The sequence below is a fragment of the Acipenser ruthenus genome, chromosome 15, assembly GCF_902713425.1.
Source record: "Acipenser ruthenus chromosome 15, fAciRut3.2 maternal haplotype, whole genome shotgun sequence".
In the NCBI taxonomy this organism is placed as follows: Eukaryota; Metazoa; Chordata; class Actinopteri; order Acipenseriformes; family Acipenseridae; genus Acipenser; species Acipenser ruthenus.
The window spans coordinates 9,778,078-10,054,774 of record NC_081203.1 but is presented as its reverse complement, the minus strand read 5'-3'; the positions used below and the strand labels follow the sequence as shown (position 1 = coordinate 10,054,774).

The window sequence follows — 276,697 nt, the reverse complement described above, 5'->3', positions numbered from 1 at the left end:
TACTCCAGGCGCATCAGGCGATGCTCCTGGATCAGCAACTACAACGTTCAAACCAACTTTAATTTAAAGAAGAACAGTTGTGAATTGCTTCACAGCTTTTGTTTTACATGTGAATCCTAAGAATAATATGTGAAAAACAAAACATATCGAATATGCACACACACTTAGCCCGACATGCGTAAAATGGCTTGATATCCCCAACCATTTGTTTTTTCACAAATTATTATTAGGATTCACATGTAAAACAGAAGCTGTGAAACAATTCACAACTGGTCTTCTTTAAATTTAAAGTTGTTTTGAAAATGGTTGGGCATATCAAGCACTTTTAATTGACGCTGAGACGGTGGTGTGTATATGCGATATGTTATTGTATTCACAAATTATTCTTAGGCTTCACAGGTCCAACACAGACTGAGGAAACAATTCACATTTGGCATCTTTTAAATTAAAGCGCTGTAGCTGCTGTGGTTGAGGAGATAAAGCCATTTTACGCGTGTCAGGTAGGCTGTGTGTGTATATGCGGTATGTTATTGTTTTTCACAATTTATTTGTTTGATTCACATGTAAAGGAAAACTCGTGAAACAATTCACAATTGGTCCTCTTCACATTAAAGTTGGTTTGGACGCTCTAGCTAATGTGATTGGGGAGATACAGCCATTTTCATTCATGTCGGGTTAGCTTGAGTCGAATATAAAACGTCAAGTTAACTTTACCGCTGGCGCAGTTACCATATTGTATTGATGGGGCTGGTATTTCACAGGACGTCTGGGAGGATGAGGATTCCAGCAAATGCTCGGATGCCACTAGCCGGTCACCTATTAACCGGTGCATTTCCTCCCAGAACCGAAATTGGGACCTCGAGCTTTGACCGCAGGACTGCAGGCGTTTTCTCTCCTGCAGGTACAGATATTTCAGTTTCTTGAATTTATCTTGTACCTGCAGGAGCGTTCTATTTATACCAAGTTCAACCAGAGCACCGGTAATACTGGTGAAAATGGTGGCATTTCTTTGGCGAGGTCCATCCAGTTCATCCATAACCCCCAGGAACGAGTTTCCTCATCCGTCCAGCGGAGCTGGTGTTGCGTGCTGTCAGGAGGGGTGGAAGCTTGAAACATCCTGCGGGAAAAAAGCTACATTATTCGTATTATTATTATTATTATTATTATTATTATTATTATTATTATTATTATGATAATACTGCTGGTCATAACGATCTAGTAGTTCTTATGCATCGTGCATAATACACTGAAAAGAATAAAATAATGGTATAAATCAACATCTCTATATGCAATTTATATATAATTTAGCCGCGACCCTCATCAGGAGAAGCGGATTGATAATAATGGATGGATATTTAACTGATTTGTATTATTAAGACTGGGATAAGGAAAATCTTACTTGCGCTACAGAGGAGGACAGAAACCGTATCCCAGAGAAGAGCGTTCTTTTACATAGGGGAAGTGGAGGAGGTATCGTGTTATTTCATGAAAGTCTATCGTTAAGTATTTTGCACGACTGTGGAGTTTGTTGCTATGGTACTAATTAGCCAATTAGCGCGCACTTTACCATACTTCACCAAAGTGTAATGACACTTAAGTCATGCTCACTTGCGCGTGACACGTCATGAACGCACTATAGGAGCGTGATTAAAACTTGCATGTAAACACCGCCAATGTCAGATGGCTTCGTTTGGGAAAAGCGCTTGGGAACTGAGAGCGGAGACTGCTTTGTTTCTGGACATAAAATAAACAAATTCAGATTTCCCATAGCTGAAGGATGCAGATTGGCTCTCTGATTTCGCATTTGCCGTTGATATCATGGGCCACATGAACAAACTGACTTCAAGACTGCAAGGGAAGGGGCTTTTTGCTCATGATTTGTATTGCAGTGTCAAGTCATTTATGACCCAAGTTACTTCTTTTCTCCCGTCAGATAGGAAACAAGCAGTTCACCCACTTCCCCTCATTGCAGGAGATTACTGTTTGTGATGAAAAACTGAAAAAGTATACGTCCTTACTCCTCGACTTGCATGCTGAATTTTCTCACAGATTCAAGGATTTCAGAATGACCGGTCTGGTCTCCTCACCATTTTCATTTGATGTTGACAAAGCCGTTTGACCTCCAGCTCAAGCTTGTTGACCTGCAATGTGATGTATTGCTTGTGGAGCAATTCAAATCTGTACCACTTCTTAGTTTTTACACCTCTCTCAATGAACTCAAATTAAGGCTGTTGCCTGGAAGATGCGTGTACTGTTTGGATCAACATACATATATGCGAGCAAACATTTTGTGTGATTGAAATTCAATAAATCAAAACCTAGATCTGCAATGAGCGATGACCATCTTGCAGCAGTGCTCCGTATTTCAACAACAGGGATAATACCTGACTTCAATTCTGTGGTTACCAAACATCAGTGCTTACATTCTTCCCTGAGTATCTTTTTGTTTTTCTTTAACCTAATTTTCAACAAATGTCAATTATATTTCTGCATATACAAGTGTAAGCCTTTATTTTGAGCTATTATGCAGTCGTCTCTATGCTAAAAAAAAAACTGGATCATAATTTAAAACATATATATTTTATAGGAAATGTTTGTTAGGTATACCTTTCTAAAATGATGTCTTCTTAAAGTTAATTGTTGTACTAAAATGTACAGCAGTCGAGGGGGATATATATATATATATACAGTGCCGTGAAAAAGTATATGCCCCCTGTCTGATTTTCTGGATTTTTGCATATTTTTGACACTGAATGTTATCAGATCTTCAACCAAAACCTAATATTAGATAAAAGGGACCCAGAGTGAACAAATAACACTAAAAAATGATACATATTTCATTTATTTATTAAAGTTATGCAACACCCAATGCCCCTGTGTGAAAAAGTAATCGCCCCCTTAGACTCAATAACTGTTTACGCCACCTTTAGCAGCAATAACTGCAACCAAACGCTTCCTGTAGTTATTGATTAGTCTCTCACAGCGCCGTGGAGGAATTATGGCCCACTCCTCCATGCAGAACTGCTTCAACTCAGTGACTCAGGTTTTCGAGCATGAACTGCTCGTTTCAGGTCCTGCCACAACATCTCAATGGGGTTTAGGTCTGGACTTTGACTAGGCCATTCCAAAACTTTAAATTTCTTGTTCTTCAACCATTCTGATGTAGACTTGCTTGTGTGTTTCGGATCATTGTCTTGCTGCATGACCCAGCTGCGCTTCAGCTTCAGGTCTGACATTCTCCTGTAGAATTCTCTGATACAGAGCAGAATTCATGGTTCCTTCAATGATGGCAAGGTGTCCAGGTCCTGATGCAGCAAAGCATCCCCAAACCATGACACTACCACCACCATGCTTGACCGTTGGTATGAGGTTCTTACTGTGCTATGTAATTGCGTATGCTTTGTGTTATTCTCCGAGTTCGTAGTGGTAGTTGGGTCACCTGTGGATGTATCCACATTGGTAAGTTATATTGTATGCTTCTTCCACTGTTTAATAAATCCTCTGAAACGGGTATATTGGGCACTGATCACCTTTTAGGTTCTTTATTGTCTACAATTGCATTATGTTTACATTTGCATTCCTTGTATCTGATCATGCTGTTCAACATCCTTTGCACTTCCAGATCAATCTTTTAGGGACTGCTCTCCATCACTGCAGTTTGTCTGGAATGTTGCCAGCAGTCTGAAAACACCTCTTTTTGTGGGTATTTGGCAGTCCACATTTTTGCACTACTTGAGCCCACAAACCTCCAGCACATCTGTAACTCACTGGTCAGCTTACCTTCTTCAATGCCCTATTCAGCTATCACTTTATAGATCTCCTGGGTATGGCATTTATTTGCTGACAGCATTAGAAGTTTTTTTTTTTTTTTTTTTTATAAATTTAGTCGTTGCCAATTCGTTTTTATTATTTTCTCCCCAATTTGAAATGCCCAATTATTTTAGGCTCAGCCCACCGCTACCACCACTGCGCTGACTCGGGAGGGGCGAAGATGAACACACGATGTCCTCCGAAGCGTGTGCCATCAGCCGCCCGCTTCTTTACACTTTGCAGACTCACCATGCAGCCGCCTCAGAGCTACAGCGTCGGAGGACAACGCAGCTTACAGGCAAGCCCGCAGGCGCCCAGCCAGACTACAGGGGTCGCTGGTGCGCGGTGAGACACCCTGGCCGACCTAACCCTCCCTCCCCCCGGACGACGCTCGGCCAATTGAGCAGCGCCCCCTGGGAGCTCTTGTCCACGGTCGGCTGTGGAATAGCCTGGACTCGAACCGGCGACGTCCAGGCTGTAGAGTGCATCCTGCACTCTAGCGAGTGCTTTTACTGGATGCGCCACTCGGGAGCCCCCAGAAGTTTTTTAAAAACATACTGGGAAATTTAGTTGAAACCAAAATGTATACATACATCTGAAAGTTTAGGATTTCACTCGTATTTTAAAAATATACACAAAACAAGTAGTTGCAATACCACCACTAAGCCTTAGTATTTTTAGGAGGGCATATGGTGACCACTTCCTGTTCTATTCACCTTTTTAAAGGGTAATCAATCAATCAATCAATTTATTTTTATATAGCGCTTTTCATGCAAGACATCTCAAAGCACTTCTGTGGCGGAGTGTCCCGCCCCTATATATATATTTATTATTATTTGTATTTTTGTTTGCGGCGCAGATCAAAGAGCCGCGTATTTATTGTTGTGTTTATAATTTAAAAACCCAGTGAGGATGTGTGACTGATCAGCTACTGATTATTTAACTAGCTGACAGTCACGCATCCTTACTAAAATCGTGCAGACTCTGGCCGAGGGGCAATAAGATAATTAACAGCTAGTTAACCCCTCAGCCAGAGTATAAGAACCTGCAGCTGTCTGTGCTGCGGGGAAGAGTGTACAGAGGAGAGTACGGGGAGCGGAGGGAACGAGGCGAGAGAGTTTAAAAACAACTGCTAAGTATCATGCTGGTGCTAAAACCAGCACGCTTATTTGTTTGATTATTTGTTTGGCCAACGTGCCCTTTTGTTTTGTAGCATTTTGTTGTTTGTTTGAATCTTTTGTTTTGTTTATTTATTTAATAAAATCAGCTGAACGCCGTTGCGTTCAGCTTCACCCGCCCATCCACTGTTTTGGTTCTGTTACTTTCTGCTCCGTGATGTCACCACACCTCACCACTGCAAGCCATCCTGTCACAACTTCACATAACAAAATTAAATAAAAATTGCATCAACTGTTTAAAAAAAAAAAAAAAAAAAATTGTATGATGCCGTATGCAGAGAAGATTTGCCTTGCAATTTAAATCCAAATGAATTGCAGTACAGAATTAATAGAAGGGGTGATGGGAGTTCACCGTCTCGCTGAAACAAATCAAACAAAATACAAATCTCAAATAATACATAACAGAACTGGGTTCAGCAACCCCCAGCACGCATGCCAGAGTGTGGCTCGCCAAGACATTTTGCTGGTGAGCCGGCTCTTTTCAGAAACATCGACAATCAACTTTTTTTTTTTTTGCGGGTGGGATATGTGGAGTCATGGTGTGTTCTCTCACATATATTTCACAAAGATGATTAAGAGATAATTGCACATACCTGCAAAAAAAAAAAAATTCAGACAGAAATCAAATCGTTGATCCACAAGCTACTGTGTATCCCACGCAAAAAAGTCAGAACGCCATGCATAGCGTCGAATCATCTCGCGGAATTTAAACATGAACTTCAGGAAATGTTTTAAATGTGTAATGATAAATAGTTATAACACAAGATGTTCAGTAATTCAAACTTGTGAGTACAGTGTGTGCACTGAAAGTGTGGTATCTCGTACTTCCAGCGCCATTTCACATACAAGCACGAAGCCACATTTTCTGGAGTCGATGAAGCAGACAAACATGAGTGCATTAGAAAAGCTTTTGATTCTTTTGAAAAACAGACAGCTAGCTTTTCTAAGTTTGTAACTAAAAATGTTCTTCCTACACGGGCAAGTTACGTTGCAACGCTAGCTATAGCTCATAAAGGCAAGTGTTTGACGGATGGAGACTACATAAAGGAAGCCTTCATAAACTGTGCTGAGGAACGATTTCATGCCAGGACTGTTCAAAGGCGAATAGATGAAATGTCAACTGATGTTAGGAAACAAATGACAGAAGACCTACAAACATGTGCTGTGATGAGCTTTGCACTGGACGAAAGCACAGACAAATGATTCCCCCATCTGGCTATAATTGTTTGACACTGTATCAGTGGGAAAGTTGAGGAGGAACTGTTTTCTTTGAGTGCTATGCATGGTACAATGAAGGCTACATACATACTTAATGCTGTCAAAGACTTTCACACAACAACAAATCGACCTGCATAAATCCAGCTGTTTTACCCACAAGCGCACCTGCTATGGTGGGTAAAACAGCTGGATTTATAAAATTTATGGAAACTGAGATTGGATGTTCTCTTATGAGTTTCCATTGCATCATTCATCAGGAGAACCTGTGCGCTAAGATCTCGTCTTCTGATTTAAACAAAGTAATGACAACAGTTGTGAAAATTGTCAACTTTTTGATTGCCCGCTCTTCTTTGACACACAGGAGATTCCGTGAACTTCTGAATGATATGGATTCTCCACATGGAGATTTAGCGCTGCACAGTAATGTACGCTGGTTGAGTCGAGGTAACGTGCTCAAGCGATTTGTTGCTTGTCTTTAACCCATCAAGCTCTTTCTTGGAGAAGAAAGTAGTCAACAATATGCAGACCTTACTGACGACAAGTGGCTAACAAAACATATGTTTCTGACATCACATCACACTTAAATGACCTGAATACTAAGCTACTAGGAACAGAGAAAACCATACTTCAGCTGTATGAAGACTGGAGATATCGAAACGTCTACCTTTCGTTACTTCCCCACTGTGAAAACCCATTCAGAGGAGCATCGAGTGAACACTGGCGACATATGCAACTATATGGGACAGCTTGAAAATTAGTTCACAAGACGATTCCAAGACTTTCGAGACAAGGGACCCATGTTTTCATTTCTTGTGAACCCTGACAATACGAATGAAAGCGACATACAACTTCTGTATTTTCAGTGGATGAACATTGACGGTATTGAATTGGAACTGATTGACTTCCAAAGCTCAGGGATGTGGGTATCAAAGTTGAAATCACTGCGAGGTGAGCTTGAAAAAGAAAGTGGATTTTTAGAATGCATTTTTAGTCTTAACTTGAAAACTATAACGGTTCCAGCTTCCCTGACAAATGAAGGCAGAGCATTCCATAATTTAGGAGCTCTACAAGAAAAAGCCCTACCTCCTGTGTTGCTTTTGTTGACCCTAGGAAAAACCTGCAGCTTGTAAATTAACAGCAAAATCTTTTATATACTGCACAGGGAGCCAGTGTAAAGAGGCCAAAACAGGGGTAATATGTTCACGTTTCCTGGTTTTAGTCAGAACAAGCTGCAAGCGGGATACCACACGTTTTGGGATATCGGAAAGTACATTATAATAATCAATTCTAAATGACACAAAGGCATGCATTGGTCTCTCGGCATCACATACAGAAATAATAGTTTGGCTATATTTCTCAAATGGTAAAAGATACTTTTAGTAACTTCCCTAATATGAGTCTCAAAGATGACAAAGACCCCCAAACTCTTAATTTCTAATTTAAGTTTTGATGAGAGACTGCAAGGGTTCATGTAATCCCACATTTCCTTTTAGTTGGTTCTGTGAGCCCACTAGCATAACCTCTTTTGTATCTGAATTCAACATTAAAACATTCTGTGACATCCAATGCTTGATGTCTGTAAGACAAGTAGCTAATAACACCCAGGCAGAAGAAATTCCTGGCTTTAGGGACAAATATAGCTGGGTATCATCAGCATAGCAATGGAAGTTCACTCAGTGTCTGTGGATAATGTCACCTAACGGTAGTATATATAATGAAAACAACAAGGGACCTAGAATGGAGCCCTGTGGAACACCACAGACAACTTCCGATAATGCCGATTTTACCTCTCCAATAGAGACTAACTGAAACCTATCAAAAAGATAAGATTTGAACCAGGACAGGACAAGGCCAGACAGTCCCACTGTGCTTTCAAGAGGATTCAGTAGGATGGAATGGTCTACAGCAGTGGTACTCAACTCTGGCCCTCGATCTATTCCAGTCCTGGTCTTTATTCCAACCAGGTCCTAAATTAGTTAATTGCCTATTAGCAGTGTCAATTAACTACATTAGAACCTGCTTGGGGTATAAACCTGGACTGGATTGCATCTCGAGGGCAAGAGTTGAGTACCACTGGTCTACAGTATCAAAGGCAGCCTTAGAAGAATTAAAACTGATGGAAAGCCAGAGTCAGAGCTTATCAGCAGATCATTCACAACTCTGACAAGGGCCGTCTCGGTGCTGTGCAGCATGAAAACCAGACTGAAACTTCTCGAATATACCATTAAGAGTTAGAAATGTTTGTAATTGAATTGCAACAACTCTCTAGAACCTTATCTAAGAATGGTAGGTTGGAGATTGGCCTATAGTTATTGAGGACTTTAGGGTCCAAATTGTGTTTTAAGCATAGGCTTTACCACAGCTACCTTAAGTGCTGAGTGAGCTCTACCGGAGGGAAATGAACCATTTATAATTTTTAAAATGTGGGTATTAATAACACCAAGAACATCTTGTAATAGTTTTGTAGGAATAGGATCAAGAGAGCATGTAGTAGCTCTCATATGTTGAACTAGCTCTGTCAGTTCCTGTAAGATAATCAAAGAAAAAGCCCTCATAAAGCCTTAATAGGTGTAGTTGGTAAAATTGTGCTGGTCCTCCTTAATAGAAGGTGTCTGTGGAGTCTCATTTCTGACGTCTAGTATTTTATTTTTAAAGAAATGTAAGAAGTCATTGCAGCTGTGAGAGGAGCGAATGTCAAGGTTAGGATTATTAGGGGAAGGATTCATTTAATTAATGTATCTAGGGTAACAAAGAAATCTAGGATTATTTTTATCAGTTTTCAATTAAATTAGAATACTATGATGATCTAGCCAACGCCAGAGCCTGCAGATATCTTGTCGGGCCGTAGTTTCACGGTTCGGTTGAGGGTCAGCACCCCAATACTCACAGTAGAAACTTGTCTTTCACGGGTCGGGTATGACAGTGGAATCTGGTTATGAGTATTCATTTGGCAGGAAGTCAAGTGCATTGTGGACTTTGTGGTTTAAGAGGAGTGTGCATGCAGTACTGGAATGCTAGTATTTAAAACATTAAAAAAAAATCCTACAGTCTTTACGAGACCTAGAAAAAAAGCTAGGTCCTTTTTAATAATGAACCAGATTGCCATTGAGTCAGTATTAGTACAGTCTGTGCTGCTTTATCGGGACGTCTCGGGAGAAGGACGAATATCACGAATAAGCGCCTGTCCCAGTTAAACGAGAGGCAGTTATGACGACCTTAGTCACACTCTTTTTATTCTTAATGAAAAAAATAATGAAATCACATTATGATTAAATGTTAAATACATCATTTAAAAGACGAGTCAATTTTTTTTTGTTATTATTCTTAAACCAAATTAATCGCACCAGCGATGTTGACGTGCCAACTTTCTTTGCAACAGCAACCTGAGAAACCACAGGAGACGCCAGCTCCTTCAAGAGTCCGGTTTGATAGCACATGCGTCACAATTCCATCAATCGCTGCATGTGCAGTTAGTTTGAGGTCGGCTCACCACTCTGTGCTACCCCTAACAGCGACCGCATTGCTTTCACAATCCCACTACTCTTACTTGCCCTGTAAATAGGGAGAACTGTCTAGAAATCAAATTTCCAGATTCCTTAATGTATGTGCAGTATACAAAAAAACATAGCGTTGGTTGATTTTATCTTTTATTTTTGTACGCTTATCAAAGCCAGTATGTGATCGGGTTATGAAATACATTTAAAGGATCATGTGCAATGTCTATCCCAGCTTTCTCTGATTCAGCCGTTCGTCAGTATCTAAATGTAGCTTGCTTTTAAGATTATAGCACTTTCATTTGGCTGTCAAGTGTTCTGCTGATTTTATTTAAAAGCATTTTTTGTTACATACGTATATTAATAATTTGCACAGCTGTTGCGATTTTTAAATATGCAAATTAACAAGTAATACTCCAAAATACAGTCTGCAGCACGTTAACAACATTTGAAACCATCTTGTAATTCTGAGACTGGGAAGTCTGTCTCATTACAAACGTACAACCCAGTTCAGTGTGCTTCCGTTGTGTCCAAGCTGTTGCTGTGGTGGGATCAGGGGACCTGTCTGCCTTGAAAACACGGGGTCTCCATAAACACTGGAATTTGAAGCTTGCTGTGACGTATAGCAGTACTGTTCCCATTGGTTATTGGAATTATTGGAACCATAAGAAAAAGTTCAAAGTTCAGTGCAACCTTAAGTGCCTAAAATATACAAACAGAGGCATTTATTGATGCAGTATAAATGTATTGGTGTTACTCAAGCCGGTAAAGGTTGCAACACAAGACATTACTTATCATTGTTGCCTGCTGTGTTGTGTGACCAAGAATATAAGACATGGGCTGGAGCACCACTGAGTGCTGCTTTAGCTTCAGTTTTCTCGTTTATCTTCAGTGTATCTACGTCTGTGTTGCTTTGCTTGCTTTCAGGAAGATGAGCTCAGTATGAAGCAGGAGCTTCTCAGCAAGGAGATGGAACAGAAGAGGCACAAACACCTGGGGAAGCTGCTTCTGACTGAGCCATCCACACAGGTGCCTGTGTGCAAACTAACAGTGTGGGATTGGATGTAAAAATGATTTGAACACAATTTCATAGGCATTTTTGCACGGTTCCATGAATACAGGCATGGTCATATTAGTGTCATGGTGTGTGAATATGCCTTCTTTTTTATTGGGTGTTTGCAAAGTAACACTTACTGTATTTCGGGGGCAGATTTATTTCGTTTCTTTTCAGTCCTGACAATTTGATAAGCGGTTCTCCAGATACACTGTATTCAAAAACTTAGATGTATCAACAGACCCCACCCCCCCATGGACCTCCCATCTCCTCTAACATGAGAGGAAAGAAGGGGTCTCTTAGATTACACTGCGGTTTGCCTGAAGATCTTCACTAGACTAACACCGTTCTCCTCGCAGGAGCTGGAGGAGAGCCAGCTGAGGCACCGCAGGTTCATGGAGGCTTTGCAACTGGAGAAGGAGAAGCTGGCTCGGGAGATGGTCCAGGTGCAGCAAGCCCGGCTCAGCAGGGAGGAGGAGAGGAAGAGTGCTGCCAGACAGGGTACAGTACCATAGACACACATGCACATTTAAATCATTCAAAACTGTAAGGTTCCGTGCTGGAGTAGTGTTGTGTAAAATATTATTTCACTACATAAGGAGTCCAGCTTTCCAAAGAGGCCTCGGTTTATTTACATCACACATTCCGTTACCCTGTCCTCGCATTCGCTTACAGTACTTAAGCCACAGATAGCCGTGTACAGCCAGGCCTGTCGGGAGAAATTTGAGGTACATCATGTTGGCTGGGGGCCCCCACGACCTCCCATGCTCCTGTCCTATTTTTAGATTTAAACTGGTAAAAAAAATATTAATTGATTTTATTAATCGGTTTTAATTTAACTTAGATGTCTGAAACTAAAACATTAAACCAGAAGTCCATCTTGGCTTTACTGTGTACACTGCGCTTTGAGTTTCAGTGGTTAAAAAAATTAAAATGATAATATTAAAATAACACCAATGCATTGTTTTGTTAAAATAGCAAATCGCTGACTTGGTGGTTCAACATGTGCCTCTGAAAAAACCATCTCTCACTGTAAACCCAACTGAGCAGCTGCCCCAGTGCACTAAGGGCTGGTTCATACTTCTGTGCCTGACGCATGCCTGCGATGCGTCAGGCAAAAACAGCTACAAAAGCTGTGCAGCTTCACTATTTGCTGAATGATTTGCTGTTAATACTTTTAAATACAGACTGCATTTGTGTAATTGGAAAAACTGACACTTTAGTAGATGTGTTGTGTTTACCTCTTTTATAGAAGAGGTTTAAAAATCAAAAGCAATGTTGTTGGTACATCCATCCTCTCAACCAACAGAGAACCCAAAAGGGAGAATTGTAAACATTAATTCGAGAGATGCGGGTGTGACAGTGAAAGGAATTTTTAGAATGACAGATGTTAAGTTTGGGACCATTGCTTCAACGCAAAAATAGACGAGATGCAGTGACATCTTGTGAACGAGTTGTTTGCACTGCACAGGTGTAGTGGGGATGCAGTTTCTCCAGCAAAGACAGACATAAAGTTCACGGTTCAAACAATTCTTTTATTTCCTTTTTGGTCAGCTTGACCGTTGAAATAATAATGCTGGCTCTACCCAACTATGGGTATTGCCAGCGTATAAACCAACACAGACACACAACACAGACACAGACACGTCTCCGGACAGTGAGTGCTCTAGGTGCAGGTGTGATGATTTAACAGTACTGGTGTAAGTACAGGTGCAGTGCAGTCTGGGTTTTAGCACTGGCTTAAAGCGGCAGCTCCCGGGTTTGTATTAGTGGTCTGACAAAAGACAAATACAGACAGTTACAAAACAAACCAAACACTTTACTCACGAGTACTAATAGGTTGTTTCCTTTCTTGGTCCTAGCGGTGACCACATCAAACAGATTACATCATCACATCCCCAATTATACCCTTAGTCACGCCCCCTGCGATAGCTAGTCCAGTCACGTCTCCTCCAATCCATGACTGACACATCGCATACCGCTTCAGGGCGACTACTTCGGGCATTATGACCGCCCCCTTCCTAGCTGTCTGGTTTCCGACTGACCCTTGAATGAACTGCCAGACCAACCAGTATGAGGCACTCTGTTCCTGTTAAACAGCGCCCTCACAGATCAGGAGGGAGATTGTTGACTAGGATTCATTCGTTCTCTGTCGCATATCCCACCGCTCAGAGTGGAGCCGAAGGAACACTCAGCTGAGTCTACTTTCCCCATAAAACCCCTTCCGGGAAAAGTAATCTGCATTTTGATGATCGTTCCCTGCACAGTGTGTCATAAAATACATGAAGGGTTGCAGCGCCAGATACCACCGAGTTTTCTGGGCATTGCTATCCTTCATCGTGCTTAACCATCTGAGTGGGGCGTGGTCAGTGACGAGATTGAATGAATGTACCAACAGGTAGTAGCATAAGGTCCGAGTAACCCATTTAATGGCCAGACATTCCTTCTGTATGATGTGCTCCCGAGGGAGCATTTTTTTACTTATGTAGAGGATGGGGTGTTCTACTCCGACCTGCTGGGACAAGTGTGGAGGATGAATTCTTGATGAATGGCTTGGCAGAGTCTTTACTTAATAGTATCAAACGCCCCCTGACATTCCCCTGTCCATTTAATTAAATTTGGTGCGCTCTTTTTGGTGAGGTTCACTGGGGGGTTGACCACTGTGGCGTACTCGGGGATGAATCAGCGGTAATAACCGGCCAACCCCAAGAGAGACCTCACCTGGGACTTGGTTTTCAGGATTGCCGCACCCATCAAAGCCTGGACTTTGGTGGCGACGGGTTTCACCTGCCCATGTCCCATAATAAATCCTAAATATTAGGTTTCTTCTTTGGCAAATGCACATTTACCCAAGTTGCCGCATACTCACGATGTGGGCGTAAGATCTAGTCCATTAGTCTCTGAAAGGTAGCGGGCGTACCATGTACCCCAAACGGCATGGTTGTGAAATGAGACCATCAGGGGTAGAAAATGCAGTTTTCTCAGGTGATCTGCTGGTTAAGGGGATCTTCCAGTATTCCTCTGTCAAATCCAAAGTCGAGATGAACGTTGCTGTTCCCAGTTTATCTAGAAGCTCGTCGACTCGAGTCATGGGGTAGGCATTGAACTTGGCAATAGTGTTAACCTTACGGAAATCAACGCAGAAGCGGTTGGTGCTGTCCTTTTTGGCGACTATCACGATCGAACTGCACCACTCGCTCCTCACCCCAAAGCTCAATCACCACAAGTTCGAGCATCACCCGCACTTCTTTGCTAATGCCACTTCGTCGACTTTCTGGAATCCGGTAAGGTCTCTCTCGAACAGTGGTACCTAGGAGAGTGATAATGTCATATTCAACAAGATTAGTTTGCCGGACACGTCACAAAAAACATCCTTGAACTCCCCAATTAACTGATCAGGGGGTAACTGTCCCCCCCCCCCCTCTATACAGGGTCCAAAATCATCCTCTACCTTGTCTGTGGCTATAAATAAGGCCTGCCTTGCCTGCCGGGGCTTCAATAAATTGAATAAATTGACCCTCGACTCCAGCCAGAAATGATGAGTCTGAAGTATGAACCAGCCTTAAGCCCATACTACAGTAAAATGCGTAGGAGTAATTTTAAAAGTGTGTTTGGTTTACAGCATATCAAATATGATAATTAAATGCTTGTTAAAGTAAATTAATTTGTCAGGTGCAACACTATCAATCATTTTATTTTTTCTAATTTATTTGAAGGTTACAAAGACACAGTAGCACTATATATATATATATATATATATATATATATATATATATATATATATATATATATATTCATATATATATATATATATTAACTCCTCGATTTTGTGCGATAAGATTACACAACAAAATATTTGATGCATATTTAACTGAAGTCGGGGAATTCGGTCAAAATGGCCTTTCCCAGGTCAATTCCTATGATTCATGTTGAAATGCCAAAAGAATCGTGGGGGGGGGGGGGGGGGGGGTATATCCTCTTTTTTTTATTTTTCTTACTTTGCATTTTATTCCTCAAGTTTCTATCCAGTGCTGTGTGTGACAATGCAGTGCAAAACAAATTAACAGTGATTATTGTATAGTCATGAATACAATTTTGTGAACAAAACGCTACAGTATTTTCTGGAATACCCCAAAATATTGGTTTTATAAAAATATTCAAGAATGCACCATTGCTTTAGTGAACTCCTCACATTGCTTGGCTATGAAGGCCTTGAACCCTGCAGAAAGAAATCATTTGATAGATGTGTCTCTATTAAAAAAAATAATAATAATACATAAATAAATAATATATATTCCTCCAATGTTTTGATTCAAACACATGCTCCCTTGAGAGATATGTACAACATATATCGAAACGTTAGGGCAGCTGGCTCTTTGAGCTTACATATAATTTTTTTTTTTTGGGCTGTTGCTTACTTTTGTTGGGTAGAAATGTTGTGCCAGGCAGCTATGAGACTTCCTTCGCAAAATCAAAACCGTTGATGGCTATTGCTATAGAAACACAAAATATGAAGCAATAAACAGACTGCAAAATGAATGCCCAAAGAGAAATGCTTAGCCTGCTAAGTGTGAACCTGAATCTCAATAGGGAGACGTGTGTGTTTGGTTTTGGAAATGTGTTTATAAAAAAAGTTTTTAGTTGTATTTTTTTAGTTGTGTTTTCAAAAACATACTGTTGTAACTGTAAATATTAACTTTATAAATATCATAAGCAGGGCATTGCTGCAGCAAGGTTCTTTATCAGTTACATAGAAACCATCCTTTACAGACCAACTCCATTGTGATCATTAACCTCAAGCAAAAGTTGAATTGTTTTTAAATAACATTGCAGTTTTGCCTTTTGGCAGCGCAGTCAAACAAAATTAAAACTGACCACAAATGTAACAAGGGCAAAACTGAAAGCGTGGTAAAAAAAATAAATAAATAAATAAATAAAAGCAAGCTTCCTCCTTGCATTGCATCATAATGCTCTGAAAAATGTATTTGTCAATTTAAAAAAAAAAAAAAAAGAAATTCAGTTTTCCAAAAGTAGCATTTTAGCAGTTTCGACCTATTAGCAGGTAAGGGACGTTCATAGTAAAATTTAAAATCCTATTGCTGACTTTTAAGGCTCTGCATGGGTTAGCGCCAAGCTACAGTGCCTTCCAAACGTATTGGGACAGTGAAGTCTAAACTGGGATTTTCACTATGAACTAATAATAATTTCTCCTGAGGGGAAAAAAAATGACTAAGTACAACTCCTAAGTTTTATTTAATAAAGTCAATTCAGTTCTACCCTCTTGGGTCAATTAAACAAATTGATAGTGTTGAACCTCTTTATTTTGAAGGAGCAAAAGTATTGGGACAATTGGCTGACAGGTGTCTCTTGTTGGTCAGGTGTTTGTTATTGAGTAATTAGGCACTCATAAAAGAGCTGTGAACATCCTATCAACCTGTCTCGCTTTGACATCAGTGTTTGGAGTCTGTAGTCGAAAATCAATATGAAAACCAAAGAACTTTCTGTTGAAGAAAACCAGGCAATTTTGCAGCTGAAAGAAAAGAAACTCAATCAGAACCATAGCACAGAAATTGGGCATACCAAAATCAACAATTTGGAATATAATGAAGAAGAAAGAAACCACCGGTATAATTACCAATCAGCCAAGACCGGTTTGGCCAAGAACAACATCTGCAGTTGATGACAGAAAAATTATCAGAGCTGTCAAGGAAAACCCTAAAACAACTGTCGGTGAAATCACCAACAAACTCCAGAGTGCAGGGGTGAAGGTATCAGAATCCACAGTCCGCAGAAGACTGAGACAGCAGAAGTACAAAGACTGCACCGCAAGATGTAAACCTCTCCTCAGCACCAAGAACAGAAAAGCCAGATTAGAATTTGCTCGGAAGTACAAAGATGAGCCAGGAGAGTTTGGGAACAAAATTTTATGGACAGATGAGACCAAGATAAACCTTTACCAAAGTGATGGAAAGGTTAAAGTGTGGAGAAAGAAAGGAACTGCAGATGCTCCAAAGAACACCACCTCATCTGTGAAGCATGGTGGAAGTAATGTCATGGCCTGGGCATGCATGGCCACCTCTGGAACTGGCTCACTCGTCTTTATTGATGATGTAACTAATGATGGCAACAGCAGAATGAATTCTGAAGTTTACAGAAACATTTTGTCTGCTTATGTGGAAAATCTTAGACTGGCCAAGTCAATCTCCAATTGAGCATGCATTTTACATGCTGAAGAAAAAATTGAAGTCAAAACACCCCAAGAATAGACAAGAACTCAAAATGGCTGCAGCAAAGGCTAGGCAAAGCATCTCAAATGATTACTCAAAGAGTCTGGTGAGCTCAATGGGTCGCAGACTTCATGCAGTTATAATCTCAAAGGGATATGCAACCAAATACTGACTTTTACACCCTGAAAGTTACTTAAAGTGAATGTGTCCCAATACTTATGGTCACTTGAAATAAGTGGGTTGAACACACAGTATGTGTGGTGTCGTTGTTGTTGTTGTGTGTTTTTTTTATTTAATTTTTTATAAATTTAGTCGTTGCCAATTATTTTTTTATTATTTTCTCTCCAATTTGGAAATGGCCAATTATTTTTAGGCTCAGCTGACCGCTACCACCCCTGCGCTGACTCGGGAGGGCGAAGTTGAACACACGCTGTCCTCTGAAGCGTGTGCCATCAGCCGACCACTTTTTTTCACACTGCGGACTCACCATGCAGCCACCCAACAGCTACAGCGTCGGAGGACAACTCAGCTCTCGGGCAGCTTGCAGGCAAGCCCGCAGGCGCCCGGCCAGACTACAGGGGTCTAACCCTCCGTCTCCCCAGGCAGCGCTCAGCCAATTGAGCACCGCCCCCTGGAAGCTCCCGTCCTCGGTCGGCAAAGGAATAGCCTGGACTCGAACTCACAACATCCAGACTATAGAGCGCGTCCTGAACTCCACGTGGAGCGCCTTTACTGGATGTGCCACTCGGGAGCCCAATATGTTTTTGTTCTAATGTGATCAAATGTATGCATGGAATTACCCCCAAAATAAAACATATTTTTATGAAAGACGCTATATAAAATAAATATTATTATCCATGTCTTTAGAATTTGTCAGTTGGTAGTCTACTGTACACAAGACAACACTTATGACAAAATGAGATGCACTGGAATGTTCCAAGTGGCTTCATGGTTTATGAAGTGTTGGATTTAACACTGAAGATGTGCTTAAATAAGCCACAGCAGAGAATTTCCATTTTCACATGAACCACAAGATGGCACTGTATCAAAGGGAATCTCTTTCATAGCAAATCCTCTCCAGTTTGTCCTTCATAAATTCAGGTTTGTTCCAGTTTATTCTGTTTTTATTCTACTTACAAGCCAGAGATGTGCGGTGGATGAAATGTCTGGGTGGCATTACTGTCAGGCCACATTATTGGAAACACATTACATTATTTAAAATGAATACAATATAAACCTGTATTGAATACGAGTTCCACTTTGACAGCTCGTGGCGTGCGTTGTTTCACTGCCTCGTCAAAGCCTGGTGTGTTTTGTAGATTTATTAAAAAATGCAGCCAACCCCCCTACATTTTGAAAAATATGTATTCTGTAATGACCATTGAATCTGTTCATGTTTTAATGCCAACCCATTTCACTGTATAAAATAACCAATTGGTTCAAATTGAAACACTGAATTATTTCGGTAGAACTTCACAATGGAGCGGGTGGTAACATAACTCACATTCTTTTTTCCCCCTGGACACTTATCACTCTTTCTTAAATGCGCTTTACTTGCTCTTATCTGCCCCCTATTTTACTGCATTTAATCCTGTACTTCAGTACTGTAATTTGTCACAAGTGTTATTTAATCTGTAGTATTTTGTATTTAATTATATCCTGATGTAACTATCACTGACACTGTTTCCTGCTCCGTTATTGAATCGTATTTTGTCATACTTGTACTTGCTAGAACCAAAGTCATTGCATTTTTATTTTGCTCTTTAATTGTATTAATACTTGTACTGTGATTCTTGAAATGTATTTTTGTTTATGACTGTAAGTCGCCCTGGATAAGGGCGTCTGCTAAGAAATAAATAATAATAAATAATAATAATAATAATAATAATAATAATAATAATAATAATAATAATAATAATAATAATAATAATAATCAGATCTGCCGACTGGGAAAGCACAAGGTTTCATTTATGGGCATAGCAATGAGTGAATGCTGCTTCTGGCACATTTCTGCCCATAGCAATGAGTGAATGCTGCTTCTGGCACATCTCTGCCCATAGTAAGGAGTGAATGCTGCTTCTGGCACATTTCTGCCCATAGCAAGGAGTGAATGCTGCTTCTGGCACATTTCTGCCCATAGCAATGAGTGAATGCTGCTTCGGGCACATTTCTGCCTGCAATCCATTCAGTTTGGACGCCATGGCAGCGGCTTCATTGTAAGTCTGTGCTCCCAGCTTCTGAACACAATTGTAATTTTCTAACTTCTTGAACACATACTCCGATAACGGCGCGGCTGTTCTGTCTCCGCTCACATCATCAAAGCCTAGGAAAGCCTCTTTGACTTGATCGTTTAACACATACCTCAAAACGACAGATGCCTGAGCTAAGTGTGAAATGTCTGTTGACTCGTCGGCTTCTACAGCAACTAATAGAAAATGTCTTCACAGTCTCGATATCCATTCTGACTTCCCTTGACTTTGATTTATTGCAGTGTTTAAAAACATAAAGCAACGTTTTGCTATTTAATGATTAGTACTTGTATCCAAAAGCGCAGTGATGTTGAGATCATGAACGTACAATGGCTGGACAAATATGATTGACAGATAGACTACAGAGGTAAAGCAGTTTCGTTGTGCTTATTTCTATCTGATCGACGGGATTTGCTGCGTCTGCTTGGATTTTTGCCAAAAATGACATTTCGCACAGACAGAACGAACAGAACCAAAAGCAGTCACGGTCTCTGCTTTTTTCGTCATTGTGCTGGACTTGTTTAGGCTTAACTTTCATTCATCATCCATTGCCATCAAGTCTGTCTTTGTAATTTGTTCTCCATCAGTAATTTCATTCACCTTTATCTTTCTCTGTCTGTGCATTTGTGTGTGTGTGTGTGGGTTTATTTGAGGCTCACCGGACACTCAACGCATTTCTCCTTTGTGTTATTGTTTGGCCTTGTGTTTTGTTCACTTTACTTTCCTACATGCCTGTGCTTCTACATACTTACCTGTTCCCTGCAATTATTTGTTTTCTTTCTTATGATTTATTGTTATTACTGCTTTCAACCTTTCTTCTTTCTCCTTTCTTTATCTGTTCTATACTCATTTGTATTTTGTTTTTGTTTATTTCATTTGTTGACATTATTGTTAACAACAATAAACTGGTTGTTTCCCCTCATCAAAAAGGTCTTGTGAAAATTGCAGTTTAACTGCCAGAGGACATGTCGTGGGTTCAAAACCATGAGACAAGCACCACTCTTGGAACACGCCCCAGTCGTACCCATATTGGGAACGGCTAGAGGCTGCTGTGATGTTTTTGTAGGGTGTCAATCACCCTGTTTGATAACTGCAGCTGTTCAGGGGCCAGACCCAGAGCTGTAGGCTCGATGGGTGCCACAAAGTGCCCTGCGCTTTGCCGAGCAGGTCGTGGCACTTCGGCAGTTCCCACGACTGGCTGCTCAGGAGCTACATCAAGGAGGAGAACCAAACTCTCCTGGGCCAGTATGGGGCTACTAGGAGCACCCTGGCCCGGTCCTGCCTGAGCTTCTCCATGTATAGCGGGAGCAGCGCGAGTGGTGCAAACACATAAAGTAGACATGCTGGCCACAGGTGTGCCAGTGCATCTACCTCTAGATGTCCCCCCGTTTCCTTTTGTGGAGAACCACGGGACAATGTGTTGACTGAGAGGCAAAGAGGTCTACCTCTGCACTCCCGAATCTCTCCCAAATGAGGCTCACGACCTCGGGATGGACTCTCCACTCTGCACCGCTGGGGACCCCCCTCGAGAGGAGATACACAGCCCAGTTGATCACCCCAGATAGGTGAACTGCCCAAAGTGAGAGGAGGTTCTCTTGTGCCCACAGCAGAAGCTTGTGGGCCACATGGTGGAGATTGGGTGACTGCAAACCACCCTAATGGTTGTTGTAGGACACCACAGACGTGTTATCCATCCCCAAACCTGCTGCAAAAAATTCCGCAAGGACAGGGTCACTGTCTGCAGTTCCAAAATATTGATGTGGTGACCCTTTCATGGGGGCTGCCACACACCCTGCACGCCTTGGCCATTCCACACACCGCCCCAAACAGAGTTGGACACTGTCAACAAGAGGTTGCGGTTCAACATGAGCTGACAACCCGTGCAGTTGAACCAAACCTGCAGGGGGCACATATGCAGGAGACCCAGTGAAAGGGTGTTGGATACTGCTACTATCAGGCCCATAGGCCTCTGGAAAGTCACCACTGTTGGTGCCCTGCCGAGCTGGAACAGCTCTAGGCAGGCAATTACTCTCTTCACTCTGTCATCTGACAGAGTGGCTAACGTGAGTTTTGAGTCCAGACGGACTCCTATCTGGGTGGGCGGTAACTGTGTCTTTGCATAATTCACCTTCAGGTCCAACTGATGTAGCTGGAGACTCGGCACAAAGGAGCCAATCGTCCAGATAGTTGAGGACTGATGCCTCTGCCTCAACGGGGCCAGTATAGCCTCCATGCATTTCATGAACACATGTGGAGCTAGCGAGAGGCTGAATGGCACAATACAGAACTGGTATACTGTTCCCTGGAAAGTGAACCTCAAGTACTTCCTGTGCACTGGTTTTAGGCGTCCTGTAGGTCCACTGTGGTGAACCAGTCGCTTGGCCTGATGAACTGCAACAGCCGTTGCGAAGTCAGCATCGTGAACCGTCTCCGACTCAGATAAAGGTTTACCTGTCTGAGATCGAGGATTGCTCTGAGGTGGCCATCCCATTTTGGCTCCAGGAAGTACCTCGAATAGAATCCCCTGTTCTTGTTGAGGGGGGTTGTCACAGGATGACAGGCGGCAAGGTAGGGAGACTCGGAGACAGACGGCAGGTGAAAGCGCTACAGCGCGTATTTATTAAACAAAACACAACAAAATAAACAGTTTAAACAAAAACAGATCTCACACATACAAAGAACACCTCTACACTCTCCAGAATCCTAACACCAACTAAACCTGTGCTCTCAGTGCTCCCTTATATACACACCTGTGCAGCAATTTACACCCACTTAATCAATTAAACCCTCCACCACATTCTCACATGTTTTTAAAGTGCTAGTGAATTAACCCTTTAATTACCCACCACCACTACAAAACACACATATACACCCACACTATAAACATAGGGCAGTACCCTCATTCTGCCACAGGGGTCTATTATGCAAATAGCCGCTTTTGCAGCAGAGCTGCTAGCTCTTGAACCATCTGAACGGCGGCTTGTGGGTCCGTGACAGTTATCGTCACGCCCTGAAAAAGAGGCGGACCGTGTTGGAACTGAAGTGAGTAACCGGTCTGTACAGTAGTGAGCATCCAGGAGTCTGTGGGGCACTGGTTCCAGTAGTCCAAGTCGCTCCTGGAGAAGGGGCCCTGTACCTGTGGCAGTAAAATCCTAGGGCCGTTACTTAGTCTGATGTCCCGCCTGCGCCTGCTGTCTAGGCATAGAGCGCTTAAAACTACGCCTGTAGAAAGTGGTTGGGAGTTGTTTCCGGTCGGGTCCACCAGAAGTGGGAGCAACGCATGGTGTCAGTTTCTGGTGAAACTGGGGCTTGGGATGCCACTGTGATGCAGTCTTATGTGGTGGAGGTGGGCGCTTAGGGAGAAGACGCACCAGTTGGACCCCCGTGCACGATGGGACCGCTGCAACATCTCGTTCACTTCCGGGCCAAAAGTGTGACCTGGAATGACCGTAGCGACCAGCAGTGCTGTCTTATCTCAGTCAGGCACCTGTGCCTGGAAGAGCCAAAACTGCCTGCACATCATAAATAGAGAGCCTCTCTTCCTTTGTCGCAGGCCATGGCACCTGCAAGACTGCAGTAGCCCGATGTATCAGTGGCATAAGTTCTGCCGATTTTAAAGAGGGCTGTGTCACCGCGGTGCTGTCAGAGTCTGCCTCATCAGATGGGAACACTATATCCTGCTCATCAGCCTCCTTAGAGGCGATGATAGATAGCGTATCGCCCACCGCATCACATGCTATTACCTGCACAGGAGCAGGTGGGGGCGAGGTGGATGGGGGAACCGGTGGTGATGAGCGCTCTTGCAGTAGTTCATTAAGAATAGCCTGTTGGTGTGACACGGCCTCACAGATCTTTATATATATATATATATATATATATATATATATATATATATATATATATACAGTCCCTTGCAAAAGTATTCAGACCCCTGACCAATTCTCTCATATTACTGAATTACATATATATAATATATCTCTCTCTCTCTCTCTCTCTCTCTCTCTCTCTCTCTCTCTCTCTCTCTCTCCGTCTCTCATCAACCAAAGAAAAAAGGGGCCCTGTGATGCTGCTGCTTTTGCTAATGAAAGATAAGGATTTGAAAACTTTGGTTTGCACTCCTTTTAACCCTCCAATGCCAATACAGTTTCAGGATCCACAAACTTTATTTGAGGCATTTTTTAAATTGTAATTATGTGCTAGCTGGTGCAGCAGGCTAATTTACCAGCCCTGCCATGAACTGGGCTTGAATCTGACTTGGGTTGCAAGACAACCTACTCCCCGGTAGATATTAGTCCACATCATAAAACCACCACACAGTCTGGCACAGCTAAGCACAGTTGGTAGTCTCTGCTTGAGAGAGGCACAGGACTCCATGTCGGGGGTTGATTTGTTGTAGTTCTTTATACTTTTTGTATACATTATAACCACAAATTAATTTGTACAATTTAGGTTGCAGTTTTCCAGATGTATGCAAAAATGTAAGTGACGTACAGATGGACAAATGTACGGACAGAGACCGCGCCATATATACACAGAATATAACTCTCTCTAACTTCTGCTAAATGTAGTTAATACCACGTTTCATCACATTACATTGGCGGTTTTCCACATATATATGAGGCAATGTAAAGTGTGACGTACAGTACAGGGCTCCCTCTTTTATAATGTGCTAGTCGGGAGACATCGTTAGAAAGCCGTACTAAGTGTGTTGCGCCTTCTAAAGAATGAAAGGGCTAGTGGAATGGCATTATAGGTCAAATGGGAGCAATAACTGTACCGCATTATAACTGCTTCTTTTGGTATAAAGGGCAGCCTTATAAAGCGCTGTACCCGTGTCCCTGCAGGGGTTAATGGTCGCTTCTCACATCCATATTTAACCAGCTCACAGTAGAGGTGTGTAGAAAATCCTCAAACGGTTAACATGTTCTCTGGATGTCAGCTACTAGACGCCTCGCTGGCCTTTGTTTTTGCTGGTTGTGGTGATGTATTTGAGATCATGTCTTTGGATACAATATAGCTGTTGCAGACTAAAGACAAGAGGGTAATTGATGGAACAGAGAACAGGGTTGGTCTTTGAACCACAGTGGCAATAAACTGCATCTGCTGGGGCTAGATTAGACTGTCCAAACAGGGAGAGAATGATAGAGATTTCTGGAATGTTTCTTTATGGGCAACAATACTGTTAATCCTCCCAGTAACACTTTTTAATTTTTTTTTACATTCTTCATCACACTCTATACAGAAATACAAATAAGAAATATGTTTTTTGCATATTTTGTTATATAATATATACAGTATACATTGTTTTTGTAAGGAATATATACAGTATGTTTACATCATTAGTTGACCCAGACCCAACTTTAAACTCATTAGCTTGGTTTTGAGAAGAAAATCAAATGCAGTATGTTTCTGTACTATGTTTTGCGCACATCAGTGCATAATCTTGAACTAGACCAGGTTTGTAGTCCCGTTTGTCCTCAGAATACACTTGCTTGGGCCCTGAGCTCATAGCAGTTCGTATGAACTCTTTCCATTTAAAGGTTTCTGTTTGTGTTCAAACAGGCAGGGGAATTCTCTGAGCCAGCAGCGATCTGACCAACCCGTAAAAAAAGGTATTTTGTTCAGTCGTTTCTCAATACAGAAAAACCGCTATTATCCAAGGGGTGTTCGGATAAACGGATTACAAATGTGAAATTGTTTGTTTGTATGACTTTCCCAATCAAGAAACCTTCCAAAAATAAATAATTCCACCCCTTTACCTGTAAATAGAGAACACCCAGTTCTGAAGTGTTGTGTTAATATCAGAGATTAAGGGCTAATCATGTGTTCTCAAAGACCACAGAAGAACAAGCACAAAAGACAGGTTACCAACAGCCTTCTCCGAGTGGGATGATCAGGGTTTTACTGTACTGGCAAGACTTTTTAAAAACATTATGCTGTGTAGTTCTGTGTATTTTGAGAGTGTATACTTGAGCATTCTTCAGATATGCATATTTTGCACACTGCTTATGTATTTATTTTGATTTAAGTCTTGATAAAGTAAGACGCATTTTATTTAACAATTTAAGGGATAGATTCTCTTGGCTATTTATTCCAAATTGTCATTAGCTACGTGGAAACAAATAAATAAATGTTAAAAAAGCCATCTTCCTTCCTGTCAATTATAAGGCATTAAACTATTTTTTATACTGTATGTTTGATTTTCCAACTGCTTATCGGACATGTCATGAATTCAGTATTAATAATCCTATTACCTGTGATTTTTCTAATGTTAAGTGCCTTGTAATTAAAGGTAGGCATCTCCCCTTTAGCACTAAATAAAGTAGGAAACACCAAGATGTTTCTGTTGAGAGTGAAGCAATGGCAGACTTGTTTTTCTGTAGGTAGAACTTTTTTCAAAGGTCACATAGTGCGTAATATGTTGAACGGCACAGTCATTAATTTAACATTTCAGTGTGTGACTTGGCCCTGGTCTTGGATACTAAGGTGTGTGACTGTCTGTAAGCAGCTGCTCCACTTTGCGATGGAGGCGATGGAGAGGGAACGGGAGGCCGGCAGCCTGACTGAGCAGCTCTTGTTGGACCTGCGGGTTGTTACTGAATCTGCCAAGGCAATTACACAAACATATCAGCAGCTACCCAGGAATTCTGCAACAAGTAAGTGTTCTTGTTTGGCACCAAGCGAGCAGCTTTCCGGGTTTGAAACCGACGCTCTGCAGTATGTTACCTGTGTGCCCTTGCTGGATGGAGAACACACTAGATTCACCGCCAGTGCACCAATTAGTGGAACCCCACCTAAAACTGCCTTTGCTGCACACAGAACTTTAGGTGGCATCACGTAGGAACTTACTAACAGCTACACAGGGAGTGAATCTACAGTGTGGGGGCAGGATAAATGTGCTTCACCAGATTTCAGTAAATACAAAGTGTGAAAAACTGCTCTGTTTGTTCTGTCGATAGTACAGGACTGGCAGGAAAGTTGTTTGGCAAATGAGAGACAAGAAAATTTGTTAAAGCCTTGGTTATAGTTGGCACCCTTTTTAATATTAATATTACCACTTATTATTAAATTCAAGTTTAGCATATTTCTCATTTTCATTTTAAATGCCACTAATTAATCCTTTTGGCATCCATTTTTTTTTTATTTCTTTCCCCGCCCCCCCTAATTTGGAATACCCCATTTTATTATTTTTATCCCGGGGGGTAAAGGTGGCAGACGCGCATGTCCTGCCAAGCTGTCTTTTTTCGCACTGCAGGTCTACAGTGAAGCCACCAGGCCCATAGTGCAAAAGGACAACACAGATCTGAGTGGCTCCACAGCAGACCCACAGGCACCCTGTTGGCCACAGGAGTCGCTGGTGCGCGGTGAACCGAGGATTACCCTGCCGACCTGAACCCACCCCACCTGGGCAGCTGTGACAGGCTGACCAAGGTAAGGAGACTCAGAGTCAGGATGTGCAGGGAAAATAAAAGACTTTTAATTAAACATAATACACAAAACAAAAGGCACGATGGCCAACCAAAAAGACAAACACAAAAACAGGCTCTAAACAAACTATAACAAAAAGAACCACACTGTGCTAATTGGGCAATTCGCACCTCATTAGCCCAGGCACATTCCACACATTCCTCACACAAACTCACTCGCTGAACCACACCCCAAACTCACTCATATCCACTCTAAACAATACAAAAAACACAAAACCACCACAAAATAGGCTGCACCCCATCACAGCGGCGCTCAGCCAATTGTGCGCCGCCCCTGGGAACTCCCGGCCACGATCGTTGATGGCATAACCTGGACTCGAACCAGCGATCTCCAGGCCATAGAGTGCATCCTGCACTCCACGCGGAGCGCCTTAACTGGATGAGCCACTCGGGAGTCCCCTTGGCATCCATTTTCAATCCAGTGTGAACATTAGTCTACTTGAATGAATACTTTATGACTATGCATGTGTTTTATTTTCCTCAGTGTTTCAAAACCCTGACCTTCAGACCCATGGCTTCAGTGCTGCTACCAGTTTAAACAGTATGGTTACACTGCTCAGACTGTGGGGGACCTGCATCTCCCTGTCCAGTTCACAAAGTGCCATCCTGGACAGCCTTGCTACTGAGCTGAAGATACTGGGAGGGAGCCTTACCCTTCTGCTTCACGTAGGTCACCAACCCCTTTTCTTGCTGATGTCTGCTGAAAAACGGCCAACGCTCAGATTCCATTCTTAGAGCAGTGTGGTCGCTATGGTAACTGGACAAACCGTGAAGCTTTTGATTCAAAAGAAAATGCCTTGCACAACAAGGCTCAAATGTTTCCTTTTGTGAGTTTCATTAGAGATGGGCCTCCTATTTTGAGGAAGTGGTGGGTGGACAGTTTTATAGACTTAATATAGCAAAAATATAGATGGTTATGTTTTACTGTTTTAAAAGTAATCAGTTGTTGCTCAAATTTGTATTTATGCTTTATGTAAAACCATTTTAATTGAGGGGATAATGCCATGGCTATGTTGAGGTCAAGGACATTATTTGAACGAGGTTGTTCCATTTATTACTGAGGAACACACCACAGCAGTGCCATAATTACTATTACACTACACATTTTTTTTTTTTTTTTTTTTTTAATTTAGTCATTGCCAATTAGTTTTTTATTATTTTCTCCCCAATTTGAAATGCCCAATTATTTTTAGGCTCAGCTCACCGCTACCACCCCTGCGCTGACTCGGGAGGGGCGAAGATGAACACACGCTGTCCTCCGAAACGTGTGCCGTCAGCCGCCCGCTTCTTTTACACGCTGCAGACTCACCGTGCAGCCGCCTCAGAGCTACAGCGTCGGAGGACAACGCAGCTCTGGGCAGCTTACAGGCAAGCCCGCAGGCGCCCGGCCAGACTACAGGGGTCACTGGTGCGCGGTGAGCCAAGGACACCCTGGCCGACCTAACCCTCCCTCCCCCCGGACGACACTCGGCCAATTGAGCGCCGCCCCCTGGGAGCTCCCGTCCACGGTCGGCTGTGGAATAGCCTGGACTCGAACCGGCGACGTTCCAGGCTATAGAGCGCATCCTGCACTCTAGCGAGTGCTTTTACTGGATGCGCCACTCGGGAGCCCTCCACTACACATTTTTAGCCTTTGCTTTGTTTGTCAGATATAATTATTCTAGTCCTCTTAGTTAACTTTGAGAGCAGGGTTTGAGTCTCCATAGCAACACGTCATTAATTGGTGTCATCGCAGCCATGCTTTGTTTTCTGTTTCGGTATTGAGTAATAACGGAACGGCTGGCCTCCATAGAAGACAGTGGGAGAGCTGTGTTGTGTAAAAAATAAACAAAGTGCTATTAGATAAATAAGATTTATCCTGATGATAATGCATTGTTCTCGAAAGCCAGAACTCACTTGCTCTGACCTGCAAGTTTCATAACGAGCTGTAGCAACCTTCATTTGCCAATTTGAAAGTCTTGAATTTAAAAACAACTGAAATGTAGTAGTATATAAAATGCTGTAGCCCGTGTTTCCTTTTCATTTGCACAGGGCTGTGAGAGTGACATTGAGTCCATGGTGAAGGAATCAAAAGAGAAAATGAACCAATCCTCTCTCTGCTTTGCCAGCCAGCTGGGTAGGCTGCTGGTTTCCATGGGGCCTGAAGGCAGTTTTATGATGATAGAAAAATGCAGTCTGGAACAAGTAGAGGTAATATTTGAACAATGGCTTCAGGGCATCGATTTAAAATGTGCTGTGACTATTTTTATTTATTTATTTATTTATTTATTTATTTATTTAATGTATTTATTTTAGCATTACTATTGTGGTATTCATAGTATGTGGTGTGTCCTAAACACAGACCAAAGTATTTGAGTGCAGTCTTGAGGTAAAGCAGAAGGTTGGTGTACAAACATCCCCAGACCCTTATAAATTGCATACAGTTTTTATTTATTTATTTAATTAATTAATTAATTAATTAATTTATTGTTTTGTTTTTTCCCCCAAATGAACTGTTCAGGTTTTATGAAAGTTGTCAAAATGTAAAGCACACATGCCTGATGCAAATGGAATCTATTATGTGAAATGTATAAAACGCTGCATCTCCAGTTTCAGGTACAATGGTCAAGACAGCAGATCTGACAGACTTTGATAGAAAGCTGATAGTAGGTGCTCTGTTGGCAGGTGCTTTCATATCCAAGACCTGTACTGGAAGTGCAGACATAACCTATCAATGTTCTAAACTATTTCATTTAATGAGCCTAAATCCTCCCACTCGGACTCTTGATGACGGCTGCAGTTTTCTTTTTAGCCCTGTCCCATTTTTCTTTTAAAGTAGATGTTTTATAGTTTTTCCTGGGTAGCGTGTGAAGTGCAGTTAACATTTTTTATTCTGCGGATGGGACTGTGGTTCCACAGTGCTAGGATACCACTTCAGGATTGCAGCATTTGACACTGAATGTCTGTCGGGCTACCTCGCAAATCAACTCCAGACAATCACTTCACCTCCATTGTGACCTCAGTGCTTCCAGACAATTACTTCACCTCCATTGTGACCTCAATGCTTCACCGTCATCTTCACGGTATCCATTCTGCTGTGTTCGTCTGTGCGTTTCAGTCCTGTGTGCTTTTTACAAAGAGGTGTCTTCATCACATTTAACAAATGGCAGAACTTCTTGTTAGACATACTGTAACCTCTGCAGGAGAGCCGATGTCTCCAGAAAACCCAGCACTGCTACCCTTGTATTCAGTTTTAGATAAAGTCATTGTATTTATCTAAAGTCATTCTATTTATCTTGCTCTTAATTGTATTGTTACTTGTACTGTGATACTTGAAATGTATTTGCTTACGATTGTAAGTCGCCCTGGATAAGGGTGTCTGCTAAGAAATAAATAATAATAATAATAATAATAATAATAATAGGTTAGTGGGGGTCCCAGCACTGCTACCCTTGTATTCAGTTTTAGTACTGTAGGTTAGTGGGGTCACAGCACTGCTACCCTTGTATTCAGTTTTAGTACTGTAGGTTAGTGGGGTCCCAGCACTGCTACCCTTGTGTTCCGTTTTTAGTGCTGTAGGTTAGTGTGGTGCTGACAGGGAGTTGTCCTCTCAGAATTATCTTACCTCAGCCACTTATTCCATATGGGTCTCTCCCTGTCCTCTATTAAGGTGCATGTTGTTGCAATCTCCAGTTTTCCACCTGGCTGGGATAATCACCCGGTGGGCTCCCATCTGTTGGTTACTAGATTTGTTAAAGGAGTGAACCATTTAAAACCCCCAAGGAAACGTGTTATTCCACAATGGAGTCTCAGTCTGGCACTTAATAAGCTCTTAGGACCACCATTTGAGCCCATGGCAACTTGTGACATGAAGTACCTGACATGGAGAACGGCATTTTTGATGGCGGTGACATCGGCAGGAAGGGTAAGCGAGCTCCAGGCACTGGTTATTGACGCTCCATATTTTCAGTCTTTTTAAGGACAGGATTGTTTGAAGAACTAATCCTTAATTCTTGCCAAAGGTGGTAACCGAATTCCATCTAGATCAAACCATAACATTTCTAGATTGCTACCCAAAATCTCACAAATCAACTCCATCTAACTGATGTCAGAAGAGCCCTAAACTTCTACCTCCACAGGACCATCGGTAGCAGACCATCAGGGCAACTTTCCATCTCCTTCAACGCCCCAGATAGCGGGAAAACTGTCTAAACAGACGATTTCTCGCTGGATAACATCATGCATGGACTTCTGTTACAGGCTTGACAGCAAAACAGTTCCAAGACCCATCAAAGCCCACTCAGTAAGGGGAGTGGCTACTACATGGGCAAAATTAAAATCTGTTTCTATTTGGGCCATCTGTAGGGCCGCTACTTGGGCATCTTTTGAGGTAAGAAGACGAGGTTACCTGTAATATGGTTTCTTCATAGGATGATGAACTCCACACACCAATACTCCCCCTCCTGCCCCCCCTTCTCTTTCCATTATTATTATTTGTTTTGTTTTGTTTTGTTGAAATTTGGACACCGGTTTGGGTTACATAGGGGTTTTATGGAGGAGGAGCACGTGCTTGGCGCAAATGAGGATTATAAAAACGATCTCTGGGAAGAGATCTGGTTCTTTCTCCTGACCCAAGCGACATGGAGACGGGGAGGTCACGTTGTGTGAAGTTCATCATCCTATGAAGAAACCATATTACAGGTAATCTTCCATAGCATACCAAAAGATATTAGCCAATTGCCTGAAACCCTCCGGTACAAAACTTGGTTTAAAGCGCAACTGGACATTCCAACATGACAACGATCCAAAGCACACATCAAAATCTACTTCAGAATGGTTAAAGAAGAATAAAATCAAGGTTCTGGAATGGCCTAGTCAAAGTCCTGATCTAAATCTGATTTGAGAATCTTTGGTATGAGTTGAAGAAGGCACAAGAGAAGTCCTCGGAATTTGAATGAACTGGAACAATTTCATTAAAGAATCATGCCAAAAGCTCATTGACAAATATCCTAATCGTTTAAAAGTGGTTATTATTGCTAAAGGTGCCTCAACTAGCTATTAATTTCATTTTCTTTGTCAGGGTATGAATATTTTTGAATTGGCGTTTTTGGAGTTTTGCAAAAAAAATTCGGAAATAAATAATTGTAGACATCTATTTCTTGTAACTTTTTTTCCTCATCCACAAAAGCAAGACTTTTGCTACAAAAGATTTTTCCTATAAATTTTTTTTGAGAAATTGATATATATATATATATATATATATATATATATATATATATATATATATATATATATATATATAATTTAATTTAATTAGCTCAGAGCCAGCTGCCCAATGTTTTCGATATCTTTCTCAAGGGAGCAGGTGTTCAAAACATTGAAGGTATTTATAGGTGTTTGACGGCATAACTACTTGTTTTTTTGTTCAAATCAATGATTTATTCTTACATGATGTAATGGTGTTCTGTATATTGTGACATCATTTTTACTTCTATCTTTTAAATCTGTATTAATTTAATTAACATTATTTTATATAAACTTATGTTTATATTATCATGCAATGCTGGCTCTGAGGTTAAGCCTTGATTTGGCCTCCCCAGCGCATCAGCATGCACAACTTTTGAATGAATTTTGTTTATTTAGTTAAATGTTATATTATTATTATTATTATTATTTATTTCTTAGCAGACGCCCTTATCCAGGGCGACTTACAATTGTTACAAGATATCACATTATACATTATTTCACATTATACAGATATCACATTATTTTACATACAATTACCCATTTATACAGTTGGGTTTTTACTGGAGCAATCTAGGTAAAGTACCTTGCTCAAGGGTACAACAGCAGTGTCTCCCACTGGGGATTGAACCCACAACCCTCCGGTCAAGAGTCCAGAGCCCTAACCACTACTCCACACTGCTGCCCTGTATTTATTGGAGTTAAATTCATTTTTTTCTGTTGAGTCCTGCTGGCATAATCGTGTTCAGTCTATTTATCCATTTACTTTCTTTTATTCTATATGTCACATTTGAGCTGTTCTAATACTACAAGCTTTACATCATTTGTCATGTCCTTGACTGGTTAAGTGCTGTACTATTGGTTCATTATTATTATTTTTTTTTCCTATTTAATGAAAAAAAAATTGAAGTCTTTTAAAAAATGGTGTTGTATCCTTAACATAACGTGGTAATTTCTCAACATGTGACTGAAGTTGTTTTTCTGCTATTTCAACTATTGTGAATCTCATCAAGCAGCTTCTTGAAGGATCCCAGGGTGTCAGCTTCAACAACATTACTGGGGAGTTGGTTCCAGACACAATTCTCTGTGTAAAAAAGTGCCTCCTATGTTCTGTTCTGAATGCCCCTTAATGCCTCTAATCTCCATTTGTGACTCCTGGTCCTTGTTTCTTTTTTCAGGTCAAAAAAGTCCCCTGGGTCGACATTGTCTGTACCTTTTAGGATTTCGAATGCTTGGATCAGATCACCGCGTAGTCTTCTTTGTTCAAGACTGAATAGATCCAATTCTATTAGCCTGTCTGCATATGACATGCCTTTTAAACCCGGGATAATTCTGATTGCTCTTCTTTGCACTCTTTCTAGAGCAGCAATATCCTTTTTGTAACGAGGTGACCAGAACTGAACACAATATTCTAGATGAGGTCTTACTAATGCATTGTAAAGTTTTAACATTACTTCCCTTGATTTAAATTCAACACTTCTCACAATATATCCGAGCCATCTTTTTCTATAGCTAACCCACATTGTCTAGATGAAGACATTTCTGAGTCAACATAAACTCCTAGGTCTTTTTCATAGATTCCTTCTTCAATTTCAGTATCTCCTGTATGATATTTATAATGCACATTTTTATTGCCTGCATGCAGTACTTCACACTTTTCTCTATTAAATGTCATTTGCCATGTGTCTGCCCAGTTCTGAATGCTGTCTAGGTCATTTTGAATGACCTTTGCTGCTGCAACAGTGTTTGCCACTCCTCCTATTTTTGTGTTATCTGCACATTTAACAAGTTTGCTTACTGTACCAGAATCTAAATCATTAATTCCAGAGGGTGAGTCTCAGTGGCTCTGGCGATCCTGCGGATTAGGGGGACAGATACTTGAATGCATTAGTAATCCCCAAATTTAAATGACTTCTTGAAAAAGACAATCATGTAAAATATTTACAACGAAAACAATTCAATATTTGAATCACCGACCCAGTGTTTAAGATGCAGTGCGACATGGGGTGAAGAAGGGGTGAGTCCTCTGCTCTAAAATGCTTTTTTTTTTTTTCTTTTTTTTTTCCCAAAAGCTTTTTAGTGCCTTGTTGAAAGAGGCATTGATGCGCAGAGCAGATGAATTCATTGAGAGCCAGGTCTCTGCTGGAATATCATCAGTGGACCACCTTGAGTCACATATCCAGACTGTTGCTTCAGAAAAGGTAAGAGAATGCCCTTTCATCTCCAGTCCTATAGTGAGAGACCTTGATTTGAAGTGGAGAAGAGGTTTTGTTCCTGTATTGAGTTCAGAAATGATTTCCACTGTGCTGTAAATCTCAGAATTTGTTAGACATTCACTAGAATGTGTAAACTGTATGTTGCTATCAGAAAATGGCTAATTTGTAAGAATCTCTATCCCAAAACTGGTTAAGACTAGAATTCTCCAGCAAATTTGTGATGGGGTGCCAGTTCGCCCCTATAATTTCTGTTTATTATTGTTATTTTTACTGTTGTTTTTCTTAGGATTCTTGTTTGTTTTGGATTGGCAGGGAGGGGGTTAAATTCCTGCCTGTAAAATACATGTGAGAATGTGGCTGGAGCCTTAAGTGCTTAATTGTTAATTATTAGTTAATTGGGCTCCAGCCACAGACTATAAAAGACAGCTGAAACCCTTCGTTAGGGGAGGGTGATTTGGAGTGTTTTGTTTGAAGAAAGAGACAGAGTAGATGTTGTCTGTAAGCCTTTGTTTGATGTTTAAACCTTTTGTTTTGCCCTTGTGCCTTTTCATTTGTGTTTTGTCAATTAAAATATTTTGCTTTTACTGCATTTTCTGTCTCTGAGTCTTCCCTCTGCGGCTATCCTGCCACGGGTGGTGTCAGAAGTGGGATAGCGCCCCCTGGAGACTCCGAGCGGAAGTGCAGTTTTTTTTGTTTTGTTTTGTTTTTGGAGAAAAAAAAATTAAAATTAAATTAAAGAAATGGGCAAGAAGAGCAGGCAGAAGCTGAAACAGCAGCAGAAGCTGCAACAGCAACAGCTGGAGGACCCAGCCAGTTTGTTCCCGTGGTGCTCCTGGTGCGGCAAGGAGGACCATCGCTGGCGGGCATGCCCAGAGGAGCCACCGGCTGACTGGTGTGGTCGCTGCGAGGAGGACAGGCACAACTGGGCTGGATGTCCCTATGTGCCGGCCCAGGCATCAGCAGCAACACCGGTAGCTCCAGTCCCACCGGGTTCACCCTCGTCCCAGGAAATCTGGGAGTGGCTGATGGACGCGGAGGGGGACCTCTGCAGTGACCTCCCAATTGCTATCAACGCATTGTGGTATCGAGATGGGGAGCAATGGGAGGCCTGGGAGAGACGGCACCACCCAGCATCCCTCCATGAGACTACAGCCATGGTGCTCCGTTACCTCGCTCAAGACATGGCAGACATTCCAGCATTCCAGGTACTGGAGTGGGTGGAGCTGCCATCCTGCGAGCCAGAGGGGGTGGAGCTGCCGTCTACAGAGCCAGAAGGGGAGGATGCAATGCTGCAGTCTCCAGAGCGGGAAGAGGAGGAGCTGCCACCTCCAGAGCTGGAAGGGGGAGAGTTACAGGCTCAACCCCCTGTTTTTTTCTGGGGGGAGGAATGGAAGGACAGCCCTCCCCTGCTGTCGGAGGAGCCGGCAGCCATCCCCCTGCTGTCGGAGGAGCCGGCAGCACCACCAGTCCTACCCCCACTGTCGGAGGAGCCGGCAGCGCCACCAGCCCCAGCCCTACCCCCGCTGTCGGAGGAACCGGCAGCGCCACCAACCCCAGCCCTACCTCCACTGTCGGAGGAGCCGGCAGCCATCCCCCTGCTGTCGGAGGAGCCGGCAGCACCACCAGTCCTACCCCCACTGTCGGAGGAGCCGGCAGCGCCACCAGCCCCAGCCCTACCCCCGCTGTCGGAGGAACCGGCAGCGCCACCAACCCCAGCCCTACCCCCGCTGTCGGAGGAGCCGGCAGCGCCACTAGCCCCAGCCCTACCCCAGTTGTCGGAGGAGCCGGCAGCGCCACCAGCCCCAGCCCTACCCCCGCTGTCGGAGAAGCCGGCAGCGCCACCAGAGGGAGACGAGCTGCTGTTCTCGCCTCCGCCACCAGAGGGAGACGAGCTGCTGTTCTCGTCTCCGCCACCAGAGGGAGACGAGCTGCTGTTCCCGCCTCCGCCACCAGAGGAGCTGGAGCGGGCTCTACCTCCTGCTGCCAGCAGGGAAGAGGAACCCTGCCCACGGCCACCCTGGCCGGAGGTTCCTGCAATGTTGGCCACGCCCAAGGATGCCTGCCTCGCATCGCCTGGGGTTGCCTGCTGCTCTGCTTTTGTTCCTCCGAGGGTCGCCGAAGGTCCTGCTTCGCCTGGGGTCGCCGAGGGTCCTGCTTCGCCTGGGGTTGCCTGCTGCTCTGCATCGCCTTGGGAGCCACCGGTTGCAGAGTACGAGGGAGAAGTGGAGCTCCCGCTGCCGCCTTCATGGCCAGGGGCTCCCCTCCCGAGTTCACCTCCCGAGGGTCCGCTGCCGCCATCGGCTCCTGAGGGTCTGCTGCCGCCGTCGCCTCCCGAGGGTCTGCTGCCGCCATCGCCTCCCGAGGGTCCTGCTTCTCCTGGGGTCGCTGCCAGTCCTGAATGGCAGCAGGAAGTACTGTGGCCGGAGCCTCACAAAGGGGGGGGAGGTGAGGAGACCACAACCACCACAGCCCCGACCACCACCCCTGTGCCACAGCCCGGCGCCTGGGGGTTGGATCCCTCGGCCTGGGCTCCCGGACACCCAGGCTCCATGTCTGGATCTTTGGTCACTGGGCCTGACTCCCAGGTCGCAGCACCACCAGGCACAGGAGGTCGCCTGGTCTCCTGCTTCGCTCCCCCTGGTTGCCCAGACGTCGCTGCACTGTCGCCTGGGCTCGCACCTCTGCCTGGGGCTGCAGCCGACTGGTCGCCTGCCTGTGCTCCCGACGCCCCATCCAATGCACCTGGGTCCCCTTTCGCCAGGTCTCTGTCCCGCCAAGAGGGCGCCGGGCTATGGACTGACCCTCCCTCAGCAATGGGAGAAGGAAGACCTCCCACCATGGCCGCCCCCATGGGCCACTTGCTTCCCCTCGTCCGGGACTCTGGGACAAAGGGGGGAGGTGGCCGTTGGGGCCAAGTGTGCTGCGCACAAGGGGGGGGAAATGTGATGGGGTGCCAGTTCGCCCCTATAATTTCTGTTTATTATTGTTATTTTTACTGTTGTTTTTCTTAGAATTCTTGTTTGTTTTGGATTGGCAGGGAGGGGGTTAAATTCCTCCCTGTAAAATGCATGTGTGAATGTGGCTGGAGCCTTAAGTGTTTAATTGTTAATTATTAGTTAATTGGGCTCCAGCCACAGACTATAAAAGACAGCTGAAACCCTTCGTTAGGGGGAGGGTGATTTGGAGTGTTTTGTTTGAAGAAAGAGACAGAGTAGATGTTGTCTGTAAGCCTTTGTTTTATGTTTAAACCTTTTGTTTTGCCCTTGTGCCTTTTCATTTGTGTTTTGTCAATTAAAATATTTTGGTTTTACTGCATTTTCTGTCTCTGAGTCTTCTCTCTGCGGCTATCCTGCCACAAAATTCTACCCCCAATGCCAGAATTAAGCATTTCTTTAAGGAAGAGGTGAATATCATTGTATTTGGTTTTACTCCATGCGTCTAACCTAAAGATGAATTGTTGGAGAACCAGAGCTTAACGGAAAATCCATTACTATCAAGCCAGCAGATAAAGGGAATACCTGTGGGGGACTAGGGTCACCAAGCATAAATCTCAGAAACTACTTTGAACAACGCATTGAGGAGCATCCACTGGCTAATCCCTAGTTCTAACCAACTGGTTTCATGATGTGATTTTTCTAGTCCGCACTCATCAGACCCGACTCGTCATAGGTTCCCCTGGTGGATAAATTTGTGATGGGTTTATGAAATATCCAGTAGATTGCAATGCTAAACCAGAAACAAATCTAACATTGTACCAGAAATAACCACTAAAAGCACATGCGTAACAACATTTAAATTTATTTACAGTATTTCAAGTAGTGAAAAATGCATTTAAAAGCTATAGCTTGTAACAGTAAAACCTACAGTAACATAAGCCCATATATATTTACAATATAAAGAGCGTGCATTTGTGTGATATGAGCAGCACTGTCCGCTAGCACTTGCTTTTACTTTAATGCAATTATACACTACTGTCATTTTGAACTTTGTTCAGTTAGTTAACAAATAATAAAAAAAATAATAATCCAACAGCTTTTCAACTGGTAAAACCTACATAATTAGGCAAGAAACACAGTTATGAGTAGGCTGCAGTTCAGCAGTTCCTGACATGTGCATTCCCACCGCATGTCTTGGGATGGGTAAATGAGGACCATTACATCATTAGGGCATTGTGACACTTTGTAAAGGCATGCAGTCACATTGCAGAACAAGCTCTAAGTAGTTTAAAGGGAAGTCTCATCAAGATAGATTATAAGGGTACAACATATAAAATACATGAAGACTGTATTCCTGTTCTCAATGCAGCTATCCCCAGGCTCTGAAAGCTGTACTGGTATGATTTGCTCTTGAGCATTTCATGCAAAACTGTGTGATTTAGAATCTAGAAGGACTGCACAGGAAATTACATTTAGCTTTTGTTCTTAAAAACTGTGTGGTGCTTGAACTTGTTTAATTTTAGTGTTCTTGCGAATTCCATCGTTGTTGTAAATGAGGATTTGTTCTCGATGAACTCCTCTGGATTAATAAAGGTGCGGAGTGATTGTCGAGCCCTGGATTGTGTTTTCTAGTGTTTCTTACTGAGACGATGTAGATCTACTGCTTTTCAATGGATCCCTCTGTTGTATATCTCACAGCTACAGGGGTGCTAAAACTGAGTTCAAACTAATTCTCCATTTGGTTTAATATCCCTCTCCTAGCCGCTCCTGGTTTTGGATTCATGCACATATTGAGAGGTGAACTCTTGAATGCAGTACCAAGTCATTTTCACGTAGGATCTGGAAGAAACAGCCAGCAGCTCTTATTCATGCAGTGAAATAGGATGCATTAACTGCTGTATTTGTTAAACTGAAAACATGAGGGGAGGTAAACATTTTTAAAGTTGAGCAGAGTGCAGGGAAGATAATCCGATAGGCACTTATCCTTTTGACGCTTCCTGTAACAGAGATTCTCATTGTCCTCCTATGAAAAAGAAATCTTCCTTTTTAACCAGTCTTTTACTTTCCAGATGACGGAAGATGCCAAGAAAGGACTTGGTTCCTTTACTTCCTCTCTGACACGGTTAATGGACAGAAGCAAAGCATTTTGGGTAAGAACATCTGCTGACCTCAAGGCACTTGCAATATAAGAACTGAATAACCGTTGTATGTAGTTGGACTTTTGAAATGAAAGAATGCAAAGTGTCCATATGTAACAGTCAGTGTTGTGTGACTTAAATGATGGTATTTAGATTCCCAAGCACTTCTCAAAGTAGCTTCCTGCTAAACATCTATAGAGAAGATCTACAGAGCTATAGAAATTAATCATAAAACAACATTTCAATGATATTATATTGACGTGAATGGTTAACTGTTTCTTGAGGGCATGTTTCAGAGATTACATCTTTTCTAGCCTAGACTCATGTTACTTAGACCACAATCTTGTTTAGCAGTAATCCATACAAATAAATAAATATGATAATCAAATAATGAATAATAAAAATAACACATTTTTTATTTCAGGAGCAAATTTTGTCTTTAAAAAAAGGAAAAACAGAACAGATTTCAGATGCTTTTTTAAAAGAGAACTTCACGCTGTATAAAGTGTTAAATTCAGAGCTGACTGGGCTACTGAAAGCTGGGGAAAATATCTACCATCTGCCTCTGGAATATTTCACAGGTGAGATCGTTTGAACTATGCTGATCCACACATCTTGGATTAATAATCCATCCATAACTTCAAAGCACTCAATCAAGGTAAATGTGTACATAAAGAAAAGTCAAGTAGATACATTTCATCGAGAGCCTTCGCCAGTGTACTGGATTAATAATCATCAGGGGATTGCTTCATTACCCCTGAACTGTCTCCTGTATAAAATCTGCATTTCTGATACGGTTTAAGTTTTTAAATTGCATATTAAAGCATGTGTTTGGCTTGGCACCCCACCCCAGGAAAGCATTCCACATGAAGTACCTAGGAGCTGACTTTGCTAAATGTTAATGCAGACCTATTTTTTATAGTTTCAATTATATATATTTTCTAGTAGTAATTCAATAAATGCACAGATAAAGCAGAAAGATCCATTAAGAATTAAGCATGTCCAAGCTTTATAGAACTGATATCTAGATCCAACAGTTATCTAAATACAAACACATTCATTTTAGTATACATAAATAGATATGGATTAGTTACATACATAATCACACATTCATTTCTTGAATATGCCTTTTCCAGTAATGTCACACAAACAAATAAGCAGTTTTAGTCAATTTGCACGGCTTTGTCGCATGAGAAGGCGATTTCCCCACTCATTCTAGCTGTACCGCTAGTGCCATGTTTTGGCGGTGCATTGCTGTAGCGTGAGGAATGTGTGTGATGTGTGCTGCTACGTCACATTCTCACAACAATGGACAGAGCATCGAGTTTCTACACTGCACAGAAACAAAGCCAATGGTGCTGCATTGCAATCGCCTTGAACACTCTGTCTCTTCACTTACACGCTCTATTGCTCAAGCTAACAGATTGCCTGCTTGCTTGCAGGCCTGTGTGGTTTTGTCTTTGTCTCTTTCTGAACATCATGTGATATTGCGACTATTCAAATCTGTTGACACCCCCCCCCCCGCAGGCAAGATATCATTAAAGTGTTAAGTGATACAACATAATCTGAGCCATTCATTCAAACATTATAAACATGTCGGGAGGGGTAAAACAACTATTAAATAGCATTTGTAGCTGTACTTGAAATCCCAAGTTAAAATCATATCAGCATCCTAGTTTTGTATCATCGATACAGTGTGTGTTACAACTGATCATGTTGTGATAGTGTTAGTCTGTGTTAATCTTAGATACAGTGTGTGTTACAGCTGATCATGTTGTGATAGTGTTAGTCTGTGTTAATCTTAGATAGTGTGTGTTACAGCTGATCATGTTGTGATAGTGTTAGTGTGTGTTAAGGTTCTTTCACCCAAGTTCACTGGCTGCTCTTGAGTACGAGTTGCTTGGCATAGTTACTAATGTAGCTTCGGTTAGATCAGCCAAAGTGGCTTCATGCAATGTATGAGCCAACGACACCCGCTATCTGCCACTTACTGTAGGGTTACGTTTTCTGGATTACATGTATCTATGGCAACTAGAATTGAAGAGCAGCTCCTGAATGCAGATGAAATAATACAAAAATAATAATAATAATTAAAAAAAAAAAACTAATTTGCAATAAGAACGTTTTTAACATTATAAAATGTGGGACTGTCACCTTGGAAATGTAAGTTAAAGCTATTTAAAGTAACCCTTGTTTGAAGTGGTGAGATTATCACTGGAGAATGCTAATTACTAGTTCTCAGTTTCAGATTAGGTCTTGATTTTTTTTCCCTGTGATTTCTATAAAAGGTTGAATGTTGCGTGCCAAAGAAAAATCTTAAAAAAATAGTCAGAATGAAAAAGTAGTTCTTATTTACCTACACAAAGACAATGTTGTTGCTTTGCAATCCTTATGAAAGAGTGAGTTTTACTGGGTGAAAGGTCTGTGGGTATTTTTAATTGAATGTATTGGTCGTAATAGCATGCATATTGTGTCTGACTGGGGCAATACTAGCTCTATAGTGCTTTCCTTCTGCAAGGCCACTGTTAGAAGACTGAATATTTCTCCAATCTTATTATCCCACATTGGGGATAAAATCTGCTGCGAAGGGGATATACTAAAGTGTTGTAGTTCAGGGGGTGTGTGTCTGTCTGTCAGTACATCTCTCCACCTGGATGTCACACTTACATGTTTGCATATATCTGAAGGGCCGCTCATGCAGTTCACTTGAAACTTGGTATTAACATTATGTAGAATGAATTATTGAGAATATTCTGGAGATCTACTGAGGTGTCACACATTTTTTTTGTTCTGTATATCTAGAACAGTGATGTGCAGAGACTCAGTAAGGGGGGGCACGACTATGACTAAACGGACAGTTCTCAGATATGCCAAGCCTTGCGCATTGGGCGTGAGACTCACGCATTAGCATGTTATCTCACGCATTCCTAACATTATCTCACGCATTTTGAGTAAATGTTAGTAGTGTCAATTAGTTGCAGTTAAATCCGTGATTAACAATAAAGTTGAAGAAGACGTCTTGGAACTCGGGTCAATGTCAAATCTGGTTGCCTGTATAAGGTACCCGTAGCCCATTTCTCAGGGGCTGCAAGGGCCTCGGGCACAGGACCTAGAGCATGCAAAGCTGCTTCCCAAGCTTCTGTACTGTGGCAACCATGGAGACTACAGGCGTTCTAGACGCGCACACTTGACTGTCGAAAAAAATATAGTTTGCCAGAAAAAACGAGCAGGACTTGATCAAAAGTTAGCAGGTAATATGAGCAATAATATACAAACCAAATTATATTTGTTCTGTAAAGTGTTCTTCAAAACGATGATCACTATGACAAGGTGATATGCAAAATAAACATATTGTTGGATTGATAAAAGAGTTTTCTTTTTTGTTAGATTTATAAAGGTTATTAACTCCGGTCCTCGGGGATCTCCAATCATCCAGGTTTTTGTTCCAACCAGCAAATAATTGTTTTTATTAAAATCCACTGCTTTGCATTGCATATAGAATTCTCACATGCCCTAGACTTTAGTATCAATTAGGACATTAGTGTTTCATATGCAGTATTAAGCAGTGTACATTTTAAAACAAACTATTACAAATATTGTATGTTCAGACTTAATTCAAAATGAATTCAGTCCATTCCACTTGTTTTTAACCCACAAACTAACCATTTATCAGACTTCATACATAATGTGTTGTGTACAGTGGCACACCATTGTGAGCATACAGCTTCTAGCTACAGTAGTGAAACAGCAAAAGGACGTTCTTTAGGCAGTGTGACTTTAAGGGCAGGGTCAATCGCTTTCTCACGATAAAAATAACTGTAAAAACCCATGTAAACCGGAGAAGGAATCGTGCTTGTGGCTCACGAGGTTCCAGCAGTCAAGATCCAGTTTAACTGGGGGAATCTCCCGTTATTCCTCAGCAAAGCCGTACCAAACCGCACGCGCACACACACACACACACACACACACACACAGACAAGAAAGAACGCAAGACATTGCAAATGCAAACCTCTTGTATAGCCTATTATTAATGTTTGTATAAATGCATGTTGTTAAGCACAACTAACCAACCTTTTAGCCTCATTATTATTATTATTATTATTATTATTATTATTATTAGTAGTAGTAGTAGTAGTAGTAGTCCTATTTAAGGAACAGTTATGTTCTGCACCGACTGCCCAATGGCAGCCGGTGCACCAGCCGCCCAAAGGCGGCCGGAGAAAAAATTCAAATTAGCACCCCTAAACAAATAGGGGTACCAACAAGGACTGAGCCTTAACTAATTAAAGAAAAAACCGGTCAAAAAGGACTGTAAATTAAATAAGCAAAACCAAAGGGGAGGTGGTACAGAGCACGCCCCCTAGAGCCCACTGGTCGACAAAGGTAGCCATGTCGCCAGCGGACTCCGCGTGGGCGTGCTCCAACTTAACCCTGGAACGGATAAGGGCCCTGAACATGGCCCCACAGTCAAAGAGACCCTCCCCGATCATCTTACGCTTCCTGGTCTTGTAGATGGCGAGTCTAGCAAGAGCCAGGAGCAGATTCACGAGGAGGTCCCTCTTCTTGGTGGAGCCATGAACAGGGTGCCCGAATATGAGGAGGGTTGGGGAGAAATGCAGCCAGAACTGCAGCAAAAGGTTCTTCAATAAAAGAAAAAACGGCTGCAGCCTGGCGCACAAAAAATAAATATGAGCTACCGACTCGGACAATCCGCAGAAAGGGCATGCGGCGTCCGAGTCGGTAAAGTGACGCAGGATCTCTCCTGACGCGAGCGCTCCGTGCAGGACCCTCCTCCCCAAGTCCCCAGCTCCCCTGGAGACCAGCGGGGAGTACAGGGCCTCCCACTGGGGACCGACGCCCTCCGGTGGTCGGAGGGTCTCCCGCCAAGCGGTGTCTCGGCGGGAGACGAGGGCCAGGAAGTGGAGAGTGTGGAGTGTCATCGCGTACAGGGTCCTCCTCGACGCCGATCGGAGGGGCGTCGAGGAGAACCGCGAGATCCTGCTCAGGTTGTTCTCGAGGGGAGGCCGAGGGGGGGCTCGGGCCTTGGGTTCGATCAGCAGGACCGGAGAGCCGGGGGCAGGGGGGGGGATGGAAGATGGCTCCCCGGTCCTGAGAACTCCCTCGAGATACCTGACAGAGTCTGGGTGCAACGCTGCTTTGCACTCCCGGATCGCGCGGCCGGCCGTCCTGACGGTCGCCCGAGCCGCCCTGGCGACGAGCGACTCGGGGGTCAGCCACTCCGACCGCTCGCGATCCAGGAGATCCCAGACTCTGGTCACCTTGGCCGAGATCAGCGCGCGCCGCACCGAGGGGGACTCCAACGCCTGCGCACCCAGGTGGGGGTTGTGCAGCAGGGGCTCCAGCAGGAGTCCTTCGCCCTCGGTCGGAACGGCGTCTCGGCCGATAGAAAACATGCTCCGGGTCCTGAGCAGGTCCTGGTAAAAGACCGGCAGCTCGGGGAGACGGATTCCCCGGAGGTCGATCCAAAAGAGCTGCCGGTCGTAGCCCAGGTCGTGCAGCTGGCGTAACAAAAGCGACGCCAGCGTGCACCACTGCGGGGCCGGGTCTGCGTACAGGAATCTCTGCAGCGTCTGGAGGCGGAAGGTGTGCACCTGGCTCTTGATGCACACCAACCCTTGCCCTCCCTCGGCCAGAGGGAGGCTCAGAACCGCCGCAGAGACCCAGTGCTTTCCGGCCCAGAAGAAGTCCGTCAGCTTCCTCTGGACCCTGGACACAAACTCAGGGGGCGGGCTCAGGACGGTGAGTCGATGCCAAAGCATCGACGCCACCAGTTGGTTAATCACTAAAGCCCGTCCCCTGAAGGAAAGCAGTCTCAGCAGACCCGACCACGACCTCAGCCTAGCAGCCACCTTGTCCTCCAACTCCACCCAGTTGGCTGCGACCGAGGTCTCCGCGGGGCTCAGGTGGACTCCCAGATATTTAAAACTGTCCGCGCTCCACTTGAACTGCTGGAGCGCGACAGGGAGGGAGTCCACCCGCCAGGGACCCACCAGTAACCCGGAGCACTTGTCCCAGTTGATCCTGGCAGAGGAAGCGGCAGAGTAGACGCTCTGGCAGCTCCGCTTCCTCTCCAGGTCAACCGGGTCGGAGGCCACCAGGAGCACGTCGTCGGCGTAGGCCGACAGGACCACCCTCGTGTCCGGCGCGCCGAGCGCCAACCCCGTGAGCCTCCTGCGAAGGAGGCAGAGGAAGGGCTCGATGCACAGCGCGTACAGTTGTCCGGACAGAGGGCAGCCCTGACGCACTCCTCTCCTGAACGCGAGGGGCGCGGTCAGGGACCAGTTAACCTTTACAAGGCACTCGGCAGAGGCGTACAGCATCCGGAACAGGCCGACAAAGCGCGGCCCGAATCCGAATGCTCGCAGGGTTCCGAAGAGATACTCGTGATCCACCCGGTCGAACGCCTTCTCCTGATCCAGCGACAGGAAGGCGACCGACCGACCGGTCCTCCTGCAGTAGTGCAGGAGGTCCCGAACCAGAAAGATGTTATCGAAAATCGTCCGGTTCGGGACCGTGTAGGACTGGTCGGGGTGGATCACGTCTGCCAGCACGGACTTGAGCCTCAGGGAGGCGGCCTTGGCCACGATTTTATAGTCCGTGCATAGCAGCGAGACCGGGCGCCAGTTCTTCAGGCAGCGGAGATCCCCCTTCTTGGGCAGGAGCGTGATGACCGCCCGCCTCATCGAAAGGGGCATCTCCCCGGTCTCGTAGGCTTCCGCCAGGACCCGCGCAAAGGCGGGCCCCAGCAAGTCCCAAAACTTCTTGTAGAACTCCACGGTCAGCCCGTCGATGCCCGGCGATTTGTTATAGGGCATCTGACTGAGGGCGTCGGAGAGCTCGGCCAGGGTCAGCTGGCCCTCGAACTCGTCCCGGACGCCCTCGCCGACCGTGGGAAGCCCATCCCACAGAACCCTGCACGCGTCGGAGTCGACGGGATCCGGAGAGAAGAGGGCCGAGTAGAAGGCCCTGGCCCTCTCGTTCACGCTCTCCGGATCCGTCAGAAGGGAGCCGTCGTCCGCCAGGAGGCAGGTGATGTTTTTACGATCTCCCTTCTTTTTCTCCAACGCGTAGAAGAAATGTGTGCCGCGGTCCATCTCCCGGAGGAACTGGACGCGCGAGCGCACAAACGCCCCCCGGGACCGCTGGAGCTGCAGGTCCCGCAGGGTGCACTTCTTCTCCTCGTACGCGCTCTGCTCGAGCTGGTCCCCGCGAGCCAGGCGGCTCTCCAGATCGAGCAGCTCCCTTTCCAGCCGCTCGATCCGCGAGTCCCTCCGCCTGCTCGCGCCCCTCGTGTACTCCTGACAGAGGACCTTGATCTGCGCTTTCCCCACGTCCCACCACTGACGCCAGGTGGGGAAGCGAGATCGCCTGCCGTGCCAGACCGTCCAAAAGTCCCGGAAAGACCGCTCAAAGCGCTCGTCCTCCAACAGGCTGTTGTTGAAGTGCCAGTAGGCTGAGGAATGCCTAGCTGGCACCACGGCCACCGTCACGGCCACCAGGTTGTGGTCCGTGAACGGCGCCGGCCTGATGTCGGAGGCGCGAACGCAATGAGCGTGGTTCTGCGACACGTAGAACCTGTCAATCCGGGACTGAGACACCCGCCCCTCCCTCACCCTGGTGAAGGTGAAGGCCGAGGCGTCCGGGTGTTGCCACCGCCAGATGTCGACCAGAGAGAGCCGAGCGATCAGCTCTCTCAGGGCGGCCGACGAGAGCGGGTAGGGCTCGCGCCCCACCCGGTCCGCGGCCTCGAGGGTGCAGTTGAAGTCACCCCCGAGGACCACGAGCTCGTCGGCGCCGATGGTGTTCAGGTGGTTCGACATCCGGCGGAAAAACTGGACCCTCGCCGGACCCGTGGACGGAGCGTACGCGTTCACCAGGTGAACGGTAACGTCCCCGTCCAGGATCCGGTGGTGCAACAGACGGCCCGGCACGACATTGACCACATCGAGCACCGTAGGAACAAAGGACCCGGAGAAGAGCGTCGCCACCCCACAAGATGACTCGGTGAGGTGGCTGAACGACACTCTCCCCCCCCACTCCAGCAGCCAGTTGGCCTCGGCCTGCGGGGTGGAGTGGGTTTCCTGCAGGAAGCACACAGAGTAACCCCCTTTTTTCAGGAAGGAGATTACCTGGGCCCTGCGGAAATGGTCCTTGCATCCGTTGACGTTCACGGTCCCGATGCGATACATGGTCCTCTGTCAGGTTTAGTTGGTGACACTCACGGGAGATCCTGAGATCTCCCGAAGTTCACCAACTGGTCGTGAAACTTTCGGGCACGTATGTGCACGTACGTGCCCGAAGTTTTGCTGGCGTGGCTGGCCCTGAGGAAGGATCTCACAGAGTTTAGGATCCTCTGGAACTCCCCCCACTTGTCCAGGGCCAGCTGGACCTTGTCCCTGCGGTGGATGGTGGCCTCCAAGAAATCCAGGAGCTCCGCCGCAGGGATGTCCGGAGAAGGGGCGGACAGACTCTCCGAGCCCACGTTACATGTGGACTCTGAGTCCTCCTCCCTCTCCTCCGGTTCTCCATCGCCCCCCTCGCGATGGAGAAGCACAACGCACTCACGTTGGTGAGTGAGTGCGTTGCGTTTTATTTTCAATTTCACCGTCTCTCCGCGCGCCCCCCCCCCAGGGGATGCGGCAGGAGAGTCCGGCGGAGGGACCCTCACGGGAACCGTCTGCACCCTCGATTTAGGGGGCGCAGACGGGCGCTCGGCGTACGCCGCCGAGCCGGATGGTCTCGTTCCCGATCTGAGTCCCTCTTTCGAGGGCCGAGGCACGGTCTCAGGCCCGTCCTTGGCCCTCGGAGGAAGGGGATCCACCCTCTCGGGTCCTTCCCCTCCCTCCCCTAGAGAAAGGGGATACACCCTTTCGGGTCCTTCCCCTTCCTCCGCATCAGTCACCGGTTGTTGTTTCAGGGGCTCCTCCCGCGCCCCCTCGGTGACTGGAACCGGTCCCTCGATGCTGGGTCGGGGACCGGTTTCTTGGCCCCGTTGCACTTCGGGGAGGGGATCTACCGCGAGGGCACCACCTTCTGCCCTCTCTGGTTCTTCCCCTCCCTTCCGCGCTCCGGAGACCAATGTAAACGCGGGCTCCGCAGAGCCCGCCGCTGCCTCAGGGGGTGTTTCCTCATCCCCCTCCGCGGCAGCACGAGGGCCGAAACCCCCGTCGCCGCAGGAGAGGGAATTCTGAGGCAGCTCGTGTTGTGTTTGGGGGGGCTCAGCTCCCCCCTCCGACCCCTCGGCGGGGGTCGCTTGCATGGGCTCCGCGTTGTCTGCGGAGCCCACGCTTGCCTCGGGAGCTGAATCCGCCTCCTCCACGGAGGCGGGAGCCAGAGACAGCTCTTGTTCTGGTTGGGGTGGTTCAACCCCCCCCTCCGGCCCCTCGGCCGGGATCGCCTGCATGGGCTCCGCATTATCCGCGGAGCCCACACTTGCCTCGGGAGCCCGAGGCAACTCTTGTTCCGGGAGGGGTAATTGTTCCTCCCCCTCCGGCCCCTCGGCGGGGGTCGCCTGCATGGGCTCCGCGTTGTCCGTGGAGCCCACGCCTGCCTCGGGAGCTGGTTCCGCCGCCCCCTCCTCGGCAACACAGGGTTCAGGACCCGCGTCGCCGTTGGAGGAAGGCGGTGCCCGAGGCAGCTGTTCTTTCGGGGGCCCCTCCTGCGCCCCCTCGGCGACCTCCGCTGCGGCCGGCCCCCCGATGGTAGGGTCGGGGCCGGCTTCCGAGGTCTGTGGTGTGACGGGGAGGGGATCTACCCGAAGGGCTTCTTTTGCCCTCGCGGGTTCCTCCCTCCCCTTTGGCCTCTCGGCGGGGGCCTCTTCCATGGGCTCCGCTGCTTTTGCGGAGCCCCGGACCGCCTCGGGAGATGGATCTTTCTCCCCCTCCGTGGCAGCACGAGGGCCGGAGCCCTCGTCGCCGATAGAGGGGGGACGCCGAGGCGGTCTCTTTCTTTTTTGGGGGCCCTCTATCGCCCCCCCGGGGACCCTCAGCAAGAGGCCGAGACGTGTGCACTTGCGTGCACACGTGGGAAGACGCGCCTGCGCCTTTCTCTTTCCCCTGAGGCTGCCGGAGGCTGTCCCCTGCCCTGCCACGGCGACGGGGAGCACACCTCCGGCAGCGCTTCTCTCTTCATCGTACCCGGGGATGAGGTGCTTGGTTTTGCGGGCGGCTTTGCCGCCCTGCCTTGCGGGGGGTGCCGTCGAGGGAGTACCTTTGTCTGGGACTCCCCCTGACCCACCGCCAGATGGTGCGGCGGCGGGCTTCGTCTCCCCCCGCTTGGCCTCCCCGGTGGACCTGGCCGCCACCTTCTTCTTGCGGCGGGCGACCAAGGTCCACTCGGCGGCCTTCTCCCCCCGCGCGCTTTCGGGAGGCGCGGAGGGTCCGGCCGCCTCGGGGGCCCTTTCCCCCCCCGGATGTTACTGGGAGGGGGGCGGGTACTCTTTTTCCCCCCTTCTCTGCGGGCCTCTTGGAGGGCCCCGGGGGCGAGGTGGACTCGGAGGGGTGCGGTGCTTGCGCGGGTGGCTTGGCGCTTTTCTGGAGCTTGGGGCACCTCTTTTTCTGGTGCCCCAGCTCCTTGCAGTGAAAGCACCGCACCTCCTCCGAGGAATAAAAGATAACGTAATTGGTCCCCTCGAAGGGGACCACAAAGCTGCCCTCCACGGTGTCCCTCCCCGCCAGGTGAATAGTCACCTGGCGGCGGAAGGACAAGATGTGGCGGAGGGCTTGGTCTTTGCAGCCCAGGGGGAGGGGGTGGATAGCTGTTTTAAGCTCCCCCAGGGCTTGCAGATGGGGCCTGAGCAGGTCGTCCCTCAAAAAAGGTGGCACATTTGAGAGGACGACCCTTGTGCCCAGGCCCGCGAGCGGTTCGACGGGGATAAACATCCCCGCCACCGCGAGACCCCTCTCGATCGCCGTGTTCGTGGCGGCCTCCGATTTTAAAAAGAAGACGGCTTTGCCGTACATCTTGGAGGCCGCCACGATGGCCGATGGCCCCACCACCTTGGCCATGGCCTTGACAAAGCCCTCGATCGAGAGGGAGTCCTTCAGGAGGCACCTGACCCCGTGCCTCCTGGTTATGTTCTTGAAAGGGGCTGCAGCCTCCCCTGCAGCCACCTTTGCCCATTGTTTTGTGGGCTGTGCTGTCTGCCCACTCATTATTTAATTTTTATTTCTAGTTATTATTTATTTATTCATTAAATAACAAACAAAAATTCAAAACAAAACAAACACAAGTACAAATTGAGCACCCCTGCACTCCAATAGTGCAGGGGCGCACAGAACAGAAATGTTTTAAAACAAAACAAAATTAGTTAGGGTTTGTTTTTTTTTTTTTTTTTTTTTTTTTTTTTGGATAAAAAATGAATAACTACCCCTGCACTCCAATAGTGCAGGAGTAGTAAAATTAAAAAGAAAACAAACAAACAAAAATTGTATATTTATTTTTTAAAAAAAAAACAACAAAAATAAAAATGAAACAATCAAAAACAAAGGGTTTTTTTTTTTTTTTTTTTTTTTTTTTAATAATACAAACAAACGTATTTATTTATTTATTATTTTTAAATAAACAAATAAATACAAATTGACACACCCCTGCACTACAACAGTGCAGGGGTAAAAGGAAAATTCAAAAATAAATCAAAGTTTAAAGCTAAAAAATAGCTTTAAACTTAAAAGAAAATCAAAATCAAAAAATCAAACCAAGGGCAAACAAAGGAGCACACGGCCTGTGCTCCCTGCCTGCCCTTCCCCCACTCTGCACACAGCAGAGATGGGGGATTTTTTTAAAACAAAACGATTTTTAACTAAAAACTAAAAACAGCTACTTACATAAAAATAATTTTCCTAAAAAGACAAAAATAAAAGCTTTAAAGTAAAATTAACAAATCAATAAAAGGAGTGTTTAAAAAAGGAAGAAAATTCAAAGAAAGAAAAATCTCTCCTGCACTTGCTTATGCAGGCACGTGCAGGGAGAGAAAGGAAGAACTAAAAAGTGTTTTTTAATAAAAAATAAAAACACTAAACCAAAATGTTTTTAACTAAAAAGGTGCACTACTACTTTAGATAAACTAAATTATAAAAAGAATTCAAAAATAAAAAGTTTAAATAACTGTTTTTAAATGTTTTTAATGTGGGAAGTGAGGAGCTCACAGAAAGTGCGACCTCTCAGTAGTAGTAGTAGTAGTCCTATTTAGTGCCAGTAGGGGGACTACACCGCCCACCCAGTGACAGTCAGGTGCACCGGCTGCCTAATGGCAGGCGGACAAAAATTCAGTTTAGCAACCCCTACATAAACAGGGGTGCTAACAAAAACTGGCAACTAACTAATTTTAACCAAAAAACCGGTAAAAGGACTGTAAATTAAATATTTAGAATGAAAGGGGAGGTGGAACAGAGCACGCCCCCCAGAGCCCACTGGTCGACAAAGGTGGCCATGTCGCCAGCAGACTCCGCGTGGGCGTGCTCCAACTTAACCCGGGATCGGACAAGGGCCCTGAACATGGCCCCACAGTCAAAGAGACCCTCCCCGATCATCTTACGCTTCCTGGTCTTGTAAATTGCCAGTTTAGCAAGAGCCAGGAGCAGATTCACGAGGAGGTCCCTCTTCTTGGTGGAGCCATGAACAGGGTGCCCGAAAATGAGGAGGGTGGGGGAGAAATGCAGCCAAAACTGCAGCAAAAGGTTCTTCAATAAAAGAAAAAACGGCTGCAGCCTGGCGCACAAAAAATAAATATGGCTTACCGACTCGGACTGACCGCAGAAAGGGCATGCGGCGTCCGAGTCGGTAAAGTGACGCAGGATCTCTCCTGACGCGAGCGCTCCGTGCAGGACCCTCCACCCCAAGTCCCCAGCTCCCCTGGAGACCAGCGGGGAGTACAGGGCCTCCCACTGGGGACCGACGCCCTCCGGTGGTCGGAGGGTCTCCCGCCAAGCGGTGTCTCGGCGGGAGACGAGGGCGAGGAAGTGGAGGGTGTGGAGCGTCATCGCGTACAGGGTCCTCCTCGACGCCGATCGGAGGGGCGTCGAGGAGAGACGCGAGATCCTGCTCAGGTTGTTCTCGAGGGGAGGCCGAGGGGGGGCTCGGGCCTTGGGTTCGATCAGCAGGACCGGAGAGCCGGGGGCAGGGGGGGGGATGGAAGATGGCTCCCCGGTCCTGAGAACTCCCTCGAGATACCTGACAGAGTCTGGGTGCAACGCTGCTTTGCACTCCCGGATCGCGCGGCCGGCCGTCCTGACGGTCGCCCGAGCCGCCCTGGCGACGAGCGACTCGGGGGTCAGCCACTCGGACCGCTCGCGATCCAGGAGATCCCAGACTCTGGTCACCTTGGCCGAGATCAGCGCGCGCCGCACCGAGGGGGACTCCAACGCCTGCGCACCCAGGTGGGGGTTGTGCAGCAGGGGCTCCAGCAGGAGTCCCTCGCCCTCGGTCGGAACGGCGTCTCGGCCGACAGAAAACATGCTCCGGGTCCTGAGCAGGTCCTGGTAAAAGACCGGCAGCTCGGGGAGACGGATTCCCCGGAGGTCGATCCAGAACAGCTGCCGGTCGTAGCCCAGGTCGTGCAGCTGGCGTAACAAGAGCGACGCCAGCGTGCACCACTGCGGGGCCGGGTCTGCGTAGAGGAATCTCTGCAGGGTCTGGAGGCGGAAGGTGTGCACCTGGCTCTTGATGCACACCAACCCTTGCCCTCCCTCGGCCAGAGGGAGGCTCAGAACCGCCGCAGAGACCCAGTGCTTTCCGGCCCAGAAGAAGTCCGTCAGCTTCCTCTGGACCCTGGACACAAACTCAGGGGGCGGGCTCAGGACGGTGAGTCGATGCCAAAGCATCGACGCCACCAGTTGGTTAATCACTAAAGCCCGTCCCCTGAAGGAAAGCAGTCTCAGCAGACCCGACCACGACCTCAGCCGAGCAGCCACCTTGTCCTCCAACTCCACCCAGTTGGCTGCGACCGAGGTCTCCGCGGGGCTCAGGTGGACTCCCAGATATTTGAAACCGTCCGCGCTCCACTTGAACTGCTGGAGCGCGACAGGGAGGGAGTCCACCCGCCAGGGACCCACCAGTAACCCGGAGCACTTGTCCCAGTTGATCCTGGCAGAGGAAGCGGCAGAGTAGACGCTCTGGCAGCTCCGCATCCTCTCCAGGTCAACCGGGTCGGAGGCCACCAGGAGCACGTCGTCGGCGTAGGCCGACAGGACCACCCTCGTGTCCGGCGCGCCGAGCGCCAACCCCGTGAGCCTCCTGCGAAGGAGGCAGAGGAAGGGCTCGATGCACAGCGCGTACAGTTGTCCGGACAGAGGGCAGCCCTGACGCACTCCTCTCCTGAACGCGAGGGGCACGGTCAGGGACCAGTTAACCTTTACGAGGCACTCGGCAGAGGCGTACAGCATCCGGAACAGGCCGACAAAGCGCGGCCCGAATCCGAATGCTCGCAGGGTTCCGAAGAGATACCCGTGATCCACCCGGTCGAACGCCTTCTCCTGATCCAGCGACAGGAAGGCGACCGACCGACCAGTCCTCCTGCAGTAGTGCAGGAGGTCCCGAACCAGAAAGATGTTATCGAAAATCGTCCGGTTCGGGACCGTGTAGGACTGGTCGGGGTGGATCACGTCTGCCAGCACGGACTTGAGCCTCAGGGAGGCGGCCTTGGCCACGATTTTGTAGTCCGTGCATAGCAGCGAGACCGGGCGCCAGTTCTTTAGGCAGCGGAGATCCCCCTTCTTGGGCAGGAGCGTGATGACCGCCCGCCTCATCGAAAGGGGCATCTCCCCGGTCTCGTAGGCTTCCGCCAGGACCCGCGCAAAGGCGGGCCCCAGCAAGTCCCAAAACTTCTTGTAGAACTCCACGGTCAGCCCGTCGATGCCCGGCGATTTGTTATAGGGCATCTGACTGAGGGCGTCGGAGAGCTCGGCCAGGGTCAGCTGGCCCTCGAACTCGTCCCGGACGCCCTCGCCGACCGTGGGAAGCCCATCCCACAGAACCCTGCACGCGTCGGAGTCGACGGGATCCGGAGAGAAGAGGGCAGAGTAGAAAGCCCTGGCCCTCTCGTTCACGCTCTCCGGATCCGTCAGAAGGGAGCCGTCGTCCGCCAGGAGGCAGGTGATGTTCTTACGGTCTCCCTTCTTTTTCTCCAACGCGTAGAAGAAGTGTGTGCCGCGGTCCATCTCCCGGAGGAACTGGACGCGCGAGCGCACAAACGCCCCCCGGGACCGCTGGAGCTGCAGGTCCCGCAGGGTGCACTTCTTCTCCTCGTACGCGCTCTGCTCGAGTTGGTCCCCGCGAGCCAGGCGGCTCTCCAGATCGAGCAGCTCCCTTTCCAGCCGCTCGATCCGCGAGTCCCTCCGCCTGCTCGCGCCCCTCGTGTACTCCTGACAGAGGACCTTGATCTGCGCTTTCCCCACGTCCCACCACTGACGCCAGGTGGGGAAGCGAGATCGCCTGCCGTGCCAGACCGTCCAAAAGTCCCGGAAAGACCGCTCAAAGCGCTCGTCCTCCAACAGGCTGTTGTTGAAGTGCCAGTAGGCTGAGAAGTGCCTAGCTGGCACCACGGCCACCGTCACGGCCACCAGGTTGTGGTCCGTGAACGGCGCCGGCCTGATGTCGGAGGAGCGAACGCAATGAGCGTGGTTCCTGGTGACGTAGAACCTGTCAATCCGGGACTGAGACACCCGCCCCTCCCTCACCCTGGTGAAGGTGAAGGCCGAGGCGTCCGGGTGTTGCCACCGCCAGATGTCGACCAGAGAGAGCCGAGCGATCAGCTCTCTCAGGGCGGCCGACGAGAGCGGGTAGGGCTCGCGCCCCACCCGGTCCGCGGCCTCGAGGGTGCAGTTGAAATCCCCCCCGAGGACCACGAGCTCGTCGGCGCCGATGGTGTTCAGGTGGGCCGACATCCGGCGGAAAAACTGGACCCTCGCCGGACCCGAGGACGGAGCGTACGCGTTCACCAGGTGAACGGTAGCGTCCCCGTCCCGGATCCGGTGGTGCAACAGACGGCCCGGCACGACGTTGACCACATCGAGCACCGTGGGAACAAAGGACCCGGAGAAGAGCGTCGCCACCCCACAAGATGACTCGGTGAGGTGGCTAAACGACACTCTCCCCCCCCACTCCAGCAGCCAGTTGGCCTCGGCCTGCGGGGTGGAGTGGGTTTCCTGCAGGAAGCACACAGAGTAACCCCCCTTTTTCAGAAAGGAGATTACCTGGGCCCTGCGGAAATGGTCCTTGCATCCGTTGACGTTCACGGTCCCGATGCGATACATGGTCCTCTGTCAGGTGTGGTTGGCGACCCTCACGGGAGATCCTGAGATCTCCCGAAGTTCACCAACTGGTCGTGAAACTTTCGGGCACGTATGTGCACGCACGTGCCCGAAGTTTTGCTGGCGTGGCTGGCCCTGAGGAAGGATCTCACAGAGTTGAGGATCCTCTGGAAATCCCCCCACTTGTCCAGGGCCAGCTGGACCTTGTCCCTGCGGTGGATGGTGGCCTCCAGGAACTCCAGGAGCTCCGCCGCAGGGATGTCCGGAGAAGGGGCGGACAGACTCTCCGAGCCCACGCTGCACACGGACTCGGAGTCCTCCTCCCGCTCCTCCGGTTCTCCACCGCCCCCCTCGCGGTGGAGAAGCACAACGCACTCACGTTGGTGGGTGAGCGCGTTGCGTCTGATTTTAATTTTGACCGACTCCCCCAGCGCCCCCCCCCCAGGGGACGCTGCGGGAGAGATTGGCGGAGGGACCCTGGCGGGGACCGTCTGCACCCTCGATTTCGGGGGCGCAGACGGTCGCTCGACGTACACCGCCGAGCCGGACGGTCTCGTCGTCCCCGCTCTGGGTCCCTCCTTTGAGGTCCGAGGCACGGTCTCAGGCCCGTCCTCTTCCCTCGAAGGAAGGGGATCCACCCTCTCGGGTCCTTCCCCTCCCTCCCCTAGAGCAAGGGGATACACCCTTTCGGGTCCTTCCCCTTCCTCCGCATCAGTCACCGGTTGGTTTTTCAGGGGCTCCTCCCGCGCCCCCTCGGTGACTGGAACCGGTCCCTCGATGCTGGGTCGGGGACCGGTTTCTTGGCCCCGTTGCACTTCGGGGAGGGGATCTACCGCGAGGGCACCACCTTCTGCCCTCTCCGGTTCTTCCCCTCCCTTCCGCGCTCCGGAGACCAATGTAAACGCGGGCTCCTCAGAGCCCGCCTCTGCCTCAGGGGGTGTTTTCTCCTCCCCCTCCGCGGCGGCACGAGGGCCGGAACCCCCGTCGCCGCAGGAGAGGGGAGCCTGAGGCAGATCTTGTTCCGGGAGGGGTGGTTCTTCCCCCCCCTCCGACCCCTCGGTGGGGGTTGCTTGCATGGGCTCCGCGTTGTCTGCGGAGCCCACGCTTGCCTCGGGAGCTGGATCCGCCTCCTCCACTGAGGCGGGAGCCCGAGGCAGCTCTTGCTCCGGGAGGGGTGGTTCAACCCCCCCCTCCGGCCCCTCGGCCGGGGTCGCCTGCATGGGCTCCGCATTATCCGCGGAGCCCACGCTTGCCTCGGGAGCCCGAGGCAGCTGTTGTTCCGGGAGGGGTAGTTGTTCCTCCCCCTCCGGCCCCTCGGCGGGGGTCGCCTGCATGGGCTCCGCATTATCCGCGGAGCCCACGCTTGCCTCGGGAGCCCGAGGCAGCTCTTGTTCCGGGAGGGGTAGTTGTTCCTCCCCCTCCGGCCCCTCGGCGGGGGTCGCCTGCATGGGCTCCGCGTTGTCCGCGGAGCCCACGCCTGCCTCGGGAGCTGGTTCCGCCGCCCCCTCCTCGGCAACACAGGGTTCAGGACCCGCGTCGTCGTCGGAGGAAGGCGGTGCCCGAGGCAGCTGTTCTTTCGGGGGCCCCTCCTGCGCCCCCTCGGCGACCTCCGCTGCGGCCGGCCCCCCGATGGTAGGGTCGGGGCCGGCCTCCGAGGTCTGTGGTGTGACGGGGAGGGGATCTACCCGAAGGGCTTCTTTTGCCCTCGCGGGTTCCTCCCTCCCCCTTGGCCTCTCGGCGGGTGCCTCTTCCATGGGCTCCGCTGCCTTTGCGGAGCCCCGGACCGCCTCGGGGGGTGGTTCCTTCTCCCCCTCCGTGGCAGCACGAGGGCCGAAGCCCTCGTCGCCGGTAGAGGGGGGACGCCGAGGCGGTCTCTTTCTTTTTTGGGGGCCCTCTATCGCCCCCCCGGGGACCCTCAGCAAGAGGCCGAGACGTGTGCACTTGCGTGCACACGTGGGAAGACGCGCCTGCGCCTTCCTTTTCCCCCTGAGGCTGCCGGAGGTTGTCCCCTGCCCTGCCACGGCGACGGGGAGCCCGCCTCCGGCAGCGCTTCTCTCCTCGTACCCGGGGATGAGGTGCTTGGTTTTGCGGGCGGCTTTGCCGCCCTGCCTCGCGAGGGGTGCCGTCGAGGGAGCCCCTTTCTCTGGGACTACCCCTGACCCACCGCCAGATGGTGCGGCGGCGGGCTTCGTCTCCCCCCGCTTGGCCTCCCCGGTGGACCTGGCCGCCACCTTCTTCTTCCGGCGGGCGACCAAGGTCCACTCGGCGGCCTTCTCCCCCCGCGCGCTTTCGGGAGGCGCGGAGGGTCCGGCCGTCTCGGGGGCCCTTTCTCCCTTTCCCCCCCCGGATGTTACTGGGAGGGGGGCGGGTACTTTTTTGCCCCCCTTCTCTGCGGGCCTCTTGGAGGGCCCCGGGGGCGAGGTGGACTCGGAGGGGTGCGGTGCTTGCGCGGGTGGCTTGGCGCTTTTCTGGAGCTTGGGGCACCTCTTTTTCTGGTGCCCCAGCTCCTTGCAGTGAAAGCACCGCACCTCCTCCGAGGAATAAAAGATCACATAATTGGTCCCCTCGAAGGGGACCACAAAGCTGCCCTCCGCGGTGTCCCTCCCCGCCAGGTGGATGGTCACCTGGCGGCGGAAGGACAAGATGTGGCGGAAGGCTTGGTCTTTGCAGCCCAGGGGGAGGGGGTGGATAGATGTCTTAATCTCCCCCAGGGCTTGCAAGTGGGGCCTGAGCAGGTCGTCCCTCAAAAAAGGTGGCACATTCGAAAGGACGACCCTTGTGCCCAGGCCCGCGAGCGGTTCGACGGGGATGAAGATCCCCGCCACCGCGAGACCCCTCTCAATCGCTGTGTTCGCGGCGGCCTCCGATGTTAGAAAGAAGACGGCTTTGCCGTACATCTTGGAGGCCGCCACGATGGCCGATGGCCCCACCACCTTGGCCATGGCCTTGACAAAGCCCTCGATTGAGAGGGAGTCCTTCAGGAGGCACCTGACCCCGTGCCTCCTGGTAATATTCTTGAAAGGCGCTGCAGCCTCCCCTGCAGCCACCTTTGCCCATTGTTTTGTGGGCTGTGCTGTCTGCCCACTCATTATCGAATTTTTTTTTATTTGCAGTTTTTATTTATTTATTTACTAAACAACAAACAAAAATTCAAAACAAAACAAACACAAGTACAAATTGCGCACCCCTGCACTCCAATAGTGCAGGGGCGCACAGAACAGAAAAGTTGTGTGTTTTTTTTTTAATAAATCAAAACAAAATTAATATATATATTTTTTTTTTTTTTTTTTAATAAAAAATGAAAAATAACTACCCCTGCACTCCAATAGTACAGGAGTAGTAAAATTAAAAATAAAACAAACAAAGAAAAATTATTTATTTATTTATTTTTAAAACAAAAAATAAAACAATGAAAAACAGAAAGGTTTTTTTTTTTTTTTTTTTTTTTTTTTTTTTTTTTTTTTTCTTTTCTTTTTCCAACAAACAAACGTGCTTATTTATTTATTTTTAAAAATAAATAAACACAGGTCACAAACCCCTGCACTCCAAAGGTGCAGGGGTAAAAGAAAAAATTCACAAATAAATCAAAGTTTAAAACTAAATAATTGTTTCAAACTTAAAAGAGAAGCAAAATCAAAAATTAAACCAAGGGCAAACAAAGGAGCACACGGCCTGTGCTCCCTGCCTGCCCTTCCCCCACTCTGCACACAGCAGAGATGGGGGATTTTTAAAACAAAACGATTTTTAACTAAAAAACTAAAAGTTATTTACATAAAAATAATTTTCTTAAAAAGACAAAAATAAAAGCTTTAAGGTAAAATTAATGAATTAATAAAAGAGTGTTTTAAAAAAGGAAGAAAATTCAAAGAATGAAAAATCTCTCCTGCACTTGCTTATAGCACAAGTGCAGGGAGAGAAAAGGAAAAACTAAATAAGTGTTTTATTTAAAAATAAAACAACTTAACCAGAATGTTTTTCAACTAAAATGTGCACTACTACTTTAGATAACTTAAATTATAAAAAGAATTGAAAAATAAAAAGTTGAAATAACTGTTTTTTAAAGTTTTTAATGGGGGAAGTGAGGAGCTCACAGAAAGTGCGACCTCTCAGTAGTAGTAGTAGTTTTTTATTTAAAGCCTAGTAGGCCGGACTACACCGACCGCCCAGTGGCAGTCGGTGCACCGGCCGCCCAAAGGCGGCCGGAGAAAAAATTCAATTTAGCACCCCTAAAATAGGGGTGCCAACAAGGACTAGGCCTTAACTAATAAACAGAAAACCCGGTAAAAAGGACTGTAAATTAAATGTTTATAACCAAAGGGGAGGTGGTACAGAGCACGCCCCCCAGAGCCCACTGGTCGACAAAGGTGGCCATGTCGCCAGCAGACTCCGCGTGGGCGTGCTCGAACTTAACCCTTGATCGGACAAGGGCCCTGAACATGGCCCCACAATCAAAGAGACCCTCCCCGATTATCTTACACTTCCTGGTCTTGTAAATTGCCAGTTTAGCAAGAGCCAGGAGCAGATTCACGAGGAGGTCCCTCTTCTTGGTGGAGCCACGAACAGGGTGCCCGAAAATGAGGAGGGTTGGGGAGAAATGCAGCCAGAACTGCAGCAACAGATTCCTCAGCAGCAGGAAAAACGGCTGCAGCCTGGCGCAAAGAAAATAAATATGTGCTACCGACTCGGACTGACCGCAGAAAGGGCATGCGGCGTCCGAGTCGGTAAAGTGACGCAGGATCTCTCCTGACGCGAGCGCTCCGTGCAGGACCCTCCACCCCAAGTCCCCAGCTCCCCTGGAGACCAGCGGGGAGTACAGGGCCTCCCACTGGGGACCGACGCCCTCCGGTGGTCGGAGGGTCTCCCGCCAAGCGGTGTCTCGGCGGGAGACGAGGGCGAGGAAGTGGAGGGTGTGGAGCGTCATCGCGTACAGGGTCCTCCTCGACGCCGATCGGAGGGGCGTCGAGGAGAAACGCGAGATCCTGCTCAGGTTGTTCTCGAGGGGAGGCCGAGGGGGGGCTCGGGCCTTGGGTTCGATCAGCAGGACCGGAGAGCCGGGGGTAGGGGGGGGGATGGAAGATGGCTCCCCGGTCCTGAGAACTCCCTCGAGATACCTGACAGAGTCTGGGTGCAACGCTGCTTTGCACTCCCGGATCGCGCGGCCGGCCGTCCTGACGGTCGCCCGAGCCGCCCTGGCGACGAGCGACTCGGGGGTCAGCCACTCTGACCGCTCGCGATCCAGGAGATCCCAGACTCTGGTCACCTTGGCCGAGATCAGCGCGCGCCGCACCGAGGGGGACTCCAACGCCTGCGCACCCAGGTGGGGGTTGTGCAGCAGGGGCTCCAGCAGGAGTCCTTCGCCCTCGGTCGGAACGGCGTCTCGGCCGATAGAAAACATGCTCCGGGTCCTGAGCAGGTCCTGGTAAAAGACCGGCAGCTCGGGGAGACGGATTCCCCGGAGGTCGATCCAGAACAGCTGCCGGTCGTAGCCCAGGTCGTGCATCTGGCGCAACAAAAGCGACGCCAGCGTGCACCACTGCGGGGCCGGGTCTGCGTAGAGGAATCTCTGCAGCGTCTGGAGGCGGAAGGTGTGCACCTGGCTCTTGATGCACACCAAACCTTGCCCTCCCTCGGCCAGAGGGAGGCTCAGAACCGCCGCAGAGACCCAGTGCTTTCCGGCCCAGAAGAAGTCCGTCAGCTTCCTCTGGACCCTGGACACAAACTCAGGGGGCGGGCTCAGGACGGTGAGTCGATGCCAAAGCATCGACGCCACCAGTTGGTTAATCACTAAAGCCCGTCCCCTGAAGGAAAGCAGTCTCAGCAGACCCGACCACGACCTCAGCCTAGCAGCCACCTTGTCCTCCAGCTCCACCCAGTTGGCTGCGACCGAGGTCTCCGCGGGGCTCAGGTGGACTCCCAGATATTTAAAACTGTCCGCGCTCCACTTGAACTGCTGGAGCGCGACAGGGAGGGAGTCCACCCGCCAGGGACCCACCAGTAACCCGGAGCACTTGTCCCAGTTGATCCTGGCAGAGGAAGCGGCAGAGTAGACGCTCTGGCAGCTCCGCATCCTCTCCAGGTCAACCGGGTCGGAGGCCACCAGGAGCACGTCGTCGGCGTAGGCCGACAGGACCACCCTCGTGTCCGGCGCGCCGAGCGCCAACCCCGTGAGCCTCCTGCGAAGGAGGCAGAGGAAGGGCTCGATGCACAGCGCGTACAGTTGTCCGGACAGAGGGCAGCCCTGACGCACTCCTCTCCTGAACGCGAGGGGCGCGGTCAGGGACCAGTTAACCTTTACAAGGCACTCGGCAGAGGCGTACAGCATCCGGAACAGGCCGACAAAGCGCGGCCCGAATCCGAATGCTCGCAGGGTTCCGAAGAGATACTCGTGATCCACCCGGTCGAACGCCTTCTCCTGATCCAGCGACAGGAAGGCGACCGACCGACCAGTCCTCCTGCAGTAGTGCAGGAGGTCCCGAACCAGAAAGATGTTATCGAAAATCGTCCGGTTCGGGACCGTGTAGGACTGGTCGGGGTGGATCACGTCTGCCAGCACGGACTTGAGCCTCAGGGAGGCGGCCTTGGACACGATTTTATAGTCCGTGCATAGCAGCGAGACCGGGCGCCAGTTCTTCAGGCAGCGGAGATCCCCCTTCTTGGGCAGGAGCGTGATGACCGCCCGCCTCATCGAAAGGGGCATCTCCCCGGTCTCGTAGGCTTCCGCCAGGACCCGCGCAAAGGCGGGCCCCAGCAAGTCCCAAAACTTCTTGTAGAACTCCACGGTCAGCCCGTCGATGCCCGGCGATTTGTTATAGGGCATCTGACTGAGGGCGTCGGAGAGCTCGGCCAGGGTCAGCTGGCCCTCGAACTCGTCCCGGACGCCCTCGCCGACCGTGGGAAGCCCATCCCACAGAACCCTGCACGCGTCGGAGTCGACGGGATCCGGAGAGAAGAGGGCCGAGTAGAAGGCCCTGGCCCTCTCGTTCACGCTCTCCGGATCCGTCAGAAGGGAGCCGTCGTCCGCCAGGAGGCAGGTGATGTTTTTACGATCTCCCTTCTTTTTCTCCAACGCGTAGAAGAAGTGTGTGCCGCGGTCCATCTCCCGGAGGAACTGGACCCGCGAGCGCACAAACGCCCCCCGGGACCGCTGGAGCTGCAGGTCCCGCAGGGTGCACTTCTTCTCCTCGTACGCGCTCTGCTCGAGTTGGTCCCCGCGAGCCAGGCGGCTCTCCAGATCGAGCAGCTCCCTTTCCAGCCGCTCGATCCGCGAGTCCCTCCGCCTGCTCGCGCCCCTCGTGTACTCCTGACAGAGGACCTTGATCTGCGCTTTCCCCACGTCCCACCACTGACGCCAGGTGGGGAAGCGAGATCGCCTGCCGTGCCAGACCGTCCAAAAGTCCCGGAAAGACCGCTCAAAGCGCTCGTCCTCCAACAGGCTGTTGTTGAAGTGCCAGTAGGCTGAAGAATGCCTAGCTGGCACCACGGCCACCGTCACGGCCACCAGGTTGTGGTCCGTGAACGGCGCCGGCCTGATGTCGGAGGCGCGAACGCAATGAGCGTGGTTCCGCGACACGTAGAACCTGTCGATCCGGGACTGAGACACCCGCCCCTCCCTCACCCTGGTGAAGGTGAAGGCCGAGGCGTCCGGGTGCTGCCACCGCCAGATGTCGACCAGAGAGAGCCGAGCGATCAGCTCTCTCAGGGCGGCCGACGAGAGCGGGTAGGGCTCGCGCCCCACCCGGTCCGCGGCCTCGAGGGTGCAGTTGAAGTCACCCCCGAGGACCACGAGCTCGTCGGCGCCGATGGTGTTCAGGTGGGCCGACATCCGGCGGAAAAACTGGACCCTCGCCGGACCCGAGGACGGAGCGTACGCGTTCACCAGGTGAACGGTAGCGTCCCCGTCCCGGATCCGGTGGTGCAACAGACGGCCCGGCACGACGTTGACCACATCGAGCACCGTGGGAACAAAGGACCCGGAGAAGAGCGTCGCCACCCCACAAGATGACTCGGTGAGGTGGCTGAAGGACACTCTCCCCCCCCACTCCAGCAGCCAGTTGGCCTCGGCCTGCGGGGTGGAGTGGGTTTCCTGCAGGAAGCACACAGAGTAACCCCCCTTTTTCAGGAAGGAGATTACCTGGGCCCTGCGGAAATGGTCCTTGCATCCGTTGACGTTCACGGTCCCGATGCGATACATGGTCCTCTGTCAGGAGTAGTCGGCGACACTCACGGGAGATCCTGAGATCTCCCGAAGTTCACCAACTGGTCGTGAAACTTTCGGGCACGTATGTGCACGCACGTGCCCGAAGTTTTGCTGGCGTGGCTGGCCCTGAGGAAGGATCTCACAGAGTTGAGGATCCTCTGGAAATCCCCCCATTTGTCCAGGGCCAGCTGGACCTTGTCCCTGCGGTGGATGGTGGCCTCCAGGAACTCCAGGAGCTCCGCCGCAGGGATGTCCGGAGAAGGGGCGGACAGACTCTCCGAGCCCACGCTGCACGCGGACTCCGAGTCCTCCTCCCGCTCCTCCGGTTCTCCACCGCCCCCCTCGCGGTGGAGAAGCACAACGCACTCACGTTGGTGGGTGAGCGCGTTGCGTCTGATTTTGATTTTGACCGACTCTCCCAGCGCCCCCCCCCCAGGGGACGCGGCGGGAGAGATCGGCGGAGGGACCCTGGCGGGGACCGTCTGCACCCTCGATTTCGGGGGCGCAGACGGACGCTCGACGTACACCGCCGAGCCGGACGGTCTCGTCGTCCCCGCTCTGGGTCCCTCCTTTGAGGTCCGAGGCACGGTCTCAGGCCCGTCCTCTTCCCTCGAAGGAAGGGGATCCACCCTCTCGGGTCCTTCCCCTCCCTCCCCTAGAGAAAGGGGATACACCCTTTCGGGTCCTTCCCCTTCCTCCGCATCAGTCACCGGTTGCTGTTTCAGGGGCTCCTCCCGCGCCCCCTCGGTGACTGGAACCGGCCCCTCGATGCTGGGTCGGGGACCGGTTTCTTGGCCCCGTTGCGCTTCGGGGAGGGGATCTACCGCGAGGGCACCACCTTCTGCCCTCTCTGGTTCTTCCCCTCCCTTCCGCGCTCCGGAGACCAATGTAAACGCGGGCTCCTCAGAGCCCGCCTCTGCCTCAGGGGGTGTTTTCTCCTCCCCCTCCGCGGCGGCACGAGGGCCGGAACCCCCGTCGCCGCAGGAGAGGGGAGCCTGAGGCAGATCTTGTTCCGGGAGGGGTGGTTCTTCCCCCCCCTCCGACCCCTCGGCGGGGGTCGCTTGCATGGGCTCCGCGTTGTCTGCGGAGCCCACGCTTGCCTCGGGGGCCGAAACCGCCTCCTCCCCGGAGACGGGAGCCCGAGGCAGCTCTTGTTCCGGTTGGGGTGGTTCAACCCCCCCCTCCGGCCCCTCGGCCGGGGTCGCTTGCATGGGCTCCGCGTTGTCTGCGGAGCCCACGCTTGCCTCGGGGGCCGAAACCGCCTCCTCCCCGGAGACGGGAGCCAGAGGCTGTTCTTGTTGTGGGAGGGGTGGTTCGTCCCCCCCCTCCGGCCCCTCGGCCGGGGTCGCCTGCATGGGCTCCGCATTATCCGCGGAGCCCACGCTTGCCTCTGGAGCCCGAGGCAGCTGTTGTTCCGGGAGGGGTAGTTGTTCCTCCCCCTCCGGCCCCTCGGCGGGGGTCGCCTGCATGGGCTCCGCATTATCCGCGGAGCCCACGCTTGCCTCGGGAGCCCGAGGCAGCTCTTGTTCCGGGAGGGGTAGTTGTTCCTCCCCCTCCGGCCCCTCGGCGGGGGTCGCCTGCATGGGCTCCGCGTTGTCCGCGGAGCCCACGCCTGCCTCGGGAGCTGGTTCCGCCGCCCCCTCCTCGGCAACACAGGGTTCAGGACCCGCGTCGTCGTCGGAGGAAGGCGGTGCCCGAGGCAGCTGTTCTTTCGGGGGCCCCTCCTGCGCCCCCTCGGCGACCTCCGCTGCGGCCGGCCCCCCGATGGTAGGGTCGGGGCCGGCCTCCGAGGTCTGTGGTGTGACGGGGAGGGGATCTACCCGAAGGGCTTCTTTTGCCCTCGCGGGTTCCTCCCTCCCCCTTGGCCTCTCGGCGGGTGCCTCTTCCATGGGCTCCGCTGCCTTTGCGGAGCCCCGGACCGCCTCGGGGGGTGGTTCCTTCTCCCCCTCCGTGGCAGCACGAGGGCCGAAGCCCTCGTCGCCGGTAGAGGGGGGACGCCGAGGCGGTCTCTTTCTTTTTTGGGGGCCCTCTATCGCCCCCCCGGGGACCCTCAGCAAGAGGCCGAGACGTGTGCACTTGCGTGCACACGTGGGAAGACGCGCCTGCGCCTTCCTTTTCCCCCTGAGGCTGCCGGAGGTTGTCCCCTGCCCTGCCACGGCGACGGGGAGCCCGCCTCCGGCAGCGCTTCTCTCCTCGTACCCGGGGATGAGGTGCTTGGTTTTGCGGGCGGCTTTGCCGCCCTGCCTCGCGAGGGGTGCCGTCGAGGGAGCCCCTTTCTCTGGGACTACCCCTGACCCACCGCCAGATGGTGCGGCGGCGGGCTTCGTCTCCCCCCGCTTGGCCTCCCCGGTGGACCTGGCCGCCACCTTCTTCTTCCGGCGGGCGACCAAGGTCCACTCGGCGGCCTTCTCCCCCCGCGCGCTTTCGGGAGGCGCGGAGGGTCCGGCCGTCTCGGGGGCCCTTTCTCCCTTTCCCCCCCCGGATGTTACTGGGAGGGGGGCGGGTACTTTTTTGCCCCCCTTCTCTGCGGGCCTCTTGGAGGGCCCCGGGGGCGAGGTGGACTCGGAGGGGTGCGGTGCTTGCGCGGGTGGCTTGGCGCTTTTCTGGAGCTTGGGGCACCTCTTTTTCTGGTGCCCCAGCTCCTTGCAGTGAAAGCACCGCACCTCCTCCGAGGAATAAAAGATCACATAATTGGTCCCCTCGAAGGGGACCACAAAGCTGCCCTCCGCGGTGTCCCTCCCCGCCAGGTGGATGGTCACCTGGCGGCGGAAGGACAAGATGTGGCGGAAGGCTTGGTCTTTGCAGCCCAGGGGGAGGGGGTGGATAGATGTCTTAATCTCCCCCAGGGCTTGCAAGTGGGGCCTGAGCAGGTCGTCCCTCAAAAAAGGTGGCACATTCGAAAGGACGACCCTTGTGCCCAGGCCCGCGAGCGGTTCGACGGGGATGAAGATCCCCGCCACCGCGAGACCCCTCTCAATCGCTGTGTTCGCGGCGGCCTCCGATGTTAGAAAGAAGACGGCTTTGCCGTACATCTTGGAGGCCGCCACGATGGCCGATGGCCCCACCACCTTGGCCATGGCCTTGACAAAGCCCTCGATTGAGAGGGAGTCCTTCAGGAGGCACCTGACCCCGTGCCTCCTGGTAATATTCTTGAAAGGCGCTGCAGCCTCCCCTGCAGCCACCTTTGCCCATTGTTTTGTGGGCTGTGCTGTCTGCCCACTCATTATCGAATTTTTTTTTATTTGCAGTTTTTATTTATTTATTTACTAAACAACAAACAAAAATTCAAAACAAAACAAACACAAGTACAAATTGCGCACCCCTGCACTCCAATAGTGCAGGGGCGCACAGAACAGAAAAGTTGTGTGTTTTTTTTTTAATAAATCAAAACAAAATTAATATATATATTTTTTTTTTTTTTTTTTTAATAAAAAATGAAAAATAACTACCCCTGCACTCCAATAGTACAGGAGTAGTAAAATTAAAAATAAAACAAACAAAGAAAAATTATTTATTTATTTATTTTTAAAACAAAAAATAAAACAATGAAAAACAGAAAGGTTTTTTTTTTTTTTTTTTTTTTTTTTTTTTTTTTTTTTTTCTTTTCTTTTTCCAACAAACAAACGTGCTTATTTATTTATTTTTAAAAATAAATAAACACAGGTCACAAACCCCTGCACTCCAAAGGTGCAGGGGTAAAAGAAAAAATTCACAAATAAATCAAAGTTTAAAACTAAATAATTGTTTCAAACTTAAAAGAGAAGCAAAATCAAAAATTAAACCAAGGGCAAACAAAGGAGCACACGGCCTGTGCTCCCTGCCTGCCCTTCCCCCACTCTGCACACAGCAGAGATGGGGGATTTTTAAAACAAAACGATTTTTAACTAAAAAACTAAAAGTTATTTACATAAAAATAATTTTCTTAAAAAGACAAAAATAAAAGCTTTAAGGTAAAATTAATGAATTAATAAAAGAGTGTTTTAAAAAAGGAAGAAAATTCAAAGAATGAAAAATCTCTCCTGCACTTGCTTATAGCACAAGTGCAGGGAGAGAAAAGGAAAAACTAAATAAGTGTTTTATTTAAAAATAAAACAACTTAACCAGAATGTTTTTCAACTAAAATGTGCACTACTACTTTAGATAACTTAAATTATAAAAAGAATTGAAAAATAAAAAGTTGAAATAACTGTTTTTTAAAGTTTTTAATGGGGGAAGTGAGGAGCTCACAGAAAGTGCGACCTCTCAGTAGTAGTAGTCCTATTTAAGGAACAGTTATGTTCTGCACCGACTGCCCAATGGCAGCCGGTGCACCAGCCGCCCAAAGGCGGCCGGAGAAAAAATTCAAATTAGCACCCCTAAACAAATAGGGGTACCAACAAGGACTGAGCCTTAACTAATTAAAGAAAAAACCGGTCAAAAAGGACTGTAAATTAAATAAGCAAAACCAAAGGGGAGGTGGTACAGAGCACGCCCCCTAGAGCCCACTGGTCGACAAAGGTAGCCATGTCGCCAGCGGACTCCGCGTGGGCGTGCTCCAACTTAACCCTGGAACGGATAAGGGCCCTGAACATGGCCCCACAGTCAAAGAGACCCTCCCCGATCATCTTACGCTTCCTGGTCTTGTAGATGGCGAGTCTAGCAAGAGCCAGGAGCAGATTCACGAGGAGGTCCCTCTTCTTGGTGGAGCCATGAACAGGGTGCCCGAATATGAGGAGGGTTGGGGAGAAATGCAGCCAGAACTGCAGCAAAAGGTTCTTCAATAAAAGAAAAAACGGCTGCAGCCTGGCGCACAAAAAATAAATATGAGCTACCGACTCGGACAATCCGCAGAAAGGGCATGCGGCGTCCGAGTCGGTAAAGTGACGCAGGATCTCTCCTGACGCGAGCGCTCCGTGCAGGACCCTCCACCCCAAGTCCCCAGCTCCCCTGGAGACCAGCGGGGAGTACAGGGCCTCCCACTGGGGACCGACGCCCTCCGGTGGTCGGAGGGTCTCCCGCCAAGCGGTGTCTCGGCGGGAGACGAGGGCGAGGAAGTGGAGGGTGTGGAGCGTCATCGCGTACAGGGTCCTCCTCGACGCCGATCGGAGGGGCGTCGAGGAGAACTGCGAGATCCTGCTCAGGTTGTTCTCGAGGGGAGGCCGAGGGGGGGCTCGGGCCTTGGGTTCGATCAGCAGGACCGGAGAGCCGGGGGTAGGGGGGGGGATGGAAGATGGCTCCCCGGTCCTGAGAACTCCCTCGAGATACCTGACAGAGTCTGGGTGCAACGCTGCTTTGCACTCCCGGATCGCGCGGCCGGCCGTCCTGACGGTCGCCCGAGCCGCCCTGGCGACGAGCGACTCGGGGGTCAGCCACTCTGACCGCTCGCGATCCAGGAGATCCCAGACTCTGGTCACCTTGGCCGAGATCAGCGCGCGCCGCACCGAGGGGGACTCCAACGCCTGCGCACCCAGGTGGGGGTTGTGCAGCAGGGGCTCCAGCAGGAGTTCCTCGCCCTCGGTCGGAACGGCGTCTCGGCCGACAGAAAACATGCTCCGGGTCCTGAGCAGGTCCTGGTAAAAGACCGGCAGCTCGGGGAGACGGATTCCCCGGAGGTCGATCCAGAACAGCTGCCGGTCGTAGCCCAGGTCGTGCAGCTGGCGTAACAAAAGCGACGCCAGCGTGCACCACTGCGGGGCCGGGTCTGCGTACAGGAATCTCTGCAGCGTCTGGAGGCGGAAGGTGTGCACCTGGCTCTTGATGCACACCAACCCTTGGCCTCCCTCGGCCAGAGGGAGGCTCAGAACCGCCGCAGAGACCCAGTGCTTTCCGGCCCAGAAGAAGTCCGTCAGCTTCCTCTGGACCCTGGACACAAACTCAGGGGGCGGGCTCAGGACGGTGAGTCGATGCCAAAGCATCGACGCCACCAGTTGGTTAATCACTAAAGCCCGTCCCCTGAAGGAAAGCAGTCTCAGCAGACCCGACCACGACCTCAGCCGAGCAGCCACCTTGTCCTCCAACTCCACCCAGTTGGCTGCGACCGAGGTCTCCGCGGGGCTCAGGTGGACTCCCAGATATTTGAAACTGTCCGCGCTCCACTTGAACTGCTGGAGCGCGACAGGGAGGGAGTCCACCCGCCAGGGACCCACCAGTAACCCGGAGCACTTGTCCCAGTTGATCCTGGCAGAGGAAGCGGCAGAGTAGACGCTCTGGCAGCTCCGCATCCTCTCCAGGTCAACCGGGTCGGAGGCCACCAGGAGCACGTCGTCGGCGTAGGCCGACAGGACCACCCTCGTGTCCGGCGCGCCGAGCGCCAACCCCGTGAGCCTCCTGCGAAGGAGGCAGAGGAAGGGCTCGATGCACAGCGCGTACAGTTGTCCGGACAGAGGGCAGCCCTGACGCACTCCTCTCCCAAACGCGAGGGGCGCGGTCAGGGACCAGTTGACCTTCACGAGGCACTCGGCAGAGGCGTACAGCATCCGGAACAGGCCGACGAAACGCGGCCCGAATCCGAATGCTCGCAGGGTTCCGAAGAGATACCCGTGATCCACCCGGTCGAACGCCTTCTCCTGATCCAGCGACAGGAAGGCGACCGACCGACCGGTCCTCCTGCAGTAGTGCAGGAGGTCCCGAACCAGGAAGATGTTATCAAAGATCGTCCGGTTCGGGACCGTGTAGGACTGGTCGGGGTGGATCACGTCTGCCAGCACGGACTTGAGCCTCAGGGAGGCGGCCTTGGCCACGATTTTGTAGTCCGTGCATAGCAGCGAGACCGGGCGCCAGTTCTTTAGGCAGCGGAGATCCCCCTTCTTGGGCAGGAGCGTTAACACCGCCCGCCTCATCGAAAGGGGCATCTCCCCGGTCTCGTAGGCTTCCGCCAGGACCCGCGCAAAGGCGGGCCCCAGCAAGTCCCAAAACTTCTTGTAGAACTCCACGGTCAGCCCGTCGATGCCCGGCGATTTGTTATAGGGCATCTGACTGAGGGCGTCGGAGAGCTCGGCCAGGGTCAGCTGGCCCTCGAACTCGTCCCGGACGCCCTCGCCGACCGTGGGAAGCCCATCCCACAGAACCCTGCACGCGTCGGAGTCGACGGGATCCGGAGAGAAGAGGGCCGAGTAGAAGGCCCTGGCCCTCTCGTTCACTCTCTCCGGATCCGTCAGAAGGGAGCCGTCGTCCGCCAGGAGGCAGGTGATGTTTTTACGATCTCCCTTCTTTTTCTCCAACGCGTAGAAGAAGTGTGTGCCGCGGTCCATCTCCCGGAGGAACTGGACCCGCGAGCGCACAAACGCCCCCCGGGACCGCTGGAGCTGCAGGTCCCGCAGGGTGCACTTCTTCTCCTCGTACGCGCTCTGCTCGAGTTGGTCCCCGCGAGCCAGGCGGCTCTCCAGATCGAGCAGCTCCCTTTCCAGCCGCTCGATCCGCGAGTCCCTCCGCCTGCTCGCGCCCCTCGTGTACTCCTGACAGAGGACCTTGATCTGCGCTTTCCCCACGTCCCACCACTGACGCCAGGTGGGGAAGCGAGATCGCCTGCCGTGCCAGACCGTCCAAAAGTCCCGGAAAGACCGCTCAAAGCGCTCGTCCTCCAACAGGCTGTTGTTGAAGTGCCAGTAGGCTGAAGAATGCCTAGCTGGCACCACGGCCACCGTCACGGCCACCAGGTTGTGGTCCGTGAACGGCGCCGGCCTGATGTCGGAGGCGCGAACGCAATGAGCGTGGTTCCGCGACACGTAGAACCTGTCGATCCGGGACTGAGACACCCGCCCCTCCCTCACCCTGGTGAAGGTGAAGGCCGAGGCGTCCGGGTGCTGCCACCGCCAGATGTCGACCAGAGAGAGCCGAGCGATCAGCTCTCTCAGGGCGGCCGACGAGAGCGGGTAGGGCTCGCGCCCCACCCGGTCCGCGGCCTCGAGGGTGCAGTTGAAGTCACCCCCGAGAACCACGAGCTCGTCGGCGCCGATGGTGTTCAGATGGTTCGACATCCGGCGGAAGAACTGGACCCTCGCCGGACCCGAGGACGGAGCGTACGCGTTCACCAGGTGAACGGTAGCGTCCCCGTCCCGGATCCGGTGGTGCAACAGACGGCCCGGCACGACGTTGACCACATCGAGCACCGTGGGAACAAAGGACCCGGAGAAGAGCGTCGCCACCCCACAAGATGACTCGGTGAGGTGGCTGAAGGACACTCTCCCCCCCCACTCCAGCAGCCAGTTGGCCTCGGCCTGCGGGGTGGAGTGGGTTTCCTGCAGGAAGCACACAGAGTAACCCCCTTTTTTCAGGAAGGAGATTACCTGGGCCCTGCGGAAATGGTCCTTGCATCCGTTGACGTTCACGGTCCCGATGCGATACATGGTCCTCTGTCAGGAGTAGTTGGCGACACTCACGGGAGATCCTGAGATCTCCCGAAGTTCACCAACTGGTCGTGAAACTTTCGGGCACGTATGTGCACGCACGTGCCCGAAGTTTTGCTGGCGTGGCTGGCCCTGAGGAAGGATCTCACAGAGTTGAGGATCCTCTGGAAATCCCCCCATTTGTCCAGGGCCAGCTGGACCTTGTCCCTGCGGTGGATGGTGGCCTCCAGGAACTCCAGGAGCTCCGCCGCAGGGATGTCCGGAGAAGGGGCGGACAGACTCTCCGAGCCCACGCTGCACGCGGACTCGGAGTCCTCCTCCCGCTCCTCCGGTCCTCCACCGCCCCCCTCGCGGTGGAGAAGCACAACGCACTCACGTTGGTGGGTGAGCGCGTTGCGTCTGATTTTAATCTTGACCGACTCCCCCAGCGCCCCCCCCCCCGGGGACGCGGCGGGAGAGATCGGCGGAGGGACCCTGGCGGGGACCGTCTGCACCCTCGATTTCGGGGGCGCAGACGGTCGCTCGACGTACACCGCCGAGCCGGACGGTCTCGTCGTCCCCGCTCTGGGTCCCTCCTTTGAGGTCCGAGGCACGGTCTCAGGCCCGTCCTCTTCCCTCGAAGGAAGGGGATCCACCCTCTCGGGTCCTTCCCCTCCCTCCCCTAGAGAAAGGGGATACACCCTTTCGGGTCCTTCCCCTTCCTCCGCATCAGTCACCGGTTGGTTTTTCAGGGGCTCCTCCCGCGCCCCCTCGGTGACTGGAACCGGTCCCTCGATGCTGGGTCGGGGACCGGTTTCTTGGCCTCGTTGCACTTCGGGGAGGGGATCCACCGCGAGGGCACCACCTTCTGCCCTCTCCGGTTCTTCCCCTCCCTTCCGCACTCCGGAGACCAATGTAAACGCGGGCTCCTCAGAGCCCGCCTCTGCCTCAGGGGGTGTTTTCTCCTCCCCCTCCGCGGCGGCACGAGGGCCGGAACCCCCGTCGCCGCAGGAGAGGGGAGCCTGAGGCAGATCTTGTTCCGGGAGGGGTGGTTCTTCCCCCCCCTCCGACCCCTCAGCCGGGGTCGCCTGCATGGGCTCCGCATTATCCGCGGAGCCCACGCTTGCCTCGGGAGCCCGAGGCAGCTGTTGTTCCGGGAGGGGTAGTCGTTCCTCCCCCTCCGGCCCCTCGGCCGGGGTCGCCTGCATGGGCTCCGCATTATCCGCGGAGCCCACGCTTGCCTCGGGAGCCCGAGGCAGCTGTTGTTCCGGGAGGGGTAGTTGGTCCTCCCCCTCCGGCCCCTCGGCGGGGGTCGCCTGCATGGGCTCCGCTTTGTCCGCGGAGCCCACGCCTGCCTCGGGAGCTGGTTCCGCCGCCCCCTCCTCGGCAACACAGGGTTCAGGACCCGCGTCGCCGTCGGAGGAAGGCGGTTCCCGAGGCAGCTGTTCTTTCGGGGGCCCCTCCTGCGCCCCCTCGGCGACCTCCGCTGCGGCCGGCCCCTCGATGGTAGAATCGGGGCCGGCTTCCGAGGTCTGTGGTGTGACGGGGAGGGGATCTGCCCGAAGGGCTTCTTTTGCCCTCGCGGGTTCCTCCCTCCCCTTTGGCCTCTCGGCGGGGGCCTCTTCCATGGGCTCCGCTGCTTTTGCGGAGCCCCGGACCGCCTCGGGGGGTGGTTCCTTCTCCCCCTCCGTGGCAGCACGAGGGCCGGGGCCCTCGTCGCCGGTAGAGGGGGGACGCCGAGGCGGTCTCTTTCTTTTTTGGGGGCCCTCCATCGCCCCCCCGGGGACCCTCAGCAAGAGGCCGAGACGTGTGCACTTGCGTGCACACGTGGGAAGACGCGCCTGCGCCTTCCTTTTCCCCCTGAGGCTGCCGGAGGCTGTCCCCTGCCCTGCCACGGCGACGGGGAGCCCACCTCCGGCAGCGCTTCTCTCTTCCTCGTACCCGGGGAGGAGGTGCTTGGTTTTGCGGGCGGCTTTGCCGCCCTGCCTCGCGGGGGGTGCCGTCGAGGGAGTACCTTTGTCTGGGACTCCCCCTGACCCACCGCCAGATGGTGCGGCGGCGGGCTTCGTCTCCCCCCGCTTGGCCTCCCCGGTGGACCTGGCCGCCACCTTCTTCTTACGGCGGGCGACCAAGGTCCACTCGGCGGCCTTCTCCCCCCGCGCGCTTTCGGGAGGCGCGGAGGGTCCGGCCGCCTCGGGGGCCCTCTCTCCCTTTCCCCCCCCGGGTGTTACTGGGAGGGGGGCGGGTACTTTTTTGCCCCCCTTCTCTGCGGGCCTCTTGGAGGGCCCCGGGGGCGAGGTGGACTCGGAGGGGCGCGGTGCCTGCGCGGGTGGCTTTGCGCTTTGCTGGAGCTTGGGGCACCTCTTCTTCTGGTGCCCCAGCTCCTTGCAGTGAAAGCACCGCACCTCCTCCGAGGAATAGAAAATGACGTAATTGGTCCCCTCGAAGGGGACCACAAAACTGCCCTCCGCGGTGTCCCTCCCCGCCAGGTGGATGGTCACCTGGCGGCGGAAGGACAGGATGTGGCGGAAGGCTTGGTCTTTGCAGCCCAGGGGGAGGGGGTGGATAGATGTCTTAATCTCCCCCAGGGCTTGCAAGTGGGGCCTGAGCAGGTCGTCCCTCAAAAAAGGTGGCACATTCGAAAGGACGACCCTTGTGCCCAGGCCCGCGAGCGGTTCGACGGGGATGAAGATCCCCGCCACCGCGAGACCCCTCTCAATCGCTGTGTTCGCGGCGGCCTCCGATGTTAGAAAGAAGACGGCTTTGCCGTACATCTTGGAGGCCGCCACGATGGCCGATGGCCCCACCACCTTGGCCATGGCCTTGACAAAGCCCTCGATTGAGAGGGAGTCCTTCAGGAGGCACCTGACCCCGTGCCTCCTGGTAATATTCTTGAAAGGCGCTGCAGCCTCCCCTGCAGCCACCTTTGCCCATTGTTTTGTGGGCTGTGCTGTCTGCCCACTCATTATCGAATTTTTTTTATTTGCAGTTTTTATTTATTTATTTACTAAACAACAAACAAAAATTCAAAACAAAACAAACACAAGTACAAATTGCGCACCCCTGCACTCCAATAGTGCAGGGGCGCACAGAACAGAAAAGTTGTGTGTTTTTTTAATAAATCAAAACAAAATTAATATATATATATTTTTTTTTTTTTTTTTTTTTTTTTTTTTTTTTTTTTTTTTTTTTTTTTTTTTTTTTTTTAATACAAACAAACGTATTTATTTATTTATTATTTTTAAATAAACAAATAAATACAAGTTGACACACCCCTGCACTACAATAGTGCAGGGGTAAAAAGAAAATTAAAAAATAAACCAAAGTTCAAAACTAAATAATTGTTTTAAACTTAAAAGAACATCAAAAAATCAAAGGGCAAACAAAGGAGCACACGGCCTGTGCTCCCTGCCTGCCCTTCCCCCACTCTGCACACAGCAGAGATGGGGGATTTTTTCAAAACAAAACGATTTTTAACACAAAAACTAAAACAGTTATTTATATAAAAATAATTTTCTTAAAAACACAAAAATAAAAGCTTTAAAGTAAAATTAATGAATTAATAAAAGGAGTGTTTTAAAAAGAAGGAAAATTCAAAGAAGGAAAAATCTCTCCTGCACTTGCTTATGGAGGCAAGTGCAGGGAGAGAAAAGGAAAAACTAATAAAGTGTTTTATTTAAAAATAAAACAACTTAACCAGAATGTTTTTAACTAAAAAGGTGCACTACTACTTCAGATAAATGAAATTATAAAAGGAATTGAAAAATAAAAAGTTTAAATAACTGTTTTTTAAAGTTTTTAATGTGGAAACTGAGGAGCTCAAGAAATGTGTGGCCTCTCAGTAGTAGTAGTAGTAGTAGTAGTCGTCGTATTTTCTTTCTATAATTCTTTTAAGATGTCCCAGGAATAACAGAGCTCCACCCCTTCTCCCACCGCACAGAACTGGAATGAATTGTTAGCATCAATTGGCATATTGTGCAATAAGTAATGGATATCATTAACAAACAACATAAATGTACCGTATCGCTTTAGATAAAAACTTTTGTTTGAATGTTTGTAATAATAATAATAATAATACATATAATTTTATAGAGCGCTTTTCTCAGACCCAAAGCACTGTACAAGAATGACAATACAAACATACAATATACAAAGGTACATATAAAATATCAGTTCAATAAAAACAAATCAAAAGTTAAAATAAATCAGCAAAAGCTATCTTAATAAGCAAGATTTAAAAATCAGAATCTCGAATAGATCTGGGCAGCATGTTCCACAGACGCAGGGCAGCACTACAAAAAGCTTGGTCTCCCATGTTATGGAGCCTAGTCCTAGGTTGAATAAGACACCCAGCATCCATGGATCTTAAATTGCGCGCTGGAATGTACTCTTGCAATAGATCTCTCAAATAAACGGGGGCAGCACCATTTAAGGCCTTGTAGGTAAGGAGCAGAATTTTGTAGTCAACCCGATATAATTACAAGACATCCACATTTCATTATAATGTATGTGTGTGTGTGTGTGTGTTAAGCAGATTCTGCGCCCTGCACTTCTACTGCAGCTCTCGGAGCAGAGGCAGGGTATAGGGACCAGCAGGTGTGTACTGGAACATTAGGATGCTCAGCCTGGTACTCCACCTATAGAACTGCCAGTGCATGAAGCTGCTCAGGAACCTCGTATGTATTTTTACATATCCCCCCCCTGTTCTCAATCTTATATTCATGTAGGCCGAAGGATCATACCGTTTTTTATTGTACTGCAGTATAAACCCCTGTGTTCCCACACTTCCACATACATTTATAGATATTACGCATATCTATTTTTTAAGTAGTAAAACTTGTACTTAGAAGTTTTATTTTATATACTTTTATGTGTGTGCGTGTGGGTGGGTGCATGCGTGCGGTAACTAGACACAAACAAGTAATGCGTGATAATTCGGAATGTGAGCGACAAGAAGTTAATTCTTTTCTCTTGTTATTTTTTTTTAATCTTCATGGCAACACATGAAGCTCTCCTCATGATATTCGGAGTTGTTCTTTTCCTAATTACTAGGCAGACACAGACATTTAAAAATCCCCCCCCCCCCCCCCCCTAAATTACTATGAATTGAGTAATCTGCATTGGTACGGCCGACTTTTTTTCCTAAATCAGAACAGCATAGCAACGCATTTCATGAAAAGTACAAAAAAACATTGTGAGGAAAACTGTCATGACTTGTCCATGTAAACACCGTCATTGTGTGGTCCAGTGGTTAAAGAAAAGAAGAAAAGGGCTTGTAACCAGGAGGTCCCCGGTTCAAATCCCACCTCAGCCACTGACTCATTGTGTGACCCTGGGCAAGTCACTTAACCTCCTTGTGCTCCGTCTTTTGGGTGAGACATAATTGTAAGTGCCTCTGCAGCTGATGCATAGTTCACACACCCTAGTCTCTGTAAGTCGCCTTGGATAAAGGTGTCTGCTGAATAAACAAATAATTCTCTCTTTACGATGTCCCATTTTTAAGAACCTTATAAGGAAAGTGCTCAACATGCCAGATTTCTCCTTGTTAAAATGTGTTTTATTCATCCATCATTATAGCATGGTAATATTTCACAGATTTTGCAGTTTTTGCCCTGGATAATAAGTCTGAAGTAATAGGTAACTGTCTAACTATAACTAATATGCTTTCCTCTACACTATACTAAAAGTGTCATGAAAAACAGAACACTTTGTAGATGAGAGGATTGAAAGATCCCAGCTCCTGCCTGGCTGTAGGGGTCCAGCCCCTCATGAACTTTGTATTGAAAAGCATTTGTGCTGGAGGCTAGTTTGAAAAATGGCCCAATTTGCATGACAATGACCGGAACAGATTGGAACAAAGTCAGATTTCACCTCCTCTTTTACTGACAGGATCTTTTACAGGCACTTTGTTTTTTTTTCTCCAGTGCTGGGAAATGTCACAGCAGAGCCCCACTTCTTGTAACATGACTAGTGGGATAGCAGGATTGTGTCTTTGAGCCCAAAATGCACCAGAAAACACCAGCAGAACTACCCTTTAAGGTAAGATTGTCATTCCCTTCATTCCTTCAACAAAATGGCATGCTAACTTACCAGAAGCATTTTCATCTAATTTGTGTTTTTTTTCCCCCTCATACTTTGTGTGGAAACTGTTTAAGTAGTTTATAAATTGTGTGTGCTTACATTGTGCTATTATACTGCACTCGGTTAACTGTACTATTGTATGAACTATTTCAATATATTAAACCATTTTTACAAGCCGTTTTTAAAATAGCTTTGGATAATTACGCTGTGGAATCATGCTGACACATATATTTTCCTAAAAGGAGGTGATGTGTTTCAGAATACTAGTTTCATTAGCATGTTGGAACAACCAACACATCAGGGTTTATATAATGTCATCACAGGAGAGTTTGCTTCATCGCCAGCCCTTCGTATAAAAATAAGATGAGCCCCTCCTCATTGTTTCTCTGCTCCTTGAGCTTAAAGATGACATTTAGAAATGTTTTTGCATCCCCAAATGGCATTGGAACATGCATGTTTAAGAGGAAAAAAAGCTTGTTCAGGGATTGTAAACAAACAACAAGGCTTTATGAAAATATAGAATGAGTACAAGGCTAAAACGTGAATGATTATCAAATTAATTGAGACAGCATTATGATTATAAAACTTTTTTTTTTTTTAAACAAATAACTACAAACACGTAAAAGACAAGTAAGATTTAATGGAGATTACTTTTAATAGCCTGTTTATGAACCCCAATACATCTCTCATTAAACCGAAGCCAGTAGTCCGAAATAACCAATAATCCGAAGTGTGTGAAACATGAAGACCTACAGTTGTCTCTCTTATTTATGTTGTGTTTTAAATGTATTAGTTGATTTTGAAAGTATGACTTTGGAGAGTATCAGAAACAGAAAATAAAGACTAGACAAGGCATTCTGAGAAGCAGTTCACTGTACAGTCTGTGCACTATTTTTAAAGGAGAGAAGCAGTTCACTGTACAGTCTGTGTGCTATTTATAAAGGAGAGAAGCGGTTCACTGTAAAGTCTGTGTGCTATTTATAAAGGCGAGAAGCAGTTCACTGTACAGTCTGTGTGCTGTTTATAAAGGAGAGAAGCAGTTCACTGTACAGACTGTGTGCTATTTATAAAGGAGAGAAACAGTTCACTGTACAGTCTGTGTGCTGTTTATAAAGGAGAGAAGCGGTTCACTGTACAGTCTGTGTGCTATTGATAAAGGAGAGAAGCAGTTCACTGTACAGTCTGTATGCTATTTATAAAGGAGAGAAGCAGTTCACTGTACAGTTGGTGTGCTGTTTATAAAGAAAGAAGAGAAGCAGTTCACTGTACAGTCTGTGTGCTATTTATAAAGAAAGGAGAGAAGCAGTTCACTGTACAGTCTGTGTGCTATTTATAAAGGTGAGAAGCAGTTCACTGTACAGTATGTGTGCTATTTATAAAGAAAGGAGAGAAGCAGTTCACTGTACAGTCTGTGTGCTATTTATAAAGGAGAGAAGCAGTTCACTGTACAGTTTGTGTGCTGTTCATAAAGGAGACGCAGTTCACTGCACAGTCTGTGTGCTATTTATAAAGAAAGGAGAGAAGCAGTTCACTGTACAGTCTGTGTGCTTGTGGCGGAGTGTCCCGCCCCTATTTATTATTATTTGTATTTTTGTTTGCGGCGTGGGTAAAAGCGCCGCGTCTTTTATTGTTATATTTAAAAACCTCGTGAGGATGCATGGCTGATCAGCTACTGATTATTTAACTAGCTGACAGTCATGCATCCTTACCAAACACGTGCAGACTCTGGCCGGGGGATAATAAGATAATTACCAACTAGTTAAATCCCTCGGCCAGAGTATATAAACCAGCAGCACTATGCACTCGGGGTGTGGAGTGTTCGAGAGTGGAGAACGGGAGAGAGAGAGAGGAAGAAAACAATTGCTAAAACGTGCTGGAGTATCCAGCACGAAACTTACTTGTTTGTTTATTCGTTCGGCCCTCGTGCCCCTTTGTTTGGTGTTTTGTTAAATCTTTTGTTTTTGTTTTGTTTATTAAATACGCTGAGTGCACCAGCACTCAGCTTCAACCGCCCATCCACTGTTTTGGTTTGAGTTACTTCCTGGTCCGTGACGTCATCCACATCACCACTGCGAGCCAGACTGTCACATATGGTGTCCTGCGTGGGACAAAACAAACGCCTCCAATAGCCGGACCAGGAAAGAAAAGCTCGTTTTTTTGTTCGTTTTTTTTTTCAAAGTGTTTTTGTGTGTTTTTGGGAAAAAAAAAAAAAATATGGGAAGAAGCGGACGGAGGAAGCAGCAGCTACAGCAGCGTGGGGCCGGTCGCAGGTCCCACTGTAGCTCAACCATGCTGGACGTCTGCCCCACCTGCTTGAAAGGTGAGGAGTGGTGCTTCGCTGTTGGGGAGGAGGGTCACATAGCACCCGACCAACCCCCTCCATGGCAGGAGAAAGAGGAGCCAGAGCGTCCAGTGAGGGAGGACCTGCATCCTCCAAAGAGGACGAATGCACTCTCCTCTGAGGGAGTCTGGGACTGGCTGGTGGAGCCGGGGAGGGATTATGAGGAAGCCCTCCCTGCAGTGATCAACCTCCTGTGGGCAAGAGATGGGGAGCGCTGGGAGGCCTGGGAACAGCAACACCACCCAGCTTCCCTCCCAGACATCGCAGCCATGGTGTTCAACTACCTGGCTGCGGATATGGGAGAGACCCTGCTGCTGCCATCTCCAGCACAAAAGGGAGAGGAGCCATCGCTACCGTCTCCACCAGCAGAGGGAGAGGAGCCATCGCTGCCGTCTCCAGCGCCAGAGGGAGAGGAGCCATCGCTGCCGTCTCCAGCGCCAGAGGGAGAGGAGCCATCGCTGCCGTCTCCAGCGCCAGAGGGAGAGGAGCCATCGCTGCCGTCTCCAGCGCCAGAGGGAGAGGAGCCATCGCTGCCGTCTCCAGCGCCAGAGGGAGAGGAGCCATCGCTGCCGTCTCCAGCGCCAGAGGGAGAGGAGCCATCGCTGCCGTCTCCAGCGCCAGAGGGAGAGGAGCCATCGCTGCCGTCTCCAGCATCAGAGGGAGAGGAGCCATCGCTGCCGTCTCCATCATCAGAGGGAGAGGAGCCATCGCTACCGTCTCCAGCATCAGAGGGAGAGGAGCCATCGCTACCGTCTCCACCAGCAGAGGGAGAATGCCTGCTGGTTTCGCCTCCACAGCCTGGGGAGGAGCCCGAACGTCCTACGCCCGAGTGGGAGGAGCCCGAACGTCCTACGCCCGAGTGGGAGGAGCCCGAACGTCCTACGCCCGAGTGGGAGGAGCCCGAACGTCCTACGCCCGAGTGGGAGGAGCCCGAACGTCCTACGCCCGAGTGGGAGGAGCCCGAACGTCCTACGCCCGAGTGGGAGGAGCCCGAACGTCCTACGCCCAAGAGGGAGGAGTCGGCGCGTCCACAGCCCAAAGAGGGGGGAGTCGGTGCGTCCATAGCCCAAGAGGTGGAAGTCTGCGCTTCCACAGCCTTAGGACCCAAGCTGCAGTCCCAAGAGCCAGAAGGGGAGGAGTTACAGGCTCAACCCCCTGAATTTTTCTGGGGGGGAGAAGGGCAGGATGCTGGTGTTCCCCAGCAGCCTCTATTTATGCTGCTGAAGGGAGCACGGCACACACCAGCCCAGCCGCCACAGCAGAGGGAGCCAGCACCGCCACAGCCTCCCTCTGAGTGGCCAGCATCCGCCCCATCGCCTCTGCCTCCACCACCACCAGGAGCAGAGCAGCAGGAGCTGCCTCTGTCTCCACCACCACCAGGAGCAGAGCAGCAGGAGCTGCTTCTGTCTCCACCATCACCAGGAGCAGAGCAGCAAGAGCTGCCTCTGCCTCCGCCACCTCCACCAGCAGAGGGTGAATGCCTGCTGGTTCCACATCCACCGTCGTGGGAGGACTGCTTGCCCCTCCCACCTCCACCAGCAGAGGGTGAATGCCTGCTGGTTCCGCCTCCACCGTCGTGGGAGGACTGCTTGCCCCTCCCACCTCCACCAGCAGAGGGTGAATGCCTGCTGGTTCTGCCTCAACCGTCGTGGGAGGACTGCTTGCCACTCCCAGCTCCACCAGCAGAGGGTAAATACCTGCTGGTTCCGTCTCAGCCGCTGTGGGAGGACTGCTTTCCCCTCCCACCATCGCCATTGCCTGGGGATGGCTGTTCTGCATCGCCTGGGGCTGCCTTTTGTTCTCTACAGGACACAGGGTACGAGGGAGAAGTGGAGCTCCCGCTGCCGCCTCCATGGCCAGGGGCTCCCCTCCCGAGTTCGCCTCCCGAGGGTCCGCTGCGGCTGCCGTCGCCTTCCGAGGGTCCGCTGCGGCTGCCGTCGCCTTCCGAGGGTCCGCTGCGGCTGCCGTCGCCTTCCGAGGGTCCGCTGCTGCTGCCGTCGCCTTCCGAGGGTCCGCTGCTGCTGCCGTCGCCTTCCGAGGGTCCGCTGCTGCTGCCGTCGCCTTCCGAAGGTCCGCTGCTGCTGCCGTCGCCTTCCGAGGGTCCGCTGCTGCTGCCGTCGCCTGGGGTCGCCAGGGATCCTGCTTCGCCTGGGGTCACTACACTGTGGTCAGAGCCCCACGGAGGGGAACTGCTGGCCGTGAAGAGGAGGGGGGAGGTCAGGAGACCAGCTCCCCCAGCCGCACTTTCGCGGCAGGAGTTTGGGTGGTCAGAGCCCCACGGAGGGGAACTGCTGGCCATGAAGAGGAAGGGGAAGGTCAGGAGACCAGCTCCCCCAGCCGCACTTTCGCGGCCGGAGATCATGTGGTCAGAGCCCCACGGAGGGGAACTGCTGGCCGTGAAGAGGAGGGGGGAGGTCAGGAGACCAGCTCCCCCAGCCGCACTTTCGCGGCAGGAAATACTGTGGCTGGAGCCCCATGAAGGGCAGCTGCCAGCCATGAAGAAGGGGGGGGAGGTCAGGAGACCAGCTTCCCCCGCAGCAATTTCGCTGCAGGAGAACGGGAGAGCGCGGGCCATTGGAACGCTACGGCTGTTTGGGTGGGAGGAGGACATCCCACCGTGGCCGCCACCTTTGGTCCGCTGCTGCCCCTGTTCCTGCGCCGGGACTGCTAACCGGGACTTTGGGGACTAAGGGGGGAGGTGGCCGAAAAGGCCATGTGTGCTGCGCACAAGGGGGGGCATGTGTGGCGGAGTGTCCCGCCCCTATTTATTATTATTTGTATTTTTGTTTGCGGCGTGGGTAAAAGCGCCGCGTCTTTTATTGTTATATTTAAAAACCTCGTGAGGATGCATGGCTGATCAGCTACTGATTATTTAACTAGCTGACAGTCATGCATCCTTACCAAACACGTGCAGACTCTGGCCGGGGGATAATAAGATAATTACCAACTAGTTAAATCCCTCGGCCAGAGTATATAAACCAGCAGCACTATGCACTCGGGGTGTGGAGTGTTCGAGAGTGGAGAACGGGAGAGAGAGAGAGGAAGAAAACAATTGCTAAAACGTGCTGGAGTATCCAGCACGAAACTTACTTGTTTGTTTATTCGTTCGGCCCTCGTGCCCCTTTGTTTGGTGTTTTGTTAAATCTTTTGTTTTTGTTTTGTTTATTAAATACGCTGAGTGCACCAGCACTCAGCTTCAACCGCCCATCCACTGTTTTGGTTTGAGTTACTTCCTGGTCCGTGACGTCATCCACATCACCACTGCGAGCCAGACTGTCACAGTGCTATTTATAAAGGAGAGAAGCAGTTCACTGTACAGTTTGTGTGCTGTTCATAAAGGAGACGCAGTTCACTGCACAGTCTGTGTGCTATTTATAAAGAAAGGAGAGAAGCAGTTCACTGTACAGTCTGTGTGCTGTTTATAAAGGAGAGAAGCAGTTCACTGCACAGTCTGTGTGCTGTTTATAAAGGAGACGCAGTTCACTGCACAGTCTGTGTGCTATTTATAAAGAAAGGAGAGAAGCAGTTCACTGTACAGTTTGTGTGCTGTTCATAAAGGAGACGCAGTTCACTGCACAGTCTGTGTGCTATTTATAAAGAAAGGAGAGAAGCAGTTCACTGTACAGTCTGTGTGCTATTTATAAAGAAAGGAGAGAAGCAGTTCACTGTACAGTCTGTGTGCTATTTATAAAGGAGAGAAGCAGTTCACTGCACAGTCTGTGTGCTATTGATAAAGGAGAGAAGCAGTTCACTGCACAGTCTGTGTGCTGTTTATAAAGGAGAGAAGCAGTTCACTGTAGTCAAATGTGTGCTATTTATGTTGCCCCAGTCGCCACATCAGGATGAGTCATGCAATTTCATTTTTTTTTTTTTAATGACTTATGTATTTTTTTACTTTTGCCAGGAGCCAGTGAGATTTTTTGGGGGAGGGGGGTCAGGATAGCAGTGATCCCATTGGCTGGATATCCCCATCTCAGCCAGGGAAACTGTACACTGTAGAATACAGTTCCTTCAAAATAGTTCCACCCGCTTGCTTATTAAGTGACTGGAATATATGTTCACCGCTAACTCCACACAGTTTAAAAAAAGAAATTACAGTATGGATGAGGTTAGATGTGCATGTTTAGAATTTTAATTTAATGCGATCCAGTCCCAAAAGATGGCCTCATTCGAGAGCATTATAACCATGGACCTGTTCAGACAGGTGACCAGAAAAGCAATACTGGTGAGCGTGGCTTCCAGAGTTCCTATAACTTATTTTAAGATAACTCAGAACTACTGTACATCGCAAGGAAAGACAAACTGGTCCTGTTATCAGTGTTGCTTTGCCAGCAGTGCCGTTTACTGGATGCTTGATACCCTGGTCTTCTTTTTCATGTCTTGTCTTTAGGGCTACATATTTTTAGATCATTATTGACAAAAAAAATATTTGTAATCAAAGACTAAATGCCAAGCTAGCTTCTTGTTACCCAGTGGCTATAAGTTTGGCTGCAACTGTAATACAACTGAATGTATTGTTAATGATGTGCTTTCAAAATAGTCAGCAGTTAAAAAAAATGGTACATGATGAAAATAACAGGGTAGGATGGGGAAAGATGCAGTTTATTACAATCACTACTGCCTTGTATACACACAGGTGGCAGTAGTTTTAAAAATATATTTAATTCCTTTGGAAATCGTATGTATTATCAATGTTTTTAACATGGGCGTTTTGCCCCATGCAACTTGTGAAACTTTGTTTTTGTAACTTGTAAGGTATGAATAGTTGGCAAAGAGTGTTTTCTATTTTAAGCATTAATCGACACTGCCACACTGTAATAAATAAAACTGTTAAGCTTTCTTTAAACTAATGAGTATAATTTTCAATCGGGATGTTTTCAGAAAAAAAAGAAAAAATACACTTTGGTTAACGAATATGAATCTATTCATGTAAGATATGAAAACCTATTTTAATATTAGCTATTTAATAAGCTAATATGGGGACGTGCATTGTGGTTACGATTTATAAGCGTTAAACCTTAGGCATTGACATACAGCTATGGCCACTAGTTTTGCACCCCCCTATAGAATTAACACATTTTGTTTGATAAAGTTGAATGAAACCTGCTGAATGAATAATGTTACGTTAACATATTGAATAACATACCACTTTGTAGTTTTCCATATACGGACAAAAATGTTAAAATATGACATTTCAAAATCTAACATGAAATACTGTACTACTATTATGGCTTCCAGTAGACTTTTACTATATCATTTTGTAGTTTCTTTGATTACATGATAAATAAAATATATAAATTATGTTCATTTTTTTTTTTTTAAAGCTAATTATGTCTCAATTCTAAAATTCTAGGTGCTGCAAAACTTTTGGTCATAGCTGTACTTAAAACTGAATCCGAACTGGAACGCTTGGCAAAAATTGAAAGTTTCTAGAGAGATTTGTCTAGCCAGTGAATGTTATTGTATTCTTTTCAGTTTGCCCTTTCTCCTAAAAAAATAAATTATAAAAACATCTCTCTTTTATTTCAGCTGTAAAAAAAGGAATCCAGACATGAACATGATTGGACGACTTGTGAAAACAAAGTTCTGGCTTTGCTGCTTTCTGGTAAATGATGTTGTTGTTGTTTTTTTTATATGAAAGGTGAGAGATAATGGCACAGCCTACAGTTAGCACATTTATCAGTACAGACAATTGGACAAACTGGTGATTTTATGATGCATGTTGACTTGTTTCACTTGTGAGTTACATTTGAAATGAGTGAATCGGCACATTGTCCATCAATTTTTTGTTTTCTTATTTTGTAATTTTGATTTTAAAAAGTAACAATCTAATCATGATCAATACTCAAATGTAGGAAAAAACAGAGAGTTTTAAAACTGAGTGAGATTGAGGTGCAATCAGTTTTCTATTTGAATAATCGGTAATAAACATTGCTAACAACTTTGAGAAATGTTTAGACTCTTCACATAAAACTTAAAATACAACTGAGAACATGCATAAGCATGTCAATATACTTAGTAATATAACACAGTATATGCATTGAGACAACGATTAGTGAGAAGCAAAAAACTACAAATATGTAGGAAAGCAATCAAATATAAGTGAAAACATGCACATGCTAGTTCTGTAATATAGATGTAAGGCTCTAAATTGGGCATCAGGAGTATTAATCTCTCAATGAATGTTTGATTGAGGCTCACAAAATTAAAAGCCTTGGCAATCAACAGATGATTAATCAATTACTTTTTGCATCTCAGAGAGAGCAAGCAGCAGAGCTGAGAACCAGTACTTGATCAGTTTCAACAGCTATACATTACAATGTGTCTCTGGACACAGCAGGGATTCTACACCTATGTATTAAAATGTGTCTCTGGACACTGTGTTTACTTCAGAGATACTTGATGTACTATTTACCAGAAATACAAGATTTTTTTTCAATTACTATACTGTTGTTTTGTAGTTAATTCACTGGGGTAAAGCAAGACCTTCACACCTTACTTCTGCAGTCAGGTGTTACAAACTGTAATGAATGATTAAGTTTTGCAAATGATTGATTATTGGAATTCTTGAACTTGAAAATTCCATGCTCTTCTCAGCACTACTTTTTGATGTGGTTTCTTTCAAAGAAAGATTTTAGCTGTAATAACTTGATTTGAAAATGTCTGTATGTCCTCATAATGGTGGGGGAATCAAACAAAGCTCACTGCACTGTTGTAAGAGAGGAACACACCCTCTCTCCCCACTGGCTAATAATAGATCTGTGAGCATTATCATTGCGAAACACATTCGCATGATTTTCTATGTTAAGCAAATGTCCTTCCAGTTTATTTTCTCTTATTGCATCAGACGAATGTGTGAAGATGGGTCAACCTGCTTCCTACCAGACAGAATTAGACATCTAGCCAACCGGGCTGTCTTACACTTTTACACACTGACTGATTTAATGTTAACTTTTGAAAACCACTGAAAATCTGTGTATTTAAATGGTATCGTAGGGCGAAGGAGGATGTAACTGATATGCATGTGTATTGTGTTTGCAATGGAGGGTGTAACTGATATGCATGTGTATTGTGTTTGTTATGGAGGGTGTAACTAATATGCATGTGTATTGTGTTTGCAATGGAGGGTGTAACTGATATGCATGTTTATTGTGTTTGCTATGGAGGGTGTAACTGATATGCATGTGTATTGTGTTTGTTATGGAGGGTGTAAATGATATGCATGTGTATTGTGTTTGTTATGGAGGGTGTAAATGATATGCATGTGTATTGTGTTTGTTATGGAGGGTGTAACTGATATGCATGTGTATTGTGTTTGTTATGGAGGGTGTAACTAATATGCATGTGTATTGTGTTTGTAATGGTTTTAGATGTGATTTGCTGTCACCGATTGTTACCGAGAGATTGTATGTAACCAATTGTCAGAGGCATGTAAATAGAGTGTGTCCCCTACTTAAGACGTCAATGTGGAAGGCCATTCAGGTCAAAAACGCGTTATTTAGTAGATGGTTCAAATATTTGGTACACGTACCAATTTGAATTTAGTACGTGTTGTAATTCTAATTATTACACTTACTAATTTGGCCAATCAGATCACTAAAAAATAGTATGTGTAATAAATGATCAAATTAAAAGTCGCCTTACATTTGAAATTGAAAATAAAAACAAAAACAAACAAAAAAATGTCTGGGTAATATAAACTAAATCGTGACACAGGCAACATTGTCTGTCTCAAATCTGGACATTTTTTTTTTTCTTCAATTCAATGACTCCGTGAAGCAGTTAAAATAATTGTATATAACCTAATCGTAATTTAAATGTTAAACATTGGGTGTAATTATTGCAGTCATAACAATTAATTCTTTTTATTGTCATCTGACTGATTTAGTAAAAAAAAAAAAAAAGACGTGGTCCAGGAAATTAAACAGATTGTGAAACACATAATCCATAAAATTGTTTGTTTTATTTTTGAATGGCTTTAACACAATCAGTGCTTAATTTGAGCCGGATCCTGCCGGAACAGGATCCGGCACCTCTCAGATTTGACTTTTTTCATTCCGGCACCTAATTTGCCCGGATCCGGTACCTCTCATGGTTTATTATTTTTTCCACTGTTTGCACTGTAAACATTCTAATAAAAGCGATCAGTTAAAGTTGCCTTTGCCTCGTTATTTCTCCCGCCCCCCCATAACAGCGCATCCTATCCTGCCACACCGATTCCAGACCTGCTCTCTTATTTGTACATAGAGGTTATGGGGCGGGCCGGCGAGGTAAGTAACTGATCTTGAAACAGCGGTGGTCAGCTAGCGAGAGGCCCCTACGTAATCACGTCACGTAGCCCAGGCTAGTCGTCGCTACTGAATTTGAAACGTGTCGTGGGAAAGGAAAGTCAAATAAAAAATGAGGGGCAAACTGCTCCTGATGGCGATGCCTTTTAATGAATATTTTATTGTAAATATATAAATAAAATTCAGTAATAAATGTAATTACAAAGAAAATTCAGTACATTTACCATGTATAGCATTCTGCCTTTCCCCCTTTTTCTTTTGCAATCCACACAATTTAGAAGTATAGTGACATCAAACATTAGCCTACATAAAACAGTTTGAAACCCCCTTTGTAGTGTTCTCTCTTGATTTTACACAAACTGAAACAATTGCTCTATATACGACTTATTAAATGTTTAACATTTCTCATAAATTACAACAAAAGGTGAAAATGCTCCTGTAATTTATGAGAAAATAGTAGGCTACCCTTATAGTAGGCTATAACCAAAATATCAGTTAATTAAGATTCTTATGGGGTAAAACAAATCAAGCTGTACAAAAAGTATAGTATTCAAGTACACCGGTCAAATATTCTGGTTAGATTTTCACCCGAGAATACTTTCAGAATAATTCTTTTTTTGTGAATAATAAACTGGTGGGAAGTGATGGACAGTAGACTGCTGTTTAGCAAACTGGGGTTATTCGCTAGATGTGATACATCATTGTATAAGTAAAATAGCATTCATTTGTAGAGTAAAATCAGGGAAAAGAGTAGAAACAGTCTGTCGCACTATTTTTCTAGCGTATTTCAGTTTTCGATGCAAATAATTTTAGCTCCGCCCACAATGTCATCATGTCGGCCAGTTTGTCCGCTAGAAATTGATTTGAATGGGGCTCCCAAGTGGCGCATCCAGTAAAGGCACTCCACGTGGAGTGCAGGATGCGCTCTATAGTCTGGACTTCATGAGTTCGAGTCCAGGCTATTCCACAGCCGACCGTGGACGGGAGCTCCCAGGGGGCGGCGCACAATTGGCTGAGCGTCGCCCGGGGGGAAGGAGGGTTAGGTCGGCCAGGGTGTCCTCGGCTCACCGCGCACCAGCGACCCCTGTAGTCTGGCCGGGCGCCTGCGGGCTTGCCTGTAAAATGCCCGAGAGCTGCATTGTCCTCCGACGCTTTAGCTCTTGGGTGGCTGCATGGTGAGTCTGCAGTGTGAAAAAAAGCGGTCGGCTGACGGCACACGCTTCGGAGGACAGCGTGTGTTCGTCTTCGCCCTCCTGAGTCAGCGCAGGGGTGGTAGTGGTGAGCAGAGCTTAAAAAAATAATTGGCCATTCTAAAATTGGGAGAAAATAATAAAAATAATTGGCAACGACTAAATTTACAGAAAAAAAAGAAATTGATTTGAATGGAAAACCCAATTTTAGGTTGATTTATACGCATTACTTTTGCCGAATTTCAAATGCACATAAGATGTTATTCGCTTTGATATCTTAATGGAAACATAGCCAATGTCATTAAAGTTTCTCAAACCACGGAATTACCATGTACACTGACTTGGCCATGCTGCAGGGCGAGTACATTCTTTTTCAGTGTGCAATGCAAAGATGAATTCCTGTCTTTCTGCTTCATATTTAAGTAAAAGTTTGCAAGATTTGCACTGTACAAATCCAATTGAACTTTTACTATCGCAGAAAACAACGTCAATGTTTTCCCTTTCCAGCGACAGAACTTTCCACTTCTAAACATTCTCCAGCAGACAGCTTTCTTTTTATATCAACAGCCTCCATATTAATAATGTAGAATCACTTTTTGGCTGTATTTCTTACATAACATAAACACAAGAACGCAGAGACGCCTCTATCGTGGGATCCATGATAAGTAATTTTAGGAGGCATTTGCATTTACAACAGGAAGAAAACACTCGCTAAAATGTAATAATGTATTTATTTATAAAACACTGAGCCGGCCCAGCCTGACCCGAGCCCGAGTGCTTGACATATAGTTGGGTCCTGTCAGGTTTGGGTCGGGTAGCCAGGCTTTAACGTGCTGGTTTAAAGCAGTACAAGTAGTAATTATTTGAATCTTTCACTTACGTTCCTTCTCTGAACAAAACCCAGCCTCGAGTGAGCGATCCGTGCCTCTTTATATACAGCTGTGCCGGGACTCAATTACTAATCAATCATTCAATCTGGCCCCCGCACAGTCTGCATGTGAACTAATTCTCCGTGCCCAAATACCACCCAAATACAAATATACCCTTTAACTCACCCGTGCTACATAACCCAAACAATAAAAAATAAACCATAGAGTGGGGGATACCCTGTCACACTGCCCTTTTAAATCATGTTCTCCATTGTAGTGATTCAGTAGCTACTTGTATCTGTTGTTGGGCTTCTTTTCATCCGGTCAGTATAACAGTCAGTTTTTTTCAAAGGGTCTCTTTGGATAATGTAATTCCTAGCATCACACTGAATTGGTTATAATCGGAGACATATCAGGCATATCCGAATGTACGGCATAACGGTGTCTGTATAGCAAGGGACTCCTGTAGTAAAAGGTGCTGGACGCGAGTGAGAGGTTAAGACATGAGGCAGCAGTGTGGAGTAGTGGTTAGGGCTCTGGACTCAGTGTGGAGTAGTGGTTAGGGCTCTGGACTCAGTGTGGAGTAGTGGTTAGGGCTCTGGACTCAGTGTGGAGTAGTGGTTAGGGCTCCAGGCTCTTGACCGGAGGGTCGTTGGTTCAATCCCAGGTGTGGGACACTGCTGCTGTACCCTTGAGCAAGGTACTTTACAAATATAAATGGGTAATGTAAAAATAATGTGATATCTTGTAACAATTGTAAGTCGCCCTGGATAAGGACATCTGCTAAGAAATAAATAAATAAAATAAATAAGAAAACCTGCATTCACTCCCCAGTGACTCACAGTATTAAAAGAATATGTACTTGTCAACGCAGAGCAGCTGTTTGGAAATACACAGTTCTGTAGCTGAAAAAATATGTCAGGAGATAGCTGATTGGGTTAATGCGGGTGGTCCTGAAAAGGGGAGATCAGATCATATACTGGCAGAAGTGCTGACAAGATGAACGTCAGATTGGAAACAAATCTGCAGGATCTTCTCTTTTCTGGATCTTCTGGATCATGCTCTTCTGAATCATGCTCTTCTAGATCATGCTCCCTCCTCTTGATGTGCAGTCCACGCCAGGCTTCGGTGTGCTTGTATTTTCTTAGAGCAACGAATACCAGCAAGTAGCCTATCCTGTTCAGACAAGTTAACAATGCAATTTAATGTATGCATTTCAAATAACAAAATACTTAAATTACATAATTATTACATAATTAAACATTAAGCTTTTTTATTATTACTATTGGCTTAAATACATGTTCCTAAACGCAGACATTATGCTAGGAAATTATACCGTTAAGACACATCTCATTCTCCGCCTGGTCTGAGGCACGTGCTAATTATGATGCTGGTAAGGGTCAATTAATGGCCCAATTCAAATTTATGAATCAGACGAATAATATGCTAATGAGAAAATTGGTCTCTAAGGGCAGGTTATTCTAACGTCGCAATGAGTGATGTTTTTTTGACAGTAAATGGCGTTTGCATCACCTGATGAAATGCTGTCATGTTTAAAACTATTACTGGCACGATAAAGGAGACGCTAAGTTTTATGCATATGGGCAGGGCTAGAAGTTAACTTTTTAAGGCAGTAGTGAGGATTTGCTACCTGCCTGGAAAGTAGGTAGCAAAATGATCTTATTCTGTAGTGGTTTATTCGACTGATAATTTAAAAAAAATAACAATTTCACAATTTTACTTGTGGTCTATAACATAAACTTCATACCTTGCAATTGTATCCACGTTGTTCTGGTACTATAGGTATTTGTACCAATACGATTTGCATTGTGGGCCTCGCACGTATCTACATGGGGTGGCACAAACCCCAGTCATCTACAAATCGATTAGCAATGGCTGTATGAAAGATACTAATAATGTACGTGTTTAAAAAAACTAATACCAGTAATTATGCATGTGTTCACTTAGGGGTGGTCATATAAACTACAGCGTAAGGTATCTGAAAAAAAATGCTACTGCATAAAAAAACTAGTAGCAAATTAAGAATTGTGGGTCTCAAAATGCTACCAAATATACATTAACTTCAAGCCTTTGCATATGGGCCAATATGTTATAACCTTACTGCACTGGAAGGGCACTTTCTAATGTAGTTTAAAATATTGTAGCACTGCGTGGAAATGAATACAGACTCACACAGGTTTCTCAGGTTCTTGAATGCAGCAGTTTATTAAGCCTGGTACAGCTACAGCTGAGCAGCGTAGTGCTACTCAGACTGTGACAGCTCCCCGGTGACTGTGCGGAGCTGCACCATCATTGGCTCAAGCTGGACCCGCCCCTGGATCACATTGGGTTGCATCAGCATCACCGTCGATCCCGTGTTGACAAATTCTGTGCATGGAACCCCCCTCCACTCGGACTGGGACGTGGCAGAAGCCCCCACAGAGGTCCTCCCAACAACCATGGCGGACCCTGTTTAAACTGTGGTGCTGTCAGTGGCGTGCTTGTGGGCAGCGGGGTGGCAGTTGCTGGGCATTGGCACTGCAGGTGTGTGCGGGGACCAGCCGCCCGGGGTCCTGTGTGGACTACGAGTTTCCGGGAGCCAGGTGGGGGTGACCCGGCAGGCTTCAGTCTCTTCGCTGGGCAGGACCTGGCGCACTGTGGGTTGGTGTCCTGGTTGATGTGGCAGGGGCTCCTCATCCTGGAGCATGGCCTCTATTGCCACAGCCTGGTTCACCACCTCCTCCATTGTTCGTGGGCCAGTGAGACGGACCTGGTGTCGCAGTGGCATTGGTTGCAGGCTGTGCATAAGGGCGACCAGGGCTATCTATCTAGCGAAGCCGTCGGGCTCGTCGCTGTACGCCCGTCTCGCCAGACGTGCGGCGTCCGCGGCCAGGGCTCCCAGCTTCTCTCCCGGTACTCTCCTCCAGTGATGGAGCTGGTCCTACAAGCACAGGTAGGAGTCGCAATTTCTAAGTCAGTGCCATGCAGTCGACCCTCTCCTCCCAGCTCAGGTCCAACAGCACTAACAGAGGCTAACCCCTCAAGGGCATGGGACAAGTAGGTAGCCTTCCTGCTTTGGTGTTGGACCTTGGGGTGGGGCGGGCTGTCGGTTCGCTGCGGGCGGCAGTATCTCACTCTCCTCTGCCCTGCTCTGCGGTGTCCTCTCTTTTATAAGGTTTGATTGTCTGAGATGAGAATTTTTTTTGCTGCTGGCTGTTTGTTTGCCCTTGTATAATTTCTTGTATATTTTCAGGTTTGCAGACTTATTGGAACTAGTGTATCCTGGGAACACAGAAACATTTCTGAAGGTTAGTCTTAATGTTTTTAGGATTGTTGAAGCTCTGCTCTTAGGAATGAATAGATTTTTAATATTTGCAGGATTGTTAAAGCTCTGCTCTTAGGAATGAATAGATTTTTAATGTTTGCAGGATTGTTGAAGCTCTGCTCTTAGGAATGAATAGATTTTTTAACAACCTGCCACAACACTTTTAATAGTCGGGTCACCAGCTAGAGTCAGGACCCTTCTGACTCTGTGACTACTGCCACCGAACACTGGACAATACTAGAGTCAGGTCTGCTGTTGTGTAAGGCAGGTGGGGATGCAGTGTCAGCCATTATTGGGAATGGAACAGTAAGGGAGGAATGTAATGCTAATGAGAGGCAGGAGTGCTGTGTTTTTATGGGGGGTTGTGGATTAGGGGTGCTGGGGCTCAGGGCACAGCATAGACACTGTATGTGAGGCACTGTGACAGTCTGGCTCGCAGTGGTGAGGGTGATGACGTCACGGACCAGGAAGTAACTGAATCACAAACAGTGGATGGGCGGGTGAAGCTGAGTGCAGTAGCACTCAGCGTATTTATTAACAAACAAAATATTAAACAAACCAACAAAACACAAAACAAAAGGGCACGAGGGCCAAACGAATGAACAAACAAACAAGTAAGTGATGTGCTGGGTAATCCAGCACGTTTTAGCAATTGTTTTCCAAATGTGGCTTTCTCTCTTCTCTCTCCGCTCTCCCGTACTCTCCTCTACACTCTCAACCCCAAATGCAGAGAACTGCAGGTTTATATACTCTGGCCGAGGGATTTAACTAGTTGGTAATTATCTTATTATCCCCCGGCCAGAGTCTGCACGCGTTTGGTAAGGATGCATGACTGTCAGCTATTTAAATAATCAGTAGCTGATCAGCCATGCATCCTCACGGGGTTTTTAAATAATAATAAAAGACGCGGCGCTTTTACCCGCGCCGCAAACAAAAATACAAATAATAATAAATAGGGGCGGGACACTCCGCCACACATGCCCCCCCTTGTGCGCAGCACACATGGCCCCAACGGCCACCTCCCCCCTCAGTCTTAAAGTCCCGGAAGAGGGGGAAGCAAGTTACTTCTGGGGGGTGGCCATGGTGGAATCTCTGGCACCCCCCCATTCTTCGTGGCCGGCAGCTCCCTCTTCCGGGGCTCCCGCCACACTCTATCCTGCCGCGAAAGTGCGGCTGGGGGAGCTGGTCTCCTGACCTCTCCCCCCTTCTTCATGGCCGGCAGTTCCCCTCCGTGGGGCTCCGACCACATGATCTCCAGCCGCGAAAGTGCGGCTGGGGGAGCTGGTCTCCTGACCTCCCCCCCTTTCTTCATTTCTGGCAGCTCCCTTTCATGGAGCTCCGGCCATCGTGTAGCGACCCCAGGCGAAGCAGGATCCCTGGCGACCCCAGGTGAAGCCGGACCCTCGACGACCCCAGGCGAAGCAGGATCCCTGGCGACCCCAGGCAAAGCAGGATCCCCGGCGACCCTAGGCGAAGCCGGACCCTCGACGACCCCAGGCGAAGCAGGATCCCTGGCGACCCCAGGCGACGGCAGCAGCAGCGGACCCTCGGAAGGCGACGGCAGCAGCGGCGGACCCTCGGAAGGCGACGGCAGCAGCGGCGGACCCTCGGAAGGCGACGGCAGCAGCGGCGGACCCTCGGAAGGCGACGGCAGCAGCAGCGGACCCTCGGAAGGCGACGGCAGCAGCAGCGGACCCTCGGAAGGCGACGGCAGCAGCAGCGGACCTTCGGAAGGCGACGGCAGCCGCAGTGGACCCTCGGGAGGCGAACTCGGGAGGGGAGCCCCTGGCCATGGAGGCGGCAGCGGGAGCTCCACTTCTCCCTCGTACCCTGTGTCCTGTAGAGAACAAAAGGCAGCCCCAGGCGATGCAGAACAGCCATCCCCAGGCAATGGCAATGGTGGGAGGGGAAAGCAGTCCTCCCACAGCGGCTGAGACGGAACCAGCAGGTATTTACCCTCTGCTGGTGGAGCTGGGAGTGGCAAGCAGTCCTCCCACGGCGGCTGAGGCGGAACCAGCAGGTATTCACCCTCTGCTGGTGGAGGTGGGAGGGGCAAGCAGTCCTCCCACGACGGTTGAGGCAGAACCAGCAGGCATTCACCCTCTGCTGGTGGAGGTGGGAGGGGCAAGCAGTCCTCCCACGACGGTGGAGGCGGAACCAGCAGGCATTCACCCTCTGCTGGTGGAGGTGGGAGGGGCAAGCAGTCCTCCCACGACGGTGGATGTGGAACCAGCAGGCATTCACCCTCTGCTGGTGGAGGTGGCGGAGGCAGAGGCAGCTCTTGCTGCTCTGCTCCTGGTGATGGTGGAGACAGAAGCAGCTCCTGCTGCTCTGCTCCTGGTGGTGGTGGAGACAGAGGCAGCTCCTGCTGCTCTGCTCCTGGTGGTGGTGGAGGCAGAGGCGATGGGGCGGATGCTGGCCACTCAGAGGGAGGCTGTGGCGGCTGGGCTGGTGTGTGCCGTGCTCCCTTCAGCAGCATAAATAGAGGCTGCTGGGGAACACCAGCATCCTGCCCTTCTCCCCCCCAGAAAAATTCAGGGGGTTGAGCCTGTAACTCCTCCCCTTCTGGCTCTTGGGACTGCAGCTTGGGTCCTAAGGCTGTGGAAGCGCAGACTTCCACCTCTTGGGCTATGGACGCACCGACTCCCCCCTCTTTGGGCTGTGGACGCACCGACTCCTCCCTCTTGGGCTGTGGACGCACCGACTCCTCCCTCTTGGGCTGTGGACGCACCGACTCCCCCCTCTTGGGCGTAGGACGTTCGGGCTCCTCCCACTCGGGCGTAGGACGTTCGGGCTCCTCCCACTCGGGCGTAGGACGTTCGGGCTCCTCCCACTCGGGCGTAGGACGTTCGGGCTCCTCCCACTCGGGCGTAGGACGTTCGGGCTCCTCCCACTCGGGCGTAGGACGTTCGGGCTCCTCCCACTCGGGCGTAGGACGTTCGGGCTCCTCCCACTCGGGCGTAGGACGTTCGGGCTCCTCCCACTCGGGCGTAGGACGTTCGGGCTCCTCCCCAGGCTGTGGAGGCGAAACCAGCAGGCATTCTCCCTCTGCTGGTGGAGACGGTAGCGATGGCTCCTCTCCCTCTGATGCTGGAGACGGTAGCGATGGCTCCTCTCCCTCTGATGCTGGAGATGGCAGCGATGGCTCCTCTCCCTCTGATGCTGGAGACGGCAGCGATGGCTCCTCTCCCTCTGGCGCTGGAGATGACAGCGATGGCTCCTTTCCCTCTGGCGCTGGAGACGGCAGCGATGGCTCCTCTCCCTCTGACGCTGGAGACGGCAGCGATGGCTCCTCTCCCTCTGCTGGTGGAGACGGTAGCGATGGCTCCTCTCCCTTTTGTGCTGGAGATGGCAGCAGCAGGGTCTCTCCCATATCCGCAGCCAGGTAGTTGAACACCATGGCTGCGATGTCTGGGAGGGAAGCTGGGTGGTGTTGCTGTTCCCAGGCCTCCCAGCGCTCCCCATCTCTTGCCCACAGGAGGTTGATCACAGCAGGGAGGGCGTCCACGATATCCCTCTCAGGCTCCGCCAGCCAGTCCCAGATCCCCTCTGAGGAGAGTGGACCAGTCCGCCTCAGAGGATGCAGAGGCAGCTCCTGCTCCTTTCCCTCGGACGGTGGTGGTGGAGGTGAAACCAGCAGGTATTCTTCCCCTGCTAGTGGAGCCATTGGCTGTGGACACTCGGCCTCCCCCCTCTTGGGCTGTGGACGGACCGACCCCTCATCCTCCGGTTCCTGCTCTGGGCCATCCTCCTCCCATATGTGCGCAGGATGTGCGCAGGATTCAGACTCCTCCCTCACCTGCCATGGAGGGGGTTGGTCGGGTGCTACATGCCCAACCTCACCAATGGCAAAGCACCATTCCTCACCCCTCAGACAGGTGAGGCAGACGTCCAGCACAGCAGAGACCCGGCGGGACTTGCGACCAGCCCTGCGCTGTTGCACCTGCTGCTGCTGTTTCCTCCTTCTTCCCATTATTTAGTTTGGGAAAAAAAAACGAACAAACAAAAAAAACGCACTTTTCTGTCCTGGTCCGGCTGTTGGAGGCGTTGTTTATCCCACTTCTGACACCATATGTGACAGTCTGGCTCGCAGTGGTGAGGGTGATGACGTCACGGACCAGGAAGTAACTGAATCACAAACAGTGGATGGGCGGGTGAAGCTGAGTGCAGTAGCACTCAGCGTATTTATTAACAAACAAAATATTAAACAAACCAACAAAACACAAAACAAAAGGGCACGAGGGCCAAACGAATGAACAAACAAACAAGTAAGTGATGTGCTGGGTAATCCAGCACGTTTTAGCAATTGTTTTCCAAATGTGGCTTTCTCTCTTCTCTCTCCGCTCTCCCGTACTCTCCTCTACACTCTCAACCCCAAATGCAGAGAGCTGCAGGTTTATATACTCTGGCCGAGGGATTTAACTAGTTGGTAATTATCTTATTATCCCCCGGCCAGAGTCTGCACGCGTTTGGTAAGGATGCATGACTGTCAGCTATTTAAATAATCAGTAGCTGATCAGCCATGCATCCTCACGGGGTTTTTAAATAATAATAAAAGACGCGGCGCTTTTACCCGCGCCGCAAACAAAAATACAAATAATAATAAATAGGGGCGGGACACTCCGCCACAGGCACCTAAAACCAAACTAACTGTAGGGTGTTATTGCACACCCAACATGTTCAAACTTCACGATGCAGCTGTTTCATTGATTTTATTCATATACTAATAGTACCACAACACCCACAATGCTTTATGTACTGGTTCATGTATTATAAATGGTCACATTTCAGATTTGGTTAAACACTGTGACTTGTTTACTTTTTAGTAACTATAAGCTTCTTTCTTTGCAGATTTCCAGCTTTCACAGACAGTCCTCCAGACTCCTGATGGAGTTTTTGAATATGTAAATGTTTCCCTGGATTTCAGGCATGCAGAGAGATACTGCAGACAACAGTTTAGCCTGTTGCCCAATGATACCTCACAGGATGATCTGGAATCTACAAAGAAATTGCTACTGGCCATGGGGGTCAGTGATCCAATATGGTTAAGGGACTCGAGCACTCATAGATGGGGACACCCATGGTTTACTGCAGGGCAGAACAGTAAGTATGTCGAACAATGTGTTGTTTGGTAATATTTCAGTCTGCTATTGTAGCATGCAGTATATGGGCATTCTGGAGTGGATTCAACAATAGCTTAAGAGATACAGTAATAGACAAAATAATTTGCTAACCTCATTAGCAACATTCTTGCCTTATTGTGCTGTAGCTTTATTTTACCCGTTGAACCAGGAGAAGCCAGTTTATCCTCCCACCACATTAGTTTACCCTCTGTTGAGTGGGTTAAAATCAGCATGTATCTTACACAGAATATTCTGTATTTGTGTAATACAGTCAGCACCGCCTAATCGGGATACTGATAATTGGGATTTCTGCTTAATTGGGACGTCACTTTGTTTAATTAGGGTACAGTATTTTCAAATGATGAATGGAGATCACTTTTCAGAGCACAGTACAGTGAGTACATTTACCCTGTGACTTGCGTAAATTGTGTAAACCACGCTGAACTCTTGAAGGAGCTGGCGTCTCCTGTTGCAAAGAAAGTTGTCAAGGTCACTGGTGCCTGGCCTTGTGATAAGATGTGATTTCATTCTTTTCCATTTCATTTAGAAATAAAAAACAGCGATTCATTTTGTTTAGGAATAAAAAAACAATTGACTCGTATTTCTAATTATGTATTTAACATTTAATCATAATGTGATGTGATTTTATTCTTTTTATTTTTATTTAGAAAGAAAAAAGGGTGAGAAATGTCGTCTCATTTAATTGGGACAGCCGCTTATTCAGGATATTTTTACTTCCCACTAGGCGTCTCATTAAAGCAGCGCTGACTGTTTATACAAGAATATTTAAATCTAGCACATTTGTACATAATTTCCAACTGTTGCAAGATGTGGAGCTGTTTAATTTAGATTTAAACATAGTCGTTTTCACAATTTGTGTTATTTTCACTTGAATGAGGTCTTCCTCATTCATGAAATAAATACTTCCTGAACTTTCCTAGAGTACCCTCTTCAGTACTGCATGTGTTTTTCATGTTTCCAGGCCCTCTTCTGCTACCCATTTTGATGTTCCAAGAGGTAACACACACCAAGTATGCCAAGGTTGAGCTCCACTTTCCTGCGTTGTCTGAGATCACTGTCTGTGCATGGGTGCAATGGGACAACAAAAGCCAGGGAGTTTCCACCATCTTCTCCTATGCAGAACCTTTCTTTATCAATGCGTTTCAACTGCGAGGGCAAACGGACGAACATGGCAACATAAACATGGCTTTAATTGTGCATGGACATCACACGCCCTACAAAACACTGCTCAGAAATGATGGGGAGTGGCATCACCTCTGTGTCACCTGGCAAAAAGCTAAGGGGATCTGGGCAATCTATATTGACAGGGAGAAGGGAAACTCTGGCAGTGGTCTCTATGCAAGCAAAGATATTAATGGTGATGGCATGTTTATCATTGGACAAGACCAAGACACTCTAGGAGGAACTTTTAATGAGGCTTTCTGTGGTAACATCACAGCGTTGAATATCTGGAACAAGTCCCTGAGTGAAGAGCAAGTGGCAGGGGTCAGTCCCTGCTCAATGATCATGCAGAACCAGCTGTTCCATTGGGATGTAACCAAGATAACTATTGAGGCAACAGTTGGGCGGTCTTTGATGAAGTTCATGTGCCCAGGTAAGGTTCTATAAAATAATTTTTTGGAATTGTGCTGAAAGCTGTTCATTGTTAATTAGTATATCTTTATTTTATTTTAATATGTTGCCTTTGCATTTGCTGTAAAAGGTCCAATATCTTTCAAACCAGAATCTGTACAACCGTCCTCTACTACTGTACTCTGGCTAAAACACCACGCTCCACCGTGCAGAAATCCGACCACGCCAGCTATAAAAGAGCAACTACAATGTAATATTTCCCAATTTTACCCAAGTTTAACAGCACAGGTTCTTTTATTGGAAAAGAGCACTGCAAAAACCACAAGAGAAGCAGAGGAGAAGCAAAAATGGAGTTCAGTGTTTTTATTTATAAGATAAAATATGCGTTTTGCATTCACAACTGGAGATTATATTAAATTAATCATTTTCCAGGGCTTCATAAAGACAGAGGCATAGTAGTTAACACCAGCTACACAAATTACAGATAGCGTCGTTCACAAATCAGCATCACAGGTAGTAAAGCACTGAAGGGCACCTAAAGTTACATTACATTAGCGACTACAGCTCACCCCATTTTACACACAGAGTAGCAGTTTGTCAAAACCCCTACCACCGCTCTTACTTCCCAGCCCCAGCATCCATGCTCACACAAGCTGCTCGTTATCCTGAATGTCCTCCCAGCCCTCTCTCGCTCTTCTTAATCAAGCTTGATAAAGTATCCACCTACACACAATTGGACTAATTGATTAATTACACTGCATTTTCCTTACACTTGCTTTCAACACATACCAATATAAAAAAAATCATAGTGCAATGAAAAACGAACCATCTTCAATAAAAGTAAATCAACTGCAAAGAAAGCTTAACCCTGTTAGACAGGCTCAATGTGTTGTTTTTTTGTTGCCAGGAGACAGTATGTGCTATGCACAAGGTAGAAACAGGAGGGGGACCCCCACTTTATTGAATAGCGACCTGGAAAAAGGCTTTCTCAATGTTGCATGTAACCATTTAGGCGTAATTCGATTTTTTATAAATGATGCTTCTTGCACTTCCTTTCCCTATAAATTCCTCCCAGGAATTGTGTTTAAATTTGATACAGTACAGATTATTTACCACAAAAGTTTAAGGTTCTCAGAATTGAACTCATACATTTAAGGTAACACTATTTGAATTGGACACTATGTAACATTCAACTCCTTGGGAATGTAAAGACATAATCACAGCATTGGCAAGCAAATATACATTATAGCAAGGATAAGTATTCTTGTCAGGCAGACTGAGGTACAGAGTGCTCAAGGACAGAGTTCTGGAGAATACACAATGCATGGCTGTTGAGATGTTAAATAAATGTAGTGCTGCTACTGTTTGAGATGAGCACCATCCTGCTTGGTTCTGTCAGGCTGCAGAGAGATCAATCAGTTGCAATAGAATGTGGCTAAGCAGAGTCATAGCATACTCTGGGATATTATTGTGTTAAGAAACCTCCTTCATTACAGAACAAACCGGTTGTTGCAACATGGTAGAAATTATTATTATTATTATTATTATTATTTATTTCTTAGCAGACGCCCTTATCCAGGGCGACTTACAATCGCAAGCAAATACAAATACATTCAAGTGTTACAATATAAGTCATACAATAAGAACAAGAAATACAATAATTCTCAAGTGTGAAATATTCAACTAAGATTAAAGCCTTGCCCCTCTGCAGCCCTGAGTTGTTATTAGATTGTCATTGTATGCAGTTTAGCCTATTCTGAAATAATATTTAAAAGGGTTTTAACCTCAAGTAATATATAATAAAATGTGAAGCTATTGACATAACCCTTAGTGTTGTCCAATGGCGATTTATAATGAAAGAATAAGTAGAGGTGACTTTATCTGTACACACTTAATTAAGACAATAGGGCTGCTATGATTAAATTCCTCATTATATACATGGATATAAATACTGGATAATCGATTCAATAATTACATTTATGTAACACTCATAGTTAACAATACTATCCATCAAATGAAAAGAGAGTGTTGTATGGAACGCAAATGGAGGACGCCAACATTAAATATTTATTATGATGCACAAACCACAGAGCAACATCATTCGTGAAAACATTCGATCATTTACATTCACTGTTCAAGTTTTGAAATCCCAAAAATATATAAAAAAAATAGGCTACTTTGAAATCGGCACAATCGTTTATAAACTGGTAGGTCGCATAGTTAATACATTAAGCATTTATTATTTAAAGACTGTTTTAGCTGCGCATGTCAAAGACGTTTTTAATGAAAACAAACTAGAACTGATTATATACATCGCAAAGAAATTATGCCGTCCTGTCGAAAAAGTTATTAAATGATTGCAAAATGCAGCCGACAACTGCTGCGCGTGAACATCACTCGTATTTTACCTCAGACACGAGCAAAAGAAAAATTAGACGTGCCTGTGGGACGATCTCATTTTATGCATGCGCAATGCGCCAGGGGATACAGATTTCTGAGGGGGTACTGCATTGGTTACAAGACCGGCAGTGCCACAGACACCTGAAGCGTCTTTTAGACTGATAACCAGAGTCCTGAACCACTAATCTAGCTTTGAGAGCCTGATCTGGGATTTACGGCCGCGCTGACCACTTCAGTAGAGAAAACCGGTATGGAGCGCTGATGTTGAAGCCCAGTCCGAGTTTTTGGACTCGCCCCGCGGGACAGGGCTGAACCGGATATCGGACCGCTTTTTGCGGTCCAATATGCATCCCTATTAATCATGTTTTATTTTCTGTTTTAAATATTTTGTTATTAGATATTGGAATTTTGAAAATTTTGTAGAAGATTCTATCTGGCTTGGCATGCAGCAATAATATTTCTTCAATTGGATGTATGCTATTAGTGTGCAGGCTATATTGTGGTCATTTTGAGGACTTGTAAGAACGGAGTGCCTTTGCTATTGTATTGTGCTTGACTGTGCGTGTCAAAGGATGACAGTGTGCCATCCGGAGATCTCCTGCAGTGTGTTGATGCCATGCTTTCTATTTTGTGGACGAAATGTCTTTGTTCTCCAGTTTTAAATAATTGTCTAATCCTAAAAAAATGTAAACATTATACCAGACAATTAGTGTATGCAAAATACAATTTATTTAAAATGTTTAAACAATTTTTAGGGGACCAGGAGATGTGAATAGTCAGATTATTTTTCCAAATGGTTTCATGTGGTGGGTACATTCCACATTAATATTTTTTAAAATGCAGTATTGCACCGATAGCCTTGCAGCCAAATAATATTTCTGAAGAAGAGGCAAGGATAGCCCTCCTAGTTTAAAGAGGGAGGGTCTATTTTTCTTTATTCTGGGCTGGGAACTTTCCAGAGAAAATCTACCCAACAGTGACAGCATATGCTCCACTATTAATTCTAATGATTTCCATTACACAAGAGTAGGTGTTAAAACTTCATGCTGATTTGAACTCGGCTTTCGCCAAGATAAGCACCAACTAAAACGTAGCTTTACAGTAAATTAATGTGATCCATCTGTGTCTCCATCCATTTGCGTTTCCTTCCATATGATGATGTAGATATCCTTCTGTCTGGTGTTGATGGCTGAAGTGTAATGCTGTCTCCAGGGATCAGCTTATTTGCCTCCCTGGCGCATCAGCACACACAACGGCTGCGATACTGATTATTGGTAGCCTAAAACTTAGTTCCAATCTCCACATAACATCATTATTTAAATGCCAATAACGATTTCCCCATCCAACTAACAGTATGATTTTTTATTATTATTATTTATTTCTTAGCAGATGCCCTTATCCAGGGCGACTTACAATTGTTACACAATATCACATTATTTTTACATACAATTACATTATTTTTTTACACATTATTTTTACATACAATTACCCATTTATACAGTTGGGTTTTTACTGGAGCAATCTAGGTAAAGTACCTTGCTCAAGGGTACAGCAGCAGTGTCCTCCACCTGGGATTGGGGGCACCACGACCCTCCGGTCAATTGTCCAGAGCCCTAACCACTACTCCACACTGTTGCATTTTATGGACCTGGCTCCCTAAATAATATCTATAGATCAATGTCTTCATCTTTTTAGGTGTAAAATTGACTTCACTGGCACTGTAAATGTGCCAGTGAAGCTGTGCCCCTGGACCCCACTGGGCCCTGGGGTCACAAATCCCCTTGCGGGTAGGAAAATGTGCACCATTACTCAACATTGGTTAAACCTATAGAGTCCACTCAGTATTTTCTGTAGGAGTCTAACCCTAATTTTGATCTTATGAAAGATTATTTATTGAGGTATAATAATGCAGTAAGATCAGCAAGACATGCTTATTTCTCTAATCTTAGTGAGGAAAATAAAAATAATTCCAGGGAGCTCTTTTAACAATAGATAACCCGATAAACCCTTCTTTACCACCTGTTAGTAACATTGAAGTGCCTTCAACGAAGTGTGAAGAATTTCTTAATTACTTTCATAATAAAATAAAGTCCATTAGGGATCAAATTCCAGTTTATGGCCCTGACTTAAGTATCCCAGACAGATTGGGGGAAACAGTGCTGGAATCTTTTGCTTTGATTACTGCTGAGGAATTAAACATGACTGTAATGCAGATGAAATCTGCAACTAGTACTTTAGATCCCATTCCAACTAGGCTTCTGAAGGATATCTTTAGTTTCCTGTGCAGTGATATTCTTATGATTATAAATAGTTCACTGGAAATTGGAATAGTTCTGTCCTCTTTTAAAATTGCCCTGGTTAAGCCCCTTCTTAAAAAAACAAACTTAGATAGATAGGTCACTTCTGAGTAACTTTAGGCCCATTTCAAACCTCCCTTGAAAAAAATAGTACTTAAACAATTTAATGTTTTCTTGAGTTCAGCCTATATTCTTGAAAAGTTTCAATCTGGGTTTCGTTCTAATCACAGTACAGAGACTGCCCTGGTTAGAATAACACATGATTTACTGATGAGTGCAGATTCAAATTCTATTTCCATTCTGGGTCTTTTGGACCTTAGTGCTGCTTTTGATACAGTGGATCATTCCATTTTAATTGACCGTCTAAAGGGATGGGTGGGTCTGGCAGGTAATGTACTAAACAGGTCTAGATCCTACCTCTCTAATAGTTTTTTGTTTCACTGGGGGAGTCGATGTAGTCTTTAGCAAATATCAACTGTGGTTTCCCTCAGGATCCTTGGTCCAATTTTATTCTCTTTATACATGTTACCTCTAAGCCAGATTATTCGTAAACATAGTGTACATTTTCACTGTTATGCAGATGATACGCAGTTATACATCTCAGTGAAACCAGGTGATATCACTGCAACTTCAGTCCTGGAGTGTTTTACTGACATAAAGACTTGGATGTCCCAACATTTTCTGCAACTTAACTCTGATAAGACAGTCGTTGGTGCTCAGCAACAACTTGACCTGTCAAAAATAAACTTGGGTTACCTAACTCCTAATTTGAAATCTGTAGTTAGAAATTTGTGTGTTATTTTTGACTCTACCTTAAGTTTTGAGTCACACATCAAAAATATTATAAAGGTTTGTTTCTACCATCTCAGAAATATTGCCCAAATTAGATATTTTCTGTCTTTTTCCGATGCAGAGAAAGTAGTCCATGCCTTTATTTCTTCGAGATTGGACTACTGAAATGATCTGTTTGCTGGACTTAGATGCCAAGCCGTATCACGACTACAGCTTGTGCAAAATGCAGCTGCAAGGGTCCTCACCAATACAAAAAATAGAGCTCATATAACTCCAGTTCTGGCTTCTTTGCACTGGCTCCCAATAATATATAGAATTGATTTTTAAATCCTTTTGCTTACCTTTAAAGCATTGAATGATTTGACACCTGATTATTTGTCTGAGTTGTTGGAATTCTCTGCCTAATCTTGTTAGAAGTGCATCCACAGCGGCTATTTTTAAATCAGGGCTTAAGACCTGTATTGTTTTACCTATCTTTTTATATTACATTGTCTTATTTTCTTACTCTTTTTATAATATTTTTTGTAATTGCTGCTTTTTGTAAGTCTGTGTGAAGCGCCTTGAACCTCTCGGTATGAGAGGCACTCAACAAATAAAGTTTATTATTATTATTATTATTATTATTATTATTATTATTATTATTAATAACGTGAACGACTCACATACATTCTGGAATGTTGTGTAAATGAGGTCTCGTCAGCTTTGCCCTAGCAGGTGGCATTTAACGATTGCATTTATTCTGTTTAAACAGCATTTTCATAGGGTTGGTTTTGCACTTGACAAATCTACAGATGCCAACGGGTTCTGTTAAAACATGTGATCAGTCAGATATTGATTCTAATTTAGCTGCACTAAGACATCAAAGGTTTTCAGCTACATAGTATTTCCATACTGGGCCATTTCATATGAACTCAACCAGAGCCGTTGCCCGACTGTATCGGATTTTGCTAGAAAAATTCACCTGGGTTATTTAAAAAAAAAATAAAAATTCCCTTTTTCCCTTTGAAAAGGTCAACCTACAGTGAAAAAGAGACCCTGACCAGAAAACTAACTCACTTTTGGCGAGCTGTAAGTGATGAGTTTTATTCGAACTTCAGCCCAACCCTTTACCCTGTAGGGGATGCAGGTCTTAAAATGTTAGTTTTGCTGTATGAACCTTAGGAACCACTCTTCCAAATTTTGTGAAACACTTTTGATTTCAAGTCCCCCCCACCAGTCATTAACCCTCTCTGAAATTTGAATATTTGGTATTTCTACCAAGTTTAAGATATTTTTGGATAGATGTTGATGAGATCTACAAGCATCAAGCAAAACATTTTGTTATATGCGGATTTTGGATTTTTTTGCAGATTTTTGAAGTTGTGTTTGCCATGCATTCGAGCATTGTTTATGGCAACTTTGAGACTAAAGCACCACATAGTTCTAACCGAGCTGGCGTTATGATTCAGTTTTGCATTGTCTGGGGTTAGATCGAGAGTAAAGAGTGACATCGTGTGATTCCAGTGGCACTAGCTTGGAGGGTGATTTTTCTGGTCAAGGTCACTTTTTCACTCTAGGTTGACTTTTGCTAGGTCACAGCTCGAAGATGAAATAAAAAAATAAAACAAATGATTAGTATTTCTGAACTCAGCGGGCCCGAAAACCCCCAGGTGAATTTTTCTGGGAAAATCTGAGACGGTTGGGCAACAAAATGCCCCTTTTCTGGTTGAGTTGGCGTGGAATGACCCTACTATTAAAACACACAAGGTACTTAAACTGTTACTGTGTTGAGATCTAAAGCCTGTGATTCTGTAGATCACACAGTTCTGTGTAAAAAAGATGCTGTAGATGCTACAGTATTTGCAAAATGGTAATAAAACAAATTTTAACAGTAAGTAATATAGTGCTTGCATCACGGCCCACAGTCTTCTTTCCCGTTGCTATCCATAGCAACGGGAAAGAAGATCACTGATTGGCTAGAGAGGATGACAAGGCATACCAATCTCCCACTAGCAAAAGACAATGTGGGAGTGACGTTACCTTTTCTGTTTCGGTTTATTTTTCGTATTATTTTGCAACAAAATTACATATAAATAATGGAAACACTGTAGTCACATTAAAAGTTGCGGCAACTATAAAGAGTCGTGGTCTGTGTTAAAGGTTGCGGTTTCTGCAACAAATTCACAGCCCACGATTTTCTTACACCAAAATTAATATTTATAACTCAATAGAACTTTCATCCACCAATCATCAACAGAATGTGCAGCTTTGAAAATGTGAAAAGGAAAGAAAAGCAACATAAGAACATAAGAACGTTTACAAACGAGAGGAGGCCATTCGGCCCATCTTGCTCATTTGGTTGTTAGTAGTTTATTGATCCTAGAATCTCATCAAGCAGCTTCTTGAAGGATCCCAGGGTCTCAGCTTCAACAACATTACTGGGGAGTTGGTTCCAGACCCTCACAATTCTCTGTGTAAAAAAGTGCCTCCTATTTTCTGTTCTGAATGCCCCTTTATCTAATCTCCATTTTTGACCCCTGGTCCTTGTTTATTTTTTCAGGTCGAAAAAGTCCCCTAGGTCGACATTGTCTATACCTTTTAGGATTTGTAATGCTTGAATCAGATCACCGCGTAGTCTTCTTTGTTCAAGACTGAATAGATTCAATTCTTTTAGCCTGACATGCCTTTTAAACCCGGGATAATTCTGGTTGCTCTTCTTTAATTCTGGTTGCTCTTCTTTGCACTCTTTCTAGAGCAGCAATATCCTTTTTGTAACGAGGTGACCAGAACAGGTAAATGAAGCTGGAAATTAGAGGTTTAAAGGTGGGGTGCAATGATTTTTTTTCAGAATTCACTTGTATAGTACTGTTGGTAGGTCAATAAAAGTATCTGTGTAGTTTTAATGTACAGGTTTTAACGCTAAGTGTATAAGTGTACAAAGTGAAATTAGGTATAATTTCATGATCCTAAATATAATGAATATATTCTTTAACAAAGCCCATTTGCAAATTAGTAACAACACTGTGTAAAAGAAGTAATCTCTTACCTGAACTAGCTCCATTATTGATTTGTCAGAAGAGTCAGCCAGGTGATTAGGCAACAAGCACCAAAGCTTTCCACATCTCTCCTGCTTCGTGTAACGCTGCCAGGTGCAAATGTCACACACAATTTACAAAATCCACCCGGCTGTGCAGCACTCTATGCCAGCCATGAGTATTGCAGCAGCCATATGTGCTGAAAAGTGTGTTTCTCTTTTTTGTGGTCTGGTGTCAGGCATGGGAAACTTGTAAGGTACGCTGGTATCCAGCAGTCTTTCAATATAATTATTAGATCGCTGTCACTTAATTGATGACCACAAAATAAAACAACATCATTTTTTTCCCACGCTGTCGTTTTGTTGCGTTTATTTACACCTAGCCCTTCACTTGATTCTGACGTTTCTTCTGATGGCGATCAAGGCCGTTTCTCTGATGATCCTAGTAGTGCAGATGAAAAAAAAGTGTGATTTTCTTCATTTTAGTCTTTTGGCTTAACGTATTTTAGCAAAAGGATTATAATGAAGAAAGAATAAATCAGTAGCCGGCAGGCTGCGTTATTTTCTGTCCAGCACAAGCTGACACGACTGGACACAGGGAGGGGATAAACCAAAAAGGAGGCATACAGTAAAAACACATTCAGCAAAATAGAAGGTTAAATGTAAACAGGTCTCGCCAATTTTATTCGATTCTCTGTTCTCTCACTGGGTGTCACAGGCTCCCGCCAATCTCCAAACTTGCACCCTTAACACGATTTCCAGCACTATTTATATCCCAGCCCTGCAAACTATCCCCGCACTTTACCACTGCATTTTATACACAGGGGTCAATCACAGCCCCCCTTCCCAAACCTGCCTCCGCCTCCCGTCAGGTGCACCCCAAGTCTTGTGTATCTCTTTTCCCATGCCCGGGGGAAGGTCACCGCTGGTGCAAGCTTGCAGCAGTCCTGCAGTTGCACGCTCAGCTTAGCTGCAACAGGGTCCCGCAAACAAATAGTCCTTCCAGAAGTGACATGTGTAGCCATAGGCAAGCACCTTACCACATTTTGTAAGCTGCATACATTCATGGTTTTCATTAGTTGTTGGAAGCAATGTTTGCCACACTGCTTCCATAGAATATCTTTATGTAAATGCGGCTGTACAATCATGAATTTGTAGTAGCGTCTATAGCTGGGGGGGGGCAGCCCCCTAGCCCCCTAGCCCCCTAGCCCCCTAGCCCCCTGAGCCCCCTGAGCCCCCTGAGCCCCCCGAGCCCCCTGAGCCCCCCCCCCTCATTGCACCACTGGCTGTATTGTTTGCCATCACATTTTGGTGACTTTTAAAACTGAGAAGTTATAAGCACCCCTGCGGCTTTTAACTTCTGAGACCTAATTCATAAAATGATGGTGCTTATTACAGAATAGATATTATTTGGTAAGCTAGTATCATAGTGGAGCTACCATTTCTCCACTATTTCATTCCACTTTGTTTTGTTTATTAATGGTTGCATTGTTCAGTGCACTCTCTTGTTTGTGTTCCCTGCACTCCAGATCTTAAATCTCTACCCAATAAAGAATGCAGGGCCTTTCATATCGCCCCGGTAACGCAGCAGCAAACACATGGCTACAGCCCCTGCACAAGACCTCTAGCATTCGTGTGCAAACACAAAAAAGGTAATTTGCTAATGAAATGCTTTTTAAATAATGTAACCCATATCTTACAGTATGTTAAGGTACTGTACCTTACCTCATTACTTACCATGAAGTTGAACTTTCTTGTTACTATTTTAAATTCTCTACCTTATGTACGTGGTTTTCAATGCTTTCGTTATACCGTAGTCAACATAAACTGGTATATAAAGTTATAAGACTGTTTTATACCTGAAAAAAAAAACAAATCTGTATACGGTTTATAAAATATAATTTTAGCATATGTGGTTATATTTTCTTCTTCCACAATTAAACTGTATTTTTGTTTCTCATTCCATATATAATGCTTTCCAGTGCACTTGAATCATTTTGAGTATTTTGGAAAATGATATAGGTGTTTATTCGGATTGAAATTGACACTCCGTGATAACAATGCTAATTATTATGTTGCAGGTGCATATTTGAAGTTAAAGGAAATGCAAGAAGCTCATGAGGAAAATAACACTCAGTTCATCGACTATTTGATAAAACTTACCAACAGTTCCACGGTAAGCAAACTCAACATTTCAGTTATTACTGAGGAAATCAATGGAAGCCTATTTCATATCACCCCAAATGCAGTAAGAGGCAACATATTATTATTATTGTTATTATTATTAATTTCTTAGCAGACGCCCTTATCCAGAGCGACTTACAATTGTTACATGATATCACATTATTTTTACATACAATTCCATTATTTTTTACACATTATTTTTACATACAATTACCCATTTATACAGTTGGGTTTTTACTGGAGCAATCTAGGTAAGCTACCTTGCTCAAGGGTACAGCAGCACTGTCCCCCACCTGGGATTGAACCCACAACCCTCCGGTCAAGAGTCCAGAGCCCTAACCACTACTCCACACTGCTGATACTTTGCAAGTGTAAGAATACAAAGTATCCAAAGTTGGTCAAATCTTTTTAGGAGTCATCTGCAGTTACAATTGAGGTCTGGGCTAATGAATTGATTTGCTGTGTTGAGTGAAATCATTTCCCTTAGACTGCAGTCTGCTGTATCTGTAGTGCTGAAGGAGTTACTTGATGAAACATGAAGTTACTGGAGTTCATTAACTCAATAATTAGACAGTGTTGGGGAGTAACGTGCAACACATAACACATTACTGTAATCTGAGTACATTTTTCAGCAACTTATGGTTACTTTTTCAGACAAGTAACGAAATGTGGTAATGCACTACATGTTATGTGAAAAAGTCACTCACATTTAAAAAAGAAGTACTATGATTAATGCATAACGTGGAAATCAGAAAGCACTTAAACAGTCAAACCCTACCTGTCACATGAACGTGCTGTCAATCATCAGAGGAGTGAAGGAGTGAGTGTGCTGCCTGTCACATGAACGTGCTGTCAATCATCAAAGGAGTGAAGGAGTGAGTGTGCTGCCTGTCACATGAACGTGCTGTCAATCATCAGAGGAGTGAAGGAGTGGGCTTGCTACCTGTCACATGAACGTGCTGTCAATCATCAAAGGAGTGAAGGAGTGAGTGTGCTGCCTGTCACATGAACGTGCTGTCAATCATCAGAGGAGTGAAGGAGTGGGCTTGCTACCTGTCACATGAACGTGCTGTCAATCATCAGAGGAGGGAAGGAGTGGGTGTGCTGCCTGTTATATGAACGTGCTGTCAATCATCAAAGGAGTGAAGGAGTGAGTGTGCTGCCTGTCACATGAACGTGCTGTCAATCATCAGAGGAGTGAAGGAGTGGGCTTGCTACCTGTCACATGAACGTGCTGTCAATCATCAAAGGAGTGAGTGTGCTGCCTGTCACATGAACGTGCTGTCAATCATCAGAGGAGTGAAGGAGTGGGCTTGCTACCTGTCACATGAACGTGCTGTCAATCATCAGAGGAGGGAAGGAGTGGGTGTGCTGCCTGTTATATGAACGTGCTGTCAATCATCAAAGGAGTGAAGGAGTGAGTGTGCTGCCTGTCACATGAACGTGCTGTCAATCATCAGAGGAGGGAAGGAGTGGGTTTGGCAGAATAGTTTGAGCTGCAGCCTGACCAAACCAAAAATAAATATCACTGTAAGATGTAAACTGTGCCTGAGAAGTAACTATTCGTAACTGCTACTTTAAAGTAATAAGTTACTATAACTAGTTACAATTTTGTTAAGTAACTTGTAGCAGATTCTTTTATGTTACTGCCCTAACACTATATAAGGGCCCTATATGAGTGCAAATACAATTAGCAATATAGAACTACCAAAAAACCACTCTGAACATGTTTTATACCATTAAAATGGTTTTATTCCTGTCACATTTTCCACAAGTTGCTATATAGGACCAGCACTAGACATAAAGTTCAGTTCCTCATCACAAACTGTGGGCAGTTACAGTGGGGTGGTGTGACAGAGAAAGAATGAATCTTGGTTATAAATCTCCCTCCTGACCTGTGAGGGCACTGTGTAAAGGGAACAGTGTGCCCCGGACTGGATGGTCTGACAATCCTTTCCAGGGAAAGGTGGAAGACGGACATCTAGAAAGAGGACGGAGCCACAGTACACCAAGTCATCGCCCCAGATGGGGAGCGATGTGGCAATCGCGATTGGAGGAAAAGTGATAGCACTCACTACCCAAGAGGGCGTAGCTGAAGGTACAAAAGGGGACATGGCCGAGCGAACTGCTCCTTTGTTATGGTTGAGAGAGAACTATTGAAGGAGAGTAATAAAAGAACCGTGAGTGTTTAGTGTTTGTTTGTTTTGTCGTTTCTAATTGAACTCATTTGTTCTTGTTAGACGGCTAACACGTACCGGGAGCTGTCGCTAAAGGCCAGCACCAACCTGGACAACACTGCACTACTGTTCACCAATAATTGTATTTCACCACTTGCATGTTAGGACTCACTCTGGACTTGTGATCGTGCTTGTGTTGTGTGTGTGTGTTTATACTGTGTTTATTATTTTGGAACTGTAACCCGTGGTTTAAACTGTGCAATGCACATTGCTGTGTATTGCTTGGGATTATTATTTGCGGTCACCAACATGACCTGGATTACAAATAAAACAAATAAAGAATTGCTTGGACCAGGAACTTGTTTACGCATTGCATCACCTCTATAGATGCGCACTGCAAACCACTGTGCCACAGGTGGCCATTAACAGGAAATGGACTTGAGGCGAAGGTGGTTTCCTGGTGGGGGAGGGAGTTGACATTTGTGGGGCTCTTGGGCTGTAGGTAATCCACTTGTTCAATATGTATTTAATAATATGTATAATTGTTGCTCAGTTGTAAAACTAATAAATATAATTTAAAAAATAAATATTTGTTAAAAATTAAACATATACAGAAAACCCTGAAATATACAAATTCAGCAAATCTAACCTCTGACTTTGCTTCTTAATCTAATATACTCAAGTGACTTTATTTTTGGTTTTTATTTTATATATAATTTCCTGGGAATTTATCTGTGTTTATTTAAAAAAAATGGGTGAAAAAAGGGTGAAAATAATGAAATCCCCAGTTTTCCACAAAGATATCGGGAGCTAATCAACAGAAATGGTCAGAAAAGCAGCTCACCTGCTTCTGTTTGTGTGAATGCAAACTGTGTAAAGCTGATGAAGCTCACCTGCATCAGTACTTAAGTTCATTATGTCAAACAGACAGCTCCATATTACACTGAAACTATATTTTTTCACATACGTATTTACCGAATGTGAAGTCACGCATTTTCTTGTTTTAAATCTGTATTTTCACATGCTTGAGTGGGCCAAACTTTTGGTGAAAATACTAACCTATAGCTTTTGTAAAACGTGGCAAAAACTGAGAATAAAGGGCTTGGATTTGCTGTATAGTGTTAAGGTCACGAGTGTGCTCAGGGTGTAAAATGAGCTCCGAACAGCAGCTAACCTCCAGAGTTCTCCCTTCCTCAGATTGAAGAATGTTTGTCTACTAAGTGCTCGGTAAACCTGAGTGTCTCTGAAGTGCACCAGATTCTGCAGTACACACACCAAGCCCTCAGAGAAGCCGATGGGGAGCTGGAGCCGTCTGACCTGCTGGTGCTAGTGCAGTTTCTCATACATGTGGCCGACATGGATGTTAAAGCCAGCGAGAGCACGGTAACCATTGGGGAACTCAGCAGGAACTTCATTGCAGTGGCGGGTGCAATGTTTGAAAAGGACCATGTCAGCAAGTGGGCAGCAATTAGGGAGGTAAGAGTCCAGATTGAAACCCAGCTACACCCCTTGCCTCCTCTGTAATATGACTGTTAAACGTTACTAGTGAGGCAATTACATTATTTCAGCAGGGAACACAACAGAAATTCAAAATGGAGACGTTACTTTGATATTTTAAAAGCAATACTAAAAGTGATATTTTCTAAATGTAAAGACTTGTTTTAAGGTGGGGCATGCACTGTTTAAATTAGGGGTGTCAAACTCCAGTCCTTGAGGGCCGCAGGGTCTTCTGATTTTCATTCCAACTTAAGCTCTCAGTTAACTTAATTGATCTAATTATTTGTTTAATTGGAACATTTTTATATTTTTTTAAAGGTCTTTTACAGTTGATGATTTCAAAATGCACTCTATTCAAGCTACACTACCTATAAAACATTTTAAGGGCCTGGCGAGAAGTGTTAAATTTGTCCAGTGATGCAAATAATTAACCCAATTAAGTAATTGAGAGCTCGGGTGGAACGAAAGCCAGAATACACTGCGGCCCTCCTGACGCCTGGTTTAAATAAATGAGATTATATTATCTTGCAGTGGGCGTTTTGACCTCTAGGTGGCAGTGTAAAACAAGCACTATCTAATGACACCAATGCATGCTACATTTTTCTATCTTGTACATTGTTTCTCTTTCCATATTATTAAGAGCTAATGAACCAATATTGATACAGGGAAGAAACCAATGTGTTTTTCTAAAGGTATTTGGGCTCTTTTTTATTTTTAGCTTTTTGAGTAAAATACAAATGAGACCTTCTAAGTAAAGTCATAGAACCCCATGTGGGTCATCAAACAGTATGAGGCCAAGTGAAAGTGTGTCAGCATACATTCCCAGAGGTACACCAAAGCTTGAAGACTGCTTTTATTACTTTGTAGAAAGAGAATGTCATTTTGATTCAGTGTCAGAGCGTTCTTCAAAAAGAGAAAAAGCTTGTATGCCTGTTGCCTGTTTTTAGCTTCTCAATATTTGTTCTTTTCGTTCATAATAATATTACAATACTTAAGAAACAGTGTATACAAAATAATATGGTGTGTGTGTGTGTGTGTGTATATATATATATATATATATATAATATACACACACACACATATGTGTGACTCATTCAGCAAGCATTTACACATTATATATACAGTGTGTGTGTATATATTATATATATGCATACATACATACACGTATATATATATATATATATATATATATATATATATATTTAAAAAAAAATAGTACACAAGCATACACAGTACATTGTAATGTAGAAATGCTTTGACTACTGAATCTCACTTTACAGAAGGCAGCACTCTTAAACCAATTCTAACTCTGCCTTGTATTCTGTGCGATGTCAATAGGCAATTCAAGCTTGATTTTATCAGCAACTCTCTCAAGGTCACTCTTGGAGTGGAAGATACTTTACAGGAGCTCAATACCAGTTTAAATTGTGTCTGTTGTCATTTCTTTTTTCTAGCTTGTAAATGGACCCATGACAGTGGTCCAGAGCATTGACAGGATGGCTGCTAATCTTAACCTGTTGATGATGGCTGGAAGCAGTGAGATGGTGATAGACAGCAGTAACATCAGTACGTTAAGCACACTGCTGCCATGCTCTACACATATGAAGAATAGCTCGCTTTAATAGCATGCCCCCAGTATTGCGTTTACATTTTCTGTGTTTGCCTGTTATCACAGAACATTTCCATCTGGGAAAGGCGTATAAATACCATTTATTTTCAAACCAGTTATGGTGATTGTAGCTACAAAATAATGCCATAAATATTACCCATTGTGCACTTATAGCAAACATGTATTTTTTTTTATTTTAAAACATGAAATATGGTACAGCACTTTGTTAAATAAATATGTGTTTACAACCCATCTTCAGTTAGTGGCAGGTGAAATTGCACCCACCTATTCAACACTTCATTCCAGTCATTAACTAGTCAGCTGATTCCCTTATTCTCTGACTTGATTTCAGCCAGTAACATGCTTTAAGTAAGGGATAAACAACGATAAGTGTTGAAGCAGTAAAAATAATTCACTCTTTCGAGTGCCTTTAGGCTCAAGAGACTGTGGATTGATATGTTACCGCTTCAGCACTTAGAGTTGTTTAGGCCACTTAAAACATTTCTTCTTAATTGATACTATAATTAACTAATTGTTAAAATGATTGTTTTGTAATAAAGTGGAATTGACTTTTCTGCTGAATTGTTCTGACTGTGGCTTTGTTAACGAATCTAGTGTTCTGTGGATTCGTAGCACTAACTGTGGATTCGTTAATCAACAATCTGCCCTGCACTCTCCTTTTCTTCAAAGCCACACTTTTAGTTAAAAGATTTTTTAGAATGAATCAGTCACAAGATCAAAGGGTTATGTCACAGGAATGTTTTAAGCCAGAAGAAACTGCTGTGAAATGACCCAGGAAGTTGAGTAAGGCATAGAAACTGAGAGCTTTCTGTAACCTAAGATACCGGTTTTTAAATGAAAGTACATGCTTGTCATATCATACAGTAGGTTATATGAGAGACTACAAACATGGTCAATACAGAACATTTCAAAGCAGTGTTTGTTTGAAAATTCAAATGTTTGTCCAAACACTATTATAAAGTCACTTTGGGACTAAGCACCATAAAAAAAGAGAGCGCCCTGAAATGTACTAGGTAGAGTTTCCCCAATATGTGCTCCACATTGCGTCAGTTTCTACCGTAGCCCATAGGGGGGAGCTCCCCGTGCCCCGAGTTTGAATCATGACTGTAATGCGTTGCTTGTTTCTGCCAGAACTCAAAGTGAAACAGCGGGTCCTCAGCCATGATTCCACTGGGGCTGACTTCTACGGGCTGCAATCTGGGAATGAGAGCACTGGCGATTACATTTCAGTTCCTCCAGAACAAATCAAAGACCTTCAACAAAATGGTGAGTTTGTGTGAAGCACGCCGGGTGAGGAGGGTCTCACTGCTGTAACATGTCAACGTATGTCAACGTATGATTTACATACAGGGCTGGCATGAAGCCCCTGTGTCTTATCTAGTCGACGCAGAGTGCTGAATTTTAGTACTGGCACAGAACAAGGCATGTGGAACACAATACCGAATTACAAACTGTAGACCATAGGTGGCGCTGTTGAATCTCATATGGAATGTTAACCCCAGTAAGGGATATAATGATGAATGAGGCCTCAAACACACAGCTTTTTAGCTAATCTTAGGTCAGTTACTATAATTAACTGTGATATGTTGTCACCCGGATGGCTTGTGGGTGACGTCAGACCAGGAAGTAGACAGACACAGGCTCGTGTGCGCTGGACGCTCGGGCTCCCCCCTCGTGGAACACTCCCACCCGTCACACATACACCACACACAGGGGCGGGCTCCGACCCGTCACACATACACTACACACAGGGGCGGGCTCCGACCCGTCACACATACACTACACACAGGGGCGGGCTCCGACCCGTCACACATACACTACACACTGGGGCGGGCTCCGACCCGTCACACATACACTACACACTGGGGCGGGCTCCGACCCGTCACACATACACTACACACAGGGGCGTGCTCCGACCCGTCACACATACACTACACACAGGGGCGGGCTCCGACCCGTCACACATACACTACACACAGGGGCGGGCTCCGACCCGTCACACATACACTACACACGGGGGCGGGCTCCGACCCGTCACACATACACTACACACAGGGGCGGGCTCCGACCCGTCACACATACACTACACACGGGGGCGGGCTCCGACCCGTCACACATACACTACACACAGGGGCGGGCTCCGACCCGTCACACATACACTACACACAGGGGCGGGCTCCGACCCGTCACACATACACTACACACGGGCGGGCTCCGACCCGTCACACATACACTACACACAGGGGCGGGCTCCGACCCGTCACACATACACTACACACAGGGGCGGGCTCCGACCCGTCACACATACACTACACACAGGGGCGGGCTCTGACCCGTCGCACATACACTACACACAGGGGCGGGGTGCACCTGTCACATATGTACATATGACTCTTTTTTTGTATTTCTTTAATGTAATCCACTCGGTTTGTTCTGGGCCAGGACTGAAACTCAGCAGTCTACATTGACTGGATAAGCTGTATCACTGTACGTGTGGATATACCACAAGCAAATCAGCTTCATGCCGAAACCACTGGGACATTGGCAAGAGGTCTAGTCATTTTACTGCGTCTCCTAATCACCCTAAAAATGTTACAAAATGCAATTGATCAGTGTTAACTATATCTGTGACAGACACCAAAGTATACTAAAGATACTTATTCGTAAAATAAACCTCGATAAGTCCTGTTTTAATAGTAGGAATATTCAGACCCCCCCACTAACCCTTTGCGTTCAATTGCACTTCAGTGTCTTTAGTTCATTCACAAGAAAACCTGGAAGCAGCTTATATATACATCTCTTTTTTCCTTCAGGTTTTAAAAAAGTTACCTTTGTTAACACGTGGTATGGCTCCTTGCATCCCTACTTCGGAAGTGAAAACAATGTCACTCAGTTCTCTGCAGTTTCAGATGGAAGCCGCAAGTAAGTTTACTGCTACAGTACAGTACATCAAATAATATTGAACCGGACCCCAGAATTGATCTGAATCTTGAGTATTACTCTATATGGAAGATGACAGAGGCTGCACCTCTCTTCAGAGTATTGGTTGATTTGGCTGCCACATAAAATACATCACTCTGAAAAGTGTCTTAATGGTGGTCAATTAAATCAATCCAAAGGGATTGTGTGGTGTGCAGATTGAGTCATTCTGCCACAGGAGTGCAGGTTTGCTTCCTGGCGGTGCCAAGTTTCCGATCGTTGCTGGGGATTCCACAGGGAGGTGCGTTTATCCAAAACACATGAGTTAGTCATTGAATTCCAAAACACATGACTCAGTCACTGAATTCCAAAACAAATGAATCAGTCATTGAATTCCAAATGAATCAGTCACTGAATTCCAAATGAATCAGTCATTGAATTCCAAATGAATCAGTCATTGAATTCCAAATGAATCAGTCACTGAATTCCAAATGAATCAGTCACTGAATTCCAAATGAATCAGTCACTGAATTCCAAATGAATCAGTCACTGAATTCCAAATGAATCAGTCACTGAATTCCAAATGAATCAGTCACTGAATTCCAAATGAATCAGTCACTGAATTCCAAATGAATCAGTCACTGAATTCCAAATGACTCAGTCATTGAATTCCAAATGAATCAGTCATTGAATTCCAAATGAATCAGTCACTGAATTCCAAATGACTCAGTCATTGAATTCCAAATGAATCAGTCATTGAATTCCAAATGAATCAGTCATTGAATTCCAAATGAATCAGTCATTGAATTCCAGATGAATCAGTCATTGAATTCCAAAACACATGACTCAGTCATGTCAGGGACAGTCCTTTTACACAGAAGTGTGTGTTTATGATGTTTCCCATTGTTTGTCCACCCCCTGTTGTGTTGGGTTAGCGGTCGAAAATAGATGTGGAAAAGCTCCCTGCTCATGCATGTTAACCCTCTTTGTAATCTGTTTAGGTATGTGGGTACAGTGCTGGGGTCTTCTGTTATCTCCACCACTATACTAAGCGATGATCAACAAATTAACATGGCTGTACACTACCAGCTTCAGCACAGAGTTGAGGTAATGCTAAGAATGTATAATGACCAAAGTGATATTACCCAGAATGTGTCCCCATTGACTTGGGGGATACTTTCATTACATGATATATTGTATCGTAATATGGGTATGTATCGCTTGTATCGTGATATAACCCTAAAGGCACAGCAGAGCTCATTGCGGCTCACCGAGTGGTTCACGAACGTGTGTTTGTATGAATACATACCCTCCTATCTCAGTTAAATCAGATTTAACAAAATAGCCCATCGTTATGAGACCATTTAATCTTATTATGCATCATACCAGTAGCCATGCAAGTAGCCATGCAAGTAGCCAGTCAGGACAATAATGTGTTTAATGATACCTATCCTATCGCAACCCGCATGTCGCGATGAGTATCGTATTATTAATGCATTCGTGTATCATTACACCCCAACCATTGACTCTCATTATATTGTGGTCAGGACATTACAATGTGGAGATAATAAGAGGAGGGGGACGTTAAAGGAGTGATATTAAGGGGTTAGACTGTAAATATTGTGGATGGTGTAACTTCAGTAAAATACATACTGTATATTGACTGGTTTCTGTTTATTGCATGGATATTTTCTCAAATTACTGTTTATCAATATTTTTTTTATTTTCTAAGTATACTCCTGGAATAGAATTCGAGCCTATTTGTGTATTCTGGGATTTCAACCTCAGGTAGGTACAGTGCTTTAGAGCAGAAAAACTACAATCTATTGGGCACTTACTTACTATACCACATGTACATTTCATATCTGTTGTGCATTTAGAAGTCAGCTAAATTTGGCCTGGAATGTTGTGTTCCTAGGTGTTCTACTATAACGTTGTGATGTGTACTGTGAGCCTAATTAGCCACAGTGATTAGGTAACAAGCCTAATTAAGCTTATAAATAATTTTCATCCCAGTCTTCAAGATATATTATAGTTAAGGAAGCAACCCAGATATATAATGAGAATTGTCCATTTGTTTTCCAAATAATAATTGCAATTTTGTTACACAAATACAATTTCACAGATAAAAACATGAATTTACATTGACGGCAAATCATAAAAACGATATAGCACTATGTATATAGCACACCTAACATCCAAGGCCAGAATTAGATAGATATTCCTCTGCTGATTTTAAGGTCTATATTTATTTCATGAAATTTGGTTCTTTCCTAAGTCGTGTTATAGCTTTAATCTTTTAGGAACTGTATTTCACATTCTTGTCTTGCTAAAATTATTTCTGTGTAGTAGGGTGGCACAGAATAGTTGACTAATCTAACTAGAAAAGTGACAGTGACAGAAACGGGTATTTGACTAATCACACTCTTCAATTTCAAAACAGCAGCAGCAACACAGTGATGCTTTTGTGTGTTTAAAGTGTATACTGGTAGTGAACTAGCAATGTCAATATTTTAATTGCATTTAGCTGTTGAATTAAAATAAGATAATTGTGTGCAGTTTCAGATGGACCGAAGTGCAGTTGTGTTTGTAATCCATTGCATTTAAATTACATTTTAGAACATTTAAAATAGATTGCACAAACAGCAAAGTGTTACTAAACTGTACGAGAGCAGTCAAATATGTGTGTTATTAATATGTTTTTGTTGACTACTCGTTTCTGGACAATAAGTAGTCGTTGTACCCCTGCTGTGCATGTAGTGACTTGATTGTGTCTGTGTTCTGTCCAGGATGGAGAAGGGAGGGAGCTGGTCCACGACAGGGTGTTTCGTAACTGCCCTGGGTTATAAATCAACATCCTGTTTCTGCAATCACACCACCAACTTTGCCCTGCTGTTACAAGTTTACGAAGTGCACGTGAGCATCTATTGTACACATAACTGTCGTGCATCATCATACTGCTGGAGATGTTACCAATTGCAATATGTTATCACTTTACTAGGACCTGCCGACCCTATTGGATTTTGCATTGCCCTGGTGTGGGACATACTCTCCTTTGGTCACTCTGAAAAGCTGAACAAATGCCATAGTTTACTTAAGTATCATTGCTGATCAATGTCCACCCAGCAATGCTTCACTTGTACTCTTATAAGGATGGCTACTTCAAGATGATAATGTGCTCATTATTGCGCGTGAACTGTTTGAGGAACGTGACAGAGAAAACTGTGGCCCAACCCTATATAGGTATAGGTCCTAATAAAGTGGCTGCTGGGAAGTGTATGTTACAGTTTTTTCCATATAAGGTGTGTAACCACACATTGTATAAATTGCAGATATGGACATGTTTCAGTATACAATAACACCTTTTGTTACACAAGTGAGGATGGCCTAGTAACACGACATTAGTAACTGCTACATGAATAGGGTATAGGGCCACCAGGACGAAGTGAAGTCTGCAAGGCTGTACATGACAACTCCTCAATGAATACCTCTTCAGTCATTTCTTCAAGTAAATGAAGATAGAAATCTTGTTCTCCAGCCCATAGAGCTATTGCTGTCATGACTATTCCTTGTGAAACAACAATAGTTTTGTAAAGTCGTGTAATCAAAGAAAGTACAAAATGATATCGCAAAAGTCTACAGGAAGCCATAATAGTAGTACAGTGTTTCTTGTTAGATTTCAAAATGTCACATTTTTCATTTTTTGTCAGTTTTTCGTGAAGTATATGGAAAATTACAAAGCAGTGAGTAATTCAATATGTTACTATTCAGCAGGTTTCATTCTACTTTATGAAGCAAAATTAGTTCATTTTATAGGGGGATGCAGAAAACCTTAGCTGTACTTGTCTGAAACTGACTTGCAACAGGGACTTTCATATATTACAGAAAACAAACACTAGATTTCATTTACTGTACATAAAATAAGTTTCTTCTACTAAACCAGCATAAACAAAGCATGGTATAAAAAAACATCCTTTAGAAGGGCCTGATTCACTAGCACTGCATACCATTCATCTCCGGAGGCCTGGGTTTAAGTCACTAGTGAAATTAATTTGGTACTCCCAGCTAAACTACACAGAAAGGTTAGTCCACAACACAACAGGTCAAGATGGAGGTGTTCCCATTGACTTGTGAGAGGAAGCTCTCACTATAGCTAGGTCATGTACCTTGGCTTTCGTTAGTTAAAAGCACTACAAACCAATGCACGCACACACACAGAGGGTCCTCACAATCACATAATAATCACTACCTGAATGCTTACAATCGGATGGGATTGTAGTGAAATCTGAAAAGCCTTTAAAAGGAGAGGAGAGTGTGGAGAGGCACAATCAAGGCAGATCTCCTGTTCAGCATGTAGTGTGTGGCTGACAGCTAGATGGACAGACATGATCAGCCCATAAGGTTCCCAATTTTTGAATGAAAATCCTAAAAATAATGGCTTGAATACTGATTAGATCCAAGTGTTAGGAACAATGTAGTAACACACGCATGCATTGTGTGTTTGCAGCGAAGCCCAGCGGAAGAATCTACTCTGAGGATCCTCACGTTCATTGGCTGTGGGGTGTCCCTCTGTGCCCTGGCCATGACCTTCATTCTGTTCATTGCTGTGGGGTAAATATGATAACCTTTCAAAGGAATCTGCTAGTAATTGTATAGAGTAGACCTATTTCACACTCTGCATGGTGAACAAAAATGAAATCCCTTTATAGTTGCTTGTGTGGAAATAATTGATAATTACACACATTTCTGAATCATATATATTAGTACTAGGGTGTGCCATTTGTGTGCCATTTTTTCATTTCATCACAGCGGTGTCTTATCTGTAAAAGCATGTTACTGACCAAAAGCATGTCAGTCATAGGGGAGGCTGCTTTTTCGTTAACAACGGAAGCAGCCGTTGAAGGGGTGGAGACAATTTCACTTTCCAGGTGAAATGACCAAGGAAGTGCGACACTATCGGAAAGCACAGCTTGCAAACAGATTTATTTAACCAGATATCAGATATTATTTTTTTTAACTTTTTATTTAACACAAGAAAAAGGTATACATATATACGTAACATTACATAAAATGTCTACACATGCATAAACCTCTTCCTTCCTTTTTTTAAAATTATAAAGCAATGTAACTATTTACATTGTGCCAGCAAAAATTGAGAGAGAGAAAAAAAAATCTTAATAAATACATCGTAAATAAATATTTTGTATGGGTTTTTATGGTATAAAATTAGACCTCAAAGCAGATGCGAAATCAATCCCAGTGGCCCAGTATCTCATGTCTCAGTTTTTCTGATTGCAATCTCAGAGAGAAGGTTAATTTTTCCATTACAGAGAGTTCCTGAACAAGCCATTTTCTTGTAATAGCTTTCTCGCTGGCCACTAAGAGAATACCCGAGATGTATCTATCTTTACTTTCTGAACTCGAAGGGGAGATTTCCCAAATACATCGATGAAAATCCAGTGGTACTTCAGCATGTACCAGTTCTTAAGAGCTAAACCCAAGGAATGCAAAACTGCTGCGCCTTTGGACAGGAGCAACAAATATGTGTGTGAGTCAACCCTAACCCACAGAGCCTCCAGCACTGTGAGCTCATGCCTTTCTGTTGTGATTGTATTTTAAACAAGTTATGTTTTTCCAGCCAAATTCTCTCCAAATCTGTGAATTGGTGGAACTTGGTGGTCATAAGCAATCCATTTTAACAATACCACATCTGTCTTCATATGGCATGTCTTTAAGAGTTTAAACCACAGTTTAACAGGCAGTATGACCCATGACACTTCAGATTTATATAGGACTTTTGTCAATGATTTATCCCCAAAACTGCCTGTATCAGAAATCTATGTACTATATATGTACTATTGAAGTTTCTATATCTTTCCATCGTGCAGTATACCCAGGGTTACACCAACACACCTGAGGTCTCAATTGAGCAGCACAGTAATAGGTCTCAAGACAGGGCAATGCCAGTCCACCCCTTTCCTTGGATAGTTGCAGTGTTTTAAATCTGATTCTTGTTTTTTTGCCATTCCCAATCATTAAACTGTCCTGGTGAGATCTCCACAGGCAGGGTCTGAAATAGGTACAGCTGCCTTGGCAAAACATTCACCTAACAGCCTCCACTCTGAACTTAAAGACAAACGAAGCAAATTCTGCCTTGCAATACCATCTTTGATTCTTGAGCTCAAGGGGTTAGAATTTAGATTAAATAATTTTGAGAGGTCTCTTAGCAAGTGGACCCCTAAGTATTTAATAGACGCTGATTGCCACTTCGGATTGTATTTTCCTTTGAGATGGATTGATGGGTGGAAATGATATGATAAAACTGTTTTTTTCCACATTCAGTGTGTACCCAGAGACTTTACCATATGCCTCCAGGAGAGCCCCCCCCCCCCCCCCCCAAGGGAAACAGCAGGCTGCTCCATATATATTCATATATATATATAGAACCTCATCTGCATAGAGTGTAATTTTATGATCCTGTCCATTTATTGTTATACCTTTAATCTCCAGATTCTGTCTTATCCATTGCTCATGTGGTTCAATATATAAAGAAAACAAAAGAGGGGACAGAGGACAACCCTGTCTTGTACCCCTTTTCAGTTCAAATCTGTCTGAAAGATAACCATACATTTTAATTTGTGCATATGGGTTTGAGTATATTGTTTGAATTCCTATTTGTCATTAAAACCAAATCTTTTTAGGGTTTGATATAAGAATTCGCAGTTAACCCGATCGAAAGCCTTTTCTGCATCTAAACTAATCAATACTGCTCTTATCTTTTTTGTTTGGATATGATTCATTATATGTGGTGTACGCCTGATGTTATCTTGTGTTTGTCTATTCAAAATGAAACAAGCTTGATCTAGATTTATTAATTCAGGTAAAATCTCCTCTAATCTCTTGGCCATAATTGAAGCATATGTCTTCTAGTCCACGCAGAGGACGGAAACCTGACGAAAAGATGTGTACTTAGTCTGGTCTTTTCCTTCCTTTGGAATGACAGAAGTAACAGCTTCCTTCCAGGAAGGCGGAAGCTCTCCCCTTTCCCATAACCAGTTGCAAGTGGACAGCAGCATCGGGGCTACTTGATCTCTAAACATCTTATAAAACTCGCTGGGGAAGCCATCAGCCCCAGGAGATTTATTAGATTTAAGATTTGATATAGCATTATTAACTTCCTCAATATTTACTGCTTTTGTCATATTGCTGTTTTGTTCCACATTTAAAGGCACATTTAGAGAATTTAATAAAGAAGCAGCCTCTTGCCCATTTTGTTTCTCTGGCTGTGTATGTAGAGTTTTATAATATTCTACAAAAGCTGTTTGGATTTCCGACAGTTTGCAGCATATCTGCTTGGCTTTGTGGTCTTAAATTTTATGAATTGTAGCCCTGGCCTGTTGTTTACGTAATCATCTTGCTAATATTTTCATTGATTTAGTTCCAGATTCATAATATTTTGGTTTTATAAACTTCAATTTTTTTTCCACCTCGACAGTTTGTAGATTATTTATTTCTGCTCTAATTTTCAATAACTTCTCCCTTATGTGTGAAGCGTTCCTTTTTATGTTCTAAAAGTTTTAATTCGGATTGTAATTCAATCATTTTGGCCTCTTAATTTTTTCCTATATGAGGTAATCGCAGTAGTTTCCTCTGAGTACAGCTTTAACTCTATCCCACAATATTACAGGGGATTTCTGAAATCCCATACGTGTCAGTTTTTCATGTTCAGAGTCAGAAAGATGAGTCTCCTGGAGGAATACGACATGTTCCCTGTCCATTTGAATCCTTGTCAGGACCTTACTCCTTAATATAGGGTTGTTTAAACCATTCACATTAAAATATATTACTTTGATATCCCCAAAAGTCATTCTTAATAATTATTTTTCAAAAACTGGTATATAAACCTTTCCTTCTCTTAACAAGTTTAACCATTGCTTCCCTCTCTCTCAAAATACGAAAATGCCAGCATGTGTAATGAAAACCTAAATAACATAAACTATAACTATTCTGTACGGACTTCAAAGAGGGGGTCCAAAATGTTATCGACCCCTTATGACCCAGCGCAAATCATGGGTATCTGGGGGAAATCCTCTCTCTTTGAAAGAGAAGAGGGCCCTAAATGGCATGCATGTTCATCAAAAAAAAAAAAAAACACCGGTGCAGTGTTGTGAAATTTTTAGTCACTGCTCCTGGTCCCTAATTTACTAATCATCTTCCAGAGACCCTTTGAGGGAATTCAAGTCGCTGCTTATACTGTTATATGAAGTAAGATTAGTTTACTTGTGGAATTAAAGTACAGTATTTAGAAAGAGACGCAACTTAATTTCTAAACCTGTGCATAAACATACATTACATGCCCGTGCTTCCTGTAAGGAGTTACATATAACAAGTAAACTTCGGGTTAAGCTGCTGGCAGTTTTCCTACAGTGTCTCATTGCCACATTAATTCTGCTTGCAGAATCAGTTTGAAGACTGTTAGCTAACGTTAGGTTTTCCTCAGTTTTCGGACTGTTGGTTAACCAAGCGTGTTATAGGTGGGCACCCCTATAATTGCGCCCATGGTAACTGTAGGTCCTAGACCTGCTCCCGTTCCCGTCGGTACTTTGTACAACGAACAAGATTACCTTGCCGATTCACTAGCAGTCGCTGGGCTCAGCTCTGCTTCGGGTCTGACTGCTACAGTCCTTTCTGCAGTGTTTCGTTGCCGCTCTGGTTTCTGCTTGAAGTGCCATTGCGAAGGCTGTCCGAGCTGACAGCAGGCTTCCTCCAGTCTTAGGGCTGTGTTTGGTTAAGCTAGAAGCTATATAGATGGGCCTACCACTGTTCTTAGCAAACGAGGTTACCATACCGATAGTGCACTGTACCATACTCTGTGCACCATACCGTACCGTGGGTACCATTCTCCGTGCACCGTACCATGTACACCGTACCGTGTATACGTGTCGTGTGTACCATACAAAAATTCTATACAGTACTGTACTAATGCTTCGGCACCATGCAGGTACTTAAAAGTAACCTAGGTTAAACGGTACTGTCCCTGGTCCAGTACCAGCGGATTGGTCGGGTGATTGCCCTGTTTACAGTGCTATTGACTGTTACACAAGTGGCATTACTTGCGCTGCCTGTTTGGGTCCAGAGTATGCTAAGGAGGCACTCACTAAATGCAACTCCTGAGTTCTGTGCGTCTTTTTCTAAGCGCACGTTGGAGAAGCGAGTGTCTTGCAGCTCTATGGAGCGATCCTCATCCATTCCATCTGGACAAGGCTCCCCTCCTTCCTCAGCTCAGAAAGAGAGTGATAAATCCTTCTCTGATGGCTCTGTGCCAAGGGAGAGCAGGAGAGCTTCATGTAGGAGATTGCCATTGTGGTCCTCCTCATCTTCTCCTTCTCCCTCTCCTCCTCCTGCTTCTCCTCCTAAGAATCATAGATCGGCGAGCTCTGAACAGCTGGATAAGCTCTGGGAGGCGGTTTCCCAGCAGGGCAACATGTTAGCTGAGCTACAGGTTCCATGGCCTGTGGATGAAGCGCAGAAACACTGTTTTTGAGGATGATCCTGCTCCCTCTCAGGTGTCTCCTCCAGTACACCCAGACTGTGCTTTGTACTTTTTGAGGTCCATTCATCCTGGGATCACCCAGCTACAGCGCCTGCTGTTTCACGTTCTATGGAGACGCTGTACAGTTTGCATGAGGCGAGGAAGCTCGGCTTGGCTGATTTTCCTCCGGTAGATACCACTATTGCCTTGCTGGTGCAAGCACCAAAGCTAGTGCTTTTAAATAAAGACACTACCTGCCCAAATTATTCAGCTGGTGCGTTCGCCGCATGGCTGGAGAACTACAACAGTATCTTGGTAGCTTACCAGAAATGTTTGTTTAAGTCTCTCTGAGAGCCGCATACCCACACCACAGCAGCTCGAAGAACTGTGGTTGGTGAATAAGAACCTGCTCCGTACATCTAAGTTGAACGGGCAGGCGGTGGGCAGGAACCTTGCTGCGTTAGTAACCACAAGGAGACAGCTCTGGCTGTCCCAAGCAGGCATAGCTGATGGGGACAAGACACTATTGCTGGATGCTCCCATTACTCTGGGACACACTTTTGGTCCCTCAGTAGATGACATGCTGCAGTGCTCACACTGTCCGCGAGAGTCTACAAAAGAACTGGTGCGCCTGCTTCCCAAACGGCCTCCTCCAGTATGCAGACCAGCACCAAACTGGCGACCAAGATTCCAGCAGCCTCAGAGACCGTGTGACAGAGAGTGAATGAATCCGAGCCAACAATCTCCCTCCCCTGTGAGGGCACGGTATAACAGGAAAAGCGTGCCCTGGACTGGATGGTTTGGCAGTTAATTCCAGGGTTAGTCGGAAGTCGGCCATTGGCGAAACCACAATACTAGAAGTCAGAGCCTTACTACGGTAGGCGATGTGTCAGTCATGGATTGGAGGAGACGTGATTGCACTCACTACCAAAGGGCGCGTGACTGAAGGTATATCAGGGTGTGTGGCCGAGCGATCTGTTCCTTTGTTATGGTTATGGAAAGACCTTTAAAGGATGAACGAAACTGAAAGTAACCGTGAGTGTGTTGTATTTGTGTTTTGTTATTAACTGTTTATTTGTAATTATTAGATGGCGACTCGGGAAACGGAGGCTGAAACACGTGTCCTCCGAAACGTGTTCCTGCCAATCCGTCATAGTTCGCACTGCAGATCCACAGAGAAGCCACCAGACCTATAGTGCTGGAGGACAATACAGATCTGAATGGCTCCACTGCAGACTCGCAGGCACCATTTTTACAGGACCTATTAGATGAGGGGAAATCTCCCTGTACACTAAAGGTCTATTTGGCAGCCATTTCGGCTTTATTTATTTATTGCATTTATATAGCGCCTTTTATACAAAAGTATCCCAAAGCACTGTGCATAGCAGAAAAAAGAACAAACCACAATACATTTATATAGCATGTCACACATACAAATGACACAATCAGACCATTTAAATAACAGTATACACATAATAATACAAAAGCAGCAATTTTAAACTTACATTAACCACCCAGCTGCTTATCCTGCGATTTCCACGTGGAGCGCATGCAAGTCCAAATTTGTCACTCCCGTGAGAATAGCATGCAGCGCATATATGTGCATTATTATTATTATTATCATTATTATTATTTATTTCTTAGCAGACACCCTTAACCAGGGCGACTTACGGTCGTAAACAAATACATTTCAAGAATCACAGTACAAGTAATAATACAATTAAGAGCAAGATAAAATACAATGACTTTGGTTCTAGCAAGTACAAGTATAAGACAAATTACGATTCAATAACGGAGCAGATAACAGTGTCAGTGATAGTTACATCAGGGTATAATTAAATACAAAATACTACAGATTAAATAACACTTGTGACAGATTACAGTACTCTAAAGTACAGGATTAAATGCAGTAAAATAGGGGGCAGATAAGAGCAAGTAAAGCACATTTAAGGAAGAGTGATAAGTGTCCAGAGGGAAAAGAGGAGTTCTACAGGTGCTGTCTGAAGAGGTGAGTCTTGAGGAGGCGCTGGAAGGTGGTCAGGGACTGGGCAGTCCTGACATCTGTAGGAAGGTCATTCCACCACTGCGGGGCGAGGGTGGAGAAGGAGTGGGCAGGGGAGCGTAGAGGAGGTAGAGCCAGTCTTCTAGTGCAGGAGGAGCAGAGAGGTCGAGTGGGGGTGTAGGGAGAGATGAGGGTCTGGAGGTAGCTAGGTGCAGTCTGGTCAAGGTATCTGTAGGCGAGTACAAGAGTCTTGAACTGGATGCGAGCGGTGATCGGGAGCCAGTGGCGTGAGCGGAGCAGTGGAGTTGCGTGGGAGAAGCGAGGCAGAGAGAACACCAGGCGAGCAGCAGAGTTCTGGATGAGCTGGAGCGGACGGGTGGCAGACGCAGGGAGGCCAGCCTGGAGGGAGTTGCAGTAGTCTAAGTGGGAGAGTACCAGGGCCTGGACCAGGAGCTGGGTGGCGTTGTTGGTGAGGAAGGGTCGGATTCTTCGTATGTTGCTCAGGAAGAAAAAACGGCAAGTGCGTGCCAGAGTGGAGATGTGCTGGGAATAAGAGTGGCAGCGGTCCATGGTGACTCTGAGCTTCTTAGCTGAGGAGGAGGGAGAGAGTGTGGTAGATTCCAGAGGAATGGAGATAGAGAGATCAGAGGAAGGGGAGGTGGGAAAGAAAAGGAGGTCAGATTTAGAGAGGGTGATTTTGAGGTGATGCGAGTGCATCCAGGAGGAGATAGCAGACAGACAGGTAGAGATACGGGAGGGGATGGTGGAGTCAGAGGTGGGGAAGGAGAGGAAAACCTGAGCATCATCAGCATATAAATGGTATGAGAAAACATAGGATGCGATGAGGGGGCCCAGGGAGCAGGTGTAGAGAGAGAACAGGAGAGGACCCAAGACTGACCCTTGGGAGACTCCTGTTGAGAGAGGGCGAGGTGTGGAAGTTACTCCATGCCAGGTTACCTGGTAAGTGCGGTTGGAGAGGTAGGAGGAGAACCAGGCCAGAGCAGTGCCAGAGATTCCCAGGTCAGCGAGAGAGGATAGTAGAATAGAGTGATCGACAGTGTCAAAGGCAGCAGAGAGGTCGAGGAGAATTAGGACAGAGGAGAGAGAGGCAGCTCGGGCAGAGTTTAGTGAGTTAGTGACAGACAGGAGGGTGGTTTCAGTGGAGTGAGCAGAGCGGAAGCCAGATTGGAGAGGGTCGAGCAGTGAGTGGTTGGACAGGAAAGCAGAGAGCTGGCGGAGAGGAAGGGTAGGAGGGAGACAGGACGGTAGCTCTGGAGGCTGTAGCACTGTGCATCTGCAAAGTTTAATACGTCTCTTTAAAATGCTTCAATGAAAAAATAAGAACACTGTATTGTAAAAGTGTATGCAGTTTTCTTTTTTACTGGCAGATGGCAGCAGTCCCTAAAAAATTGCTTGACAGACCGGGTCATCTGTATACACACAACTGAGAGTGAAAAATGGATGCCTGTGCATCTACAGAGAATACAACGAGGACATTTCTTTATTTGTTGGTGTTACATGTTGTAAGGAAGCCCTGTCAGGTTTGGTACTGGTCAAAATGACCTATTTATTCATTGTACCTACACTTCACAGATAATAATTCATATAACAGCGCTATAGACCCGTGCTTGAAACTGTGGAAGATACTGTATGTGACGTGTATATGTGCTAGATGAAGACGTTAGCACTGATGAGGGTTTGATGTGCGTCTGCTTTGAAATCTATCACACAAAAAATAATGATATACCTGCATATGTATTATAATGCTGTGTGGCAAAGTGGTTTGCAGTGTGCAGATGTAGTGGTGATGTGATTAGGTAACAGAAGACAAACAACAAAGTTCACGGTCCAAACAATATGTTTATTTGTAATCCTGGTCTGGTGACCACAAAGAATAATCCCAGGCAATACACAGCAATGTGTACTGCACTGTTCCAAAACACTGGGTTGCAGTCCCGAAATAATAGCACAGTTTGTAAATAATATTCAAGGTAGAACACACACAAAGACACACACGTTGACAAGAGTGAGTGCTATTGTGCTCGTGGTGTAATACAATTTATTAATGGTATAGTGGTGCAGTGTTGTCCGGTTTTAGTGCTGGCCTGTAGCGACAGCTCCGGATCGTGTTAGCCGTCTAATAATAACAAACAAGTAGATTTTTAGACACGACAAAACAAACAAAACACTCACGGTAATTTCACAATCATCCTTCAGCGGTTCGCTCTTAACCATTACAAAGGAACAGATCACCTAGTCACGTCCCCTTCTTGTACCTTCAGTCACGCCCCCTTGGTTAGCGAGTGCAGCCATCTCTCCTCCAATCCGCGGTTGCCACATCGCTTTCCCTCTTGGGCGATGACTTAGTGTACCACAGCTGTGCCCCCTTTCTAGATGGCTGACTTCCACCTAACCCTGGGAATGAATTGTCAAGCCATTCAGTCCAGGGCACTCTGTTCCCTTTATACATTGCCCTCACAGGTCGGGAGAGAGATTCATCACCAAGAATCATTCTGTCTCTGCCACATGCTGCCATTGTAATGCTGCCATTGGGAAAAAAAGATGCTTTGTTGTGATCTATATTATAATGCTACAATTGTAAACACATTGTTGTTATTTTGTTTAACCCTTAGCGGTCCATTTATTCAGTGCGTGTCAGGCGCGTTAGGTCCAATTTATTTTCACATGCGCAGTTTATTTTAGATGCGCTGTTTAAACGTATTTTTTCACAATAAAACAGGTTTAAAAGGCACTGCATATCAACAGGACACTCAGTACTGCATCTCCAGCCCCGCTCCACCCCTTGTTCACTATATTTTTCTAGCTATCTTGTTTGTTTATGTCCATGTTATCTATGTGGTGCCGGGTCTATCAGTATTCATGAGATACGCCCTTTTTTTCAGCTTCTCTCGGCTCCTATCGGTCTCACTCGGCCATTAAATGGTTTTCTCGGCTTTTTACGGAGAAAAAACGACTAGAGATCTGTGTTATGTGTCTTTTTGATGATGTCGGACAGGGTCCGACATTGGCCCGGAAAGGGAAAATTGTGATGTCAGACCAGGTCCGATATAGGACAGCAAAGGGTTAAGTTCTATTGAAATACTGTATTTCTGTTTATTGTAATCACAATAAAAAAGTGTGTATTTAAAAAAAAAAAAAATGGCAAAAATTATTTTGAAAACTGTCCAAATTGCTTATTTGAGGGCTAAGAAGGGAAAATCTGTAAAAAAACAGCATTTTTAAGATGGAAATTGCTATAATAAATGGGCAACTAGGTGGTTAAAACCCACTAAGATAAGAAAGCCATTTTATAAAAGTGGGTTTTTAGTCTTGACTTGAAAACTGAAACAGTCCCAGCTTCCTTGACAAACAAAGGCATTCCATAATTTTGGAACTCTACAAGAAAAAGCCCTACCTCCTCCCGTGTTGCTTTAGTTGACCCTAGGAATAACCAGCGGCCCCGCATCCTGTGATCTCAGAGTGCGGTTTGGAAGATACGGGGTCAGTAACTCCTGCAATAACTAGGTGCTAATCCATTCAGGGCCTTGTAAGTTTAAAGAGGCCAAAACAGGGGTAATATGTTCACAATTCTAGCGGCGGTATTCTGAACAAGCTGTCTATGTGGACAGAACTCAGAGTTGGAGGCAGTCTGAATTTTTTTTTTCTTATGGGGCTAAGTCCCATGGAAAAGCCCTGTCTAAGCAGAGGCTGTCTAAATGGATTATAGACAGTCAAGACTGCCTATGAGCGAGCCAACTTGCCTCTCCAGAGAAGCTCACTGTGCATTCTACCAGGGGCATGGCAACTTCGTGGGCTTTGTTCCAAGGTGCATCTCTCAGGTACATTTGCGATGCAGCAGTGTGGGCTACTCCCCATACTTTTACGCGGTTCTATCGGCTGAATGTCACAGATCCACAAAACCCTGGTTTGGAACAAGAGTGTTAAGGGCGGCCTGAAGCTCGACCCTTACAGCATAAACATAGAGGTGAGTTCTCCCTCAATGTTTTAGCCCTAGCTACTTGTACTGGGGTTCCTAATGGTAACGCACAAGGTAGCCTATGGCTTAGTCTTGTAGCATTCCAGTTGGTCTGCAATATTGCCTTGCGACAGCTTTGGTATTCATACCCATTAGGTAATGGTTACATTTCGTACTTGAGGGAACATTGGGTTATTACCATAACCTTGGTTCCCTGAAATAGAAATGTAACCATTCACCTTCAAGGTGACTGTATCTACATTGCAGCAGTCTTGAAGGAAAAATGATGATGATGTTTGTGTCAGCAGTCTTTTATGCCCTTGTGGGCGGGCGCGACTGCGTCACAGGCACTACGTGCAGCTACGTGTATCTTGTTCAGGTTATCATGGTCTTTTAAGGATAAATACCCATTAGGTAATGGTTTCATTTCGATTTCAGGGAACCAACGTTATGATAATAACCCAATGTTTTCATGATTCAGTGAAACCAGACGTTCTGCTTATGTAACTTCATAAGAGACTATTGGAAGGTCCTAATAGAAACTTTCTTTATATTTGGAAAAGGATTCAAATACAAATAGATAAAATATGACTAATAAGCAGTGGCTAATCTTAATACCGCCATCCTAAATTTATGAACCAGATTTTGTGCGAATCTCATTTCACTGTATTTTTATTGTAAGTTGTAATGTTAATAAGTGGGGCAGTCAATGACCTCTGGTGAGAAACCTATCTGGACAAACAGTATTATGATCTAGCTCCTAGTCTAGTCTATTGTACTACAATTAGAGCATTGAAAACATTTGCACATTTTATGTGAAATAACAGTGAATATAGATAGCTTTAAACAAAATCACATCAAGGTTTTGCTACATTGCTTTTTGTGTGAAAATTGTAAAGCCAGTGAAGTCTTGACAGCAAAGTAAAAAATGGCATAAATACAGAAGGGGAGAGTGCTGCCCTGCCTTCATCTCTCCGTCAGTATACTCTGGAATTTGAAGTTCATACAGGCAGTGTTTTTTCTTTCTTGAAGGGTTAAATAATATTGATATACACACGGATTTCTCTGCATATAATGAAAATGATTACAAGGGTAATAGAGATTTTGAAATGATTGTTATGTACTATATGCTACTTTTATAAAGTATTGATTTACAGTCCCTTGGGGTCTGGAAAGCGAGCATCTTTAGCGCTATGCTCAGAGCCGTGCTGTTCCGCATTCGTGGTTATAGAGCGTTTTCACCTCGTCCTATCTCAATGACGGGACAGAATCTGTAACGGCAGTGCGTCACACAACACTGCCTGTTACATGTACTTACACTGTGTGATGAATGGGTTGTCAAAAATCAATTCATAAATCTTCTGTTTGTAATCTGTTCTTTCAGCGTTCCTAATTCAGACCGAACTACAGTCCACAAGAATCTCATCTTTGCATTGGCAACTGCGGAAATCCTGATTCTGTTCAGTGAACTGGCCAGCAGCAACAAGGTACAGTACCAAGAAAACAAACTGCCTTGATCAGAAGCAACAAGGTGCAGTACCAAGAAAACAAACTGCCTTGATCAGCAGCAACAAGGTGCAGTACCAAGAAAACAAACTGCCTTGATCAGCAGCAACAAGGTGCAGTACCAAGAAGACAAACTGCCTTGATCAGCAGCAACAAGGTGCAGTACCAAGAAGACAAACTTCCTTGATCAGCAGCAACAAGGTGCAGTACCAAAAAAACAAACTGCCTTGACCAGCAGCAACAAGGTGCAGTACCAAGAAAACAAACAAACAAAAAGTCTTTATCACTGGCAATACTACCAAGTATGACCAAGTATAGTATGAAGGGTGAAGCCAATGTACCCTTATAAAAGTTTACCATGGTATTTTTGCACTGTATTTTTGCAGTTTTTCCATGGTTTTCCCATATTTATATTATACATTTACCATAGTTTACCCTGCTTTGACATGTTTATTAATATGCTTTACCATACCTCGCTGTTCTTAACAATGATTACCTATACTTAACCATTCTTTTAATATGCTTAATTACACTTTGCTGTGCTTTTACTATGGGTCATGGAAGCCACTAAAAGCATTAGTATTTTTATAATTTCCATACATTTAGTATTTATATACTTTAATACTTGTAGATGTATAAAATATGCAGATCGACTTGGAAAGATTTTACCTGCTCCATTTTTTTTTGTACGTTTATATGCTCCTCACTTGCTCTTGTGCAGAAATTGACTATTTTCAGTTGATTCCTGACTGGTTTTCCCCCAGAGCACCCAATCAAATATGAATGTATTCATTCCTATGGTAATGAAGGATACACCCTAACCCTAACACAAACCCAAACAGGAGCAAACATCAATATTAATGAAAGAAAAAAATACACTGGAAAGGAAAAACTCTTCAAGGAATGTATCTTTTTGAAAAGATCCACCTCTCTAATTCTTAATAAGTCCCAGTTTGCAGTTTAATGGCTATTTTTAACAGACAGTATGTTAAGGTAACATTTATGGGACCATCCAAGGGGTTTAACGCCAAGTCTTTCTTTTATTAATTATCATTTTTAAAAGTACTGGTATAAATTAAAAGTGTAAGCTACGTAAGGCTATCTTTTAATCTTTGAAACGTGTCTATGTTTTAACAAAACACTCCAGCTTCCCTTTAACATCCTGTAGTAGCTAATTTACAGCTTATCATAGGAACATCTATTTTATTTGCAATCGAAAAAAATAATGTAGTGCTGTGCAATGACAAAGTCTATTTCTCACAAAAAATGGTCTTTGCACTTGATTCCAAATACAGTATTTTTGTGTTCTAATGTAGTAGGTAGCTGCAGGTACCACTATAGGCTAGTAGTCTCTCTGAGGAGAGAATGTACTGATATGGAACGATACAGCAGGCTCTTCTGTAAGTTTTTGGAATTCGCTGTCATTGTGAATGGCACAATTGACTAGAAGATGTTACTGGAATTCCAGTAACATGACCTCCTCTTGCCTCCACTAGGCGCTGTGCATGTCTGTCACAGCTCTGCTTCATCTCTTCTTCATGGCTTCCTTCACCTGGATGCTGGTGGAAGGTCTCCTGCTCTGGAGCAAAGTGGTTTCTGTGAATATCAGCGAAGACAGGAGGATGAAGTTATACTATGTCATTGGCTGGGGTAAGGTCATGCTGTTACATATTTCACAAACACAAGCAGGTGTATCTTTATTTACAGTGGTGTTGCAATTCCACTGCCCCCCTTCTAATCCTGTACATTGGGATCCTGTTGTTGCATTGGGCAATGATCTGTAATGGCTTTATCCACATTGTTTTTATAGGAAAACGGGTTTGCATTGTGTGTCAGTGGAGATTTATGTTTTGTTGCACCCACTTTTGTTACTAAATTAGTTAATAGAATAAATATGTGGTTTAATTAATTATCAATTAAGTAGTTTAAGGCAATGGATCCTAAATTGTGATTGCTTAAGTTATCGTAATTTTGTTTGTATGGATCCAGACACTTTTGAGGATCTGCTGAGGCTTGTAGGACCACGAATAACCTGAAGTGACACTACAATGCTTCAACATACATATCAATAAAATGGTTGATTGTAGCAGGATTCCAAACCATGATATCTTCTGTAGAAGTCACCATCTTGCATAGCCACATGATCAATGGCTCACAGAGTCGCTCTTGATTGGCCAAAGGCAAAATGTTTCTTGAAAATGTTTCTCAAAGTACCCAGGTCTACTCCGGGAAGCATGTTTTCTTGTTTCTGGAAACACAGAACCAGCATATTTAAGGAAACATTCTGTCTGGAAACATGTTGATACCATATAACAATCTCAATAATAAAAGGTGTAAGCAGTTGGTAAATATAGACAATGTATCTTTTTAATTCTCATTTTACTTTTTGAAAAAGAAAGTAAGGCGCTAAAATCTATCACTATAACCATGATGTCATCCCCCCAATAAGAGCACACTTTCATTTCATTCTATCCATGATGTTATCCCCCCATAAGAGCACGCTTTCACTTCACTCTATCCATGATGTCATCCACCAATAAGAGCATGCTTTCACTTCACTCTATCCATGAAGTTATCCCCCCATAAGAGCACGCTTTCACTTCACTCTATCCATGATGTCATCCCCCAATAAGAGCACGCTTTCACTTCACTCTATCCATGATGTTGTCCCCCCATAAGAGCACGCTTTCACTTCACTCTATCCATGATGTCATCCCCCCAATAAGAGCACACTTTCATTTCATTCTATCCATGATGTTATCCCCCCATAAGAGCACGCTTTCACTTCTCTATTCATGATGTCATCCCCCAATAAGAGCACACTTTCACTTCACTCTATCCATGATGTCATCCACCAATAAGAGCATGCTTTCACTTCACTCTATCCATGATGTCATCCACCAATAAGAGCATGCTTTCACTTCACTCTATCCATGATGTTATCCCCCCAATAAGAGCACGCTTTCACTTCTCTATTCATGATGTCATCCCCCAATAAAAACAGGCTTTCACTTCACTCTATCCATGATGTCATCCCCCAAGAAGAGCACGCTTTCACTTCTGAAGAATACAAAAAAAAACATTAAATGTATTTTTTCTCTTCTATTCAGGATTGCCAGTCATTATCGTTGGCATCACCTTGGCAACTTCCTTCAACAAGTACGTGGCAGACAATCACTGCTGGCTGAATGTGCAGACAGATATCATCTGGGCTTTTGTTGGGCCTGTACTCTTTGTTCTGTCTGTAAGTGCTTACGCTGTTCCCTTCCTCTATGAAGTATGTTGTAAAAAGAAATCCACCGTGCACATTGTCACATGTTAATTGGAGTAGGACAAACAGATGCCATTTAATGGCTTTATGAAACTATTAGAGGACTAGGTAATTTTATGATAATGAATGTCTTCTGGCATTTGCATCTGTTTGTTATATAAATGTTTAGTAGTTGGCTCAGCAGGCCCTTGAATTAGTTGATTCTGGTACACATTTTAGAAAGGGAATAATATTAGGCACTGGACTGTTTGTATTATTGTAAATTCATCACATACACTGCCAAATACAACTGAAAGCATGCATGTGCATACACTTAGTAATATAATACATGCACAGAGAAAACTATTATTAAAAAGCAAGATCCAAATGTGGACTCTTTACAAAAGCCTTCAAACCCAACAGAAAACACACCTGTGCTGGTATTATAATATATACTGTACATGAGGCTCCAAGAAGGGCACTTTGATCACTCAATGAACGTTTCATTAAAATAAGTAATGACCATCAGTAATCTATTAATCGATTTATTGGTGAATCTCATTCAAATATACTGGATATATATACTTGAACTTTGACCCATTCGACTCCTCGAGACCACTTTCATTTCAAACACAGAATATCTCGTTGTCAATCACATGACAACACCCACAGTAGAGAAATGTTCATTAATGATCAACAAAATGAAAAAAAATAAAAAATGGATGTAAAGCTGGTACATTTGTATATCAGAGAAACTTGAGAGGAACGGGAAATTAAAGACATTCCCGTCAATGACTTTCAAAATTTCAATCACTCGACAACACAATTCATGTTTTTTAGGCACTTAACAAATCTGTCCCATTTATTGTCTTTATTTTTATTACAGATACTAATATACATGTATTATAAAAAATAGATAGGCATCAGTGAGTCAAAGGATAATAATTTCTTCTTGGGTCTTGGGTTTCTGGTTTATGACGTCACTTAAACCCTAGATGGAATTATTTTCCTGTAACTCACTGAAGCCCATATATATATATATATATACAGACGTGCTCAAATTTGTTGGTACCCCTCCACAAAAAACGAAGAATGCACAATTTTCTCTGAAATAACTTGAAACTGACAAAAGTAATTGGCATCCACCATTGTTTATTCCAGATTTAATAGAAATCAGACTTTGCTTTTGATTTTTTATTCAACATAATATTGTAAATAATAAAACAAATGAAAATGGCATGGACAAAAATGATGGGACCGCTAACCTAATATTTTAACCTTTAGAGGCAATCACTGCAATCAAACGTTTTCTGTAGCTCTCAATGAGACTTCTGCACCTGTTAACAGGTAGTTTGGCCCACTCTTCCTGAGCAAACTGCTCCAGCTGTCTCAGGTTTGATTGGTGCCTTCTCCAGACTGCAAGTTTCAGCTCTTTCCATAGATGTTCGATAGGATTCAGATCAGGACTCATAGAAGGCCACTTCAGAATAGTCCAATGTTTTGTTCTTATCCATTCTTGGGTGCTTTTAGCTGTGTGTTTTGGGTCATTATCCTGTTGGAGGACCCATGACCTGCGACTGAGACAGAGCTTTCTGACACTGGGCAGTAAGTTTCGCTCCAGAATGCCTTGATAGTCTTGAGATTTCATTGTGCCCTGCACAGATTCAAGGCACCCTGTGCCAGGCGCAGCAAAGAAGCCCCAAAACATAACCGAGCCTCCTCCATGTTTCACTGTAGGTATGGTGTTCTTTTCTTTGAAAGCTTCATTTTTTCGTCTGTGAACATAGAGCTGATGTGACTTGCCAAAAAGCTCCAGTTTTGACTCATCTGTCCAAAGGACATTCTCCCAGAAGGATTGTGGCTTGTCAATATGCATTTTAGCAAATTCCAGTCTGGCTTTTTTATGTTTTTCTTTCAAAAGTGGAGTCCTCCTGGGTCTTCTTCCATGGAGCCCACTTTCGCTCAAAAAGCGACGGATGGTGCGATCAGAAACTGATGTACCTTCACCTTGGAGTTCAGCTTGTATCTCTTTGGCAGTTATCCTTGGTTCTTTTTCTACCATTCGCACTATCCTTCTGTTCAATCTGGGGTCGATTTTCCTCTTGCGGCCGCGCCCAGGGAGGTTGGACCTTAAACTTCTTAATAATATTTGCAACTGTTGTCACAGGAACATCAAGCTGCTTGGAGATGGTCTTGTAGCCTTTACCTTTACTATGCTTGTCTATTATTTTCTTTCTGATCTCCCCAGACAACTCTCTCCTTTGCTTTTTCTGGTCCATGTTCAGTGTGGTGCACACAATGATACCAAACAGCACAGTGACTACTTTTCTCCATTTAAATAGGCTGAATGACTGATTACAAGATTGGAGACATGTGTGATACTAATTAAAGAAACTAATTAGTTTGAAATATCACTATAATCCAATTATTTATTATCTTTTCTAAGGGGTACCAACAAATGTGTCCAGGCCATTTTAGAATATCTTTGTAGAATAAGCAATAATTCATCTCTTTTCACAGCTTCTTTGCTTTATTCTATGACATACCAAAGGCATGCAAGTATACATGATAAAATAGCTTTTAATTTCATCACTTTAAAGGGGGGATGAGGCATTATTTCAATGAGCTGTAAGGGTACCAACAAATTTGAGCACGTCTGTATATATATATATATATATATATATATATATATATATATATATATATATATATATATATATATAATTATAAGCCATTACATCAGTACTGTTTTCAATATGACAACAAATTGTGTTTTCTTATGGGAACCGAAATACATTTTTGAACATTTATTTTCAATTAAAACAAGTCATGTACACTGTGACACTGTTATAATGTTAAACTTGGAATGCATTTGAGTGTAATTGGGGAGTATTTCTAGTGCAGCTAAGTGGTAGTTATTTAATTTTACAAATAGAGGCCACTGGATTGTCCCTGCAGATTACCTTTAAGACAGTTCATTATTAAAAGTAGTTGCCATGCAGGTTGCAGGTGGTTTACAGATCGTATATTATTAGTTATTATCATTTGTTTGGCAAAATGTGCATTTTAAAGGAAATTATATCTGTACTTCTAAAAGAAAAGATCAATGCGCAGCTTACTTTGGATGCCAAGTTAATGGACCTCAGATATTTTCATCACGTTGTGGTCTTGTCTGATCTCACTCACAGGTCAATGCCTTTGTGCTCTTTCGTGTGGTGATGGTAACGGTTGCTAGCGCACGGAGACGCTCCAAGATGCTGACGCCAAGCAGCACCCCGCAGCTCCAAGCCTGGGACCTGACATGGTGAGTTATCATGGCTACAAGCCCATGCGTTGCTGTCAGAGCAGATCAGTCTCCAGAGTTGCGTGGGACTCACACAAGCTCCTAAGCCCCAGGCTTTTTTGTGTTGGATACCGGGATGCTCTCTACCTTATGTTTCCTTCTGTGCTAATCACAGGAAAATCCCAGTGTCACTGTGACATTTAGAATGTGTTTGGAAATGATTTTGTTAGAGCCATTACAGGACTATATTTGAAATGCTCAACTGGAAACCCTTGCAAATTCATTTATAGCCTTTGAGCCACGTCTTGAAAAGCCTTTCGTTTTTTTTCTGCAGTGTCTTAGTGCTGGGGGGGGGGTATTTTGTATCTTATAGAAAAATATGAGATCAATTCAAATGTGAATGTCACCTAGCTGTAAAAGTGTGTGAAAGTGGTAGTACCAGCCCACTTGAGTCGGAACAAAATCAAGTCCTGACATTGTTGCATTATTTGGAACTGAAATAATTGATCTATATCCTTGTGGCAATGTGCCCTGCCCCTGTGTGTAGTTTTGTGTTTTATGTTGTATGTTGCGTGTGTTAATGTTGGTGTATTGTAGTTGGTACACGGGATATAATGCGGGTAATGAGCACGAGTGTTTAAAATGTATAATTGTATTTAGGCACGGGGATCACTTCACGTGCATTTAAAGTATTTAATAATATGTGAGCACAGGGTTGCACAGAATTAGTTCACATGCTGGGATTCAAGTGAATAATTAATTAGTAATTGAATCCCAGCACAACAGTCTATATAGATGCATGTTTTACTCACTCGGGGTTGTGTGTTCGGTGAGTGGAGAATGGGTGTGGAGAAGGAGGAAAAGTAAAATATACTAAAAGAATAATTTTTTTTTTTTATTCTTACTCACCGTGTGTGTTTGTCTGTTAGTCCACTGTTAGTTTAAGTGTTAGTCTGTTTTTTTGTCTATTTATTTTGGCTGCAAGTGCCATGTGTTGTTTTTGTTTAAAACCTTTTTATTTTGTTCATTATTAAACACGCAACAGCGCAATTCACATTTCACTTCGCAGTACTGTGTGTTTCTTCTGGGTCTGACGTCACCACTAAAGCCAGCCTGTCACAATCCTGAATACATTTTGACGGCCATGGTCACCCTGAAGTTGGGGGTATTTACTGCCACTTTTAGATTTCTTTCAGGTTGGTAACCTCCAAAAATGAATCCAGCATGCAATATTTATTTACAATAACTTGGATTTGAATATGACAGTATCAGGACTTTATTTTGTTCAGAGTGAATTCAAGGGCTAATACCAAGGCTGTTACCACCACTGCTTTACACTTTTTTTACAGCTTGGTGACATTGCAAAATGAATTCGGCACACATTTCTCTAGAAGATAGTGAAATGGAAAGCATTGTGGAATGCTCATAGACTCTTAGTCACAGTGCTATACTGAGAATATAAGCATGCCAAGCAAAGCTGTACAGAAGATGGGCTCTTTCTACCCTGGCAATACAACATCTCACGCTGCAGCAATGTCAACTCTTTATTTGAGTTGGACAACATGTATTGTAGCATTCATAGCCCATTCAGAAAGCCTACACAACACTGCAGAGCTCTATAATAGAAACCAAGGGAATATGTGCTTATGAAATGTGTCATCATAATGTTACAAACCCAAAGTACTTTACATTTTAGGTGAATTTCTGTGACTGGTTGCCACACTGTATTTAATGAGATCTATTAAATATATTTTTTACCTAATTTATAGTAACAAGTGAATCTAAAGGATTATACACATCTAGCGTTTGTACACAGTGTAACATGTCCAGTGTTTCAGACCCTGCGTTTGTTATCATTTAGAGAAAAGCAAGACTGTGTATTTAATGTTCTTGTATCTATTCTGACTACAAACCTCCAGTGTTCAAAAACATTTTGCCCTAGTTCTCTCCCTAAATTGTTATCGGTCTTGGGTTTGGTATCTGCTTGCACTGTACAGGACATTTTCTACTAGAGAGAGTCTGTGTCTGAATGTAATGTTCAGGCTTGGATGTGGAACGGAACTGACAATAATAAGGATCCGTTTCCAATAGATTATTTTTTAAAGCATGATATTAAAGGATATTGTATTGCTGTGTATTCCCAGTTTGAATGTGGCACCCATCTTGACAGTCACCATTGCAGAAATGTAATTTAGTCCCACCTGGTTACCACACTTCACTTGCAGAACAGATTACTCCATTAAACATATTTAGCATGTATTTGAAGATGGCACTAGAATCTATGCAGGAATACACGTACCAATACATCTGAGCATGCGGTCTGAGGTGGGTAAATGACTCCAGTCACTCTGCATTCCTAGACAATGTACGTATCTTGGGGTACCGCTGTACTTTGATTGTATTTCTAGACTTCCTTCCTATGTACTCTTCTCTTTTTTGGGGGCGGGGGGGGGGGGGGGAAGATATTTTTGCTTGTCCTATAAAATATATTTCTTATTTTATAAAAAGTAAATGGGTGTGATTTGAATGCGTGCATGGTCTCCTTTTCTCTCTTTTATTTCATATGAGGTGCTTGTGCATTTAGAGATGGCCTTGGTGAAGTTGGCGTACCTGCCATCAGTCCTAGTCGTGTTTTTGTAGACTTTAGTCCAGTGGGGGCTAAGCAGAGTCCCAAACTAGATCTGTGACCTGAATTTGGACCCAGACTTGGGAAGTGTAAGGCTGGAGATAGACAAGCAATGTTTTCACGGCACTCAAATTGACAATAAAAATTGACAACTCGAGTTGTCAACACATTTTTGATTGGCAATTGAGTTGCTAGAAATAGACCACTGCTCTGTTTTTCAGCAATTCAGTTAAGATTTTTTCTATATGACTGTGTGTTCAGCCAATGATATTGCATTTTCACTCTCAATTTTGCTAAATAGAAAGTATGGCTACAGACAAGTGGACACATGAGGAAACTTTGCAGTTGACTGATTTTTTTTATGATAGAAAATGTTTATTGTTATGTTAGATGTGCGGAATATAAAGACCACAATAAAAAAGAAGGCAAATATAAGGAATTAGCTAATATTTTCAGGAAATCACCAGCGGAGGTAAAAGACAGTCCTGCAGGATCCTCCAAACGCAGTCCTGCAGGATCCTCCAAACGCAGTCCTGCAGGACCCTCCAAACGCAGTCCTGCAGGACCCTCCAAACGCAGTCCTGCAGGACCCTCCAAACGCAGTCCTGCAGGACCCTCCAAACGCAGTCCTGCAGGACCCTCCAAACGCAGTCCTGCAGGACCCTCCAAACGCAGTCCTGCAGGATCCTCCAAACGCAGTTCCTTCAGAAAGCATGATATGCTTTACACTCCCATTTTTCTACGTCAACGTCTTTTCAAAATTATTCCAATGACTATAGCAGCTGCTGAAACATGCTTACTGCAAATTGGCAGCACCTTAATATTGCTTAAAATAATTGTCCCGTTTCCAGTGTGCGAGTGGCACATTTAGCAACAGAAATTCAGTTGTCAATTGTTTGTTGTCAACTAGAATTGACAATATAAATTGCTTGTGTATCTCCAGCCTAAGGCAAGTAAGCCTCAAAGAAGCATAACATCAGTTTATAAGAACTGAACTTACTCTTTGTGTCCATTCTCGTTTCAGAAGAACAGTACCAAGCTTTGTGTGCTGTATGTCTTTCAAAAGCTTTTTCCAGACGAAATATTTTAGGAAAAAAGGCTAGAAATGTTCAGTGATGAACTGCTTATCCTGTCCTTGTACTTTACATACCAAGTCCTCGATCAGTGAAACACAATATAGGTCCAAGTGTTATAGTGAGATAACAATTGCTCTAAAACACAGATAAGCTTTTAACGTTCTGTGAAACTGTGGCCAGCTAAGATGTAGCTTACAGTACACTAACTAAAAGATCCCTGAACAGTGAATGCATTGAAGACTTTCTGCCATTTTCAGTTTTACCAAGTTTGAGTATTTATTTATTTATTTATTTATTTATTTATTGCATTGATTTATTTACAAAAGCTTTGAACTAGCATTACATTTCATGATCCGCTATCAAAACTGAGTGTGGTTCAGATTTCCTTGAGCAGTCGAATACAGTATATTAAAATTAAAATGTATTTAGAGAACCCTTTGTCAAAAATGAAACTTGAAAAGTACATTCTTTAGCTCTCTCTCTCTGTGCGTATGTCACACGTTTTTTTTACATCAGATAAACTTGTTTAAAGTGTGAATCAGTCTATACTGTACCATTGACTTCACAAGAGGTCCTTAAACCTTTGTATGTGTTCAGTAAACTAACCACTATTATTTGTCCCTTGACAAGGGAATATAGTGGAGGTGGTTGTACAGACATTCATTCCTATGGATGTCACACTTACATGTTTGCATATATCTGAAGACCCATTTATCCAATTGTCATGAAACTTGGCATTGTACTTTAGAGTACTGTAATCTGTCGAGTGTTATTTAATCTGTAGTATTTTGTATTTAATTATATCCTGATGTAACAATCACTGACACTGTTATCTGCTGTATTATTGAATCGTATTTTGTCACACTTGTACTTGCTTGAACCAAAGTCATTGTATTTATCTTGCTCTAAATTGTATTATTACTTGTACTGTGATTCTTGAAATGTATTTGTTTACGACTGTAAGTCGCCCTGGATAAGGGCGTCTGCTAAGAAATAAATAATAATATTAGCTTAAGAGCATCAGATTCTGGGGATAAAGGGGGTGTTTGTGTGTTCATTCATCCACCCGTCCGTACGTCTGTTGCGTGGTAGCCTCCTAGCTCAGATGTTCTTGGCGGTGACAGATTCAGAAAGCTGCACGGTTAAATGCACTAATGCACTCTTTATTAAACAAAATAAATTAAAATAACACGCTAGAAACTCTTAACAAAAACACCCTTAACAAAACAAAATGGCACAAGGGCCAAAACAAAAGGTTCTACAAAACTCACGAAACGTAAACACACAGACGGGAAAGAAACCAAACACTAATCTTCACCACCAACACCAACATTAATTCTCACCACTAATTCTAATCATCACCCATGAACACCTATTTTATACACCCGTGGCTGGAGCCTAATTATTCATTTAATCACTTATTCACTTGTCGGCTCCAGCCACATTCCCACGTGTTTGTACCCCCTCCCTGCCAACCTATTATTCCCCACACCAACACACCCCGTGCCCCGGCAGGGCTTTCACCCTGGCACACTGCCACAATGTCACTTACATTTTTGCATTGATCTGGAGAATTGCTTATCAAATTGAGATTAAACATGTAATGCCTAATTCTTATTGTAATGTATTCTATTCTACAATACTGTAGATATGCAGTACATCATGGTCATCAGCTTTTGTGATTAAACATTCAGTCAGTGCTCATTTGTATTCTATACTGTTCTGTCATACTGTTCATACAGGTCCTGGTCTTCATGTTTTCTGCCCTCCTGGTACTGTGGGGGGGTGCATGTTACTGACACACCTGCTTTAATTCTCCAGGGCAGCCATTAAACCAGTCCTCGTCCTCCTGCCACTGCTGGGTCTGACCTGGTTGTGTGGGGTCTTGGTTCACCTCAGTGTTGTTCTGGCTTACATATTTACTGCAATGAATGCATTTCAGGTAAGTGAATTCTTTTTATATGGAATGAACTATCTAAGCCGTATTTGTGTAGTTACTTTTAAAGGTGCCTTCTACACTCTGTTTTTACTATCTCCAGCTAATTCCCTTTGACCTTGGCTAGGGTTAACATCAATCAATACTACTTTGTTCTAGGCTAAATATACTACTGTTGGTCAAATCTCTTCAGTAATGTCTTTGGTGTCAAAGCATGGTAGTTGTTGGGGGGATGCAGCTGACTGGTTAATGACAGGACATAGAGGGTCTCGAAGACCTAGGGGTGAGCAGTCTTTTTGTCCAGTATATCCAACATTAATTAGTATGAAGCCTTAACTTTGAACGCATATGAATGTTTTTGATTGCTGTGATTTAACTTGTAATACATATCATGTCATACTTATCTGTGATAATATCACATTGAAGCAAAAAGGTCACCAAAATTGGAGTAATGTTATTTATAACCTGCATTTATTTTTAAACTAATTCTGGCCTCAGCTCTTAGAAATTTGCCGTTATTAGTATTGTCAAGTCTATTGGAGATTCATAGACTTTGTTGTTGCACATCCTACTTGATTTTCGTTATTAATCCCTCAAAGGATGACAGTATGAAGTCAATTACCTGTAATAAAACAGGAAGATTTATAATAATTATGCATCACAGACTGCTGGCATATAATGTTAGTACAGTGAAACTTTTTATTTAAATATATAGAATGTTATTATGTTGAGGGCATTTATTATCTTTGGGTGTGCTAGGGATGGCCTTGTTCACACAAATCAGGCTGAACTTTCTAGAAAACTCATAAATTTGTTGTTCATTGGGTCCTACGCTACTTATCTTGATGCACTGCCACTATAGGCGTCTGTAGCAATGGCAGCAGACATTATTCACAATGAAATATTTCTTTCTAAAGCCTCATTTGCACTTCAGTTTCATTTTGTGTTTCTTGCACAGTGAAAACATTTCCAGGATTGCTTTGCTAAACCTAGTCATCATAATAGCAAAACAATAGGTAAGGCTGCAACTGTTACAATTTTTTGCAAACTGGGCCTCAAGGTTTAAATGCTGGGAGGTGTGTAAAATACCTAACAACTGTGCATTTTACAGTACTCTGCATTTGCTACTTAGCAGTTTATAATCCATTCTTCTATTCTCGTAGACAAAATGCTGTACTGAGCAGGCAGAAAAGCACATGGCTAATTAGCATAGAACGGCTTGGTAATCACACCCCAACTGCTGTTTTTACTTTAACATAGCATTCTGCAAATCTACAGGTCATTTACACAAGAATAAACATTATCTATTGTATCATGGAGGTTGCTTATATATGGTCAGTTGATACAACAACTTCGCCCTGTTCTAAATTGTGAGGAAAAATAAAGAATTTCTTTAAAATGTTTGACGACTGCATCATGATGAACAAGCAAGGCATTTTCCATTCAACACGTGAGCCTCAGAATATGCATTTGAATCCGGTCAGGTGTAATAATCTCAGAAACGTTATCACTGAGATTTTTGGCAAGCCCGTGTTTTGGAGCAGCCCTGCTTCTCTCAGTATCTGTAACATGTTGTCTGAAACCCCAGAGGATTGAATAGCAGCACAGAGGAATTTTCTTTTCATCTCTGGAGCCCGTCCAGCTCTTGTCATCTCTAGATGCAAATGTATATCAGCTTACTGTCAATGCCGGACCAAGGCTTGTCTGAAAATAAGACCGGGACTCTGTACTCTAATAATAAGAAAGTCAAGAGGTTGGCAGGGGTAAAGCAGAGCACAGATCCTTTTTCTTTCTGTACTGAAGCACTGGGTATTGCTAGATGTATTTGCCTCTGTGTGACTTATCAGGTAAAGGCATGACCAGGAATAGCCATGGTGTCTGCTGTAGACATCCGCTGTAAATAGGCGATTGGCTTGGTCGTGGGATCGGAGGACACTCACTGAACTTCACTTTTCCTGAGCTGTTGTGGGGGTGCTGCAATAAGGGAGCAACATCCAGTTATTATATTAGTCATCAATTCATGACTGTAATATAACACACAAATGTATGCCTATAATGTACAGCATCAGTATACCGTAGGATTCATTCTTGTATAAATATTTTTTGCAGATATTTGTGCTGTAGGTTACAATGATTCAAACTTAGTACACAGAACTCTACAGTACAGAATTTCCTGGTGTGAGAGGTGTGTCCGTTTGTTTCAAGGTCAGGACATAAAGATCCTTGAGACAATAAAGAGAGCTCAGTATTGTGATGTCATTAACACTAAGGTGATTATTTGAACAAGGGAGTTCCACTACTACAGAGGGACTTGCCACAACAATGCCATTATCACTGGTATACTGCAACTTTTTAAATGTAGTAGCCAATTATTTTTTTTTCCCCCCCCAATTTAGTAATATCCAATTATTTTTAGGCTCAGCCCACCGCTACCACCACTGCGCTGACTCGGGAGGGGCGAAGACGAACATACGCTGTCCTCCGAATCACGTGCCGTCAGCCCGCTTCTTTACACACTGCAGACTCACCATGCAGCCACCCAGAGCTACAGCGTCGGAGGACAATGCAGCCCTGGGCAGCTTACAGGCAAGCCTGCAGGCGCCCGACCAGACCACAGGGGTCACTAGTGCACGGTGAGCCGAGGATACCCTGGCTGACCTAACCCTCCCTCCCCCCGGGCGGTGCTCGGCCAATTGAGCGCTGCCCCCTGGGAGCTCCCGTCCTCGGTCGGCAAAGGAATAGCCTGGACTTGAACTGGCGATGTCCAGACTATAGGGCGCATCCTACACTCCACGCGGAGCACCTTTACTGGATGGGCCACTTGGGAGCCCCATCAACTTTTTAAATGTATTCATTTACCTTTATTTGTATGAAATAATCATTTAGTCCACAAAAATAAAGTGGACTTTTTGAGTGCAGGGCTCGAGCATCCGCGTGAAGTGTTTCATCAGTAAGCATTGGTTTTAAAACATCTGTGCTTTATTTTGCCGTTTATTTTGTCACAAGTGATTTCCGACTGTCACCAGTTTTCTGTCTTCAGTGTTACAATTTAGTTACACACTGCTTCCTCCAGTTTAACTTGATAACAATGCAGCAATAACAAAGTGAACGAGACCAGCTACTGCAATGTAAAACAGTTAATCATTAAACAGTTTTAGATACTGTGATTATTATTTTTTTTAATCTGTGATCTTTAGTTGCTTTTGTGCATTTTCCTTTGCAAGTGAACTGTGACATTAGGACTTATCGAGCACTATATTCTGCAATTTTGAATACTGACTTTGGATACTGTTTTAATTCTGGAAACTGTTTTTTATCTTTTGCTAAATTGTGTTGTCTTTTACGTTTTATGCAGTTCTGCGCATGGGTAACATTTTGATATCATTTTGCTGTTGGGTCGTTAACAGAGAATTTTACATACTGCTACAATACCTACTGGATTTAAAAGTATGTACTCTATTACAATCCACGTGTCCACAGTCGTCTCTTTTGGCAAGTGATATTTTCAGAATCATATTGTTCTGAATTAAAATACTACTGTTAAAAACATAGTACTGTACCAACAAAACCAACTACAGTACATCTAAATGGAAGCCTACTTATAACACAGTCCTTTCAGCTATATATTTTTGAAATTGTATCTTTTTTATGTTCCCTGAAAAATGGACAAGGGTTGGAACGGGCCAAAATGAATTACTCTTTCGGATATGTAAGTGCTGACTGTAATAACATAACAACGAACTTCTAAGAAATCAATTGGAGAGCAGTGTCTGGTTGTTTTATAGTGAAAGATATAGTAACTGCTATATGCAGGAAGTGTAAATAGTGGATTAAAAAATAGCTGCCCGTTCCTCAATGACTATCGTCTATATTCGTTCAGGGAAGCAAGGGTGAAAAGTCTGTTTTACACTATGACCCACACAGTCATCACACTTTTGAAACTGCATGGGAAACATCAGTAATTTGTGCAGCTTTGGATAAAGAAGCACCTGATTACCAAGCCCTTGATAATGTCTGTCAGAACCGTGGTCTATCATGGATGCAAGTGACCTGCAGCTTGTATATCAGACAGAATGCATGGTAGGGACACCACCTGTATGCACTGTATACTGTCCTGCTGAGGATCCAATCATGGCCTGTGACTTGGCATGCAACTCTGATCTGATACCAGTGCTGCAAGACAATCATTTCACACATAAGTAAAGAGTGTAAAGAGTGTACTGTAAATAGCTTCAAATGTGATTTTAATGGCTTTTTGTTCAGTATCAGATGGGGCTTGTAGTCCGTCTGTGTTCTGTTGTTCCAATATTGAGTTGAGATACATTCCATTCAAATCTTGTGATAATGTAACCTTTCTAGCCTAGCTTCACCTGCTTAACATGTAAAGAGGGAGAGCAGGTGGCCCTTGCAGAGTTTAAAGGTCACATTTCCACATTATTTGAACATGGAAAGCTGTTTCGTCCCAGCACTTAGGATTCTCTGGGTAAAGGCAGATTTAGAGTAAAATGATCATGAAAATACGATAAATATGTAAGCTGCTTGCTCTTTAGATACATTCTACACATAGAGAGAGAGAGAGAGAGAGAGAGAGAGAGAGAAAGAGAGAGAGAGAGAGAGAGAGAGAGAGAGAGAGAGAGAGAGAGATTGTGACAGTGTGGGGGAAAATAGTCGAGGGCAGATATATAGGTCCCAGAATCAGATGTAGTCTGTATCCTTTTTAAAAATAAGCAACTGTAAAAACTATGTACACCGGCATGCTCTGCGGCAGCTGGGACAGCATTTTTGGGGTTTGGTAACTGGTGGCCATCTTTGCTCAAAGGGCACCATGGCAGGGTGCCGTGAGCCAGAGTGGAAGCTCGTTAGGTGAAACGGGAGACAGCTGTTTTTACTTAGTATCAGCTGCAGAGAGTATAAAAAGGCCACACAACAGAGAACTCGAGGGTTCTAATATTGTGTCTTAGAACTCCTATGAAAAAGAGAGGGTGAAGGACAGTGGTGAATTTTGTAAACGGGCATTGAGATGGGTAAATGATTATAGTACATTTTTTACAGATGGGTCAAAAAAATACAGGTAAGGGCAGGGTTGCAGCAGCTTATTATATACTGGAATTTGAGGTGGGAAAGCATGTTCGTATTACAGATGATGTGTCAATTATGACAGCAGAATTGATAGGGATTATATTGGCATTGCAGTGGATTGTAGATGTCAAGGTGAATAGAGCAGCCATCTTTTCAGATTCCTTATCAGGATTACAGGTGATTAAATGGAGGGGAGGGTGGTAGAAGAGATTTAGTGCAGGAATAATGTATTTACGTTCAGAATGCTGCTTTTTAGGTTTATATGTAGTTTTAGCATGGATTCAGGCTCATATAGGAATAGATGGGAATGAGAGGTTGGGTAAGTTAGCTAAAATAGCAGTGAAGAAAGAGGATATGGATGTGCAGTATGGTTTAAATGAATATTATAGAATAATTGAGAATAGATTATTAATGAATGGCAGAATATATGGGATATATATTATAAGACTCAAGGTAAGGTTAAAATTAGGGAAGGGTGGTATGGGTGGAATAGGAAGGAGGAAGCAGCATGAATAAGGCTTCTTATAGAGCATTCAACATTAAAGGAACACCTGTATAGAACTGGAGTGCTTGAGAATGGGTTATGTGTGGAATGTAGTGTAAAGGAAACAGTGGAGCATCTGATGGTTGAATGTGTTAGATATAGGGAGGTGAGAGAGGATATGTGGGAAGAAATTAAGGGATTGCAATATTTCCAATAATTTTTTTAAAAAGATGTTATAGGTGATGGAAGAAAAATAGAATATTGGATGTATTGCAAAATATATCAGGAACACACTGGAAGATTCAAGAATATTTAACATAGAGATTTTAAAAGGTTAAGTGTTCGCAACAGTTTAATAGCTAAATCTGAACAGTAGGTGGCAACAATAAGTTTCAACAGGAACTTGATGGCCATTAACACAACAGGAGAACTCGAGGGTGTGTGGACAGGAGGCGTGGACCTTTAGAGGTGAGTGGTGTTCTGTGTTTACTTCAAAAAAAAAAAAAAAAGACTGACTGTTTGGTAAGCAGCTTAGGTGCCTGACTTCTAGTTAGGGAAATTAACTTTGTTAATTTTTAACTTTGTTAAAATTTCAGGTACCGCCCTGGTTAAAACTAGTTACGCCTGTGTGTCAAATACTTCTGTCCGAGAAGACCGTGGAAAAGATCCCAGTGTTTCAGAACCCCACACTGTTACAATATATACATATACATACACACATACAGTGGTGTTCCTGTAACCTAGCAACCATTCATTCTTGTAGTTACCTGGATGTAGTAAAGATGGCGATGCCACAAAAGAAGTGGTGCAGTAGTCATCACATTGTGGCTAAGGGCAGCTCCTTTCCGAGGGAATATTGTGCTGACCAGGTGTCATCATTCCTGAGGTTACCAGGGGATGATGCTCCATTACTTCATGGATGGAAGCTTTGGCTGTTAAAGTTTGCAGTTCCTTCTAGCTGTTCTTTCTATATGTTGTGAGCTGAGGTTGAAAATACAATGCATATAGAACTTTAGCAACAAAACCAACATGTGCTGTGTTTGAGCTGAACATGGAATAGGATATGAATAATGCCATTCAGTGCGCTTACATGAGCATAAGAATTCCGATATTTTTCAGAAAACTAATTCCAATATCAAAAGTCATGTAAACACAGTTTTCGGAAAATGTATCGGAATATTCCGAAAGTCAGTTTTCGGAAAACAGCACCTAGAAATTTCTGATTTAAATTCTGAAAACTAACAAAATGTATATCATGTAAACACACTTTTGGGGAAACATATTCCGATAGCTTACTGCACATGTGCAAACTTTGACCTTCAATCCTGCACGTGGTTTTAGAAAACAGGAAATAATAAGTGCATCCATTTGTCTAGTTAAGGATAAAGTAATACATTTGTTAAAGTCTGTATTTGTTAATAGCCCATACTGAAGCAGCAAATGTTTTCCAGCTTTAAAATGACGTGAGAATTTAAAATAATGTCTGCATAAAAAACTGGTAATATAGAACAGGATGAGCTGTTGGAAAGGCTGATTGAACATTGTGGGGAATCTGAATAGAGGTATAGGATAGTAATCTTTGAATTTAAGACCTGACACTTCGATAAAGCACTTGAGTTATTGGATTGGTCTCCGTTCTATCGCAGAAATGTCCGGTCTTCAAATCGTACTTTGGCTACTACAGTACTTTGCATAAGAAAATATCCTGCGTTTTCCGAAAACTTCAATCCATTTATACAGTTGACTTCTAATTGGATTTTCTGTTGTTAATCATGTAAACACAGAAAAGTGGCGTTTTAAGAAAATCAGTTTTCTGATTCAGTTTTCCGAAAACATTAGTTTTCAGAAAACACTTTGTCATGTAAACCTAAGATTGTCTCATCCAGGGCTGTAATACAACCATGTGCTGCATATACTCAAATATCTAATGTAGCTGTTCTCTTGCAGGATTATTAGTGTTCAGTGGCTGCTTCTAATCAAGTTCAGTGTATTTCTTGTGCAAGTCTTCCTGTGGCATGATATAATAAGCCACTGAACACCTATACATGTATTATAAGTCATTAAATCTAAAAACATAACCCACAAAAAGCTGATATTAAGATATTTAATCTTTTATATAGAACGTTGTGGAATGTTTTGTCAATGACATTCTGAGTACAAGAGCTACACTAAATTATAAAAAAGTTGCTGCTAATAGGTTCAAATGGGGATGTGACATCATTTTTATTTCATGCAACATGTAAATGGGAGAAATCAGGAAACAACTTGTTGACCCTACTTTTAAGTCCAGGCTAAATAGCTTTCTGAACACAGATACTTGTTTTGGTGCAGTGGTTAACACAGGGTCAAACTCCATTTCTGCCCAGCTCCCATCTGGAGCCAGGAAAGCACAAGTTCTAAACTGCGCTGGAGGAGTTCACATAACTGGAAGCTGGACCACAAATCTGGCTTGTAGGAGTCAACAACATTTCTCTTTGAAGGACAGGTCATGGCAGGCTTCCAGGGTATCACTACCAGTCTGCTTGCCAAAAAGTGTCCACTTATTGCAGGCAAGATGGATCGGCCTCGCTGTAGCTGTTTTATCTTGCTCTGATAAAAACGAGCAGATAAGGCATAAATCAGGTGTGCGGGAAAGGATTTCCTCTCGCTGTCCTGAGTTTAATTCTTGAGACTAATTAATCAGAACCGTTTGGCCTATGTTTCACCCTAAAAGGTGCTTGTTAATTTAGACTTGTAGCACACATCCTGCGAAGGTACTGGGAGGGAGACTTCCATTACTGGCAGGTTTTCATGTTTAGAGGACCTGTTTTTTTTACATAATGCACAGAGTAATTAGTAATTAGATTCTTGTCAAGTGAATACGATTATTTACCTTTTAACTTGAAATGAATTTCTGTTTTTGTAACTGTGGAACTGCTTTTTCAGTACAAGCAAGATGCAATCACTTGTGTTAGTTTACTGTTGAGATTCTCAAAAAGTTAATAATTTAATAAACTTGGCAAACGCTTTTTATTCTTGTTGCTTGTAATTTCCAAGGGGGACGGGGATAAGTTATTCTAACTTGATAAATAACATTTACAGATATTACATAGCTTGGCTGTTTAAAAATAATAATAATAATATTAATAATAATAATAATAATAATAATAATAATAATAATAATAATAATAAAAAAGTTTACATTTTAAACAAATTGTTATGTTTAGCAAAACAATGGGGCAATTTCCACAGAGAAGGAAAAATAAGTCTCACCTTTCACACCCTATTTTGGTAGTACAGTACCTTCGGGTTGTGTGTGTTTCCATGTAGTTTTCGTTTAGCCAGATAAATTATCGTTCTAAATACAAATAACATAATTAATATTAAAATACGGGAGGGTAGATTTAAATGTTTCTGAGTTTCCAATTTGGCCTGGAGTGACTTCTGATATCGTACAGCTTTCTTAAACGTGGTTTCCACAAGTTGTAAGTTTCTGTTGAAGCACCGCAAGTGCAGCCTGTCTCACCAAAACATAAAGACTAATAACAACAACAAAAAAAAAACTACGGGAAGCAAAACAAAAAAAGTGAGATAGCGTTACACAAATACAAAAAAAAAAAAAAAAAACACAAAACATTCCATAAGTAAGTACTGTGTACTATCCTTGTATTATTTGCAAAACAGGGTTTGACTGCATATTTATCATAAACCTATTATAATAAGTATTACGGTTCTGTTTTCCTACAGAACCGTAGCTTCAGCAATTCTGATCCTTATAGTCTGCGAATGGAGCTAAAATACCAGCACTTCTGGTTAATGATATAAAAATGATCCAGTCAAAATGTTTAGTACAGTACATTTTTTAAATATAAAAGTGTATCAAAACTAGGCTACCCTCCTACTCGCCCACATTCCCCACTACATAAAGGCCGCCATCTTTTTCTTCTTCTTGCTCAGTGAATTGGGCTCGAGCGTGATGCTGTCTGTAACTCACAGCAATAACTTTCTTTACCCTTGGTACTGGTACCAACGATAGATGCTGCACGGCTAGTGTACAATGTATTGCATCTTATTTATTGCAAAGTGTTTTTTTTGTAGTCGTAGTAGATTCAGTATTATTTATAACCTTGCTATAAAAACAACTTAACTATAATGCACTTTTTATGAGTCAAATGGCAATACAGTAGTCTCCGTGTTTAGGAACACCTCTTAAGAGAACACTTCGCCTAAGGGAACACCCTTGTGGTGAAACTGATTTTTCCCATTGTAAATGCTCCGGCTAAAGGAACAGGAACTAAATTCGCTTAAAACAGAACACCACCTTGACACCGATAGCGACGGTGTCACAGCCGATACAGTACTGTTTTGTGATCTGATAACTTATCATCAAACTTATATTAAAATGGTTTGTTCAGTCTTTTTAAAAGCGACTTGTCATCGCGAGAGTGTCTTGAGGCACACTGATTTATTAAATCTTTTCAGAACCGGCGTCATATCATTGACTCATTTTGTATTCAATTTCCACGTGTGCACCTCATCGCTACAACATGGTACGCAAACAAACAGCAAAATGCGCCGCTGTTTGTCTTGCTACAAAAACTTGGAAATTGTTTGAGCTCTTAAAAAAAATAAATCCTGAAATCAGACACACGTTGAATAAATGGTGTTACTTAAAACAGATCTCAGTCTAATAGATTGCTTGGCACAGCCTTCAGTTATAGCAGAAAGTTGTGCAAGGTTACATCACAAACGGGATTTTCACTCCAGAAGTCTCATAATGCACGACTTCCGGACATGTTTCCACTTGGTCAGTTGTATGGCATTTTAGCGTGAGAAGGCGATTTACCCACCCTTTAGTGTCGTACAGTGTTTTAGATGCGACCTTTCTAGTGCAGAGGTCGGCAAGTGGCGGCCCGCGGGGCAATGGGGTACCATTTGAGGTTTGGTGGCGGCCCTTCTGAGTTTCTTTATCAATGTATTACATTTAAAAAAATTTAAAAAAACATTAATTCGATCCGTCGCCTCGGCACTTGCGCAGCCAGCTTCTGTGCTGTTGTTGCTGGAGTGATTTTCTCACACAACACGCCGTCTGTCAATGGTTGCTAGGCAACAGTTCCAAGGCACAGAGCCAACGTCGCGTGGAAGTAGGTAATCAATGCTTATGCAGACGTATGCACTGTAGTGCTGAGCCAGCGGAACGACAGAGGTGAAGCTGGCCAGATTAAATAAATTGTTTGTTAAGAGAAATGTTTTTTTTTTTCCTTGCTGGGAGCAAAATGTACAATTTAATAACCACATGCAATGTTAAATGGAAATAGATTAAACCTGCATTTGTGTGTTATGGCTGCTTTTGGTGGGAATCCACGTACCTTCAAAATACTATTTGCGCACTTATTTTTTTGTTGGAGTTTTTTTTTTTCTTTGAGAAAGACAGAAGTAATAGGCAGCTAGTAAATGTAAATTAAACCCATTTAAATAGTTATTTATCTTTGCTGTTGCACAGATTAGTGTTAAGCTCTGTTTGAATTATGTGTGGTTTTACACTGTGAATTCTGTGTGGTTTAATATTGTTGACTGAAAAGACGATAACAGCGGTATTGTGGTAATATATTAGTTCAAATATTTCCTTTTTTAAAAAAAAAAAAATACAGTATAATTGTACTCCATGCTTTGCCCAGTGTGTTTCTGTAAGTTCGTTGGTATTGTGTAGATATTACAAATACAACCTGTTAATTGAGTTTAAAAATGTTCAGTTTTGTGGGCCTCGTTACGTTGAGGTTGGGGAGGTATTATTGGAGGCTAATGGCTTTTCAAAAATGTAACGCCTTAAATCTGGCACTCAAAATCAGAAAGGGAAAAGGCAGTTTCTTCAGTATTTTTTAACTCCACAAATCAAGGCAAAAATGCCGTCCTTTTACCAGGAGAATTTAACAGCAGGTCTAACAGCCTGGACAAAGAGGCAGCTTTATCTCTCTGTTGGAATCTGAAAGTTAGGCAAAGTGCCAGTCCATCTCCAAAATGTTACGAGTGACTTGTGTTACTGAAACGACCGAGGTGTGTGTGTGTGTGTATATATATATATATATATACTGTGTTACTGCGTCTTGTAAAGCGCTTTGTGATGGTGGTCCACAATGAAAGGCGCTATATAAAATAAAGATTGATTGAAAGAAAATAAGATTTTGAGAGCCAAAATATCATCAAATGTTGTCTAACAAGGGAGAGAGACTCAGAGACACAGAAAAGCTGCAGTTAAGCGCTAATGCACTATTTACAAACATAGAAACAAACACTAATAAAAACACATCAACAAAATAAAAAGCACAAGGGCCAAAACAAAAGGTCTATACAAAAACTTACAATACAGGACGAGACAGCACGGAACACAAAACACACACCATGGATCTCCGCACCAATATTAACTCTTCTAATTCTTACTAACACCCTCTAAATACACCTGTGGTAGTCATTTAATTAGTTATTCAACTGACAGCTCCAGCCACATCCCCACATGTTTTTGCAGGGAGGATTTTAACCCCCTCCCTGCCACCCAATACTCACCACACAAACATGCACTGGCAGGGTTTTCACACTGCCACACAAGCGTAGCCCTTTCAGCGCCATGCTATTAGAATATTCATAGAAGTGTCACATTCGTCTGTCACCTTCAGAGGGCTGTTTTCAAAAATAGTCATGAACCCAACTAACAGTATAACAGCATTGTATTATTACATAAACTTCATTCAGCTGCAGTGACGTTCTTCACTTGACGAATTCTCGAGTGGTTTCTGAGTAACTCTAGTCGTGAGAGATTTATTGAAGGTTAAACAAACCTGATGGTGAATGTACATGCTGAGATTAATAAACAACACAGAACTGTTCAATGATATCATGATTTGTGTATTCGTTTGTTAGAATAACTAGGTAATTGCTATAACAGCACACATTTAGGGTTCTGATGTAAATCTGCAGAAGAAAACAACCATACATTTTAGTTTTTGCCTATTTTTACGCAGGCTATTGTAAATCGCTAGGGGGTGTATGAGGGTCATATATTTTAATTGTGAGGCTACAGCTATGGCCAAAAGTGTTGCATCACCCTATAGAATTAACTAATTCTGCTTCATAAGGTCAAATAAAACCTACTGAATAATGTTACGGTAACATATTGAATTACCTACCGCTTTGTAATGTTCCATATACTTAATGAAAAATTGATAATTGAAAAATGTGACAATTCAAAATCTAACATGAAATACTGTACTACTTATGGCTTCCATTAAACTTTTGCAATATCATTTTGTAGTTTCTTTGATTACATAATGTTAAATAAAATATCTAAATGATGTTCATATAGTTATTTAAAATTTTAATTGTGTCAATCCTAAAATTCTAGCGATGCAAAACTTTTGGCCATAGCTGTATATAATGGAACATGAGATTAATGTTTACAGTATATATAAATCATTAGAGAATGTATGATTCAAATAGGTTTACTGTATTTTAACCAAGCTGAACCTATATCTTCTTCCAGGTTTTCTTAACATGGAAAACAAACTAGGGAGTTTACAGGACAAACCCTGTCCCTGTGCGCTCGCTGGATTATGAGGGGGGCCCTTTTCAAAGGACTTGTCCCGGGCCCCCAAATTCCTGGCTCTGGCCCTGCTGCACTTCTACTAAAAAATGAATATACAATACAAAGGCCTGTAAGAAATGCTTTTGGAACTGTACACCTGTACGGTATTAACAGAAGGCTGAAACTCCTGGTGAAAAGCTTTCCTGCTAAATATTAACAGGACATCAACAACACTTTAAAAGAAATTATAAATACAAAAAATATTTTATTGATAACCTTGGCAGGACCCAGAGTAGCTTACCTTGTAAAGGTTGTTTACATGTGTAGTGTTATGAGTCACTGCTAGGGCTGTCACCTCCAAACTAGAGAGTGACACGGGAATTAAACTTCAGTCCTGTCCTGTCAAAAATTTTCCTGTCCCATCCCATCCCATGAAACAGTAATCATTTCCAATCCTGTCCAAATTTTTCCCATCCCATCCCGTAACTTTTTTTTTTAAGTTCCCGTCCCATCCTGTCCTGTCAAAAAAAATCCTGTCCCATCCCATCCCATGATAAACAAAGATCAACTATTATTTGGATGTACAGGCATTAAACTCTACCGGTATATTAGTAGTAATTTGTTTTTAGTTTTTGTTTTTTTCAGAAAAAAATACAGTGCAAGCACAGGGTCTTTATAACCACAATGTGCAAGATAATGATAATATATCAGTTTCTAAATCGTTTACTAAGCAACCCGGCTCAGAGATTTTAGTATGTCAATGCCACAGTAACCTGTCAGTGAAATACAGTATTATGAACCATTAATTCATTTAAAAAAAAAAACAAAAAAAAAACACATGGTATTGAAATAATATTTCGTAAACGTTCAGGGAGTATCCATCATGTATTTATTTATTAAAAATCGTAGTATTATACATACCCCTTCAACGTAGTGCCGAAGCAGTACCTCCAAAAAATAGTAGCTACTACGGCCAAATCATAGCCTTTGACATCTCTGCATTATGATTTGCACATCCTTAATATACTGCACATATTTATATAGAGAGAGAGATATGTTAAATACATGCCAGTAGCAATCCATAGCATTCGGTTATTCTGCTAGTATCAGTAATTCATGAATCAATATTGTTAACTAAAGGACTGACATAACTATACAATTACGGGTAATCTGAAATATTTTAATGGTTTTTATTAACCATTCCGTGTTGCCAAGACGCTGATTTTCCGCGGACATCTGCTGTCCCACTGGTCCGTCCGCATTGGTGTTGTCGGAGTCTCTCTCCCAGTTTGAACCTTCTGACTCAGAGGCATACGGCTTGAATTGATACGCGAGACAATCCCTGTTTTCTCTGTCTACATCATATCCATCACTACATAATTCACGTTCATAAGAGGTGTCTGAAACTGATAAAATGAGGCTACTCTCACTTTCACTGTCACTGTCATCCATACTGGCAGATAGAAGGAGCCTGAGGTTACAGCCTCCTGGCCCCACACCAGGAAATGGAGATCGCCCTCAATGTTTTTTCGGGTATTATTTGATTCATTGTAGCACGATTAAACATAATTTGGTTAAATTAGTGTGATTATATGTTCAGTGAGACCTGTTAATATTATTTCGTATGTTTATGGTAACTGTCAAGTTCTATGTCATAGGTTCTTTTATGACTATAAAGAGCAAAAATAAAAAACCCGGTCCCGCCTGTTCCTGTGAGCTTCATTCCTGTACCATCCCATCCCGCAAAGTTGAACACAATTTTTTTCCCGTACGGTGGGAATCCGGTAGGTCCTGCGGGAGTCCTGTCTTCATGTCACTCTCTACTCCAAACCTCCCACCTCACTAACAAAGAGTCACTGCTAGGGCTGCCACCTCCAAACCCCCCCCCACCCCACCTCACCAACAAAGAGTCACTGCTAGAGCTGCCACCTCCAAACCCCCCCCCACCTCACCAACAAAGAGTCACTGCTAGAGCTGCCACTTCCAAACCCCACCCACCTCACCAACAAAGAGTCACTGCTAGAGCTGTCACCTCCAAACCCCCCCCACCTCACCAACAAAGAGTCACTGCTAGAGCTGCCACCTCCAAACCCCACCCACCTCACCAACAAAGAGTCACTGCTAGAGCTGTCACCTCCAACCCCCCCCACCTCACCAACAAAGAGTCACTGCTAGAGCTGTCACCTCCAACCCTCCCCACCTCACCAACAAAGAGTCACTGCTAGAGCTGTCACCTCCAACCCCCCCCACCTCACCAACAAAGAGTCACTGCTAGAGCTGTCACCTCCAACCCCCCCCACCTCACCAACAAAGAGTCACTGCTAGAGCTGTCACCTCCAAACCCCCCACCTCAACAACAAAGAGTCACTGCTAGAGCTGCCACCTCCAACCCCCCCCACCTCACCAACAAAGAGTCACTGCTAGAGCTGCCACCTCCAAACCCCACCCACCTCACCAACAAAGAGTCACTCCTAGAGCTGTCACCCCCAACCCTCCCCACCTCACCAACAAAGAGTCACTGCTAGAGCTGTCACCTCCAGCCCCCCCCACCTCACCAACAAAGAGTCACTGCTAGAGCTGTCACCTCCAAACACCCCACCTCACCAACAAAGAGTCACTGCTAGAGCTGCCGCCTCCAAACCCCCCACATCACCAACAAAGAGTCACTGCTAGAGCTGTCACCTCCAACCCCCCCCACCTCACCAACAAAGAGTCACTGCTAGGGCTGTCACCTCCAAACCCCCCACATCACCAACAAAGAGTCACTGCTAGAGCTGTCACCTCCAACCCCCCCACCTCACCTCACCAACAAAGAGTCACTGCTAGAGCTGCCACCTCCAACCCTCCCCCCACCTCACCAACAAAGAGTCACTGCTAGAGCTGCCACCTCCAACCCCCCCCCCCCACCTCACCAACAAAGAGTCACTGCTAGAGCTGTCACCTCCAACCCCTCCCCACCTCACCAACAAAGAGTCACTGCTAGGGCTGTCACCTCCAACCCCCCCCCCACCTCACCAACAAAGAGTCACTGCTAGGGCTGTCACCTCCAACCCCCCCCCACCTCACCAACAAAGAGTCACTGCTAGAGCTGTCACCTCCAACCCCCCCCACCTCACCAACAAAGAGTCACTGCTAGGGCTGTCACCTCCAAACCCCCCACATCACCAACAAAGAGTCACTGCTAGAGCTGTCACCTCCAACCCCCCCCACCTCACCAACAAAGAGTCACTGCTAGGGCTGTCACCTCCAACCCCCCCCCCCACCTCACCAACAAAGAGTCACTGCTAGAGCTGCCACCTCCAACCCCCCCCCCCCCCCCACCTCACCAACAAAGAGTCACTGCTAGAGCTGTCACCTCCAACCCCCCCCACCTCACCAACAAAGAGTCACTGCTAGGGCTGTCACCTCCAACCCCCCCCACCTCACCAACAAAGAGTCACTGCTAGAGCTGCCACCTCCAAACCCCACCCACCTCACCAACAAAGAGTCACTGCTAGAGCTGTCACCCCCAACCCTCCCCACCTCACCAACAAAGAGTCACTGCTAGAGCTGTCACCTCCAAAACCCCCCACCTCACCAACAAAGGGTCCTATAGTGCTGACTATAGTTAATTATTACTTAACAAAAAGCACACTCTGTATGTAGGGAGGACACATGGCAGCGACACAGTGAAGCAGTGATACATGCCGATGACCAGCATCCGCTGTCGCATATAGGTTAAATTAGGTAGCTATACATACTGCTATAAGCTTTATATGCATAACTGTATGCATCCCGGTATGATCACTGTGCTTAACTGTCCCTAGTAAAAAACCCCGGCAAACCCCAATACAAAACCATCCAGGAGGCAAGCCTGCTCATTGCCGTTTTGTTTTATTTATGTCCCCCTGTGAGAGGGTGTGTGGGTGGTTCACTGATACACAGGAGTCTGAACAGTGTCTTTGAAATGCTTTTTTGGGTTACAGGTGCTGATAACAGGGTACCAGCAATGGTAATCCTGGAGGCCGTCAGGGTTACTACCAGCAATGGTTGCTTAGCTGTCTAATCTGGCCACTTCCTACTCAATACCCCTAATACTCCGACTCACTCTTCCCAATTGCACACTTCTTTAAGTTAGCAGTGAGCCCAGCCTCCCGCAAGTATTGCAGTACTGCCGCTACCTTCTGTAGATGGCTAGGCCAATCCTCGCTGTGAATGACCACATCATCAATGTAAGCAGTGGCATACAACAGTTCATCTACCCAGCACGGGATAACCATCGAACATTGATTTTTCATTGACTTTCCTAAAGTCAATTGTGAACAGGATGACTGATGGTGATGTCAGGCCAGGAAATTAAACCACAAGGCAACTGCAGGGTGAAACTGAGACGCTACGGCGCTCAGCTTTTTATTAAACAAAAGATTTTAAACAAAAGACTTTCACAAAACAAAACTGCACGTTGGCCAAAATAAATAGACAAACAAAACAGACACGAAACAACAAGTATCGTGCTGGTCTTCCAGCACACGTAGCAATTGTTATTACTGTTTTTCTATCTTCTCTCTCTACTCCCGTTTTCCACTCGCCGAACACCCCCCCACCTGTGCAGCCAAACTGCCGGTCTTTTATATTATGGCCGAGGGGTTAACTAGCTATTAATTATCTTATTACCCCTCAGCCATAGTCTTTCATAATTTGCGTGACTGTCTGCCAGTTAAACAATCAGTAGCTGACAGTCACGCATTCTCACGAGGTATTTAAAATACACAAAACAATAACAAATAATGATGGACGGCACCTCGCCACATCAATACAAAACCATCCACTAAAACAAGTGTACTATTCCAGTCATCCTGGGACTTTTCTGTTACCCCCAACTTAAGCATTTTGTCAATCTCCATTTTCACTATCTTTTACATTAAGGTATACGGAACAGCCTCTGGTGAACTCGCGCTCCCGGCTCAAAGTCAATGTGATGGTGGCCTTCTCGAGTCTGCCCCGGGACCGGTGAAAAATTGTCTGGAAAAGCCACTGCCAGGTCTTGAGCCTGACGTTTCTGTTTTGGTGTCAGATTGTCTCCAATCTGTACCGACCCTGTTCTCACAGAAAGATCAGGTCCCAAGTCTGTGATGTCATCAGACCGCGCCGCTAACAAAACCTCCCGTTGCAATCAGGGTTTCAGGAGGTTTACATGATGAATCTGTTTTCTTCTCTACCATCCTAAAGTACTTTTATCTCCCGGCTGAAATGTGCAAAATCGGGCCCCTCAGTTAAACTGGGTCTCCTGCCTGTGTTGTGCCTGCTGCAAGTTGTCATGTGCCTGTCGATCAATAGACTCCAGACACTTGCGCAGGTCCAACACATACCGGACCGAATTGGTCAAATTGTCCTGCTGTTCCTCCCACATCTCTGACCAGATCGAGCACATCCCGGGGTCTCTGCCCATACAGCAGCTCGAATGTAGGCAACCCAGTGGAAGCCTGGAACCCAGAGGCGAGGTCCCGGAGCCAGGCATTCCAGAAACCGGTCCACCACAATGACCTCCAACATCCGTTCCTTGGTAGTTGCATCCTGGTTCAGCCAGCCCACTGCGTAGTCCCAGAGTCGATGAGCAATCACCCGGGGATGTTCATTGTTGGCAAAGACTTCCTCCTGGAATTTCTTCCTGTAGCCCTCCGGCGTGGGCCCCATCCCATTCAGGATAGCTGCCTTGAGAGTGGGGAAGTCCATCATGGCTGCAGGGGACAGGGTTCTTGCTGCAGCCTGTGTCTCCCCTGTTAACTGTGGCAGGAGGTAGCTAGCCCACTGTGCCTGGGGCCATGGGCCCAAGATAGCCTGAACACCAGTGTTTACTTTGCATATTTTCCACACCTGGCCGGGCAGGGCCTAAGAGTCTTAAGTAGCTTTGTGACAAAATGTTGCTACATGAACTGTTCAATAGAATAAGCTTCTATTGATCCAGAGCTATTGTTAGCTTCATACTCAATAAATCATATTATTGTGTACTTCATTGGTCATCATGCACTGTTTGAAAGACAGTTCAGTCAGTCCTAGCCACAGAACAAAGGGACAAATTATCTCAATTAAACACAACCTTTTAACACAATTTTGTTTTATTTCACGAGTGTTCAAACTACACACAGATGTGTGTACTGACAAGAATGCTGTCTCATTGATTAAGTGTTCTGAATATGGAAGATCTTGCAATGACTTTATTTGCCATCAAAGTGCAATAAATTGGGAACTGAAAGGGCCTCTATGACATTCTTATTTTTACAAATACTGTATGTAATGTAAAAATGACAATAGTTGGGTTCCATGTTAATTTCTATAATTGAACAGCATTTGTACAGGTTTTTTTTTTTTTTATAAAAAGTCTGTCAGTGAGGGTATGCATTTATGCCCAGTTATTGGCTGTTGTCAAGTGTCAATCAAATAAATCCTGACCTGTTCTGATGAGCTTTCTTTTTTAAATTGAAACAAACTGACAATCGCATCAGGAACCTGTAATGGTACATATACAGTGGCTCTCAAAAGTATTCACCCCTCTTGACTTTTCCACAATTTATTGTGTTACAACATGGAATCAAAATGGATTTAATTAGGAGTTTTTGCCACTGATCAACACAAAAAAGTCCATAATGTCAAAGTGAAAAATAAAATCTACAAATTGTTCTAAATTAATTACAAATACAAAACAGAAAATAATTGATTGCATAAGTATTCACCCCCTTGAGTCAATATTTGGTAGAGGTACCTTTGGCAGCAATTACAGCCATGAGTCTATTTGGATAAGTCTCTACCAGCTTTGCACATCTGGACACTGCAATTTTTGCCCATTCTTCTTTGCAAAATTGCTCAAGCTCCGTCAAGTTGGATGGGAACCTTTGGTGAACAGCAATTTTCAACTCTTTGCAAATATTCTCAGTTGGATTGCGGTCCAGGCTTTGACTGGGCCACTCCAGGACATTGACCTTTTTGTTTTTAAGCCACTCCAGTGTGGCTTTGGCTGTATGTTTGGGGTCATTGTCCTGCTGGAAGATGAATCTTCTCCCAAGTCCCAGGTCTCTTGCAGACTTCAGCAGGTTTTCCTCCAGGATTTCTCTGTACTTTGCTGCATCCATTTTGCCCTCTATCTTCACAAGCTTTCCAGGCCCTGACGCAGAGAAGCATCCCCATAGCATGATGCTGCCATCACCATGCTTCACAGTAGGGATGGTGTTCTCAGGATGATGTGCGGTGTTAGGCCTGCGCCAAACATAGCGCTTAGCGTTGAGGCCAAAAAGCTTTTGGTCTCATCAGACCATAGAATCTTCTTCCACTTGGTCTCAGTGTCTCACACATGTCTTCTGGCAAACTCTAGCCGAGATTTGATGCGAGTTGTTTTCAACAATGGCTTTCTTTTTGCCACTCTCCCATAAAGGTTAGTTTTGTGAAGCACCTGGGCTATTGTTGCCGTACGCACAGTGTCTCCCAGCTCAGCCGTGGAAGACTGTAACTCCTTTAGAGTTGCCATAGGCCTCTTGGTGGCCTCCCTGACTAGTGCCCTTCTCGCCCGGATACTCCGTTTTTGAGGACGGCCTGTTCTAGACAGATTCACAGTTGTGCCATATTCTCTCAATTTCTTAATAATGGACTTTACTGTGCTCTCGGGGATATTCAATGCCCTGGAAATGTTCTCATATCCTACCCCTGATTGGTGCTTTTGAAGAACCTTATTCCGGATTTGCTTTGAATGTTCCTTCGTCTTCATGATGTAGTTTTTGTTAGGAAATCTACTAACCAACTGTGGAACCTCCCAGAGACAAGTGTATTTAACCTGAAATCATGTGAAACACCTTAATTGCACACAGGTGGACTCCATTCAACTAATTATATGACTTCTAAAGAAGTTTGCACCAGAGCTTATTTAGGTGTGTCATAGCAAAGGGGGTGAATACTTATGCAATCAATTATTTTCTGTTTTATATTTGTAATTAATTTAGAACAATTTGTAGATTTTATTTTTCACTTTGACATTATGGACTTTTGTTGTGTTGATCAGTGGCAAAAACTCCTAATCCATTTTGATTACATGTTGTAATGCAATAAAATGTGGAAAAGTCCAAGAGGGACTGGATTTTACTGCGGATAAAAGTGAAGAAAAGACCAGATTTCACGGGGGAGACCAGATTTCACGGTCCGTGACGCATTGTTCACGGCCATGAATTTGGTAGGGTCCTACTTATAATCTATATTGACCTGCTCCTTGACAAAGTCTGATTTATCAAACACAGGCATATATAGGAGGCGCCTATACATTCACACTTACATGTATCACAGTTTACCCTGCCATCCACTTCAATAAGACCTGTCTACACAATCTGATTTAGCATTGCCGTGGTGTGGGGCATGTTCTCCTGGTATACCCTGTGTCCCTTGATTATACTGGAAGGCTGAACTAATGTGTTAGTTTATTTAATCGTTGCAGCTCAAGTACACCCAACAATGCTGCACTTGTACCCTGAATCCGTTGGCAGCTTTTAAGAATGCATCTCCACCATGCCACAACTGTGCATGAATGGTTTGAGGAGACTTCTACCATCTTCCATGGCCACCATTTTTTTTTTCTACAGCCGTAATTCAATCACCTTTTCCCTCTTTTTCAGGGTCTTTACATATTCCTGGTTTATGCCGTGTACAACAGTGAGGTGAGTATTACAACACCTTGATGTATCACATAGAGGCGTTGTCCCGTTTTATAATCTACTGGTGTGTAGTGGCAGTATTTATAAAAAAAACATGGTGGCATATCATTTTAACCACTACCTTTAGCTCATATTTTACCCTGAATTGAATTTTCTTCATTTGTATTTCTTGCCTCACCTAGTGGTTGCCTGATTACCTACTTAACAAACATTATTATTATTTATTTCTTAGCAGACGCCCTTATCCAGGGCGACTTACAATTGTTACAAGATATCACATTATACATTATTTCACATTATACAGATTTCACATTATTTTTACATACAATTACCCATTTATACAATTGGGTTTTTACTGGAGCAATCTAGGTAAAGTACCTTGCTCAAGGGTACAACAGCAGTGTCCCCCCACTGGGGATTAAACCCACAACCCTCCGGTCAAGAGTCCAGAGCCCTAACCACTACTCCACACTGCTATATAATATTGCTGAAAAAGTTCAAATTGGTTAGCTGAAACTTAACAGAGGACTATGCTTTATAACTGCCTTAAGCGACTAAGAACAAGTTGTGTTGTAAATGCCTTCATTGAAAGTATTTATTGCTAACAGAATCATGTCATATTTTGCACTTTCATTAACTAAATAGGTCTGAAATATGCAGTTGAAAGAAACATATGTTATAGCTACAGTAGGGCTTTCCCATTTAAAAAAGAAAAAAAACTACTACAAAAAACCCAACAAAAATCTAAGGGCCAAATATTCAAACACCTTGTGTGTCGCAAGGGGAGTGGTAGAGATTTTTTTTCCGCAAGTCCTTTTTGTGAAAAAAGTTGTGCTTTTGAGTGAGATTCAAAATAGCTGCGTTGGAAAAAATTGGTTTGCGAGTTGCAAGTGCTTTTGCCTGAAATTTGGGGGAGGTGTCATGAATAATCCCGCAAGTTCACCACTACAAGCTAAATTCAAAAGTTAATTTGCTCACAAATCACTATGTTGCATGGAAATCACTTAAGACTGGTTACACTCCTCTTAATTATTTTGCAGGAAGTATTTCAGGACAATCTCTGTTTCTAGTTAAAGTGAACATGGCTTTCAGACAGCTATATTTGCAAATGCTAGAAGAGCAACAGAAAAAGAGGACATACAGTGTGGGCAGAATATACAGACAACGTATAACATGCCTTGACTTGTCTACTGAAGAAGTCCTTAGTCGAGTTATACTTTGATTAAACATAATAACATTTTGGTTTATTTCCAACTCAAACATTTCATTTATTTGTGGTTTATTTTAAACAATACTAATTACCAGTGCTTAATTTGTACAGAAAAAGGTGCCGGGGCGCAAGCAATGACAATAATACCGGTCTAAAGAAGAGCACATTCAAAATCATAACAAGGTTATTTGAAAGAGTATTGTACGTACTACTGTTAGATTTTCTAAGCACGTATTCTACATCATATATGCAAAGCATTAGTATGTGCAGAAAAATAAATTAAAGGCAAATGCAGGAAAAAAAAAAAAAAAAAATATATATATATATATATATATATATATATATATATATATATATATATATATATATATATATATATATGCGCCTGTATGCATAGGCACGTAATCTGTAGGGCAGAGGGGGCAGTGCCACCCCCTCTTTGGTGGGGGACGGGGATAACTATGTATTTTGCTCTCTGTATATACACTGTTATTCTATGTTTTGTTATGGTTTGGCATTTAAACGGTTTAAAACAAAATAAAAAGTGGAAAGGCATTCAGATGACTTCAGAAGGCCGACATTAATTTAAAAAAAACAAACAAAAAACGATACACGCATCCTACACAAACATTGGTTTGACCCATGGTCCGCGCTGTAGCTAACATTATCAATGCTGTGATTGCAACAGAACCTGTATTTTGGGGAGATTGCAAAAAATAAATAAATAAATAAATAAATACATTTCTGTTTAGGCTAGATAGTTGTTAGCTTGGTTTGTTTTTATTCTCTATTAATTAAATTATATTTATTGAAAAAAAGGAAAGAGAGAACCAGACCGTTATTTTCGTTTTTATATTTTTTTGAATAGGGGAAGTTAGCAGGGCAGTGTTCCTGCGTGGGGGTAGGGGTACAGACAGGCATGAATGCGTTTGTTCAACACTAATCCTAAAGTGCAGCTGGGCAATGTCCCTCCTTCCTGACTTGTTTCTATCATTCAGTACGTTTACATGAAAAGCGTTTTCTAAAAACTAATGTTTTCAGAAAACTGAAGCAGAAAACGGATTTTCTTAAAACGTCACTTTTCTGTGTTTACATGATTAACGATAGAAAATCTAATTATAATTCAACTGTATAAATGGATTGAAGTTTTCGGAAAACGCAGGATATTTTCTTATGCAAAGTACTGTAGTAGCCGAAGTACGATTTGAAGACCGGACATTTCTGCGATAGAACGGAGACCAAGCCAATAACTCAAGTGCTTTATCGAAGTGTCAGGTCTTAAATTCAAAGATTACTATCCTATACCTCTATTCAGATTCCCCACAATGTTCAATCAGCCTTTCCAACAGCTCATTCTGTTCTATATTACCAGTTTCTTATGCAGACATTATTTTAAATTCTCACGTCATTTTAAAACTGGAAAACATTTGCTGCTTCAGTATGGGCTATTAACAAATACAGACTTTAACAAATGTATTACTTTATCCCTAACTAGACAAATGGATGGATGCAGACTGACTACAGATTATTATTATTTTCTGTTTTCTAAAACCACATGCAGGAGAAAAGGGTCAAAGTGTGCACATGCACAGTATGCTATTTCAATATTTAATCGGACATTTCAAGGTGCTGTTTCCCGAAAACTGACTTTTGGAATATTACGATACATTTTCTGAAAACTATGTTTACATGACTTGATATCGGAATTAGTTTTCTGAAAAATACCTGAATTTTTTTGCTCATGTAAACGCACTGATTGATTCGCTCTGAATACTTTAAACCTACCCAACTCAGTGGCAGCACATTCCTACATTTCTGTTGGAGATTCCACTTGTGAGATTTAAAACAAGATTGCAATTAGGAATGGAGGCTTGTTCACAGGATTTAAAGCTGTATTAGTTAAGATATGGAGGATTTAAAATAGAATTGCAAATTGTGGTGAAATGTAAAAAAGGAATTTGTTGTGGAAGACAGCAAAGGAAAGATGGTACAGCTTGGTGTGCAAGTACTGTCGAGTTGCGTACTACTATACATATTGACAGAACAAAACACCCAAGCATTGTGGAAAGTAACTGAAAACAATCATTTCATACAGTATGTAAAAAGCGAAAGCCCTAAAAAAATGATTTACATAAAACTCAAATAGCTAAAAATCAGCTCTGAAAAATGGAATTAATAAAAAACGAAAAAATAGAAGCCCTAGTTATAACACACATGCATTTTAATTTAAGAACATGTTATCTGGTACTACTTCAGGTTAAACAAAGCTCTCAGTTTCTATGCCTTATTCTCAGGTTACTGAGACGTTTGACCTCAGCAGTATCTTCTGGGTCATGTTATATAGGGGAAGCAGCTGGCTGGTTTATGACAGGAAAGAAGCCATTGAAGGGGTGGGGACAATTTCACCCTCCAGGTAAAATGGCCAAGAAAATGAAAATTGGAAAAAGAAAATGATGCTTTGGAGAAAAATATCAATGTGGACTTTTCTGTTAAAGGCAATACATTCCCTAGTTATTAATAGTACTACTGTCAGGTGTATTGGCACTGAATTATCAAAAGAGAAATAAACAACCTTTCTTAAACTTGCTTAAAATGCCTTTAACGAAAAACATTAAAAGAAAGGAGGTTTTCTCCTTTGACTATTTCACTCTTTGGTAATTGAATAATTTACACTTTGGTGAGATCGCTTTGAAAATCAGCCCCAAAGCTTTCTGCAATAATTGCCAATAATAATAATACGATTAATAATAATAATAATAATAATAATAATAATAATAATCATAGCAATCACAATAACATCGCAATAATGAAAATCAGAAGTTTATTTAGTAACAATAATTTTATTTCAGTTGTGTTCTCAAACATGTTTTCTGTATGTGTAACATGTAACAGTCGGGTGTTGAACATGTTAAGGTTCTTTTGAACAGAGCACCCAGTACCATGGTTAAACAACAGCAGCAGCTGAAAAGGCTTAATATCCAAGGAGATTCCTTTAATCCATTGTGCTAGTCAGGGTATCATAACCCACTCGTTTGGAAAGTGTCATCTTAGCTGTTCAATGTCATATGACTTTAACCTTTTGGGTAGATACTATTTATGTTTTTAGTTTTTTTAACAGCCAAACTCATTGCACTGAGCCTGAGTTGAGCCCAGGCCTCCAGAGGTGAAAGGCATTGAAGGATAGTGAATGACCTGCTGTGCCACCAGCTAACACACTCTTACCATTTGTTTTCAGGTGAGGAGTGCTATAAAAAGAATGAAGGAAAAGAAAAAGGCTCTTTCTTTTACAGTAAGTACAAATAGACAAATAGAGTTTATATACCGAGCATCAAAAGAAACTTATCACTATTATAACACATTTATTTTCGAAAAAAAAATAAGGTATATACATGATGGACATTGACGAAATGTTTTTGGTTTCTTTTTAATCACTCGATCATTCATGCTTGACCATGACACGCTTGAGTGACTATGACTGAAGCATATGCACTTAATCACCTAATTAGTGAGACAGTTTATTGGACATTGGATATGGAGTGATTTCAGCTGTTGAATTGCAAGCTTGAATAAAAGCAATAAAGAAAATCACAGAAAAAAAACCTATATGCCACATCTGTCAAGAGAGCAGCACCTTCGTGCAATCGGCATGTTGGAGGCTGGACTAGGGCAGCGTACTGTGGCTCGCCGCTTACAACCAGCAATTTCAAACCTGACGAGACACACTCTGTCAATGACAGGCCACGAACTGGGAGATCAAGAGTCACAATACCGGCCCAAGATCGATAGATCATTTTGCAGCATCTTGATGATGTCAATTGTTAATCAGCACAATAAAAAGTCACTGCACCTGCTCTAAAACAGAGTTTGTCATTTTTCGATCACATCTAATGAATTTTCTCTAAATATAAGTGATAAGTTTCTTTTGATGCTCAAATATAAGTGATACATTTCTTTTGATGCTCAAATATAAGTGATACGTTTCTTTTGATGCTCAGTATACAAAGCGTATCTCATTTACATTTGAAATAACTTTGCATTGTCAGTGTTTAGAGACTAAGCAAGGTTGGGCCAGGCCAGTACCTGTACAGATGGCCTCTCAGCTGAAATGCATGCCAGTCTGAATACGAGCCCATACCACTCAAGGTCACATCATGCACATGTCCTAGTGTTCTTCAAAGGTCTAGCCTGAGTCAACCCTCCATCCTCCCCTAATATCAGTTGACAATAATTGTTTAAATGTGCTATCAATTGGCCACTGGTAGAGATACTTAAGTCCCTACTGACTTCTCACTTAACTGGTAATGCATTTCTGTATAATACTGTTTTAATAAGGACATTTTATTTATAAGTAGTTATATTTTAAACAAACTGCAGATTAAATCTGTGCCCAAAAGGTGCTATTGTGTTTTAACCAAGGTTTATGGGAGTCTCATTTCCAACCATGGAAATTGAAACAGGAACAGAAATGGGGGGCTCAAATCTACCCAGCAACATGATCCTGTAATCATTTGGAAGTATAACTCTTCAGCCACAGCTCTCTGATTGCCATAGAAACGGCTTCAACTAAAAAAATAAATTGGCACCCCAATGCACATTTCAATATGATGAATTGCACTGTAAGCCACCCAAAGAAATAAATAGTCAGTGAGTATCCAAGCACATAGTGGGTTGTTTTTGTTTTAGGTACTGGTATTAATTACTGTAAAAGCCTACATAATATAACTTGATCCTTGTTATTGTGACAATCCGCCCAGTGGGTTGTATTGATACTCCAGGGCATGTCAGATCCACGGTTTGGATAAAAAAGATTCGAAACACTTGCATAACACTGCCAATAGTGTTCTCACCATGGGCAGCCATTGATTCAATGCAAGTTTGTAACGTGTTTAAATTGTTCTGGATGGGTATATTACCTCATACAAAACTACACATTTGAGACTTGCTGAAGGCATGGGGTCTTAGAATGTTAATGTGGGCCATATACTGTATATCTTTTGGATTCACTACTTGTATCATTTTGGAGTATGGACTCTGTATTGATAAACTGTGAATGGTCTCCTCATGATCATGTTAACAGGAGTGGGTGTGTGCTAATTATCCACAATGGGGAATTAACCCTGCAGAGGTGAGAGGGGCTAGTAAGTCAGGTAAGCAAGAATGGAAAAAGAGCACAAGTAAATAGTAAGAAGTACAAATAAATGACATCAAATAAAGATGTGAAACGTTGAAAACTTAATACCAAAGGGTAAATACATGTTTTAAAAAAAGGAGAGAAGAATTGTAGCTAGCGTGAGGTGTTAAGTGGGAAATGTTTCCTGGTATAGTGGTGGTGTTTAGTTCATTCCAATGGGCTGTCTGTTATTAGTTGTGCTTTTGCTGTTTGCTCTCTTGGTATTTTGCTAGCGTATAAGACTGCTCATTGAGGTGTGCTCTCTCTCGCTTGCAGAGCTATGAGGGACGCTCTCCTGGCACTTACCTGTCAGCACATAGCTTGATTGGAGACAATGTCCCTCATTATTTATGGCTAAATTCACTAACATTTTAAAAAGAAATGATGCTAAATTCTAATACCAAATTCTTTCCCTTGCTGTTTTAGAACTGCTCCCAGCCAATAAGTTTCCTGACCACTCAAAAGATTACAGGTTCCTGGGATCATGGGAAATTGAGTCTTTCTACCCCTGAAAGCAGCGTGTCTTCACCGAAACAAAGTGTCTCCACAAAGAAATCCCTAGTCCTAAAAAATGGTAAGTACCACTACAAGTTGACTCCAATGATCACGACAGTTCCAGTCCATTGCATTTGGTTATGAAACACACTTGTGGTCCTCAGTGGCTCGCCTAGTAAAAGCATTTGGAGTGGTTTGAGTCCTGCTCAAGCCGAGTTGCCGATCTTGGCTAGTGACCCACAGGGAGTGCTGCATTAGCGTTCGGGAGGAAAATGGGCTGGGCTGGCCTCATCATGTTTCAGCACCCCCTACTGTGCTGAGCCTGCCAAGTCCAGGTAGAGATTCCCAGGCTGGAGCCTTGCCTCCAGGGTTTAGTATCTTAATAACATTCGTCGCTTAGGTTCGTGAGGGAAAGAAGCAACCGACTTGACAGCAGAAATTGAGGCCGCTGTTGACCTTCAGTCCTCCTGATCGGAAAGTGGGTTGCAGCAGTGAGGCGATGTTCACATTGGGAATTTCAAATTTGATAGTAAATTAATACAAAAATGGAAAATAAAAAACTCACTTTCAGCACTGGTAAATTCAGAATTAAAAATGAAAAACCCTGGCGTTTTCCAAGGGGTCACCACTTCTTTGCAGATGGTGCATGAGATCGGTGTGCGTCGTGTATTTGCACTTACAAATACACAATAGTAATTAGATACACTTAATTATTTCTAATTACAACTGCAAGTAAATGTCAATGGTGCTACTGAACTTCATAACAAAACAAACACTGATTTTGTCTTGTTACATTTGTATTTCAGAGGGATTCAGAAAAGACAGCTTTGTGACCGTTTCATTGAACCCGGTACGTCGTTCACATACCTCCCCCTTTCCTTCCTTGGCTCCATGCTTCCTTCCTTCTGGAGGCAGGGAAGTTCATTGCAAGGCATAAGACTCATTACTACTAATGTGTGTTGTTTCCTCATTGAAAATGTGCAGTTGGTAATTGAATATCACATCACATGATCCTCCAAGTTTCTGAACGGATGCACCCTTTTAAGGTGTTGTGTGTTTCTAATACGGTGCAGTCTTTTCATTTTCATTTAAAGTAGGAGGCTAGAAATCCTAAGTAGAAGGCAGAGGGGTATGGGGGTCCTCCCCCAGCGCGGGTGCGGGGGGGTATGGGGGTCCTCCCCCAGCGCGGGTGCGGGGGGATGTGGGGGTCCTCCCCCAGCGCGGGTGCAGGGGGGTGTGGGGGTCCTCCCCCAGCGCGGGTGCGGGGGGGTGTGGGGGTCCTTTTCAGGGTTTTGCAGGGGTCTAAAACTGCATATCCTGGGCCTAGATATGTGCCTTAATAGGGCCCCACAATTCAAAAGAAGTGTAACTTTGTACATTTTTTTATGATTTTAGGCATCGAGATTGAAGAGCAAGTTAAAGTTACTTATATGTGTCTATGAAAAGTAATTGCAAAATAATATAGTTATATTAGAATTTTAAAACCACAAACTTGTCTTAGCACACAGTACATTTCAAAGTAAGCAAACTCTTTGGTTTTGCAATAATGAATTACATTCAGAAAAAAGTGGTGAAAGACAGAATCAGACATCAATGAAACAAAGAAATTATATTTCAGGCACAAAAACAAACAAGGTCACATTATATAGATACCATAATACCAAGTGAGCCAGAAGAGAAGAATGTGAAGCAATTTCTAAATTAAAGACAGAAGACAAGAAGCAGTATTAATAGGTAGTAAATTTAAATACAGAAAAGGCATAAGTTGTATTTCGTTTTCTATTTTTTTCATGTATTCCATTTTTTTCTTTTGCATTTTATACAAAACAAACAAAAATACACATTTTAAGTTTGTAAAAATATTCATGGAACCAACCAGTCCTTCCATTTATTTGTAGTCTTCGAAGATTCTGAGTATAAATACTTTCCCATAATGCCGTTTTTTCATTAACTGCCGAGTCCGAGAATGTGCAAGTGCAGTAATAAATAAAAACGCGCTTGCAAGAACTGCCATTTCAAACACTTTTGATTTTACAATTTTCAGAAGTTCGTTTCTGTAAACATTAATGCAATTTCTATAGTAAGTTGTATTTTTTATTTTGTTTTTAATATGTTTTATAACTGTTGCTTGATTAAAATAAATACAAATAATAATAAATAATGTACTGGCATTTACTTGAACAACGTAGCTTGAAAGTATAAGTCCAGTACATAAATATAGGCATATGAAATGGAAAAACATGGAAACTACTTCAAATGGAAAAGAGTAATGTTGAAACGGAAGATCACTTTGGTGTACAAATTACATACACAAATAGTTTTGGATATTTCTTATTCATTTTATTAGTACAGATTAGCACAAACTGACATACCACTTCTTTAGGAGATGAGCATGAGCTACTATAGGAAACCTGGAGCAGCTTCCCTTTTTGGCTGGTGCTTGCAGTCTGCCACAAAACACTGCAATACACAGCTTACTAGCTTTAATTTGTATTAAAGTACGACCACGAGTGCTTTCTATTACTGTACAGTGTCTCACCCTGCACGCGAATGCTTTCTATTACTGTACAGTGTCTCACCCCAGCCCTGCACACAAGTGTTTTCTATTACTGTACAGTGTCTCACCCCAGCCCTGCACACGAGTGCTTTCTATTACTGTACAGTGTCTCACCCCGGCCCTGCACACGAGTGCTTTCTATTACTGTACAGTGTCTCACCCCAGCCCTGCACACGAGTGCTTTCTGTTACTGTACAGTGTCTCACCCTGCACGCGAATGCTTTCTATTACTGTACAGTGTCTCACCCCAGCCCTGCACACAAGTGTTTTCTATTACTGTACAATGTCTCACCCCAGCCCTGCACATGAGTGCTTTCTGTTACTGTACAGTGTCTCACCCTGCACGCGAATGCTTTCTATTACTGTACAGTGTCTCACCCCAGCCCTGCACACAAGTGTTTTCTATTACTGTACAATGTCTCACCCCAGCCCTGCACATGAGTGCTTTCTGTTACTGTACAGTGTCTCACCCCAGCCCCGCACACGAGTGTTTTCTATTACTGTACAGTGTCTCACCCCGGCCCTGCACACGAGTGCTTTCTATTACTGTACAGTGTCTCACCCCGGCCCCGCACAGGAGTGCTTTCTATTACTGTACAGTGTCTCACCCCAGCCCTGCACACGAGTGTTTTCTGTTATTGTACAGTGTCTCACCCCAGCCCTGCACACGAGTGCTTTCTATTACTGTACAGTGTCTCACCCCGGCCCTGCACACGAGTGCTTTCTGTTACTGTACAGTGTCTCACCCCAGCCCTGCACACGAGTGTTTTCTATTACTGTACAGTGTCTCACCCCAGCCCTGCACACGAGTGCTTTCTGTTACTGTACAGTGTCTCACCCCAGCCCCGCACACGAGTGTTTTCTATTACTGTACAGTGTCTCACCCCAGCCCTGCACACGAGTGCTTTCTATTACTGTACAGTGTCTCACCCCAGCCCCGCACACGAGTGCTTTCTATTACTGTACAGTGTCTCACCCCACACACAAGTGCTTTCTATTACTGTACAGTGTCTCACCCTGGCCTGCACACGAGTGCTTTCTATTACTGTACAGTGTCTCACCCTGCACACGAGTGCTTTCTATTATTGTACAGTGTCTCACCCCGCACGCGAGTGCTTTCTATTACTGTACAGTGTCTCACCCTGCACGCGAGTGCTTTCTATTACTGTACAGTGTCTCACCCCAGCCCCGCACACGAGTGTTTTCTATTACTGTACAGTGTCTCACCCCACACACGAGTGCTTTCTATTACTGTACAGTGTCTCACCCCGGCCCCACACACGAGTGCTTTCTATTACTGTATAGTGTCTCACTCCAGCCCCGCACACGAGTGCTTTCTATTACTGTACAGTGTCTCACCCCGGCCCCGCACACGAGTGCTTTCTATTACTGTACAGTGTCTCACCCTGCACATGAGTGCTTTCTATTACTGTACAGTGTCTCACCCCAGCCCCACACACAAGTGCTTTCTATTACTGTACAGTGTCTCACCCCAGCCCTGCACACGAGTGCTTTCTATTACTGTACAGTGTCTCACCCCGCACACTTTTATTGGAGACACTGAAAGAGCTCAGGCCTAGCTCTGGAAGTGGGTCAGGTGGCAGAGCTCTGGACTGGGATTAGTCTTTGCTACAGTAATCCCCTTCCCTACCTCTACGTGTAAATGAAACACAAATTCTAAAACAACCAGATACCCATCAATTTTCTATGAAGGTCAGCCGTACAGTTATTACTCAATGACGGAATTAACGACAACTGTTCTAAAAAATGAAACACTTCAAAGGGATGCTCTAGCCCTGCTCTGAAAAACTCTTTCTGTGAATTACAATGATTATTTCAGACAAACAGGTACAGTAAATAAATAACTTCAAGTCGTAGTGCAGTATTGATAATGGCATCGCTGTGTCGGTTACTCTGTAATAATGAAACTCCCTCTTTCAAATATTTTTTTAATTAATCTTTATTGACTTAGGCGTTACATTCTCATCTTGCAACGCACCACAGCGAAGCCACTAGCCCTTAAATAAGGACCCTTATAAAACTTAAAAATGTGCTTCCGGATTTAACAAGATTGAATAGGTGGCTACGGGGGAGTTCTAACCACGTCTTACCAATCCAAGGCCAGATCTCTCAAGAGATTCAATATATTGAAATACGCTGTACTACCTAATCTGAATCCATGGTGATTAAATCCATCTTAATACAGAGCTAACAAACAAAGCTATATCAAAAAACACCTGCGAATGCCAACCAGCGATAAGCATGGAAGAAATGGTTTCTTAATTACACAGGGCAATGAGGAAAATACAAGTGTCATTATCATTAGAATCTCAACCAACTGTTGTATTAATCTGTAACAGTGATCCACTGCTTAGTAACAAAACACAAAGTAAGAAAATAAGAAGGCCGAAGGGATTACAGAACGAGACGCTGACTCTGCAGCTTTACAATTGTTGTGTAAAAGCCAAGGACACAGTAGAGCTCAATAATAATAATAATAATAATAATCAGTGCAACATATCCATTTGTTTTCTACTTTGGTACTTCTCTCTACTGTTTTTGATAAGTCTGTTAAGTTGAATTCCCCAGAGTTGAGGAGTGGCTCCTTGGTTCTGTTTGCCTGTCGTAGATATATGTAACCTAGGCTAGATTAGCCAAAGTGTCTTAACAGAAGAGAGAGCCAGAGCCATCTAGCAATCTGCCACTTTGGAAACCCGTTTCCTTTAGTGTTGTCGGGAGTACACTTCTGTGCACTAGATGTGCTGATGCTTACCAATAAAAAATCCTTTTGGTTGATCTACCCTACATTACATACTGTATGTCTGGCAGGCAGCTATAAAATAAGTATTAAAAAGCATCCTATTTGAGTGATTACAAACATCATAAAAAGGTAAGGGGGCAGTAGGAGCCTGTCATTAGAAGCTGCTGTACTAGTTTAGATTCCCATTCCTGTCGAGCAGTCCATCCTGAGCAGCACAGTGTAACCATTAGCCTGCTTCCCATGCAGCACTCCATGTGTCTCTCCAGTGGATGGAAGAAACCAATCAGTATGAAATGGCACATGGAATAAATGCAGTATTTCTTACAGCCGCTAGAGTCAGCATGTTGCAGGTTCATGGTGGCACTCTGTATAGCTGATGTACTGCTGTTTAGACATGACTCTGAGAGCTTCATTGAGGCCATACGATACTCACATTTGCTGCATTGTAGCTTACTGAAGTTGAATATTTAATTTGCAGAAGCACAGTTGTAATTTTCATATTTTTACATGTAAATATTAATATCGTATAGTACAATACAAGTTCAAAGGAAGGGACTGAAATTGTGATAAAGGCTATTTAGAAAAAATTAAAACGGATAAGAAATATGAATCTTAACCAGGATTTAGTTCATTTGAGGTTAATAGTTGCCATGATTTGACATTAACTGGGTCTGATTGTACCTCATATAAACAAGGCTGAGCTCTATTTTCAGCATGGAACAGTCTTATGGTGGGTGTGTAATGTAAACATCTGTCCACTAGGGGGTGGGCTCAGGCCACCAGAAAGGCTCAACATACGGGCTGCCACTAACCACCATATTGCCTTCAACTGAAATTTAACTTGTGACCCCTAGTGACTTGACCTCTACTCCTAAAAGCAATTGTTTCAGAAGTGCAGCGATACACCAGCTATCCGCCGTTTACCTGATGTAGACAGTGCTAGTAGATCTGGCTGCTGGACCAGAAGCACTGAAAGACAACTAAAAGTAACCCTTGATATTAATGCTATTTTTTCCAAGCATTATTAATGACACTTGCCGTTTTACAGGCATTACTGTGTTGAAATAGGGCCGTTTTTAGTTTAAACTTTAAACTAACAGGTAATGTATTGAGTTGAATGCTATTTTATTTTAGTTTCATTTAGTTAGCTGAATATGCCATAATTAAGACTTAGACTATAGCTGTAAATGTACTGCCATGGTACAGATTGATATAATATGTTGTATAAAAGAACAATCAACTTCCTTGCGACTCAGATAAGATAACTCGTAGTACTGTCGTGAAAGGAAAGCACCGAAGAGCAAATCTTGCAAGTCTTTTTTCCTTCCTGCTGAGCTATGGTAAAATATTGGGTATATCTCCCTGTAACCCGTGTGCCACAGTACTCTGCCATCATTCTAGATTTCTTTCTCACGCATTGCTTTTTGCTGCAACACGTGGGTAGACTAGATTAATCGATCAATAATTTTTTTTTTTAAATCAATCAACACCCATAGGCATGATTAATCGATTCATCGTTAATCGATTAAAACCCCTCATTTTATATATACAGTCAGCACTCACATATCCGACCCTATCAAATGTTGACTTCAGTGGCGGTTAAACGAGTGTGACGCATATCTGATTATTTCATCTGATTTGACGTGTATGTAGGTGAGCACGTTGTAACCTGCCCCCTCCCACCCAAACAACCCCCTGTTTTGCACGGACACCCACACCCACGCACACGCCCGCACACCCACCCACCCGCACATACACACACACGCACACATTTCGTACGGAAAGAAAAAATATGACTTGGGTTTGAGGAACTGTACAGGGAGAACTATATTGTAGCAAGTATTTGTCTTTTCTTTGCCACTGCTGCTGTTTTCTTTGTATACCTGTTGTCCCCTATCAACCAGCCTCTCAGACTGTCATCCCACTGAAACACGGCTGCCACCTGCGAATTAGCAAGGATAAGCGAGTCCTGAGCAGAGCCAGGATGGTTTGCAAACTCATTTGTGATGCAATTGTTGGCATCACACACTTCTTGCATGTTGACAGAATAGGTCCCCTTACGATTTATGTCGATCAATGGCTCATAGGACACCAGGAAACCCATACCTCCCAAGAAAACCCTGCTTTGTATGTTGTTGCAGCTCGTGAGAGACAGGGAAATGGATGAATTCTCCTGCACGCTTTACTTAAGCTGCAGGTACACCTCGCACTGCACAGCCGACTGGCTCATGTCTGCAGTATACTGTAACCGACAGTACGTTGGAACGAGACAGTGGCCTACAATGTTAGTGCAAACAGACAAACTGTGTGATCTCCGCATGTCTCCTTCCAGGTCAACCTGAAGCAGCTGGCAGATGTCAGTGATTGTTTGTCTGTTGAGGCAAAATTGCTACATACATTGTGTGTCAGACAGGTTCAGAAAAGACAGATGACATCTAAATATTTGGGGATGTCTCCTCCTCCTCCTCTCTCTTTGTCTGGCCACGTAGAAATCCAGTGCGCACTCCGTATTTCTTTTATTTCTCTCTCTTCTTTACCTGCTTCACTAGTTTCACCGGTATTTATATTCAACCATGTAATATGCACACAGTTTAGACCTGGTTTTCACATGTCAATTGAAACGCAAATGCTAACACTGTTGATAGTTTGCTAAATTGCTAAATTTGTATGTAAATGAGGACACTCCCCTGAAGATCAGCCCGTGTCCAGTGCTAATGCTGACTTGCCAGGTGCGCATTAAAACACGGTTGCTAAATCACACAGGTGGGCAAAGTCTGTTTGCCACACGTGCGCCTGATTCTGTGTGCTGTCTGCAAAAGTGTTTTGCGATTGCCTTAGGGGTTTGCGAACGTTGCTAAATAGGGCCCATTGTATTTTTACCACATATTTCACGGCAATGGATATATTTCATGAAAATTGTGAAATCTGTGATAACCATGAAAAAAATACAGCCTTACTTATATTTCAACAAACTCTAAAGCTGCATCCACAGTGGAGGCGAGCGATGCAAGCAAATCATTTAGAAGTCACTGCAGTGAAATGGGAGTATTCAAACCAGCAGCGAGCCATGCGAGTCGCATTAAGAACATTTTGCATTGCTAAAATAGAACCTGTTTCTATTTTTTTTTCATTGCGTGACTGGAATGAAACTGACCAATCAGAAGCCTTGAAACACGTCAAACACATGCCTCAAAACACATCATGCCTGAAAACAAGTGAATCATTTTATGTAGTTCCAGTAGTCGTGGCTTTCAGGTGTTGCATTTAGCAGCACCTAGACATTTTCTTTCTGATTATGCAAGTTGCATAAAAATAGGTTTATTAATAAGCAAAAATAAACCAGACCATACATGCAGTCTATATATCCAACATTTAAATGAAAAATTGGCACTTTTGCTGGCTTTTAAAAATGGCACAAAAACATGTGACCTTATTTTAAGCTATGGCTTTTTTTTGGTTTCTTCACTAAATTGTTCTGTGGCACAAATCTGTGACAAGAAGAATGTCTTTACATATGCATAAAGTGAACATCTGTATAAAGAGATTCACCAAACAAACAAAAATATTAACAAGGTCCTACTATTCTATACGTTGTAAAACAAAGCCAGCAACTCGTTTGTATTCTGTGTGACACATCCCAACACTACCAAGCTCATAGTTTGATTATGAGCCATATCTGTTCACCAGACTGTTTTAAAAGGAAAAACTAAATAAAAGTCTTGCGTCTTGCCATGGCACACAACCTTGTTCTGTGTATAATTATTCATAAGTACATTGTCAGAGACGGCTCAAACACTCACCCATGATCTGATGCGTCACAGTCTTCAATAGTGTTTATGATAAAGTAGAAAAATAGATTTGCAGAACGGCATCTGTACTAATACAAGGTAATGGTGACTTGTTAATAATAATAATAATAATAATAATAATAATAATAATAATAATAATAATAATAATAAAGATAGTGATTATGTATGCTTAACAACAACATAATAATTATAAGAAGAAGAAGAAGGTTGCACTTTAAAATACTGAAAGAAGTTAATAAAAAGGATCCATGAAGGAATTTGTAAAGAAACACAATTGAGATTGCAGTAAGTTGTTATATAAATGTGTAACAATAAAATAATTTTGTTGAAAATATCAGTTCAACTATACTACTGTTGTCCAGCTGTCTGCTGACCGATGTACCGGACTTAAAATCGGATTACTACTACTGCTGGTACCACAAAGAAAAAAATAATAATACTACGAGTACAACTGTACAATTACTACTAATATAGGACAACATAAAACTGTTGGATATATAGGGGTGTTCAATAACTCTGATCTATAGATTTTACAAGTCCAACCTTTATTTTACAGCGGAGTTGGAGGTCAGGGTGGTAACCTTTTATCAAAACAAGCCCTGTTTTGTAATGGGACGCCCATCTCTAGTGTGTCCAATAGGAATGCATGGGCGGGGTCATGTATTTATTTCCAGTCTTTTGGATCGTTTCCAAGTCGCGTCTGGTGTGGATTGACATTCAACGACTTTGCTCGCATCGCTTGCGTCGAGTTTGGATGTAGCTTAACCCTCCAGTAACCACTGCAGGAAGCATAACACATGGGTGTGGGGTGCATGTGGGAACCAGAAACGAAATGTGTGGGAATGATGCGGTCCTCACTTCACCTGAGTCAAGGCTAAAATAAGGGTACTCTTTTGAAAGTATTTCTATTCTAGTGAGAGATAAGAAACCACTGGTTACTGGTTACCTTGCATTTAAAACACAGCATACCATGCCTTTACCACTGGAGGTAGTGATTTATACCACAATGCATGCTGTCAATTTAAGTCTAGATGCTCTGGTGTGAAGCGATGATTGGGCCCCCTAGGTGCCGGTTTCACTCACCTTATTCTGACAGCTGCAATGGGTTTCACATCTCACTAAAGGGGCTGCCACTTCACTGTGGCCTCAGCCAGTTCCATAGATTACTTTTTTACACGGCTGCTTGTTAATAGAGAGCGTGATTATCTCTGGAAGCACACACTTCTCACCCAGGCTAAAGCTGTCATTAGCCTTTTATTTAGTTATTAGGGTTCAAGTGGTTTGAAAAATGTATTCTGAAATCTCATGAGGGTTGAAGGATAGTTTTAAAGAGTCAACCTAGAAAAAAGACAGGATAGAAGGGATTTTGTAAAATCCTAAATGGTAAAGTTAACCCAATTCAGTACTTGAAGTTTAGCACAGAGATTAAGAATGCAAGGTGACAACAGTACGTTCTGGAATGAAGGTAGGAAGCATTTTATAGAGTTATAAATGCATAGAATAGCCTACCAGGTGAAGTATTCAAAAACAATGATGTTCTGTCCTGTTTAATTTGATCGAACAGACTCGTCTCGCTCCCAAACTTTTCTTATGTTTTGTCTAGTTTGCACCAGTAAAATTAAACTGTGTGTTGAAGGATTTAAAAGTGTGCCTAAATCGTTTGTCTCTGTAACACTAGCAGGCTGATTTTCATTTCACAAATAGCATGTTGGTGATGCATCTGGCCGATTGTACATACTGTAGTACTTGAGTGTCTCAGTGAGTCACGAGGGAGATGCAAGAAAGAAACCAGAACCCGATGAACAGAATGCTCTTCTCTTCTTGAAGGGGTTGTGACCCCACTTTAACCCTAAACTTTCCAAGAGGTAAGAATAATATATAGTGAAGACCACAAAATAGCATCTCTGCTGTGATCAAGTCCAGGATTCAACTTGCATTATATTCCCCCAGTTTAGAATGGATATTTCTTAGCAGCTTTCATCTTGGTAAGAGGTAAGGCTCTTGTATTGCCACAGTACTATACTATATTAAAGAGCGAGTAGCTTCACATGTCCTTGTAATCGCTTTTTTACATTCCTGTGACAGGGTAGCGTCACAGTACAGTAACAAACAAAAACACATTAACAAAAAAAACACCACAAGGGTCAAAACGAAAGCTCTACACAAAACACTTACGAACATAAACAGGACAGCAACACAGCGACATGCACCTTCACCAACCCCGACATTAACTCACTAGCACCCGTGATTTCCCGTCTTATACACCTGTGTCTGGAGCCTCATTGACCATTACTCATTCAGTTATGGCCCCAGCCATATTCCCACGTGTTTGCTACACACACGCACACGCTCTCTCTCTTATGCTGGCCCGGCCACAATTCCCCTTACTATCTCATGGTGTTTGCTTCAATCATTCCGAGTGGTTCTGGGTTCTGTTGCTCCAGTATTGAGTTCTTATCATTGTTCTCTAAACCTGCCTTTACATGGCTTTGAGCTTGTCTGGAGAATCCTAAGCAATTAATTAATAAAATAAAAATCCCAAAGTATATCTTAAATGGGACAATATTGAGATTCTGTTTCTGAATGTCACTCTCCTTGGTGGCTGTCAGTAGTCGCCCTCTAGTGGATAGATATGGAACTGCCTGTTTCAGCCTGATTAGAAGTCATTGGTGATCAGAATTGCTTCTTTTAATTACAATCAGAGGAATACCACCTTAATTCAGGTTGCTGAATTCAGTAATACCAAACATGTGAAATTACATTACTGTATTAGCCACAGGTGGCATATGTTACTAAATACAGGTAAATGGCACAATGTCAATATTTATTTGGCTTTCTAGCAATATTTGTGTCTGGACATTAAGCTCAAATACTAACACACAGCTGGTTTCACAGACCGTGGTTATGATCTTGGGTTACCTTACTTGAAGTAAAGTAGTCCAAGGTTAGTGTGAGTCTGGATCTGTCTATTGTCTTCTGTGACCCATAGAAATGTTCCTTATATCAGGGTATTCACTATAATAGGGTTTGGAAATTTGCTGCATCAGAGTAATGAAGAAACACCCAATTTGAATTGAACATCAATATATACTACTTTTATGAAGATTTCTTCACATTGATCAACATTTAAAAGGTATGTTTAAAAGAACCATGAAGAAATGAAAAAGGAAAGAATGTACACTTACTGTACATGCTGAATACAGTTGTTACATGTCCTTTCTCTTGAAAAACTGTTCAGCGTAGATTGCTTAATATTTTTCATGTTCATGTCAATGCACTGGTTACAGTTTGTGTGCAGACGGTGGGCAGGCAGCAATTGCATGAGTCATGCGTGATTCGTACTACAATAGGTTAGCTTTGAATTAGCCAGATCTTTGAATCAGTCAACCACGGGTTGTTCTTCACTGAGAGAAGAACACATTTTCACACTGGAGAAAGCGAAATATTTATTATGAAAACAGAAATATCTTTAGTATGTTTTGATGTAGAAAAGAATCTGGTTATGAAATATTCTCGTTCTTTTTCATTTTGTGTAATTTAAAGAGGTATTCACTCAAGTTGAGAAAACAAACAACTGGAGTTTAGTTTTCAGTGCATCAGGACCCAGCCTGACCCCACATAGTTATGTGTACTGGAAGTTAAAGACAAAGAATAGAGCGTTGCATGTCCCTGCGTGCTGCTACAACTGTTTAAATAACATTCCTGTCAAAGAGGTAACGCAGCAGTAACGATCCATGGTGTGGTATGGAACACAAAAGCCAGAGCACTTGTTATGTATTTTTTTTTTTTTTTAAATTGCTCTTCCTGCAGTGATGTGCAAACTGTTTATATGCTGCCCCCTTTTCTTAGCATGGATTTGTTTTTAACACTTGATTCAACATTTACCTAACATATACATCTGAAAAACATTATCGTTAAGCAATTAAATCTGCAAAAACGAGTTTTCACCCAAAAAAATTTTGCCAGCTAAATCTGAAACTAACATGCAAATTAGCCCCTGCCTAATGACGTGTTTGATTTGGCGTTGTCTGCTGCAGAGCTGCCCTTACACTCTGAGTGCCAATCCCTCCGCATCCCTGCCTCCTCTGCATACAGTGCAATTTTTTCACACATTTCAAAACTTTTAAGAATGTGTTTGTTAACATTTATGTTTTTAGCTAAATCTGTATTTTTTTAAAAAAAATTAAATGTAGGAAAAAATACACGGTTTACATTAAATCCATGAAAAACACTGTTAAAATTTTGGTGCTTTTCTTTACACTTCACACCTCATACATGGAAGCTGCATTTCAGCTCTGTTCACTGCAGTTTCACTGACACTCGCCACTTCACACAGAGTGATAATCAGCGGCTCATTTTAAAAGGTAAGAAGTTAGACTGACAGGGGCAGCAGTGTGGAGTAGTGGTTAGGGCTCTGGACTCTTGACCGGAGGGTTGTGAGTTCAATCCCAGGTGGGGGGGACACAGCTGCTGTACCCTTGAGCAAGGTACTTTACCTAAATTGCTCCAGTAAAAACCCAACTGTATAAATGGGTAATTGTATGTAAAAAATAATGTAATTGTATGTAAAAATAATGTGATATCTTGTAACAATTGTAAGTCGCCCTGGATAAGGTGTCTGCTAAGAAATAAATAATAATTTATGTTCTTATTAAAAGTGTTCTATCCTTTACAAAAAAAAAAAAAATTGGATTTTACAGAACTGCCCCGTCCACATTTGTGCTTGCCTTACTGATTCGCCGTGCCCTCGGCAGGGGGCCACGCCCCTCACTTTGCGCACCACTGACCCCAATGCACTAGAGCGGCCATTTTGAAAAGCGCTTGGAAACCGACTTTAAAGTTGTAGGTGTAAAAAGTTGTCAGGATGTTAACAATGAAAAGAGAAATGAACAGGTACGTGTGACGGGGTATGCCCCCCCCCCCCTGTGTATTATGATTTAAAAGTAATGGTTTGTGTTTGTTTAAAAACTATGTTTTAGCATTATTGTTTTGCAGCTTGGGTGGTGTTAAATTACCCGTCCATTTAAACTCATGTGGAATGTGGCCATCTCCAAATTGATTAAGTGATTACTATTAACCAGGGGCACTCAATCTGCTACACGATGCTCCCTTGCTATAGGCTGTCGATTATAACGTGCCTCGGATATAACGCTCCTACAACATGTCCCCCAATTCCCTATACCAGTGATTCATGCAATATTTCTACAGCAAATACAGTACAATACAGGTGTTTTATAACTATATAAATATTAGGCCTATTACATGGTTATCTTTCCTAATATATTTACTTTTTTTTTGCTGTGAGAGGAGCTGCAGCTTTCTCTGTGAGACGAGACGCTTCAGCCCCGCTCCGGCAGCCGAACCTGTGGAGAGCCCATCCCCTTTTCGGTTTTCCCCTAGCCCGACCCGCTCTCCTTCTCGCACTTGGTTTGCTTGTCTGTCACTTCGAACTGAACTCCCGACCGCTGTTTAGCCAGGCTATTTATAGTTTAGAACTGCTTATTAAAATGATGCACGAGTGAGAATATATATATATATATATATATATATATATATATATATATATATATATATATATATATATATATAGCTCTGGAAAAAATTAAGAGACCACTGCAAAATTATCAGTTTCTCTGGTTTTACTATTTATAGGTATGTGTTTGGGTAAAATAAACATTTTTGTTTTATTCTATAAACTACTGACAACATTTCTCCCAAATTCCAAATAAAAATATTGTCATTTAGAGCATTTATTTGCAGAAAATGACAACTGGTCAAAATAACAAAAAAGATGCAGTGTTGTCAGACCTCGAATAATGCAAAGAAAATAAGTTCATATTCATTTTTAAACAACACAATACTAATGTTTTAACTTAGGAAGAGTTCAGAAATCAATATTTGGTGGAATAACCCTGATTTTCAAGCACAGCTTTCATGCGTCTTGGCATGCTCTCCACCAGTCTTTCACATTGATGTTGGATGACCTTATGCCACTCCTGGCGCTTAAAATTCAAGCAGCTCGGCTTTGTTTGATGGCTTGTGACCATCCATCTTCCTCTTGATCACATTCCAGAGGTTTTCAATGGGGTTCAGGTCTGGAGATTGGGCTGGCCATGACAGGGTCTTGATCTGGTGGTCCTCCATCCACACCTTGATTGACCTGGCTGTGTGGCATGGAGCATTGTCCTGCTGGAAAAACCAATCCTCAGAGTTGGGGAACATTCTCAGAGCAGAAGGACGCAAGTTTTCTTTCAGGACAACCTTGTACTTGGCTTGATTCATGCTTTCTTCACAAAGACAAATCTGCCCGATTCCAGCCTTGTTGAAGCACCCCCAGATCATCACTGATCCTCCACCACATTTCACAGTGGGTGCGAGACACTGTGGCTTGTAGGCCTCTCCAGGTCTCTGTCTAACCATTAGACAACCAGGTGTTGGGCAAAGCTGAAAATTGGACTCATCTGGGGGTGCTTCAGCAAGGCTGGAATCGGGCAGATTTGTCTTTGTGAAGGATGTATGAATCAAGCCAAGCACAAGGTTGTCCTGGAAGAAAACTTGCTTATCGAGAGGGAGTTATTTTATTTTGTATTTTAGTCAGATGTGTGTGCTATGTGTACCGCGGCGCCCCCCACCCCCTCCCCCGTTTATAACGCTCTTCGGTATAACGCTCATATTGTGTGTCCCCCGAGACCCGCGGTACAGTGAGGGGCTCTGTACATTCCTGTTTCTACTTACTAGTATGTGACTTACCTGTTTTTTGTTTGTTTTCTAGACCGTTCAGCTGACAGCCTTCAAACCATCAGGTATGATTATATCATCAAATGAGAAAAATACAAAAAGGGTCAAATAGCCTGAACATCTTCAAAAGTAGACTGTCGCCTAAGATGTACAATACCCTTGATTAAGTATGATTTGTGTTTAAGGCAAAGTAGAGGAAATCTATGGATTTAGATGCATTTCTTCTTTATGAAGAGAATTCACCTTTGAATGCAAAGTTGGAGTATTCAATTCAATTGCGGCTTACTTAAATACATTGTTCTTAGTTTTTTATTTTATTTTAGGAAGCCTTGTTGGATAATTATTATTGCCAACATGAGGCATTATAATGAAGTATTTAATTCTATACCTTTAACAGCCTTTATTTCACATCCACTGGGGGCAGTGTTGCACTCTGGTGCACCAGCTGACCTGGAGATCCCTGTAAGTTGGGTTGTGTTTTCTTCACTGTAAAAAGTTTTAGTTCCTGGAATTTCAGGGTCTAAAAACAGCAAGATGTTTCACAATTAAACATCTATGTATTAAAACAGAAAAAAATGCATTGTCACATTCAAAATTGATCATTTTCTCTATAGTTATTAATAATAACTACAGAGAAAATTATCGATTTTGAATGTGACAATGCAATTTTTATAAAACAAATGTTCCTAAATATTGATACTAATCAAAAAGCGAATTTAACCCAAAAGCATGCATTGGTTCAGATGCCAGTGATGAGTCAGACCCATTCCAAGCTGCTCTTAACATCCTTCTCAGTACAATGTTTTTAGGACAATGCACCTTTAAAAAGAGGGCATGATAATAGAAATATCATTAGCACTCAGGAGTAATATGGTGTCACAATATGCTCCACATCTCTAAAATGTCTGCATACCCACAAAGCTTTTGTTTTAAAACCAAACGGACAGAAAGAGAAAGTAATGTGTTTAATCCTAAATTGACTTGACCTTCGCTATAACAATATGTCTTCTCAGGGTCGGGTGCTCATTAAGATACAGCCTCAGTAATGCTGTTCTGTTCAGAAGTATGTGCACTATAGTGACAATTAATACATTTATGTAGGCTGCAATGGCAGGTAGCCATTGACTGGGGTAATCAGAACCTACTGTCAATAACTGCGGTATAAAACAAAACAAGAATACAAAAACATTTCTTTTTTTTGTGCCAGCAGCCATCTGTTGTAACAGGAATAGTCTTCAAAAAAGTCTGCATTTATCAGACGATCCAAAATCTAGTCATTCATATTGTTTTCTTTTATATTTATTCTGGCCAAATTTCCCATTAAGAATCAATACTTTTATAAATTGATAGAGAACTGAAAGTTTATAGTGTTTGGAAAAGGGGGTTCTTTTTGTTTGATTCATAATCCATGGCTTATTATGATATGCAATTAGTACCTTTGGTATTCAGATATTTGCAAATGAATTGCATTAAAGTGCCACTTACCATGAAATGTTCAGTACACAGCGTTCCTGAACGGACTGAAAAGCTTTATTTTCTTTGCAAAAAGGCTCACTCAGACATATCTCAGATCATCCTCTAAGCACCTGTGCCCTGTTTACAACCAGCCTTCCCATTACAAAAGCAGCAAAGGGATTTTTTATTATTATTTGAAAGTTATACACTGGTAACTGTATTTTGAAAATATTGTGTGCATGGTGGAAGTGGTTGCCAGGAATGTTAGATTCAACAATCCAAAAATGTATAAAGTTAGACATTTCTTAACTCACAGAAATGTGTTGGGAAGAAAAAAATTCATGTACGCTTAAAGCAAATGAAGCAATAAATAAAAAGTTCACCATTGGAACCCAGTACTGCAGAACCACCTAACACTTGGTGAGCAACATTAGTTTTCTTAGTAAAACACCACAGTATGTTTGTGCATTATACAGTCATTTTTTCACATTCTTTTTGTTAAGATTATAGTGCTGTGTTTTTTTAATATGTTTTACCTTTGGGCTTTACAATGCTTACTTATGCTTTAACAAGCATTCACTATGCTTAGTTTATTACACTTTGCCATTTACTGTGATACACGTTTGTAAGGCCTGTACATCATTTCTTCTTCTTCTTAGTCGTAGTACTGTAGTCGTCGTAACAGTACATGTTTACATCTATGTAAACTGCAGGAGTTTTAAAGGCCTGTATTTATAGTTGTGGGTGCGTGCCACCTGTAAATATCACAAGAGGAAGAGACCATTTCAATTCTAGAAATTGCTGGAACAATAAAAAATATACAAATTTAATATGAATGTGAGAAACCAGAGAAATTCATCATTTAATTATAAAAAATAAAATACAGTACACTCTACTTTTTAAGTTCCAAAAAACCAAGAAGGAATTCCAACCTTATATGTACAGTTGTGTTATTATTATTATTATTATTATTATTATTATTATTATTACTCCTTCATTGCTTCTAATGTTCTTCTGTTAAAAACTAAAAATAATAAATTGTTTTAATATATTTAAAGTACTGTATTTTGTATTTATTTTAGGCTGCTGAGGCTTGCATAATAATGTAGAAGAAAAACCGCTGTGAAAGAACCTCCTTGGAGCTCCTGAGCGCAGTGCAGTACAGCCTGGAACACAGCGCAAGCACGCACATGCTTTATTATACCGTGGGTCACTGTTTCCATGATGAGTGTCTGTCTGGTTTGTTTTCAGTATCAGTACAATGCCTTCAAAAGTTAAATTCAACTGCACAAAATAACAATACTGCTGCTACCTTGCTGTTGGTTTTGAATAGAAACAGCTTCAGTAGTGGATTGCCTATTTGGGAACACAATGTATTACAGGGCACATGTTATAGAAATAAATACCAAAGCGATAATTCACTGACGACAGAATTATGCCGTGATGAATCAACATGGATTCAAAAGCAAGTATTTTAGTTTGTTTTCCTTTCCCTTGCCTTTTTTGATATTTGCAGTCATTCGATGTTCCTGTTGCAATACCTTTTTTAACTCTTTGATGTGATCTGTGTTAGGGTGGGAAGTTAAGAAGCTGCTCCTCTTCTAGTTGCAATATACAGCACAGACCAGATCAGTGTCTTCATAGTAAGAAGAGCCAATGCCATCTAGTGAACTCATTAGTATTGCCAGAAATATGAAAGAAAATGCATTCGTTTCACTAGATGGACAGATGATATTATATATTTGAGTGATTGCAATAGGAAGCACTCAACATGATTGCAAACATCATAAAAAGTACATTTGAAAAAATCTCTGATCTGGTTTGAGCCACCGCTAAGCTGCTCAAAATGTGCAAAAAAATGTATTTTATTATGTCACCCCACCCATCACATATTATCTTATTTAGAACACAAGAACACAGATTGGACAGAGTGAGCATAATAAGTGTTGTTTTTAAACGTTAGAATTGTGCTGCGTCTTCTAAGCGCGGGATATATCTGCATGTGCTGGGCTTGTGGTCCATTACAGTGAATGGTTCATTTCATATGTGTGAATAACAATACAGAGTCATTGAGAGGGGATAGAAGATGTACAATAATTACCCAATGTATTGTGTACATTGGTATCCAAATGATTACTCAAACTACACCACACAGCATAAACATTTCTGCAATCTTGAAAACCGCCTGCAAAAAGAAGAGGCTACCTGGGATTACAGTATACAGGAAACAATAAAACAAAACTTCTGCAACCCTCAGAATAGTGGAAAATGGTTCCTTTAAGGCATGCATGGTTCAGTATAGTGCAGAGCAGGCCGGTCTTCGCTGGGGACTCCGAAGGGAGCGTCTCATTGGCCCAGGCACTCCCGTGAGTTAGGCAGGTAAAACCAGGGACTGTTTCTCCTCATTGCTCTTCAGCGAGCCCTGCTGTCCAGGCACCTGGTGAGCTCAGAGCGGACACCTGCAGGGCTGGCCTTTGTCCTCCAGAGGTCAGTAGCTCGCTGAAATCCGCTCTCGAGTTCCTGGGTGAAAAAGGAAGCTGGCTTGTTTGTGGGATCGGAGGACGCCCACTGAATCTTTGGGTCTCCTAGTCATGTGGGGTGTTGCTGCAGTGAGGAGAAAAGCGATTGGGCATTCCAAATTGGGAGAAAATCAAGGATAAATTATAATTGGACACACTAAATGAAAAAAAAAAGATAGTGTAAATTCAATGACAATGCTTGTCATGAATGTATGAAGTTTCTGAGCACAATTTTGACAGGTCCCCTTATCATTGTCTAGTTGGTCTTTGCATTTCCAATACAAATGGACATTATTGACAGTAAATTATTGCATCACTATTTTGCTTCTGCTGTTTTGACTGTGATTAGTCAACTCCACTTGCATGTGAACCAATTATTCAGATATGTATTCAAACTAGTCCTATTGAGAACATTGAAATGCCCATATTTAGGATTCTTTAGCTATGTAAGTGATGTCTTTAAGATAGCAAGAGGTATGACTGCTGGTGTTCTATCATTGTAGAAATCCCATCCCTACGACATGCACATGTAAAACCTCAGGGGATTAATGAGAGCTGTTCCCATGTGGGGGCTAGTTTATTCATGTACTACTGCCTGTATGATCGTTACACTATTGGCACAATACGATAGTATTCAGCATTCACAATCCTTTTGTATGTGTTTAGCCTGTGACAAAATGTAAACTTATTGTTTTCATCATATGTGACGCTATTTTATTATGAAGAAAATACATTTTCTTGAAAAGGGAGAGAGGAGTTTTGAAATAAATGTTTGTGTATTTACTGCGTCTCATACGTGTCTGTATCTGTGAGAATATACAATACAAGTCTTATAGGAATAAGATAAGGAGAATATTCTGCAATTTCACAAATAATTATATGTACTAAATCTTGTTTTAGACAAATGTTTCGGCTTTATTGATGTCTTATCTGTAGAGGGTGGCCCATAAATCTGGCAATATCATACAATATGCCAATGTTAAATCTGATAAACCTGATGGCCACATCATGTTAATATGCACGACAAGTGATCTGAATTTGTCTCATGAGTGTCAAAGGGGATTTTGTTAGACTATGACAAAGCTACATGTAGCCTTTCCCTTTAAATGATATAAGCATTCCAGAAGATGTATTCAGAATATTATTTTTTAGAGTGCCCAATTTGTTTCTCCACGATTTGCAGCACAATTTCGATTATTCAGTTATGTTGACTCCCTGCAGAAATTCCCCACCCTGATGGTCAGTGGGAATCCTCTGATTCCACGACCAAGCGAGTTCCCTCTTTACACCCAGGATCTCGAGAGAGGATGACGGCGAGCTACTCACCTCTGGATGACAAAGGCCAGCCCTGGAGGTGTCTGCTTTTGAGCTCTGTGGGCACCTGTGCAGCACGGTCTGCTGTAGCGTGATGAGGAGAAACAGTTTTGCCACCCTCACCCCTGGGAGTGCCAGAGCCAAAGCAACTCTCCCTCTGGAATCCCCAGCGAAGACTGGCAGCTACACAGCCAGGATGCGATCCTGTGCTTTCCTGACTGCATGAATCACCTGGCACATCACGTGCCTGTGCTTTTACCAGGTGAGCACCTTGCTCACAATATTATTTCAAATTACTAAAGCATTCCGAATACTTGTGGCAGCAGCCACATAAAGTGATGCCGGAAGTGTATCACCTGCTCCTTCTTAATGGAATGGCAGACAGCCTGGCCAAGCAATCATTTCCTTTCTAATTTTCACAGCTCCATCTCCAATACTTTCCTGTATGCTCAGTTTGCATAATTAGAGCTTTAGCGCATTTTAGAATGGTTTGTGGTACCTATTCTTTTTTTTACGTATCTATTGATAGAATTCTTTTCTTAGCTGTCCCTTATATTAACTGCTTTAACGTAAAGGTGGGGGAGCCATTTTGAAGTTCGGCAGTCCTTAGTGAGGTCTGTTTGTTTTATTATCTCTTTATAAAGTCAGCACTCACATATCCGACCATATAACATTTTTAATTCAGTGACGGTTTAACGAGTGCGATGCATATCTGATTATTTCATTTTGGCTCGTTCCAACCCTTGTCCGTTTTTCAGGGAACACAAAAAAGATACAATGTCAAAAATACATAGCTGAAAGGACTGTGTTTTAAAATAAGTAAGCTCCCATTTAGATAGTTTGTTTTGTTGGTACAGAACTATATTTTTAACAGAAGTATTTTTAATTCAGAATGATTGCTGACGTGTATCTGAGTGCCGTATATCCAAGAGCTGACTGTATTTATGTTCCTTTCAATTACGATAGTTTAAAAAAAAAGGATATTGTTGGCTAGAGATCTCTTCTGGATTCAGACGTGCTAACTTCATCCGCTCGTCCTGCAAAATTTTAGTTTTTTCATTGCTGTGGTTGACCATTTTGGATTTTCTACAAACTACAAAGAAACCTGCACATTCCTGTGACTGGAGCGGTCTCAGTGAGCTTGAACTCATTAACTTTTCTTTACTACTGGGATTACAGGTTTTGAATGACCAGTCTTGTTTTTTGGATATCATTTTTTTGCTTTTGGGGAATGTTTCTTTTTTGAGAACTGCTGCTTCATGTTTTTTTCACTTTGGGGATTTGTTTAAATGCGAGAGACTTTTTCAAGAAGTATGGTGTAGAAATGTGCTGCAAACAGCAGGGTTTCTAGACTGTGCTTGTGTTTTTTTTAGTTCAGTCACCAACTTTATATGTGAATTCTACCGAGTTATACTGCATTTCTGTTTGTTTTTGTTTGTGCAGGCCTTATTTCTGTATTGTTGCTATCCATTTATCGTTTCATGTGTTGCCCCCACAGTTCATTTTACAGTGTGGTTACCTAATACTACTCTTCAATGCCTTTTTTCTTGTTTTTGTTTTCCTTTTTTTTTATCTATTCCATTTTCATACATTTACAACTTTTAATTGTTTTCTGGTAATAAAATATGTATTTGTTTTTAAGGCAATAAACTGGTTTTACTTCGTTAACTCTGTTTTGACTCTTCTAAATGTCTTATTTCGTGTAGCTCAGCTCAGATTTTATTCTTTATTGCATTGGAGAGTCATAACCTACATTTTAGTTTCGCTTGATGTTAAAAACTAAATCGCTATACTTTTGCCATAAAAAAATGTAGTATAGATGCCAGGTACATAATAATGAGAACTGGAGTTTCATTAGAGGTGCATTTATTGGTTGCAAACTATTACAATAAAATAATGCATGAACAAATAATGTTGTCAAACAAAAATAAAATAAGCAGATAAACAGCAATATAGATGTAAAGAAGGCACTGACATGAAATACATCTCTTTGCAAAATAATCATATATTACTATGCAGCACATAATAAAGTTGTGTGTCGAACATGTTCACAAACAGAACTCTTTGATTTAGAGACAGAAGCTGCCATGTATAGAATAGCCAGGAAAAGAAGAGTCATGCATGTTTACTGCACAACCTTTCCTAAAAGTTGCTTTATTCTTTACAGAAATGCATAGTAGACTTCTACCACTGTTACATGAAGATACATCAAACATATTAAAAGGAGTGTGATTTGCATTGTACTGATATAATTGCAATATGAATACAGTATAATGTTCTATAGGATGCACCACAGATCAAGGTATCTGCCCAAAATGTGGGAATTAACTCGGGTTCGACAAGGGTAAATAAAAGAAGGCAGACTCAGATTGTCAATAATAATAACTCATATTCAGAACCATATTCAAGAGTCACTTGAATTAGTTTAATGAACTAGAAAAATATGTTTCTCCTAAGCCCCTTTCACAATGGCACTCCTACCCGGGTCCAAACAGTCATGTCTGCGTGAAGGTTTCACTTCTGCAAGGAACATTTCTGTTTATTCTGTTTAGCCATATTCTTGTTGATTGAGACACAGCATGAGCCAGATTGCAGCAGGGATGTAGAAACCTTTGCTCTAATCAACATTTGGGCCGACGGTTCAATCCAGAGAAGCTTGGATGGAAGCGTCAGTAACAAGCTGCTTCCGGGGCACTGATGCGCGCATTGCTGACTTGCATCTGTCACCCAGGTCAACCCTGCTTTATCAAAAGCAGTACGTAATTGCATAACTGACTCGCATGACACCAGGTCTTGACCCGAGTAGTTTCTGACCCAGGTAGAGCATGCCAGTGTGAAAGGGGCTCTAGTTGATCAAAGTAAAAATGTGTTCATTGTAAAAAACAGTTGTCTGAAAGTTGTCTTGTGTTTCATAGCCTTCACATTCAACTGACATGAATGCACAGATTGCTAAACAAAACAGGACAAAAAAGTATCTTTCTAGACCTTTAGAAACTGTTTAGAAAACATTAAGATATACACTCAACATTGTTACATACAAACTAGAAATGTACCCCAGGAAACTCTCTCTGGTTAGTTCCCAAAAAAGAGAAGGCTATGGCCCAGATATCTGAAGCGATGCGCAATCCCCTCGCAAAATTTGTGCCTCACAAAAATGAGTGCTTTTGCACAAAAATTGATATTTTCCAACATGGCATAAAACAGTTGCGCTAAGTTGGAAAATAGCAGTTTTTTGCTCAATTCGCGAATCTGTTTGTGCCTCACAAAACCACCTGTGCATTAATTAGCAATATAGCAGAAATGCACAAGAGCTACGCGTGAATGCGCAGAATTGGAATACCACAAGACAATGAGCTGTTAACAATACCCTGCCAAGCAGCTATCATAGGTGTACAGTACATACCAATATTCCTCAGACGAGTCTACACTCAAATGTAACCTGCACATGGAATGCAGAATCAAAGCTCAACACACATCGGTAGCATTGGCACCCCCGAAGTTGCATGCCCACCCCCACAAATATATAAATCAGCTACTAAATGGAGAAATTAAACAATGGACCACATGATAGTGTAGGCTATGCAACATATAAATAAAATAAAAATATATTGTAGCGACTTGCTAACTGGATAAGTGTCAACATGGTGTAAGGAGACAGGCAAAATATATCTGTAGCATCAAACTCCACTCTTTATTTTACAGAAACGCGCCTGTCAGCCGGTGTTCTGAGTAGCTCCGACCCGTGCTCCTTACACCTACATAAACATATTTACAGAAGTGTGGACTGTAAAACAAAACCACAATGTTGAAAACAGTACTCTATTCGGAAGCCCCGAAGACGGGAATCTCAGTATGGAGCAGACCTAGAACACTGCCTGTGGATGCAGCCTGCACATGTGTACCCCTTACTCATACTCCTGCTGAAAGCCCCTTCCAACTGCCCCCCACTCACCACGCACCCTGCTCCTTCCAAGTATGCTTCTGATGTCAATGAGAAATAAATAACAATACTTAAAAAAGAAAAGAAAAGTCAGCTGTGTCCTTATACCCGAGTGTGGAATTACCGGGTGAGTGGTGAAAAGGAAAGGGAGCCTCTGGAGAATACAACTACAGGGATATTTTACGGACTGAACCTTGGGCACTGCGGCCCTTTGCCAATGTTGCTGAGGATAGGGCACTTAGCTAAACGCATGTAATGGAAACATTCTGCGCGTTGCAAGCCTGTCACGCTTATCGCAAAACTTAGCCATTTTCATTCAAATTTGGCCTTCGGTACAATTCAAATAATACAGTACGCTATGCATACCTTATATTTGTGCACAGCGCAAAACAGATTGTGGCTCACAAAAAGAAGTTTCAAATGGCACATTCGCTCATAACAGCCATTTGCGACGCACATAACCCTCTGCGTGGTGCGCAAACCTTTCAAATATCTGGGTCTATATGTATGTGTAGCAGGGATAAAAACAGCAAATGTGTCCCCTTTTAAGGAGAATTCAGTACAATCTTCCTAAATCGGCAGGCCCTTTCCAGGATTCAAAGAGACTTTTATCCCATTCAATTTGACTGCATTGGTAATGCAATCTGAGTTTTTGTAATTTTGGAATTAAATTATAATCCAAATGAATTAGTTTGTAACAAACACTAACAGTGATACCCGAATGAACCAGTTACCAGAGAGGCCGAACCTTTATGGCAACTTACAGTATTCAAGGTTACTTCAGCCAAGGTTAAGTTATTCTGTATTCAAAATCCATTATTTTACAATATTAAAATAATGCTATAGATCATAAAATGCATTCATTAAACATTCATACAAGTAACTGATTTCCCCGGCATGCATTTTGAGTGTCAAAATAATCCATTATGAATCAATTTGGAATGCAACCAAAATAATTCTCAATGAATGCTTTTTGAATCTGGTATCAGGTATAGCTGCTTTGTAAAGTAGTAAAATTAGGAAGAATATTTCTGCTTTTTAATATTATTTTATAGGAAGAAGACAATGTTTTGCATGCTTGCTTTATATGTCCTCACTCAATAGGAATGTCATTTGCTGTGTCATGTATCTTCTGGTCTCTGCAGTCTTAACTATGCTCCCTCCTCCATAAAGGACTACTGCCAGAGACAGCTTCCTGTGCCTATGTTCTTTAATTCTCAGCATCGTCCAATAACAATTCACTTTACCAGTCAACACATGCACTTTTGGTTTCCAGATGATGGGGAACGATCGTGTTCAGTTATTGTAACTACACACAGCTGTATATCATGAATATCCTGTTTTACATACTGTGCATTAAGGTCATGGTGACCTTCTTATTATGGTAGGAACTGTACTTTTAAAGCCTGCATCTTGGGAACAGAGCTCTCAAATATGTTACACGGTGGCCTGCTTTTTCATATTACAACTATACACTGAAAGGGTATATCGGTAACCACTCTCCTGAATTTGGGAAATATGTTAAACCAGGAAGGCAAATATAAAGTTTCTAAATTTAAGACAGGTGGCTAATGCATAACACAACTGGTTTGCTTTAAAAATAATAATAATAATAATAATAATAATAATAATAATAATAATAATAATAATAATAATAATAATAATAATTGATATTATGTATTCTAGAGCAGAAGATTATAAATATTACCATGTGGTGCTGTTTAAATGTAAACTTCTCAAACCATTTTTAAAGACCCTTTTAAAAGCATTTAAAGATCACTCAGTTCCTTCTCATGACCTTAAAGGCATACTTTATACAACATACATGTTCATAATATGTAATATGTTACCTTTTCAATATCATAGTACGTATGTTCAGAAGTGAAGTAAAATGACCACTAGAGTTGTACAACTGTACGTTTTGCCCACTTTGCAGCTTGTGTTAGTTAATGGAACACCTCTACACAAAACCAGACAGAATTACAACTCTATACACCCCTAGATGTGATCTAACCAACTCATTTTAAGGAGTCTTGTCAGAAGCAGACCAAATAGAAACAACAAGAGATTTATAGAGAACACACACTATAGGATCCTAAACAGGCAGAATTTCTAACAAGACTTTGACAAGCTTAAGACTAAATTGCTGAGAACCTAGAATCAAAAGCTGGACAATGAGGATAGTCCAGGGGTTCGTTTCTATATAGCAGTACAATTTCAGGCTAGTGCGAAGTCAGGAGCACTATATACGATAGAAGTAGCCTTTTTATATAATGTTGCTCATGCTACCTGGCGTATTTTGCTGACACCAATTTACCTGCCTGTGACAGAGAGCGAATGAATCCTAGTCAACAATCTCCCTCCATCCCTGTGAGGGTGCTTATAACAGGAACAGTGTGCCCCGGACTGGATGGTTTGGCAGTTTATTCCAGGGTCAGTTGGAAGTCGGCCATACAGAATGGGGGCGGAGTCACAATGCCAGAAGGTGGTAGGCGATGTGTCAGTCATGGAATGGAGGATACATGATTGCATTCGCTAAACGAAGGAGGCGTGACTGAGGGTATATCAGGGGATGTGGCCAAGCAGTCTGTTCCTTGGTTATGGCTACAAAAGGACCCGTAAAGGATTACTGTGTTGTAAAAAGAAACCAGAGTTTTTGTGTTTTGTTTTGTCTCTCTATTAAACTGTCATGTTTGTCATTTATAGAAGGCTAAACTCCGGGAGCTGTGCTACCAGCTCTGCTAGTAGAATGTTTTCTTTCTGTTGCTGTTTAGTTTGTGTCTCCCTCCTAACACAACCCACAATTTCCCTTAATAATTCAACTCATTAGATTTTGTTTTTTAGATGTGTCGCATGTCCTCTAACATATTTAAGAATTATTTAGTTAAATATTAAATGAGACTTCTTGAATAACTCTGTATTAGTAACACAATGCAGTGTTTATGGTGCAGTTCCAAACGTGTACATTACATGGGAATATATACAATTACATATACAGCATAAATTAGATAGAAAATGGGGTGTTAGGCCACTTAAACCTATATTTTCTGTCTTGCATATGACTAATGATTATGAAAATGTGATTTCCAAGACCATTCAAAATGCATTCCTTGTGTTGCGTGGTTCATGTATTTTCAGACATGGGGGTACACCTATCGTATTTGAATTTACGATCTCGCAATATAGAAACGAGCCCCATGTCTTTGCTCTAAACATACTGGCAGGTTTTTAGCTGAACCAATTAGTTCATCACCAGTAGCTTCAATTGACATGGTTTTTACCATGTGTATAACTTGTGGAACTTTCATGTTGAAAAGAATGAAGGCATAAAATAACTACTTTTGGCACATTCCCATAGGTGGGAATTAGACATATAATAAAATATAGATTAAAAAAAAAAACATGAAGAACCATTTTTACAGTAATATATATGAATAAACATTTGAGACACTTTATTAAATAAACTATAGCAAACAATCTTAAATAAAATCTGGAGCTAATTAATGATTCAATTTCACCTATGAAGCCTGAAAATGGCATTCCACAGGGGTTGCAGCGTGTCTTGCAGGCCCTTCCTCCACCACGTTTCCTTTCTTTATTAGCGACAGTTCTCCTGGCTCAAGTGCCCCACTCTGCTTCCGGGCCTCAGGCCCGTTTGGCGTGGAGCATCTCTATGAGCAGGTTGTTGCAGGGCACCTCCCCGCTCAGGTGCTTGTAGTACAGGTACTCTTCAGCCTGAGTGCTGAGAGAGCGGATCTCTGGGAACCGTAGCAACAGCTGCCCAAACTTGTCCATGAACTGTGGGTAGTTGTACATGGTGTATTCCAGGAGGGCAGCGTTGACTTGCTCCTGGACACTTTCTACCAAGTGGTGGTTTTCCAAAAGCTTCACGTCTGCAAAAGAGAGAGAGAATCAGGTTAAAATAACTGGGGGAAAAACATGGTGGGGTTTATTTTAATGATCTATACAGTGGCTGATTTTAATAACGCCACTAAAGAATTTACAAACCTGATTTTTCACTGCATTTATAGTTTATGTAGTAATGTTAACAAGGGTGAAAAACCCACCTAAATTAATAGAGTTTCAGAGTGTCTGCATTTACATTCATGTGGGGGTAAATAGACTCTTTATATTGTGGATTGGAACATTGACTGATAGGACTTTTAAAAATGTCTTTCAGAACTAATGTTTGTGTCCCATTATTGCATCTCCCTTAGTCTGAACAAGCCCAAATACGAATATCAGATGCAATGAAAAAAGCTGTAAATACAGCAATACACCCACCCCTCAATTTATACTGTGATTCAGTTAGAATGCGGCCCTGGAGTCGGCTCCCCTTTTCAAAGTCTTTAAAATGCAACCAATAGAAACTAACTGCGCATGACTCTGAATATGAATTACTCCATCCAACTATTGTTGAACATTTTTCTGCCTGGAGCGTCAAGTGAAGAAATGGAAAGTTTACTGGTTGTGTACATATACGTGTGCAGAACAGAAACATTGACATGAAAAAACCGTGTCTGTAGAAGAAAAGCTGAAATCTCCTGAGCGACTGAAAAGTGGAGCTCAACAAGTGGATGCTGCTCATAATTTGAAAGCTGGCGAGTCATGATGCGCTTCTGTGAACATAAAGTGAATAAAAACAAGCAGAAAAAAGGAACGGACTGCTTTCCACAGTTGAACTGACTGTAGGCACTTTTTTTTAACTTTTGCAATACAGTAAGTTATGACTGGTACAATATGTTATTTATGAATTAGGACTGTCAAGCAATTAAAAAAATGTATCACAATCAATCTCGCTATTCAATTTTGTAATCTTAGTTAATCTTGGTTGTAATTGCATATTTAATTGATACATTACTTGATCCATCTTATTCATTTGTTTTATTTCTTCTGCTATTATTATTATTATTATTATTATTATTATTATTATTATTATTATTATTATTATTATTATATTATTTTAAAGTTCTTCTTATCACCTATAAGGCCTTACATGGTTTTAGGACCTTCCAATCTTCAAGCTCTGCTGACCCCATATGTCCCGGGTCGTTCCCTGAGATTGGAAAATGCTAATCTTCTGACTAAAATTTGTTTGAATTCTGATTAAAATTCATTTGAACTCTGTCGGAGCCAGGGCATTTAGTTACAATGCCTCTCGTCTTTGGAACTTACTCCCGATTCATATCAGGAATGCCAGCACAATTGAATCTTTTAAATCCTGTTTGAAAATGTGTTTGTTTGGGTCTATTTATTTGTATCTGGATTATATATTAGGCACAGGCTTTTTAATATTTCTTTTGCCTGCACTAACTGGTTATTGGGCAAACTAATCAATAACACTGAATGGGCATGAATGCAATTCAAGCCCATTAAGTCAAGGAGCATCTCTATAATTAAAGTAGTGGATAAGGGTTGAAGAGCATAGAGAGCAGCGCTTTACTGGGCAAACTTAAACTCTGGTACTTTCAGTTTAGTCTACTGCCGAGACTTCTGTGGCCACTCACTGTGTATGTTCCTTGACAACAGTAGAGAAGCTGGAAGCATTAATCAGTTCATACATCAGGAAATGGTTAGGAGTCCCACACTGCCTCAGCAGAGTGGGACTGTATGGTAAAGGGATACTGCAGCTGCCAGTCTCAGCTCTAACCGAGGAGTTTAAGTGCGCCAAGGTTGGATTGGAAATTACTATTGTGTATTGTGTGAGAGAGGCAGCACCTGTGTTGAAAACTGGAAGAAAGTGGGTGGCAAAGGAAGCTGTGGAAGATGCAAAGGCTGCCCTTCGAATTGGTGATATCATGGGGCAAGTTCAGCATGGAAGAGGAGGTCTTGGTCTCAGTTCAGCTCCTCCTACATGGCACAAGGCAGCTCCAGCTCAACAGAGGAGCCTGGTAGTCAACGAGATGCAAAAGCAGGAGGAGAAGATGAGGTGTGTAAAGGAAGTTTCCCAGGCCAAGTAGGAAGAATGGACATCGCCAGCTACATTAAGACACATTTTGACAGGATGTAAGGTGGATCTTAGCCAAGGATGGTTTACTTGGCGTCATGACTTAGCATTAAAAGACAAGCGCAGCGGTGCAATACAAAAAGGAATACACCCTCTGCTGCCGTAATTAAAGAATGCCGTGTCAGGACAACAATAAAATAAAAAAAGCTTAAAAAACAAAAGTTTGTTATCTCTTATTGTAACACAGTCCCCAAGGGTTGCAAGCTACACACGTTTTATTTTCCACAGCCCTTTCCTGATGCAATCCTTCACCAAGTAACACCTGATCGGTGTTGTCAAGGATACACTGCTCAGCATCCCGATCGGTTTAAAACAATTCATTTGTAGCACCGTCCTTAAATGACCTTTATAAGGTAGCACACCCTCCTGTGTTACCTTTTATAGAAAAACTCATATACTCTCGTGTCAGGTCAGCTATTTTGTTGGCTGTAGGTCACGCTCCTGCTTCAGTCGTTCCATGTGGCTTTTAAATCAAAACACAAACGGCACGTTCTTCACAGTATCAACACTGCGGGCTTTGAAATAAACATAGTCTTTAAAACACCCCACACTCCTGGTTTATAATCCACACGTTTTAAACCACAGTCCATATACACCACACGTTAATGTGCCAGGTGTTATTAAAAGCTTTTGGTTTAGGCTGAAGCCTATATTCGCTGTACAGCCTGTTTTGGATAGCTATTAAAATAAACCAAAACAGCACCTTGTTTTTTTTTTGTTTTTTTTTACTGTACTGGCTCAGGAAACACGCCGTTATCATGCAGCTTCTTTAAAGTTGATAATGCTGGTCGCCATTAGCTAACACACTCGCAGTTAGGAACAGGGACGTCATTACAACACGCCACCACTACACTCTTGTGGTGCACACGTCCTGGGGCGGAGTGCACCAAGAAGTGGTAAGACTTATTCAGGTCGTAAAGGGGTCGTAACTGTACCTCTGCTAGAGGGTAGGTGTAAGGCTGGCAAATAACATAGGGGATAGAGGCAGAAAGTTACTTTTAAAAGCCAATCAGCTTTGAATATTGTAAAATAACATTTAGTTTAACAAAAGCCAAAGATGGGTGGAATAGTACATTGGTTTGATGATTTACAGCAGGGGTTTTCAACCGGGGGTACGCGTACCGACTCAGAAATGCACAAATAAAAATGAAAGGAAGAGAAAATAATGATCTTGAATTTTTTTAACGGTATTATATATTCTCTAAACCACGATGTATTCTTATTTAATGTTTGTCTAGCTGCTCAAAGTTAACCACTAATGAAAAAAAAACAAAACAAAGAATCTATCGCGTCCACATTTTCCACCTGTACGCATGCGCGTTTTCGATCGTGTGGATTTACACTCTGATATACAGGTGAAGCAGGCGTCTGGCGATTGTGCCTGGAGAGCGCCCTGTGCTGCTCGTGATCTTTGCTGTTTTCATCTTGTCGTATCAGTGAAGCACAGTGTTTCTGCATTGTAATAGAAGTATAAATGCTCCGGTAAACATAAATAGTCATCACAATACTCATATTTTGACGTCTTCTGTTTATTGCCGCGGCTGCATTTTATTAACAGTAGCCTAACAGCGGCTGGTTGAATATGTGTTCGGTGTTTGATACATTTCTTACTTGCAATAGAAAAACGAAGGAAAACACAAAAGTCAGAAAATGCAACACGACAAAGATATACAGAGTCCCTTTGGATCATTTTTAGTTAGTAATTATAGTTTTATCTTGAGGTTAATGTTTTTGATACTGTAAACATTTTAAACGGCATACAGTTATGCTAAGGTGGGAAGTAAATAATAACGTGAAACATTTACAGTGCAGACTATTTTGTATTATTTGTAATGACTTTTCCCAATAGAAAGCGAATATGAGTCTTTCCAACGATTCCTAACTACTGTCTTTTAATTCTGTGCATCCAAAGACATGTAATTAAGTTTTAAGAATGGAGCCTACTGTTGGTTTTCTGTCTCAGCAATTTGTCAGTCCCAGACTGTTGTGTAAAATTATACATTAAATAAACGAGAGAAAAAAGAAATGTGTTTATCAGATTATTCTGCCTTTTATTGCAACTGTGGTACCATTCACTGAGTGAAAATTGTAAAGGGTACTAGTTGAAACCTCCCGACAGAAAGGGTACAGTTTCAAAAAAAGGTTTAAAACCCCTGATTTACAGTACCGCTGTGCACGCGTTGAGAAAGAATCATACGGGACAGATTTAATCCATTGGATATGTTTGATCTTGAGCTCTGTCAGCACTATCGATTACCAAGATACCTCCTTCGTCTTATAGATGAAATACTGGACGACCTTCAATATATGAACTAAAGGAATGCTGCCTTCTTCTGGGCTGACTAAATATTACTGTTGTGTTAAGCTTAGAATTATATATTATATATGTGTGTTGCATATTGTGAAATCAGGAATTTCGTAAAATGCCTGAAAATAGTAGTTAGGCATTACGTGAAATGTCCCTGGTCATTTGGTATTATTAACTCACACATTTCTGCTGCATTTAGTTGTATCCAGTATAGTGTTAAGGTTGTTCCCACATCTTCCCGATCCCAAATTTAATAAAATAAATTGTATTATGCATCCATGAATTCTATTTTCTAAAAATAAAAAAATGTTTAAATGACAAAAATGCTTTGTATTGAGAATAAAAACCTTTCGAGAGAAGTTATCTCACCAGTTCAAGTGAATTGAAGTCTGATATAACTAGTGTTACAATAATATAATGCATAAAGTTGAAGTTTACTGCAATGCATGTACTGAGAGAGATGCCCCTTATGAACCTTCTGGTGTAAGAGACACATTCTGTGTAGTTTGGGACTATAAAGTTCATGCTGCCCAAACTGAGACCTTACACCCTGAGAGAAGCATCTCTCATTATAATCATTATAATCATGGGTTCACATGACTGGTGCGCAGGTACACCTGCGCACCAATAAAAAAACAAAAGCAGACTTCCATATTGTTTTTAACACGCACATGCGTACCATCAGCACATTTTTAACAGGAAAGCATTAGACAGAGAGGGTGCTCACTCTTACAAGGTCAAGCATATTATCTGGCTGTGATCCATACCTGCCTAACCTCCCCATTTTCTATTGAGTCTCAAGGTCTCTTGGATCCTTCAACGATCTCCGGGAAACTGAGCTTATTATCGCTGACCATAATTAAATACCAGTCCCCATATTTCACTTAAGGCTGGAGGGTGCTAGCATTGGCTGCTTCAAGGTTTTATAATAAAAACATGGAGAGCGGCAGGTGGAATCACTGTAGTTCATAATCATAACATCCATAATTTTCTTTTAATGGAGACTTGAAAAACCAGTAATAGCAGGGATTTAACGTTGCTCACGCTATATAAGAACATAAGAAAGTTTACAAACGATTCAGCCCATCTTGCTCGTTTGGTTGTTAGTAGCTTATTGATCCCAGAATCTCATCAAGCAGCTTCTTGAAGGATCCCAGGGTGTCATCTTCAACAACATTACTGGGGAGTTGGTTCCAGACTCCCACAATTCTCTGTGTGAAAAAGTGCCTCCTATTTTCTGTTCTGAATGCCCCTTTATCTAATCTCCATTTGTGACCCCTGGTCCTTGTTTCTTTTTTCAGGTCAAAAAAGTCCCTTGGGTCGACATTGTCTATACCTTTTAGAATTTTAAATGCTTGAATCAGATCACCGCTTAGTCTTCTTTTTTCAAGACTAAATAGATTCAGTTATTTGAGCCTGTCTGCATATGACATGCCTTTTAAACCCAGAATAATTCTGGATGAGATGAGGTCTTACTAATGCATTGTAAAGTTTTAACAATACTTCCCTTGATTTAAATTCAACACTTTTCACTATATATCCGAGCATCTTGTTGGCCTTTTTTATGGTTACCCCACATTGTCTAGATGAAGACATTTCTGAGTCAGTTACCCTGGCACTAAAATCTAGCAACACATTTGCACCCCTGGTCCTTGACATCTCAACTGTTTGAACTGTCAGAGGAGGAGGTGGAGATAGACAGTGACTTGGATAATGACCTCTAATTTTGGTGAGTACCAAACCATTTCTGCTGGTACTCATGTGAGAACCTAATGATAAAAGTTATGTGAACCCCTGATTATAATCTCTCATTATAATCATCTTTTATTATAAACCACAAGAAATGTAGTAAACATCCTGAAAAGATGACATTTTAAAAATTCATGGAATCAATGCTAACAAATTAACCTTTAATCGGTCAGAGTAACTGAATGCCCTTACGCCAGTCATTCCATGAAATGCAATTAAACTTTTAGGCATTTCATGGAATAACCAAGTGAAAGTCATTTCACAAAATGACCGAAAACCTTTTATGGTGTAATAGAATGCCCATAATGACAGGCATTTTGCGAAATAGGCAAATAGTATAATGGGATAGACCTATAAAATCAGTAGTTTTAGGCATTTTGCAAAATGCCTGATTTAACAATATGCCTGTAAAATAAGGGGGAAAGGAAAGCAAGTCTGTGTCTCATGATCGGGAACCTTGGTGACTGAAGGCTGGTCTTGATGACCCCTGAGCCTGACCCCCCACGATGCACTGAAGACGGTAGTGGTGCTGTATTCCAGACAGATAGGAACCAATAGAGGAAGGAGAAAGATGGTTATTGTCTCGGAGGTGAGCAATGAATGTCAGGATCCCAGTGTGGTTGAACTGCACCGGGATTATCTGCTGTTGAGCACAGAATCGAGAGTACACATTCTATGCAGTACGATATGATGAATTGGTAGCAGGAGCCAGGGCTACAGACATATAATCCTGAGTGTCTAGAAAGAGATGCATTTAATCCATGATTAATTGTTAGAACAGAGCAGGTTGCAGAGGGTGAGGGGCTGCGGCTGGCATGAGATGTGGAATCTGGAGACCCTCAATGATTTGACGTCTTAGTTGGGGTGATATGGAGTGGCTTCTGATGGCTGTTGTGGACCGCGCTGCAGCGGAAGCTGAGGCTAGATTGAAGTGCTGGGGACAGGTGGGGCTGCCGCTGCAGTGGGCTGCTTCTCTAGAGCATCAAGCCTGGCGTTGATGGTAGACAATGAATCCACCAGAGCCTATAGGAAGCCCTTGATGTCAGCAAATATCTCTTCATAGATACTGGCAGCCCTGGTGGATGCAGCCACTGATACCGATGAGGTGTCGCCCCGGGTCTCTGTAGCAGATGGCTGGTCTGGCTCCTGACTTGCCGAAGCTGCTGCTGCACTTGGATGTCTAGATGAGCAGACCGGGCAGCTAGAGGAGGGGGGAAGACCGGTTCGGCAGACATGACTTCGCAGAGCATGAGGAACATCGCACTCCTGTCCGATCCAGCTGGAATTGCCATATCCTTGTCCTCCAGAGATTTGGGCTTCACAACTCCAGTCAATCAGGAGTGCAGTTGCAGATTTAAACAATAAACTAAAGCAACTTTTGCATGCTGCAATAGTGAGCAGATCTGAAGAGGGAGCCAAGATCTGCTGTAGTGAGGAGTGATTAACAGTAGAGGGCAGGATCTGCAGAACAGTGCAGAGATCTGAGGAAGTAAACGATGGGCCTGGTGTAGAGAGCTGAGATCTGCTAAAGCGGTGCTCTGTAATAGTGCACGGTGGACTGCCATCGGTAGAGTGCGGTGGTCTGCTGCAGACAGCAGAGATCTTCTGAATGCGGTGGATATTGGTCTTGAGTGTTAAGGTGGTTTAGATGGAGCTGGAGATGGGGCTGCCTTTGGGCAGAAATGAAGAATGCATAGATCTGAGGCCGCTGCAGAACCTGTGAGGATGAAGAATGCGTTGCTCTGAGGCTGCTGCAAAATCTATTGATTTGGTCGGGAGCAGTCTGAGTGTATTGTCTATTGTGGGGTAGGAGGACACTTTGACTGAAGCGTTGATAATTGTAGGACGTGGTTTCCGTATCTGACTGGCAGCTCACGTTGATGAAATGATGACTTTGAAAGTTGAATAAAGTGCCTTGATGAAGTTGGTCGGTTTGGAGGAGCGGAGCCAGATGAGGGGACAGGAAGAGGTCGCAGGAATGGATGCCTGATGCAGAGAAGCTGGAAGTTAATGTCACGGTAGATTCTGAGCATCTCAGTAAGCTGATAAGCGTGTGGCTTCATGACCAGGTCCTCGAAGTGGGCGAACTGTATTTGAAAGTGTATCCATGAATATATTCATATTTATAAATATTTACAGTTACAGGCTAGCTGCTTTCTACATTTTTTTTAATGTAACAAAAAGCTAGCTGCTTATTAGTCAGTTAAAGATAACTAAACCTTTGTTAAAGATAACTAAACCTTGACCTTTGTGGCACAGGTCAGCCACAGCCTTGCATGCCGCAGCAGCAACCTTTCTATTGTTATTATCAGCTCTATTGATTCTCCAAACTGATTCCCTGCACCGATGAGCACTTCCGACTCAGCGATGCAGAGCACTGATGAATTTAACAACGCACCCGGAATGAATTGAAATTGAAGAATGTCAGTTAATATATGTAGGCAAAAGGTTGAGGCAGGAGGGGAACTCCCGAGAATCCCTCGGAGTGACAACGAACCGCAGGAATGGATAGAAAAGCTTGGAGTGTGCGAGCTCCGCAGCGATAGCAAACCAGCTTCAAATATATACAGGCTAACTTCACTATAACAAACCCTCATGGGACCTGGAGAAATGTTCATTATATCATGCTGTTCATTATAATAGGGTTTGGCATTTTTCTGTATCAGAATAATGAATCTCCCTCCTCTGTAACTCCCTCCTCCCTCCTCTGAATCTCCCTCCTCCCTCCTCTGTAACTCCCTCCTCCCTCCTCTGAATCTCCCTCCTCCCATCTCTGAAACTCCCTCCTCCCTCCTCTGAATCTCCCTCCTCCCTCCTCGACTCCCTCCTCTGTAACTCCCTCCTCCCTCCTCTGAATCTCCCTCCTCCCATCTCTGAAACTCCCTCCTCCCTCCTCTGAATCTCTCTCCTCCCTCCTCGACTCCCTCCTCTGTAACTCCCTCCTCCCTCCTCTGTAACTCCCTCCTCTCTCCTCTGACTCCCTTCTCTGTAACTCCCTCCTCCCTCCTCTGAATCTCCCTCCTCCCTCCTCTGTAACTCCCTCCTCCCTCCTCTGAATCTCCCTTCTCCCTCCTCTGAAACTCCCTCCTCTGTAACTCCCTCCTCCCTCCTCCTGACTCTCTCCTCTGTAACTCCCTCCTCCCTCCTCTGTAACTCCCTCCTCCCTCCTCTGAATCTCCCTCCTCCCTCCTCTGACTCCCTCCTCTGTAACTCCCTCCTCCCTCCTCTGTAACTACCTCCTCCCTCCTCTGTAACTCCCTCCTCCCTCCTCTGAATCTCCCTCCTCCCTCCTCTGAAACTCCCTCCTCCCTCCTCTGACTCCCCCCTCTGTAACTCCCTCCTCCCTCCTCTGTAACTCCCTCCTCCCTCCTCTGTAACTCCCTCCTCCCTAACTCCCTCCTCCCTCCTCTGACTCTCCCTCCTCCCTCCTCTGAAACTCCCTCCTCCCTCCTCTGACTCCCCCCTCTGTAACTCCCTCCTCCCTCCTCTGTAACTCCCTCCTCCCTAACTCCCTCCTCCCTCCTCTGACTCTCCCTCCTCCCTCCTCTGAAACTCCCTCCTCCCTCCTCTGTAACTCCCTCCTCCCTCCTCTGTAACTACCTCCTCCCTCCTCTGACTCCCTCCTCTGTAACTCCCTCCTCCCTCCTCTGTAACTACCTCCTCCTTCCTCTGAAACTCCCTCCTCCCTCCTCTGTAACTACCTCCTCCCTCCTCTGACTCCCTCCTCTGTAACTCCCTCCTCCCTCCTCTGTAACTCCCTCCTCCCTCCTGTGAATCTCCCTCCTCCCTCCTCTGTAACTCCCTCCTCCCTCCTCTGTGACTCCCTCCTCCCTCCTCTGAATCTCCCTCCTCCCTCCTCTGAAACTCCATCCTCCCTCCTCTGTAACTACCTCCTCCCTCCTCTGAATCTCCCTCCTCCCTCTAAAACTCCCTCCCCCTCCATCATGCTCCATGCTCCCTCCTCCTTCCCACATCATTTTTGCTTGTCTGAAGAGATCAGCCAATAAAGAACCGTTACGCGTTTTCATTGGTTAGATTAAATGCCAAAATGTCATATTACCTGGGAGACCAGCTACGTAATTGAATGTGGCGTAGCTAACTAAACATATTCAACGTTTGAGAGATGAAAAAAGTAATAATAATAATAATAATAATAATAATAATAATAATAATAATAATAATATCTAAAGCAGAATAATTCGTGCATGGTAATGATTGAAATTGTACATTTCAATGCAAGCAAAGCAAGCCCAATTCTTTTACTTAAACACAATAAAAAAAACGAAACACTCGACCCCTCCCTCTCCTACTCTCAGTACATCTCTACCCTGACACGCTCCTGTTGCTTCTTCCTCAACAACATACGCAGAATTCACCCCTTCCTCATCAACTGCTCCATGCAGCTCCTAGTTCAGGCCCTGGTACTGTCCCGCCTTGACTACTGCAACTCCCTTGTACTCGTAAAGGTATTTTTATTTGAAATCGTTCTTATCCATTTATTACTACTTGCTCTTAATGGAATTTACTCTTATCAGCAAATATTTTTACTAGAAGTTTAACTGTTCAAACGCAAAACGAAGGGCTTTCTGAGTTTTGGCTCGTGGACTATAGCTTTCTATGCAAACACAGACTGCACTCATTGCGTTGCATGCGCTCCAGTGCTGTATATTAAAATGGTGCTGCAGGGAATGAATTACGGAATGCTAAGAGGCTCAAGACAGAGGAGTGTGATTGAAGTAATTGACAGCCCTATTATGAATTTTACTATCTGCCCTGCAACATACAGTATTTGTCAATTTTTAACTAAATTTATAAAGCAATACAGTACATTAAATGAATATTACTGTTGCATTATTTTTTCCATGTGTGTCTCAATATATCGCTGCTATCATTATAAGCAGATTTATATTGGACCCTATGACCCGCTATAAAGTGAGGGGGTTGTGTATATCAATGAGGAATGGTCACACATGGTCACTGCCTCTATAAATAATTGGTATAAGCTTAGTGAATACAGTAATATTGTTCTTCTAGAATAATATACTGTATAGGTGGATAGATAAATAATAGCTAAGCCTGGGTGATGAACTCACCTGATACTGTGAAGAAGCACATTCACAGATTAATTGAATATTCTGAATAATCTTTTCCCTGCTCCAATGAATAAAGAAACTCTGTGACTCATTGAAAGAGACGCAGAAGCAGATGCACAGACAGAAAAGAAGAAGCGCCTCCTCACACATGCCTCAGATTACTCCCGGGCCTCCAAGTGCTCTTATCATGAAAGCACCTTTTGTTTGGGAGACGATGGCACTACATTGCAATCGCTTAAGGGAATGTGAGCTATACAAGCTCATTTTTCTCCCTTTTAGCTATAGCTGTAGTATGAATGCGAGTCAGAAAATCGAATGATAGGTCAATCCATTAAGCTTCTATTAGTGCCTATTGTAGAACAACGCTGACGTGTTTTCTTCATACACATTGCTTTTAGAGGAGCACTAATTTTAATTAAAACTCTTTACCTGCTCAATGAAGACATCTATTAGACAACAAATGGCACTCTTTTAACATATATAAATAAATAAAGGAATTGGTTTGCACTGAAGTACTCAATGTGAAAAATGTCAATAATCATGCCTTGTATTGTGCTGGAAGTAATCATGCCTTGTATTGTGTACACAAATGAAACAGCCTTTCTGTACAGCTGAGCCCACAACCCCTTCACCACACAACACTTCCATTTACCGGTTTCACTTGGAAAAAACAGAATAGCGTATTTTCTGGTCAAAACGACCTAAATATGTGAAAAGTTAATTTAGAAATGGATTTGTTTGGGAATTGGAATTTGAAAACAGATAATGAAGGAATGTAATTTATGTGGAAAGTGTACATGTGGAAGCTTTTCATGTCTTGTTTTTGTTTTTTTACTTAAAAAAAAAAAAAAAAAGGAATGTACCTCAATATTACTGTTTTTACCTTGTTTTCATAGCTTTTGTAATCCCTGTTTGTAATTTGCAATGTAATTAACCCTGACCTAGCTTGACGAGCGAGTATTGACGTTACTGCAGGGGTCTATTCAATTGATCTAAACAGTGGTGGATCTAAAAAACACCACCATTTTAACATCAAATTAGAACCAAACCTGTCCTTTTACTTACTTTGAAAAACAAACACACCGTAACAAGCCTCTTCCACGCTGTTTGATAAGTTGGGTTATCAGAGGGTTCTTGTAATGATTCAAACAGTGGCAGTGCTCAGAGCCGCCACCATTCCGATCAATGGAATAGACCACAGTGCCTTCATTATCTATGTAGTGATGCAAACAGGTAATGTACCATCTCTGTGGTGTGCAAGACACACTGAGAAAGCCCAAAGGATATACCATCAGCAGCTCTGATTTTGGCTGGGGGCCCTGCAAGGAGCACTGGATTGGTCTTTGAGAGGAACATCATCGGAGGATAGTTCAAAACAACACGCTTCAGGGATCCCTACTCGTCAGGAGACCAGCCAGATTGGTCCTTAATTCCAGGGTTCAGTATATTCCTAATATTAGGCAGGTGAATAGAGGCAATCTGACCCGCTGAGCTTCTGTCCGCTAGGTCTTGTAAGTTCGATGTTCAATTTGGGCATTTCAAATTGGGAAGAAATAACAGGAGTAAAAAGATACTGATGGAGAAAAAAATCATTTATTCAGATTTTACAAAAACCTTGTATGTTTTAGCGACAGTATATATTTTATTACTATAAACTTTTATAACTACTGTATGCAGTATGAACTTCAAAAACATTTTCTGTTATTTATTTATTTACGTATGCAGTATCAGCTATATTTAAATAAAATATATAAAGTCGTATTTACTATCCAACCTTACCTCGCCTGTTTTCTTGACTGATTCATATATTAAATATGTACTGCAGTCTCAGCCAGAGTTGAAAATGAAATGCCTCTCGGGAAGACTATTGTTACCTCCAGGGTGCCTGCGGCTTCGGGCACAAGAGTCTTCTCTCGGGTCAATCATTTTCCACTTTAGCCCTCCTCTCCAGTCCATATTTTCTCTCTCTCTCTCTCTCTCTCTCTCTCTCTCTCTCTCTCTCTCTCTCTCTCTCTCTCTCTCTCTCAGCTCAAAGAGCCAGCTGCCCAACATTTCGATATGTTGCACGTATCTTTCTCAAGGGAGCATGTGTTTGAATTTATAGGTTTTTGACGGCATGACAACTACTTGTTATTGTTTATATTCAAATCCATGATTTATTCTTACATGATGTAATGGTGTTCTATACATTGTGACATTATTTATTTATTTATTTATTTATTTATTTATTTATTTAAATGTTATATATTTATTGGAGTTAATTAGTTCATTCTTTTTTGTTGAGTCCTTGACTGGTGAAGTGCTGTACTGTTGGTTCATTAATTATTTTTATTTCTAATTAATGAAAGGTGGTTATGAATTATTTTATATAAAGTTGTTCCAGTTTCTCCAACATATTTTATTTCATAACATTTTTCACAGACTATTCCATAAACAACATTGCTATTTTTACAGTAGGTACTAGTTTTTAGTGGATATGTGTTGTTTTTATGTTTAATTATATTTTTGCTTTTGTAATACTTTTTTCAATTTTTGCAAGTGTTACTATGGGACTCTTTTGACTCCATTTTTATAATCTAGTAGATCATCTCTTTTTAGTTTATCCACTTTTCTTAACTCCATCTCTATAATTCTTTCTTTGTATCCTCTTTTTTAAGATTTGTTTTTAATACATTTCTTTGTTTTACATAGTCACTTTCTTTTGAGCATATTCTTCGTATTCTTATTCCTAGACGCTTTGGGATTGCCCTTTTAGTGTGTATTGGTTGTGCAGAGGACATGTGTAAATACTGGTGCATGTCAGTAGGTTTACAGAAGAGGTTAGTCTCAATTGAACCTTCTTCAAGTTCATTTGCCATTTTATGAAACTGGAAAAGAGATTCTTCTCCATGTGTCCAAACCCCCCAAAATATCATCTACAATAATAAAAAAAATATCATCTATATATATACACAAAGGATATGCCCTGAGTGAGGTCAAAAAGGTCAGGCTAACGAGAAAAAATGAACTCTGATATTTTCAGTTGTGCCATGGCATATTAGACTTCTACAATGCTGCAAATTAGTTGCTTTATGTATTTATTTCTTTACATTTTTTTCATTCTTCATTTTAAATTGGGACTCCCGTGTGTCCTTCCAAAATCTGCAGAGATCTATTTGTACATCAGTGCCTTACTATTGGTTGTATGACCGAAGGACCTTTCATTTCATTGGTTCTTTGTTTCCCGTGGGCGGGGTTGTGGGGATGGCATCTTTTTGAAGCTCAGTTGAGCTGCATCGGTTGAGCAGACAACATGTCCCGTACGAAGTGATGGATTTGCTCACCCAGGCCCAAATTATCTATAAAGACATAGCTCTGCCTCAGCAGCTACGTCATGTAACACTATTACCCCCAGGATCATGTTTTATTATGTCTATCCAGCAGGATAATGTGTTGTCATGTATCTTCATGCAACATTATTACCCCCAGGATCATGCTTTATTATGTCTATCCAGCAGGATAATGTGCTGGAGAATTCAAAGCTTGTTGAGACACAGACTCCGTGGCGGTGCCCATCGTGAGAAGCCTGCTGATACATTGGGTGATGGTCTGCTGCTGACGTACATTTGAGCAGGAGTAATCAGCCTGATTCCTGACTTCATGTCAACAGCGGTGTATTTATAAAGCTCTATCTGTAATTATGTTTCTATGTCTGACATATTATTGCAACAACATGCAGCTATTTTTATGATTCAGCTTATTATAAAATCATGGGAACTAATCAGTTTACAATAAATGATTATTAATTTATCAGCACGAATGAATTGATCGTGTATATTGTTTAATGCAAATAGCATGCATTTACGCTTCTGTGATAATACTTTTACATTTTGGATTTCATTGTTATGTCTAGTTGTAAAATATCCCAAATATATTAATATATAGCATATATACATTTTAGCTGTGGGCCCACAGGGAGGATAGTTTCCTGATCATGCTCTAGACCCCTACTGCTCTGCCACCTGGAGAGCCCAAGGAAGACTAGCCAGACTAGGCCTTGCCTTCAGCGGGCTCACCCACATACTGTAGAAGGTGTGCAGAAGTATAGAAGGAGAGCTTATGAACACACTTGATTAAAAAATAATAATAAATGATTGTATCTGTATATTGGTGTTTCTGGAAGGAAAATCCTTTTTTTCCACCTGTCCGCTGACTCTTGTTCCTCAGGGAGTTGCCTTGTTTTGTCTAAACCCCATTTCCACATAGGTTTTAGTATTTCTTACATATTTAAACCTATCCTCGTCTAATAGCATTAGTTAAAAGATCTTCATGAGAAGAAAATGAGGCCCAGTGATAATATTGCTAGTACTAAAAAGAGGCAAGGTAAAACCAAGTAAAGTAGACAAACATTTCGGCTAGTGCTTTGAAGTTATGGTAGGGACTAACAAGATACAAGAAAATACATCTGCATACCTTGGTTGCACTCCTTAAAAGGATTGTTACCAAACAAGCCTCTTGTTGAAAATATTATCGTTAAAAGGTGATTTTTCTTATTATACAAAAACTACACAAAAAAAGAAATGGAGAAAAGCGAGTTTGGATTGCTGATTAATGCACTTTGATATTTTAATATCTTCTTAAAATATAAATGATCCAAATTAATATTTTCTTCATCATCTGTTTAAGAAATAACAACAACTTTTAGTCTGATTTGGTATTTCTTACTGATGTGTTTCTTACATACACAGAGCAAGGTGTTGCAGGGGGGACTGCTTAATGGTTACACTCTGATGTGTTTCTTACATACACAGAGCAAGGTGTTGCAGGGGGGACTGCTTAATGGTTACACTCTGATGTGTTTCTTACACACACAGAGCAAGGTGTTGCAGGGGGACTGCTTAATGGTTACACTCTGTGTACCAGCTGTACTTGGAGATTAAAGGTGTTTAGGCGCTGTATTGGGGCCCCAGGGGTCTAAGTCACCAAGGTGTAATAACTAAATCACAAAATGATATACAATGTGAATCTAAACCACAGGAAGAATACATTCGTTAAGATAATCGTGATATTCACACCTGTACAAAGTTGCTCCTTAGGGTAAGATGTACTCAATACATGTATTAGCTTTATGTCCTTCAAGTTTTAAGTTCTATAAGACATGGAATTGAATTTAACCCCAATGAACAGCATGAATGGTCAGTTTTGCAGTAAGAAGTGTAAACAGTAAATTGTGTTGAATTCAACTGCACTCACCAGGATTGAAAAGGATGAGAAATTTGAAGCAGGCAATCTCCCTTCTGTCAGCCTGGAGGGTCTGTAACTTAGCGACTAACTCCTGTGCTCTCAGTACAAGGTTACTGAGAGTCACTCCAGCCTGGGCTGCTACTGCAGCTAGCTCAATCTAGAAAAAAACAAGACATTACAAAATACTTATTGCAGGAAGAACCTTTCATAGCATTATCATGCGGAAGCCAAAACATCAACTTTTTATTAGCATATTTGTGTATCAAACAAAATGCATAAATGTCACTTCTCTCGGGCTGCTATTTTTCAGTGTTTAATCAGAAACCCTCATTATATCTCTGGCTGTGTATTGAGTGCAGTCTTACGTATGTTTACCTATGGATTGGGGTGCAGGATAAACTACGGATGTAATCAGCTGGTTATTTTAGTATGACAGGGTCCTGCAGCCTGTAGTCATTCTGCTGTGTAATTCGTTACCAATGCCAAATCCTTTAAATACTGAAAAAAAATTTAATGATCCAAATTTCAAGGGCATTAATAAAAACTCTTCAGCTAATAACCTGCATCTTCTCTCTTATAAAAGGACGAGATCAGTTTAACATGCAAGGCAGCAACGTGTTTACACACCGTGTGGACGAGATCAGTTTAATATGCAAGGCAGCAACGTGTTTACACACCGTGTGGATGAGATCAGTTTAACATGCAAGGCAGCAACGTGTTTACACATCGTGTGGACGAGATCAGTTTAACATGCAAGGCAGCAACGTGTTTACACACCGTGTGGACGAGATCAGTTTAACATGCAAGGCAGCAACGTGTTTACACACCGTGTGGATGAGATCAGTTTAACATGCAAGGCAGCAACGTGTTTACACACCGTGTGGATGAGATCAGTTTAATATGCAAGGCAGCAACGTGTTTACACATCGTGTGGACGAGATCAGTTTAATATGCAAGGCAGCAACGTGCTTACACACCGTGTGGACGAGATCAGTTTAACATGCAAGGCAGCAACGTGTTTACACACCGTGTGGATGAGATCAGTTTAACATGCAAGGCAGCAACGTGTTTACACACCGTGTGGACGAGATCAGTTTAACATGCAAGGCAGCAACGTGTTTACACACCGTGTGGACGAGATCAGTTTAACATGCAAGGCAGCAACGTGTTTACACACCGTGTGGATGAGATCAGTTTAACATGCAAGGCAGCAACGTGCTTACACACCGTGTGGACGAGATCAGTTTAACATGCAAGGCAGCAACGTGCTTACACACCGTGTGGACGAGATCAGTTTAACATGCAAGGCAGCAACGTGTTTACACACCGTGTGGATGAGATCAGTTTAACATGCAAGGCAGCAACGTGTTTACACACCGTGTGGACGAGATCAGTTTAATATGCAAGGCAGCAACGTGTTTACACATCGTGTGGACGAGATCAGTTTAATATGCAAGGCAGCAACGTGTTTACACACCGTGTGGACGAGATCAGTTTAACATGCAAGGCAGCAACGTGTTTACACACCGTGTGGACGAGATCAGTTTAATATGCAAGGCAGCAACGTGTTTACACATCGTGTGGACGAGATCAGTTTAATATGCAAGGCAGCAACGTGTTTACACATCGTGTGGACGAGATCAGTTTAATATGCAAGGCAGCAACGTGCTTACACACCGTGTGGACGAGATCAGTAATCCTGGTCTGTGGGATTGCAGCCCATTCCTGGCACAGAACCTGTATCAGGGATGTACTGTCACAGAATCGATTGAGGAGAGCCCACACCTGCTCGATGGGGTTCATATCCAGTGATTTGTGATGCACTGTCTTTCCATCTTTGTGTTGCACGGACAATGTGAGCTGGGGCACCACCTTTCATAAAAATACTGCTCTCTTTGGATAGCTGACCGTTGGCATTGATAGGTAGAAGTCCCTCTTGGAGAATGTTGATGTATTGAGTAGAAGTTACAGTTCCTTCGCAGACCACTAGCTGTGACTGTCCACCGCCTGTGCAACGCCCATGCCATGGCCTGGCCAATCACCGGACATGAACCCCATTGAGCACGTGTGGACTCTCCTCGACCAATTCCCTGCAAAAGCGTCCTAGTAAACCCACTTCCTGAGACTCCCTAATACAGGTTCTGTGCCAGGAATGGGCTGCAATTCCCCAGATCAGGATTCCTGATCTTGTCCACACTGTGTAAGCATGATGCTGCCTTGCATGAGGCAAAGGGCTGCACCAGTAAGTATTAACCCCACTTATATTGTGCCAGCGCTATGTATGGTTCCAGAAAAAAACAGGTGCTCTTTCAAACTCGAGGTGTTCTTTCAAACTCGAGAGTCTCTGTATATGCAGTACAGTATATATTCAATTGACAATGTACTAAATGGACACAAATATATTGGTGAACTTTTTAGAGAATACAAAAAACGTTTGGAAAATCTTTTCGATGAGAAGCCTGTATCAATGTCTTTATTGGTTGATGTGGTTTGTAAGGTTTCTTATAAAGTAGGGATGGTGTTGGCTCCACCATAGGTGATAAGGTGTTAAGATCTCTTAATCAGTCCTACTGAGAAGAGGTTGAATGTGCCATGTTGGTCTGTCTGCACAGGTGTGAACAGATCAGTTACTGATAACGATTAGGACAGGACTGTATGTACTTGGATGAAGCAGGAAGATTATTTTGTTTAATGCAAGGCATAGATGTGCCTTTTAAAAATAAAAAGCTTGCACTAAATAATGATTTTGCAATCAAGTACAAATCTACATTATTATTAAAAAAATAATAATAATGCAGTTTGAAAGAGAATATGCCTTGAAAACAGGATTGGGTAATAAAAAAAAATCTCATGCATGACTAACTGAAATATAGAAAGGCTCTGGCTAGTGCTATAGATTCATACTATTCCAATTTAATTGAAAGAAATAAATACAATCCTTGATTTATTTTCACGTCTATAGATAAACTAGTAAAACCACCCCCTAATACTTCTACCCTTACCACTGGCTCTCCCCATAGCTGTTATGACTTTTTAATGTTTTTTCAAAATAAAATGCTAGATATTAGAAATAAAATCATACATACTCATCCTTTTATGGATTAACCTTGCTTAACTAATTTATTAGACCAGTTAAGGCTATGATGGAGTCTTTTTCAATGATTTCGTTAGAGGACCTGACCAAGCTAGTTCTGTATACGAGACCCACGACATGCTCTCTTGATCCCATCCCTTCTCAATTATTAATAGAAGTACTTTGTGTTCTCAATACATGCACACAAGACATTATAAATAAATCACTTGCCTCCAGCATAGCTCCTTTAGCACTCAAGGTAGTGGTGATAAAGCCATTACTTAAAAAAACAAACAAACAAGACCCTAAAGACCTCAATAACTTGAGGCCAATTTCCAATCTGCCATTTTTAGCAAAGGTTCTTGAGTGGATTGTTGTAAACCAAGTACAACATTTTTTTAGCTACCAACAGCATGTATGAGAAATTCCAGTCTGGATTTCGAGCTGCACATAGCACTGAGACATCCCTTGTCACAGTACTAAATGATCTGTTGATAAGCTCTGACTCTGGCTTTCCCTCCATTTTAATTCTCCTTGATCGAAGTGCTGCATTTGATACTGTTGACCACTTAATTTTATTGAATCGTCTTGGAAGCTTGGTAGGTCTCTCAGGTGATGTCCTGTCGTGGTTTAGGTCATACCTTTCCAACAGATTCCAGTATGTCTCCATTGGGGAGAATAAGGGTCAGCAGTGTGGAGTAGTGGTTAGGGCACTGGACTCTTGACCGGAGGGTTGTGGGTTCAATCCCCAGTGGAAGACACTGCTGTTGTACCCTTGAGCAAGGTACTTTACCTAGATTGCTCCAGTAAAAACCCAACTGTATAAATGGGCAATTGTACGTAAAAATAATGTGATAACTGTATAATGTGAAATAATGTATAATGTAATATCTTGTAACAATTGTAAGTCGCCCTGGATAAGGGCGTCTGCTAAGAAATGAATAATAATAATAATAATAAATTGGTATTATCTGAAGTTATCTGCAGTGTTCCTCAGGGTTCTATTTTAGGCCCCTTGTTATTTTCTTTGTATATGTTGCCATTAGGTGACATTATTCGCAGACATGGAGTTAGCTTCCAGTGTTACGCCGATGACACACAACTGTACTTGTCTGTAAATCCAGGCAGCCCCTCTACTGGGGCGCTATTAGTTACATGCCTTGCTCATATAAAGTGCTGGATGTCTCAAAATGTTTTAATGTTGAATTCAGACAAAACAGAGGTTATATTTTTGGGTAGTCAGAACTGTAGCCCGGTGGTAAAATACTAGTGGTATATACTACGTATATACAGAAATTCTGTATAGACTATATATGGATGGCTTTAGGACCTGTTTTCAGCAGAGTAGACTCAGAGGGAGGAGAGGTGTTCTCATGGTCAATGAGGCGTCGTGTGTTAAACTGATCTCCCGAGAGCCAATAGAAATCGTCCCTGCAAGAGTGGGAGGGAGTCTCAGGGAAAAGTTTTGAAAAAAAAGAGAATAGAGGGGAGTCTGAAAATAAAAATAAAAACGGGAGCTAGAATAGAACAGTACAGAGTAAGTGATTCAGCAGAGTAAAAGTGAGGATTTCTTAAGTCAGGAAATTCCTATAAACTTTAGTAGACAGTATTTCAGTTTAAACAAGTTTCAGAAGAGTATTCTGTTACTTCTGCTTTTAGAGAACTCTTTTGAGTTCACGTACCAAGCTCGTGTTTTATTTTAAGCAGCGTAGGTCTGTCACTTTACGTAGTCACTCAGTGCGAGTTATTTTCTTTAGGCATTTTATATACAGTCTTGTTAAAACAACATATTGTATTGCAAAGTTTAAGTTTATGCACCGTTAATACGTGCTCGAAATGAAAGTAAAGAGACAGTGACTAGATCGTAAAATAAACGAAGCAATTGAGAGGCAGCTGGACAGTGTTTCAGAAGGACCACGTTTCCAGATAGAGAGAGCGAGGTAGACTGCAGCGACAGAGATTTGCCGTGATCCAGAGACCGCAAGTAACCGAGAGCTACACCTGGGAGAAGCCTTTCAGAATTGTGAGTTTTTCCACAAAGTGTTTTCTTTTAAAATAGCAAGCGTAACTGTGTGTTCTCAATAAAGCTTGTGAAGGGGCCATTTTGTTTTATTTCTAGGCCACAACGTACCCGAGCCACGATTCAGGCCTGCAACAGTGTTTGTTTGTTCGTCTGTCTACATGTGTGTTACACGTGGGACTGGAGTGCCCTCCACTAGCGTTTATTTTGAATTGAATATAATAGAAGAGTACATTTGAGTTAAATACAACTGAAGCATAGAGCTTTTAGTTACTGTTTGGTGACTTAAAAGAAGTTACATTTTGGGGAAAGTATTTTGTTGTTGGAATTGTTTATATTGTATGTACAATTTATTTACCTGCAGTTCATTATATTAGTTTAACTTGAATCCCCATTTATAAAGATTATTTTTATATAAAATTCAGTGCTGTGTGTGAGTGTGATTTTATTAGTTGTATATTGCTCTTGCTTAATTTGCATTTGTTATATGGTTGAATATAAGTTCCTGTGGACGCGTGCCAATAATAGGGAAACCACGTGACCATCAGGTGGCGGCATCGCTAAAGAAGAAAAGTAAGTGTGATTAGTTTAAGTCTGGTAACAGTGTGCAAAAACAAAAGGACCATTGGTTCTGGGATAATAGATAAGAATCCAGGGCCCTTACTGTTAGGTGCAAGGCCTATTTGTGTAGGGGTAAGTGGGACAAGTGTTACAGAACCAAATAAAAAACACTGAGTTAGGGTTCAGCAGTTTGTCATCAAATCTGAAACTGGACATGAGGAATTTGGGGGTCACCTTTGATCCAAATGTATCATTCGAGCCTCATTAAAAAAATGACAAAAGTCTATTTTTATCATTTGAGGAATATAGCCAAACTTAGACCCATTCTCTGTGTACCGGACTCTGAAAAGCTAATGCATGCCTTTGTTTCAACCTGAATAGATGATTGTAATGTTTACTGGTATTCCTAAATGTGTGCTGTCTCACAGTTAGTTCAAAACACTGCTGCCAGAATTCTAACTACAACCAAAAAAAAATAAATGAGCATATTACCCCTGCCTTAGCTTCTTTGCACTGGCTCCCTGTGCATTTTAGAATTGATTATAAGATGTTGCTTTTAACTTATAAAGCCCTAAATAGATTAGCACCAAGTTATTTACAGGAATTGTTGACCCCTTACAATCCAATTCGTACTCTAAGATCGCAGGATGTGGGCTGTTGGTTGTTCTGAGAGTGAATAAAGATGGTGCGGGAGGGAGGGCCTTCTCTTGTAAAGCCCCAGTGTTGTGGCATGCTCTACCATCTTCAGTCAAAAAAGCAGTGACTCCCTACTTTTAAAACAACACTGAAAACTTAATTTTTATAAAAATTGCTTTTTTTTTTTTACCATAATTTTAGCACTGACTGTTTTATCTTTTGAACTGTTTTATAGGAATTATCTTTGCCTTTTAAATTTTGCATAATATTGTAAAATGTTGTAAAGCACCTTGAGGTCCTTGTGATGAAAGGCGCTATATAAATGCAAATATATAAATAAGTAATTGATTTCTCATGCAAACGGCTTTCCTGAAATGTATTCTATAATATATACAAGCTCCCTGTTGCAAATTAGTTTGGGCAAGACAGCTAAGATTGGCAGCTGTGTCAGAGGAACTACATTGTATCTGAAAATGTGTTTGAACAGTCAAAAGTTTTGTTTCGTAGTAGAATAATAATCCAGAAGAGTTGTTTACTGGTACATTTTTAGCATCTTTTATGGTGTCCAGGAGCTCTTTTTCTAGTTTTAAGTTATGTGTTTGGTTGACTGGTCAGTTTGGACGTGTGGGGTCAAATGGGCAACAAACCAGCACAGCTTTTAAAATTTTTAAAAGTGACCAAACTATGTAGTCGGACTGGGCCGGTTTGCCAAATTTGTTCTGTTCTCACACCGAATTCCGTAAATAAAGCCCGCTGTGTTGACTTTCGTATGGGAAAGCGCAGCCCTTCACAGAAATAAAAGGGCCTTTTTACTTTCTCCTCTAACCTGGGCATCTGCGCTCTGTGGAACATTTGGGGCTATCTACAAATCACTGTTTCTTCCCTCGCACAAAAACAACTCCAAAAAGAGGCAAACAAACAGCAAGCATCTGCACGGGTCACTCTCTGGTCACGAAAAGGAGACATTTTGCCAAAAAAATGACATCCTTAAAAAAAACTTTAAAAACAAAATAACAGCATTTCTTTCAGGTGTCCTAATATTATATTATGTACATTCACAGACAAAAGTATTGGCACTGTACAATATAAGATAATTCAAGAAAACATGTTAAATACAAGCATTTAGTGAACATTAGCCACTAATTAATATGACAGACCAAAATACACGTTTCCTGGTAGTTTAACAAACAATCTTTATAAAAAAACAAAAGCACTTGAGCTATTTCAAATAGTTGTTCATGACAACAGTATTGGCACCTTTACATTAAAAGTCTGTAGAAATGTAATATAACTAATATATTCATACACAGTAACTAAGCTGCATTATAATGTAAATAGCCAGAAAAAGGGGTAGTTATTTCCAGCAGAGTTAGATTAACTTCTGAGAAAAGCACTCGTAGTAAACTACAACAAAGGAAACAGCTACAGAACAGTATTGAAGAAATCCACAATCTGAGCAATAATCAATAAGTAAAACAGAACAAATTAAACTGAAATGCTTGAAAGAAGAGTCCAAGGAAAATTACACATACAGCAGGTAGGAGAATCATCCAAGCAGCACAAAAGAACTGTACAAAGGCACCTGTAAAGACTAATAGGTTTATTGATTGTTAGAGGCTTCCCCCCTCTTCTAAACTGAGCTCATTAATATGCACGTGGAATGCAATGAGGCAATTGCCACTGAGGCAGCTACTTAAAGCAGCTGCAGTGAAGTGAAACAAGGAACGGAGAGGAACGGAGAGGAGCGAGAGGAACGGAGAGGAGCGAGAGGAACGGAGAGGAGCGAGAGGAACGGAGAGGAACGGAGAGGAGCGAGAGGAACGGAGAGGAGCGAGAGGAACGGAGAGGAGCGAGAGGAACTGAGAGGAGCGAGAGGAACGGAGAGGAGCGAGCTCATTTGCGTGCGGGTGCTGTGAGTCGGTGCAGGATTGTAGAACTCCAGAGTGGGAGCCAGCAGCACTTTCTGCCTGAGGGACAGTGAGACCGAGGTTATGAACAGTGCAGAGTTACTTGACTTCTTCAGCAGTGACGTGAGGTTGCTGGTCGCTGAGCGAAGAGCCAGGCTGTGGGAACTATTGGTAAATTGAAACGGTCAGTGACTTTTCTGAATTTGACTCACATGGGCAAGAGAAAGGGGTTCCTCCCCCTTGCCTGTTTTAGATTCTACTCCTCTCCTCACTGTTTTATTTGGCCTTATTTATAGGAACTTTTATTACAAGACTGGTGTATTTGAATCTATTGAAAAGTTATACAGTGCTTTGTATTGGTCTTATTGAATTCATTGTAATCGTTGCCAGTCATTACTTTTCTTGTATTCTTTTAATGTTTGTTTGGATGTTTAGGAAAGGGGGTTTGCTTTTAAACTGGGGTGGGTGTGTGTGGGCTCCTCTGGGGTTCTTTAGGGGCAGTTGGCACAGACTAATTGTGGTCCCTGCCTATTTTACTTTGGATGATTATTTAATAGAGATTTGGGATTCTTTATATTTATTTTGAATTACCCTGTGCGGCACTTTAATGCAAGTTTGTTTGTGTTATTGATTTATTTTATTCATGTATAATATTCTTTGTTTTAGTCTGTCCCTTTTTGAACATACACATTTGGTCTGGGCCGGCTGCTGCAGGGGTACCTGGGGCTGCCCCTCATATGCCCTGCACAGGGTGTGTGTATGTGTATGCATGTTCTTTAATTGATTAAATAAATGGCTATTTTTCAGCTGCTCTCTGGAGTGCCTATTTTCTTCCACCCCATTTTTCATGTATAGCTCTGTTTATGGACTTATTACCACACCTTCCTGGTTATCAAAGCTGGTGGCAGCTCTCACTGTACCAGGTTCACATACCCATACAAAATCCAGTGAGTCTGTAGTTTAGACGGCTGCACCTGCCCTCTGCACTGTAACCAGTATTGGGAGCATTGGTTTGTTACACACCTGAACACAGAAGAGTTGTAAGTACTTAGACCTCGCTGCAAACTGCTTTTAAAGAAAATTCATAAAGCAAACTGTCTAAAATTTGCCACGAAATATGAACAGGAATTTCACCCCCAAAACAGAAAAAAGTGAAAGCCTTCAATGAAGAAAACCTTGCACATGCAATTAAACATGGAGGTGGTTTGATCATGACATGGGATGTTTTAGCAGTTCAGGGACTGGAGACATTGATGTGATTGAAGATCGAATGAATGCAGCCATGGATCAAAACATTCTACAAAGTACAATGATACCATCTGCTCGTAGGCTGATTGGCCGACAGTTTATCTTCCAATACGACAGTGGTACTCTGGCCCTCAAGATCTATTCCAGTCCTGGTCTTTATTCCAACCAGGTCCTAAATTAGTTAATTGCCTCTTAGCAGCTTCAATTAACTACATTAGAACCTGCTTGGAGTAAAAACCTGGATTGGATTAGATCTCGAGGACCAGAGTTGAATACCACTGCAATATGACAATGACCCAAAGAAAGCAAAGATAAAAGTTCTAGAAATTGTGTATTTTGTTTTTTGTTTTATTAAAAAGTGGTTAAAGTTTACTAAATGCTTGTCTTTAATCTATTACCTTGAAATATGGTATAATAAGTGTAGGGTGCCAATACTTTTGTCTGTGACTTTAGATATTAACAGAATACAAAGGAGCTTCCCTTAACTTGTTTAACTCAGCTTAGATGTGTCCATTTTAACTTATTTTCCAGTACAAGACTCTGAAACCATGAAATGAGTTACCTTAGGCTGGCTTAAGTTACTTACCCAAGGATTCCATTTTATAATTAACTCAGGCCTACCATATTATTTCAGGCTGTAAATACTCAGGATCTGGTAATGGCTTTGTTACCAAACACGGTACCGCAAAAGTCAAGATGCGTCAAAATCAATGCAATCATTTTTCTTGGATTATTGTATATTAGAAAACTATTACTAGCCATTCTAACCTGAAACCAGGAAATAATGTAGAGGTAAAAAGGTGGTGGTGTTCAAGCCAGGCCACATGATACCTCTTAGCAGGTTGTGCTTTTGAGTTTACTTTCTCTCAAACCTCATGACCGGACTCACCATGGGGGTTGGCTGTTGAACTCTCACCAAAACCAAGCATGTCAAAATGTTGTGATACATGCTTATGTCAACTGTTTTTAATTTCTAATAAAAAACGTTGTTTAAAGAGTAAGCGTGGTCCTGACTGACGAGGCTGCTCTTCTTACCTCTTGGCCTGTCACAAGGAGAATACTGCTTTCCTTGCCGTGCTGCACTTGTCTGAAGATGTGGTCCAGCACTAGCAGCTCACTCCAGCAGTTATGCAGCAGCTTCATTTGATCTCCTACCTGCGGGAAAATACAAAATCACTCAACCATCACATATACACCTTGGTCTGAATGAACAGAAACTGAAAATCCTTCACCTGCATTTTACCTGATCCACCACCGTTTTGATCGATTGATAAGACTCCAGGTTACTTCTCTGAATCAATGAACATACCAGTACAGTATTTGACATTTCCTTCCAATGAATCACACAGGATTTCTGTCTTTTCCTTGGGTGGAGGAGCAAGGGTGGCTTTACAGTGACCCCCAGTACAACCACTGGGATTCAAACACTATTCATGTAACATTAACTAACATTATTCCGAACTACACAGTCCAGCAAATTTCCCAGTTTCATACAGCATGCATGTTGCACATAAACCTAAACCAAACAAGTTACAGTACAGCAGTCATTTGACCCTTCTCCCCTGTCCATACTGCAGAGCAGTATCATAGCAATGCTTTATTAACCTCTCGCTCTCTCAGACTGAGCCACACTGTACATAGCAATGCTTTATTAACCTCTCGCTCTCTCAGACTGAGCAGCACTGTACATAGCAATGCTTTATTAACCTCTCGCTCTCAGACTGAGCCGCACTGTATATAGCAATGCTTTATTAACCTCTCGCTCTCTCAGACTGAGCCACACTGTACATAGCAATGCTTTATTAACCTCTCGCTCTCTCAGACTGAGCAGCACTGTACATAGCAATGCTTTATTAACCTCTCGCTCTCTCAGACTGAGCAGCACTGTACATAGCAATGCTTTATTAACCTCGCTCTCTCAGACTGAGCCGCACTGTACATAGCAATGCTTTATTAACCTCTCGCTCTCAGACTGAGCCGCACTGTATATAGCAATGCTTTATTAACCTCTCGCTCTCTCAGATTGAGCAGCACTGTACATAGCAATGCTTTATTAACCTCTCGCTCTCTCAGACTGAGCAGCACTGTACATAGCAATGCTTTATTAACCTCTCGCTCTCTCAGACTGAGCCACACTGTACATAGCAATGCTTTATTAACCTCTCGCTCTCTCAGACTGAGCAGCACTGTACATAGCAATGCGTTATTAACCTCTCACTCTCTCAGACTGAGCAGCACTGTACATAGCAATGCTTTATTAACCTCGCTCTCTCAGACTGAGCCGCACTGTACATAGCAATGCTTTATTAACCTCTCGCTCTCAGACTGAGCCGCACTGTACATAGCAATGCTTTATTAACCTCTCGCTCTCTCAGATTGAGCAGCACTGTACATAGCAATGCTTTATTAACCTCTCGCTCTCTCAGACTGAGCAGCACTGTACATAGCAATGCTTTATTAACCTCTCGCTCTGACTGAGCAGCACTGTACATAGCAATGCTTTATTAACCTCTCGCTCTCTCAGACTGAGCCGCACTGTACATAGCAATGCTTTATTAACCTCTCGCTCTCTCAGACTGAGCCGCACTGTACATAGCAATGCTTTATTAACCTCTCGCTCTCAGACTGAGCAGCACTGTACATAGCAATGCTTTATTAACCTCTCGCTCTCTCAGACTGAGCCACACTGTACCAGCCAGTCCACAACAATCAACATATTAAAGCAGGTGTCACAGATACATCTTAAAGGGTTTGTGCTAATTGATATTTACTTACTTTGTAATATTTTAAAGGATCAGATCACAGAAATATGAATAATCCTAAAAGTTAAGAGTATGATTTTAAAGTGTAAAGGCTACTGGAAGCCCACAGCATTTGGCTTGCGTAGAAGTGTTGGTTAGATTTGACACAGGGTAATAGAAATGTAAGCTGAAAGAAGCAAACAAGGAATTGCAAAAGTCAATTTGAGAGGAGACAAAAACCAAAACCTTCTATATGATTGAAAATATCTGAAATACACAGACACTGTTTAAGAACCACACAAAAGACACGATCTGCAGCTTCCTTTTGCACTGGAGAAATGGCGCGTTAAACAAAGCTAACAAAGCACGCATTTCACTCTGCTCTCCTTTCTAATCTGAGCTCTCAGCCCCTTGCCTGATGTGTTTTTCATTATTGACGCTGAATACAGCATTGTGAAGTTCTGATAGTTAGACAAACATTTGCTTCGTTCTCTTGGCAGCTGAAGAGATATTGTGTTTTTTATTTTCTTTTTACAATCTTCATCAGCCTCCCACTATTACTTGATAATGACTGAATAGACTTCCTGGATTGTATTTATTTTGGTACCTCCTCTATATTTCTCATGTATTTTTGTTGGTACCCTGCTCTATATTTCTCATGTATTTTTGTTGGTACCCGCTCTATATTTCTCATGTATTTTTGTTGGTACCCGCTCTATATTTCTCATGTATTTTTGTTGGTACCCTGCTCTATATTTCTCATGTATTTTTGTTGGTACTCTGCTCTATGTTTCTCATGTATTTTTGTTGGTACTCTGCTCTATATTTCTCATGTATTTTTGTTGGTACTCTGCTCTATATTTCTCATGTATTTTTGTTGGTACCCTGCTCTATATTTCTCATGTATTTTTGTTGGTACTCTGCTCTATATTTCTCATGTATTCTTGTTGGTACTCTGCTCTATATTTCTCATGTATTCTTGTTGGTACTCTGCTCTATATTTCTCATGTATTCTTTTGGTACCCGCTCTATATTCCTCATGTATTCTTTTGGTACCCGCTCTATATTCCTCATGTATTTTTGTTGGTACCCGCTCTGTATTTCTCATGTATTTTTGTTGGTACTCTGCTCTATATTTCTAATGTATTTTTGTTGGTACTCTGCTCTATATTTCTCATGTATTTTTGTTGGTACCCGCTCTATATTTCTCATGTATTTTTGTTGGTACCCTGCTCTATATTTCTCATGTATTTTTGTTGGTACCCTGCTCTATATTTCTCATGTATTTTTGTTGGTACCCGCTCTATATTTCTCATGTATTTTTGTTGGTACTTACTCTATATTTCTCATGTATTTTTGTTGGTACCCTGCTCTATATTTCTCATGTATTTTTGTTGGTACCCGCTCTATATTTCTCATGTATTTTTGTTGGTACCCTGCTCTATATTTCTCATGTATTTTTGTTGGTACCCGCTCTATATTTCTCATGTATTTTTGTTGGTACCCTGCTCTATATTCCTCATGTATTTTTGTTGGTACCCGCTCTATATTCCTCATGTATTTTTGTTGGTACCCTGCTCTATATTTCTCATGTATTTTTGTTGGTACCCTGCTCTATATTTCTCATGTATTTTTGTTGGTACCCTGCTCTATATTCCTCATGTATTTTTGTTGGTACCCGCTCTATATTCCTCATGTATTTTTGTTGGTACCCTGCTCTATATTTCTCATGTATTTTTGTTGGTACCCTGCTCTATATTTCTCATGTATTTTTGTTGGTACCCTGCTCTATATTCCTCATGTATTTTTGTTGGTACTCTGCTCTATATTCCTCATGTATTTTTGTTGGTACCCTGCTCTATATTTCTCATGTATTTTTGTTGGTACCCTGCTCTATATTTCTAATGTATTTTTGTTGGTACCCGCTCTATATTTCTCATGTATTTTTGTTGGTACTTACTCTATATTTCTCATGTATTTTTGTTGGTACCCTGCTCTATATTTCTCATGTATTTTTGTTGGTACTTACTCTATATTTCTCATGTATTTTTGTTGGTACCCTGCTCTATATTCCTCATGTATTTTTGTTGGTACCCGCTCTATATTCCTCATGTATTTTTGTTGGTACCCTGCTCTATATTTCTCATGTATTTTTGTTGGTACCCGCTCTATATTTCTCATGTATTTTTGTTGGTACCCTGCTCTATATTCCTCATGTATTTTTGTTGGTACCCTGCTCTATATTTCTCATGTATTTTTGTTGGTACCCGCTCTATATTTCTCATGTATTTTTGTTGGTACCCTGCTCTATATTTCTCATGTATTTTTGTTGGTACCCTGCTCTATATTTCTCATGTATTTTTGTTGGTACCCTGCTCTATATTTCTCATGTATTTTTGTTGGTACTCTGCTCTATATTTCTCATGTATTCTTTTGGTACCCGCTCTATCTTTCTCATGTATTTTTGTTGGTACCCGCTCTATATTCCTCATGTATTTTTGTTGGTACCCGCTCTATATTCCTCATGTATTTTTGTTGGTACCCTGCTCTATATTTCTCATGTATTTTTGTTGGTACTTACTCTATATTTCTCATGTATTTTTGTTGGTACCCTGCTCTATATTTCTCATGTATTTTTGTTGGTACCCGCTCTATATTCCTCATGTATTTTTGTTGGTACCCTGCTCTATATTTCTCATGTATTTTTGTTGGTACTCTGCTCTATATTTCTCATGTATTTTTGTTGGTACCCTGCTCTATATTCCTCATGTATTCTTTTGGTACCCGCTCTATATTCCTCATGTATTTTTGTTGGTACTCTGCTCTATATTTCTCATGTATTTTTGTTGGTACCCTGCTCTATATTCCTCATGTATTTTTGTTGGTACCCGCTCTATATTCCTCATGTATTTTTTTTGGTACCCGCTCTATATTCCTCATGTATTTTTGTTGGTACCCGCTCTATATTCCTCATGTATTTTTGTTGGTACCCTGCTCTATATTTCTCATGTATTTTTGTTGGTACTTACTCTATATTTCTCATGTATTTTTGTTGGTACCCTGCTCTATATTTCTCATGTATTTTTGTTGGTACCCACTCTATATTTCTCATGTATTTTGGTTGGTACTTACTCTATATTTCTCATGTATTTTTGTTGGTACCCTGCTCTATATTCCTCATGTATTTTTGTTGGTACCCGCTCTATATTCCTCATGTATTTTTGTTGGTACCCTGCTCTATATTTCTCATGTATTTTTGTTGGTACTTGCTCTATATTTCTCATGTATTTTTGTTGGTACTTGCTCTATATTTCTCATGTATTTTTGTTGGTACCCGCTCTATCTTTCTCTATACCTCAGCACATTTCTACAAAGCCATTTCTGCAGAGATTGTAAAAGCACTTTGCAGTTTGTCTGTTTCTGAAAGACTATAGTTTTTGTCCACAACAAATCCATATGGAAATCGACTGGAAGTTGACATGTTGGTTAGCAATCCTTAGTCCATCTTAAAGGTGTAAGTTTAGTAAGTATGTTTATTTATTTATATATCACCTTTCAATAAAAACAAAAAATACAATCAAATAAATTAAAACAGTTAAACATGAACATGAAAAAAGTAAAATTATCTAAAAGGACTCATTTAGATAATCAGGTGCCATGAGGTGTTTTGTAAGTCAGAAGTAGGATCTGTAATCAACTGTAAATTGTACTGGAAGCCAGTGTAGAGAAGCCAGCACAGGGGTTAGGTGGTCACTTTTCTTTTTTTTTTTTTACTAAGCACTCGCGGCGCTGCATTTTGAACAAGCTGTAACTGTGAAAAGGCATGGTCTGGTAACCCAGCAAAAACAGCAATGCAGTAATCGAGTCTAGATGAGACAAACGCATGAATTAGCTTCTCAGAATCAGGCAATGAAAGACAAGATCTAATCTTAGCAATATTGATTATAAAAAGACACTTTGGTGACATTACGGATATGAGCCTCAAGACATAAATCTGAATCAAGCATGAATCCCACATTTCTGGCCTTCTGATTTTACTCAACTCTGTTTTTAGAGAACCCAATGTACCACCATATACCTTGTAGTACCCTGGATAAAGGCATCTGCCAAATAATAATAATAATAATAATAATATAATACACAGTTTTAAAATTCCTCCCCAGCCCTTATCTTCCCCAATCAGTGACCAGCCACTTTGGATCACTAAATAGATGTTTTTGGGGACGTTTTCCTTTCCTTTAGTGACAGCTAACAGCTCCAGACCTTCTATTTCTTTCCTATATAATCACCTGACATGACTCTCTATGATCTTAATAACCTTGCACTAAAATTTATAAACCAGATTTTTTCACAAAACTAATTCCACTATATTTCTTTACAGGTAGCAGTGTTAATAAGCGGCTCTAATAACCACTGCTAGAGTTAAAGAGCAGCAGGATTTACACCCTGCACATTAAAACTGACCCCAATGTCTTTAATTTGAGTTCATATTTTGAGATCAATGAACAACAGGTGTGTATTGCATTGATTAATTGAGAGTCTTACAAACTGTGTATACACACAGCTGACAGATAACACGACTGCAATGTATGCAAGTGCAGTTTGCAAGATTGTAAAAGATTACTGTGGTAAAAGCATAGCAAATCATACAACAAATGTTTAATCTCTTATCAGTGTCTTCAAAGCAACATATATACTGTAAATCTTAAAATAATCGCCGGTCTCTAATAAGCGCCGGGGCTGCTGGGAAATATGGCAAATAGACACCAGGTCTCTTTTAAACGCCAGGTTATGAATAATAATATAATGCGCGTCACACTGAATGTTCCAGTCAATACACACACATGGCTGTACAGCGAGCTTACCAATTTGTTTTTCAACAGCGATGAAGAGACCTTAATATATTTTAAAATGTACACATATCAGGTTTTTTTAAATGATGTTATTCATTTTAAAACCAGTTGTGAAGCTTTTTTGAGCTTCCTGAAAAATACAAACTTGTTTTCTGATATTAACAAGGTTGCCTTTTAGTATATTTGTACGTGTTTTTTTTTTTAAATTTTTTTTTTAATTTTGTATAAACAGTATTTAGTGCATTTGAGTCTTGCAATGAATATTCGTATTTTGCTCCTTTTCCAGCATTCTTATTTATCAATGTACATGTTATAAAAACAAATTAGTCGCTTTTGCTTTGATTTTGTGACATAACTGGTTCTTGTATTGATTTTATTGTTAATCTTTAAACAGTTTGAAGCATTTTTTAGTGTGTTGTGGGCCAACATGAACTTATTTTTCGTATTAATACAGTATTTCATGCTGGTTAATTTTTCATCGATTGTCCATGCTTACAATGTACACGTTTTGAGCAATAAATATAATATGTAATATTAAGGTGCTGCAAGCCTACCTTAATATACGCTTGTGTTCCAATATTTACAGGGCTGTCTTTAGTGGATTTTACTGTTTTTATTATTATTACAATACAAACTGTTATTACCCACTGACACAACCCTTAACGACGTTGCTGGAATGTTGTAATTTACTTATGTTGTTTCTATATTGCTTTTTCATGATTGCATCTGAAGTATTTGCAGATGTTAGTGATCTTACATAATAAACGCAGAGTCTCAAATAGTTGCCGCCGGGGGCTACTGTCAAATATTGTAAATAAACGCTGGGGCGTTTACTTGAAGTTTTACGGTAGTAAAGCATGTCACAGCACAGATCAGCATGGTAGCATGGTAACAGAAACATAGAAAACTAAGGAGTGTTTCAGATTGCTGCAATACACTTACCAGGGCCCCCTTGAAAAGACCTACTATATGAAGATATCGCAGGAGTTCCTTAATCAGATTCAATTAAAGTTGTTAACTGAATTGTTTCAAACTTACTCCAATCATGGAAATACATGATTTCCAGCTAAGTTAACCAAGGCTTTAAAATCAATGTTCTTATCTCTTATAACCATAAGCCACATAATCAAAGCCCAATCAATGGTGCTGAAGAAGACCTGGGATTCTTACAAGCTTTTTCCAACACGTTTTTGATTAAAGTCAAGTTGCTGCTTCCTGGTATCTAAACGATTCCTGTGCTTTTACATGATCACACTGTCGTTACGCCATTGGACTAATTCTGACATCAATCACATGATGGAATTATTAGACAGCAGGGAACAACTGCAACTTCTAATAATGTTTTATTTTTAAATAATTCTGATATCTGCATTAAAATAAAACAAAAAAGCAAAATATAATTGGAAACATTGCTAGAGCTGAAAAGAGGGAGGGAAATGTGACCACTCCTTACACAATCATATTATTTACAAATCTTTAGACCCATGCAACGGTTTAGTGAAGATCAGTTAAGTGCAACGCAAACCTTATACACCCACCTTATTTAATTGCCTTAAATAAAGTGTGACTTCCATGTACACCTAAACTAAACAAGTAAAAGCTCAGATGTGAGATTATTGTAAATTACAAAAAGCCCAGCATGTGTAATATATGATCTTACAACTAACACCAGTGTTTGATGAACACTTGTTGCCTTTTGTATGTAGCACACCAAGCTGAAGATTTTAAGAGAAATCCTTTAACGCTTGGATGTTACAGTGAATGTGGCGGCTCGGACGTTTGAGTCTTCCCTGTTCTTAAATAAGGGGTGTGAGCGAGCGGCTTCATTTTACAGCTCATTGCACCCAAAGAGCTATTACACATGTTTAAAAAATGAGCTGTGAACTCTGGTGCACCAGATGAAAGTATCAGCCTCGTCCAATTAAAGAGTGTGAAGAAAGGAGCTTTCAATGCAGCGGGAGCAGCAGACGGTAGGTTTGGCACAGCTGTTTTGGAGACACTTGGCAAAACAGCATGTTTTATGTGAATGAGGGCACTTTAGTAAATTTGTTCTTTGTGTTTTGTTTTGTGTTTTTCTCTCATTAATTTTAATAGCCACTTAGCTCGGACTGAAAGGTGTGATCTTTGCCTGGCCTTTCTTAATAAATTTACCATGACAACCTCTGTTCACACACTTGAAACCCACTCAGCGAAACAGTGAGCGGATTTCAGACTGGATCTGAACAGGGAACATTAACACATTGGGATATGAACCAAGGTGAATAACACTGCTGTTGATTTTACCAGTTAATAACTTTTTTCTTTTCTTGTTTTCAAACAGCTTATTAAAGAACTGAGTTTTTGTTACACTTTATAGGATAAAAACGATTTCCATTAAACGTATATGAAGTAAGCTTTTGAAAGAGATGTATTGTGAGTGCTTTGTAAGAAAGCATGATATATTTAAAGATAAAAACTAAAATACCTTTTTATTCTTGTTGAAATTGTAGTTCTCAAAACTATCATTTATATTTGTTGTAAGCAATTCATAAAATGGTGGCAAATCAACCTGTGTTGAACCTGTTCAGTGCTGATTTATATGTTCTAGATCAGGGGTTCCCAGCCTTTTTCAGTGTAGAACCACCTTGCTGTTTGGATTTTGCCCACAGACCACTTGCCTTGCATTTTTTCACATCAGCCTTTTGAAACTCATGTTTAGGTGTGTGCTTGAATCTTCACTACCAGGTCAGGAAGGAATGTTGTCATTTTGCGTATTGAATCTTGCTGATGGCAAAGTTCCTGTTTCTTTTGTTTAAAAATGTTATTTTTTTCACATTCTGAATGCTTTGTAGATAAATAGCTATAGTAAATGTAAATGCCAGTGTTGGTCCACGCAACAATTACCATATACAGCAAATTAATCTGTCCATTTCTAACGCAATGAATTACTCACCAACAAAGACAAGGTGGGTGGGAAGCAATTTGAAAAATTAAAAAATGATTGGAGAGTGTACAGGATGTTACACACCACTTCTGGTGGGCTGTGATGTGTAAATTAAATGGGATTGGTGGCACACAGTCAATAGGATTTATAGCATTTTGACAGCAACAAGAACATACTGTACACATTATTTCCAGAAGTAGTATTAATAGAATTTCCTTTTGGCATATAGTCTTGTGAGATATTAAACCTGGCTGAATAAAATATAATATATCTCCCTCACATCAGATGTTCAAATAATTATTACTTCGTATTATTTTATTTTCGAGGTTAAAAACACAAAAAATTAACATGTTTTGACCAAACAGGAAACATCTTCATTTTTTGTTTTTAACCTCGAAAATAAAATAATATGAAGTAATAATTTTTTTAGCTTGCTTCTTTGATGAGTGCGGACATCCGATGTGAGGGAGATACAGTTTATTGTTGTGAAGTCAACGCACCGGCTTTTGGATTTTATGAAAAAACTTGCTGTGAATTGAGCGCAAGGGGTAGAGAACAAACATTCCACATAAAATATAATAACATGGAGCTGAAATCCATCATTCACACTACGGTACAGTTCACAAGTCAAGCTATAGCTGGTTTGTGTTTCACATTAACTTCTGTTACTACATGCAGCTAACCTCTCCAAAAACGTATGGAAGTAACAGGAATATTCCTATATCCCTGGCAACACTGCGTAGCACATGTTTTATATTGTTGAAAATGGAAAGTACTAAAACTTTGGTTTTAATGTTTGTTTGTTTTTTCCAATTTAGTCATTCCAACCAAGTTAGGAATAGTCAAAGCAGTGCGCTACTTTTATGTGAAGCGAAAAGGCTGGGAGATCCAGATTATTTTAAATGTTTTCCCTGAACGTGAACAAGCAGTAGAATGAGCACAGATAAGAAAGATGTGCGTTTACGTGAATGCTAGATCTAGATTTTTTTTTTTTCAATGACGCTGGCTAAAAAAAAGACAAATCTTATTTACTTAGTATTTGTTTCACATTAGAAAGCTGTTTCAGTTAATGGCAGCTTTGAATGCGATGCCTGGTATTGCATCAAAGGGAGCTGTAATATATATAAACTCACCCGTAATAAAAGAAAACAGATGCAGACTCTACATACATACCTTCTAATGATATACCACGTGGTTAAAGCTGTCTGTTGTGTTGCTTAGCAGTAGCACTATGTACGACTGTGTAGAAAGCATTTTTTCCAGGGACTGCATAACCGAATTTTGGGAGTTGTTGCAGACTATCTGGAGTTTAGGGAATCACTATTCTAGACAATAGAGGGGAGAATCTATTGTGCAAAGCATTACTCACACAATAGAAATTAGAGAGCAGCAAAACGGGTGCTTGTAATTGTCTTGTTATATGTATTCATTGATTTGTCTAAACGGTACTTGTCAATTGGATGGAAAGGCAAGGGTCAATGGTATTGGCTCCAGCTTCCTGCCACAGCGCTGCAAGCAGGAGCTCATTACTCCTGGCCTGATACCTGCAACCCAGTCCTGCCCAGAGAACTGTGCCAGATTGGGTGCTGCTCTTGTGATGTGGACTGAGGTCTAAAGGGACTAAACTGAGACAACAAACTTTCATCTGTTACTGAGATGGATTTGAACGGACACATCCACAGGTGAAAGGCATTAGATTATTGTGTATTTTAATGATCTAAACACCAGCACCCTTATTATCCCATCAATAAATACAATAAACTGACAGTGGAACGATGCTGTGAATGAGTAGGTATTAGCATCTGCCATGGTTTCAATCATCAGTAGGTGGTGTTTTAATAGTATAGAATACAATACCATCAGCTGTCCTATAGAATCAATGTACCATTATATTTGTGTTAAACACGCATGATACTCAAAAGGTCTTTTTTAAAGGGCATCATCGTACTGTAAGATCATCCAAATGAGAGAGATTTGAAAACATTAGGAGTAAGATTTGTGATATTCTATTAAAATGTTGTCATTTGTCATTTTCATTTCTTTCAGACTGCTAAAATTAAGACCGAAAAGTTCATAAAATGAGTGAAACGTGGCATGTGTGGTGATAGGGAGCTTACAAATATTTCCATGAGCAAAGAAATAAAATAACTACAAAACAAAAACAACCAAAAAAAACATCGAAGACTTAAGTTTTTTTTCTTTTTGTTTAAAGTAACACTTTGCATGCAGCACAGTTCCCAAAGGACTCCAACAATAATGACTTTGTTCAGTTTTGAACAAAACTATCAGTTTGCAGTGTGCCTCCCTACATGTGCACTGCAAACGCTACTGTAACTGCTACAAGGGCAGCACCCTGGCTTTTTACAAGATTGCAGGTGGTCAGCAAATTCTCATTGTAAATCCAGAGAACCACCAAAAAACTATGCTTCAGAAATGTTTAAAAAAAAAATGCTGAGCTGAAGGAAGTTTATCTGTGAACCTTGTCTACTGAGAGCTCTGGTTCCTCAACAATAACTAATTAAGGTTTTGTGAACACATTGCAATACCCAGGATATTGAGAAACACAGGGAAATGAGTGAGCCACATCCATCAGACACATGGATAAACAGGGAAATGAGCCGAGACACGTCCCTCAGACACATGGATAAACAGGGAAATGAGCGAGCCACATCCCTCAGATACATGGATAAACAGGGAAATGAGCGAGACACATCCTTCAGACACAAGGACAAACAGGGAAATGAGTGAGACACATCCCTCAGACACATGGATAAACAGGGAAATGAGCGAGCCACATCCCTCAGATACATGGATAAACAGGGAAATGAGCGAGCCACATCCCTCAGATACATGGATAAACAGGGAAATGAGCGAGACACATCCCTCAGACCCAAGGATAAACAGGGAAATGAGCGAGACACATCCCTCAGACACAAGGATAAACAGGGAAATGAGCGCGCGACACCCCTCAGACACAAGGATAAACAGGGAAATGAGCGAGACACATCCCTCAGACCCAAGGATAAACAGGGAAATGAGCGAGACACATCCCTCAGACACAAGGATAAACAGGGAAATGAGCGCGCGACACCCCTCAGACACAAGGATAAACAGGGAAATGAGCGAGACACAAGGATAAACAGGGAAATGAGCGAGCGACACCCCTCAGACACAAGGATAAACAGGGAAATGAGCGAGCGACATCCCTCAGACACAAGGATAAACAGGGAAATGAGCGAGACACAAGGATAAACAAAGAAATGAGCGAGACACATCCCTCAGACACAAGGATAAACAGGGAAATGAGCGAGACACATCCCTCAGACACAAGGATAAACAGGGAAATGAGCGCGCGACACCCCTCAGACACAAGGATAAACAGGGAAATGAGCGAGACACAAGGATAAACAGGGAAATGAGCGAGCGACACCCCTCAGACACAAGGATAAACAGGGAAATGAGCGAGCGACATCCCTCAGACACAAGGATAAACAGGGAAATGAGCGAGACACAAGGATAAACAAAGAAATGAGCGAGACACATCCCTCAGACACAAGGATAAACAGGGAAATGAGCGCGCGACACCCCTCAGACACAAGGATAAACAGGGAAATGAGCGAGACACAAGGATAAACAGGGAAATGAGCGAGCGACACCCCTCAGACACAAGGATAAACAGGGAAATGAGCGAGCGACATCCCTCAGACACAAGGATAAACAGGGAAATGAGCGAGACACAAGGATAAACAAAGAAATGAGCGAGACACATCCCTCAGACACAAGGATAAACAGGTAAATGAGCGAGCCACATCCCTCAGACACAAGGATAAACAAGGAAATAAGAGAGACACATCCCTCAGACACATGGATAAACAGGGAAATGAGCGAGCGACACCCCTCAGACACAAGGATAAACAGGGAAATGAGCGCGCGACACCCCTCAGACACAAGGATAAACAGGGAAATGAGCGAGCCACATCCCTCAGACACAAGGATAAACAGGGAAATGAGCGAGCCACATGGATAAACAGGGAAATGAGCGAGCGACATCCCTCAGACACAAGGATAAACAGGGAAATGAGCGAGCCACATCCCTTAGACATGGATACACAGGGAAATGTGATTGATCAAACGACTTGTAGAACTTAAAATCTCTTCCAAAATGAAAAATCAATTTTTAAAGCTTTTAAAATACATTTAATGGCAGATTTCCCATGGCTATACTGTGTAATATTCAAAATAATATTGACTTTTGTGTTTTTTAAATATATGCTTTAGATTTTTCAGTAATAGTCCCCAATGTGAATGCTTTGCTAATTATCAGCATGATTAATTAACTGATTTACATGTGAGTGATGTTAGCTCTGAGGATGTTATGAGCGACTGAAAAGTCTGCATTTTGTTTGCTTCTTTTACACTGAGCACTTTTCTGCACTTTATCCTCTGCATCACTGATCTGTTACTAAATGTACAATTTTTGGCAAAAAAGTTCAAAAAAGAACTAAGTCCGTGTAGCGCTTATCAATTCAATTTTTAGAACTTTCCTGAAACAGAAAACATGAAAATATGTTCTTTTTAAAAAATAATTCATTTACAATTTGAAAATTGAAAAATGTAAATGTTGTTGAAAATCACCAGAGCTTTGTGCTTTGTTTTTTGTTTTCTCAGAAAAAAATACATTTGATTTAGTGGTTCGAAATTACACCTCTTTCAATTTGTTGTTACTTCTCCTAAAATAATGGAAAGCCAAACAATGGTATAACTTTAAAATGCTTGCCATTTGTGTAATGAAAGGGTTTGCCTTTGCATGTGTGCAGTGTTCTCCCCCAGCATTAACGGTACATCCTAAAGGTGACCCTTTCATTACACAAACGGCAAGCATTTTAAAGTGGAAAATGGACTTGGAAAACGTGACCGACCTGGCTCTTCATACTTTATTAGTGTGCATGTCCACTGAGACTCTGTTTTATACATTTACCATGATTAGACATGTTTCTTAATATGCTTTACAAACCTCTCTGGGCTTTACAATGCTTGCCTGTGATGGAATAATTAATCACTGATGAAGACCTAGCGGTTCAAACACCATTGTCTTGTTTTCTAAAGTTGAAATGATTAAACACATTTCTGGACTTTGTCTAAAAGAGTGTGGTCAACCTTTATTTTGTGTCTATGATGGTATAATCTTAATATATAAGGAAGAAGTTTTTTTGTCTGTCTGTTCCTTTATGCATTCGGACCCCGCAGGAGTCAGTGCAACCAAACTTTGCATGGCCTCCTCTTTCATCCAGGGGAACGTCGAGGGCTGGGTTTGGAGCCAGAATTTTGACCCCCGGGGTACTTTATTTAGTAACCCCATTGCTGGATCACTACAGTAGCCATGTATCTCAAATTAAAGAAACCCACAAAACCAAAAAAATAAATAAAAAGAACAAAAATTTTAAAAAAAAATAAAAATAGCAAAAAAAGATCGGTAACTTATAGGAAACCACAAGGCTACCGTTCCCCAATTTGTCATGCATGAAATACTGAAATATTGAATTTCCCCAGGCAAGGCTGGGTACTTCATCTAGATAAAAATAAAATGGGCTTATGAGTGAAAATGTGTGTATTGATGTGATGGTCATAAGAAACAACTGATCACCTTGATCCCATGACTTATGTTCTGAAAGACCCTTATGAAAGGAGAGACATGGTGAGCCATGCAATGCGCTTTCCTTCATTGTGAACGATGTTCTCATTGTAGTCTTGGTTATTCATCACAAATGAAATTATTTGTTTTTTAAATTAAATGACCTTCCTCGAATAATAGGATGTTCTCATACCATGTTCGCAAGCACTAGCGTTAATTGTTTACATAGCCACCCTTTTAGTGCCCAAATAAGGACCAGGGCTTTTCCTACAGATTAATGGGAGAAATGGTGCCCGATGGCAAAGCAGATACAGTGCAGCAACAAATGAGTCAGCCTTAATTATATAGATGTATTTATACGAGCAAGAGAGATTTATTTATATGAGCAAGGGAGACTTATTTATATATGAGCAAGACAGACTTATTTATATTAACGAGAGAGACTTATTTATATGAGCAAGGGAGACTTATTTATACGAGCAAGAGAGACTTATTTATACGAGCAAGAGAGACTTATTTCCAAGTACACGTGATGCATCCTCTAGTTGTAGCCATTACAGCTTTCCCCTTTTTGTGTTTTAAGGTCCTGTTTTTTTTTACAGGGTATTAATGCTTGTGACAGGGTAGCCATCTGCTGTGTGGGTGTGTGCATTCGCTGCTGAGTGATAGGCAGGAGATCAAGATGGAGGTTGAAGCTGATACAGGATTTATTTACTAACACACTGAACAGCTCACGTGACACTACCAGCAATGGTAGCGCACAGAGTACATACAACACAGTGTATGAATACTCTGGTGAGATCTACAATCTAAATGGTCAATAATAAACATACTCCGGCTAATCGCCCAGCTGTCTGCGATTTCTACTTGCTTACTCACTCTTCAGTATCCTTGTTTTTTTGTTTTTTTTCTCTCACTCTGTCTCTCACTCTCATTCTCACTCTCACTCTCACTCACTCATTCACTCACTCACACATCTATACAAACTGTTGAGTCTTAGGGGCTGATGTATGGATAGTTGCAAAGTGATTTGCGGCTGCAAAACACCCATATTGCTGCCAAAAAATGTGTTTAGGTGGTGTAAAGTTACTAAAAATAGGTGGTCACTAAAAATGTAGCGTGTCACTTCTGTTTGAGAGCTTCTGCTAGCCTTTTTGGGGCAATGCATGCATAAAGCTTACTGTACAACGAGATGCTGGTGGCAACATCTGAGCAAAGCCTCCCTTTCCTTCCCTCTCCCAATTTAAGATGGAAATCAAAACTACATTAAAGGGTATCAAGTAAATCCAATTCCATATAAACTAACACAGGGTGGTTTATTTTCATATCATTTTGCAAATAGAAAAAAACATGTTAATGTTACAAATCTAAGAAAGAAACAACTTTGCATTGAAGACCTTGGTAATATTACTTAGCTGTTTGATTCTGCAGAGATTTTCTCCATTTCAAAAAGTAGGAGTTAACTTAAAAACTAAAGGGAATTTTAAAACATTAATAACGTTTAAAACATTTTATAAAATGTTAAATCAACACTTTTTTTAATAAACATTTCAGTTTTGTTTTTATCTACAATGCCAATGAAAGCACTGTGCTGACAGATTTTTCACTGCCCCTTTAAAAGATGCTACCTGCCAGAGCATTGCCCCATTAGTCTCCCTCCCATATTTCTTCATCTACAAGTAGCTGCCAGTCCTGCACTGACACATCTCATCTCGTCTCAGTTTCAGTGTGTATTTACGAGTGTCAGCAATGACCTCCTCAACCTCTTCACCTCTCTAGTACTCTTTCACCTTTCGCCCTCCACAATAAACAAGCACAGCAGCCTGGCCTCTCATTGTCAACCTGCAATATCTGTCCTGTGGCTGAAGGCCAGTGTAGTCAGTAACTTTCAACTGGATGACACCAGGTGCACGTTAGTGGCTCCTCCTAATAGCAACGCGCGAGTCTTGCTACTCGTTTGTCAGGCCCTGGGTGACAGAATTACTGTCCCTTAAATGAAACGATATATCTGGGGGCAGTCATGTCTCTTTCAGAGCCCAGCCCGCGCACAGGTTTTGATCTGCTGGAGACCTGAGCTGAAGCTAAAGGGCTCATTGACCTACTCTGTATTGCTTTGTGACATCCAAGCCACATAAACTCAACATGGGTGAAAAATGGAAGTGACTGAAACGTGTTTAAGGCAATTCAGCAGGGTCTAATTTAATAATCAAAACAATGGTGGATCTAAACAGCAATGTGTCTAAATTATAGTTTTTGTGTCATTTGTTAAACTTACATAAGAACTAAGAGAAGCTTGTACCATGTTTAACAAGGTGTGTGGTATAAAGGGAATAACAAATGCCCTTTCTTGGAGGGTAGTCAGTTTCAGTCACTGCAGATGCAGTGTGCTTGTCTTCAAGGTATATAAAGCTACATCAGTGCCTTTACAGGAGCTTCCTGATCCAGGATTAACAAAACCATTGTGTAACATTGTCTAGTACACCTGTCTAATGGAAACACAAAGAGCTGGAACTGAGTATCAACACATATTATATAGCAAATACTGTACAAAACAAGGATTACAATCTCACAATAGATGAGTCAATTTTATCACATGGACAAACAGTTTCACAAAAAGCAATTCCCAGGGAAACAAATGGAATTGGGTGCTTAATTTAGATGATGATTTCAAGTATAAGTTGAGGTTCTTTAGCAAAATAAAGCACCGTGCCTGATGCATTAGTATGGTAAAAATGGTATTTCAGGGGGTCCCCATGTGGCTCACCTGCAAAAAGCACAGGTGCTTGTTGTGCAGTCATACAGTCATGGGGGCAGGTTCACGTCCTGGCTGTGCAAAGTCACTAGCCTTCATTGGCTCTCGCACTGCCACGGCGAGGGAGGCAAAATCGTTAGGGACTATTTCTACTTATCACACTGCAGCACATCTTACTGGCCAGGCGCCTGGTGAGCTAAAGCTGGCACTTGTAGGGCTGGCCTTTGTCCTCCAGAGGGCAGTAGCTCATTCACGCTGAAGCTCCTCTGTGTAATGGTCATGGGACAGGCCAAGGTCCACTGACCTTCTCCTGAGCTAGGTGGGAACTGCTGTGGTGAAGGAGCGTAACTGGAAATTCTTAGCTGGGGATAAAAAAAACTCAGGGTAAAAAGAGTGGGCATATAAAATCTCTGCTTAAAAAATGTACAAAGATTATAAAATAACAATGTCTCACGGCACTGGCCATATAGAAAAGGTGAACCTAACACCAATAAACCAGTTTTTCTAAAAGAGCTCTGGCTTCAGTGATCCCTTCAAATGTGTGTTTGCACAGATAGGGAAGGCAGCCTCCAGCCCTTTGTAATTAATAACTGCAAAAATATTAAGCCCAGTCTTTGTTAATCTTTCACTTTGTGGTTTCATTTCCATGCTGGCCGAGGCTTTGGACCCAAACACCTGCTCAGACTGAGGACTAAAGGAGCGCTCCCAATCCTGTCAGATATCAAAGGGCTCTTTACACAGAAGCAAGTGAACCAGAGCTGCTGTTTCTTACAGCATTGGGGACAGAGTGCACGGGAAGGGTAGACACACCTACAGGATGACAACCTTGATACAAGTGCTCTATTAATATTCACCTTCGCATTCAACACAGCAATGCCAGGAAACAAGCTTTCAGAATTCAACCGCTTCTATTACTGACAACAAAATGTTTCCTGTCATTTTTAACATTTTATAACTGGACCTATATTTTGAGGTCTGTTCAGTTCTATATGGCAGCGAATCTAAATACAATAACAGCATCTCTAACAATGTTTCTGAGTCTCTTCAGTGTATTTTTGTCTTAAAAATACAGAATGCCAGGTTTGGTTTAATTAACATTTTTAAAAGGTGGCACTACTGTATTTACATACTGTTTAGATCAATTATACAGACCCCAATTCAACTAAACTAACTGCATTGTCAAGCTGATTAGTGTGATAAAGACGTTAACATTTTATTGCCTATATTACCCCAAAGAGCCGCCTCTGTCTTATATTAACTTCTGCTAAGCTGGGTAACACTGTAAAATATTGACTAGAACAAATCTTTACTTTATCAATAAATATATCCTATGACTACATCAAACTATTCTCCCTATAAATATATCTGTGAAACAGCTATTGATAATAGGTCATTAAAACTCATCATTTTTTATTTAACAATAAGACTTTTTATTTATGAAACCAATATATTATAAAAAAAAAATTAAAAAAACAACAGGCAACACTGTCCTAGTACCTGATGTAACATGTATATTCAATACATACTAGTGCTACTGTAGCTTATATCTGAGACTGTGTTAAAAAAAAAAAAAAAAAAACATCTTTCTTATCAGACAGTGCTGTTCCAAACGGATTGGTGTGATGAAGTACGGTCTGGCAGGTCTGCTCATATACACATGTTCCTAACGAGAGCTCCCACGTTAACTGCATGCCTCTGTCAGAACCATGATGAGATTACTATTAACACAGGCAATGCAAAGGGAACACATGTCAACAGTTGTGTTTACATGGAAGTGACAGTCTTTTCATTTTTTGGTCAATATTGCTCACAAAGTGAACTGATTATTGTTACCGCTGGTTCCCACGCAGTGTCTAAGTAAGACAGCCTCTTGACAAAGTGTGTTATTGATTAAACCACAGTGCTTATTCAATTCTGGATGTTATATAAATTAAATTGTAACACTTGATAATGGCAGATATTCTGTATGACTGAACAGCTCCTAATCCAATTCATTATTCCATTTCTTGCTTGTTTAATATCCTATTGTGTGCGCTCTGTATGATTCTCTGTAGTTGTTTCTGTTTAGATCAGCCTTTGCCAGGCTTATTAACTATTCCATTAGGTTGATCATAGGGAAGGGAGGTGCACCAAAGCCCACAGGGGAAGCTATGCTTCTCTATCCCACTTACACACTTTGCTTTGAGAACTCTTTTTTTGTGCTGGAATAATTAATATACACATAATAGAATTTACCCCATTTCATAGATTAATGAATTGTTAATTCTGGTGAGTCACCCCTGAAGGTAACAACTTTCCTTACATTATAATAAAGCTAAATCTCAATATATATATATATATATATATATATATATATATATATATATATATATATATATATATATATATATATATTGTTCTTAAATAAAATATGAATAATTTTTCATTAAGCGAGAGTTGCCGTCTTCATTCTTCAGTGGTGGAAACATCATACGAAATATTCTTTTTTCAATTGTTTGTTCCTGGGACGAAGCACCTTGTGTGTGTTGTAATTGATTGAGGCATCTTTGTAGCGCCGGTATTTCCATTTTCTACAATATATATATATATATATATACACACACACATAGTGAAAGATTTTGCTGATTTCTAAGGTTCGTAGCCCCTTTATACCTGGGTGTTGATTATTAATTTGAGAATTTTAAGAAAATGTTGAAAATATGACAATGCAGTTGTAAGTGCGGGTCTCTGGCCGGCGTAATAAAGACAACATTAAAACAAGCTTTGCATTAGCGGTAAGTTCACCTCAATAATAAAAACTGTGACGACTATTCTTCTCAGGAACTAAATCAGAAAGAAAACAACATAACAACATCCTGTTGATTTTATCTCAGTGATAACTCTTAATTATCCATTAATAATAATAACCGTAACGCACATCAAATAGCGAACCATGCACCCAGCCAATCAAAGCACAGTGAGGGAGTAAGGTTACAACCAATAAGGATTCAAAATTCCCTTAAAGAGCGTCATGAAGCGCGTCTGCGATAGCGAATGGAGGGTATTTTGAAACCAAAAAATAGAAAGAAGACAAAACCGCAAAGATTTTTAAAATGTCCAGCAGCCCAAGTGAAGCCGACCAAGCCCCTCAAGCAGCCTGGAGGGGGAGAGTGAATACGAAATTTAAAAAGTGACCTAGAAGCAAAATGAAGTTACATAATAAAAAAAAATTCTGTTAGGCTTGCTGAGTGAGCGAGTGACGGGGGAGGGGCGAAAAATGTAGAATCAGGAGTTTTCCTTGGCATGTATAGCTCACCTTGAGCCCCTTCACTGCCTTTATTATAAATGCTTTCCTGTTAAAAAAATATACAGAAGGTAAGCATTAGTATCTTAAACAACAATAACTAATTCTGTTTTGTTTTTTTTGTTGGTCCGCATGCGTACCTGTGTACCAGTTATGTAAACCCCTGTCTATAAGGCTTTGTCTGACCTGCCTGGCACTTGCAGCATCTGCAACCTCCACCACCAAGGCTTCAAGTTCAGCATCTGCTTCCCTCAAACCCTGTAATCTGTCCTCTGTAAGTTCAACATCCATTACAGTATCATATACAAAATAATGATATCATAACAAGTTTACTCATAAGGACACGTCAGAAATCTGAATTTCCTGGTAACCTGGGGTCCAACCGGACATATGCATACGGGCATGCCTGACATCAATGGAAAGCACAAAGCCTTGTGCTTTTAAATGACGTTAAAACCAGAACGCTATCAGTTGAAGGGACCGAGTAATAGGCAACAAACGAAACTTAGGAGCTGACTCATGTCACGACTCAAGCTTTAGTTTCGGTTTGCTGTAGTTTCGCAGCAATACATCATTGGAAAGCTCTAAATATGTACTTTCAAACAAGCCTTGAACCAGGAAGCTAGCTATTACTGTGCCTGAGATATTCACACGAGAAGGACAGGCCTGCCGATACACTATGCCCATACGGACCCCAAACCTAAAACAATCTGGGAAATTCAACCAGGCTACCAGGACTCGAAATATCCTTCGCATAGTGTAACAGGATGGGTGCCTGACAACTACCTAAAAGGAAACAAAAATCAAGTCACTAGATGCACATAATAACTGATACTAAAGCACAGTGAGGTTAATTTCCAATTTTAGCATAAATCCCCCCAAATTTTAAATCTGTAGTTTTATACCTAACATTTTATTAATAGTGTATATGTTACGGTAAAAGTTTCCATATTGGAAAATCTCAAGATTTACTGGTAAATGTCGAAATTTACCAAGCAAAGCAATAAATGTCCAAAATAAACATGATAGCACTTTACTTCAGACATTTCCTGGTAAATCTCAAGAATAACCAAGTGCCTTTACCAATAAGCTTTCGGTAAATGTCCAAAAAGCAAAATATTTCTTCATAATTCCAGACATTTACCACCTTACTTAACTTAAGAGTTACCAGATTTGAGCTTTTACTGAAACATATAGATGGAGTGCTAGCATGTTATTTTAGATGCTAGATTTCATAACACTGCATATGAGTATTGTACGGGTTTACCATGTTCTATAGTGCTAATGTACTGGCATACTAATACTTTAACAAAAATTGAAAATTGTATTAATAGAAATGTTATCGTAAATTTGGCAGTCGGGAGTCAAACAGCTTGATTAACATGTGGTGTACATAAAAGGAGGAAGGAACTGTGGGTACTGAGGTGCAATGATAAACGAAGAGGCTGCCATCTGCCCATCATTCAGACCATTCACGCCATTTAGACCATTCAAAAATATGCAGGAACATTTATAAAAAAAAACTAATTAAAACACAAAAGCCTAGCTTTAGAAAAATGTAAAAACACAAATTAACAATGCATTTCTATTGCTCCCTTGTATCTATATTAACAATGCATTTCTATCGCTCCCGCGTATCTATATGTTTACAAGTCGATGACGATCGTTATTTCCTTCATCTAGCAAACAATGATCCTTTTGTTCGGTTTATCTGATTTTCCACGAGAAAGCCAGCTACCATAATAACCTAGAACACTGGGATTTCTCCAGCACAGTGCATATTTTGCACGAAGAATGGCTCAAGTCAATGTCAGCTTCCTGCAACCCCAGTTCAGACTCAAGTGCTTTATTTTAAGAAACTGGAACCGCTGCCAAGCTACACTTCAGTTCTAAACTTAAACTCTATGGGGTCAATTGCAGTGTACCAGTGATCTGGTCCATATCAAGCAGACTATAATGTGGACTAGAAAATTCTGATTGCAGTGAACCAAACAGATTGAACCATGAAGAAATATTGAATAAATAATCTTATGGTGCATACATCCTGTATAAACACTACAGCTGACCTCTGCCTTTGATAATGGGTTTGGAAACAGTCTAAACGTTCAACACTTGGAAAACGTTTAAACTTTTAATTACTAAAATCCCCACTAAAGAAAAGCAGCAATCAGTAAGTAATACGATATAGTAAGATATTCAGGTCTTCCTGCGGTATTCAGTTTGAATTCATTATGAATTTGCGGCCATTATTTTAAAGTGTTACCAAGTAGCCTGTATACTGTAGTAACACAGCAATGCCACATATGGTAGTGTAGTTACAATGCAACAATGTTTAATAATAAATTCAAAACATTATTTATGTACTTTGAAGTACTGTATGAAGTAACTGTATAATCATACAAAAAGGTATATGCACTAATTAATGGTTGTAGATTTGTATGTGAGATAACTGCATGAGCTTTTATGCAGGACTAATTTAGAGAAGAGCTAGAAAGCTAAAATGAATTAGAAATCTAACTGCATGGCTTTACAAAGATTTTAAGCTATGAGAGAGGCATGGGCTTATTTATGAAACCAACAAAAAGACTTAGAGAGAAAGCAAAAATCGATTTGAAATCTAATTACAAGACATGCAAGTATAGTCCCATGCAGAAATTTGAGTCTTAAATTGTGCTTGTTTTTTCAGAACACTGTTCTAATAAGGATTTGGAGTGAAAAATAAAGGTAATGTTTCCCTTGTGTGCAGTAGACAGCATATAATGCAGGAGAATACATTGGAGGTATGAAAACAGACAATTAGGTAAAGGGGTTAAACTCATTTTAGCTAGCTGGGGAGATCAAGCGGTGGCTTGTTCGCAATAACTGCACGGGACCCTCACAAAGAACTCAGAAATACTGCTCTGACCTTTTTCACACTGGCCACTGCTAATATGAACAGATATGACACTATTGATTTTCTTGCAAAGGCTGAAGATAGAATTTTCCTTGTGCAATAATTCCTGCCTGTGACATCTTTCAATTACATCTTTCACTTGACACCGCGGTTCACACTGCTAGTTATATTGCACCTGGCCCCTGACAGTGTTGAATCATTACCCAAAAGGAGATGGGCTCGATTATTGTGTCATCTCATCTATGTAGGCTCGCTCTTGGGAGTCTGTAAGGCACGTGAAAGGTAGTTGTGCTGACCGTTAACCCCAATACACTGCACTGTAAAAAATACATGCTTTTCAATGTTAAAAGAGGATGACAGCTCTATCAAAAGCACTAGAGGTCAAATAACCAAGTGATAGCTTTTGACTACCAACAATCCCAAAAAGAGAAATCTTAACTCACATTTACACTTCCTATAAGGGTTTGATTAAACATGCATTTTTACAACAAACATGAAAGACTGGGCTCATTAAAATAATTGTGCAGAAGAATCTGGACATTTCAAATAATAACACAGTGCTTTCAATGCATTGATTATTGTCAAGCATTACCTGGCTTATTACTTGGTTGCTGATTGTACCGATTAAATAATCTTCAGAAAATGGATACAAAGCATCTAGGATGTTGTTAAAGACAGCTTGAAATATACATTTTGTAATCATATGATGGATTATTAAATACAGGACTGTTGTTTTTTCAGCACACAGACAGACTGTATCAAACTTCATAATTCTGTTTAAAATGACCTTTATTCACCAAAAAACCCTGTTGATCTTCCAAGCACAGTCCTATGGTCACTTAGGACTGTGCTTGGAAAAATGATGGAAAAATATAATAATACCTAATATTCTGACAAGAAAGGTAATGCTAGTTTTTGGCCAAATTGTCAAACCAGATAAATATAATAGCTAATGATGAAACATGCAGATTAAATGTATTTAAACAGTGACAAATCTCTGTTTAAATATATAATTAGTAGCATTTTTTGTTTACTTTTAAATATTCACTCACAAGACTAGATTCAAATGACTGTGCTATTTAGATACGCCACCGTTCAGATCAGTTGAATAGATCCAGTTCTATTTAATTAGGGTTTACTTGGAAAATGACACAAGTAAATGCTGTAATGGTTTTCACAAAATTGGGATTTCATCTCAAAGTTTCCAAGAGTTCCAAGAGGCAGAAGAATGTTTAAAAATCTATTGCCAGCATTCCGAGCATTAACGGGAGGCTCTCCAGATTCTTAATTAAAAGAGCACCCTTCCCCAGGCAGTTTTTATTGTGTCACACCTGTTTAGGGCTGGACCTCATCAAATTAAGCAGCTTTAAAAAGATGGACTGTATTATAAGCAGGGGTTTAAAATAAGTGAATTGAAGATATAAAGAGTTTTAGTGTACATAATAACATCATCAACAGAGTGGAGAAACAGTTAGAACCCCAGTTTCAATAGTGTCGACAATATTAAAGAACGGAGCAGTGCAGATTACTTACCTTACCTTTTTAAGTTATAAATTAAAATTATGCAACTAGACCTTAGATTAAATACCTTGTATGTTTTTTTTTTCAAATTTTCTAACCTTAACAGGTGTATTGCACTCATTTTGAAAAACACATTTCACTTTGGAGTGTAATTGGCCATGCTGGTCCACATACAATGTTTTTATGGGAGAAGCTCTGAGAATAATTTGCTCATTATTATTTGCGCTTCCCCTAACTTCCCATTAGATAACCCTATCTCTAAAGTTCTGTTTTTTCAGATGTCTAACATTCTAGACAGATAGATAGAGCAAGCTATGGGAGTATTTATTTGTATTTAGGAGTTCAAAAAAACACACTTCCTCTTTCTATGTTCTTGATGGGAAGATTCCTTAGTGAGTGAAATCAGAATTAAAATGGTCCTCTAATAAAAATAACAATACAATGGTTGTATATGGGGCCCCAATTTGTTTCTATTAGACTAGATTCTCAAAGCTCTTTTCTCCACTGGCAGTAGCACTTATTTTTTCAGACAACTAAAATGCACCTAATAAAGATACCTAGCCAGAAATAATCAATTCATCCTTGTAATTCAGGGTGTGTATAAGGAGTTGTAACTGGGGTTTCCTTGTAATTCAGGGGTGTGTATAAGGAGTTGTAACTGGGGTTTCCTTGTAATTCAGGGGTTTGTATAAGGAGTTGTAACTGGGGTTTCCTTGTAATTCAGGGGTGTGTATAAGGAGTTGTAACTGGGGTTTCCTTGTAATTCAGGGGTTTGTATAAGGAGTTGTAACTGGGGTTTCCTTGTAATTCAGGGTGTGTATAAGGAGTTGTAACTGGGGTTTCCTTGTAATTCAGGGGTTTGTATAAGGAGTTGTAACTGGGGTTTCCTTGTAATTCAGGGGTTTGTATAAGGAGTTGTAACTGGGGTTTCCTTGTAATTCAGGGGTGTGTATAAGGAGTTGTAACTGGGGTTTCCTTGTAATTCAGGGGTTTGTATAAGGAGTTGTAACTGGGGTTTCCTTGTAATTCAGGGTGTGTATAAGGAGTTGTAACTGGGGTTTCCTTGTAATTCAGGGGTGTGTATAAGGAGTTGTAACTGGGGTTTCCTTGTAATTCAGGGGTTTGTATAAGGAGTTGTAACTGTTTTTTTTTTTCCTTTCAACAGTTAGTACCAAACTTCAAGAATCTGGCCTATTTTCCTATGAAAACCTAAAATGTCCCAAGTCTGCCAGTTTGTATCTACACCTTCGTTATGTAGAAGTTAAATGATAGTAATGATAGTGGTTTTAAATTGCCTTTGTGCTATATTGGAATCAAATCATTCCTGGAGCAAAGGAAAATACTGAGGGCATCATAAATATATCATTACAGGAGTGACAAGGTATTAAAGGCATGCAGCAATTCCCAGTGTGGTCATTTTAAGATGGACATCAAATAATATACACAAAATGAACAGCTGTAAGGCAAATAAACTGTTCCCTTAACTATTTCTCTTAAAAATATCTAGAAATAGATTAACCGGCCTTAAGACATTGACCCCCATCCAGCGTATGTATAATGGCAAATGGAGAGGAGGTGAGTGCAGAGCATCCTTTAATAGGGATGTTATGCATGATTCTCTACTGTTTTCCTGCTTAGATTATTATTCTCCACTATTTCAGCAAATATAACTTCTGTAAAGACTCCCCAAGGCTGATTTACTGAAGTAAGGTGGGGAGGCGCTGTGCCCTGATGCCTGTAGATGAAGCATCATACACTGAAACCTGTGCAACACTAATATACTTCCCCATCTCACTTCAGAATATCTGTCTTGAAGCAGGAATAGTTATTAAGCATGGTCCATATTAATCTAATCAGAAACAGCATTAGAGAATCACAACATGATCATCTACATTTTCATAATATTACATTTCTTACCTGTATATACAGGTAAGAAATGTAATATTATGAAAATGTAGATGATATAAAGTCAATTTAAGCCACCGAGATACATCACACATTTAAAAAAGAGAATCTGACAGCTTCCTTACCTTTAGTTCTTTGAAGAATATACAACTTCTAGCCCACTCAACAATAGAAAACAGAGTCTGGTCTGCCATCCTGCACATGAGGCCAAAGGTGTTCAGTTTCTCATGCTTGTTTCTGCTGGCCTGCTCCTGTTGCAGGTAGGCTAGGATCTTATTCTGCACCTGAAGCTCATCTGGGTCGCAGCGGAGAAACTCCAAGATGAGGGTGGGGATACTGGGCGGGGAGCTGGTCTGGTAGGCATCAGGATAGTGGTAGCCTGCCAGGGATTCTGGAGAGCTTGTGTAGTGGTCAGGGTATTCAGACTTTATGGCTCGGTTGGGAAATGAGGCGTACTGGTAGCCAGGAAGCACACTGTGGTTCTGCATTACCATGCCAAGTGACGGTGGTCCATAGGGGCTGCGCTCATAGTCTGTGGGGGTCATTGAGGCTGGAGTGGTGGGAGGCATGCTTTTGGAAACAGTGTGAATCCCATGGATGTTGCCTGGCAGGGGGTAGTCCGTCTGGACTGGGGAGACCATCGGAGGGCTGGTCTCTATCTTAAAGCCGTTGGCTCGTATCAAGGCTTTCTTCTGCTGCTTGAGAGCTCTGTCCCGCTTGTACATGGGTCCGAATTTGTTTCTTCCCCCTCGCATTCGATCAGCGCGGACAGCTGGTCAAGGCAAAGCAAAAGATTTTTAAAGACTCAAGGCTGATATTTTGTGTAATATCCCATTATGTGAATTAGATTGGGTTTATTAAAGTATTCCCTTTAGAATATCCTAGTACATGTGTTCTGTGTGATTCTCAAAGCTGATATTTTGTGTAATATCCCATTATGTGAATCAGATTGGGTTTATTAAAGTCTTCCCTTTAGAATATCCTAGTACATGTGTGCTGTATGATTCTTTATTGCTGCTTCAGTGTTGCACAGGCTTCAGTGCACAATGCTTCACCTATAGGCTTCATTGCACAGTGGAAAGTGGAATATTATTCACCAGCTCAATTCTAACTTGATTCACCTTTCAAGAAGCAATGTTTTCTGGAATTGTTAGTTTAGCATGGCAAATAATTATAAAGCAGTTACAAAACTAGAGAATTATACAGAAGACATAATATATTACAGGCAAGAATATATTAGGTAAAGGTTCAAAATAGAATAGAATATGTTTTGTATTTGTATTTATTGTACATGCTATTTATTGTATGTACCCAATTGTTTCATTTTCTCCTGACTGCAGAAACAGCCAATTGTTTTTTACGAGGTAGCCTTGACCCAGCTATTTCAGAACCCATTTTAAAGCCAATCTTTCCCTCCACACTCCCCATGAAACACAACTATACAGTCACCCCTCCCTCCACTCCCCATGAAACACATCTATACATTCAGCCCTCCACACCTCCCCATGAAACACATCTATACATCCAGCCCCCCACACCTCCCCATGAAACACATCTATACATTCAGCCCTCCACACCTCCCCATGAAACACATCTATACATTCATCCCTCCCCCACTCCCCATGAAACACATCTATACATTCAGCCCTCCACACCTCCCCATGAAACACATCTATACATCCAGCCCTCCACACCTCCCCATGAAACACATCTATACATCCAGCCCTCCACACCTCCCCATGAAACACATCTATACATCCAGCCCTCCACACCTCCCCATGAAACACATCTATACATTCAGCCCTCCACACCTCCCCATGAAACACATCTATACATCCAGCCCCCCACACCTCCCCATGAAACACATCTATACATTCAGCCCTCCCCCCACTCCCCATGAAACACATCTATACATTCATCCCTCCCCCACTCCCCATGAAACACATCTATACATTCATCCCTCCCCCACTCCCCATGAAACACATCTATACATTCAGCCCTCCACACCTCCCCATGAAACACATCTATACATTCAGCCCTCCCCCACTCCCCATGAAACACATCTATACATCCAGCCCTCCACACCTCTCCATGAAACACATCTATACATTCAGCCCTTTCCCTCCACTCCCCATGAAACACATCTATACATTCAGCCCTCCCCCACTCCCCATGAAACACATCTATACATCCAGCCCTCCACACCTCTCCATGAAACACATCTATACATTCAGCCCTTTCCCTCCACTCCCCATGAAACACATCTATACATTCAGCCCTCCCCCACTCCCCATGAAACACAACTATACATTCAGCCCTCCCCCACTCCCCATGAAACACATCTATACATTCAGCCCTTTCCCTCCACTACCCATGAAACACATATATACATTCAGCCCTTTCCTTCCACTCCCCATGAAACACATCTATACATTAGTCCTCCCTCCACTCCCCATGAAACACATCTATACATTCAGCCCTTTCCCTCTACTCCCCATGAAACACATCTATACATTCAGTCCTCCCCTCACCCTGATAAAACACATCTATACATTCAGCCCTCCACACCTTCCCATGAAACACATCTATACATTCAGCCCTCCACACCTCTCCATGAAACACATCTATACATTAAGTCCTCCCCCACTCCCCATGAAACACATCTATACATTCAGCCCTTTCCCTCCACCCCAATGAAACACATCTATACATTCAGCTCTCCCCCACTCCCCATGAAACACATCTATACATTCATCCCTCCCCCACTCCCCATGAAACACATCTATACATTCAGCCCTTTCCCTCCACCCCAGTGAAACACATCTATACATTCAGCCCTTTCCCTCCACCCCAATGAAACACATCTATATATTCGGCTCTTTTCTCTCTGAAGTCATCTAAGTCTTCTTATATTTTCTTAAAATCTCATTACAAATGTGGTAATGTAGTTATAGCAACTAAAGGCTCTAAAATGGTTAAAAACATTGATTTATATTACAGCATTTTTCCTAACCTTTATCCTTTTAAAGAAACATATGTCTGCTTCCCAGAACCATTCAAGAATGTGTCATGTTTACAGTGGAAACAGGTGCTTCTCTGTATCTCTGTATCTCTCTTTAAGGGAATATTGCTTTTCTTTCTTTTGCCCATTCCCAAAATATTCTGCAATTAACTGAATTGGAATCAAATTACAAGGATGTGAACCACTTTTGAGCCAACAGTAGGCTCTTAAGGATCTGAAATACAGTGATAAATTACATCTACTATGTATATCTAGTTACCTTTAATATCTACATTCTGTTGACCATTACACAAGGACAAGACATTCCATGTTACACAAACTCAGAATTAACCAATGAGCAGCACAATCGTGGCTGATAAAAGAACATCAGCCTTGTTTACGTATGGCATGCTACATGCAGCACATGCACAGTACACATACCTGGTACTGACTCATTAATATAGTTCAAGAAGATCTATAAGGCTGTGTGGTCCAGTGGTTAAAGAAACGTGCTTGTAACTAGAAGGTCCCCGGTTCAAATCCCACCTCAACCACTGACTCATTGTGTGACCCTGAGCAAGTCACTTAACCTCCTTGTGCTCCGTCTTTCGGGTGAGATGTAATTGTAAGTGACTCTGCAGCTGATGCATAGTTCACACACCCTAGTCTCTGTAAGTCGCCTTGGATAAAGGCGTCTGCTAAATAAACAAATAATAATAATCTATTTCTAATTGTGTCTGTTTTAGACTCATTCATATTGGCAAATATTAAATAAAATAATTTTCAGAAACAAAAAACAATCCTTTCCATTTATAATTCGGCAACCTTAAACATCCTATCTGAATTATCCAAAGGTGCTTTAAATGCAATAAGGCCCAACAGGGCGTCCGTATACGTCAAATACGTCAGGCATTGTGATGCGCGAGACCAAGTCGAGTGCCTCCAACCCCTGAGAAGTCTGTATATTCAACGCATATGGACGCCCTGAAGAGCCTTATTGCATTTATAATCCAGGTCAAACAGTGGATTTGAAGAAAAAAGATCATGTTCAAAGTGTCTTTTTGTGTTTTTCTGTAGCGTTTATAAACCGCTAAAAATACATTATTTTAAGTGACAAAGTCAGGGTGACAGTATAAAGACAGCGATTTTTATTTTTTTTTGCTATCTTCCAGTTCATTTAATTGTTCTTCATCCAAATCGGCATTTCTACTACTACTTTATGATTTTCTGCAGGTAATTGGTCACTTAGTTTCATAGTTACAGCTGTACATCTTTAACTGTAAAAGCAAGATGGCTACCGTCCGATAATTTAAATTCTTTGGGGCAGCGCAGTGATTTAGAATATGTGACAAGGCTCCAACTGTCCCTATCCATCCAATATACAGACAACTGGATCCTTGCTCAACCAATCACACTGCTTGTTTCACGTTCCATTGCCAGCCCTGGAAGTGCTGTTATCATTTAGCCTTGATGAATGTGCTCATAAAGGACAAAACAGCAAGAAGTTGAAGCAGAAATGTATTTCTGAACCTGCTGTATTGTGATACTTTGGTAAACCAGTGGTTTAAATTACCAGTCATTGAAAAAATATGATCACTCTAGGCAATAGCTATCTCTCTTACTAACCATTTGCTAAGCATAACGTAATTACACCTTATTTTGTGGTGTTAATATAGTAATTATTAATTATCTGACTAAAACTATACCACTAAACGTTTACATAATATAGTACCTGTATCTGGGTTGGATATGTAATTACGTTAATGTGTGGAGCTTAATTAAATCTCGCTTACACAACAAAGTGTAGACACTTTTAAATAATTGTATTGTGCTAATATCATACACACACACACACACGCACACACACACATATATATATATATATTAAACTTTTCACATGGATTGTCAAATGGTTATCACAGAACATAAAAAATAAAAGCACATAAGTAATATCATTAATAATAATAATAATAATAATAATAATAATAATAATAATAATAATAATAATAATAATAACAGCATTCCTACCTTCTAATCTCATTCCAACTGTCAGACACTTCTGGAACCGGCAGAAGGGACATCTTTTTCTTTGTGTTTTATCAATTTTACAGTCCTGGTTTTCTGTACAAGTGTACCGTTTATTATTCTGCACTGTTCTCTTGAAAAAACCCTAACAAACGAAAAAAGTCAAGTTATAAACAAATGCGTTTGTCATAAAAGGTTTACATTATTTAATCATTACGGCACAGTAATAACTACAGCCTTAACACATGCATATTAATAATAACATAATAAAATTAAAAGTAAACAACGAGAAAAGAAAACACATCTCCTTTATATGTATATGTATGTAATATACCTTACAACTTTCACAAGTCAGCAGGCCATAATGGTATCCTGAAACTTTATCACCGCAAACTGGGCACATTTCTTCCAGATCTTCATTATACGTGTAGTCCATCACCTTATACTGAACACCTAAAATAATACAAAATACAAAGCAACAACTCGGTAACTTGGAGTTGATAGCGAGGCTAGTGAGGACAGTCCGGTCTTCAAAAACAAACTGATTGAACGCTACGCGTTTGTTGTGTGTATAAAGCAATGCTCAGGGGTACCGTTACCATATTATTATTATGCGAGGTGACAGATCGATCACGTGTTTGTTTAAGCAGAAGACCAGCCCACCTATCTAAAAAATCAATAAAAAAAAAAAATACGAAATCGTTACTCAGCACTGTAAACACAACGTTAAAGACTGCGCATAAATCTCATGCAACAGTGTTTAAAAACACACTATTCATGCTTCAAACAATCAAAGGTAATAATCTTAAACATATTGTTTCAGTGAGGAAAGGTGGCCGATTCTATAAAATAATAACACTATCACGAATGCATGTTTTTTATTATTTACTGTATATTAACGAGATGTGGGCTCCGCATATTTAATATACAAATGATTATTAATAATAATAATAATAATAATAATAATAATAATAATAATAATAATACTTTTTAGTTGCAAGGGGTCCGCTATTTCGGATCATCCTATTTCGTATCAACTGTGTAAATCATATTGGTAAATTTCTTTGAATACTTTAACACACAACCATTAATTCCTATATCTTACTGTTTGTAAACGAAATAGCCGATATAGCCTAATAAAACAGTACAATAGGAAAACGATATAATATACGTGTATAATTAATAAAAACAGACAAAAAAATACAAACCAATTCAGCCCTTGAATTTTTTCAAATAACATAATTTTTTACTTATTTAAACAACTGAAATATTTTTTTTGTTCGTCACATACTTTCGGTTTACTGCTCTTTGCAACTAGGCCTGCCTAAAAGTCAATGTTGTTAATGTAGGTAGCCTAATTATGTTTTTGTTTTTTGGTTTTTTTTACAAATTAATAACAAATGTACATTTTACAGTAGAAAAAGGGTGGAAAAACGAGGCTACTAGTAAAAATACTACTACTATTACTACTAATAATAATCATCATCATTAAAGAAAAAGTCTCCAAAAACAGTAAGTTTTAATTATTAGAATTATTGTAAATAATATTCAGAAAGCTTGGGATTAAATTACATACATTTTAAAATGGTTTGCTTATAGTTCTTCATGGACTACACAAAGGGCATATAATATAATTTAGAATTTGTTATAATGATGATATCTAAAGAAAGAAAACAGTTAAACGGAAAACCTATATCATCAGAACCCTTTGTGACTTTCAGCGGGTGTGAAATCTGTATCCGCAAAGCTGCTGAACGTTGAAACAGCAATAATTGAATAACGGTCAGCAAACTGGTATGGCGTTCTTAAGCGCGCATAATTGCACCTGATTAAAGAAAAATAAAATAAATATACATATATTAAACCGCTAATGTGTATAACTATAACTACTGAGATAGTCTATAAAAAACAATTCATTTTGCATGTCGATACATCAAACTATTTAAAATGCTTACATTAGCGGATTATTGAAATGCAATACACAGTTTAAAATGAACAATATTATTCATTGCCAATTCTAGTAATAAGCCAACTCACCACTATGGTTTCCCACAGGCGGATCCTGGTTAAAATGTATATAATCCTCCTCTGCGTCTGCTTCGTTCAACATTAAGACTGCCGTTTTTTCCCGATCTTGTATAATCACTTGACCTATCCTACCTCGAATCCAGCGCCTCGTAATATCGGATTCGGACAACAAGTTAACTGTAAACTGATGTTAGAATAGATGAAAGATCTGCCTCTCCTCCCGTCTTATTTTAATGCACCATGTGCGGGTACAAAACATTGCTTACTATTTACACCTTTCAGGAGTCCTATTGGTGGAGAATATTCCGATTGACGGGCTGAAGATCCAATCTGAAATACGATTTTGTATTGTTATAGGCTTCGTATGGGCTACGTGCTGAAAGAGCCAATCACATTCTGCGAGGGGCGGGCAGTAATGTGTACAAAAAGTTCTCATAATAATAAGTAGATGAAAATGAAAATTGCTGCTATGCAGGTGAGCTCAGAGCGCCAGTAGAGACGGTTTCTCGTCTTTACCTATTGTCTAATATTGTCTATAATGAATTAACTTGAAGAAAAATAGGGATGTGTTCATTTTCTTTATGTAACTTTGTAATGAAATGAACAAGACGCACACAAAATCCAAGAAAATGCCACTCTTATTTTTGGAAGTTTATTTATGTGATGGTTATGTTGGTGTAAAATGTAAAACGTAGATAAATGTTCTAACAAAGGCATATCGTGTCAAATGGATAATTATTTTTCCAATAGTCGGTGCCGGTATTTGGCCTTTTAGTGGTTGCATAGCCTATGTCTATTTATTTATTCCATGAAAAAGACCACTGTGTAGACCTACATTCGTTCCTGTAACTAACGTTGCATTTTAACACGTCAGCAACCATAGAACCAAATGCCATATTTACAATATCTTTATTATGTTAAATAAAAAATATACACTTTTAAACTTTCTGCACCTATATTATACCATGCACAATAATGATAGGCTACTGAATAGAAAAATAAATAACAAATAGCAATTTGCATTACATATTGCATCTTCTGATGAAGTCTATATTAATTATTATTAATAAAATGTTGTACCTATCTTTCTTGATTCGATTTGTTGCCACTGTCGTAAATACACGTGTAGGTTTGGGAGGGTAACTCCTGATAAGCGATGCTGTCTGTACATTATAATCCCGGGACAAATGAACTGAAGGAAAGTGAAGAGAGTGTGTGAGAGAGATCGGGGTGCAAGTTTGAACTTCGCATTTTCTTTGTTTATAACTAGCCTATTAAAAGTCTATAGAAATAATCAAATATGTCGAGCCTGAAACGCAGAACGCAAATGATTAACTCAGCATTTTGGTTTCCGCTTTAGTTTTATTATACTTGATTGTTTATTTGCATATATGCATGTTCGTTTATGTCTCACGTGTTAAACACATTGACAAATATACAGACATTTTAAAAATGTCGCTCAAGTTAAAAAGTAAAAATAAAATAAATTATACAACGCCCAGTGAGTTCACTGAAAGAAATGTGAACATGAATTCAGTTTAATTTTCTTTTATTATCTTATAGGACATGTGTTACAGCAGTACAAAAATGCATTCTATTTCTTATTTAATAAAATTGTTTTTGGAAAATATCAACTTCCTAATGTTTTTACCTGTTTTGTTTATTTATTTATTTATTTTAATGAATTTTATTATCGGTGCATTTTTTTTAAATGTTTTGATTATTTGGTAAGTCAGAATGCCGCTCGCATGCTTATTGTTACCTCAATTGCTTTATCAGCCAGTGACATTTTTTTGACAGTAGTTTTGCAACACCACAAAAAGATAAAGGGCCCAATACTGTTTTTGTGAAAAATATAAATATGCCAATTATTATATACCATGTTAATTTTATTAATATTACTAATTTACGAAGTAAACAGTATATCTTTCCATGGTGTTTAAATAAAGGCGTCTGGCAAATAAATAAATACTACTAATAATAATACATAGGCTACTGACGGACTATGCTTTTGTTAATGTATTATGTTATTTTTCTGCACTAATGATCTCTTTAAAGTTTCTTCGTGAAGTTTCATTTTTTTGGCACTGCACTAATATGGATAACGTAAATAAAGCCCACAAGATAATAGACTTTAGCAATAGATTACACCATTTAATACCCAATATTACGTATAGGTCTATGTTTTCTCTCTGCATATAATAAACTCGATAGTTTTCATGACCCCGCAGTTACACAATAAGGGTTGATATTTTCTGCAATAAAGACTCACAGTATAGCCGTATAGGCTACGCTTCATCGGCACATTTCACATAAATATATCTTCATGTTATTATAGCCTATAGTGTGATTGTAGGGTGTTTCTTTATTATCGATTGATTGATTGATTGATTGATTGATCCCAAGATGCTAGAAAACAACATTCACTTGGAGTTCTGTGCCCGGTTTGAGATGAAGAGACTTGTCAACATAGTATATTGTTAAAATAAGTAACAGACTTCGCAACTGAAATATTTTATGGAATACGTCGTTGTAATCATTTATAAAATGACTTAAATAAAGCTATGTAAAGCCCATTTGGGTACACATAGGCTTTTAAAAGGAAAAAAAGTATACCTCAACAGATGGAATCGTGTACTTTCATTTTTAAAAATAAACGTCCTTATTTAAAAAAAACAAAAAACAATTATTCCTGGTTTTATTTAGGCTATTTATTTATTTATTTATTTATATACGTATTTATTTATTAACCCCATAAGTCGGCTGTGCTAAACTTTATATTTTTATAAACTAAATTCTGACAAAAGGCCTTGAACCCGCAGTCTTTATTTTGAATTCAAGCAACAGCACACAGTGTTTATGTGGCATTGGCTAGTCAAAAATGAGTTCTACTTTACACGATAAACGTGTTTTTGCTTGAGACTGAGTTTATTTATAATATAACGGTAACATTAACCTCCTCACCCGATTTTGCATGCATTCATTTATTTTATTTACCAGTTTATTAAATGTTCACTGTAAAATAAACAAATAAATACATAAATAAATAAATAAAACGTATTTATACTGTAAATGTACCTTAATATTGACATTATTTTTTATTTTTTAATTACGGTAAAAGTTCAATATTAGTGTAAAATACTTAAAATATATACGTGCCTTTAATAATACGGAAATATCGAATTAATCTACAAATACAGTTTTATTAAGTTAAGGTCATTTTACCTTAAAAAATACGTTTTTGTTTTTTTTTACAGTGTTTATCATTGATACAATGTCATTTCCCTGTCGTCTTATACAATATACTAATACGGTAGATATTTTAAAAACATTGTCATTTCTTTAAATTCACTTTGAGATTGAAACGCAGTATGTTGCTTTCCATGCTTCCATTTTTCGTATCGGTGTTGTGTTAAATATCATTAGCATGATCAACAGAAAAAGTAACACATACAACTTTCTATTTTTATTCTCAAGGTATCATTATTGTTTTTAAATGTAGAATTTACAAACAAACATTTTACCAACTGAATGAAATAGAACAATCATCTGGCTTCTTTTCTAAACCCCAGCAAAACCCTGAAAGATTTATTTTCTAATAAACCCAGTAAAACTCTGATAGATTTATTTTTTTAATAAACCCCAGTAAAACCCTCATATTTATTTTCTAATAAACCCCAGTAAACCCCGATAGAGCAGCTCTGCGGCACTTACTTTGATTGTGGGCGTCTTCCTTGAAGGAACTGTACAAAGTTAATGCAGACATTCTTGTGTGAACCCTCCAAAGTACCTTGCTTTTAGCCAAGCTTTTAGTGACCACTGCCAGATATAAGTAAATAATAGGAATACTAATTAAAGTGCTTTTAAAGAAAGAGTAAAATGCTTTTGAACTCTAGCTAGCCTTGTAGGTACTGCACTCCCTCTTGTTTTTTTAATAACTGCTGGAATATGTGTATGATTGGACTCCGGTCACATGCTGATGATAAGCCAGGCTAGTTAGGAGCAGACAGAATAGCAAATACAGATACAGTACAATACTACATGAAGACAGAGAAAGGTTCCAAGAACTTTTCAAAAGGATAAAAATTAAACAATTAACAATAATCTGTAAACTATCTTTAGACACCTCTGAAAGGGGGCTAAGCAGCAAATGACTACAACTCCCTCTATGGTCAAATCACAGGCATCTATAGCATATGCCCACAATGGAGATGTCCCATGGACACAACTGCAGCCATAGATTCACAATTGGGAATTTATTTCAAACTACTTGGAATACCAACATATTGTCTTGGTCTGATAAAAAATTGGTCTGTGGTATACTTTAAGTTTACTGGTACGGGCTCTTGTTGCAAACCAGACTAAGCCAGGAATAATAGTGAAACTGCTTTAAAATAAGACGCTCTGGCTTAAACATTTAGTTACAAGGTGAGCGAAGATTGTTAACGTTTTGGATGGGCTGTGATTGTAGTAGTAGTAGTAGTAGAAAAATGAAGAACGGACAACTTTTTAAGATTCAGAAGTGTAAAGCACCCCTGTGGCTGTACCACAGTGTAATCTTTAATTTGACCCTTGTAACACAGAAACACCACAGTCATTATACTGTATTTCATATTACTGATGTTTTTGGTATTATATTAGACTAAAGGGTCGTGTAAGTACATGGTAATAACTGTCTAATTACCAGGCTCTTTGTACGAGCAGGGTAATTAGTGAACCACATTGTGTTACTTGATTTACTTATGTGGTAACACCATGATACAGACCCGTACCAAGATGCTCTTTACCAGGGTAACCTAAATACAGAGAGCTTGGCACCTTGAGCCATAATACAACTTTAGTTCTCTGTCTATGGTTTAGTGACATGTTCTAGCACTGTTAGCTACAATTGGCATGGCTGCTTTTTTCTCTGTTCCACGATTCTGTCAAACAAACACCAAACCACAATACTACATTGCAGAAATGCAAGATTTTTGTGATATTAGATTAACACTTAAATAAATGAAAATATATTCTTACCTGTAAATTTGATTTATTTAATTTAATGATGGAATAGATCAGTTCCTTTATTTGTTTTTAGTTAATCCGCTCCAGAGTGTCTGTAGCCAAAGTCTTTTAAACTGTCCACATATAAACAATTATGAAAAACAAAACAGATAACTATACTTATAAAAATAACAGTACAAACTAGAAAAAAAACAATATGCTCGGATGTCAACGTTAGTAATGGTAAGTAAGAGTCCTTTGGTAGAAACGATTGAACATTTACAAATCAGCATTATGTTCCTCACTCAAGCGTACAAGACAGTAGCACACTGCGTCTGTGCAGGCCACAATACAGAGCCGAGTGGAGCCATGGCTTTTTGTCATGAAGACACCCAGATGGCTACAGCCTACATTTTTCCCAAGAAGCATTATAAAGAGTCTTCTTAGATAATTAGGGTTTCTGAAAGAAAACAAAGAGAGGAAGGGGGGGTTAAGTATGACATTTTTCTTCATTTTTCAGCAGCCTTTTTCAAATTGGCAAAGCCTTTTTAAGAAACGTTTCCTCTGTACACCCATCTCCACCAAATACACACCTAGGGAAACAAATGCTTAATCCAGTTCTGGATTCTAGGCAAGCTCGATATAACTAACAGTGTTACTACCTCTGTGTCATTGATTATTTAAGCACCATTGTGCATCCTCTCTATAGATGTACTTATATTATGCCTGTAATATAACAATAATCTCTCTGCAAATGTGTTTGTTCTGACATTAATAGATCGTTTTTTCCTTGGTACAGACCCATTTTGTTTTAAACACTCATTCTGACCCTATATAGCTGTCCTGACTGACACAGTTAACTTTAAAGGAAGTGCAATCAAAGGTTTAACATCCATTTTCATCCCTTTTGTTAGCATTAGCAATACTATCACTGGTTCCTCACTGTTGTGCTGCACCACACTGTAGCTAAATACACTTCCTTCCTCTTGGGACCATATCACTTTCTGTGTTAAAGGTTAGTCTTGTGAAGAATATAGTTTTAGCACCAACATGTTCATGATGATGAAATAAATGTTAGACCAAATCCAGCTGTATTGAAAAAACACCTCTCTTCTTTTCTGATAGGAATAAAACAGATAGCTGTATAAAATTAGCAAGGACAACATACCCCAATTTTAGTTAAGGCACCTCTATCCTTACAACGGGTTTTAAAATGATGAAATAACAAAACAATCAACAAGTGGATTTTGTCATGTTATGCAATGTTAGCATTAAATAGTTGCACACAAGATGGCAGCTGCATAATTAGAATTAAACTGTACAGCTTCTAGGTAGGACCCCTCGTGTTTGATTTAAGTATTTTTTGTTTCAGTGATAACTACTGCACGCACAGAATGTAAAAAGATAGGACAGTCTTTCAAGTGGATAAAATCTGAGACTGTTTCTGTTTGGAATCTGAGGTCAAACCGATCAGTCATTCCTCTTGGTGACAGGCTGCTGTCACATTTGTTTAACCAAACTGTACAGTGTGTTATTGCAAGATAATAGTAAACGAAAGTGAACGGCATTTTATAATTAAAACCACATTTTCTGTCGCTTGTTTATTTTTTGCATGTGGAGCACTTTGGGGTCCTTGAAATACAAGGCACTATAGAAATGTGAATTGTATTGTATTGTACACAGATTCCACTTGTCATATAAATCAAGATTATTTTCATTTTTGCGTTCAAACTGGATCACTTTTAAAATGCATGACAGCAAAGCCAAACATGCAGATGAAATTAAATTGTGAATTTAGTACTAATGACAGGCTACAATCAGGTGACACAAGAGCTTCCCCACAAGCAAGCACTGCTCACCCCTGCCCTGAGCACATCCTGGGTCTCTCTTAAGCAGGGCTGACTATTGGGCCAAATTGTGTTGTAGATTATTATATGGACAGATGTCTACTGGGGTCTAGGTAAAAACAGACAAACTCATTCTTAAATGTGGCCTGAGCCATATTCTAACCCAGGCCTCCAGAGAAGTGGTTATTTACGTGCTAAGCACACTATAGCATTTATTCGCTTTGTTTTTTACGCCTAACGTTTCACTGCGATTTTTTGTATTCAGACTGTAACCTGCTTAAAATTGATCAGTTTCTAGAATAAACTGAGATCAAACACAGCTGAATGACACTGTTCCATTACAGTAACACACGCTGAGATCGAGTGAAGCTGAAAGACGCTGTTCCATTACAGTAACACACTCTGAGATCGAGTGAAGCTGAAAGACACTGTTCCATTACAGTAACACACGATGAGATCGAGTGAAGCTGAAAGACACTGTTCCATTACAGTAACACACGCTGAGATCGAGTGAAGCTGAAAGACACTGTTCCATCTGGACTACTGTGCTATAGGTGTTTCATTGAGTGGCAATTACAGGAAATGTGTTTATTCAGGGTAAAACTCCTGGGATTGTAAATGTAAAATGCATCCGTGTTCCTCATGGTGTGTCCACAGAAAGGTTTCCATGTCTCTCCAAAAAGCAACAAGTTCCCAAAAAAAGAGAAATTAAAAGAGATAATATTTCATATAAAATGTAAGGTACATTAATTATGAATAACGATTCCTGTAGTGACATACTTTCTTTCAGCTAGGTATATTTATATCATCAATAGTGCTAAATGTAGAAATACTAAAAGAAACTTCATGAAGCTTCAATGACAAACATTTTGACGAAGTTTTTTTCAGTGTCTTCATTTCTAGTTGAACCTTTTATCAAATATTTTTATTTTTATTATTATAAATCCAATGTTTGCAAAAGATGAGTGCTGTGGTACCCCGACAATGTGAAGTACATGACTGTAAACATTTTGGAGTACACCATGGCAAACTACATTTCTTCTATATACATTTTTTTTTACATGAATAAAGCTAAAATACAGTAGTATATTAACATTACAAAGGTCTGCTTATACAGCTAACATCACGGTTGAGTCTAGTAGTAGTTAGTTCTCAAGATGAAAGGATTTTTATGTGTCATGTGACTTCTAGGACATGCCACAGGGAAAGTGACCAGCGCATGGTTTCAACCGAGGGACTGCTTTGATGAGAATTTTTTTCCCCTTAACATGTTGTAGCCTACTGTACATGCAGTATAAATTGTCATTGTGTCAAACTAAAACACTAAACACTTATGATGTTGCAACTTAAAGTTTCAAACAAATCATTAAAAAAAAAAAAACCTTTATGACTTTAAAGGTGCAGGACACACTCCCTCTTTGCTGTTAGCCCACAACTTGGCAGCAACAACACCCTGGCTGGTTGCCATAGCCATTCCTGCGCTTCCTTTCTATATGGCCCAGGACCCCTCTCCTACTTCACGGGGCTGAGCTTCTGTTCACGCCATTTTGTACCATGGGAACACACACTAAACAACAGCTGGAGCGTATCTGGTATGGCTGGATACTGTAGAATATTCGATGTGCGTGTCCTCTATAACAGACGTACAGAAGGTCATCCAGGTCAAAAACACGTTATTTAGTACACGGTGCAAATATTTAGTACACATATTGATTTGGACCAATCAGAATAAAAAAAAATAGTATGTGTTTGTGGCAATGTGCCCCGCCCCTGTGTGCTTATTATGTGTTGTATGTTGCGTGCGTGTGTAAATGTTGGTATAT

General features: G+C 42.7%; 2 protein-coding genes across 3 annotated transcripts; one reads left to right on the top strand and one right to left on the bottom strand.

Annotated features, from left to right (window-relative positions):
• Positions 1-77,927: 77,927 nt before the first annotated feature.
• Positions 77,928-197,974, top strand: LOC117422508 (adhesion G-protein coupled receptor D2). The gene is made up of 26 exons (XM_058987378.1): positions 77,928-78,037; positions 85,950-86,025; positions 94,021-94,075; positions 98,944-99,195; positions 100,198-100,830; positions 110,840-110,962; positions 111,392-111,486; positions 114,869-115,147; positions 116,623-116,734; positions 117,930-118,064; positions 119,612-119,720; positions 120,719-120,824; positions 121,450-121,505; positions 122,507-122,633; positions 124,225-124,328; positions 136,612-136,714; positions 138,230-138,383; positions 139,844-139,977; positions 143,172-143,287; positions 148,790-148,910; positions 170,653-170,694; positions 175,137-175,190; positions 177,498-177,645; positions 178,373-178,416; positions 193,466-193,496; positions 195,969-197,974. Exons 2-26 carry the CDS (start codon positions 85,972-85,974, stop codon positions 195,974-195,976), a joined length of 3,195 nt encoding a protein of 1,064 aa, XP_058843361.1. The 5' UTR covers positions 77,928-78,037; positions 85,950-85,971; the 3' UTR covers positions 195,977-197,974.
• Positions 197,975-200,568: 2,594 nt separating this feature from the next.
• On the bottom strand, positions 200,569-271,956 carry LOC117422607 (nuclear receptor subfamily 5 group A member 2-like). 2 transcript variants are annotated; one of them, XM_058987156.1, is made up of 7 exons: positions 271,756-271,956; positions 266,348-266,466; positions 266,017-266,158; positions 261,113-261,759; positions 233,520-233,639; positions 223,049-223,196; positions 200,569-206,552 (listed from the first exon to the last, which is right to left on the bottom strand). In XM_058987156.1, exons 1-7 carry the CDS (start codon positions 271,805-271,807, stop codon positions 206,305-206,307), a joined length of 1,476 nt encoding a protein of 491 aa, XP_058843139.1. In that variant the 5' UTR covers positions 271,808-271,956; the 3' UTR covers positions 200,569-206,304. The 2 variants fall into 2 exon arrangements, with proteins under 2 accessions (XP_058843139.1, XP_058843138.1); XM_058987155.1 differs by lacking the exon at positions 271,756-271,956 and adding an exon at positions 268,051-268,938.
• Between the last annotated feature and the right edge of the window lie 4,741 nt (positions 271,957-276,697).

Bases quoted from the DNA above. Each gene is read 5' to 3' on its own strand.
- LOC117422508 (XM_058987378.1), top strand. From the start codon at position 85,972: ATGAACATGATTGGACGACTTGTGAAAACAAAGTTCTGGCTTTGCTGC. The intron at 111,487-114,868 runs GTAAGCAAACTC...TCCCTTCCTCAG, and splicing joins AACTTACCAACAGTTCCACG to ATTGAAGAATGTTTGTCTAC. The intron at 120,825-121,449 runs GTAATGCTAAGA...TTATTTTCTAAG, and splicing joins AGCTTCAGCACAGAGTTGAG to TATACTCCTGGAATAGAATT.
- LOC117422607 (XM_058987155.1), bottom strand. From the start codon at position 268,123: ATGTTGAACGAAGCAGACGCAGAGGAGGATTATATACATTTTAACCAG. The intron at 266,467-268,050 runs GTGAGTTGGCTT...GTATTATTTTAG, and splicing joins GCCTGTGGGAAACCATAGTG to GTGTTCAGTATAAGGTGATG. The intron at 261,760-266,016 runs GTAGGAATGCTG...TGCCTTGACCAG, and splicing joins AGTTGGAATGAGATTAGAAG to CTGTCCGCGCTGATCGAATG.